Source organism: Haliotis asinina, chromosome 12 (genome assembly GCF_037392515.1).
Source record: "Haliotis asinina isolate JCU_RB_2024 chromosome 12, JCU_Hal_asi_v2, whole genome shotgun sequence".
In the NCBI taxonomy this organism is placed as follows: domain Eukaryota; kingdom Metazoa; phylum Mollusca; class Gastropoda; order Lepetellida; family Haliotidae; genus Haliotis; species Haliotis asinina.
In genome coordinates this window covers 19,269,024-19,557,381 of record NC_090291.1, presented here as the reverse complement: position 1 = coordinate 19,557,381, position 288,358 = coordinate 19,269,024, and the positions used below count along the sequence as shown (strand labels likewise).

Below are 288,358 nucleotides of genomic sequence, written 5' to 3'. Positions count from 1 at the left end.
AAGAGAAAGATGTCACAAGCGACATTCACATACCTCTCACAATCAGAGGCATATCTGTAACGCCATTCACATTCCTCTCTCAATGAGAGATACGTCAACAACGCTATTTGCATACCTCTCACAATGAGAAACACGCCACTAACGACATTCAAACACCTCACAAAATGAGAGACAGGTCACAAATTACTTTCAATTACGTCTCACGGCAACATATATAACCACACGTCACTAACGGTATTCACCTACCCTACGCAATGAGAGGCAGTCACAATGTGACGTTTGTCAATGATGGAACCGGCACATAATCTTAAGGTAAGCTGTTCTTCCAAGTAAACTGTCCAGGGGAACTCTTTTTCTTCTGCATCAATGCCACCCACAATACGAGGCATAGCATAGCGAGACGCGCTCCCGGTCTTTGAACTTAGGCCACATGGTGGATCTTGTAAAGTAAATACGTTTTTGAGTGATCACAATTCATACAGAAATGTACAGAAATGTTCTTGTTTCAGTCGGTGTCTAAACAACAAAGTGTCTTAATAGTGTCTATACATTTAATAAAATATAGATATATCAGAGTAACCCTTTTCACAGCCGTCCACATGAAGATAGCATTTCTTTCTGGCTGTCAGTGTCTACCATGTTAATTTCTAACATTGTTAAAGTCCAGTTATGGATGGTGCCACTGAAGAGCACCATCGTAAAAGTAGGATGTTCAGCTGGTTCTATAAACTTAAGTGTGACTCCATTTCATGTTTCCAACTTCTTTCGACCATTACCCTATTACAAGCATTTACACCTGCTGAACAACGCATGAATGATTTATGTTTGGAAGCAACTGTCAGTATTCGATGCTTCTGTATGGTGCTCTCACAAAAGTGTTTCATGTACATGCCAAAGCATTTTGAATTTTTCAAATTGAACATGCAGATCAGTGTGATCGTTGTTATTGCACGACCGTAGGATCGTATAGCCTGGAATTATTGCTTTCAGCGTACTCAAAGGAAAACCCCGGGAGGTACATGGGCAACGATGATCGAAACATTACTTTATGCACTTGGATTCTGATGAGGATTAGTTAAGAGTAATCCTTTCACTTAAGAGTAATCCTTTCACTTAAAACTGAATTGGATTAAAATTCAGAAAATAGAAAAATCATTTAACTTATTTGAAAATATTTTATGGAAATGCTTCGCTATGTCGTAAAGGTAATCAGATGAAACGTTACCATTATTACGTTTGATGGGATCCTGAGTACACTGGTAATGGTAGAACAGATAGACACACACCGGGGACATGGTGAAGCAGCTCTGGAAATGGTTACACATGAGAGCCTGATACTGGGCAGCTGGAAGGAAGAATTATTTAGAAAATACATTGCAACATCAAATACAATATGAATGACGCTTCTGATTTCTGAACTGAACCATTAGAATCACGTTCAAACTAATTCAATGCAAAACACAAGCACATCAATGTTTTTCACATGTCGACGGCAAATGGGTTCCCAGAAAATATGAAAAAGGTGAAAACACGAGGAGCCTATTGGGCAGTCAAAACTACACGTGCAATCAGGGCATGTATTTGATACAGGCGGCATGTGAGACACTCGCGGTTAAATATATAACACAACTTAAATTCCTCTCGTCACACCCGAACCACGCCAACGGATCCTGGGTATGATACAGATATGAGCCACTGATGGCCATTGACAGAACGTTTGGCTGCTGTCGTGCTGCCGAAGCTAACCTATACAACGTTTCGGACAGATCAGGCCGAAATCAGCTGCAGAATGTCCAGGAGCAGACAAGCCCAGGGTAATTACGTCCAATGAAGTCCAGGGTATGGGTACTTTACGTCAGGAATCGATTCTTGGTAGTGAGGTCATCCACAAAGGATAATGGTACGTCGACATTTATCGGTTATTTCACTCAAGACTAGATATTAGAGCTAACAACCATTGAGAGGAGTCTTACTGACAGCGCAACAGAAATTGAAACTGGCCTCTACTGAATATACAATGTCATTTAGTAAGTGATCAAATGTAACATAAATTATATTTGAGATCACAGAAGTACAGATTCTAGTACTGTTGTTGGATTGAGTCCTGTCCGGGATTCGAACCCACACCTTCAGGTTCAGGCACCTTCTCGCCAGCACACAAAGTCAGACGCCTAACCCGTTCAGCCGGGCACTTCCGGGCACTGTTTGCTGTTGGCAAATACGTGACGGACAGAGGATCGTCTTTACCGACAAAAGACAGTTCAGTCAAACTGTCCGAACAAAAGACGGTATTTTATTATATTGATTTCCATGAAATTTTGATCCTTTCAATACATTTCATTCCCAGTATCTATCTTTTGTGGTTTTCTACAAAGATTAATACAACACCATGGTAATGTTTCTTTTGGTCGTCAGCATTTACGTACAATGGGTTTATCAACGAGGCCATTAACCTTTAGCAGCTAAGAGGTAACCTGATGTACAAACCAATTGTTTGTCTAGTCGTTTGTCAAGCTACACATCTCCACACGAATACATCTGGTGTGCTCATTTCTTGGGATGTTAGGCTGTCTAGACTCAGTATGGGAATTCATTTTGAGAATTTACATTTTATTCAAAACTCCTGCTTTATTATCACCGACCTTTTCAACTTTTTATTCACGTTACACCGCAAGTTCATTTTCAAAACGACATTTGAACACTAGGAGGGTTGTATTAGATACATGTATGACAGGTTCTTTGTCAACTTGAACTCATGCTATCCAGTTTGGAACATGGCAGAAATTTGCTGATTGTCACTGGCTTGAACATATCCTGAATGTCACGTTTTAACAGTGGAGGATGGAATACGTACCCTTGTCACCACTAGTTTTCAGTGATTAATGTGCTCATTTTTCATTTACTATTTTGTCTTTACTTTCGACAACTATTCAGGACATGATGGGGTTAACGTTTACTCAGTCTGGTACGAATCATTGCAATTATGTCATTAACATACCGCAGAACGTGTTCATTTCAGAATGCTATCGACCATTGTGTTATATAGGCACTATAATGGTACAGCAGTCACAATGTGTAAGGTTGGTTATATGGATTCAAGCGTCTCTTTCGGGTACAGGCACAGACTGAGGTTTTGAAAACTCATATCTTTTCGTCATATGATATTGTCCTCCTCAGTTACTGAAAAGGTCAGTACAAACAGAACAGTCAAATATCCCTCTACCCGTATCTAATAATCGGGATGTTTACTGATCTATAACGATCTATAATCTGAAACAGAGTATCAATTAATAAAGAAAACAACTGAACAAACGAAAATTGCAAAAACAAAAGTGACAAAATCCATACACAGCATCCAGAATGCTTTGGGCTACAAATCAACATTTACGTAGTATTAATATATGCATACACGAAACATCACCAATGACAAAATGTGCTGTGTTGTAATACTGTAAGTGTAAAATAATATAATTATAAAATAGATAAAAGTACATATATACTTGAAACTGTTTTAATGAACCTTACGGGGACCTTTTACGTCTACAGTCAAAGTTTTAAAAAAATGGACCGTACTCACCTGTTTGTGTAGAAAAACATAGCAATACCAACAATAGGAGCAGCACTCCTTGTCGTACGCCAGCTGCCATCTTGTGTTAGATTGACGAAAGATGTTTCACGATGTAAAAACACCTGTCCCTACGCCCGATGATGAGACACTCTTCACAACAAAATCTCTTTATGTGTTTAAGATCCCGGTATAAGATCTAATTATAGAGAACGTCAAAGGAATAGGGATTACAGGCTGGTGTGACGTCTTCTCTAGCGCGTTTAATACTGAGAATGCTTAGGAATAACCGATGGCGCATTTCTTTGATGTGTCAATACCAATCAGGATAAAAAAACCCACCTGATTGACAGATGTTGATTGTTATCTTATACAGAACTAGTGACAGGACTGAGTATCAATTATAACTGTGCTCAATATATAATGGTTTCTATAAAATACAGTGAAATTTAGGCATAGTAAGATGGCTCTTTTGTGAGTTTATACTTGCAGTAGTGAAGGATATGTACGGATCTCTATTCAAGTGTTGACAGAGAAGTCCAAAGCGGCACACCCCCTCACAATTAGACGGAGGTGCTCTAGTTGAGTGTTCTGTTTCAGTTTCAGTATTTGGACTGAGACCTTAAGTGATAAGTTTGATATTATATAATGGTTTTGAAAACATTTTCTTATCCCAGATATCAGATATACCCTCATACAGTATTTACACTGTCTGTTTTTTTACACAGATGGTGAAAGGAGCTAAGGAAAATTATTTTTTTTATTAATGAATCATTCAATCTTTATTTCGTACTGAAGAGGCCGGAGTCTTATAGCACATATGCATAATTATAATGGGGAACTACATAATAAATATATTTACATGTTGTGATAAAACTTTTGTTCTATACAACATTACATAGTGAAGCATACGGCGGTGTATTAGGGCCACGGTGAAAATCTTTTTTGGTGTCACTATCTCCTACGTAGGACTTACTATCTCCTACGTAGGACTTACTATCTCCAACGTAGGACTTAATATCTTCTACGTAGGACTTACTATCTCCAACGTAGGACTTACTATCTTCTAGGTAGGACTTAATATCTCCAACGTAGGACTTAATATCTCCAACGTAGGACTTACTATCTTCTAGGTAGGACTTAATATCTCCAACGTAGGACTTAATATCTCCAACGTAGGACTTAATATCTCCAACGTAGGACTTACTATCTTCTACGTAGGACTTACTATCTTCTACGTAGGACTTAATATCTCCAACGTAGGACTTAGTATCTCCTACGTCGGACTTACTATATGTACTAGGTAGATACTAACTCCTAAGTACGTCCTACGTAGGTGATAAAAAGTCCTACGTAGGAGATACTAAGTCCTACGTAGGAGATAGTAAGTCCTACGTAGGAGATGTTAAGTACTAAGTCCTACGTAGCAGATACTATGTAGCAAGTCCTACGCAGGAGATAGTAACTCCTACGTTGGAGATAGTAAGTCCTACGTAGGAGATAATGACACCAAAAAATTGTCTCACCGTGGCCCTAATACTCTTCCGTATAAATGAACATGACAAGATTTTGTAATATATTTTGATTGTTACTGCCTATAAGAGTAGTGATGCTTAGGTGGAAGTAAGTCCTACGTAGGAGATAGTAAGTCCTACGTAAGTGATAAAAAGTTCTACGTAGGTAATAATAAGTCCTACGTAGGTAATAATAAGTCCTACGTAGGAGATAGTAAGTCCTACGTAGGAGATAGTAAGTCCTACGTAGGAGATAGTAAGTCCTACGTAGGAGATAATGACACCAAAAAATGTTTTCACCGTGGCCCTAATACTCTTCCGTATGAATGAACATGACAAGATTTTGCAATACATTTTGATTGTTACTGTTTATAAGAGTAGTGATGCGTAGGTGGAAATAGGAATATTTTTGCATGTATTTATAAATAAATAATGGACAGATGAGGAGAAAATGATGTTCATCTTCAATTTCCTTTAAATTACAAAGTGTAATCTACATAATCTTTCTTCTTTCCTAACATTTTTATACCTGCGACTTTCAACTAACAAATCGTGGGATCAACATCGGAATCTTGATAGTGATCGCCTAAATTTCTTTATATTAACACACGATCAGTATACTTCACTGAATAGATCTTTTTTAAAATTTTGAATGATAAAAATATTTACTTGACAAATATATTTTCGCACACTATTTGAAGATATATGTCTTTAAGTCTTATGCTTAACGACTGAACGAATGACGTATGTGATTCTACATATTGTGCATTCCAAGCATTTCCGATGCCAATGGAGAATAAGAAGTTCTTAACCTATGATGTCCAATTTCTTTGTCCATTTTCATCATACAATAACATCATATTATAACATATTTTCGGTAACCGATATGGCGGCATATTTAACAGTTTTGACCAATATTTGACAACCCTATGCTTGTAAACAAATGCATTGGATATTTGCCACATTCACCGTAAACCACTGTATTAACTGTATTTAATTTGACACCAAGATATTTCTTGCAAGCGTACAAGTGTACTCTTTCTATTTGACGAAAGTCTGCTGATCCCCAGATTTCTGCTTCATGCGTCAAAACTGGGTTCATTTTTGCATCATAAAAGGTTTTGTAACTAATATCTCCGACTGTACTTAATGTCTTTATCATACTGGTAAGTGCCTTTTGCGTTTGGAGCGAAGTATATTTGACATGCATGGAAGGAGGGTCTGAAAGAAACAAATCAGGGTGGCAGGGATACATCCAATAAATTATAGCTTGACATACACACTGCGTTACCGTGAAGTCCTTCAGTGCGTTACTTTCGGAAACAATAGGAACATACAGTAAACGAGCTGACTCATATAACGAACTGTTTTGGAGTCCGGACACTTGTTTATATAGGTCGTAATATGTTTTATGAAGAGCAATTTCTCAACCCTGTAATTCAATTTTTGAAGACATTATGAGCCATTTTAAACAGATAAGCACATGAATGTCCGTTTATGTCGTCTCTATATTGTCAGCCCCAAGAATATCAACCCTTCAACAAACATTTCCAACTGATATTGCTAACAACGCATACAATGAAAAAAAATACATTTTGTTTTCAATTGCTTTTTTATCTTTTTACTATTTTCCCTTTTCGTGTTTTGGCCGATACTTTGGGAAACTATCGTATTTATAAATCGCTTTCAGTAAATATTTGAAAGATATTTTTTGTTGGTGAAACGGGTTTTTAATTCGGTTGTAATGAACATGTATACACAGCCGTCTTCGGGCCCCAGTAGGATTGAAAACTTCACCTCAAATACATAATTTCAAACCACTGTAACAGTACATGTCTACCTTGCCCAAATGTTTAAACTAGGTTGGACAAGATTGACAAGATTATTGCTACATATGAGAAGCAAAACATTTTCTCAGACGCGGTGTTGACAGACTCCTTTTTCAAAATCAGTCGGTAAAGTTAAAACTAGAGATGTTGGCATGAAGCCCGACTTCAATCTTTAATGAGATCAAGGATTGCATATCGTTCATTAATAGTAACGTTGACCACTCTGTTCCACTGAGAAGTGGAGCCGGTGGAGTAGCCTATGCTTTAAAGCGTTCGTCCGTCAACCCGAAGGCCCGGGTTCGATTCCACACATAGGTATAATGTGTGAAGCCAGTTTCTGGTGTTTCTGATATGGACTATTGCTAAACTCTTCGTTCTCTATTGCTAAAGAGAAAACCAACTCACTCACTCATCCACTGATTTACCACATGAAGTAGAAATATGAGAGACCGTTAAACCGCTCAGAGTGTTTATTATTTAGAGAGATACATAACGAGACAAATGGCAGGAACCACAAGCCTGAATTACAAGAAGAAGGAATGCAAGTTCTCCACTTGATCAGGTACAAATTGCCAGACTTTTTCTACGAGGGTTCAGAGGAGCGTTGTAGGATCCCTACTCCGAATGTGTTTTATTACAACATTCAAACATTCGGGTTGGGGAGCTTAACGGTTAAAAGGCGGCAGCTCATCACACTGAAGCCCCGGGTTCTATTCCCCGCATGGGTTCACTGTGTGAAGCCCATTCCCGGTGTTACCTGCCCTGATATTTTGCAGGAATATTGCTAAAAAAGGACGTTAAGACATATTCACCGACTCTCAGCTTTCAAAGAGTTCCATGAGGCTATTGTTTGTTAAACACTCGGTGTATTAGTTACAGACATGATGTCAAGTGCTTGTTAGACAAATTAGTCTTGGTGAACAACGTATTTGCCTTTGCGTGTACATGTGATATGTGCTACTGGTAGGATACACTCATCTTTTCGGGAACACTTGATGTCGTCACCGTTTGATAGTGATTCATCTAGTGATAGTGACCTCTAAGTCACTCTATTAGTGAACAGCTAAACCTCCAATATGCCACCAACTCAACCACCCACTCAACTACTCACTCAACCACACACCCACTCATCCCTCAGTTACCTCAATCAACTACTCAATCAACTACCGAACCATTCAACTGCCCCTCAAACTATGTAATTGTATTTCAGGTTGTGTCATTGTCTTGTTCCAGTAAGTGGTCCCTCGCTACAGAAAATAGGGACAGGTCCAGTGCACAACAAAACGACCCATGCAAAACAACAACCCCAAAGCGTAAGAAAGGTGATATCATATTTATTAACCATAAGAAGTGACCATGGTATTATTCTATAAAACTGTATGTGAGTTGATCCACTCTATATGTTTGGGGACGTATGCGTAGATGCCTGGGTACAGGGCTTGGGCACACCCCTTGCCGGCCGACACAATCCCATACTGCACCCACCTATTTCCCTCAGCACAGAACAGGGGTCCACCAGAGTCTCCCTGCATAACACAAAGCGTTACAATAAACGCCAGAAAATAACCAGTCTCATATATACACACAAGAACGTGTCCCAAGATTGACATATCTCGCGACTGAATGAACCTCGATTTTAACCTTTGTGGGATTTCTGACCCATGGTTGGTTGTCATGTGCAACAAGGGGATCCGCTTGTACAGAAACTCACCCATTTAGAAGCTTTACACGAGGGAAGGTGTAGACTACCCCTTCAGAAGATCAGGGAGCTGTGACGAGGTCTGATGAAAATCAGTGTTTTTTATATGAACAATTAACTATCATAACATCAACATGGGTGAGTCAGAAAAAGTATGTTTTCCCATCATGGTGACGATGTATTAAGTACGCGTTGAAAACCACCATTGCAAACATACGTAGGGTTCTTAGTTTAGTTTCCTTGGTGTATATACCGAAGCAATTTTATTTAGGATCGAATGCAAATGATGATACACAATTCGTGTTACTTGCGGAGATGTCATATTGAGGGTTTCCCTATGCCACACACATGCTCACTAACAAAGCAAAATTGCTGATATATTTACCTCACACGCATCTTTCCCTCCGACGGTATAGTATCCAGCACATATCTGCCTCTCTGATAGAAGTATGGGTTCGTCTGAAAAGGCTTCTTGGCAAATACTTAGTGGTAAGAGTGGGACGGATGCCTTCTGAAGAACATCAGGAAATGGTGATCCTTGTTCTGTAAATATAACAGACATTAAATATGGTATGAAAACATGACATGGTTTCAACAAAGTCCTGACCATGGTCAAACGCTTCCTGAGAAACTTCGATGGGCAACTTGATACTGCTGCAATTCAAATTCACAGCTTTATTCAAGTAACACATATTTAAACACATATAACACATATTTAAATTTTGATTAAGACTGGTATCACATGATCATTGTAATCGCTTCAGTTGAAAATTTAGTTGATATTTAACTTGATTTGAGTTCTATTTCAGGCTCAGTATATCTGTAGGCCAATAAAACAGAAAGAAATGCAAAACTAACTTATGAAATCTTCTTTCTAAAACACATGGGCTTAAAGCATATGTCTTGAAACCTCCGTGAAAGAATTAATAAGCAGTTTTGGTCATTTCTCACAAAAGTTTGCTATTAATAAGTAGGCACGTCTTGTGTTAATGACAACGAAATGACACCGATTTGAGAAGCTTGTGTACCTGTAATGCTGCCCCATCCTGTGACTATACATTGTCTCCCAGATGTATATATAGTAGCTGCACCAGGGAGACATATACTTCTGAGGTTGGTGTTGATGCTTAGTGGGAGAGGTTCTCTGAGAGTCACAACAGCAACATCGTTGTCATCTACAATGATCAACGACTGCATTGACATCCATTGTTTAGCGTTCTTTGGCCAACGCAAACCCATATGAAATAACTCAAACAAAGTAGGGGGTATTCCATTTTGCAAGCATAACACTAACCAATGCCAATGCAAACGAGAAAAAATAACACATATCCAGACAGATGAAACATTTCCAAAGTAATGCGATAAATTGTCACATTTTCCTTCAAGTACTCTTCGTTAACTGTGTGATCTCGTCACAGTATGGCGGGATTAATGCCGACGTGACGTAAAACCTAACTCAAGTCAACTGTTTCCTCCTTGGCCTCATCGTCTGTATGTTGTTAATCTTGTAAATCAGATTTCCCCTTCTTTTTTAAATGGTATACGCCACACACGCCTATCACAATATTGTATATACGTGTGTATGTTAATACGTGGCAAGTATAGCATTGTGCACACACGTTAAACGGTTTTGAATCACAACTCGCATCTCTAAACGAAACGTTAGTAACCCAAATAGAAGGAATTATATCATTATTAGTGAAGAAATATCTACTTAAAACCTGTTGGTTTTTACTTGTGTAAGTACTTTAATTATTTGTGATAAATATTACTAATGGATTGTGAAAGAAATAAAACAGAAATACTGTAATTTCTGCTTTCTCTGATTCTGTTGTCATGTATGTAGTGCCAGTTATTATTGATTCTTGTAGACGTTTCTGTTCAAGCTCATTTGTACACATTTAGGTTTATGTACACTTTGGACCAAGCAAACATATAAAAGTAACAATGAAATGGTTCTCTTAAGAAACATTTGTTCGATCTTCAGCTGTATGTGCACCAAATGGTTGGGACATGGTAATATGTGCCAATCTATTGCACCTACGAAACACACTCACAGTTGGAGCTGTTATAAGATGGGTGTACTGCAATGTCTCTGGCTTTCACATATGTGAGAGATGACTTGTTGGCGGAACCGTATCCTACACTTAAATCCTTTGGACGTCTCATCAAATCACTGTGAAAGTAGAAGATATCATGACTGACACACATTGGTTCAGGAATTGAGATATATATTCTTAATTTATATACACATTTTAACAGAGCATCATGTTAGCACGTGGCTTTTAATTCATATCCGTCATATGGGGAATACGGGACACCTTAACCACGATGCTACCCAGTATATTCTTAAAGTATATATAGATATTTTAACAGAGCATCATGTTTACTTAATGCCTTTCATGTGGGGAATCGAAAAAGGAGGGGAAAGGTGGTGGAAGAAAGGGGGGGAGGGGTGGGGGAGGGACACATTAACCAGGATGCTGCTCAGTATTCTACTCCCCCTTATTTTGATTTTGAAATATCACCCATGTCACATCTTAGGTCTCTATCACATGAAGTCGCATTAATACTGTCCGAAAGTTAGATTAAAGTAGACAATATACAATAAAAGCTTCAGTGGACGAAGTCGAAGAGAGACCTTCACATGAGGTTAAACTTTCACAATCAGATTCACTGTGGGTAAATATTTCAATATCACAGTAATTAGCCAACCCTATGCTAAAACATATTTGTATCTCGAGGTGATGACATTAATCAAAAGCATTGTGATACATATATGCATGTTCATAACGACATACACATTAAGATCTGGGTTAGAATTGATCTTCAGTAACCCATGTTTGTCGTAAAAACAGCTAACGGGATCGGGTTCTGAGGCTGGCTGACTTGGTTGACAAACGTCATCCCAAAAGGGTAGCTAGATTCTCATGATGTTGATCACTGGATTGTCTGGTCCCGCCGCAATGTAGGTGTAATATTGCTGAATGCGACGTTAAACAACCAACTACATGTAGTACTTTTTTTAGTTGAGTCCCATCCGGGATTCGAACCTCCACCCTCAAAGTCAGTCGTCTAACCCGCTCAGCCACCTCGACTTCCACAACCAGTATCGTACCTGACACAGTGCGCAGCTGTAAGTACAGAGTTCTTGCTGATAATCGACCCTCCGCACAGATATTTACTACGTCCTTCTTTCAAAAGACGTACAGTCCAGGGGAATTCCCCTTCTAAAGCGTCTGTACCACCGACTATCTTGACCGTGGGGTATCGAGATGCATTGCCTGTGACAGAACTGAATCCACACGAAGGTGTCGAATCTGTAAATAGGAAAATACATATGTGAAGATAGAGTCTGTACATTAAAGCGCCTTCCGCTTAGACGTTTGTGCAATGCTATGCTCTAAATGAAGCAAGATTTTCTCAGATTCTAAATCTCTCCTCACACTATTACTTCTTTTCAATTTAAAAGAGTTATTTTTTTCTGTGAAAATAATAGATTTTCAGAGACAAAGCTCTGGGGTTAGTGCAAATTAGGTGAATACATTGTTATTTTAGAATTCAAGAAATAAATGAATGAGCTGGTTTTAATGTCACTTTCAATTTGTCAAGTTCTATCACTGCGCTGGCACTGGCATGATAGTATCGTAGAAGTACCTGACAGAACCGTAGGCTACCTAATGTGGCAATTTATCATACACGTATAAGACAAATATGACATATGTTGCACGTACAAGGTTGTTTACATTTCAATAAAACCTGTGAACATCCTGGTTAAAACTGGTCCTCAGGAATCCATGCTTCTCCTAAGAGGCGACTAACGGTAGAGGGTGGTCAGACTTTGTTGATACATGTCCTGGAATCCCAATTACATAGACTGATGTTTATCTGGATTGTCTGGATCAGACTCGATTGTTTACAGATTGCCGCCATTTTGCTGTAATACTGCTGAGTGCGGCGAAAAACAACAAACCAACATTTCACTACACACTGATCAAGACTTACCTGTGCATCGGTAGTAGAACAACAGATAAAAGCAGAGAGGCGAAATGTTGGAACATTTCTTGAAGTGAAGACACAAACTGGCCCTTACGTCTTCAGTGGCTATTAATAAAATATATAAACATATTTCATCAATCAAATAAAAAAGCATGGACTCACGCGAATATGATTGAACGGGCTTTTTATAGTCACCTTATCTTTTTCTTGAAAGCACACGTTTCGTGTAATTGCCAACCCTAAATTGAAACATTATTTAAACAGCTATTAGTGAGAGTACAGCTGCAGCAATATCCAGAAAGCAAGCGTCGTCGTCGTCATGTCGAGACTCGGTATGTTACAGATCCGTTTGAAAGTTGTGTAACTGCCACAGAGGACAACATTTAGGCATTCTAATTCTGTGTTAATTAAGGTAAATGATGTACACTGTGTAGATGAGTCACTCACCTGTAAATGTGGAAACACACACAAGCGCCACGACCCACCCTGTTATGTGATATATGCCGAATGTCATCATGAACGTGGTAGAAATGAAAAAGATGAATTCTCTCGTCTTTCAAAAACCAAATCTGTGGTACTTTTCTCTCGCCGTTTCTGTAAATCCTTGTTTCTTCAAAATATCTGCATTGCCGATAACACCCCCGATGATGGCTAGGCCTAGAAGCACCTAATTGCTCACACCTGTGACCTATCAACACACGTTGTACCAACTGAGATACGTCATCGTTGTTCATCCAACACTTAAGTAATAAGAAGCTAGTTTTGGCCAATGTGTCATGGGGGCAATGTCCTGGTGCCAATTCAGTACGTGTTGACCTGTGCATCGTTAAGATGGCAACACCAGACGGTTAGATGTACTTCCTTGTACCACAAAGACATTTTGAACTTGACTCGTTCTATTAAAAATGAGGGATGTGGACGAGGAAGAGGTGTCGCTGGCGCATTGTCCAACCCAGTCTTGTAAATATGTTTTTTGTCAAAATCGTGTGTACACATGACCCCTAGGCCGACACTGCTTGTATGTATGATTAAATATACTATTTGTGTAAAAGGACTCGGGTGTGTGTAAGAAATCTATGTAAAGAATGACTGAAGATCCTTGTATTTGAAACCTCAACAGAAGAAATATCCCATATGATTGAACAAATCCTTTCATTACATTTTCTAGTCAAAGATACTTCTTCACTTATGTAATGCTCACGTATCTTTGCAAACGGATCACAGTGAAAAACTGTGGGAAAGTAAACAGCTTCCTATTTAAATCATGACAAAGAACTAGTGTGATCATCATTCCAAATATGAGTCATAATCAGTGAGCACTAGGGGTCTTAATTTGGAGCCGCCTTGAACAACATTTCATAGTTTAAAGGAACATGTGAAATATCAGTTCAAACCCGGCCTTCCATCATGACGAATGAACAAGGCTGTGCCATTATGCCATCACTCTTATCATAAGAGAAATCAGGGAGGTCATCAAAGTGTCGTGTGACCTAGTAGGGTTTTTCATTGTATAACAATACTACAGGTGTAAAGACTGTACAGACTGTATGTGTGCGCGTGCGCGTGCGCGCGTGTGTATATATTGAGAGTTAGGCATATAAAGGGAGCTCACTCTTGTCTTTCATCTGAAATTGCATTCAGTTTGAAGAAGACCAGTAATTGCATGGACATCACTCTTGTCCTAAATACTCGGTCAATGCTAATTTTGGAAACTTAACGGTTGTTGTGGAGAGGTGAAGACTTCACACATGAAGTCTCTATCTTAATCAGGACGAAACTGTCACTGAAAACCACTATTCACAAATCCTGATGCAAGTAAGGGAGGCAACTGTTTTGGGATAGATTACTTGGATCGCCATTCCCCAACTTGTATCTACATTCTACAGACAATGTAACATTCAAGTCTTTTTAATCCAACATATTCCATCTTAAATAATACATAACCATTTAGCTATGCAAACAAACCATGAGGATACAAAAGGTTTCAAAATGCGTTAATGAGTAATTTTGATGCACATGATTCAGATGTGTTCAGTGTACATTTACAGCTTACAGTAACACACCGGGAGTTCCAGTAGTTAAGGTATTTGTGACAATATCGAGCCAACATATTGTGGGACGTAGGTATACACTCCTGACTGAGCTCGGTCTCCTCTGGATACCACACCGTATAAAACCCATTTGTCCCCCTCAGGACAAATCAGTTGACCGCCACAATCACCCTGGAACAATCTTTGAATGTGTCAGAAACAGTTCAGTCGACATCAGTACTCAGTTTCTATTGACAGTCTCTTTAGTTCAGATGAAAGTCATTCTTATGTTAACTTAAACGCCAATAATGTTTTTTTTTGCATGATTGTGTGTGCTATCGTTGTGCAAAGACATTACTTCATATTTGAGACCTTTTAAATTTTAAACGAATAACCAAACGGTTACCCTTGAATCTAGTCAAGAAATTCCGCTCGGACAATATTCCAAATCCCAGATGATGGGTATCAAATGTGAGTATTTAAAATATGCTGTCCAAGACATGTCCACGCACCGTACAGGCATCAAAGTATCCAGTGACAAAATACCCGGCACATAGGATCTTCGACAGGTGTTCAGGGGTACCAAGGGCACATGTAGATTTTGAAGATTATCAGGAAAACTATTACCGTTTTCTGAAAAGAGCAAGCAAGAATTGACTCACTGGGCGACCCCTGAGTCGCCATGCGAATCGTATTGGATATCACCCATTTTTATTAGCTGCTAATAGAAAAGAACACATTTCCATGAAAGTTATTCTTAGTTTTAGTCGGGAATATAAATTAAATTTCATTTCCTTAAATTTCAGAAGTGGAGTGGTATTTACTGCGATATGAGTCTATAGTTATGTTTTGTTTATTTCGAAAGAATGTCCATCACTGACCACAAAGCAAGACTGTGATACAGCAAACAGTTCTTGAAAACGTGAGAGATCGTTTCAGCTGAAACATAATCACTGAAATTAAAAAGAAAGATACAGATAAAACATATCTCCTTGACATATTTATGCCTTGGAACTGGTCATGCCATGATTCCTGCAATGTGGCCTTGTAACTGTGGATACGACTCTCAATCGATTGAGCCTTCACTATGTATTGAAATACTTACCTTTCTGAATTCCCCATCCGACGGTGATGCATCCACGGTTACTGTCATAAGAGGTGCTAGCTTCGGGTAGACATATACTTCTTAAACCGGTCTTCACACCCAGAGGCAGGGCTTCATTTAGAATCACAACAGCGATGTCATTGTCCCTTGGCGAATGGAAGCAATAGTAACGACTTGAATGAATGCTGATTTACATTATCATCAATATTCCAGATCTCTTATTAAAACTAATGTTTTGTGTAGGATTATGCTGATGCATTGGATACAAAGCACTCGTCCAACAAAGTCACTAAGTCTGACCACCCGATCCAGTTCTACTGAAGTGTGGGGTACGTGGTTTTAACCAGACTAGATAAGGCTGTATAAAAAAGATAATGTTTCTTGGGCACATTTTTGTCAAAAGTGACGAGGGCGATAGAAATGTTTAGAAAAGATTTGAATGAAAAAAGGTGACACGGAAGGAACATATATTTATTTCCCCCCCCCCCTCCCCCATTTCTCTCAGAAATACAGCTTGGGAAGTGTAGCACATGTTTATGAATTGTAGATTCAGTCACACTCATTCTCATAATGGACAAATAGATGATTGTTTTTTAAATGGCAATAAAAAATGTCATGGGCACAAATAAAAGTGAGGCGCCGATGCCCAAGAAAAATTTCACTGTTTTCATTTAGCCTAAACCACAAAACGCTGCCTTATCACTAAGCAACCAGTAGGCACACGTTCTCAGCTTCCTGGCTAGAATGCAACCCATTGGGGTGCTAAAGGTCAACAGTCACATTTTCATCTCATCCTATTCTTCTCACTGAGTGAACAAAGTTTCTTGAATTAACTCACACTGCATGTGTTGAACAAGTTTCAGTGTTGACAGAAGCCCTACCTTTCAGGGTGCAGGTTGTTGTAATGGTTACCCATCCAACTTAAGTCTGCGATCACTGTTGGTTAACTTCAGCCGATTTATGACCTGTGTCCATTGTCATGACGCTGTTCCATATTTGGCGACTGGTCCAGACCATGTGTTGAAATTGCAAGTGCTTGTTTTTTTACGCCTCTCTCAGCAATATTCCAGCTATATGGAGCCAGTACGTAATTAATCGAGTCTGGTTCAGATGATCTAGTAATCAGCAGCATGAGCATCGATCACCCAATAACGCTAATCGCCTCTTACGAAATGTACTTGCAAAATAGCCTACTTTGTTTCTGGATCGTCTAATAACGGTTCTTATGTAATCGTAGCCATACGCTATAGCTCGCTGGCCATATTGTCCACCAAATGTCTTACCAAGAGATGAATTGCCCTCCCGATTTGTTCCTGATATACTCAGCGGTATGTTGTTAGTATGGTACTTTTCAGAAGGTATACACCTTTATGAAGGTGCGATTGGCATGCTATCATTAGGAGGGTTGGCCGAAAAGTTCTCAGCCTGAGTGGTTTTTCCCCGCCAGGTAGAGACAGGTGTTTGCCACCAATGAGGACAATCATTTAGTGAATCATAGACACAAGAACTACAAACGTACTAATAGTTTTATCTCAACTACAGCTCTTTTGGTAAACCTACCCTCTGAAATCATCAGAAATGGACAAAACTGAATACAGGGCAGTCATCAAGTACTTGCAAAAGAAAGGGATGTCCCCAACACAGATACATGCTGACATGGTCTCCACTCTAGGGGATGATGCTCCTTCATTTTCCACAGTAAAGAAGTGGGCTGCAGAATTAAAGCGTGGCAGACAAAGCCTTGCTGATGACCCACGCTCAGGAAGGCCTTCAACAGCAACCACTCCAGAAAACATCACGCGAGTGCTCGATATGTTGATGGATGATCGACGATTGACTACTCGACATATTGCTAGTGTAGTGGGCATCTCTCATGAGAGGGTTGAGCATATTATCACCAACGAATTAGGAATGACTAAAGTTTCTGCAAGATGGGTGCCAAAGCTCTTGATAGCAGAACAGAAACGTGTCAGGTTCCAGACGTCCCTTGACAATTTGCGTCGTTTTGAAGCAGATCCCAATGATTTTGTGGCACGATTTGTAACCATGGATGAGACCTGGATACATCACTTTCAACCAGAAACAAAACTACAGTCAAAACAGTGGAAGCATCCTGATTCACCAGCTCCGAAGAAAGCCAAGTCTGTTCCTTCAGCTGGAAAGTTGATGGCATCAGTCTTTTGGGATTCCAGGGGTATTCTGCTCATTGATTATCTTGAAAAAGGTCAAACTATCAACGGCAGATACTATGCTGATCTACTGAACCAGTTGCGAGAAGCAATCAAAGCCAAACGACGAGGGATGATCGCTAAAGGTGTCCTCTTCCACCAAGACAATGCACCTGTTCACAAATCGGTGGTGGCCATGTCAACAATCCGCGATTGTGGCTTTGAACTCATTGACCATCCTCCTTACTCACCTGATTTGGCTCCTTCTGACTTCCACCTGTTCCCCAAAATGAAAAAGGAACTCGCCGGTCGCCATTTTGCAAGTAATGATGACGTCATTTCCGCTGTGACTGATTTTTTTAGGGTAGCTGAAGAAGATTTCTTCCTGACCGGGATTCGGGCCTCGCAGCATCGCTGGCAAAAGTGTGTGAACTTGGAAGGGGACTACGTAGAAAAATAAATTACAAACGTGGACTTTGTAACTTTTTTTCACTGTGAGGCTTAGAACCTTTCAGCCAACCCTCGTACCGTACCATTATTACTGTTATAATCCGGATGGATGATGATCCGCCTGGCCCGGACGTAGACGAGGTTGGATATTTTTGTTGATCCGTATCCAACTCCCAAGGAGTTTGGACTTTTGACAACAGATCTGTGGCATCAAACATTCTATTTACAGTGAATATGGTTACAGTTGTATAAGTTATACCTATGTAAAACAGTATTCAGATGTACGTTCACAGCCATATTCCATGGTCCCTAGTGTGGTGATCTACCTTCTGTTCTTGGCGATCTATAGTCTGTTTTTAAATTGTATCGTCTAAATAGTGATATTAGTTTTAACTTTCCACACTAGTTTTAATCCCATTTGTGATATTCTAGTTGTTTTACTGTCCCTCGTTGACAGGTTTTAATAACATCCATATATTTCATTTCAGTATTAAATGTTCTCGTCACGATATGGCTGAGATATTGCCGATGTGACGTTAAATATTAACTCACTCACTCACAGCCATATTAATACATCCATATACTTACACTGACAAATGAATAATGCCTAACAGTGTCTATAATCATAATCAAACATCTCTGCTAAAACAGATTCCCAATCTATCCATATCATTAACATGCATTTAAGTAAGTTTATAAGTATTAAAAGATGATAATGGCAAGTGATTGCAAATCGTGATGAAATTCTGCCCACCAGTGATACCAAAAACCTAAAACTTATATAGCTGCACCGCAGGCAGACATATATGGTACAGACATCGATTATCGTGTCTTCGGTATCATTCTAAGAGGAGGGAAGCTGGAAGAAGAACGCCGTATGACTGACACATGTACATGTTATATGTTCCTTACATACCCTAACCCTACGCTTCAATTTTAGCACTGAATCGCCGGTGTACATACTTTAATGGACAGATTCATGAAAGTTCATGGGTGACGTCATCAGTCTGTTTACTGCTCGTATAGGGTGACCTTCCACAAAACAAGTTAGTTCTCTTGAATTTGATAGGGGAGATAACTATTATGTAACTAGATAAGAAAGAACATTTCTTGAACATTCTAAAAGCGAGGAATATCGACACAAACGTTCATGAATTTGACAAAAACAAATCACTGAACGCAAAGGAAGTTCATGAAATTCTGACCATAAGTCATCAACATGGCGTAGTCAGTCAGGGAGAAAATCCAGACAAACATGGTTGTGAGCAGTGATCAAACATATATAATATCTTAAGATTTAGAACTGTTAAAACTGGACATACCAAGCAAGCCCTCTCGTTTAGAAGTCCATGGACTACTAATCGGATTTTTTTTCCGAATAGAATCCTGCATATTATTTAATTCCATGTTGAGTCAAATGTGTCCAGCTTTCTGGTATTGCTTTGAATGGACAAAAGTGGGCTGTAACGGATATGAACAGTCGACTACAAGGAAGCCTCGGATTCAATGCAGGTTTGGAGGATTGTGACATGGATGTAGACGATGCTGCTGCAAGTGACGTTGATAACGAAGATCCTTACAGTTAAACTGAGCCGTTTGATTGACTTGTTATAAACCCCATAGATGGTGGCGCAAGCGATGTTGACCGTGAAGATCCTTTGTGTGAGGGATTGGTTGGTTTCAACCCCATTTCAAAGTTTACTAGAGTTATATTAGAGTTTGTATGCCTTTCGTTTGTATTGCTTTCAGTGCATAGCCATTGTATAGTCATTGCAATATTTGAGAAAGTAAGATTGTAAATATTTTCTTTTTAACTTATTGCCTAATGATTTTTTATTCAAGCCAGGAGTAGTACCAGTAATGGTGGCACAAGACCAGTTCAAAGAAATAAATATTTAATATCAATAACATAGATCTAGACCCCCTTTCAAAGACACCGAAACCAAAATGACACAACCCGTCTCCCTTCACACAAGCCCACTGCTGACTGCTGATGATATAATCATTTAGGTAGCCTGATATATGTAATCAGCAATGAATTCAGTCAGAAAATACTGTTTGAAGACATCTTCATTAATAACAATAGTCAGTTGATAAATGCCATACTCTAATTCATTGAGTTTGTTAACAATCAGAGGCTCAACATCAGTAAATGATATATTTTCAACACACCACAAATCCATTATTATACATAGGTGTGAATAAATCTCTAATAGTATGAACTGCTCTCTATAAGATGGTGGTGGTGCACAGGCTTGCAGTTGGCTGTCCACTGGGGTGTGGTGACTTGCAGTCAGCTGTCCACAGGACTATATTGATTTCACATCAGTTTAAAGTGTATCTTCTATCATGCCATTGGTTTTCATAATAAACGCCTGTTGGGCTTGTTGTATCCCTTGTTTTATGCACTTTTTTCTCATCCTCGCTTATAGAATATGTTTTATGAACATTTGATTGAATTTCCTCCTTCATTTGGTTCTTCTCTAGTTCACCTAGAATCAAGCAAAATTCATCTTCTGAGATTTTGTTATCATTGAGTGCAGTGGAAACATGATCTTCTATTGTGTTTAATTTTGATACAGCATGTATTCTAATTTCATTGTGTTTCTTTGCTTTATAATTCAATTTGTGGGATACAAATCTAAACACCGTCCTAACTGTTCCCATCGCTACAGCCGCTAATTCAAGTCCTAACACCACCGGCGCTGCTATGACTGTTGTCAACAAACCAACTCCTACCACTCCTAATCCCATGGCCCCGTGAAGGTCCCGGGGTAGAATAGGCCTTCAGCAACCCATGCTTGCCATAAAAGGTGACTATGCTTGTCGTAAGAGGCGACTAACGGGATCGGGTGGTCAGGCTCGCTGACTTGGTTGGCACATGTCATCGGTTCCCAATTGCGCAGATCGATGCTCATGTTGCTGATCACTGGATTGTCTGGTCCAGACTCGATTATTTACAGACCGCCGCCATATAGCTGTAATATTGCTGAGTGCGGCGTAAAACTAAACTCACTCACTCACTCACCCTAATCCCATGCTAGCTGCCATTAGGTTGGTATCAGCGAAATCTATGTAGTTTAAAGCTCTGTATATTCCAAGTATCGCACTCTTTTTCCAGCTGACATTTTATTTTGCTTATTTCAGCCAAAATCCGTCTGCACTTCCTTTAATATTTCCTTCATATTTCCAGATACAGCCCCATTCTGTTTGTCTAGAACATAACATTTTTGACTAAATGACATTTTTTATGCTTACCTGGTAGAAAGCCAACATTGCCCACTTGAGTGGTGCTTAATCAATTTCTCTCACAAAGTAGAGACTCGAGGTCAACATATGGGCAGTAGGTCACCCAGGTCACGAGATGACCTGTACCCATCATTCCCTTACCCAGCGAGGCAGTTAATAAAACCCTCAGGAGGGGAGGCTGGGCGGGAACTTCCAATTGTTGGCTTTCTACCAGGTAAGTATAAAAAATGATATTTAATCAAAAATGTTATATTTCTCATATACTTATCAGGAAAGAAAGCCAACACTGCTGAGAATGGCACAGAGGTGAAGGGCTGAGAGTGTGGACGCTAGACCTCGCCTGTGCATCTCTACTTCAAGAAGGACCAAGAAACCCTGAGGGGAGCGACCTTACGGAAGCATCCGTCCCCGCACTAGAGTGCGGGTAGGACATGAACCGTTGCCCAGACCCCTTCGCTAGGGGAGCGGATGGGGAGCGGATGGCAACCCCAGAATGGAAACCCAACACAATAAAAGACAGCACAAAACCGAAGGAGTAGCGATAAACAACAGAAGTGTTTATTAGCACAAACAAAGGCTTGAGACCTATCGAGAAGTGGAGGAATGTGGGCCTCCTAAGGAGGAGGAACACTGCGCCGACTCAAAGGGTGAGGAGCCCTCATTCTTTGCTGAGCAAAGACCTCAAAATGCCCGCCAGATCCTCTTTGGAGAGACCTCTTAAATAGTGGTTGGTGAACAACAAGCCAGACTTCCAGAAGCAGCCCACCATGAAGTCCACCACCGCAATGTCGTGTGGGTTAGTTCGAGGCAGAACTGGCCTGTCCTGACTCTTGTAGGCCTCCATAATGGTGGACCGAAGGTAGACTCCAAGCGCTCTCCTGTCGATCTCCCGTTTGCTCCTCTGGGAGTGAGGGAGGAAGAGCCTCCACTGCCCCTGTCTGAGGGAGCGGGTGTGGTAGGTATATACTCGTAGGGCCCTCGTGGTGCAAAGAGAGAGAGTGCTCCCTCCTCTGCAGGGTCTACCAATGGCCCTCGGGAAGGGATATGGAAGGTTCGTCCAGAGGCTCATGAAAAATCTGACTTGAGGTGGTCAAGGATCACCGCCAAATCCCACTGCTTGTCGGAAAGACTTGATTAGTTCCCTCAGCACCAAAATGTCCAGTCCCAACGACCTCTTCCTTACAACGGACATGATTGCCGCCAGATTGGTGTTAATGGATGAGGCCTTGAGCCCCTTGACATTGCGCATTTGAACCAGATAGTCAGGTATCTGGGGCATAGTTGCAGAATCCGCCTCCACGCTGTGGTCCTCACAGGAGGTTGAAAAGGAGCCCCACTGGAAGTCGTAGAGCTTCTGAGTGGTTTTCCTCTGTGAGGAAGCCAGGGCGGAGGTTACTCGCTTGGAGTATCTGCTCTTCCTGAGCCCCCTTTGAGTACAAGCCAAACGTGCAGATCGAATACCTGAGGGTTTTCATGAACGTGGCCACTTGGCTTGCTTAGGAGTAGATCCCTCCGGAGAGGGATCCAAATAAGTCTGCTAAGGGGAATGAACCAGGGTCGAGCGTGTCACATGGGAGCCACCAGAAGCAGTCTGATGGATTTCGTGGTCTGAAGCTTAGCTACTACCTGTGCTAGAATCACTGGTGGAGGGAAGGCATAAGCGTCCATCCCTTCCCAAGATAGTGCGTCGAGGGCACAGGGCACTGGGTCCGGCACTGGGGATGCGTAAATCGGGAGCTGGCAGTTCAGCCTGGTGGTGAACAGATCCAGCATGGGCCTGCTGAACTGGAGACAGAGGGACTGAAACGTCCATGGGTCTGCCAGGGTGTTCTTGGCTCCTGGGATGTGAACTGCGTGGATGCTCAGGTGGAGCCTGTCTACCAGTTCGAACAGATGGAGTGTCAGGTCTAGGAGAGGAGTGGCTCTGGTCGAGCCTTGTTGGTTGATCGTCCAGGCTGCGACTGAGATGTCCGTGTGGACCAGTAAGGTCTGGTGCCTGGGGGGAACGGACCTGTGGACCAGCGTCCAACTCCAACACATTGATGTGTCGGTCCTTCTGGTCTGCCGATTAGGTACCTGCCATCTGGTCCAACCCCAAGTGAGCACCCCATCATTGGGTGGAGGCGTCCTCGAAAAGGTGACTGGTTGGGGGAGGTATCCTTAGGCTAACTCCTCTGAGGTCGTTCTTGTTCTGAGGTTGATCTCGTTGGAGTACGATATGGTGACTAGTCCGGATCTTGCCAGGCAGATTCGAAAGCAGTACTCTGGGAAAATGACCTTCCTGTACGATAGGATACTGGAACAATGAAAGGTATATTGATCTTACCAGCTGGGGCATATGATCCATGCAAAAGAGACAATTTCCAAACCAGAAATCACCAAAGTAGAAGTAACCATAGAGGGAGTGCCTAATCAGTTATTTGGCCATGGAATGAAAGCATACCAACAGTGGCATGAAATAAAGAAACTGCCGGCGATCAGATGAAAGCCAATAGTCCAAAACATGACCAGTGATCTTGATAGTGGGCGACACAACAAAAATGGAAGCAAGGTGATAACCATTCAAATAATGAAGAAGGCTCATTGAAATGAATTGAAAGGGAATTGAAATTGTATTTATATGTAATTATCGATGCGCAACTTAATATAGACAATGGGAGATTCATGTAAGCTATCTATTTGTGGGGTGGTCCCCCCACACCCACGATAACCAGAAGGGAGGTCTGTGGTCGGCCAGGTCTACTGGGAGACACCACCAAAATGAGTCTACTTGGGGGTATGGGGCTCTCCCCCACTTACCCCACGATCCACACTGCTCTATTACATGCGGGCAGACGGGTTGTGGTTAGACTGTTTTCGTACTGGATTTGTTGGAGGGCTATTATAAGGAAGTATTTGATGAAATCGTTATATTGTGCCCTGCTATAACCATGACTAAAACGTACAAGGAAAGAACTTGGGTGATGACTGACCCGGATGTACACAGAGTCGACCTGGGTACACGTCTACAAGAGTATTTAACCTTGTTTCACAACCGATTTAAAGGGAAATCGACGTAGTTCATCCTTGATGAGTCCAGCGTTAACAGAGAGATGATGAAAAAGAGAGATATAACATCGTATTTAGCCTTCTCTGGCTGGCGCGAATCATAGCATATGGGTGCTGACACATAAATTCAACTAAGTGTTGAAAGATTTGAGAGAGCAGACGCGTTGGGTGGAGTGTTTGAGAGAGAACGATGTGATGAGTAAATCAGAACAGGAACGGGCTAAAAAAGAGCTAGCTGAAACCTAGCATGCCAAGCTTGTGTTGAAAACCGATCAGCCAGTGGATTACGACGTGGTGGGGTGATTCCCACACCCTCAATGACCTAGCGGTCGGCATAGTACATGTTTGTAATGATCTAGTAAATGTTAGTAATGTTTTAGTGATGACCTGAGGTCGGCTTTTTATTTCTAATAAAATTTAGTAAATGTTAGTAAAATGCTTGTTTTGGAATTTCTAGACGTGTGTAATCTAACCTTTATCTCTGTGTGTTTAGTGTACGTAGGGTATTATTTTTTAAAAATAAAAACTAGAGTGCTATATTATAAAATGGAGTGCGATGAATTACTAGAGCATTTGTTGGTTCCAGAGGAGCAAAAGGACAACAAACAGCGTGACATACTGATAACGCTAGTCGTGGGTGGTAAGGGAAAGCAATGTTTAGGTGACAACATCACTGCTGATAAGATTCAGAAAATGTCGGACGAGGAAATCAATAAATTATATGCTAGATGCGAGGCACAACTCGGGGCGGAGATGACAAAAGTCATATGTTCTACTATTACCCAGATTTACACTGGCATAGCACCTTTTACCCATCTCACCGAATGTCGTCTCTATTTGTGGGAGGACTTGTTTATCGATAATGCCTTGAGTTATATCAGTTGTACTTTGTACCACAAATATGGTATGTATCTAGCACCAATGACGGCAGTGATCATCAATGCAAAGTATTGTAAATTTAATAAAAAAAATAATAACAATAATATTATAAAAGATGGCAGACAGCTCAGTGGTGGGGACACCCCACACCTCAGCAGACAGCAAAGTGGAGATGGGGAGTCCTGTGGACAGCAAACAGGAGAGTGATGCAAGTTACCAAGAAGAAGAACCCAAAAAGAGTTGAGGCTGGTAGAAAAAATGCCTTGCTAAGACATAATAAACATAATAATTACATGTGGATAGCTGCAGGTGGTGCAGTAGCGTCTGCTGCTGTTTCATTGTATGTCCTGCGGACAGCTGACAGCAAGTCAACCAGAGCTGCAAGTCAACACAACCAGCAGGACAGACGACTGTAAGTCAAACGTGGCTGAGATAGAGGCGGAACGTAAATGACACAATATAGCCACAGAGAAACTACAAGCCGCACAGGCTGAATACGCTAAGAGACATTTGAAGAGACCAGATTTTATCAATAATCAACTCTAGCTCGAAAATCATGCTGTTAGAACTTCCACAGACTTCGATGAAGCTGTGAATGAATACTAATGTTAACAGGTAACCAACTGGAACCATTAAATGAACCAACGGTGACACAGTATTACACCAATTCAGAGGGTCACAAAGATCGCGAATTGGTCTTCGTCATACTTGGTTTAGTGGTGACAGTGTTAATTGTTAAACAATTAGACTAATTTCATAAATTAATATATCACAAAATGAGACACCTTTGCAACTGGGTACTTATGGGGAAAACGAACATTTGTAGTAAAATGAGCCACAGTAAGGGTTATTGTTCTTATCACCGTAAAGATAGTATCAAGTACACATGTTCGGTGTGTGGTACAGGGGTTACAGGTCATTATTGTTTATGCAAAGTGTATGGCATGGATAGAAAGCAAAGAAGAAAAAGGACTACATCAAAGAAGTTAAACGCCTGTTTAAGATCAAGCTATGATTTCCTACTGTACAGGGGAAATACAGGTTAGGATCCCCGGCTCTTATATCCACTCGATCGATATTATACGTTTTCAAAGGCCAGATAGGATCGTATTCACCTGGTTTATATAAATATCTAACAATCTCACTATCTCACTATCTGGACTTTTTTCTTGCGACTGGGCGCTTCATACAGAGATACAACAGATTTCATATGGATTGCATCAACTGATTTCTTATTGAGTAGCTTAGTGACTTCACATTCATAAAATCAACCACACGAGGAAATGCTACCCATTTTCTGTTTGATGTGGGTGTGGGGACTTGCGGTTGGCTGTCAATAGGGGTATGGGGTGTCCCCATCTCCACTAAGTCACGTGAATATTGGTGTGAAAACAAACGTTCGGTTAAGGAGCGATTAAATTGCTCGACAACGGCTTGGCTTCGATGTTTACCAGCCACACCCCTCCTTATCTCTACATTGTGTTTGGCTACCAGTTGAGATGTGGCACCCATAAATTCTCTAACGGGGTCGACTTGCAACTCGGAAGACCACGTCAGTGGACTGCATTTGTATATGCGCTCGAAACCACGTGCTACTTGTGTTGCATCCTTCGCTGTCTCCCTATTCTGTCGGGGAACACCCACAGTGGTCATAAGCATAGGTATTGACACCATCTGGGGCCATCCAGCGTTTTGTATCTAGCGGTGATAGAGATGTCTTTTTTAATGTCAATCCAAATATCTTATGCATGTCACTACGAAGTATGTTCATCTGGTGTTTGAATGTTTTCTTCTCGAATAGAGCATGTTTGTATACGGTATGCTTAATATGTCTTTTCACCACATTCTTTTGCACCCCTTAGCCTTTCTTTTTTCAGCGTCGTCTGCCTTTTTTTATAGAATACATCTTACTCGTAGGTCTCAACCCGACCTATTCAGCAATTGGTGTGCCAGAACATTAATCTTTCATCTTACCAAGAGATTTCTTATTGGCTTGATTGTGCATGGGGTGATCTCTCAGGTAATCGCTTGTATCATACATGTGTATATTGTTTTTCATATCCTCATACATGTCCTCAGTTTGAATTTCCATCAGTAGTGAATCAGTATCCGTGTACAACACACCACCTGTTACCATACTGTTTTTTTTATGGTGCCATGGGTAACTGTTATGAGACTGATGTAATTGTACCGGGTACTCTAAGTCAACTTCGAGTATATAACCCTTATCAGAATCAGGTGCAATACTCATAACATCCACATGGGGACTTGCAGTCGGCTGTCTGCATGACTCCCATGCGAATCCACCTGTTGGTAGATATTGACTCATAGCCCAGCCATACAGGTTGTTAGCATCGAGGTAGAGTAGATGACTCGAAGGTTTATTAAGGTTGTATCCTTCCACATACTTGTTGTTAGCTTTAGCGTAGCGTTCAGATACCATGGAAATACCCCCTCGTAACCCTTTCTCAACAAACAGGTGCATATAATAATCGGTGAATAATTCTAACTCCACACCTGTTTTCTTCAGTAAGGCATCCCACGACAGCCCAGGACTTGAATAATACCATGCTGGGTCCAACCCATATTGCTTCAAACACGTTTTTCTGAATATCTCAAACACTTCAGCCAACAGCAACACATCTGTTTTCAAATATAAATCATGGTAGTCACCTAGATTCTTACAGTCTAATTGTTCCGATACATTTTTAGCGTGTTTGTAATCGTCTTGTGAGACAGATGCGCCTGACAGCTTGCTATAGAAGCGGTCAATGGGAGGTAACTCTGTCTCATTAAACCTAGACAAGTAATCCATTTATTCATACTGGTAAATACCCTTACATAGCAGCAAGGCTCTAGTTTTCTCTTCTGTGTATCGATTAGTTATAGCCAAGTCATCTGGGTTATTAGCCTTTACCAAGCTGTCCAGAGACGACAACAGAAACTGAACACTATCTATGAATCTCAACCCATTTAGCGTAAAGGACATATATCTCTCCATATTGTTTGAGATACAGGAAATGTTGCCTTTTACCTTTAATCAAGTGTGAATCATACCCTCGTAATTGTGAAATACCACTGGGATATGAATAAGATTTAGGTTAATCCGTAGCTTCAAGTTACACTCATTGTGAGCCTCACCTCTGTATTTCCCTGTCATGTGACAGTTGTCTCTCACTGAATCATCAGTCAGAGGTTTACAGCATACATGACAATGCGTGCTTTTATTGTGGGCTACCCTGTCTGCTTGGATCATACGCATTGGTGATATGTTATGCAAGTTTTTCCTGATCTCTCCTTCCTCATGTTGTAAACACTTTAGAAATTTCTCAGCCGTGTCTGGGCCTCTATAAATGACTGGATGGTTAGTTTGGCCATCACACCGAACAACCACATTTCCAAACCCACACGCCTCGTGTTCTTGATTTTCTGAGTGTAACTTTGATTAGGGGATTGAGCCACTGTATCGACTGGTTTAATAATAGCGTCAAAGTCTGCGTAGATAATGTATGGTACTGACATCTGATTTTTGTGGTTGATAAATTTCAATATATTGTTGTTTTTTGGTTGGCATATCTACTCATATGGCTGTTTCCCCTACACCTCTACAATCATCCCTTTGTGAATTGAGCAGATCGGCCCTAGAAAACCCAGGAAGGCACCTTCACAGAAGTGTTTCTTTCCCCAATGTTTCGACTGATGGTACAACAGTCAGCTGAAATACTTAATCCACGTGTAGTGATATTTTTCACCTGGTTGTATCATAAATATATTGATTGTTTTATGACCATCCTCATACAATAAAGGACTTATCCTGTGCACTATTACATTTTTACCTTCGTGTCCGAATATGCTTATGGCTAAGTCTGGATTCTGTTTTTCTATTCTATTGATCTGAGAGATAGGTGTTGGTTCATCTATACCTTCCCAATTGATCCCATCATCTTCTGGATAACTGGAAAGTTTATCAGAATGTGTTTGAGATGGAAATTTAGCAGATCTTATTGCTATCCTCATACAATCATCACCACGATTTTTAACGTGTTAACCATAACTTGTTTGTTCTTGAAATGCTGAGGCAAGGGTAAGTACGATCCACCTCTGAATGGTTTATAGTTTGCAATATCCAGGTCGATCATATTAATCATATCAACAACCCAACCAGACCCCATATTAGTGTAACATTCTAGTGTTTCTTGAATTTTCTTGAATGATCTGTCAATAGAAGAGTTGATAGTATCTGGTTGTGTTGTAACTTCCTGATTACTTCTGAAGTAAACAAAAGTCTGGTCAATTATTTCATTTCCCTGTTGTTTCTCTAGTGTCATATTTAATGTGAGTTGAAATTTAATACCTTTTAAATCATTCAGTTCTTCATTCACTTTATCAAATACCAATTGCCTTATACCTTCAACGTCTATGTTTCTTTGAACTTCCATCTTCCACCCTCTATAATATTTTCTATAGCACACTCAGTAGGTGTGAATTATAATTCTATAGGGACTTGTTCATTGAGTAATGCAATGAGCTTAGACTTCCTCATATGTGAATAATCTCACAATCCCCGGTCGTGCACTTGTACTTTTAAATCTTTCTCAGTAGGAGGTTTTTGATATTTTATCCCTAATAAAGTTAGTAATTCCAACTTCCTCACACGAGAGTACCCCGCATAGCAAGCTCCCTCGTCCTCATTCTTAATTCGCATATCATAGGCATATTGCAGGGTTCATACGTTATGTAAATCATTTCTCTAATTTTCACCAGCTCTCAGCCGTTGTGACCGCCACTGTGTGACCCAGCCAGCCAGACAGTATTGATCAATTTCCATTTAGACATTTGTTTAGTCTAGTGAATAGACACGCCCACAGCCGACCTCTGTCTTCAGTGGGCTTGTGTGAAGGGAGACGGGCCGTGTCATTTTGGTTTTGGTGTCTTTGAAAGGAGGTCTAGATCTATGTTATTGATATTAAATACTTATCTGTTTGAAGTGGTCTCGTGCCACCATTACTGGTACTACTCCAGGGCTTCTGCCTGGTGTCAAATTTCACTTGTCAAAAACTCTATTTTCCGTTTAGAAGCCCTGGCCTTGCTTTCGGAAACCCCAGTAATTTGTTCAATAAGTGCAACGTGTATGTCTATATTTGTGATATCCGGTCAATGCCCTTATCGTATCTTATAGCCAAGGGTGTCAAGTTATATGTACCATTCACAAAATAGGGCATATTCCATTTTGTAAGCATACACTGCATATGAGAAAATGTCGTATATACATATTCATAGAGATGAAACATTTCGAAAGGAACAGAATAAAATTGTTACATTTTCCTTAATTTCTCTTCATCATCTGCTTCCCGTTTGGCTTCATCAATTGCAGGTTATCCTCCTTGTAAATCCAATATCTCCTACTTTTTAATGGTATATTTAAAACAGTAAGTTTTGTTTTTGCTATTTTGTCCTATCCTAAGTAGAGGCATCACCTGACACAATGGGCGGCCGTGAGGATTACATCTTTCCTTATAATGGATCCTCCACACATGCTGATAGCAGCATCTCCATCTACGACATTCACTGTCCATGGGAACTCTCTCTCCACCGCGTTTAAACAGCCGATAATGGCAGGCATGATGTATTGAGACGAACTCTCCCCGCATGCCGGTTCTAAATAAAACAAGAAAATGACCTTAAATAATTTCAACATCTAATAGCTAAGTACTCTTTTGATGTCTATGTGTTGTTGGTGGGCAATGATTTAATGGTAACGGTTTCCGTTTTCCGTATATGTAATACTCATTACTTTTAAATTTAATTTAGTGCATGGAACGTTTTACCTTTGATACAATAATCTTGAACTTAGTTATATATCACTTATTAATAATCATACATCTTGGCTTTTCCAGAAGGTTGAACTTAATTACGTTGATTTACATTATCTACACACATCAAATTGAGTGCACAAAGTTTGAAACAACATAGTAGTGATATTCTGTGTACAAAATCAATAATTAACGAATTCTGTGTACAAGACAGTACTTCCTAGTGGTTCAGTATGGTTTTCCATCGCCTTTAGCAATATTCCAGCAATATCATCGGGCACCAGAAATAAGCTTCCTATTATACCCATGTGTGGAACTGAACAGGTTTTTGGCATGTCGAGTGAGTGAGTTTGGTTTTAAGCGGCTTTTAGGAATATTTCAGAAATATCAGAAGTGGGACACTTGAAACTGGCTTCACACATTGTAACCATGTGGGGAAATGAACCCGTGTCCTTGGCATGACGACCAAACTCTTTAACCACTAGGCTAGGCTACCCCACCGCCCGGCAATATAATATTAATAGCCGCGAACATTTTAGTGGCATCAAATGTTACCTGTTGTGTCTGTAACTATTGAAATCGATCCAAGAACTCTCCCCCCTGCTCCACCACCCAAAGAAAAAACAAAACAAAAACACATAAACACATGTGGGTGTAAATCATGACGTAAAAGGGTCTCTAAAAATTATATGATGCTGACCCATAGTCTAAAATAAGCCATGAAAATAAGAGGTACTGCCGTTGAAAATTATACATATTTTCGTATTCGTCTAACACCTCACACTAACGACAACTGGTGCAACTCCAGTAGTTGAGACGCATGAATACATTACCAGCGGTTCTCTGAATGTTGAAATCGGAGCAGTTGTAGTATCCAAACAACACAGGGCAGATTGGAGAGGAGCCGATACAGTTAAGTAAAGAATTGCAGAAAGTTGCTCTGTCTTGGGCAGCTGAAATATGAGATACTTGATAAAAATAAATGAAACACCATTGAAACACTTTTCACAATGTCATTTCTTGAATCAAATGTGCCTCATACAATGACCACGGAAATAGCACAATGCCATTTTGGCTCTTTTAAATCAGCAAACAAAAACATTCCATTGTTGCAAGGGCAAATGACAACCATTGTAAACACGCAAAAGCTCATACACGAACACTCAAACGCACACACAGGCCTTACAAACAGGCATACAAACACACAGGCATACAAGCACACACACCCCACACACGCACACATTGGGCTTACCTCCAAACCAGCATAAGACGCTCACGATAGTAACACGCAGAACCACGCCTCTTCCTATGCTCGAAGTCATTACCATCTTGCTCCCGTAATTCACAATATCAGATCATATTTATCCCATCTGCTGTGGATATGTCCTGTGCCAGAACAGAGACCCGTTTCTGCTTAAATTTCAGCTCAGTATACCAAGCCTTAAAATCGTATGTTTACAATCGTATATTTACCAACTCATTGATACCCACTCAAATCCGGGTTCTTATCAAAAACAATTAACGGCAGAGCGCCAGCAGAGGTCTGCCAAGCTGCGCGCTTTGAAGTATGTACCCAGGCATTCTCTTCCCACAGTGGTTACTTGTCACATCTTCCTACGTAACCTCTGTACTAATACGACCCTTTCGTGGTGCGAGTATTCAAGACTCTTGATTGGAGGCAATCAGATTTAGTAGTGCAATCAGCGACCTTGTTTCAAAAGTGATCATTCGCAAGATCTCGGTAATTTCCGGATGCATCGTGAAAATTTGAACCTCTTCCCGAGCGCGATACTCAAATGTTTCTTCTAGACAGAACTCAGTCATGTCATTTTCGTTTCTCCACTTTGCTTGCATTTGTCAAGCTGAATCTAATATAAGTCGACGTAACACGTGCTCTGATTGGACAGAAAAAGGGAGCTAAATCTGCTACCATTTTTTGCCGCTAGTGGATTTTATGAGAACCGCGAAATATGGTTGTATTAGAACAGAGGTTCGTAGGAAGATATGACAAGTAACCTCTGTGGGAAGAGAATGGTATCCAGGTAACAAACGGACAATTAAACCTTCAAACTAATGATTGTTTGAAACAAACTACAAAGAATAATGCTAAGGCAGCTTATTATTATCGTTATTAAAGGCCATTCTAAACAAATAAGCACAAGAATGTCCGTTCATGTCGTCTCTATATTGTCAGCCCCATGAATATCAAAACTTTAACAAACATTTCCAACTGATATTGCTAACAACGCATACAATGAAAAAAAGCCACATTTTGTTGTTAATGGTCTCTTTTTCTATTTACTATATTCCCTTTTCGTGTTTTGGCCGATACTTTGGGAAACTGTCGTATTTATGAATCGCTGTCAGTAAATATTTGAAAATTATTTTTTGTTGGTGAAACGGGTTTTTAATTCGGTTGTAATGAACATGTATAAACAGCTGTCTTCGGGCCCCAGTAGGATTGAAAACTTCACCTCAGATGCATAATTGCAAACCACTGTAACAGTACATATCTACCTTGCCCAAATGTTTAAACTAGGTTGGAAAAAGCAGAAGTTTACGGGAAGCACCCAGACTTTATGAGCAGTTCAGATTAGGACGAATGTAAGCCCATCCAATACAACCAGGGGTGAAGCAGGTGCAGTGATACTATACACATATTGCAGCAGGTCGGAGGGAATGTCCTACAATAGACAATAGGCCTTATGTTTGTAGTTGTTGCTCTGGGTGTGTGTATGTGTGTGAGTGTTCACATGTGTGTGCTTTTCATGTCTGTGCATGTGTGCTCATGTGTATGTATATGTATATGTGTGTGGCATTAGTGAGATTGGGTGTATGTGTGTTCATGTGTGTGTTTATGTATTTGTGTGCGGCTTTAGTGAGATTGGGTGTTTGTGTGTTCATGTGTGTGTATATGTATTTGTGTGTGGCATTAGTGAGATTGGGTGTATGTGTGTTCATGTGTGTGTATATGTATTTGTGTGTGGCTTTAGTGAGATTGGGTGTTTGTGTGTTCATGTGTGTGTATATGTATTTGTGTGTGGCTTTAGTGAGATTGGGTGTATGTGTGTTCATGTGTGTGTGTGTATGTATTTGTGTGTGGCTTTAGTGAGATTGGGTGTATGTGTGTTCATGTGTGTGTGTGTGTATGTATTTGTGTGTGGCTTTAGTGAGATTGGGTGTATGTGTGTTCATGTGTGTGCATATGTATTTGTGTGTGGCTTTAGTGAGATTGGGTGTATGTGTGTTCATGTGTGTGTATATGTATTTGTGTGTGGTGTTAGTAAGGGTATGTGGGAGTACGTGTGTTCATGTGTGTGTCTGTATTGTTGGTGACAGTAAGTGTATGAGTGTGTGTATTTGTGTGTGTGTGTGTGTGTGTGTGTGTTTGAATGTGTATATGTTTGCGTGTTAGGCGGTAGAGAGAGTGAGTGTCTGTGTGAGTGCACGTGTGTACATGTGTGTGTGTGCGTGTAGTGAGAGTGTGAGTGCGTGCGCATGAGTGCCTGCGCGTATGTGTTAGCCCATGTGTGTTACGCCTGTATGGTGCTAGGAGTGTGCGTGTGTATGTATGTGTACAAGTGTATATGTGTGGTGTTAATGAACATGTGTGGCTGTATGTGTGTGCACGAGTGTATATGTATGTGCGGTCATAGTGAGAGCATGCGTGTGTGAGTGCGCGTCTGTATGAGTGTGTGTACTCGGTGCTATGCAGATGCACGGTTTGTGTTCAAGTGTATATTGTGGTGTTAGTAATAGTGTGTACGTGTACGTGTACGTGTGTGTGTGTGTGACCTTAAGGCAACGTGTTTGTCATGCGTTTATATGTATGTAAGGGCGCATGTTGTGTACATGAACACGTATACCTACGTGGTATTTTAATGACAGGATGGGTGTGTACGATCGACAGATTACACGAAGTAAAATGAATTCAGTGTAATCAGGTTGAAATTGGTCACTGCAAAGGACATAGGGTGGAACTGTGTAAAGAAAATAAATCTATAATGCTGCACATGTATTGGCAGGCATATACAACAGACCCAATTTAACTGTACCCGTAAACTCGTACATCACATATGCGGATCCTAGGATTGCCACCGATGCTTGGTTCATTAATGACTATGTTATTGATTCACAACTTGTGTTGTTTGGTCTTTCGATCAAGCTAGACCGTGGGATTGAAGAAATGAACTTTTGTTTAATACCTTCACCGTTTACGTAAGGGAAACCAACACAACATCAAGACTGATTTATATAGAACACTGTCTTCATTTATCTGGATTAATACGAAAGACACTCACTGAAATCCATTGGTCCAGAAATGCTCCGTACTATGGCACGTTTCTGACAAAGGATTTGACAAAATCAATATGCGGTTATCATAATTATGTATTACGGTCAAGAGGTTAAACAATGAAAAAAGTGAAAAATACATGCTATATCATGGTTTGGAAGTAGATGAAATGAAAATATTTTCAAACGTATCCTGACTCAAACTAGTAATCATTTTGACTTAATTTGACTTTTTAAAAGCTTTATTAAAAATGCTCGCCCATGGTCGAGAATGTAATTATATTTTTGCTTAAATACATTTTTATTTAGTGTTTGTTTTATCTCAATCAACACAGCCATACGATGTGAATTTGTGAGTCAATTTTTGTTATTGCTGATAGTTTTGAGTTCTTCTTATGATGACTGAGGAGATTTCCCGAGATTGACAAGATTATTGCTACATATAAAAGCACATCAAAACATTTTCTTCAGACTCGATGTTGACAGACTGCTAGAGATGTTGCATGAAGCCCGACTTCTATCTTCAACGAGATCAATGATTGCATATCGTTCATTAATAGTAACGTTGCCCACTCTGTTCCACTGATGTGTGGGGGCGGCGGAGTAGCCTAGTCTTTAAAGCGTTCATCCGTCAAGCTGAAGGCCCGGGTTCGATTCCACACATAATATGTGAAGCCAATTTCTGGTGTTTCTGATATTTCTGGACTATTACTAAAGAAAAAACCCAACTCACTCACCCATCCATTGATTTACCACATGAAGTAGAAATACGAGAGACCATTCAACCGCTCAGATTGTTTATTATTTAGAGATATACATAACGAGACAAATGACAGGAACCACAAGCCTGAATGACAAGAAGAAGGAGTGCAACGTTTCCACTTGATCGGGTACAAATTGCCAGACTTTTTCTATGAGGGTTCAGAGGAGCGTTGTAGGATCCCTACTCCGAATGTGTTTTGTTACAGCATGCTTAAAAGACGGCAACTCATCACGCTGAAAACCCAGGTTCTATTCCCCTCATGGATTCACTGTGTGAAGGCCATTCCCGGTGGTACCTTCCCTGATATTGCAGGAATAAGGGACGTAAAGACATATTCACCCACTCTCAACTTTTAAAACTTTCCATGACATGATGTCAAGACAGACGTGATGTCAAGACAGACGTGATGTCAAGACAGACGTGATGTCAAGACAGACATGATGTCATGACAGACGTGATGTCATGTGCAGTTCCCGATTTAGGCTTGTTAGACAGATCAGTCTTGGTGAACAACGTATTTGCCTGTGCGTGTGTATATGATATGTACCACTGGTAGGATGCACTCATTTTTTCGAACACTTGATGTCGTCACCGTTTGATAGTGATTCATGACATCTAACTCGCTCTATCAGTCAACAACTAAACCTCCAATATACCAATAACTCAACCACACACTCACTCATCCACTCAACCCCTCAGTTACCTCAATCAACTACTCAATCAACTACTGAACCATTCAACAGCTCCTCCAACTATTTAATTGTATTTCTGGTTGTGTCATTGTCTGGTTCCAGTTGTAAGTGGTCCCTCGCTACAGAAGAAAGAGACAGGTTCAGTGCAAAACAAAATGACCCATACAAAACAACAACTCCAAAGTTTAAGAAAGGTGATAACATATTTATTAACCATAAGAAGTGGTCATGGTATTATTCTATAAAACTATATATGAGTTGATCCACTCTATATGTTTGGGGACGTATGCGTAGATACCTGGGTACAGGGCTTGGGCACACCCCTTGCCGGCCGACACTATCCCGTACTGCACCCACCTATTTCCCTCAGCACAGAACAGGGGTCCACCAGAGTCTCCCTGCATAAAACAAAGCGTTAAAATAAACGCCAGAAAATAACCAGTCACATATATACACAAAAGAACGTGTCTCAAGATTGACATATCTAACGATTGAGAGAGCCTCGATTTTAACCTTTGTGGGATTTCTGGGACATGATTGGTTGCCATGTGCAACAAGGGGATCCGCCTGTACAGAACCTGGCCCAACTGGAAGCTTTACACGAGGGAAGGTGTAGACTGCCCCGTCAGAAGATCAGGGAGCTGTCACGAGGTCTGATGAAATGAGTGTTCTTTTTTAAAAAATGAACGATTAACTATCATAAAATCAACATGGATGAGTGAGAAAAAAATATTGTTTTCCATCGTGGTGACGATATTTTAAGTGCACGTTGGAAATGGTTAGTTTAGTGCCTAGAAACAATTCTTTTTGGGATCGAATGCAAATGATGATACACAATTCGCGTTACTTGCGGAGATGTCATATTGAGGGTTTCCCTACACCACAGCATGCTCATTAACAAAGCAAAATTGCTGATATGTTTACCTCACACGCATCTTTCCCTCCGACGCTATAGTATCCAGCACATATCTGCCTCTCTGATACGTTTGAAAAGGCTTCTTGGTAAATATTTAGAGGTAATAGAGGGACAGATACCTTCTGGAGAACATCAGGAAAATGCGATCCTTGTTCTGTGAATATAATAGACATTAAATATGATATGAAAACCTGACATGGTTTCAACAAAGTCTTGACGAAGGTCAAACTACTGAGAAACTACGAAGGCCAGCTTGATACTGCTGAAATTCATGTTCATAGTTTTATTCAAGTTGTATAACACACATTTTAATCTTGACCTAAATTGGTATCACATTATTCCATCACTGGAACCCTGTCACAGTCCACAATACTGATGATGTTATAGAACATCCGATGTTTATTCGCCATTTCTAACGGTCACTGTAATATTCAGAACTTCAATTCTGGTTGATTTTAACTTGATTTGAGTTTTACATTTATTTAGGTTCAGTATATCTGTAGGCCGATAACACAAACAATGCAGACTAAATTATGAAATCTTCTTTTTGAAACACACAGACTTCAAGCATTTGTCTTGAAGTCTTTGTGAAAGAATTAATAAGCAGCTTTGTTGTTACTAAGTAGGCACGTCTTGTGTTAATGACATCGAAATGACACCGATTTGAGAAGCGTGAGTACCTGTAATGCTGCCCCATCCTGTGACTATACATTGTCTCCCAGATGTATATACAGTAGCTGCACCAGGGAGACCTATACTTCTGAGGTTGGTTTTGATGCTTAGTGGGAGAGGTTCTCTGAGGGTCACAACAGCAACATCGTTGTCATCTACAAACGTCAACGACTACATTGACATCCATTGTTTAGCGTTCTTTGGTCAACGCAAACTCGTATGAAATATATAACTAGCCAATGCCAATGCATATGAGAATAGATAAAACATATCCAGACATTTGTAAGTACTTTAAATATTTGTAATAAATATTACAAATGGAATGTGAAAGAAATAGAATCCTGTTATTTATGCTTTCTCTGATTCTGTTGTCATATATGTAGTGCCAATTATTATTTCTTCTGGTAGACGTTTCTGTTCCAGCTCCCTTGTACACATTTAGGTTGATGTACACTTTTGGACCAAGCAAACATATAAAAGGAACAATGAAATGGTTCTCTTATGAAGCATGTGTTCGATATTCAGTTGTATATGCACCAAATGGTTGGGACATATTTTGGTAATATGTGCCAATCTATTGCACCTACGAAGCACACTCACAGTTGGAGCTGTTATAAGATGGGTGTACTGCAATGTCTCTGGCTTTTACATGTGTGAGAGATGACTTGTTGGCGGAACCGTACCCTACACTTAAATCCTTTGGAGGTCTCATCAAATCACTGTGAAAGTAGAAGATGTAATGACTGACACACATTGGTTCAGGAATTGAGATATATATTCTTAATTTATATACACATTTTAACAGAGCATCATGTTAGCATGTGGCTTTTACTTCATATCCGTCATATGGGGAATCGAAAAAGGCGGGGGAAGGGCGTGGGGGTGGGGGTGGAGAGGGGTGGGAGAAGGAAGGCGGGACACCTTAACCACGATGCTACCAAGTATTCTACGCCCCCTTCATATCTTATCTCTCTCTCTATTACTTGATGTCGCATTTCGCATTAATACTGTCCAAAAGTTAGGTTAAAGTAGAGAACATGCAATAAAAAACTGCAGTGACCTAAGTTAAAGAGAGAAATTCACATGAGGTTAAATTTTCACAATCAGATTCACTGTGGGTAAATATTTCACGTCAATGCACCAATACTTAGCCAACCCTATGCTAAAACATATATGTATCTCTAGGTTACGACAATAATCATATTATGCATTATGATATAGGAATCTTCATAACGACATACACTGGTCTTCAGTAACCCATGTTTGTCGTAAAAACAACTAACGGGATCGGGTTCTTAGGCTGGCTGACTTGGTTGACAAACGCCATCCCAAAAGGGTAGCTAGGTTCTCATGATGTTGATCACTGGATTGTCTGGTCCCGCCGCAATGTAGCTGTAATATTGCTGAATGTGACGTTAAACAACCAACTACATGTAGTACTTTTTTTAGTTGAGTCCCATCCGGGATTCCAGCCTACACGCTCAGAGTCAGTCGTCTAACCCGCTCAGCCCTCTCGACTTCCACAACCAGTATCGTACCTGACGCAGTGTGCAGCTGTAAGTACAGAGTTCTTGCTGATAATCGACCCTCCGCACAGATATTTACTACGTCCATCTTTCAAAAGAAGTACAGTCCAGGGAAACTCTCTCTAAAGCGTCTGTACCACCGACTATCTTGACCGTGGGGTATCGAGATGCATTGCCTGTGACAGAACTGAATCCACACGAAGGTGTCGAATCTGTAAATAGGAAAATACATATGTGAAGATAGAGTTTGTACATTAAAGCGCCTTCCGCTTAGACGTTTGTGCAATGCTATGCTCTAAATGAAGCCAGATTTTCTCAGATTCTAAATTTCTCCTCACACTATTATTTCTTTTCAATTTAAAAGAGTTATTTTTTCTGTAAATAGGAAGATACACATGTGAAGGTAGAGTCTGTCTGAACCACATTGTTCCCCTTCCGCCCGGAATTTTGTGCGATGCTAAAGGTCTAAGAGAAACAAGTCTGGATTTCCTCAGAATACGAATCTCTCATCATACTAGTACTTCTTTACAATTTAAAAGAGTTATTTGTTTCTATCAAAATAATATATTTTCAGAGACAAAGGTCTGGAGTTAATGTAAATTAGGTGAATATATTGTTATTTTGGAATTCAAGAAATAAATGAAAGAGCTGGTTTTAATGTCAAGGTCAAAATTAAGTTCTATCACTGCATTTGCACTGACAAGATCGTATCGTAGAAGTACCTGACAGACCCGTAGGCTACTTAATGTGGCAATTTATCATACACGTATGAGGATGTACATTTCAATAAAACCCGTGAACATCCATTTTAGAATTGGTCCTCGGCAATTCATGCTTGTCGTAAAAGGCGACGAACGGGATCGTGTGGTCAGACTCGTTGACACATGGTACCATGGTATCCCTGTTGCATAGATTGATGTTTATTTTGAATATCTGAACTAGACTCGAATATTTACAGATTGCCGCCATTTTGCTGTGATACTGCTGAGTGCGGCGTAAATCAGCAAACCATCAATGCAACACACACTGATCAAGTCCTACCTGTGCATCGGTAGTAGAACAACAGGAGAAAGCAGAGAGGTGAAATGTTGGAACATTTCCGGAAGTGAAGACACAAGCTGGCCCTTACGTCTTCAGTGGCTAGTAATATATAAATATATTTCATCAGTTAAATAAAAACTCACGCACTCACGGGAATATAATTAAACGGGCCTCACATAAGCACCTTATCTTTTTCTTACAAACACGCCTTTCATGTACTTGCCAACAATAAAATAAAACATTATTTAAAAAGCTGTTAGTGAGAGTACAGCTGCAGCAATATCTTGCTTTGGACACAAACAATTAGCTTCACACAAATGACCCATGTGAGGTATTCGTTATAATGTTGTTCACGCTATCAACCATTGGTTTATCACACAGTTTAAGCATAACCCTTGTGGTTCCATACATCATCATTCTTATCAACATCACCATCATCATCGTCGTCATCGTCGTCATCATGACGTAGAGACTCGGTTGTTTACATATCCGTTTCTAAAGCTGTATCATTGCCACAGAAGACAATATTCACACATTTTAATACCGTGTCAATTAACGTAAAATAATTTACACAGTGTAGACCAGTCACTTACCTGTAAATGTGGAAACACACACAAGCGTCACGACCCACCCTATTATGTGATATATACCGAATGTCATCTTGAACGTGGTAGAAATGAAAAAGATAACTTCTCTCGTCTGTCAAAAACCAAATCTGTGTCTATGGTCTTTTCTCTCGCCTTTTCTGTAAATCCTTGTTTCTTCAAAATATCTGCAGTGCCGATAACTCCCCCGATGATGGCTAGGCCTAGAAGCATCTAATTGCTCACACCTATGACCTAGCCACACACGTTGTACCAACTGAGATACGTCATCGTTGTTCATCCAACACTTAAGTAACAATAAGCAAGTTTGGGCCAATGTGTCATTTGGGCAATGTCCTGGTGCCAATTCAGTACGTGTTGACATGTGCATCATTAAGATGGCAACACCAGACGGTTAGATGTACTTCCTTGTACCACAAAGACGTTTTGAATTTGACTCGTTCTATGAAAAATGAGGGATGTGGACGAGGAAGAGGTGTCGCTGGCGCATTGTCCAACCCAGTCTTGTAAATATGTTTTTTTGTCAAAATCGTGTGTACACATGACCCCTAGGCCGACACTGCTTGTATGTATGATTAAATATACTATTTGTGTAAAAGGACTCGGGTGTGTGTAAGAAATCTATGTAAAGAATGACTGAAGATCTATGATGTGTTTGCAACCTCAACAGAAGATATATCCCACATGATTGAACAAACCCTTTCATTACATTTTCTAGTCAAAGATACTTCTTCACTTATGTAATGCTCACGTATCTTTGCAAACGCATCACAGTGAAAAACTGTGGGAAAGAAAACGACTTCCTTTTTAAACCATGACAGAGAACCAGTGTGATCATTCCAAATATGAGTCATAATCAGTGAGCACTAGGGGTCTTAATTTGGAGCCGCCTTGAACAACATTTGATGGGTTAAAGGAACATGTGAAACATCAGTTCAAACCCGGCCTTCCGTCATGACAAATGAACAAGGCTGTGCCATTATGCCATCACTCTTATCATAAGAGAAATCAGGGAGGTCATCAAAGTGTCGTGTGACCTAATAGCTTTTTAATTGTTACACAATACTACAGGTGTATAGACTGTTCAGAGTGTATGTGTGTGCGCGTGCGCGTGCGCGTATGAATGTGTATGTGCATGTGTGCGCGTGTGCGTTTGTATATATTGAGAGTTAGGCATATAAAGGGAGCTCACTCTTGTCTTTCATCGGACGTTGCATTCAGTTTGAAGAAGACCAGTAATTGCATGGAAATCACTCTCATCCTAAATACTCGGCCAATGCTAATTTTGGAACTTAACGGTTGTTGTGGAGAGGTGAAGACTTCACACATGAAGTCTCTATCTTAATCAGGACGAAACTGTCACTGAAAATCACTATTCACAAATCCTGATGCAAGTAAGGGAGGCAACTGTTTTGGGATAGATTACTTGTATCTACAATCTACAGACAATGTAACATTCAAGTCTTTTTAATCCAACATATTCCATCTTAAATAATGCATAACCATTTGCTTATGCAGAGAAACCACGAGGATACAAAAGCATTCTAAATGCGTTAGCGTTACATCAGTAATTTTGATGTACATGATTCAGAAGTGTTCAGTGTACAGCTTACAGTAACACACCGGGACGGTCGAGCTGGTATTCCTTCCAGTAGTTAAGGTATTTGTGACAATATCCAGCCAACATATTGTGGGACGTAGGTATACACTCCTGGAGACTGAGCTCGGCCACAACCATTTCCTCTGGATACCACACCGTATAAAACCCATTTGTCCCCCTCAGGACACATCAGTGGACCTCCAGAATCACCCTGGAACAATCATTGAATGTGTCAGAAACAGTTCAGTCGACACCACTAATTAGTTTCTATTCCGCCATATGTCTGGAAAATTGCCGAGTGCGGCGTAAAACTAGTTTCTGTTGACACTCTCTTTAGTTCACATACAAGTCATTCTTATGTTAACTTAACAATAACCAATCATATATCATTGCATGACTGCGTGTGTGCTGTCATTGTGCAAAGACCCGTGAAAAAGGCAATAGGACAAAAACATTACTTCATATTTGAGACCTTTTAAATTATAAAAAAAAATAGCCAAACGGTTGACCTTCGACAAAGTCCGAAGATCTAGTGAGGAATTCCGCTCGGACAATATTTTTATTCACAGATGATGGGTATCAAATGTGACTGCTTAAAACATGCTGTCCAAGATATGTCCACGCACCGTACAATCATCAATTCCTCCAGTGCCTAAATACCCGGCACACAGGTGTCTCTCCGAGACAAGAATGTAAGGATTGGTTGCATAGGATCTTTGACAAGTGTTCAGGGGGACCAAGGGCACAGCTGCTTTTTGAAGAACATCAGGAAAACTGTTATCGGTTTCTGAAAAGAGCAAGTGAGAACTGAGTCACTTGGCGACACCCTGTGGCATCTCTTTGTCATGCATGTCAGCATTTCATAGAAAGATTCTGGCGGAGACGTTCATTTGGTGAAGTCGTCATGCGAATCGTATTGGAGATCGCCCAATTTTATTAGCTGTTAATAAAAGAACACATTTCCATGAAAGTTATTCTTAGTTTTAGTCGGGAATATACCGGCTTAAATTTCAGAAGTGGAGTGGTATATGAGTCTATAGTTAAGTTTTGTTTATTTCGAAAGAATGTCCGTCACTGACCACAAAGCAAGACTGCGATACAGCAAACAGTTCGTGAAAATGTGAGAGACTGTTTCAGCTGAAATATAATCACTGAAAGATACAGATTAATAATATCGTCAAGACCTATTTATGCCTTGGAACTGGTCATGACATAATTCTTGCAAAGTGATCTCAATCGATTGAGCCTTGACTATTTAAAGAAATACTTACCTTTCTGAATTCCCCATCCGACGATGATACATCTACGGTTACTGTCATAAGAGGTGCCAGCTTTGGGTAGACATATACTTCTTAGATTGGTCTTCGCACTCAGAGGCAGGGCTTCATTTAGAATCACAACAGCGATGTCATTGTCCCCTGGCGAATGGAAGCAATAGTAACGACTTGAATGAATGTTGATTTACCTTATCAGCCATATTCTAGATCTCTAAATAAAACTAGGTGTTTTTTGTGTAGGATTTTGCTGGTGCATTGGGTACAGATGCATATCACTCGTCCAACAAAGTCACTAAATCTGACGAGATAAGGCTGTATAAAAAAATGTTTCTCGGGCAAATTTTTGTCAAAGGTGACGAGGGCGGTAGGATTTTGTAAAGAATTTTTGAGTGAAAAAAAGTGACGCGGGAGGAACATACTTTTTCCCGTTTCCCTCAGAAATACAGCTTGGGAAGTTTAGCACATGTTGATGAGTTGTAGATTCAGTCACACTCATTCTTATAGTGGACAAATGGATGATCGGGTGGCTGCCAAGTCAAAATTATCTTTTAAAATGGCAATGAAAAATGTCACGCACACATAAAAGGGACGCGCCGATGCCCGAGAGACATGTCACTGTTTTTATTTAGCCTAAACGACAACACTAAACAACCAGTATGCACACCTTCTCAGCTTCCTGACTAGAATGCAATCTATTTGGGGTGCTAAAAGGTCAACAGTCTCATTTTCATCTCATTCTATTCTTCTCACTGAGTGAACAAAGTTTCTTGTATTAACTCACACTGCATGTGTTGAACACGGTTCAGTGTTGACAGAAGCCCTACCTTTCAGGCGCCAGGTTATTGTGATGGTTACCCATCCAAGTTAAGTCTGCGATCACAGTTGTTCAACCGCAGCCGTTTTATGACCTATCTGATGCTGTTCCCTCTTTAGCGACTGTCTAGACCATGTGTTGAAATTGCAATTATTTGTTTTCTAACGCCGCTCTCAGCAATATTCCAACTATATGGAGCCAATATGTAATTAATCGAGTCTGGTCCAGATGATCTAGTGATCAACAGCATGATGTGCTTGCAAAATAGCCTAATATCTCTATAGATCGTTGAATAACGGTTGTTAAGTAATTGTAGCCACACGATTTAGCTCGCTGGCCATATAGTCAACCAGTTGTCTGACCTAGAGATGAATTGCTAGCCCGATTTGTTCTGGATATACTCAGCGGTGTGTTGTTAGTATTGTACTTTCGAGAAGGTATACACCATTATGAAGGTGCGAGTGGCATGCCATCATTAGGAATTACCGTACCATTCCTACTGTTATAAGCCGGATGGATGATGATCCGCCTGGCCCGGACGTAGACGAGGTTAGATCTTTTTGTTGATCCATATCCAACTGTCAAGGAGCTTGGGCTTCTGACAACAGAACTGTAGCAACAAGCGTTCTATTTACCGTGAAAATGGTTACAGCTGTATAGGTTATAGCTATGTAAAACAGTATTCACATTTACATTCACAGTTCTATTAATAAATCCATATACTCATACTGACAAATGAACAATACCTATCAGTGCCTTTAATCATAATAAGACATCGTGGCTAAAACAGATTCCCAATCTATCCATATCATAAACACGCATTAAATTAAATTTATAAACATTAAAAGGTGATAAACGATTTGAAATAGTCATGAAATTCTGCCCACGAGTGATGCCAAAAACCTAAAACTTATATACATGTAGCTGTACCATGGCAGACATATATAGTACAGACATCGAATATCGTGACCTTCGGTATAGTTCTAAGAGGAGGAAAGTTGACTCGCCCGTGTACATACTTTATTGGGCAGATTCATGAAAGTTCATGGGTGACGCCATCAGTCTGTTTACTGCTCGTATGGGGTGACCTTCCTCTAAACAAGTTAGTTCTCTTGAATTGGATAGGCGAAATAATTCATATGTAAATAGATAAGAAAGAACATTTCTTGAACATTCTAAAAGCGTGAAATATCGACACAAGGGAGCCTTGGAATCAATGTAGGTTTGGAACGTTTCATTTGCAGTTTATGCTCCTTGTAAATCCAATATCTCCTACTTTTTAATGGTATATTTAAATCAGTAAGTTTTGTTTGCTATTTTGCCCTATCCTAAGTAGAGGCATCACCTGACACAATGGGCGGCCGTGAGGATTACATCTTTCCTTATAATGGAGGCTCCACACATGCTGATAGCAGCATCATCATCGACGATGTTCACTGTCCATGGGAACTCTCTCTCCTCCGCGTCTACACCGTTCAAAACGCGAGGCATGACGTATCGTGACGCATTACCCGTTACGCTGCTCGCCCCGCATGCCGGTTCTAAATAAAACCAGACAAATGATCTAAAACAATTTTAACATATTGTAACTGACTACTCTTTTAAAGTTTATGTGTTGTTGATGGGCAATGCTTTTATGGTAAAGGTTTTTGTCTTTTTGTATATGTAATGTTCATTTTTTTAAAATTTAGTGCATGGAACGTTGTACCTTTGATACAATAATCATGAACTTAACTTTTTATGACGTATTAATAATCATATATCTTGGCTGTTCCAGAAGAATGAATTTGATTACGGTGATTTACGTTGTCTACACACATCAAATTGAGTACACAAACTTTGAATCAACATATTAATGGCATTTATACGAATTCTGTGTACGTCCTAGTGGTTTGAGTATGGTTTTCCATCGCCTTTAGCAATATTCCAGCAATATCACCGGGCATGTTGGCATGTCGAGTGTATGAGTTTGGTTTTAAGCGGCTTTTAGGAATATTTCAGAAATATCACGGCGTGGGACACTTGAAATGGGCTTCACATATTGTAACCATGTGGGGAAATGAACCCGTGTCTTTGGCATGACGACCAAACTCTTTAACCACTAGGCTACCTCATTCCCCGGCAATACAATATTAATAGCCGCGAACATTTGATTAGTGGCATTAAATGTTACCCATTGTGTCTTCTGTAACTATTGAAATAGATCCAAGAATCTCCCCACCCGAAAAAAAGATTAAAAAAAAAAAAAAAAAAAAAAAATAACAACCCCCCAAAAAAACAAACAAACAAAAATAAAGAAGACTCAATAAATTATATGATGCTGACCCATAGTCTAAAATAAACCATGAAACTAAGAGGCACTGCTGTTGAAAATATACATATCTTTGTATTCGCCTAACACCTCCAGTAGTTGAAATGCACGAATACATTACCAGCGGTTCTCTGAATGTTGAAATCGGAGCAGTTGTAGTATCCAAACAACACAGGGCAGAGCAGCGAGGAGCCGATACATTTAAGAAAAGAATTGCAGAAAGATGCTCTGTCTTGGGCAGCTGAAATATGAGATACTTGATAAAATTAAATGAAACATCATTAAAACACTTTTCACAATGTCATTTCTTGAATCAAATGTGCTTCACACAAAGGATGTGTTTACATGACCACGGGAATAGCACATTGTCATTTTGGCTCTTTGAAATTAGAGAAAAATAAAATTCCATTGTTGCAAGGGCAAATGACATGCATTGTAAACACTCAAGGCTTATTCACGAACAGTCAAATGCACACACAGGGCTAGGCATACAAACACACACACACACACACACACACACACACACACACACACACACACACACACACACACACACACATTTGGCTTACCTCCAAACCAGCATAAGACGCTCACAATAGTAACACGCAAAACCACGCCTCTTCCTATGCTCGAAGTCATTACCATCTTGCTCCCGTAATTCACAATATCAGATCATATTCATCCCATCTGCTGTGGATATGACCGGTGCCACAGAACAAAGACCCGTTTCTGCTTAAATTTCAGCTCAGTATACCAAGCCTTAACACAATCGTATGTTTACCAACTCATTGATACCCACTCAAATCCGGGTTCTTATCAAAAGCAATTAACGGGAGAGCGTCAGCCGAGATCTGTCTAGCTGCACGCTTTGAAGTATGTACCCAGGTAACAAACGAGCAATTGAACCTTCAAACTAATGATTGTTTGAAACAAACTACAAAGATTTATGCTAAGGCAGTGGTTTGCGCATAGCTTATTTGTAGTTCATAACAGTATTCGGTTGTTAGGTAACCAGGGCAAATCCCACGGAAATAACCTATGCATGACATATGTAGGTTTGCCTACGTCATGTTTAGTGAGGATTAGCGTGAATATAACATGAGGAGCCTTCCGAATACCTACCACGGGTCTAAATCCAGCGACACTGATTATCCACAGTTATAAAACATGTTCGTACTTTCCCGGAGTCGTGTCTGTTCCAGAGTCGAGTGTTTACAAACCAGATCGCACAGCTTAACACTATTGAAACACATACGTGCTCATTATATAGTCAAAATAGTACAATAGACTCAGACAAAATTTCCAGTGGGCACGTGTTTCCTTTCCAGGGATCATGTTTGCATTTGTCAGTAGGCATTCTAATTTGCATACATTTAATTTAAAAAGAGTTTGTCATTTCGATTTCCTTATATACCGTCAAATGTTGAATGCTTCACTGGGGATCTTCAAATATTCTTTACAATGTGGTTTAATGTCCAAATGCTCTGCAAAGGAATTCTTCGAATTAAATTTTATAAAGGATGGGTAGGAGAATGATGACAATTTTATGGATATATCTTTTTTATTATGTGAAAGGCAAATCAGTTGCTTCACTCTAATTATGATCATTCGTCATCACCTCAAAATCTAAAATGCCCATCAAAAAAGACAAAGGATGGGCAGACCAGAGTATCCTGGCCACAGGTGTCTGAGCTCATGGTCATGGGGCAGTTAGTCAGACTAGTGGACATACAGTTAAACCTCACTCACAGGTTAAATATATACATTTCACAACCTGTTTTAAACAGATATAAACTACTAAAACCAGTATTATACTGTGAAAAAGATAAATGCATTGTTTCAAAAAGCTTGTTTTGGAATATTTACAGGTCTGTCAATATTTACATCCGTAAAGCAATAATTTAAAAAGCAATCATGTCTTGTTATTATTTTTTTTTTAAAAAATGAGACGTGCGTAAGCCGTAATTGCTGTTGAGGGTAGACACTTCCATTAAAACTTTAAACTGCTCAATTTTGACTGACTGCGGAAACCGTCCCAATAGATATCTGTGTGTTCACTTGCTTCCTTTGATCTTAATTGTATTTTGATTAAAAACACCACCGATTAGCTTTTAAGTCCTACCCTGTGGATGTTGACCCAGGTACAACATACAAAAGCCATGGAGTGAGAATCAGACAGGATCATCTCGTGAACATGTTGAGTGGCCAACTATCTTCAATAATGCGATTCCTTCTTGTCATCGGTCTATTGTGCTGCTCATGCAATTGTCATCCTGCACAAAGAATTGAAGGTTGGTGAATGTAATAATGTATTAATTACCTTTCAGTATGTGACTGCATGTCATAGAGATACAACATGTACTATTTATACATTTTTCAACATAAACTGCCTTTTGTTGCTGCTTCAAAACAATAATTACATTAAAAGATAATCTTCTCTGTTTTCGTGCAATATGAATTTAGTATTGTGACCAATGAACAGTGCATACATTCAACTGGCTTGGTAGCAATGTGTTTGATTATTTACATGAAATGTTTTTGCAGGAATATATAATGATTAAACTATTTCTATGTTGAAGGAATCTTGTTTGCGTCAGCAGATCTAATTTATTTGTTATTTTATGAAGAATTGTGCAGAATCCTGACCAATATCATTCATGATTCACATTCCCGACAACTGTATGACATTCTCGACTGTGATAAAATATGTAAGTACATTCACACCATCCTAACAGTACTTTTATCCAAACTGGATAGGGCTTTCGTAAAGTCAATATTCTAAAAGTGACAGTGTTTTCTTAAAGGAAATATTAAGAAGAATTTATATCAATTCAGTCACATATACCTTTGCATTAGTTTTAATTAATATATGTGTTTTTGTGATGTCTTTGTGCGAACATAAGTGTTTACAAGTCAGATATAACAGTATTTTTGCATCTTAGTACCATTTCTTCGTCCAAATATACCATCAATAGATCAGAAGAATCCTTCTCTGTTTCATTTCTAGCATGCATTAAAACAAATTGAATTTAATCATATATATATATATATATATATATATATATATATATATATATATATATATATATATATATATATATATATATATATATATATATATATATATATATATATATATATATATATATATATATATATATATATATATATATATATTCCAGTATCGCCATGTGGTAGAGTGCAGAGCACAAAATGTCCTCAGCCCTGGATAGTTCGAGTTCGAGATAAGAAAAGGAATGCCGATATGTGTGTTGGAACGTTGATAGACGAAAGGCATGTCATTACTGCTGCCCATTGCTTCAATCAGAGGTACCGATCTTACACAACATTTGAACTGATAAGTTTGTTGGTGGTGTAATTCCATAAATATTCATCTTAACTTACAACCCATCAAATGACAGCTCATGGTTAGAGGAGGGTCACCTAATACTATACTGTATACTATTGAATTAGTTGCTCCGTTTTTGCACACACGTGCAGTCTACAAGCATATTTCGATCTGTACGATAAGATAAAGGTCATCAGTTGTACTTTTAGTCTTCGGGATTATGTAAAAACGTGGCGAATTCACCTTCATTTCATGTTCCATATACGTTGCAGGGGTATTTGATATTCAGACGGAAAATCTAAAGTTAACAAATTTCCATGCATTTAACAGGCCTCCCAAATTCACAACTCCTTTATGAAGTACTTTTGAAAGTAAAATTAAACTGCATACACATAATATTAAATAATAATATATTATTTCCTTCAAATCTGATTGGGAAAATACCGCAGCGTTACTGAGGAATTCATGATATCATTTGCGTGACGTTTCACTTTTCACTCTTCACTGTAAAGAAAAGACGGTTTGAATGTTACTTGGAAAATGTTTGTACAAGATGCAGTTAGTATGCATCGCATTCCTTGTTGTCGTTGTAAGGTACTTCGACCCTGAGGATGTCCATGTCGGAATGGGTTCACAAGAGAATGGACAGCTTACCTACATAGACCTGAAGTCCTTCACGCGTCACCCAAAGTACAAAAGCACTGGACTGCCAAGTACGTTTCAAGTTTTCAGGAAACTTTCGTTGTAAATTGTCGATAATCATACGTAATCTCCCGGTTTTCACAATTCCTTTATCTGATGGGCATACGTTCATGAATCATTATCAAATAGCGTAAATACCGGGTGTTACTCAACGCAAACCTGCTAAATGTTTTATCCTTTTTCAATTTTTTTCCATCCTTAGCACATATACATAACAGCTGCATGTTTCTATTGGCCAAATCCCTTGTCAGAGAGTGGCCACAGTGCGGAGAGTTTCCGGACTTTTGTGACTTTTTTCAACGGTAACCTGCTAACTATTTTAATCCCTTCAAAACGCCTTCAGGATATTTTGAAGATGACTATTGTGGACGGACGACATTTCATAGAATGAAATATTTATACAGTGAAGTAACAGCACTAAAGGTACCTAACCGCCAATAGTAATAAATAGTGAATACTGGTTCCGAAAATGAATCGTTAATACCTACAAATATACAAATATAGAGCGCCAACATTTTACAGTACTGTGGTCAAAATCTGAACATATCCTAAGACTATTTTCCATGCACAGTTCCATCTGACAAAGGCTTAATTTTTTTTTTTTGCTTTACACAATGATTCCATGTGTTTTGTTTAAATCAAGTATGAAAGTCCAGTCTCATTCATATCCTACATTCTTAAATACATATGAGTGAAAACATCAGTTGCCATAAGAATTTTAGGGGAAGTGGAACATTGAAATTGTGTTAAAATGCTCCTGCCTTTAGTACAACACATTATCCTATGATCATAAATGATCTATATCTATAAATGAGTTGTACTGAGCACAATAGAGAGACAAAACAATACCAGGTGTTCGCAAGTGTCATACACTTTAAAGACAACTGCACAGATCATGTGATTCTGTTAAAACAAGTAGACGTTCCTAACAAGGATGATATATGAAAACATGCCAGTGATATCATTAGAGGCGGTAATGTTGTGCCCGTACTGTACTTTCAGAAGACGACATTGCAGTTCTCACCTTGCAGCGGAAGATTCGGCTTAAGCCATGTGTTCAACCAATATGTATACCTGGGATATCAACCTATCCAGAAAAGGGAGAACTAGTAACAGTCGTAGGATTTGGACGTAAGAAAGTTGCATTGTACCTTATATCATTGCCAGCATGAAAACGTTTGTACAGTTCATCTCCATTATTTTCCTTTCCTGAAATGTAAAAACAATTAAAGAAGGTACATGTATATTCTCTAATCATGGCTAAGAAAGAAACAAGCAAAACATTTTTTTCTGTTCCTGTTTATGGGATACATCTATACTACTTGTGCATTCAGCCTGTGTACACCATTTTGATCGCATACTTAAATGATGTTTTAATATAATATGACTTTTATGTTATTCTGTAAGGGTTTTGGAACAAAAGAAGAGCAAGACTGCAATCAGCTGTGGTGCCAGTGATTAGTCATGAGAATTGTGAGTTTATCTACCCGGAGATGATGTCATTGCAGCATTCGATCTGTGCAGGGTTGAGGTCCAACGCCTTTTCATCAGTCTGTCAGGTAAGTAATACTATTGTACCAGTGTGCCAAGTAAGTAATGCTATTGTACCAGTCTGTCAGGTAAGTAATACTATTGTACCAGTCTGCCATGTAAGTAATTCTATTGTACCAGTCTATCAGGTAAGTAATACTATTGTACCAGTCTGTCAGGTAAGTAATTCTATTGTACCAGTCTATCATGTAAGTAATACTATTGTACCAGTCTATCATGTAAGTAATGCTATTGTACCAGTCTGTCAGGTAAGTAATACTATTGTACCAGTCTGTCAGGCAAGTAATACCATTGTACCAGTCTGTCAGGTAAGTAATACTAATGTACCAGTCTGTCAGGTAAGTAATACTATTGTACCAGTCTGTCAGGTACGTAATACTATTGCACCAGTCTGTCAGGTAAGTAATACTTTAGTCTCAGTTTGGTATGTTAGCAATATTTGCTCCGACCACGGTTCATGGTTTGTTAGCAGTATGTCTATGCTCGCGGGTTCCTCAAAGTGGATAAAACAATAGGACCCGCATGGTTTCATGAGTTCCTCCCACATTCGCAGTCTGATACTGCAGGATTAGGTCCTGTTCAACGCAGATCATACTTTAATGGGGCGGTGGGGTGACCTAGTGTTGAAATGGTTCGCTCGACACGTCGAAGGCTCATTCGTTAATCATTCGATTCATTCGTTAATATCATATGCACATAGATATTCAGTCATTAGATAAATTGTCAGATTAATTTTAAATTATAGCGTACCATTAAACACCATTTTACCATTGCAGGACAACTCAGGAGTCCCGATGATCATTCAGCGAGAAAATAAGTGGTTTCTGTACGCGATCAGCATATCACCCAGAGGCTGTATAGACACTAAGTCTGTATACACTGAAGTTGCACATTATGCATCCTGGATCAACAGTGTCAAATAATATGATCACCTGTCTGAAAAATGTATCACCAATCAATCTTGAAACAGATGCATGATCAGACTGACACAGTTGCCAGGTGGGAAGATTGACTGGGGTACATCTGTCAAAAGGTAACGCAGGTGTCCTAAGGCGAGCTCAGCGAGGACGGAAACCTCTCGTAGAGCATAAGGGCAAAAAGCTCGCTTGATTTTGATTTTCAGTACGATTACAGAGAAAGCGTGGCCCCTTACATTCCATGATGTTTTAGTTTCTAGTTATTTAATGTACTAACTCGAGGGTAAAACTCGGACCTATGAAATGAAAATACGTTTCAGTCATGTCAACTTGTGTTTTATATATTTTGATGTTTTATAGGTCGTTGCCCTTTAAGATCATGAGAAAAGTCATTTATTCATATGAAACATTAACAGGCATATTTACAGTCAAAGAGCATGTCTAATATTGCGGCATTAGATTATCGAAAAAACCCCAAACAAAACAATGTTATTTCAACTTTGTTCCTTGTAACAGTTTTGATTTTGTAATACAGTGGTGTTTATAGTGATATTGTGGAAATTAAATTTGAATTTGATGTTGTTTACTGACAGCTGTTCTGATAAAACTTACTAGACCTATACAACATTTGGGGACAACTCTTGTCCCCATCAGAAAATAATCTCAATATTGATTAACAAAGCATTTTCAATCCTCCCTTCTTAAGTGTTTTATCCCTGCAATTTATTCCATACCAACACACCTAACACTTTGATATTTACTGTCATCCTTTAGTCTGGTTTTAATTGAAAACGTATTTACAGATACACCTTCCAACTTAGACCAGGCATTATGGCCGATATTGTAATAAACCCTTGAGTAGGCAAGGTACTCAGTATTCTTGACCAGTAGGATGTAGGTTTACCAGATAACACTTGTATGCAGCTCATTCCTAGGTTCCAGCGGTTACAAGGGTCTTATGTAAAAGCTTTTAAGTAATGATGAACCCATTGCACTGAAAAGTTCAAGTGTCCTCGTTTCAAGGTTGCTTTCCATGTTAATTTGAAAATAGGAGCTTCATCATTTTTAACTTGACAAAGATATATTGGCAAAGATGTATTGGCAAAGATGTATTGGCAAAGATGTATTGGCAAAGATGTATTGGCAAAGATATATTGACAAAGATGTATTGGCAAAGATATATTGGCAAAGATATATTGACAAAGATGTATATGTATCCTCATGCACTGTTATAACTAGCTTCACTTGAAAGGACATATGCATGAAAAAACTGATTATCAATAAAAACGATTCAAAATGTATGTCTTTTGGTGCAAAAATAAAACGTGTATTTAATTGTCTTCGCTTTCTTTGTTCTCTCTAATAGATCATTCAAACCAACTTTATGGATTGAACATGCAGAGTTACTTTAATTCAGAGGACTTATCAAGAGTACATGCTCATGATCATCACAGTTCACGCAGAACTGTTTTACGTATTCTACAAGCACCCCTTGAAGGGATGAACAGTACCTATAATAAACCCTTTTGAAATACCAGAACATCAGCTGTATAGCGCCCTCATATACCTTGGACACTCACTTATTTGTGCTCCAAACAGCTGATTAGGGTAATCAAGATGACAGGAAAGAGGTAACAAGTAATATGTGATCTATAATATACACGTTGATATTACAATTAAATGACATGCCTTCTCAAACTATATTCTATTATAAAGATTCTCCTGGAGGATACATTTTTGAAAACCCAAACCAGATAAAGGATATGATTTCAAGTTAGGTTTGTCTGTCTGGATGGAACAGTCAGTTTTACGCTGTATATCCTCCAAAGATGATCCATCTCGGCAATTTGAATAAAATGCCTCAGACTGGCAAGTTGGCTAAATCTAGAAAGACCTTTAAGCGCTTAAAAGCATCCCATTAACCAAATAAGCTTGGATCTGTCCTTTTTCCTCCTAAAATACAAATATAATAACATCATGATAAGAAACATGAACATAGATAAAAATGGTAACACATCAGCGCTTGGTACCTTAAGGTCACTAAGTGATAAAAACATTGATGAACAATGGATTCGTTGGTTCTAGATTATAATAAGAGCTGTCCTTGATAGCTGTGATTGAACAAGAAATGACAAGCTTATTATTCAGACAACTCAGACTCCACAAACACGATAACAGTGTAAGCTTACACCTTTTGTTGCCATAACCATTTCCTGTGCGTAGAAGGATGAATAGAAGAGGTAAGGTGCCTTGTGTGAAAAGGGATTATTATGAATAAACACTTCCTGGGTTAAATACTCTCTTTTGAACCTAGTGCGATTGCGACGCAGATTTGATGTTGACCAAAAAGTCGTGCCAACCACGCATTGGTGTACCTAACCTGCATATTCACTTGTTCGGGGTTGACATCAGTGCAGGAGCAATCTATTATTTCATTCTGTAAAGAAGAGATAACCCACTTGTCTCGCGAACACAGACCTAAGTACATCTCAAACACCATTCAAAGAATGGGAATTTACACCGGTGCCCACTTTGCTTGTAACCTAAGCCCACGAGTAGCCTTTTATTTGCATCCGGTAATGGGGAAAGTAAAATAAATAATCCTTATCAAAAGATGGTGCAGGTAGGTTTTCAGAGGATAGTTATAAGGAGGAGTCGCTGTGTTGTCTTGTATCATCCCAATGACTGTCAATATAGGACATAGTTGTAATTCTTGTACTCGTATTTAAGTAATGCTATGGAGGAACACCAGCCTTTGATGGGCCATTCTTGTCTCGTACACTATTACAGAAGATAAGAAGAGGAATCTACATAGCTCGTAAAATGTGGACGAAATCTGTACTTTTACTTCTAATAGTATGTGCTGCATTCCCGAAAACCGACTGTGCAAGTAAGTAATCGACCATTTGTAAATGATGTAAATGCCATATGTTGTTGGTTATCATCTACTGACATACTACAGCTCCTTCTTTAAGAAAGCTTCATGCCATATTTTTTTTCATCGTCATATTGCGTCATCATCTCAAGTTCAAGTGCAAAAAATGTCATGTACTCTTTACTTCTTACTATAACACAACATAATAATTATTATCATTATGTCATGAAAATACAGTTTGAAAGAAAAGCAATACATGCACACAAGAACAGTGTTTGTGTTCAAAATAATACGTACAGCCATTCTTACACACTCAAAAAGAAAACCAGCAAAAAACAACCAAAAAACCCCAACAAGCACAGACACAAACAAACAAAACAAATCAAACCCCAAACGACAAACAATATTCCATTTGGTGTGTATCTATAATCCGTTTTATAGTATTGTAGTCATCGTGCACGTCAAAAGATTTCGGTTGTTCTAAATGTTTCAGGGTTTTAATAAAAAACAGAAATATATATTCAGTTGTGTCAAATAACACATTGCTTTGTTTTTCATATAGGTCTGCTTTTTCAGTTTTGGATATTCTCACAAGCAGAGTGAAAACTCCAAACAATCTGCTTTGTCAGCTAACATAACCTATTTCGAAACAAGACAGAAACTATCACCTTAACTCAAAGCATTGCATACCAGAGTCATGTAGCTGTCGTTTTCATGTGCATGATGCATGTGGGTGTAAACCATATCATGATATCCTGTTCAGTTCATTAAGTATCGTCATTGCAAATGCATGACTTGTAAACAACATTTGGAATTCTGTAGGATATTAGAAATTAGAAAAGCTTTCATGAGTAAAGATTGCTTTTGTCAGACACTTATGCACAGTGAATGGGCGCTGATATAGATATGAAGGGTTTTGTCACACCAATGTGCACCATTCCAGCACTTTATGGTTTTATTCCATGATATTACAGACCTATGTGACTTCTGTGATGTTTTTAAGCAGTGCGTACGCTTCCCTGCCTGCAAATACTACTGGGACATATGCAAATGTGAAGGTATTTGAAGCTTTAAATGCTCATATTACGCAACACGACGCAGTTTCATAGCGCATGTAATGTTCATCATTAAAGCTGCTTTAAATTCAAAGCCTATGTTCGCATGATTCATTCCAAGCCTCATAATTTATTTGTTTCATGCAATTTGGAGCACTAAAAGTCTTTGTTCAGTGGTACTTAGTAACAATAAATAACTAAATGAAATGGTTTATTCATGTTGTTTTTAATGTAAAAAGAATAATTATATAAAGTTACTTTTTGAACATTCCAAGCTATCCAATGTGGCGTTGCTGAACCTCCCCCCATACCTAGGATATCCACCTACATCGTTGGTGGAGTGGACGTTGGCGATTGTGAGTTGCCATGGACCGTTGCACTGTTCATAAAGGGTTCCCTGCTTTGTGGCGGCGCCATCCTCGACGACAGGCACATCATCACTGCAGCTCATTGCCTCTTGTTAGTGTACCTACCGTAGCTCCTGTGAAAGGGTGAATGAGAGGATATGTGTGGCTTCAGGACACAAGAATCATATCGGAATCAAAACTGTGCTAGCATGGATAATCAAAACAGTGAGCCAGCGCTTAAGTCTCTAAGCTAGTTCGCTGCCACGCGTATTCTTGAAATATGATGTAACAAATTATGACATTGTACTGTTTCAATGAAGAGAGAACATCCATGTTGACACCATTCTTGAAATAACCGTTACGGAATTATGATATACGTATGACATATCACCTGTAATCACGAAGCTACCCCGATGATACAGATGCAGTGGATTCTTGAATCATGTTGCGACACATCTTCCATATATTCTTGAAAACAAAACTGTAACGCATGAAGCACGAATTGTTTGAATCACTAAGTTATCTCGATGGTACAAACACTTTTGTATGCTGAAATATTATGATATAACTTTTCCTCTGTGAAGTTCATTTTCCATCAAAACTGGCAGAAACATTTCACTGGACGTTTAAACATTTCTATCGCTTCCTGTGCAATGAACTCAACGTTTACAAATATGTTAGCAATGTAGCATCCAGCCAAGAATGTAGCAATAGTTTAGCTACAAGTGATACTTATTGTTAATGATGAATGTATATAAAAAGAGGGAGATCCTATTTTTTCCCACACTATACACTAGTCATAAATTACACAAATATGTACTTGGTTCATGTTCATATAGGGGGTCATCTAAAGCTAAAGCTAAAGCTAAAGATGTGATTGTGGGGCTGGGATCCTCAGACAGGCGTCATACACAAAACGCTACAGTGTCAGCCGTCAGTGTGCATCCGGATTATCATTCGGGTAAGAAATATTCTTCAATGTGTATTCAGCGATATATACTAAACAAAAATAAAAATAAATTTACACTCGTTTCAAAGTTAATAATTTGAACATTTTGGAAAATGGGTTTGAGATAACGATTGTCGCATACAGAACATGTTTGTCATGTCATGTTTGTTATGCCAATACCGGGTGTGTCCTCCATGGGCGTTCACAACTGCGATACAACGTCACCTCATGGATTGGATGATGCGTCTGAACACAGCTTGGGGAATGCGCCGCCTTATTTGAACCAACATGGCACCAAGGTCCTGCAAGTTCCGTGGAGGGTTCCTTACTTGGAGGAGCCGCTTGCCTAACATATCCCACACATGCTCTATGGGGTTGAGGTCGGGAGATCTTGAGGGTCACTTCATGATATTTATACCAGCGTTCCTGTGGAAATTCGTTGTTTTATTGGCCGTACGAGGTCTGGCGTTATCCTGCTGGAAAGTCAGACCTGGGCCATGAGCTGTCATGAATGGCAAAAGCTCTGGAACGAGCACCTGATCCATGTATGCTGCCGCATTAAGGTTTCCCTGGATGACAATGAGTCGGGATCGAGCATGACCGTTGATAGCACCTCAAACCATAACGCTACCGCCCCCAAATCGATCCACTTCCTGTACGATAAACCGGGCATTGTGTTCTCCTCGTCACAACCAAACTCTAACCCTTCCATCAGCAAAGGTTAATGTGAACCTTGATTCATCGCAAAACACAACCCTATTCCAATCTCGCTGCGTGTGACGTCACACGTGGTCGACCAGGACGGGGGCGGTCAGCTGTGGTGCCAGTTTGATGGACACGTGTCTGGAGATTATGGATGGTCTGTCGACTGCATCCCATAACCCTCGCAACATCCCGTATTCAGCATGCCAATGGCAAGTTAACGCTGAATGTTTGACAGTCGTGGCATTGCAAATTAACGAATAATTAACCATAGAATCATGTTTCTTTCTGAAATGACAATCTACTCTGCTACCTTGAGATCTATTTGCACGTGTATCAATGGGTCACGTGACTTGTGGCACGTGGAAACGTGATTTTGGCGTACAGTGCTCTCGCCTGTGCTACGTAGGCCCAACCAGTAGAATGAATTTATGGCCTAATGCCCTTGACACTGCATTTAACCATAATCACAACAAGAACTCTTTCAACAAAAGTTTCAAAATACTATCTGAAACGAGTGTCAGGTTTTTATTTTTGTCTAGTTTAGGTGTGGGGGTAGCCTGGGATGTGGGTGTGTGTTCATCGATATTTTACTGACTTGACGTACAGGCTTATATGTATGTCATCACATGAAGGGAAGTTGCAGAATCTCGAAATTGAAAGTATCAATGCTTGATTATTTGTTATAAACTTGGGTGTCACAGTTCATCCCTCTTGAGTGGCCGCTCTGCAAGTATTTCCTCTGCTGGTTTATGGTTGTGAATATTCCCCTTTCCAAGTTAGCTTCACTTGGTACATGCTCACAGTTATGCCTTCAGGGAAAAAAATAGTAATCACAAACAGTTGTCTTTGTATTGGAGCTCTAAATGTATCCGATGAGTTGTCTAACTTATAAGCAATGCTACACCAGGAATTAGAATGCATGTGTAATTTTATGTCTGAACAAGAAGTTGATACTTTGAACTTTCCGAAAAATATCAAAATCTGGAATGTCGAAGTAGGTTTTGTGTTTTTATTCAGCTTAAAAGTTATTTCTAAATTACACATGAACAATAACTGTGATCTTTTGCAGATATTAATGATATTGCTATTCTGAGACTAGAAGAACCGATCAAGTTTGATAAATGTATACGGCCTATTTGCCTTCCCCCACAAGACCACCAGTACAAAGTGAATCAGACGTGCATCGTCGCTGGATGGGGACTTACATCAGGTACGTGTCTTTTTGACATCTGGGTAAAATGTTGGTCATTAGCAACACATAGTAGTCTTAATAGCCTAGTGGTCAGACTCGTTGACCTCACATGTCATCGAAATCCCTACTGCGTAGATCGATGCCCATGATGTTGATCACTGGATTGCCTGAACCAGACTTGACCGCAGCCAAGTAGCTGGAAAAGGGCTGCCTGCGGCGTTCAGCAAAAACCAAAACACAACACTCAAGCTCGTAATAGGGTCTACATCTGAGGAAGTTTGTACTTCAATCTCAGACTATGGCTGTGTGAAAATGGACATATTCTAGTGTCATATAAAGTATCATTTATGCAATATATACACTACAGACAACGAATATATTGTCGTCACCAAGTGTAAACTATCAGGAATTACAACGGAGTCTGTGCGGTGTTACCTTGGTGACGCATCAGTGAGTGCGCAAATTAAGCCTTGAGCATGTCACCGTGTGTCAGCTTGACAGGGAAAACCGATAGAAGTCTGAGTTTATGAACGTCCCAGTGTGGGTGTCCATTGATTTCTGTTGCCATGGGTACAGCCGGGTGTTTTCTTCGTGACTTCTGATACGTGCCACATGTTGTTTCAGAGGCAAGGCTGTTCCAGCCGTTCAAGCTGCAGAAGGTTAAAGTACCATTGGTGGGTCGGGCGACTTGCCAGACATCTTACAACGTGTTGGACACACAACTCTGCGCAGGATACTTTGACAAAGGAGGAAAAGATTCCTGTAGTGTAAGTTGTTTGGGGTTTAAGGTCTAGAAATGTATGAGGGAGGTTTTATGTCAGAAAAAAGGTCCAGAGCAGACGTTAGGGTCGTTCTGGTGCTTTCATTAATGTAAGGAATGTGGAGTGGCCTAGTGGTTAAAGCGTTTGCTCCTTACACCGAAGATCCAGGTTCGATCCCCACATTTCGTTTTGTTGTGACGCTGAAGCAATGTAACAATTCTGAAAAGCAAAAGAAACGCAAGTTACATGAAATCTCTTTAGAATAAGCTGTCATGTATATTCAAAAACTTCACAAAAAAGAGAGTTGCGTTTCTTGAGATGTTCAGTATATATACGGTACAAATGTATACCAACAGAAGAAATAAACCTTTTCTGTGACGTTTGATGACGTCATTATGGCGTCGCACTAAACGGATGGCAGGATACAAGTACGGAATGCATGGTATATACAGTTTGTTTTGTCCTATATTCGTCTTTAGCTGAGTATGGTAGTGGTTAAATCCACGTCATGCCCAAGGGCTGGGTTCGATTCCCCACAAGGGTACAATGTGTAAAGCCCAATTGCTGGAATATTGCCAAACGCGGCTTAAAAGAGTATTCACTCATTTCGCGATAGCCAGTGTTTCCAACCAATCCACAGATAATGCTTCTTCTTCAGACTGATTCTGGAGGTCCTTTGATTTGCGACTACAATAATCGATGGACTCTGATTGGAGTTGTGTCAAGTGGTTTTGGATGTGCTAGACCCATGTTTCCTGGAAAATATACAAGAGTTTCAAAATATATCTCTTGGATTGACGATGTAACTTCAATGATGAAACCATATCACTACTAAAGAAACGGACAGTGGATGAATAATATAATAAACACAAGCTATACTCTTGTTATGAAGAGTTAAACTCTTGTTTAAAGTGTGTTTTTTTCTCATTACATGCTAGAAGCCATACCCATGGGGTAAAGGGTGTAGGTGTGGATGAAGCCTGGGATGTGGGTGTGGGTGTGGGTGTGGGCGCGGGTGCGGGTGCGGGTGCGGGTGCGGGTGCGGGTGCGGGTGCGGGTGCGGGTGCGGGTGCGGGTGCGGGTGCGGGTGCGGGTGCGGGTGCGGGTGCGGGTGCGGGTGCGGGTGTGGGTGTAGCCTTGGATGTGAGGGTGGGTGTAGCCTGGGATGTTGTTGTAACCTGTGCTGTGGGTGTGAGATAGCCTGGGATGTCGGTGTGGGTGGAGCCTGGGATATTTAACATTTCCTCTTCAACCATACCTCATTCCAGCAAACAGTAAACTGTCGCACGGCATAGATTTTTGTGTTGAATAGAATTAGTCGACATTTAATCCTCTACATGTGTACATTTGTGAAAAACATATTTTCTAGATTTCCACACATCTGACTGATCAAATAAAAAGAATACACAAAAGCAAATTGATATACACGTCAGTCACATGAATCTCACAAAAATGAACAGTCACACTCACCTCGCCTAGAGACACACAGGCGCATACACACTTAAAGAGCATGAATACTAACACACACATACACATGCCCGCGTACATACACGCGCACAAAATACATACATACATACATACACACACACATACACACATACACACATACACACATACACACAAGACTGGCTCAGGTCCGAATCGTCCAATGGAGATTCTCAAGAATACTATACTGATCTGTTTTGATAGTTAAAACTTCCGCTTTGTAGGAAAACTGTGCACCTAAATAAAAGCTATAACAAAATGTGTTAAACATGTTGATGTTTGTTTTGTGATATGGCCACAAATATAAAATAACGGAGTTGATTGATCAGGGTTACATGCACCCAATGCGTCAATAAAACATTCAGCGTGTTTTATGACAGACTTGTGGAGAAAATTTCGAAATTAGACACGTCAATGACAAAAATAATGTCAGATGCAAGTGCTTATCTTTACTTTCATCTTGACTTGACGTTCACGAAATATCTCAGGGGAACAGTTGACTAGGCATTGCATGTGTTTATGACACAGATGGGGCAGGATACGAACACTATGGTATCATCCTTTTTTCATAGCTTTTCATACACATATATCGTGTGGTGACGATTATTGGATTGTCTGGTTCAGATTCGAATTGTTTACAAATATCAGCGTACAGCTGTAATACTGCTGAGCCGAATAATTCGAACCCTGTTTATGCGGACGTTTGGGCGTCACTCGAATATCGTCCGGATAGAGAGACGTCCGGTTAATTGGATCATACAAGCAAAACGTGAAAATCAAATGAAAGCAAAAAGCGAAAAACATTTCATGTACGTATATCAATAAATCAACGGTCAATATTAATAACAGTGAATCATCATAACATATAAGTGTACTGATAATACACGGAGAGTGGAACGCAGGTTACAATTTGTTAGGTTGTCTCGGACATAATCATGTAGCGTGTGAATATTCTCATAATACAGTTGTGCCATCGACTGTGCTTTAGCCGCAGATTTCTTCTTGATGTGGGAACGGTTTTGTCGCTTGTATTCACCGTACGTCAATTAATATACTGAACTACAAAAGAAACGTAAGTTTCGAAAAAATGAAATCTCATGTTTGTGTCTTCTATTTAAAAACTTGACAAAAACAGACTTGCGTTTCTTTTGCTGTTTGGTATACTATCGTCCAGTCATTGTGACAGACATCCTTTTCGTTTGAAGTAGTTTCAGCAATGAAATATTTCGATAGTGACTTCATCCATTGATGACATCAAAACAGACAAACATCCTGTTGTTTATCGAGCGCACACCTGTTTGACCTTCATGTGCCTTCCCTATTGTCGTAATACATTCATCCTGGCCCATCTTCACGTCCTTGATTACAAACTGTTGTCACACAAAGCATCGAGCAATCGTTGTTCAATGGTAGATATAATCATCGTTATTTTCAACAAGTACCTGCTTTATATATTTTTGAATAAAGCCGTGTGATAAGTTAGATGTCTTCATTTGAACACTAGTCATGAGTAGGTGTGAAGGGAACAGCGCCTGGAGTCTCTGGTGGCGAATTTGTGTGTTTGCTCTGTGGTTTCTGACACTGGTGATATGCAGTTACGGTCAAAAAAGTAAGTGTGTGAAAGATCTTGTCAAATGTTTTTCAGACATGTTTGACAGGGTTTCTTATTTTGTTTTTAAATAAGCGTGTCAGATAAATATAAACCACGGTTAACCTTTGAATAATATCACTTTCTTTCCGACATTCATGTTACTAATGTTTCAAATAACACCAGGCTAGTCGGCTGCAAACTACTCTAAAGAAGTTAAGAATCATCTGACTCGTTCAAATTACTGTGGAACGCAAGAGATTAATCACAGTGGTATCAACGAATTATATCCTATATTTTTTTGAATAGTTATTAATATTCTAGATTGTGTGTTTAAGCTCTGAAAAACACATTAAAACAGAAAATATACTTCGACTGATTGTTATTTAAAGCCAAGCTTGACAATGTCCCCGCTAAATGGAGGCGGTAATTAAATAATCGACTCCAGACAATCCAGTGATCACTTTCACAATCATTGATTTATGCAGTTGGGGTATGATGAAAAGAGCGATCTCATGACCTCATGATCCCGTTAGTCGCCTTTTATCACAGGCACTGGTTGCTGAAGATAAAGTCTCTCCCGGATCTTCACGGGTCGAAAATATATCAATTGATTTAGTGGGTAATAGCCTAAGGGTAAATAGTGAATCTCAGTGAAAAAAGATCTCAAGAATAGTACTCCACATACGGAAGATATGGGGCCGTTTTGGTGTCTTTAAAGACAAAAATGTACATGTATTTCATATGATTTGCCATAAGGAATGGTGTTGGGCCTGGTGAAGTTAATCCGTTTCATTCAGAGGAATTTACTTAATACGACACATGACTTCATTTAACTTGGCTTGTGGCTTTACACAATCTGACAAGAGCTTTTTTGTAGATTCCAGTGATCACTTCCTCATCTCGACCCGTCAAGGTCTCGGGGTAGAATGGGCCTTCAGCAACCAATGCTTGCCATAAAAGGCGACTATGCTTGTAAGAGGCGACTAACGGGCTCGCTGACTTGGTTGAAACATCTCATCGGTTCCCAATTGCGCAGATCGATGCTCGTGTTGTTGATCACTGGATTGTCTGATCCAGACTCGATTATTTACAGACCGCCGCCATATGGCTGGAATATTGCTGAGTGCGGTGTAAAACTCACTCACCTTCTCATCTCGCATCTAAAGCTTAAATAGCGTTAGTTTAAAGGGCATTTAAGGCTCAATTGGTAACGTCATCAAATCAGCCTCAAACAACGTTTAGTTGGTTTGCCAGCTCAAATCTCACAGTGATATCTCGGAATGTATTAAACAGTTCAACGCTGATTAGACAATGCCATTTAGAAAGTGGTCAAATATAACACATATTATATTTCGGATTCCACTTTCTTAGTAAAGCACAAATTCTAGCATTTTTTTTTAGTTGAGTCACATCCGGGATTCGAACCCACACTCTCATCTAGGTGCCTGACTCTGAGACTGTTTATTCGAATCCCAGATGGGACTTAACTAAAAAACAGTATTAGAATTTGTACTTCGCTGAGAAAGTGTGACCCCAAATATAACGAAAGTTCAGCGCTGTTCATAAATCTGTACCAGATCCCCTGCGATTAATATATTAGATTTATTTACAAAAGAACAAAGACGTCTCAGATTTGTTCTCTGGGGAAGTTACATCTCTTATTTGTACCTTTTCGTGACACAGACAGATGTGGAGAAAACTGTCCGTACTTCCGCCAATGTTTCCCCACGTCACAGGTGTGCCAGCTACTCTACAGATACTGTCAATGTGGACCCCTACCTGCCGGTAAAAAAATGAAACACTAAGTATACATGTATCTGTTCATACAGTCACTATGTACACCTCATCTGTGTTGATGCAAGGTGATTGATGAATCGGAATATACCAGTTCAGCATTATTTTTGGTGCCAGTTCATAAATGATGAAATTATATGATTTATTTAAAATGAAAGACAAGAGTTTTACTTTACTTTCTAATTACAGCCGTAATTATTTTCACGTACAGGCAAAAAATCAAATTAATAAAAAAAAGAAGAAAATAACCAAAAAGATAAGACGTGAAATAGATCTGAAAAAGACGACGTGACGTAATGCAGAAGTTTCGGTCTCCCCTTAGATTAATGAGACGAATATCTATATTTTATTGGTGGTTTGACACCTCGGTTATATGCATTTTTCAGAGAGTACAGAATAGTTAAACACTTACTTCATGTAAGTTTGCATATAAATCATGAAAGTATTTATAATTGTATGCAAAGTGGGCTCCAAATTAGGAATTATTGATAATTCTTTACGGGCTACGTCATGTGCAACATAATCTCTCAATCCAGACTGTCGTCTTCCCAGTGACATGGTCTGTATTAAAAATGTTCGTCTCAGAGGGATGACTTTTGCATTTATATTGTTGTTACAAACAGTAACCTACAAAGCTAATGATCCCAGAATAACGGGCATACAATTTGAATGAAAATACAATTAATATTTTGTGTCAAGGTTTATATTTGTACGTGCACTGAATAACAAGAAATTTAATGTGATCTTGCTTGTTTTCTACGTGAGCGCAGTTGGGCTACGGTGTAAACAATGGTCTCGCTATCTCCTAAGTGAACTTAATATCAAGGACATAGGACATACTATCTCCTACGTAGTGAGTATTTGATCCTACGTAGGAACACTTAAGTAAGAGATGGCATGACCTACGTAGGAACATTACTGGAGTGAGACCAGTTTTTTAACCACTGTGACCCTGCTACGCTTCCTTAGTTTTACATCAATCCTAAAACAGTCAGTGTGGTCCGTAGGTATTTGTTCATCTTTTATCCTATGCGGTATACCTCAGGTGGTTGTGTAATTAATTGTTCATTATATCGGACTTTTTCACAGACTGTGGTGTAAGCCAAGTAACCGGCCCTGCCCAGATTTACGTGGCATCCAACCGTATTGTGGGAGGGGAGGCGTCCACCGATTGTCAGTTCCCTTGGATGGCTGTAGTGCAAACTCGAAGCAGCATCTGCGGTGGCAGCATCATCGACGAAACACACGTCCTCACTGCTGCGCACTGTGTCGTGTAGGTGGTGTGTATTGTGAGTGAGTGAGTGCGAGAAGTTTTACGTCAATTTACAAGTGTTATAGCAATACAACAGCGGGAGACACAAGCGCCAGAGTTCCCGAACTTACCAATTTTTTGACAGTTTTTCGTCAGTTTACATGTGCTATAGCAATACAACGGCGCTGGACACAAGCGACAGAATTCCCGAACATTTCAATGTTTCTAGCAAACGTTTTGACGTAATGTCACCAGAGACGTGCAAAATACATTAAAACGTCGTTGGGAACAGCCCAAACGTATGAATGCCATTTTGTGTGTTTCGCTGGTACTGGTAAGGCTCCAGGACGCCTGACCTACCTCTTGTTCGAGGACAATGCCGCATCTCGGCCTCATCTCGGTTAAATGTAATAGTTATGTGCATCGATGTTTCAGAAGACGTAATGTTGTGGTCAATCCAAGACTGTTGAGGATAGGAGTCGGATCTACTCGTCGGAACAGAGCTACGATGCTCAGAGTGTCTCAAGTCGCTGTTCATCCTCGGTATAGAAGCAACCGTTTTTGTAAGTAATGATTGAGGGAGTGAGTTTAGTTTTACGCCGCACTCAGCAGTATTCCAGCTATATGGCGGCGGTCTGTAAATAATCGACAATCCAGTGATCAACAACATGGGCATCGATCTGCGCAATTGGGAACCGATGACATGTTTCAACCAAGTCAGCGAGCCTGACCACCCAATCCCGCTAGTCGCCTCTTACGACAAGCATAGTCGCCTTTTATGGCAAGCATTGGTTGCTGAAGGCCTATTCTACCCAGGGACCTTCACGGGTTGTAAGTAATGAGATTAAATAATAAGCAGTTAAGAAAATAAGACAATGGTGCCAATGAATATACAAAGAACTTAGTTAAGCACCCACTGACAAAACTCAATATTGAATGAGCCGCGATCATAACCCTTTGGAACATATGTCCGACTTGACTGATCGTTGTGTGCAACAAAGGGACCCACCTGTACCCTAACACTGACTCAGCTGGAAGCTACATTGCACGAGGAATGACGGAGACTACCACTTTAGAGGATCAGGAAGCTGACAGAGGTATGGGGATGAGAGTCACATGGAGGTTACACTCGGAACTGATCTTGAATCGTGTCACACTCAAAATGACATTTCAAATATCTGAATGTCTCCATTTTGGGCAACACGAGGAGTTGTAAGTACATGTTGAAAACCTACTGCAAACATACATGGTGTGTTTAATTAAGTTCTTAGTGTATACACATTCCTATCTGTTTCAGCTAACGACGTTGCAGTCATCACACTGAGCAGAAGGTTGAGATGGTCGCAGTGTGTTCGCCCTATCTGCCTCCCCAGTGAAGCTGACACTGCCATGGTTGGAGAAATATGTGTAGCCGCAGGTTGGGGACTTACAAATGGTGAATATGATATCATGCATAAATATTTGTAAACTTCTTACGATCTAACAACCACTGAACACATTACAAACTTTACCCAAACAAGAACCATTCGCAATCACGCGGTTAGTCGCACCCGTCCAATCGCAACAACAAACATCTAATAATCCCAGGGAAAGTCAGATGTTGAGTTTAATGTCGTACGTTAGAAGAATCATTTAGGATTTGAAAATTCTAACAAAATGTGATTAATAACTTTCATTATTTTCAGAGCAAAATTTACGGGCAGAGAATGTTCTCCGGAGCGTCAAAGTGCCGATAGTGAGCAGTGCTACATGCAGAAGGATATATGGATCTCGAAGCTTTGACACAAACAACATCTGTGCGGGCGACGTTAGATATGGAGGGAGAGACTCTTGTCGGGTACAAACTATTTAGTTATGAATATGAAACCTTGTGTTATTTTTTGTAATAGTGAATATGAAATTTTGTACTAATATGTTTTAGTACGCAATATTGAAATAGAAACCTTGTACAGAAATAACTTCAATATTTGATCATGAACATGAAATATTGTATTATTTGTGTTTACTTTGTAATAATGAATGTGAAATTTTGTACTAAAATATGTTTTAATATGCAATAATGGGTAAGAAAACTTGCAATAAGGTAGCTTCAATATTTGATCATGAACATGAAATTTTGTATTATTTGTGTTTAATTTGTAATAATGAATATGGAATTTTGTACTAAAATATGTTTTGATATGCTGTAATGAGTAGGAAACCTGACACTAAAATAGCTTCAATATTTGATTATGAATATGAAAACGTGTATTAATTTTTTTCAATATGTAATAAAGAATATGACATTTTGTACTAAAATATGTTTTAATATCTATTAATGAATAAGAAACCCTGTACTAACGTAGCTTCAATATTTGATCATGAATATAAAATCTTGTATTAAAATCGGGTTCAATATCTAAACATGAATATGAAACCATGATATATGTATCCAAAAAAACGGCTTTGAGTGAGCATGAATATGTGAGTGATTTGAAGAGAATATGATTAAATCATGGCTCTATATACCACATTGTGCATAAGACAACCGTGGAATCACTACATTATAACAAACGAGGGTATGAAGACGGCTCACAATAATTTTTTTCATCGATACTGAAGTAAAATATCATTCTCCATCTGGAAGATATGAAGATACTGAGGCGAGTGTAAGAAAACATGAAACTAATTAAGATACATTACATATATTTTGTTTTTGATGTATTTTCAAGGGGGACTCTGGAGGCCCTTTGATGTGTAGTTCCGGCACCAACTGGAAAGTCATGGGTATCGTTTCTTTCGGAAGAGGATGTGGACGGCGAAGGGCACCGGGTGTCTACGCCTTTGTGCCTGGCTATGTCTCATGGATAAATAGTGCGAGGTCCTGATGGGCAGGAATGACATTAATCACCGCGAACGTTATGATCAGATCACTTTCAACTTGAAGAAGCTTTTTAGATGCCTGAAGAGGTATATGTGAAACGATTATTATCTACATGTTAACGACGTCCTTATTTTAAAATAAAATGCCGTTGTATAGTAGTGTGTATGTAAGGTAGTGTGTAATAGCACTGATTCACTGAGTAGGTAAAGATCGTGGAATGACATTGGTTTCTGTTCATTAAGCAGAACTGTGTAGTGTTACTGTTTCATGGTTCAGTGGGCACAGAATCGAACATGGAATGAGATTGCTTCACTGGTCAAAAACAGAGTAAATGCAGTGTCATTGGTTTATAGTTTAGTAGGCACAGAACATTGAATGACATTAGTTCACTTGTCATTAAGCAGAGCAAATGTCGTGACATTGGTGCAAACGTTAGTTGTCCCAGGAAATATAACGACAATATAGTTCATTTGTCATGAAATGTAATGTCTCTCTTTCACAATTCTCCTCTAACCAATCTAAATGTAGTACAGATGGTTCATAGCAAATCAAGAGTTATCACATTGGCTCTTAATTCATTATGAACTGCAAATGTGATGATACTAGCTCATGTGTTACAACTCGTAACCAATCTTCATTAGACAAAGAAAATTCACTGGCACAGACAATGCAATGGTGTTCATAAGGTCATTAGGTGTAGAAAGTTGAATGTCCACAGGGAGGTGACTTTTTAAGAATGATTAAAATTTTGTATGCGTTCATACTATGAACGATGTAACCTTACATATTATTTTCGAATAAAAGCACTGAAAAACAGTTTGTTTACTATTGTTTTACACTATACCGCAGCTGTGAGGTGAGGAATGGGTTGCAAGTCGTCTAAGGCGAAAGAAGGTGATTGCAGAGGTGTTGCCCTTTCCGGGGCGGTTGGGGTAGCTAATAGTTAAACTGCTGAAGACCACGCTTCGATGTCCCAGCATGGGGACAGTGTGTCAGCCTCTTTCTGGAGTCTGGAGTCGCTGGAATATGGCTAAATCGGCGTAATACTATAGTACTCACTCGCTCACTGTTTCCCTCAAGTGTAGGCATGCCGAAAACTAACGAGCAATAGTTCGAGTTTCCATAATTTTATTCCGACATTTGACAGCATCATACGTGTGCTCGTTGGTTTCGCCCCACGGTGATTGCCCACATCTTGCTTTCCACCCACGTTTTGATATGCTAATAAATAATGCAATTTAAATAGAACCAAACTCTATGCCGCACTACCGTTCGTCAATCGCATATACCATTGTCGACCTTATTACTCTGTGTAACCCAAACTGCATCTCTGGGACGCTTACGGTTAATGACTTATCCAAACAGGTACCCAGTTTCTGCTGAGTGAACTAAGGCAGTTTTGAGCGTGTGTCTTCTTGTCGCACAGGACGGAAATCCGAGAGACTCAAGGATCAGTTGTTTAAACGGGTGCTGACAAATACACCGAATTCCTACATTAAATGTTTATCATTCAGTTTCCGATAACACGAAGTGGTAGACATAAGTTAAGGTGTGAAAGGGGGGAAACAGAACTTAGAGCAACTGTGATCAGAATAGCGTAAGTAAGTTAGAGTCTATCAGTCTTTTGGGACTGCAAACATTTCTTTCGTCATCCGTTTCATAGTAAAAGTGCATACATGTAACCTCATGTTTCTCAGTGGCTTACAAGGAACATGACCGGAATGACTTAATAAAAAAAATGACGAAAATATAATGACAGTCATTTGGACACCTTTTAATAGGCGATCACCGTGACATTAAAAGTAGGCTACTGTCAAGTCACGGAGAAACACTTTTAGATTGAAAGGAACAACAAAAACGTCATTTGCAAAAAATGCAGTGCCAAAAGTGGAAAGAGTTGAAAGACTGTATATATACCCATTTCCCTCTTGTTCAATGGCAATTAATTGACTTCAATTCCTGAAAAAATAGCACAAGGCCCTGAGAACCGTTCAGATGCTACATGCACGTACGAAAGATGAAAGATAGATACAGATTGCAACGTTTGAGGGTTGAACAGAGCATTTTTTACTTTGGAGTGAATTTGGAAAATGCACATGCACACCTTTGCAGGTTCACATTCACAAAGCGTGGGATGCACGTCACACTCTGCACACCTCACAAGAGATTTGTAATTTTGCACCTCCACAGTTTGAAACAATGTTTTCACCAACATGTTTGTATTTGAAATCTGGTTTAATCTCGGTCTTCTTTGCGTATCCCACCTAATCATAGCGCTTGTATGGGTTTGTAATTCACAACGATGTGTAAATAAGAATGTGCTAAAAGACAAAAAGGGTGTTGTTAATCCAGTACGTTAATTGGTGTGCCAAGGAAACATTCATGAAATAAAGCTAAATATCGTTAACAGTTCCTCCCCAACAATACGGTTCTTTGGGACGCCTTTAGTTCAAATATTTGAATAGAAAAGCCATTAGTTAAAGGTTCCATATAAAAGAGCTTAGTTATGCAATTATCCTTTGAGTAAGACCATCATGGTGGCACTTAGGCTGTTGACGTTAGGACTAGTTCTTATTTCTCAGGCGGTTGCCCAATTTTTCATTCCGACTTTCGGTAGGTTTGAAATTAATTTGCTTATTTTCTTTAAATAACGTGATATTCATAACAATTGTTCCAGCTGCAATGAAGACGCTGTTTTTTTAGTTCAACGTGTTCATGCTATTGTCTGTTTCTTGTTTAACGCATGCACCAATATTCCAGGTAGATTTAACATCATTTGATAGACGAGTTATTGGTTACGGTATGACCATCGATCTATGCAACTGCGAAACGATGACATATGTGAACCAAGCCTGACCACTCGATGTTGTTTATCGCCTCATAAGACAAGCAAAGATTGCCGGAGATCAATCCTAACCCTGATCTTCACTGGTGATATGGCTATAGATGAGTAGTGAATAACTGTCCAAGAGAGTTTGAATGATTCGGAATGACATGCAATTGATCCAACCGTCCACTGTACATGAAAAGGTGAGAATTTCTGGAATGTATAGCTTGATTTCTAAAGTATTTTATGTTGTGGACAGCATTGACCTTGCTCCGTGTGTGTTCGACGCAGATGTTATCATCAACGTATTGAATCTGTAACGATGGATGCGACGTCTCGGTGTAGATGGTAACACCGTTACAAAGCAAGTGGCAGTGTTTTATATGTTTCATATGGTAATAAAGGCGTTATCTGTCCTCTCAAAGAAGTGTTAACTTTTACAGGCGCTGTCACCTGCGGTTGGAAACATGGCGGACAATGCAAGCGATTCTGTGACAGCAGAGAATACATCCTAGGCCGAGAACCATGTAACGGTTCTGGTACCTGCTGTGCGAGTAGTCTACGTAAGATCTTGCCCATGTTCAGTGATGGTTTAATAGTCTTTCCACTCATCACATTTCGTGATGAGAACATAACATTTTCTGATTAGATTAGAAATTGATCTGAGATGATAAGAGAGGACCGATATAATGGTAAGACTCGTGTTATTGTGTGTCTCTTATAAGGCCAAATGACTTTTCTATGTTACTATTTGATTTGTTACTATGTAAATCTGTTTACCTCTGCATTTTATTACCTACAGTAAACATTCTTGACCTAGGTACAAACAAAAACTGCCAAAGGACGCCAGATAGGTAGTTACCTTCACTGATCAGATTCCGAACGAGCTTATTATTAAACAGACCCTGCTTTCACTAGAACTGCATGCATAGTGAGTAGATACAGCTATTCGTCGTTTTTACAGTATTAAAACGTCAAGGGTAATATCAGAAATTAGCTTCTCATACCGAAACGAATCTTTACCTGTCAACTACTTTTTGGTATGCCAAAATTATATTCTGATGTTTCAATAACATTGGGAATTAGTAAGAACAAGAAGTAAATTTACTGAAGGACTTACTGACGGACTGCTAAGATGTGTCTACTTGTAGCCTGTTCATCTTTTGGTGGGGTGTGCCGCTTCAACGGGTGTTTCAGCAGCTCTGAGGTGCATCTTCAGTTCAACGTTCGATGTCAGTTCGGGGGGAGGTGTTGTGTGCGACGGTGGAAAAGGCCACCAACGAAGACAACTACTACCACAACTACTACGACTCCCGCCCCACCTGGTATATTGTCAGTTACTAATAATCCATTACTAATCATCAGCCAATAAGACATAAACAATGTTAGAACATTTACACTGCAACGTGGAGATCGGTATAAACAAAGAAATTATGTGTCATTATCAAATAACCTTATCCTTTTCACCAGCCGAATATCGATCCGTACTTCAAAGGACTGTTTCTTCTTTAACGTTGAATCCAGCCATATGACGGTGGTCTGCATGTAATCTAGTCTGGACCAGACAATCCAATGAACATCGTTCTACACAATGTTAAAGCGATGACATGTGTTATGACATGTCTGTTAGTTGCCTCTTACGACAAGACCAATTCTAACTCGGATTTTTCACGGCTTCATAGAAAGATCAATGCAAACGACATTTCTTACAGTCATGAGTTCTCATGATCAACATGAATTTGTTTTTGAAACTGAAGCAATACCCGTGTCTTTGTTTTACTAAATTTTTCGTTTGCACGATATCATGTCTAAATGACGTGACGTCATAAATTTTTGAACGCTGAAACAAGGATACAGCACGTTGTTTTATTCTAAAAGAGTTTAGTTTAAAATCTTAACCACTGACATGCTAACAGCTGTGATTAGATGTTTCTAAACTCGTGTGGGGCGGTGGGGTAGTCCAGTGGGTAAGGTGTTCGTTTGTCCCGCCATAGGCCCGGGTTCGATACCTAACATAGGTACAATGTGTGAAGCCCATTACTAGTGTGATATTGCTGGAATAATGAAGCGGCGTAGAACCCAACCCACTCACCCACTTTAATTTGTGTCTTAATTGTTTCCAACAGAGAGTACGTTTAATTTCTTTACACGTCTTTTTTGTTATGATTCACGGACGGAAAATGTCTTTTGCAGCGTGTTCCTCACGACCCAGATTTAATCCTGTAACTGGACGTATTTTGGGAGGTATGTCCGTGAGCTCATCGTGCCAGTGGCCCTGGATGGTGTCCATCATGCTTGGAACAACCTCCAACATTGGACCTCATGTCTGTGCCGGAGTGCTCGTTACCCCTAACAAGGTCCTCACCACATCCAGCTGTGTCCTAGGGTAAGCTGTTCATCAATGTACGGCGACTTTAGTATTTTCTAATGAAACGGATAGTAAAACATACATAGGTGCAGCTTTTCGGAATGAACACATAAAGACCAGATAAATGTCAATAAATCACGAAGCATACTGTATTCTGTGATAGAACGTAAAACCAAATGATTTATGATCAATAATTTTTTTCCATCAGAGAACGTAATCAAAGTGTATGAAAATATTGCCTTACACTGGCTCCGAAACATCACATCTAAAACGAAACAAATACATACCTTCAACTGTAATAATGTCTCTAGATTTGCGAAAATGATAATAATATATGTAAAATAGAGGATCAGACTGAAGCGTTTGTATTTTACTCGACGTTTGTAATTGTAGGAGTGAAAACGATTTTTATTTCTTTGGGATAATAATGCTCACAACTGGCTATCTCCGAGAAAGACTACATAAGCTGTTATAACGATAATCCTAGCTCTGCGATCAGTTGAAATGAGCTTCTTTATCCAAAGGGTCTAGTGTTTTAACGTATCGTGTCCTTGATCTATACTGGGACCTAGTTCTAAAATTATGAGCCATAATACATAATGGAAGGTGCATTGTCACTATTCTTTGACTATATTTTCATAATGTAATATATATAAAGATTGTGTCACCAAGGCGTCTATTTAAATTGCTGTGAGACCTGTGAATTAGAATTTTTCAGTAATCCTGGCTTGTCGTGAGAGGCGACTAGGACCGTTGACACATTTCATGGTATCCCAACTGCGTAGATCGATGCTCATGATGCTGATCACTGGATTGTCTGGTCCAGATAGGATTATCTACACGTTACCGCCATATAAAGAAATGTAGCTAAAACATGGCGTAAAACTATACTCACTATATGTATGTATATATCAGAACCGCGTTTTTGCTCTGGGTAGTATAAAAAGTTTTGTAAATCTCCTGATGCAACTTCTGGAAGAAATGAAAAAAGTCTCCATTCATCCGTAATTCCAATATCGAGGAAGATGTCTCCTTCTCTACCAGTCGCCAGGTGATTGTGACTGTTGGTGAAAACAACATCGACTTCTCTTTGGAAAATGGAGAGCAAACTGTAGCTGTTACGGGTATATCAACCCCAAATCCAAACGCAGCCGACCAAGGACAACCATTAAGGGGTAGGTACTCCTATACCCGATGTCAACATGTCTATTGTTTGATCACTTGACAGTGTACTAGTACTGTTGGAATGAGAACCACTCGATTTGGCTAAAAATTGGTTCCAAGTGACCCCGACAGATCGAATGAACAGTCAACAGGTTGACTTAATTGATTGCATACCAAAATAGCAACTACTAGATTGTCACTTACAGAGAGCTGTGCAAAAACTCAAATACTAAAGAACCCGTGAAGATCTGTGTTAGAATTGATCTTCATGAACCCAAACTTGTCGTAAGAGGCGGCTTAATGGGATTGGGTGGTCGAGCTCGCTGACCTGGTTGACACATGTCATCGCATCCCAGTTTTACTTATACAGATCGATGCTCATGCTGTTAATCACTGGATTGTCTTTCCAGACTCAATCATTAACAGGCCAACATATAGCTGCAATATTCTGGAACACCAGTCAACCAGTTACTGACTGCTGTACGTATTGACAGTGCAAAGGTATATTATATTAACGACTGTCTTGAAAGCTCCGTGCTGATGTGATGACAGTAAAATTGTATTTAAATGAGAGTATCATAACGTTTAAGCATTCATAACATATATGAAACCACATTTCGTTTCCGTAAGCTGAGCATATCTTATCAATAAACTTATACAACAATTCACAGCTGACGACATCGCGATTCTGACACTGGAATCTGCCATTCCGTCTGATGGATCTTCATGTGCGCAACCTGTGTGCCTCCCTCGGAGAGGGGAGACCGTCGACTCGAACAACAGATGTTACATAGCGGGCTGGGGGCCAAACACACGTGAGTACATCACTAGATGATGATCTGTATGATTAGAGACAGGAGAATAGGGAAATATAATATGCGAGATTAAATGCACCCTACAATATTAATGTGTTAACGTGAGACAGACATCATTGTTACACATATCGTTGTGAATGTTATAAGACTTCATCGTTGACGTTATACAGACGGGGTGGTGGGGTAGCCTCGCGGTTAAAGCGTTCGCTAGTCACGCCGTAGGCCCGGGTTCGGTTTCACACATGGGTGCGATGTGTGACGCCCAGTTATGGAGTCCCTCGCCGTTATATTTCTGGAATTTTGCTAAAAGCGGCTTTAAAACCACACTCCCTCGTCACTCGTTATACAGACATCATGGCCTAACGTTGACATCTTTAACGACTGACTCACGCCAATGTTTTCCAGGCGGGGACGGTCGCCTACACGAGGCTCAAGTGAAGATTATGCAAAATAACGATTGTGCATTCGTTACTGGTCGAGGAAACAAACTGCCATCGGACAAAATTTGTTCTTATCCTCTCCTAGATCGAACCAACGCTTGTCAGGTAAACACAGACATTTCATCGTCTTAACCTGAATAGTCTATAATCTTTACATACAATAAAATGCAGGGCGTACAAACACATATGGATAATTATTATTGTTCATAACACCTTTCACGACAACTAACTTAGTACTGTTTCAATCGACATTCACTGTTTGTTAATACGTCATATACACTGAGGAAAGTGGTTGGACATTATGAATAATTTGAGGAACTTAATTTGTAGTGAGGACTCAACACACCATTTCAGTTAAACACCACCTAAAATATTCACGATCCCTAACGTTTTTGGGAGGCATGTATGTTAAAAAATTACACCGAAATGTTTACATCGTCCCACTTCGATGCATCTTGCAGGGCATCACCAGTCCCTGTGAAACTGTCTGGATATACTAATGACCACACTAACAAATCATAAACACAATAACTTCATTGTGGTTATTAACAGATGTTTCCCATAGTAATTGTGAAGAAGTTGAGGTGTTCATACCCACGGGAGTTCGGATTTAACGGGATTTCATTGTACACAATGCAATTGATTTGTTCAAGGTGCACCACATTTCCCAGTTCAGTAAATATCATTAAACATCGACACAAAATAGGCGTGGTTTCTCTGTTGTATAAAATATGTATAAGATAGTGAATACGATTTTACCCATTTTCAGAGAGACAAGGGTGGGATGCTGGTATGTGAAGATGGTACAGGAACATGGAGTCTGTCCGGCCTCATCAGTGACAGCAACTGCAATCTAAACATCCCTGTGGTCTACACGCAGGTCAGCAAACACCTCGACTGGATCACGTCACACCTCTGAACACACCATTGCTAACCGAGAGGCACAGAACTGAGAACTGGGTGCGACGGTCAAAACGCAATACAGTTATGCTTGCCTTTATATACTATTTACTTGTGAATCTTGCAGTGTATAGTTTAGACACAGAACTGGGTAGGAGATAATTCAAGCACCAACTGGCATCGGTATCTTGAAAGGAGGACCAAAGTCTAGCCATCGAGTAAACCGTACTTACCATGCATTGTAAAAGTGTCGATAGTGATTCAACAGTTACCTTGTATAGAGTAATATGTCGAGTAAAAGGGATATCCCATATGCCTTTTATACTCTATACTGAGTGTTATGTGTGTTTTGAATAGGCTTGCACCGTGTGCGATGTCCGTGTAATGGACAAGAGTTAAATAAGATGGGTTTTTTTGGGGATAGCCATGAGCTGAATGAGATGTTTACGGAATGGGTATTTTTCTGAGATGTCCTCGGAATGGACACGGTCTGAATGATATGTCCATGGAATGGACATACGCAATGTGTGTGTGTGCGTGTGTGTGTGAGAGAGAGAGAATGAGAGAGAGAGGGAGAGAGAATGAGAGAGAGAGAGGAGAGAGAATGAGAGAGGGGGAGAGAGAGGGAGAGAGAGAGAGTTACAGAGAGAGTGAGAGCGAGAGAGAAATGACAGAGAGGGAGAGAAAGAATGTTTTTGGAATGGACATGCACTGAGTGAGATGTTCTTTGAATGGATATGGTCTGTGTGAGATGTCCGTGGAAGAGACATGGTCTGAGTGAGATGACCATGGAATAGACATTATCTGCGTGAGATATCCTTGGAATGGACATATGCAGAGAGAAACTTTCCTGTAATGGACATGCCATGAGTTGGACATGCCATACGTCACCGTTCAGAAACTTTATACTGAAAATAACGGTAAACTGAAACAAACTTACCAACCATGTATCTTTAAATTGCCGATAACGCTTCAACGGGAACCTTCAATACTCGTATTTCGAGCAATATGTCGAGTATAAAGGATTTATGATATGCCTTTTATATTCTGTACTGGTCGAGAATACTCTATTGGATAATTATTTTGAAACCTGTACGTATGAATGACAAGTACAACTGATGGAAAGCAGTTTTCTGCATTATTGGTATTACTAGTTACTATATGTTGGGCGGTGGGGTAGTCTAGTGGTTAAAGCGTCCACAAGTCACGTCGAATTATCCGGGTTCGATTTCCCACACGGACACAATACGTGAAGCCCATTTCTGGTGTATCCAACCGTGATATTGCTGTGTTGTTGCTAACAGTGACGTAAGACTAACCTCACGCATTCGCTACTGTATTCTGCAGCAACGTTTTTCTTGTATATTAGGTATATACCATACACGTGTTCCATAACGACAGACACATAAAAACACTTATACACCCGTCATATTACCACGACAATCGTAACATGCTGATAGTTACATATTTCACCCTGCAAATGCGCGGTTCTGATATTTACACAAATATAGTGAGTGAGTGTAATTTTCAATTCAATTCAGCGAGCCTGTCCACCCTTTAGTCGCGTCCTAAGACCACCATGCTCTACTGACTACCAATTCCAACCCGAATCATCAGGGTTAACAACAATGTATCTGGAAGATGGGGACTATATACCTTGGAGATTTTAAGTCTGCATTTTATGTGTAACCAATGCATTGATCAGCTCCAAGAAATCAGTCTGGGACATGCAGCATGGCACTATGACAACAGATTTGGACAGGGTATACAGAAGTAACTTTGGCTTACAGCTGAATTTCGTACCAAGTCTTCACTATCAAAGATCAGAAACCTTATCGCATTTAGATGAACCCTCTGTCAACATATTCAATGTTTTCCTCTACTATGATGAAAACAACCAGCAACCATTTCAATGACATACAAGTGTCTCAACGGAATGGCCTCTGACTAGCTTGCAGAACTACCGCCGCTATATCAGCCCTCTCAGAGATCACCAAATGTTAGTGACAGTGCCATGCATGAAGACCAACTTTGGCAAAAGTCGTTAGCTTTCAGCTTACAGCAACGAAGTGTAATGCACAGCCGATTGAACGCAAAACCAGCGTGTCACGTCTTTGAAGACTGCCCTCAAACCACCATCTTTTCAAAATGTCAAACGCACAATGCAATAACTTGTGAACGATGCGCTATGTAAATGCACTTATTATTATTGATAGCGGATGGTGAGAATACAACATACATATTCAGAATTATTCGGAGATTGAAACTCACGATCATGGATTTCTAGCAAGCCTCTACACTACATAGATTATCCACACATTTGCTTATCTTGTGACGAAACAGCCAATGTCTCCATAACCACAATCACTATAGCAATGTACTTGCTTGCTGGATGACTTGCAGTTTGTTCTGTGTTAATGACCATCAGCCCATGCACTGGACAAATACCAAGCGTATTTAAGTGGACAGTGGTTCAGCTTTTGACATTTCCACACTTTTGAAACTACTTTTATCCTTCTTATCTTCTCTTAACGCTTAACACTCACAAAGGTCAACCTAACGCCTTTTTTCAGAACCCAGGTCTTCATACGTACAAAGAAAATTGGTGATAATCCGCGTTACGTAGCGTTATTTCCCTTGAGGGAGAAAACAAGTAACAGATTGAACCAATCATAATCGTCCAGTCACATAATGATACCTTAAATGCGCTGAAGACAATTCTTGATTTTTAAACCTCCACATCACCTACACGACAGATAATGTTCAAGATGCCTTTTCTACTCTGCAAACAAAGGAGTCATTAGTTTCAGCAATATAGAGTTTTCTACTCTGAAAGTGACAAGGATCCGTGGCCGTCATGCATGTTTTAGCTCTTCTGATCTTAGGAGTCACCGTCATTCTTCCGAACGTAGAGACTCAATATTTGTCTCGCTTCGGTGAGTAATATGGTCTGATTTTTCAGTCAGTCGTTTTTTAATTGTGTTAAAGTCGGGTCGCAAACTTTATTTCATAATTGAATTTTTCACTTGCCATTGTAAAATGCACACATGCAAACATGATTTTTCATGTTTTAAACAAAAATATTATTGTTTTCCTTACTTTCTCGAGGCATAACTTAAAATTATAAATTTGTATGGCATTTCATTTACCATTTCATAGTATTTCACAAACTCTCATTTAAAAAAAAAATAAAAATTTAATCTTAAGAATATAGAACTTTTTTTGTTCATATTTTGAAAATGATAAATTTTCACAGCAGATAGAAGTAGCAGCTGTATATGGTAATTGAAAGGGTAGTAAGGATGATCAACTTCCAGTAAATATGAGACGTTTTTAAATGTACAAAACGACTGCGTGTCAATTAAAAACAAACTCCGACTAAAACCACAAGAACACTTGTGTCAACCTTTGATGTGAAATCTTAATAAAGATGGCTTTTGAAACAACGTTTTAATGGAGATCGGCATAATCAGACGGCCTTTTTCACAGCCCGAAACCAATGCTGGCGGTTCTGCGGTCAATGCAAGTCTTCCTGCCATCCAGGGGAGTTCATTCTTGGGCCGGTACCGTGTGGGTATGGAGCTCTGGGAACATGCTGCGCTGCCGAACTACGTATGTACAGTCATGAGATCACGGAATAAGTCATCAATACTAAGTCTATTGTTATAGATGTTCAAAACTTGTCTACACTAACATTATTTTGACTTTGTAGTGGGGTAGGGACGTGCAGACCTTTGGTTTCAGGCACAATAAGTAATATTTAGTTCACTTTCAATTTTAGCTTGTTCAGCTTATGGCGGAGTGTGTCGCCAAGGTGGATGTGAGAGTTTGACAGAGAGGGCGTACACGTATAAAGTACGATGTTTCAACCCACAACAGACATGTTGCCTCAGAAAGCCTAGGCCAGTTGGGCAATTCACAGTGCAACCTGTCGCCACCACTTTCACACCAAATATAATCTCAAGTAAGTGATGCTATTTTTAATACGCAAGAACTACATATTTCAAAGACGCTTCAGTACTTGTTCTTGTCTCAAAGGGACGAGTTTAAGGTTGCATCTGTTCAGTCGTATTTGTTAATGAGTGGGATAATTTGTCAGTGGAGGTGCAAATTCCCCCCAAATAACCCCAAACGATATACGAAATTACATTGCTTCACGAGGGTAAATTGTAGTTTAATGGTTTGTCCCCATCAGTCATTGGTTTGTTAAGAACTGAAATGCTCTTAAACATGGTTTATTCCATTTGTAATATGAGCTTCCATGCTGGATATCAAAATGAAATTCGCACCATTATCGGTTCGGCCACTGGATCAGTATATTCCAGTTTCATTCTCAACTCCACGGGAGAGAATCAGAGCTACCCAAGAGGGTAGGTTAACAGTCACTTGCATGACCATCTAATGCTACAGGTATCCACTCTTTGCTTGGTGATATTATGAACCTGTCTAAAGAGATACCACAGTCATAAAGCATTTGCTTTGGTGTGGTATAGACGGGAAACGTCCGAATCGATTGTTACACTTGAACAACGCCGTCTCTTATGTAACTACACACCACGACAAACGAATTTTACCTTCTCCTGAGTTATAACCAGTGTGCAGTACATATTACCAAAAGTGCCAGATGCAACCCCGTAGCATAGTAACAATAATTTCGGGAAGCCCATTACATACTGTCATATGTATGTTTTACATTAATTGTGAAATACAAGACGGTTGTGGGACCATTTAAGTTTTTAATATCTGTTGCTTACCGTACGAAAACTCAGCTATTAATGCATTTGGCGTCATCCCAACTATACCAGACTGTGGAGGAAGACGAACCTTGAGGTCACGGATACTCGGAGGGAACCCTGTGAATTCTCCAACTCAATGGCCGTGGATGGTATCCATCAAAATAGGTCCCCCGCCCAGTGGCTTTCACATCTGTGCTGGCGTCCTCATCAGCAACAGCAAAGTTCTCACCACGGCCAGCTGTGTCGAAAGGTAATGCAAAATGGCAGATATACAGGGCTGTTACGGTGGTATGACATGGAATTTTCTTGTGTTCCAGAGGAATCTAAAATCAAAAGGTTGTAACGTCATAATCGTATGAAACAGGTAGTGCTCTTACTATCAAAAGGGGCTGTATCAAATGCCAGCAGACGAGCGGATCACAGTTTGAGTCAGTGAGGGCAGGAAGATGTGTTTTAAGTCGATTTTAGCTATATTCCAGCAATACCATGGCGGAGCATATCAGAATTGGGCTTTACACCTTGTACCCATGTGTGGAATCGAGAGAGAATTGTTTTAGAATAGGATAGCTTGATTCTTAAGCTCAAGCTAAAAACAATAATGTTGGTTCTATTGCTTCTGTTTAGGGGTAGATTGAGTGTCTAATTCTGATCAAGAGAAAACTACACGCACACATTTTATCTCACAACTGTATACTCCTCAGTGCCTCCAGCGTTTATGTGACCATCGCAGAAAACAGCATAGACAGTCCAGGAGAAATTGGAGAGACAGACATACGTGTTCGTGACACTGTGATCCATCGCGATTTCAATCCAACTCAACCTGGTGATACATTGCAAGGTATTATACTTTAAACAGTGTAAGATATACAGTCTAAGATTGGACAAAGCGATACATAACTGTTCATGGTACATTGTAAACCAAAAGTCACTGTGTTCTGTGATCTGATTGGTTGAAAAACATGGTCAAATGGTATTAGATTCCCGGAAACTGCAAGACTATTCACTGCGTATTGACTTCGCAAACAATTGTTTTATTGAGTCATCAACAGTGCCGACGTCATTCAAATCATATTGTGACGAATGACGTCACAAATGAGCAACTCCAGACGCTACCATGGGAACCAGCTGAAACGGCCTGCCGATGACACTTCACTGTTGTACCCGTACTCGATGTAAACGAGTGCAGACAGTAAAACCCTTTGGTTTACTTTTGTGTTTACAATGTCGATAAACAACATGTGTTGGCCAATTTCCGGATGTTATTGAGTATTTAAAGCACGGGAATGTTTCATTTGAAACACATGATGTTTATCTCCTGATTCATAATATTCATCTCGTTCTTCATTCCACTGAATCTGACTATTCTGCATTCCAATTAATCGGACTGTTCTTCTCTCAACTGCATCTGTCCGTTCTTCATTCAATTGCATATGGATATTCTATATTCAAATTCATCTGGCTGTTCTTCATTGAAGTGCATCGATCTGTTTTTCATTCTGCTGCGTCGGTCTGTATTCATATTCATCTCACAGTCCTTTAAATGCATCTATCTGTTCTTCCTTCGGCTGCATGTGCTTATTCTACATTCAAATGCATCTGTCTGTTCTTCCTTCAGATTCACCTGGCTATTCTTCATTCAAATGCATCTGTCTGTTCTTCCTTCAGATGCACCTGGCTATTCTTCATTCAAATGCATCTGTCTGTTCTTCCTTCAGATGCACCTGGCTATTCTTCATTCAAATGCATCTGTCTGTTCTTCCTTCAGATTCACCTGGCTATTCTTCATTCAAATGCATCTGTCTGTTCTTCCTTCAGGTGCATCTGCTTGTTCTTCATTCAAATGGATTTGCCTGTTCTAATATACATGCATAAGGATGTGCGCTCCATATTAAAAACTAACGAACTGACAGACAAGACTAGTGTTATACATGGCCTAGGGTCGGCTAGTCCTATGTTTAATGTCTGGTATCTAACAATATAAAGTGAACATTCGCAACAAATCTCACTCTGAAATATTTATGGATGTCACAAACGTTGATATATCATTCTTCAGTTTTGTGAAACAATCCGCTATCCTCCACAGGCAACGATATCGCAATCCTTACATTAGACTCAGTTGCTCCTGCCCCTGCCCAGCCAGCCTGTCTACCTCGAGCAGATGACGACATCCTCGCAACCACAAGATGCTTCATTGCTGGATGGGGGTTTAATGGAGGTATGTGCGTCAACCATGGATATCAATATAATTAATTCATTTTTTTTTTATAAAAGGTCAATGATTGAGGAAAAGTACCTCTTCCAACCATCACAGATTCCATTAGACAGTGAGTGGTAGGTGAGGGTTTACGGTAAATCAGTTAAAGACTTGCAGTGTAGAGTGTCCCAGTCAAGTTTGTGGGTGACTTTAGTTTTATGCCGCACCCAGCAATATTCATGTATAAGTTGCATAACATATTTCTACATCACCTTTCTGTGAGGTCGTTGTTTATCTATTTCAAGACAGGTATGATCTGTTTCAGGTTCCGATGGCTTGCTTCATGAGTCCAATGTAAACGTGGTCAACAACGCAGTGTGCTCAATCGTGTTAGCTCTAGGAGTGAACTCCCAACTTCCACCGGATAAGCTATGTTCCTCTTCTTTCATAGACCGCACAGATACATGCCCGGTAAAAATATATTGTGTGTCCGTGTATGTGCGTTTGTACTTGGACTTCGTTGTTTCAAAGTTCACTTGGGTTGCAGTTTGGTTGGTCATCTGCCTGTCTGTCTGTCTGTCTGTCTGTCTGTCTGTGTATGCTGGTGGATGTGTAAGTGCGGGTGCGAAGTTCCTTGCGCATGGCGGTTTTGTATAGAATTGCTATTGTCGGTGCTGTGGAGTCGAACTCGCTGACCACCCCCTCCCTCACCCCCTTTTCCAAGACTGCGGTCCAGCTGTTTGTGAACCACTCGTACATTAATTTCAAATCCATAACAAAAGAATGGTTGTATATTTTCTTACTTGCACTCCGTACAACTGGCGCCTGTTCATAGATATCCAGGGCTAGAAACTTCGTCATATCCACCTTCATCTATCCTTCTACGTCATATCCGCCCTTTTCATATCCTATTTCATTATATCCGCCCATGACATATCCTTCTTCGTCATATCTGACCTAGGTATATCTTTCTTCGTCATATCCATCCTTGATCTATCCTTCATCATGATATCTGCCTTGATATATCCTTCTTTGTCATATCCAACCTTGATATATCCTTCTTCTTCATGTCTGCCCTTGATGTATTCAGATTCGTCATACCCGCCCTTGATATATCCTGATTCGTTATATCCGACTTCTATATATCCTTTGGCACCATATCAGAATTCGATTAAACTTTACTCTGTATGTGCGACAGTTGATTGTACTCTGACATTGCAGGGAGACAACGGTGGAATGTTGGTATGTGAACAAGACCCTAATGTCTGGACGCTCATTGGAGTCATCAGTGACAACGCATGTTCACAAACTCTTCCTGTGGTTTATACGGATGTCAGAGCACATATTCCATGGATTCTTCAAAACTTGTAGAAACATGTGGGCCTTTCGAAGACATAAAAATATAGCTAAATTATTAGCGCCCACCTTCGCCTGTATTTGGAATCAGTGAAAAATCAACATACCAGCAAACATGCATTCTATAGATATATATGTACTCGTTGGTCTGCGAAACTGGGAAGTCCTAGAAATATCTTGTGTTTTCAATAATTTCGTGCAATCCCTAAAATATTAACAATATGCTAAGAAGTGAATTAATTTGCAGGTAAATTACTGTCATAGGGATCAGCCTGTATATCGGTACTGTCTATATGTCGCACACTTCAAACGTTTTAACCGAGGTAATAATATGTTGACACTTACTCAAGAGGACGCTCCATACCCAGACAATAACCAGGCCACGTCATCAACAAAACGTAGTCGACATGACGGAGAGCACTCAAGAAAGCAGTTTGACCTATGCTCAAAATGTCTGTAAGGAAGTATAAGACTTGTGTGGTTTCGTGAAGGCGTGAAACATGTCTGCATCTGATGTTCTCAAGGCTTCATCAAATGTAACTGGAGATGTGAGACAACCCGCTGCGCTGCTTCAAGTCGAAATCAAATTTACTCTAGATGCTACCACAGCATCTGCTGTCACAAGAAATGTACATAATGTGTTATTTGTCTTTACATGTGTGGGGGGCATATTGACAAAAGCTAACGTTGAATCTGCTGCAGTACATAATAATTGATTTTGTGTATCGGACGAGGAGGTGATTCAGGTGGAATAAAGAATGCGATTTATTTCCATTATTGATCAAAGTTTAGTTTAATTAATTTTAATTGATTTATTATTTAAGCATCAACTGCGGGCGATGTCATGAAAGGTGTGGTTGTGGTATTCACAGATCTAACGAAATTACCTGAATATTGCCTCTGCCTTTGCACGTGTCATGGGGGGTATCTAAGAAGAAACATAATTATATATATATATATTTGTATATTTTATGGCTGTATAATTATAATTATACAGTTTTATTCCTGTGTTGCTGTTGTCAGAAACGTTGCAATACTGCTTCCAATGTGTCGAAAACCCGGAATGTGTCGAACGTTTTCTTAGCCCTCACAAAGATGCATTTTCCATATTATCTTTCACATTTTAAGCGTAATAAGCACACATTTCTTAAAGTCTAGTCATTCGTGTAACTTAGACTCATTCGGTATCTGTCACTATAAATTTACACATACACTCAAATATATACCCTCCTGTTCTTCAAGATATGGAAGATTGTTAATTATGTATACCATGTACAAACCTTGCCAGATACACAGACATTGTAGGATAACAGACTGTGTCTCATGGTGACACATTTCGTAGTTATTAAAGAATTTGTGTTTAGTAAGACATAAACCATCTTCACGAGTACGATATTAGAAAGAATATTTACAGTTGGAATTGCGACATATTTCCCCAACAATGCTGTACAAGGATGACGGGCCTTTTGCGTTTATAGAGAAACACCACGTTTGTACAGAAACACACGAGTGGTCATTAAGTCGCAGTTTTCTGCAGTTGTGTTTACATAAGAAGGGAACATTTTGCTATGTATCCGAGAAGGTTTCGTGAACAAACAGCCATAATATGTATCTGCGTAGGGCTGGGGCAAGAGTTCAAAGCCGTGGAGAGTGTGATCTTATTAGTTGAGGTCTGAGAGCACAAGGCTGTACATAACTTGCATATATGCAGACAAGGTGTCATTGTAGTTTGACAAGCTAAATGACTGACCGATTCGGGCGTGATTTTCACACCGATAGAAGAAATAGTTGACAAAGCCTGATGAAACGCTAAAAGATGAAAGTTGGTGGAGGTTGATGAGCGTGGCACGGGATGGGGAGTTTCTTGTACAGGTGCCACTCCATCAGCATCTTGATCGGTATCTGGGATGTTACTCTGGATACTGTGTGCTTTTTGGATTCTCCATCTGCATGCTGTTTGCGGACAATATTTCTTTTGGTCACGTACGTACTGTTTTCAAATTGTGTATTGGAAGTGATACGGTTGATATTCTGGCATGACAGTCTGTCAGTACAGTATGACTTCAAATCGCGTAAAAATGTAGCGTTTTATTAACTGTGAATATATTTTATACGTTAACGTAGTATATATTACTGATAATGCACAATTAATATAATATTTAGATTAGGCATATATACCTGTGCCAGAATTCAGCATTGTCTGTTTAGACTGATGTGTCTAGGTAAGTGAGTGAGAGACTTGAGTTTTACGCCGCACTCAGCAATATTCCAGCTATATGGCGGCGGTCTCTAAATAATCGAGTCTGGACCAGACAATCCAGTGATCAACAACATGATCATCGATCTGCGCAATTGGGAACCGATGACATGTGTCAACCAAGTCAGCGAGCCTGACCACCCGATCCCGTTAGTCGCCTCTTACGACAAGCATAGTAACTTTTTATGGCAAGCACGGGTTGCTGAAGTCCTATTCTACCCTAGGACATCTGTCTAGGTAAGCAGAACGTCAGTAAATTTTGTTGCATAAGCAATACCAAGAAGTCATTATCTTGCTGTGACGTCGTATAACGAATACCTTCATATGTCCATGGTGCGGTGGTGAGGTAGCCTAGAGGTTGAAGCGTTCGTTCGTCACGCCGAAGACCTGGGTTCGATTCCCCACATGGGTGGAATGTATGAAACCCATTTCTTGTGTTCCCTGCCATGATATTGTGGGAATATTTCTAAAAGCGGCGAAAAATGCATTCACTCACTACATGTTAGGGGGTGTCTTACAAGTAAAGTCTGACCTGTAAATGTACAGTTCTATGTATTTAGCGTGCCACCTCAGCTATGGAGGGGAATGTCGGGGGTTGTGTAACCGCGGTGAGGTCAACCTCGGCATACACTACTGCAACATCGACATCGGCTACCATGGCACCTGCTGCGTGGCGCTACGTGAGTAACATAATGCATAATTAATGCGTAGTATGATGTCAGGCGTATATCTAAATGGTTAGATTCTAATAAACATTTAATAAATGATATGAATTATTCGAATTCATTAATAACTTCCAAATTTTATTCAAGGAACTGATTCTTTGTCCGTCTTCTGTAGTATGTATTTTCATTTGCCGTTTTTTTGCCATTTTATGTAATGACCGTAAATCAGATATATTATGGAGACAATACCAAAAATGGTATTTTATGAGAAATGCTTCATAAAAGAGACAATGGCATCAGTGCAAAAAGAGGATTGTTTGAGAAATGCTTGATACTGATGAAATCTTAAAGGATCAAACACTGTACTTTGTGTTAATGTGTGTGTATGTGCACTCGTATATTTGTTTCTGGCAATGTTCCTTGAGACAGAAAAATATAAATACAAACCTTCAAAATATTTCTTAATTTCTCTCTCACATACATTTTGATTTACTGAGCGCAAAGTCTGCAGCAGACCCTCGATAGCGCTGGTCTCCCTTCTAGATGCATAATTATGACCAATGTCGCGCTAAAATGTCGTCCTGTGCATTTAAAATGAAAATAATAATGAGTTTGTAACACTTCTGAACCACTATTAGTTGTCTGTATTGGCGAAAGGATTCTTATTGAATGGACAGGTAAATCAGGAGTCAGATAACCTGTAACGATACCTTAAAGGAAAAGTATGTCATAAAGGTTTTGTTTTCAAGGTAAAACTCCGTAGTAGCTCTTACAATAGCTATGATTGATCTAAAGCACGAACATGCGCTCAAATGTCACCACAGTTTGTGAATAACAACGGAAACATCTTTTTCTATCAGTTTCTTGCCGTTTGATATTGACAGATGACTTTTGGGTTACAATTGACCACGAGCCATACGTTTCAACTTCAGAGCAAACAGATATACGCTTTAGTATTTAAAACCGCATGTTAACAGTCTCACTTTTCTGGCAAGGCTTATTCTGTCACTCACTGAATAAAGAATAATACAAAACATGCACACTAAACACTGCAAAATGGTTTAAATGTCAGTACATATCATAGAACATGTTAGGCCCCATTTGCTATGTATTTTGACACCAAGAAAACTAGATCTCCTTGAACTAACCCAAATATGTGCCAGAACCAAATATCATGAAAACTGCAATCAGTAATGGATACTAATCCGCTCGAATATTCAACTCAAACATATGAACCACTACAGAAATCTTGTCTGCTCACACGTCATCGGCAATAGTGCTAAAGGCCACTCGAACAAATCAGAAAGTGCTGAAACAGCATAAATGCGATGTTCCAGCGAAGCAAATATTATCATAGTAATACGCCCCCTGTCTGTATTCTAAATGTTCAAAGCACATAACATTTTCAGAACAATTGACATAATATAATGTGATAATATTCAGTGTTTGTCCATTCAGCATGCTGGTACATTGGCGGTATTTGTCGGAAGTTGTGTATGCCTGGCTACGAAGCAAAGTATTCCTTGCCCACAACATGCCCGCACTTCAGGTCAACATGCTGCATGCCTGCTCCAAAGACGCTGTCCAATCACACAACTACCACAGCGATATTTCAAAGCGAGCACCCACAGTCGACATCCTCGCCAACACCAACGACGACCCCAAGAGTCGAGACATATGCTACAACATCTTCAGTCGTTGAAACAACATTACAACAGTCCACAGGTGAGAAACGGTCATGTTTCCACCATGATAGCACTAAAAGGACAAAAACAATGTCAAAACAAAGAAAAGATATTCAGAAAGGGGATTTCCAATGGTAAATCATAAACAAACCAAAAATAATGATATTGGACGATTGAATCGTCTTCTCCCGATTCCGTTCACAGATTTTGCACCATGAATGCATAAATATCTTGAATGTTGTATTTTCACGACAGGAACTTGTGGCAGACGGAGATATGTAGGTTCTTATCCTCTCAACAGCACACGAGGGGCATGTGTGTTTCCCTGGGTGGTATCAATAAGGACCACATACAGCCAACACTACTGTTCCGGTGTACTTGTGTCTGACCACGCCGTGTTAACGGTCGTCGGATGTGTGGATGGGTAAATATGAATTGCAGTGTCCTTTTTTAAAAGTGGCCATGATATAATATTTCTTCGATTATATTAGGCGCTCAGAGGTGATTCCTAAGTCATATATGAACTATTTGAAGGGCTATATAGAAGTTATAAGTAATAGGAATGACAAGTCTTTATGGACGATCAGCTTCTTTGTTGTACAGTAGCGACGTTTCGGCGATGCTCTGTTAATATGGATTAACCTTTGCACGGGAACAATACTGATATGTAAATAACCGAATGCTAGTTTCATTTGTCTGTCAAGGTGTATTCTTTAAGGGTTTCAACGTCTCATCTAGTCCTAACATTGGGAGAATATGATGCATCTCAAGCAGAATCCACAGAGGTACAGGTTGAGGTTTCATCCGTCATTAGGCACCCTCATCACACATCCTTTACTAGAGGTAAGTCAGCTTGGGGCGGAAGCTCATCACACATCCTTTACTAGAGGTAAGTCAGCTTGGGACACAAGCTCATCACACATCCTTTACTAGAGGTAAGTCAGCTTGGGGCGGAAGCTCATCACACATCCTTATGCTTTACTAGAGGTAAGTCAGCTTGGGACACAAGCTCATCACACATCCTTTACTAGAGGTAAGTCAGCTTGGGACACAAGCTCATCACACATCCTTTACTAGAGGTAAGTCAGCTTGGGGCGGAAGCTCAGCACACATCCTTTACTAGAGGTAAGTCAGCTTGGGGCGGAAGCTCATCACACATCCTTTACTAGAGGTAAGTCAGCTTGGGGCACAAGCTCATCACACATCCTTTACTAGAGGTAAGTCAGCTTGGGGCACAAGCTCATCACACATCCTTTACTACAGGTAAGTCAGTTTGGGGAGCAAGTGAAGGTCATCAGAAACTGTAATGAGGCAATGATGCAGGACGTGATGAATGCAAATATGAATAATTATTGTAAAAGTTTCTGTTAAAACGTACAAATGCATTTAAAAATAAATACTCAAGGGCATGCCCTCATGGATCGAAATCTTTCTTGGCGTATTACTGACATGTTATTGGAAAGGTTCTGTTACGAATCAACAATTGTATTTGAAAATAAGTACACAAGGGCAAATCCTCATGAATGGAAATCCGTCTTGTCGTACGGTCTCATCCGTGAGGAATTCGGGTTAGAAATGGTCCCCATATGCTTACTTGCATCGAAACTGATCGGTGGTCAGTCTTGATGAATTGGTCAGCAGCGTGTAATAATACCCGAAGACTTGCATCGTCTTTTGAAATTCATAATATCCACCACGGGTTTGTCCAAGGAATATTGCTTTGGAAATTTCAAGCTACTTACAGCTGACAAAAACAAACAAAACCACCCACTCACACTGAAATACTTCAATGGCATTTTCACGTTTACTATTCTTTTTTCCTTTCAGGCAACGACCTTGTGTTGGTGGAGTTTGCTGAGGCCGTGGACCATCCATGTATTTCCCCAGTGTGTCTACCTAAAGTCAATACATCTCCCATCAGTCTCGGATTCGGACGCTGTCTGTTGGCCGGGTGGGGCGATATCACGGGTGTGTTTTTGAGGCTGTTTGAGGGGTATTCTAGAAGCTGTGCGCAACAGGAATGACATGTCTTAATGGATGATCAACTTCTTTATCGTACAATAGTCACGTGTCAGAATAGATAATTATACCTTTTTTCAAGCATGAAGTATTGAATGGGCACAACATGATATATTTATACATGTAGGGTACATGAGGGCAAATTATGAAAATGCATTATAAAGCAAGATGGTTAACAATGACTGTTCTAAGGGGTCAGTGACGCATACCTTCCTTGACGTCACATTTACTGATTTCCACTGGCTACACTGCTTATTGAAGCTTCTTTCTTGTTGAAAGAGAGTGTGTGATTCGTTTTGGCTTATTGAATTATGAATACATTGCGGTGGTTTCCATCCGCTCGAAACAGTTTTTTTTTTAAAACAAAGATCTGATAGTACGATTTGCTCTGGAAACATGACGCATGTTACATATTCGGGTCTGTATTCGATCTTAATGTTGGTATTGCTACACAACACATGTTAACTTATGTCTAGATATGCTAATACTAGAATTTTTTTCTCGTGATATAATTTTAAATGTCATACTATATTTTATTGTTTGTTATAGTCAATCATTATGCACTCTCAATTCAGTCGACTTGTAAGAAACGCCTTCTGTGTAAATGGGCATGTGGATTATAGGAACACTGCATTTCATACTGATTCGTTTCTAAATTAGATCCGAATGTGTCGAGCGTTCTCGAAGTTCGACAAGTAAGAGTATACGAATCCTCCACGTGCTCTCAACTGCTGACAGCCATGAATGCCAACGGCACAGTGCCTGAAGACGTCATCTGCTCTCTTCAAGACGACGAGGAGGATACTCATTGCAAAGTAAGCTTCAACGGGAACGGAGGAACGTTTATGATAAACGCGGTACTACTTATTACAGCTAACGAGAAACTCCATTGTATTAACTTGCAATCAGTCCTGCGAGGAATATTAATATCAACCCAAATTTACCTGGTTCTCTGTCTCGGTCACTGGCCACTGACAGCTGTACAATGCAACGGGAAGGCAATTGTTCACTTGGGTCTTAGTGCTGAAGTCATCGGGAACTGCCTACGACAGAAGTTTTGTCTGCATCTTTTGGTCCCAAGTTTGCAACTTTGACAAACGATAACAATAACTTTTCAAGATCCCCTATTGTAGAAAGCATCTGCTTTGGGTTGATATAAATGTTTGTCAATAATTTTGAATAAATTACCTATTATTAAGACTGACAATGCCAAAATTACGTGCATAATCCTTTGTTTCAGACTGACGGAGGAAGTATGTTGATGTGTCCGGATGTAAACACCCAGTATTTCCTCTTTGGGATTGTTACAGAGTACACATGTACTGATCATGCGATAACTCTTTATACCGATATAAGTAGACATGTGGAATGGATCGAGAGGAATTTGTGATGACGATATTCACTTGTGAATTATCAACAGTGAATTGGGCACATTACATAGTGTAGTTAACCCTTTATTTTGAGGTAACCATACATTAGAGAGGGATTATGTTGCAATTTAAAGAGTGAAATTACACGATAAAAATCACGGGCACAGTAGACCTGCTGTGAATAGAAAATCACTATTGGTTCGTTTATAAATTGGAAAGATGGATTCTGTAGTAATTTTTAAAAAAAGTGTGATTAAACCATAACAATCAGTGGCACCGTAAACCTGTTGTAAATGGTAATCAAATTTCGTCTGTGTATATTTTTAGATGTATTGTCTTGAATTCCAAAGGGTGATTAAACCGTCGAATGCTACACTCAGACAAAATATATACTGACCTTGAACCAAGTAGCAAGTGTCTACTAATTAATGCAGAGGGTCATATCCATGGAAACAACAAGTATCCATACATATGTACCCAGGCCACATATCGGCTGAAGTTAAGAATGTGTGCGTGAGTTGGGTTATTCGCAACTTTTAGGGTGCGTTCTCACGGTGCGACTTGTAGTAACAACTTGTAGCATACGACTTGTAATAAAAACAAAGATCTTAACGACTTGGATTGGAAGGAAGAAACATGATGTCATCATAAACAGAGGGGACGTCCCTCTGAGGAGAACACAGCTCTCTGCGATTTGATTGGTCGAGAGCTTGCGACTTGTGGTAGGAATTAGGACAAGGCCTATGTCTTACAACTCGGTTGCAAGTAGTATGTGATTTTCAGCCGCTACGATTTCGGTGTTCTCACTTTGCATCCGTGTTTCATGCTACAACATTCACGTACTATCACGGCGGGGGATAGGCATCACAATTTAGTGTATCGTTCTTGGTTGCAGTTTCGAAACAGTGCAAGTGAAAATTCGTCTCATTCGAGAAAATGATATTACGATATAGACACTTTGACAAATGTGCACCACGTTGTAGAAGGCACCATTGAAATGTGTATGTTATGCTGAGGGCCACGTTAAACAAGAACCAAACTCACAACCACAGTAACATTAAATGTGGCTTTCATCTTGTTTAAGGGGCAACTGGGTGGTTAAATTGTTCGCACGTTACGCTGAAAACCAGGGTCCCAGTCCTCACATAGGTACTATGTGTGAAACCCACTCCTGGCGTCCGCCGTGATATTGCTGGAACATTTCTAAAAGGGGTGTGAAACTAAGTTCACTCACTCACTCAACTTGTTTTATGCTTGGAATCATACTCGCAAATTTGGAAATGCGTTCACTGTTAATATATTTTGCTCTAAATGTAGTATATTTCGAATGTAAAAGGTTAAAGTGAACAAGATATTCTGCGGTGTCAAGGATCGAGAGGACCTGGTGATCCCCTTGCAACTGACCTTTCCTGCCTCATTGGGTCTTTTAAGTCAAGCGCAAATATTGCCGTAGCAAGTGTCACCGCAATGTAAATGTCTCGAGGCGAGAGACAAATTAACAAACTCTTAACGTTGGTAAATAGTCACGAGTAGTTGACTTCTATAAATAAAGACATTTCTTAATATTCTGAGTGAAAATGGGTCTACCGATTAATTACACATAAGATCACTACAATTGTTCCACGTGCGGAATATTGATAAAAACGGCTTAATACTAAACTCATTCACTCGCCTCTTGTCTACATGCGTGCGTCATATACACACCAATTCACTGTATATTGTATGTATTAATGTGCAGCATTCGCTTACCGTGTCAATCGAACATTCTTTATTCACTCTCAATCCACTTAACATATATATTAAACATGACATATGCGCATTGAAAACTACTCCTTAACAGGATTAGTAAAATATTTATGAATTTTGGGAGGCATGTCAAACACCAATAAGGCATATTATTGCATGTTCACTCCCTTACAAGCCAAAATATATAATGACGGGAGGTCCATTACGTGTCGCAACTATTTTGAAGTTACGCCCCTTAGGCGTGATAGGATCGTGTTTGAGTCCCAAGTTCGTCCAGTTTATGCCTCCAGGTTCGTCAGCATCATATCTGTGTTCACGGCTTTCACAAGTAAGAACAGTACAGTGTGTCCTCAACGATCAACTAGACACGCTACAGTATGATGTTTGTTTTACTGTTTGTGGGAAGCAGATCACTGATATAGCATGTGTTGAGGCATCTCTATGTGTAAAATACTGAAGAAAATTAGTTTTGAAATGCAAAAGGACATACTATTCTCATAACGCGTGACCTACTCTGCCAAACATGTGGCACAAGTGAATGACCAATTCAGAGAGCCAACTGAAGTGTTTTTGCTTGAAAAAAACATACAGCACGCGTCAAAATTGGGAACTGTACCGGACGTAATTATCAGATTCCTGACTGATGTGGTCAGTTTGGGAATGTAATTTTCATATATGTTATATTACTAAAACAGTGTGAAAGATTTACTTCTTCAGTAATTGTAACCCGGACAATACTCCTAGTTTGATTAACAGGTGTATGAGGGTCTTTGAAATAGTCCTAGTTTGATTAACAGGTGTATGAGGGTCTTTGAAATAGTCCTAGTTTGATTAACAGGTGTATGAGGGTCTTTGAAATAGTCCTAGTTTGATTAACAGGTGTATGAGGGTCTCTGAAATAGTCCTAGTTTGATTAACAGGTGTATGAGGGTCTTTGAAATAGTCCTAGTTTGATTAACAGGTGCATGAGGGTCTTTGAAATAGTCCTAGTTTGCCCGACTGTACCTAAAATGGTGAACTTGATTGGAGGTTTAAAAATTTTACTCAATACAGACAGAGAGTTCATGTTTGGAAATTGTATGCAATCCCTCTTATCATACAACTGTACAGAGAGTTTTACAGAATCTTTAAACACAAATCCAAATATGACATCAATTTAAGATACCAAATAATTATGCAAATCTTCTCTTCGTGAGTGCGAGAATTAAGTTGAAAATGACAGTTAAGTAAAACAAAAAAGACGAATATATTCAACGAAGCCTATCCAAATAATTTAGAAGTGGGAATTTTACATACGTTAATGACACTTATACACCAGAAATGACGATCCATGTATATCACATAGCTCCCACTGTAACATTTCTGCACGTAGAGAAACTTACAGCTTGACGTCAGTGTGGGTTGAAATGCTTAAAGTAAATCCTTGCATAAAAGCACATTGTTAACAGGCTCTTTCCCCAACGTAAACAGAATGCATTCATCGCAGCACGAAACCAGAGAATGTCGAATAAACAACCAACACCATGACGTCACGTGACGCCTGTCAGTCATTTCCGTGCTGCCCAATAGGATGAAATGCCAAACAAACGGGTTACCTGTGCTTTCATGAAACGCGTTACAATGACTTATAATGACGTCAGTGAAGAAACAGGATTGCCATATATGGTTCTGAACTTAAGTCATTTCAGAAACGCGTATCGTCCCTTCAATTTTCACTTGACCAATCAAAGGAAAACAAATACCACACGTGATGTGGGCGGAGTCAAATTCGGGAATGATTGTTTGTTGAAAAGACAAACCTTTGTGTGCGTTTACGGAAAAATACACCTGTGAAGTGTTTACTTAACCTGTATTTGTTAAGTGTGTTGTCATGTACATGGTAAACCAACATTTGTTCAGATGAGCTGATACACAGCTTTGATGTTCAAGACATGCGTAATTTAACTGCAACTAGTACTTATTCACTGAAAGGGGTAAGATGGTAAAATGTAATTTACGAGAGTTTCGCGATTTCTGTTGCGGTAAAGTTGGATAAAGACAATATTTTCTTAAAACACAGAGGAGCGTTATATTATCCAGTGAAACAAACATTGTCGGGGACAGTCCAAAATAACAACTCTACAGAAGTCACACAAACAGATTTCATAAGGTGAAAAATAGTGTGGGGGTCTACGTGAATGCAAATGCTTACTGACAAACTGATATTATACACTTCCAGACGTAAATGAACATCGTTTACTGGTCAACGGGTATACTGCTGTTTCATAAATCTTTGAATTCCTCAAACTCCTTTTCTGTGCGATGGGGAAGCCTTCTGGTTAAAACGCTCGCTTGTCACGCCGAAGACCTGGGTTCGATTCCCCACCTGGTTACAGTGTGTAAAGTCCATTTCTAGTGTCCCTCGTCGTGTCATAGTTGGAATATTTCTAAAAGCGGCATAAAACTAAACTCATTCACTCACTGTCTCCTTTTCAACGCAAGTGATTTATTATCATTATTCATGTGTACAAGCCGAGTGACTCCATGAACAATGGTTTCGTGTAGTTTAATAGGTAACACGTTGATTTAAAATGTAAAATGACAATCTATATTTGTCACTGAGTTAGTGAGTTGGTTATTACATGGACATGGACAATATTTTAGTTACATATATAGGACAAAATAAGTTAGGTAAATTGGTATTTGTATGGCTGATATTTTATCAGTGTGACAGTAAATAAATACATCATTATCAATAATTATAAAATTTATAAATATCGCTAACTATTGACAGTCTACTATAGACGGAGAAGCCGGACTTGCTCTGTCATGGTATCTCATGATGTCGGCCACTAGATTATTTAAAGACAGTCGTCAGTTGTAATATTGCTGAGTGCAAAACAAACAAGCAAACATTCAAACAAACCAAACCCCCCCCCCCCCTCGAGCCCCAAAAAAAACCCACAAAAAAACCCAACACAAAACCAAAACAAAACAAAATCAAAAACAAAACAAAACAAAACAAAACAAAACAAAACAAAACAAAACAAAACAACAAAAACCAAAAAACTAAACAAACCATAATATACATATATACTGAATTTGGAATTGTAAAATCGACTCTAGATTTAGCACAGATTTCTTGTGGGTTTGAAAAGGGTTTTGTCGCGTTTATGTGAAGATAACCGGTTCGCAGAAACATGCAAGCAAGAACACGATGCTTACAATCACCGGAACAAAACCAGGTCGAATCCCATTTGATTAAAAAATGCCACGTTCTGGCAAGACACGTGACGCAACTCTACATCGATGACTGGAGTACATGTGCCCCCAGAACGATGAAGGGGCAGCGGTGACCAATTAGTGTCAAGGTGCGAGTGACCGGTAGGTCCAGGTTAAGCAAATACTACTGCACCGAGGTCCATTGAGGTCATCTTTCACGATCACGCTGACCAGTACAACTAACGTCCTTGTTTCTGACACGAGCTTACTGAACTGAGTTGCGAGCGTTGACATCACAAGAAAGGAGAGTGTACATGCAAACGCACACACACACGCAATGGTTTTGCATACAATTATACCGATGATAATCAGACACACACATTTACGGACATACTCAGTTATGACCGTTTCCTGTCTGGGGTAAAGGCAAAACATACATTTTGCGTCACACATTTATCTTCGTCTCATTTTCAGAACAGTTGAACACAATCTTAATTATATGGTTATATGCCTTGCTGTTATCATTTTGAAGGTTCAGTGCCAATCCCTGACTTAACCACTGAAATCAGCCATTTCGAGTCAAACAAGGTCCGAACGGGTAGCCTCGTGTTTATAGCGTCCGCACGACAAGGTCCGGGTTCGATTCCTCACATGAGTAAAATGTGTGAAGATCAGCAAGGGGCGATGGGATAGCCTCATGTTTAAAGCGTCCACACGTCACACTGAAGATCCGGGTTCGATTAATCACATTGGTAAAATTGTGAAGATCATTTCTTCTTTCTTTGACCGTTATTACTTGAATAATTTCTAAATGAGGTGTAAAACTATACTCACTCTCATTGTCACGTCGAACCTTCTTTGTCGTTGTTTAGTTTTATGTTAATGGTGTTAATTTTGTCAGCAACGGTAATGAATATTGTTTCTAGACTGTAAGTACATGTGTACATGCTCACTATATAACGACGCCCAGCTAATATCTGGCCAGTTTTGTTTTGATGTGACTCATAAAAAACTAATTATACAGTTTGATTCGTGCCAAGGTCTCTGTTTAATGATAGGATTTTCATTTTAACATAGAACGTTTGTTTTGGATTATGGAGAATGCTTCCTCTGAATTATGCCTTTAAGCATAATGATTTTATTGACGTTTTTATGATATTCATTTTCTTAATTTCAGCGTTTGACTAAATTAAATAAGTTACGTCCCTTGAATGGTGATCAGTCTTCTGTCGTTTGTCATCAACAGCTCGTTTTTAGATCATTATATTTTCTAAAGTAGTCATAGAATTAAAGTAGTCATAGCATAGTTAAATGCTGGTTTTCATATAGCGAATTGTGATATTCTAGTTGTTTTACTATCCTTTGTCGACAGACCTTTATACAAATTTTATCGATTGTTAAGATACTATGTGTTTAGTCACGATGTGACTAGAATATTGCCTATGTGACTACAAATTGTAAGCCACTCGCGCACTGAAATATCACAGTTGGTATTGTGTGTACGTCCTTAACATCTGAATACACATCTGAAAACAGAGAATGTACAGCATATATACCTGCTGATGGGCGATAACACGTTACTATGGCCTTTGCCAAATGGCCTTTACGTCAAATGTCAATACTTGCATATACGCAACGTAACGATATTCAGGGACGTTGAACACATTAACAAATGTCCGTATAAGCGGTACATATAAATGATCAACTGTATGTTCATATTTGTAACAACTCACGAGGTGTGTCGGGGAAACAGGTTTTAGGGACTGACGAGCTTGAGGTCCGGAAAAACTTTTCATTTTAATTCGAGGAAAGTGGCAATGTAAACATGTTTCGACATATTCCCTAACGATACGCGTACACAATGCAGACACCACTGATAGTAAACTACTTCCTTCTAGCTTGAAATATTTACCCACAGCTGCGAAAAAACGGTTACACAAACATCACACACGACATTTACATCTTGGGATGGGCATCCTAAAGAAATCCTGTAACAAAAGTGATTAAAGATTGTACTCATACAGAGGGTGGAAAATTATCTAATGTGTCTTGTTAATACATATTGTGAAAAGATTATAAGCAACTGTCCACACATACGTGTGTAGAGTGTATGCACCTGTCAAACACACGACTTGAAACCTAACAGAAAGACAAATACATATACGTGACTCTAACGTACCCAACGCCTAGGTCTGTCCCACGTACACGTCGTGCCAGAATGGTGTCGTGTGTTGTCGACTCGTTGCTTGTGACACCTTCAGAAGCACCTTATAATCATCTGGATTGTCCACGAAGTTCGCTCATGTTCTTTGGAAGGCTATTTGAGATGAAGGAAATGTTTGAAGTTTGAAACGTCTGAAAATGAGATTTACCAATCACTTAGTTAATGCAGACCACGTTATGCTCGAAGTTCAGAAGTTCAGTTGTTCAGTTGTTCAGTTGCTTTAAAATGACGCAGTAATACGTATGTCAACAAAATACTTTGTCAGATCATGTAGAATAAGTGCAAAAAGAACACTGTCCGTTTTATAATATATCACTTTCAATTAAATATATGCAAGTATCACAATTCTTTGCTATCAATTTACACGCATACCTTAGGTCCACAACTCTCATTTGAACTGGATTCTACAACTTGATCAAACTGACTAATGCTTTGTGAAGCAAATGTACCTGGAACCCCTGTCTGAACGATGAACCATAATCAGCCATATATTGAAAGATGGTATTTCTTTGAATTCATTGAATTATTGGAGTGTGTATTCATGTCACGTGTTATTTGAAAAACTGAAAAGATTTGCAATTTTACAATATCATTAAGTATAATTATGTCTTAAAATGTGAGTTTTCAACTTCTACTTTCACTGGGAGCGCGCCAGCAGAGTCATGTTTTCTTTGGTCTACGGGACATTTATCACTCGCATTAGCCTAAGACACAGTCACATCTTCAAAGGTTAAGAACAATGTGGCCAAAATGAAAGCAAATGTCATCAGAAGTTTGCTGAGAAAACAATATGCGGTATGACTATAAAGGACATGTTGGGCAAACATAAGAAAACACAACAACGCCCCGCTGTGCTGTGAAAAGACCTCAAACGTTGATCTTTACAAGCAAGAAGAATGATTGCACCTGTACGCAGTGGTAATTAAAAATTTATGCGTGGTTCTGTTTCTTTCAGTTTAAGAACAAACAGAGCATACCCTGTCGGGTCACTGGACAGTCTGGTTCACCAACGCTTTTGCGATGACGGCGATAATGCCAGTAATTAATGCTGATTTGAAGATTATAACGCGCGCTTTCCAACATAATGTTTATTTTTCTGATAAAACCATTGAAATTTGTCTTCAGCAACCCAAACCTGGACCTTGTGGTCAGATCTGCAGACTAGCTAGGTAGACACATGACAGCGCATCATGTTTGTATAGTTTGATGGTCATGGTTTTAGTAACTGGATTGTCTTGTGCAGTCTCGATTAACTGGAGACAGCAGACATATAGCTACTGAGAGAGGCGTTAAACAACAAGCAAATAAAAACATTTCTGGTCTAGACTGGATTGTTTGCACACCGACATCATAGGACAGGCATACTGTTATACACTAAACATAACGTTTTCATTCATATTGGTGGGTGTTATAAGTAGTGCAGGGTGTGGGTGTGGGTGTGGGTGTGGGTGTGGGTGTGGGTGTGGGTGTGGGTGTGGGTGTGGGTGTGGGTGTGGGTGTGGGTGTGGGTGTGGGTGTGTGGGGGTGTGGGTGTGTGGGTGTGTGGGGGTGTGGGTGTGTGGGTGTGTGGGTGTGTGTGTGGGTGGGTGTGGGTGTGGGTGTGGGTGTGGGTGTGGGTGTGGGTGTGGGTGTGTGGGTGTGGGTGTGGGTGTGGGTGTGGGTGTGGGTGTGTGAGTGTGTGTGTGTGGGTGTGTGTGTGTGTGTGTGTGTGGGTGGGTGTGGGTGTGTGGGTGTGGGTGTGGGTGTGGGTGTGGGTGTGGGTGTGGGTGAGTGTGTGGGTGTGGGTGTGTGGGTGTGGGTGTGTGGGTGTGTGAGTGTGTGGGTGTGGGTGTGGGTGTGGGTGTGGGTGTGGGTGTGGGTGTGGGTGTGGGTGTGTGGGTGTGTGGGTGTGTGGGTGTGGGTGTGGGTGTGGGTGTGGGTGTGGGTGTGGGTGTGGGTGTGTGGGTGTGGGTGTGGGTGTGGGTGTGGGTGTGGGTGTGGGTGTGACGAAACAGAATAACGTTTCATAAAGACACTTTGTAATAGTATTGATTAAATGGCCAAATAGCATAGTTATAGATATGGTGTGAATGTATTGTCTTTATACTATATATCGGTTTGCAGGAACAAATATAGAGCTACTGTCAGTAGATAAAAAGATACAACTGTTTGCTTTCAAAACAAAAGACAGATTTTCTTCGTATTTCCCCCTTCGATGATATGAAAAAACCTATGAAAGTATACTTGGCAAATAAGGAAAGTGTGCATACAAAAATTTGAAATCTAAATTTATCAAGCCTCTGTAGACACATAAGGATTTAAACTTTAGAGGTTAGTGAAATGTATCCAACATGTATGTACGTGCCACGTTCCGTGACGTAAGTGGTTTTGTCCTTGAGACGTGCAATACTTTGATGCTCGTGTATTCCGGGAAAGAGAAACAGAGCAAATGAATGCCACACGATACTGTCACTTTTGAAAGCTCAGCCATGCCCTTGCGATCGTTAAAAAAATTGAATGGCTATGAAACGCATAGCATGTCAAGGCTGACGTCTGCACACAGTCATGAGGCCGTGGGCTACTGTGTTAAAGACAAGTGGCTGCACATTTCTACACTGGTGAGACGCTACCAGAACACAAATGACGTCATCGATCGGCCACGTTCTGGACGTTCACGTGTAACAACGCCAAGGCAGGACAGATGGATAAGGGTGATCCATCTTCGCCACAGGTTTCTGACTGCAGTGGTGACTGCCCGGACCATCCCACGACTTCGCCGTATTCACCCCAAAACAGTTCGACAACTTTTACGTCATTACTGGACCAGGCAATGACGTCCCGTCATACGACTCATCCTGACACAATGCCATCGACAAGCTCGTCGAACGTGGTGCCGAAATCATGTTCACAGACCTCTTTTATTTGTTGGAGAAATGCTGTTTTTAACAGATGAGTCTAGGTTTAACATGTCCCACAATGATGGACGCCAACGTGCCTGTAGACGCGTGGGAGAACGTTATGCACAGGCTTGTGTCTTGGATAGGAATCGTCTTGGATAGTGGTTCCGTGATGATTTGGGGTGGAATAGCAGCACGACAGAGAACTCCTTTGTTGATTGTTCAAGGCATCTTAACAGGTGTGGGCAACGGGGATCAGATACTTCGACTTGTGGCAAATCCTTTCCTGCAACGTCATGGTTTAACATTCCAACAGAGCAATGCCCGCCCTCATATGGCAAGGGTTGCTATGGATTTCTTGCAACACCACGACGTTGGCTTGTTGCCTTGGCCTGCAAATTCACCGGATCTCTCTAACCCGACAGAGCATGTTTGGGACGAGATGGATCGACGTCTACGCCGTCTTCCTCATCCACCAGATAACGTGCTTGACCTTTACTTGAGAGAATCAGACATGACATCCCACAATCCTTCCTTGCATAGGCTGTATGCGTCGTCGATGCAATACTGCTTTCAATGGTGGACATACGCGTTACTGAGCTTATGACATGGTCGTTTGACCACTGTCCCGCTTGTGGACACGTGACGTCATTGTGACTGACGACTTGTTACGGTCTCATGATCCCTCCATTAAAGTTCATATGTACCTTTGGCATTGTTTTCGTACTTAACAGCTGAGATAATATTTTGTCAATGTTTCTTTATGTGGGTAGTATATAATTGCACAGACAATATTTCAAATGATGATCACTTTCCATTCTGAATGATTTACTGTTTTTGATTTCGGACAGATTTAACTGATCTTATAAGCCACAATCTGGCTTGTGCTATAGATAAGAGAATAGTCACCAGCAGTGTAACCTGTAATTCGACAATAGAATAGTCACCTGCAGTGAAAAGCTGTAATACAGATAATGGAATAGTCACCTGCAATGTAGCCAGTAATACAGACATTGGAGCAATCACCTGCAGTGTAGCCTGTAACCCAGATAATAGAATAATCACTAGCAATATGTAACCTGTAATACACACATAATGCAATAGTCACCTGCAATGTAACAAGGTAATACACATAATGGAATAGCCACTTGCAGTGTAAGCTGTAATACAGATAATGGAATAGTCACCCGAAGTATCGTTTGGAACTATGGATCATGGAATAATCACTTAAAACATCGTGTGCAATATTGATCATACAATAGCTACACACTGTGTCGACAATACGAATCATGGAACAGTCACCTGTAGTGTCATTTACCACATGGATGATGGCATTGTCAACAGTCTTTGCCACACTCTTCCATGCACACCGGAAGCATTCCGCAATATAATCTGGTAAACCTGAGCAGAATATGCAGGATATATTATGATACACTCCAGACAACTGGAATGAAATTCAACATGATAACACCTAATACAGAAATAGATGGGATTAAGAAATAAACGAATGTACATATTCGTATGTTTGTTTGGACAAACGGAGTGCTTGAGGGACAGAATGCGCGTCCACATACAGCAGATTACGGACCCCCCAAACCAGGTGCATTCCCTTAAGCGCTCACATCGACAAATGCGCAGCGTTAAAGGAAATAAAATTTAAAATATTCCCTTTGTACAAGATGAATACTGCTAATGCCATGCTGCGTAAAGCTAAAGAAAACTTTTTCATTAAAGAATTGTGTCATTGTTAAATCAGTAACGCAATATATTACGCTATTATATTTTAAACTAAAGAACATTTTTCATTAAAGAATTGTGTCCATCGTTAAATCAGTGTATTGGAATTATACCTGTTTTACGCTCCGACTGTATTACTGTCAATGTTAAAGCCGCCAATGTGACGTCACGGCAACGCCACGCCACAACATTTGCATACAGTTGTATTGTGACGTCAAGACACACGTGACGTCATAACAATCTGTAATCACTTCTCCCTGAAGATGTAGAAACATATAGAAGATCAGTGTCGTGTTATTATTTCGGAAACCACTTGTTACATATCCATAACTGTACGCTCGGTATTTCTCATCACTTTCTTTATATATATAACACCTTGAAATGCTGTCAAGAATGAAAGTGATTGAAACCAAACTCTGCTTGTACTTTCTGTAAAATAAGTGTTGAAACCACCTATTCTATTAATGTGAGATCTGTAACAATGTTATTGTGTAAATTCAACGTAAATTCACTTTGATAAGAAAAATCTATTATTTGGATATTCTGTGAAGAGAAATGGTATGCTCTGTAGCATCATAATTATCACAAAATACAATATTTTCAAATTATGATTAACAAATAAACATCCTACCATTTCACAAAGTAAAGCGATGTTTGATATCATTTACATAATTACAACTCGAGAATATATTGAAGTTTCAAAATTCAAGGACATGTCTGATGTAGTGAACTAATCACTGTAAGTTGACTTCGTAAGAAAAAAATAAAACAATAAATAATTACGCAATACAATATCACAAGCAACGGATTAATTTTAAACTTTGAATTGTAGGATCAGTACCAGAAAGCATAGGATAAGACGTGTAAAAGCCAGTGTAATGTTTTGGAGGCCAAGTCTAAATCTCTGTCATCTAAACTAATACAATTAGCACCGTAAATTAACAATGTATTAGGGATGTTTTCAGGTGATAGTTATGCAATTCTTTAACGACGCTGCTTGGTTTTTGTGCAGTCAGTTGTTTGAGGTCAGTTGTTATTGAAACAGACCGAATAATGCTGAATCCTTGACTAAACAATACATTCATTTGTCTGCTAGGAGTAAATACTTACTTTAGTATATATTAGTGAAACATCCCTAACATACCGGTACAAATTAATTACATTAATTTTTTAAAACAAAGTCCACATTATCAGAATAGGACAATGAAAAGTTGACTAAAGTGGATATTAACATTCCTTTTCAGTTTTATTTGAGATATCCCTAAAATACAAAATGTGTGTGTAACCTTGAGAATCAAAAAGTTCAACTGCATCATGAACCTACACCCACTGACGTGATGATCACTGAAGAAGACAAAGAACGCTACATTGACACAGTTTTATTCTTTATGTACTATGACATTAGTCACGGAAATTGTTGATGTATAGATTTCCGTGTGAGAGCCAACGGATTATTGATCATATTTTCAACTCTTCTGTTATAAAAAAATGCTTGAATAAGAGACAATTCTCACAGACACAGAAGGCATTTTCATTTTTATGCACAACAATGTAGTTTTTATGTCACTGTTTCGGGAAAATTAAGTTTTTTTTTACTTTTTCTAAGAAGAAAATGTCTACAGCTCGCTCTAGAGACTATCCGATAACAACTAACTTCATACAAGTGATGGAATCTACGGACAAAGATGCATCATAAACTTGGACTCAGTCTATCTAAACTATTCACCAAATATTCACCCTTTAAACATAATGCATGCGGAATGATATATTGGTACTGCGATGTGTGTTATGAGCCTGTGACTTTTTTACTGAATCAATTTGTCTGTCTCTCTGTCCGTTTAAGCTGTTTTCCTAGTAACTTACCAAATTTTCTTGAGACCATGCATTGTTTCGTCTATTCTTTGGATAACACAATACGCATTCATGTTACCAGGACGGAAATTAGTGAATCACCTTTAGTGCCGCTTCATTGTTAACAACATGGGTGTGGAACAGCCTGTAAATAACAAGACACATTGGTCGTAAGACGTCATGGCTTTCACTACACAGGAAAACATCTCAGCCAATCAACGGGGCACAATTGCTAAGTGATCTTTACTCATCACAAGCGGGGATCTTTCCACACAAACACACCACAATAGATCAGATCCGCAAGATGTGTCGTGATTTCATGAACGAGGAATGCCTTTGTTCGAGATAGAAAAAAAACGGTACTGGTCGCCAAAGTGCGAATTTACCAGCCTTGGGTTCATTAAACGTGTCAAAATCAAAGCGTTCTTTCTCTATCCGTAACTGCCACCGCAAACGTAGGCAGCGGAATTAAAGCAAAGGAAAGTTAGATAGTCATTGGAAAAGAACATCCCTTTATACTGGGTGAAAGGGTACTTTGTTTGACGTTCTCATTGAGCTCGTGGTTTGCACACTGACGAGGTGCCTTGAGCCTATAACACCATGGACAAACATGGTTAGGTCGTCCACAAACTCCTTTCTTAACTCAACACCATCACATACCCTGTTTGTCTTCTCATGATTACAAACTGGCCCTTTGGTCCGTAGAACTACCTCAACCCACGACGGTCAAGCTACAGAAAGATGCATTAGCTCACACATTAGAGGATACTAATTCCTAAAAGACCCGAAGAGAAACCTACGCTTGTCAACAGTGCTATATGACTGAGCGTATGATTGTTACGTTATCTGCCGGTTCGTCAGTCTGTCTTTCTGCTACTGCATCCCTGTGCTGTATCAAGTGTGCATCCCAGTAGCAATCGGTAATCTCCTGATCCGCGTCATGCCGAAGGTCCTGGACGCAGTGTTGCCCAGGACTGTATACCTGATTATACTACTGGCTCATTTAGCCTCTATTACCAATGGACAATTTAACTGTAAGTATTGTTTTATCTTATTCATAAGACATATACATACATAATCGTCAACGGAGTTAAAGTCAAAGGTATCAATATCCGGTTTAAATTTTATGCTTTCACTGCAGTGCGTTTGCACTACCTGTTATAAATGCACGCAGGTGTTAAATTGGGTTTGAATTCATTATTCCAGTTCAACATGAAGCCACCTAGCCAGTATTTACGTACAATCATGAAGTAGGGCAATGGAAGTACACAAGTCATTAGCAGCTTGGCCCTATTACCATAATTCATTCAGAGCTGACTGTTGGCGTGACATTTACTCTCTCGGTGAAGCAGACGCTCAGCTGTATTTCACCGCAAACCTGTGAAACAAACGTATTTGCACAGGGATTAAGTCATTTACACACATAAAGATAGCCTTTACAGAAGTATGTAAATCATTATTTATAGATAGTAAATAAAATTCACTTTCCACAAGGAACTCGTTGAAATGGATTTAGATGCCTGATGAATGATGATGTTTGCATCATCAAGTGGACACTGTCCTTTTCCTTGTGACGTTCCTCTGCAGGACACGGTCCAGCTTTTGAGACGAATATGTTTTACGACTGAACATATATAGCCATATCAGTTACAATAACACCACCACAAAATGTCCATTTAAAACCTCAAAACCTTTACTGCATCTCAAACAATGCGATGGTTTCTGTTTTGCATGCGTACTGTTTTGACAGTTAACATGCTCACACGAACGTACTTGTATTTCTAGGTGTGTGATGTTGACTTATTTAGCTGGTTTGAATAAAACTGAGGCCGAAAAGTTTAATTGTGATAAGGAAAAACGTACAACGCCTCTTTGAGATTGTGGGATTTTAGTGAAAAATCCATATGACGTACATACAATCCGCCATGCTGTTCATTATTCCCTATTCAAATTTGAATTGGCAAGTAAGGCTTAATGATCTGACTGATCGGGTTTGATAAAAAAAATATGTGTCCTTGCTCATGTTTTCAGTCACATATTTGCATCACTCTAAATCGATATTTGCATCCCGCTGAGATGAAAATGAAATATTTCTTCGGTGTTCAAAAACATGTATAATTTCAAATGCTTCGAACACCTTAGGACCCTATCAAACAGGATACCAGAATCACGTGCTTGCTGCACCATCACTTATGATGACTGTGAGGAATGATTGTGTGATATCGTTACAACGGTGTGGAAGGTTGTTCCTGGTGTTTACGACATTGTTACAACCAGATAAAATGACACTGACGTTATTCTTTGCTATTTGAATTTCTTGATCTGTATCATTGGCATGCAGAAATTTAAAAGAAACTTGTAAAATCCACTTTTATCTGTACTGTAGATATTGCCATGAACAACGCTTTTCATTACCCTTTATGTTCTGTTGTGTTACAAATTTGATAATATGACAAGTAACCACGGATAACAGTCACAGAGCTATTATTAATCGTGTATACGGTTTACAAGGGAATACATTTCCAGTGCACTAAAGAAATGAATGACAGAATAGTGGAACATATGACACACAAACACACACAGGGTATAACAAACACAAATACATGAATAACAGAACAGTTTACGCAGAACATATTACGCACAAGGACAGACACAATAAGACAGACACATGAATGACAGGATAATATGATATATTACACAGAAAGAGACACACAATAAGACAGACACAAATACATTAATGACATAATAGTAGAACATATTAAACACAAAGACACACACAATAAAACAGAACCAAATACATGATTGATAGAATAGTATAACACAATTCACACAGATGCACACACAATAAGACTGACACAAATAAATGAATGGCAGTATAGTAGAATATATTGCACACGGAGAGAAAGAGAGACACACACTTATATATTCCAGCAGGGTATCTTTGCAACAGCAAATGAATATTTTCTATTGTTTCAGTTTGTCGCTTACTCAAAGGTCAGTGTTACCGCACATGTCCAGCTGGTCAAACAACTTTGTTCCAAGCCCCTATATTGTGTCCGTCATACAACTACTGCTGTTTACCAGATCGATCAGGAAGAAAAACGACAACGACAACGACGACAACGACAACGACAACGACACCATCCACCCGAAATCCACATCCAGCATTCCCAGGTACATGGCTATGGTCCCTTTAGACCATAAGTATGACCAATACATGCTCTGTTTGGTTTTTGGATTATGATGCATACGTTATTGGAGGCAAACGGTCCCTGCAATAATGTAGATATGATCAAATACATCCTTTGTTATTAAAGTATGTTTTATATGTTATCAGAGATATAGGATCCCTGCAGACTATAGATATGACTAAATACATAGTTCCTTTTGTTATTAGATTACGTTTTATGTATTGTCGGGGACATACTGTCCCATTTGACAATGAATCAGCGAACACATGCTTAAATGACCAGATGATAAAATTATTAGACACAGGCCCTGTATTTTGCAACCGCCGAGTTACAGAACTAAACCGGTATTTGTTTACCCACCGTTATTACCGTTTAACACGGTAATCAGTTTAACACACTGACTATGTGACATATTTCCTGACGGCAATACAGCGTCACAATTAATGGATGCCAAGATATAACTACTGAATGTATGGTATATGGTTTGTTTGGTCCTGATTCCTCTTTAGCAGAGCATTATCGTGGTTAAAAGGTTTTCTCGTCACGCCCCAGGCCTGGGTTCGATAACCATAGAGGTACAATGTGTGTAACCACAGAGGTACAATGTGTGTAACCATAGAGGAACAATGTGTGTAACCATAGAGGTACAATGTGTAAAGCCCATTTCTGGTGTCCCGCGCCATGACATTACTTGAATATTGCCAAAAGCGGCTTAAAACGCAACTCACTCACTATTTCAACAGAATGCGGGGTTGGACAACAGGTATTAACAGGAGTGTCGTCTCGTGTTATCGGCGGTACCAATGCACTCCGCTGTGAATTCCCATGGATGGTGTACATATACAGAGAAAATAGTCCCTGTGGTGGCAGCCTCATCGACGACAGACATATAGTGACAGCTGGCCACTGTCTGAGGTAAGAAGATGCTTGCACTCATAGGGATATTAAGGGGACACGTATCTCCTTGCCATGGGGCCCGGTGGGGTAGCCCAGTGGTTAAAGCGTCCGGTCGCTCATCACGCCGAAAACCGAGTTTGATTATCCATATGAGGACACTATGTGAAATCCATTTCTGGACATTATGCTGTGACAGGCATTAGATCAACAGAACAAAACAGAATAGAACAGAAAAGTATTCTCGCAAATCATACAGAATGATGTAAAGAGAATATACAATGGTTTGAAATACAATAACACACACGTAAACGTATTGATTTAGAAATCACTCAGGACAAAGTTTCAACAGGAGTGGTTTGATCTGTTTTCATAAGTGAGATAAATTTGTGAAAGTCAAGTCTTTTCACTCTCTATAGGCCACAAGCCCGTATAATACATATTTACAAGTGAAGTGAGTGAGTGAGTGAGTTTGGTTTTACGCCATACTCAGCAATATTCCAGCTATATGGCTGCAGTCTGTAAATAATAGAGTCTGAACCAGACAATCCAGTGATCAACAACATGATCATCGATCCGCGCAATTGGGAACCGATGACAAGTGTCAAGCAATTTGAAGTTAACCACCCGATCCCGTTAGTAGCCTCTTACGACAAGCGTAGTCGACTTTCATGGCAGGCATGGGTTGATGAAGACTTATTCTACCCCGAGATCACGGGCCACATATATACAAATTTTACATATATTTACACATATATACAATAACAACGTTTGAGTTTACAACACACAGCTATAATGATGTAGTACATGGATAATCATATGAAAATTTGCATTTTAATAAATGGGCAAGTATTTTAATTCTCCTAGTTGATATGCATGGTATAAATACGTACATGCTTTTCTTTAGAATTGTTTTGTCATTAGTAGGGACTTAAATTCATTATATTTTTTTTGACAATATACAGATGGTAGATATTTTGCTCTAAGAGCATTATAAGAATTACAAACAAATAACAGGTGATACTAATCTGTTACTCCTAGTGCATAATGGACAGTTACGTTCTGTTACATATATATATTTTCTATCTACCTTCATTATACTTTCATCTTAGCAAATCCATATCTAAATTTATCTTAAGAATGAAGATTTTTATGGATATCAACTTCTTTATGAGAGAACACAACGTTTCGGAGTTAATGCTTACTCCTTCATCTGATGAAGGAGTAAGCATTAACTCCGAAACGTTGTGTTCTCTCATAAAGAAGTTGATATCCATAAAAATCTTCATTCTTATGTATTTTCACTTCTAGATGACATTCAAAGACTTAAATTTATCTTAAATTCAATATCAAGTTATCTGTCGACAATATTTTGCGGGAGTTAAAAGACTTGAATTCTCTATATATACAAGCATGAAAAAGAAAAGAAAAGAAAAGTATGATACTATATGTTCGTAAAACATTTTTTTTTCTGTTTGTGAAACATCTTTGAATGCTCCTATATAAAATTATAAATGTGATAAGTAACATTTACATATGCAGTTTGCAATGATATGAATTTATCTTTTATCTTTTCAGTAACGTCGCAAAGTCACAGCTGACTATAACAGTTGGTGAATACAACACAAATGAGGACAGACCACGAGCGGAGTTTGTCGTACGCAATTACAGAATATTCATTCCGTCGACATACCAATCACAGTTCTACAGTAAGGATCATACATGGTTACGTCAATGTTCTCTCACATGGATAATGGCAATGTTTCAACTGTATTACAGTGACATGTAAATAACAGAACCTAGCAAACCGTGACTGTAACGATTCAACGACTGCACGACGAAACTGAAAGCAGCGAGGCGGATCACTGACCATTTTACGGCCTTATTCATGTCATACATATTTTTCTAGCAAACACATTGCACATTCATGTACACCAAATAGAAGCTCAAAACTTTCCTCCTTTGTAAAATATTCCGCACATGTTTCTGTCGTTAAATATGTTACTACGTTTTGTTTTAAGATTAAACATAGAAGGTAAATTAATGACTGAAATAATATAAAGGATATTATACTACTCATGGTTTGAAAGAATCGTCTGTTTAAAAGGTAATTCTCCAAACTGTAACTGCTGGGATAGTACTGCATGAAGACAGATTTGATTAACCGAATAATTCCACGAACAACGGGAGACCGAAAATCAGTCTGTGTACCTATCAGACGGAGAGTATCAACCGAAACGTCGTAACATCCATAAAAGAACTGATTTTCCGAAAACAAAACTCCAGGAAACGTATATATGATCCTCGTGATGCGACCATTAATTGGTCTGGAGCTGCCAATAAGTGCTGTTCCACTCTTCAGTAAGAGCATTGAGGAGTTCCTGTAGAAACAGCTGTATGCCAAACAACTTAAGATACATGTACGTTATACGAGTTACAAACGAACCTCAAGCCATATTCAACTCTTAGGCTTCTATATATGTATGAGTGGAAATTTTTCGGTTTTCTTCCAATGCATACTAGCAATTGATGCAATAGCAAACACAGTCAATTGTAATGATAATGTTTATATTTTTCTTAGAGAATGATATTGCCATCATTAAACTGGATGACCCGATCGACTTTTCACGCTACGAGTGTCTTAGACCAGTCTGTATTCCCGAGTTTGGGCAAAGATTTTCCAGAGTGTCTTGCACAGTGACAGGATGGGGCGTGACACGGACAAACTATACATGTGAGTGTAATATTTGCAGGTGATATATTTTCAGAACGGAAATTAAGGTATTCCTGTCAATATAGTTTGCGTAGGCTATCACACAGTCCCACATTATATTGTCAACCATAATATTTTCCCCACAGTCTGGCATGCTATAGCCCTAAATGAAGTCTAGATTTCCCCTGGTTCTGAATTTTCGGTTTCTTTAGACCCTCTTTTCTGTTTAAATGGGTTGATTTGTTGCAATCTGTATAAACTAACGAGCAAAAATACCGATGTTATGTTTGTTAAAACGACAAACCAACATTATGAAAACTTCAGTTTAATGATGCCTTTTACGCCTGTTATTTAAATTCACTTTCCATTTCACAATGGTGCTTTGTCGTTTTGTAATATCAGTCATTTCGACTTGGTATCGCTTCTCTGTCTGAGCGTTTGTGTATAGTTTGTGTAAAGTTTTCATATTTCGGATGGGACATTTATCAAGCAAGCTATGCAGAGAACAGACAGAGATTTCCTTAAAAAATGCAACACATGCTTCATTCGTATTGAAATATGCTCTTGCTTTGAATTGTTTGACCTGAAACAACAGGAGTTTTCCAAGTATATAATTTCAACTTTTTGCTCAAGTCAGTCGCACATGCTTTTTACAAGGAGCTCCACAGAACTCAGGGTTACAATGTTCAGTCTTACAAAATATTTTAAAGAATATGTGCGCAGGCTATTTTAAAAATGCCTTGGCTGGGTATGCGTTTTTTAAGAGTGCAACAGTCGGGCAGAATATGTTCAAATTTCCGCAAACACTTGACATCATCACTAAAAGATTATGAGTTATTAACACGTGCTTATGGAGTGGTCGAAATCGTATTATCGACTCTTATTATGTCAAGCAGAGACTTTTTTTAATGATAAGTGGAAGGGAGTTTGTAGTTAAATGAATTCAGTGAACGTTTACCAAATTTACACGTGCCTCGATTAGTTTCAAGTAAATATAGATGTTAATCTATTCCCAAACAAGGCGGCTTTTAATATTTATTAAAGTAGCCGTTGAGATTACATCATATGTATAGAAAACGATTCCTTGAAACATTAAAAAGACAAAAAAAACAAAAAGTGCAAAGGAATATGAGTGTCATTGCCAAAATTATGTATTTACGTTTGTAAAAATAGTACTAAAAATAGTACACCATTTGCATTTCAATTAAAAAAAGAAAGTTGCAACTGAAAACATGGTGAATGTCAAGAACTGGGAAATCTTTGAATGACATTTGAAAGTGGATTGCATATGAAAGGCAAGATTTATGGATGTCAAGTTCTTTATTATGAATAACACAACGTTTCGGAGTGTATGTTTCTCTCTCATCAGATAATGGAAAGTTTCTTCATTTTTTTATGTCCCTAACAAGGTATACCACAAACCTGAAGAGTTGAGTGAATATTGTTTTCCTGCACAACACGTTTTGATACAGTACACTATTATTATACATTATATTATGATATAACCTTCATAATCGTTGACATTAATATATATGATCTGGATTAATATATGGAAGAAAGGTCCGAATACAACAGGTAAAAGAATCCTCGTATATCCTTCAAATTGTCAATAGGCCATTCTTGGATTTTACTGTCAAAGCTTGGAGTTGTTGACTTACCCGACGTTGTTTCTTCCCTGTGTCTGACTCATCTTAATGTCACGTTCGTGTTTGATTTGACTGATCCAAGAGACACATGCAACATAATCAAGCAGACTCACACTGTCACGAAATATGGGACTTTGACATTTACTGATGTTAAGTCCATTGAATTGGTACACGTTGGGTTAAAGGCTGTTATGTGTTTATACCCTTGGTTGTACAGGTGCAGTCTTCTGTCTTGCAGGTGTGGACAGATGCAAAGCATAATGGCATCTTGAAACGAATAGATGGTTTCAAATTCCTGAGCCCATTTTATTGTGACTCATTTAGTGCACATACTGATATATCAATTATTTGCTGTTGACAACCGTTAGACATAGTGGAGACTTTGAGTTCAACCGCAGCCTTATGACAAACGAATTACATACATGTACGTGCACTGCTCATTACAGACAAGAGAGAGTAATAATACTCAGTGACCGAAAATACTGTTTGAAAAAGATTAACCATCGTTCTTAAACACTATCTTAAAACCATCGTTCTTAAACACTATCTTAAAACCATCGTTCTTAAACCATTCTTAAACACTATCTTGCCTGCCATGGCACTCAAGAGGTTCAATTAAGCTTAGAAACCTAGAAAAAAATTGTGCTTTTGTTATGTTGATACGGATGACAAACACCATTGTTGAATATGTGTTCGGTTATGTTATTTGTCACGAGCCAAGGAGAACTCGATAGGTTTTAAAGTCCCGAAGTTTTAATGAAAGGTATTTTACTGAAAGTGTTAATTATATCGAAATAACTTTGAAGTAATTGTGAATACTGAATACAAATGCAAGACACTGAATATAATACTTATTATTATGCTTACCATTACAGATCTAGATCCTCCCTTGTCAGCAATACTACAGAAGGTGAACGTGGACATCGTGGACGACACCATCTGTGTAAGGAAGTTTGGGTCGAGCTACTTCAGATCGACTAACTACTGTGCCGGTGCCCTCGAGGGAGGACGAGACTCTTGTGGGGTGCGGTAACCTGACATCAATAATACATGATATCCACCGACAAATACATAAACATGTTATAAACTAACACATTCTATTGACATGGATGCCGAAGCACGTGTTATACAGAGTTGCGTATCTTATTTACCATGATCCCCCTGGCCCGAAACTAACCTGCTGGACAAAAATAGTTAGGAATATCTGTACATTTATGAATAATGATCTATCTACTCATTGACAAACTGATAAAATATCAATCATGAAAAAGACAATATCCTTAACTTGTTTTGTTCAGTATACTAACCAATGATCTTAGAAAGGGTTACGTGTCTACGACATCATGGCATAGCCTCATGAAATGATAACAGAAATATGCACAATTTTAGCTGCATCACATCCCATTCACTCATATATCTATCAGCAATGTGTCACCTATATTATTTGTTTCAGGGCGATTCGGGAGGGCCCCTTATGTGCTCAACATGGGACAGACTCGGCAGACAGAAGTTGACTCTAGTAGGTCTTGTTTCAACGGGATCCAACTGTGCTCAGATAGATACTCCGGCTATATACACTGATGTAGCTAAGTACCGCCGCTGGATCGATTCTATTATTGCCACCCCATAGAGTATTACTTCGACGGAGAGACACGCTCAGCCAACGAGCATTTGGTGGGGACATTACTCTGTGTTCATTTCGTGAAATTAGTAACGAGACATATCTTGGCAATGAGAAAGATAGATACTGACAAGTGATTTGTTTTCAGATATATGTGATAGACACATTATTATTCTAACTGCTGAAACTCTAGTCATTTATCGCACCTCGGCAAAGTAAAGTTGTTAAGTATTGGCGTTCATTATTAAAATACCCTCGGAATATCTGATCCTGGCTTCCAGACCACAATTTGTGCCATTTAGATCTGAATATAACATTTGGTAAAAATGAGGGCGAATAGCGAAAATGTTATATGTGGTGGGATGTGCTGCTCCGGCAGATCGATGTATGACTTGCAACACGACACAAACAAAACTGCATATTTTAAATGGAAGGTTGTGACTCAGTTCTCAAGAAAGCGTGATAACAATGAAAACAGCGTCTCTTCAACAGTCTCTATGACTATGTTATGACGTAATTTTCTACAATAACAGTTCCTGTAGATATATTAGGGCATGTTTCGCAACGCAAGCAGTTTCTGAAAAAGACTATATTAGGGCGTGGTTCTCAAGCGCTAGTCTCTGACGATACCTTTTGCAGCCGAAGTAATCATTCTGACAGATGAATAGATTAGGGAGAGGTTCTCAATCAACATTTTCTGACAATAACTCTCCAAGGATGTGATCCTTCACTACAACGATCTGACAATGACTAAAGCAGGACGAGGTTCTCCATGGGAACATTTTCTGACAATGACATAGGTAGAGGAAATGTTTCTCAGTTACAGAGGTTTTGACAATTACTAAACTAGAACGAGGTTTTTAGTGAAAACATTTTCTGACAACGACTCTCCAATGATTGGCTTCACCGCTACAACAGACTCTGACAATGACTTAATTGGAAGGTGGTTGTCCACAACACTCTGACAGTGAACTGTCACCGCTTCCGCCAGGTATTACCTCACACCAGCTGCCTCAGTTCAACATGGTCTTTTTTGCAGTCACCAGTAATGAAGTCATCAGTAATTGGACACTTCTCAATTTTTTGACTGTAACTGTTGGTTCGTCAAAGAAGTATGTGCGATATGTGTAATGCATGTGTATGTTATTATACATTTTTATATGTACGGGAATACCACGAATACAGACACGCGTAAGATAATGGAAAAGGACATTACTGCATGTATGGACGCCTGGATGTTTAAGGTCTAATATTTAATTGTCTATTTTCAAGCAGGAAGAACACACCAGAAAGTCACCGCATTTACGTGGAACGTGTCTTGAAAGATGCATTACTGTATTTAAAATATTTTTCTGTGCACATATATTAATACAGAACTTCATATAAAGTTACTTGTTTCGTTTGTATACATCAATACACCGTTATTTTACACCGTTTGTATTGTTTAAAGCTAACATTTACTGACTGTGAAGTGACACATTTACATAATACATTTGTTATCAAATAGGTCCACGTGTGTTCTTTGAGAAGAGTTTGGTCTGATAACATTGCATCGATATAAAATGAAAGAATACAGAGGTCCAGAAACTTTACATTTTTTACATAATCAAAAATATCAACAGAACACAGATTTGCATCATCAAGCTGTGTACAAGTATGTATGTTTCCTGAACATAAACTTCTAAATAAAAGGTCACTTCAAAATGTCTATTACGTTATTATTAATTCCTTGAAAAGCTACATATTGTAGTTCAGCGAACATATACAAGTTCAAGGTTATTGTAACTATAGTCTCTTTGTGTGTACCTTTTCGATGATGCATATACTTCTAAAAAAAGAAACGCAAAGCTGAAAATTGGTATCAGTTTATACAAAAGGAAACGCATGAATTTCTTCCCGTTCACGATTTATTGCATTTATTGAGGAAAACAGATTTTGGTGAGTTTTGGCGAGTTGTCCTGAATGACAATGGATTCAAACTCGGAAATGTTTGCAGATAGCGTTCACCATAGATATTCTGATTACATAGACACCAATGATTCAAATTCGAAAAGTTACATGGAAAAATACTACCTATGCGTTTCTTTTTTGAGTAGTTTATTATAATACATTTGTAAGTTCTCTTATTGGCATTCTAGAAGGTGGGAAGATGAAGAACGAGGACTATTTTTAAATTTTGTTTTAGTATGTTTCGACATAGATTGTAAAGTCGTCATGTAAATGAACATTTGCTTGACACTTTCTTGGCAACGACATCAGAGTCTATGTCGAAACGTCACCTATACAGAAACAAAGAAGCTGTATATCCGTACAAGTAGTCCTCGTTCTTCACGTAACAATAACCAGAAACACGATACACGTGTCACGCCGATTCATACATTTTTTTTGATACATTTATAGTGATGTCGTTAGCTGTCAGAGAGATGTAGCAGGATAGACGGACATGATGTAAACCTAGGATCACTCCAGTGTCTTTCTCGCTTTATGTTATCGTGTCCAACATATTGCATATCTTTTTATTTGACTGCACGTAATAACAATATTTATAGCTGAACGGACAAAAGGGTCACCGCTTATGGTTTCTGACGTCGCACTCAGCGATATTCCAGTTACATGGCGGTCAGTAAACAAATCTAGTCTGGACCAGACAATCCAATGAATCAACGGAATCAACTAGCCTGGTTTGCTGGAGACCATTCTAACACAGATATTCAAGGGTGTCTACGGGTGTACTTGAAGCACCCTACGCACTACTCAAAATTAAGAAAAGGAACCTTATTGCTGGCTTCAAAATTGGATAAGACCCGGAGACTATATCTGATCCATGTCACCAGTTACATGCCCAATTACCTGGACTAGTTCCAGAACCAAACGCATTACTGGCATTTTATGCCTCCGTTCATTTATGATCAGTTAAAACATTTTTTGTGAAGGTCAATAGAATTTCTGTTTAAAGATTATAATTTAGAACAAATGCTCATCTTTTCCTCATGTACTATTTACCGTATACACGTTACACCCCATTTTTGTACAATACCGACGATGCATTTCCCCCGACCAGCTGGCAAAATGACTTTTGTCTGATAACCGCATGCAGCCTCTATAAAAACATTAACATGTGAGACTCACTGAAACACCTTTAAATCATGGCCTCAAAAACGCCCATCTTGACATGAACAGTAACTCTTGGAAAGCTATTGTGTTATTCCCAATTCTGTCATTCACAGACAGACAGACAGACGGGAGATTGTATTGTATGAATGGCCAGGAGTCAAACAGTACATCGACATTTATAACAGAGGCCGGACATTGATTTACATAGGAACTGTATGTGATGGCATTACTTTTGTACAATCCACAGCTGAACGAACCATTATATTAGCTGATTTTGAGTCAAAAAGTATGAGGATTAGGTTTGGGGTAATAATAAGAATATAGATATTTTACCGTACACCATCATACAATGGGCATTCTAGTAATGCATTACATTAATTTTCTAGCTTATTGAGACTATGTGGACACATGGCAATTGCGCTGTAAGCACGTTTCGAGCTTAATATTTGTATGTTAAAACCAGCAATTTCGTCAGTGCTTTGTAACGCGAAGGAAGAGAAGTTAACGCTCGTAGGTACGATTTCCTTCATTATGAAAGTTTATAGGTTGAAGAAGTTGTGCAAGTAATTGTAAACAGTCACGGAAGTGACAATGTTTGATGGTATTATATATTTACATCCTTGTTGGAAGATGCACACGAACAATTTTCATTACCTAAGGATTGGTTAAATAAAGCATAAGCGGTAATAACTCTTGCACTGCGGGGGTCCAGTAAATTTCTCTGGAATCATTTAGACATTTTAACATAAGATAGGATCTTTTCGAATTACGAGAAGCAGGCTGACTGAGCCATTGATGTTCTATGTAAAAATCAATATATGGAAGTACTGATTAATAGATACAGGTATATTCCTTGTTTGGATACAGAGCATTTCTTATAAACAATGGGGTTTCATTTGCCAAATTTTTAATAACACGGTGTGTTGTTCTTTAAATCTTCACCCAGCAAGATTCCTTCGGCATGATCTCAGTTATGTGTATATTGTTCAGTTGTTGTTTGACCCGCCACTCAGCAATATGCCAACACAACCGGTAAACCCAGTGATTCTACCCCAAGATAGTATCTCGTAATAACATTAGATCCCTCATTTAGTGCTGTTCTTGGTGAGATTGAATATATGCTCATACTAATCACTACCTTATCAAGTATTGAGAACATTTTAAATATTCCACCAAGGTGTAGCACGACTAATGCTTGGTGCGGCATAAACAACTTCCCTTATTTATGCTACCTTGGAACCACTTACCCGTCTTTGCCAACACCTGGTGTCATAAGTGACATCGACCGCATCCATATACTTTTCATTACTGTCATTAATAAAACCTGTTTTAGTCAAATAAAATAAGCTTATTGTTCACTGACGCTGGCGGTTTTCTTAACGATCTCTCTTGGACGGATTTAAAATGTATTGATTACTTTTTTCCCATTTTCAACATACATTATGTATTATTGGCCTTTGTATTTAATCTTTGAATTCACGTATCATTCGTGAACAGTGATTACACCTGGGGCTTATTAGAAGTGACACTATGCTGTCACATTTGTTTTTCAAAACAAAGAGCAAGGGTTTTTTAATCCAGACTGAAATAAACGTTTAATCTCTTCGCAGGAAGATATAAAGAATCTATCCTGATAAAAACAGTCTAACGCACGTGAAAATACATTGCATTTGACGTGATGCTTACAATTACAAGCATTCGCTCGTAACGCCGAAGACCCGGGTTCGATTCCCAATATGGGTACTATGTGTGAAGCGGATTTCTGTTGTCCTCTGCCGTGATGTTGCTGGAATATTGCTAAAAGCGGAGTAAAACTGAAGTCACTCACGCACAGAGTGAAGTCAGTGACCTTAATTAACCTTCTTTCAGGACTGATAACCTTTGTGTGTACACAGTCCTTTTAACGAAGTTTAATCAGTAAGAAACATATTAGTTTTCTAGGATAATTTCTTTTCACAAACGGACATCCTTGATACTGAAATCAAACATCTTGTGTCACTTTTGTAGCAGTAGGTCTAATTGGAGTTAAGAGTAAAGCTTCACCAAACAGTCGGTCAACGTTTGTTTATACGCTTCTGTGGGACGTGCGGTTAACAAGACGGCCCCAATCGTGCCTATCTGTCGCAGTTTACCAAAGGCCTGGGTGACACAAATTGGGGCATTCAGGCCCAAGGGCGTGACTCTGAGATTTACCGGGTGCCGGGACACACACACACTCCACGTTGCTTGCTTGCTGTGACCTGACGAAATGCTCATAGATTTTAGGGTGTCTGCAAAATGTCACATGCTTTGGGTATGTGATCTCTCACCTTTTTATTGCACAAGACGAAAGCTCACTAATTAGTCTGCAAATACTTGTTGAATCCGGGGAAACCCCACTTTCAGGACCACCGTTGATTGGTCGACTTGAAAATACACTTTTTTTCAACTCTACAAATAGGCGTTTATAACATGTCGGACATAACAGATTATTGACTAATTTCTTTAAAGATGAATTGTTTATAGTTTGTAAGAATATCGTTATTTATTATATGCTTAAGTGTGAAAGATTTCTGGATTGTTAGAGAGCTGATATTTTCACTGCTGTGTCTAACATTTCACTGCAGTGAAAATATCACTTTGCACCTGACTACTGAAGCACATTTACGTACATGTCACTGCTTCATGGCACAACAAAGTCCAGTATCTTGTCACACAGCAAAACAAATAGTAATGTAAACGTGCATTTGGGAATCTGATGACCTATCTCCATCGACGAAAAAAACGCATTGATCAGTTGAAATTTTATGTACCAGCAACTTCATTTACTCGACTGGTCACGGTCATTAACCGTATATATGCTTACTGAAAATGTAAATAGAATAAAACTATTTACAATGTCAGAAACCAGAAATACAATAAGGCGAGTATATGGATGACAACTTCTCTTTATTGTCTAACACGATGTTTCTGGGCTACGTTTCAGGAGAAGAAGGGGCAAGAAGTAGCCAAGAAACGTGTAAAAGTGAAAAAGAAGTTGTCATCCATATACGCGTCATATTTTCACCATCTTCTAAATGCCTCTCAAGAATCTAACCATAAATGCAGTTTATGGTTTATACAACGCACATACACACAGGCAATGACAGTTTCCATTCGAGTAAATCAATCACTTTCTACACTTTCCCTCTCCGTGCCAGGTCAGTTTGTGTTTTTTGTGGGTTATGCACCTATGCCTGATTTTGACATTTAAAGATCTTTGGATGAATATTACTTAATGCTGATCCTATGCATTCACTGACAAGAATGCCATCAATTGATACACAAGTCTCGATACTTAATTAATTTCGAATATCCTGCTATGTCTTATCGGAGATGAGAGTGTTAGATTACAGAGAACTGATATCTCGCTAATTGAGTTTTCTAGGATTAATATTTTGTATTAAATGCGTTTAGTGAATATTCTTACATTATGATACGAAATAATAAATAGTAAATACATTCTAATAAAAAATATAAATTATAAAAATTTAATACATTATATGAAACGCCAAAGCAGGTAATAGATATGCAAATTATTATAACATTATGCATTGTCTGATTTTGCTGCAAAGACCCTTTGATGGATACACTGAGCATTATCGATTCTTTGCTTCGCCCAATTGACTATGAGGTCAATTAACAAGAGATGTTGAGTTATTCAATGTCTCTGTATAAGTGGACACAAACATTTTCATCTTCCAACATCATCGACACCCTTCGTCCGCATCAGAGTAAACATTCTACATTTGTTCATTATGTCAAGTAACTTTGTTCAACGTCGACTTATCTTCTTGTCCATGCCTACAGTAGTAGCCCCGTGACCCAGCGCCTCTCGTTCTTCACCGTACCTGTTGTGTTTCAATACAGGTCGTAGACTGTTTCACTTTCTCAAGACGGACCGCCCCAAATATAAACCTTAGTTAATTTCCACCTACAGGTGAATTAAAAGCCCACCGAATCTAGACGAGGGTAAGCAGGAGTGTCTCTGCCTCTGTTTAATCTAGGATGGTTTAGCTTACTTGAGATATTTTACAAAAAAAGAAGGAAGTGGCCAGATGACCTGGCAATAAGGTTATGATTTAAAACACATGGCGTTCTTTTCAGATCTTCATTAGTGGTTGACAGACGACGAAATGCTGGCTCTTTTGGCAATTGTTGGGTGCTTTCTGATCACATCCGCACAGGTACAAGGTAAGCTTCTTAAAACATTGTTTCTTTAGCCATTGCAGAATGATAAAACATAAAAACATAAACTGATTTCGATCGAAGGTACTTGATTCATTGAATCTGATGTTTCCTGAATGCATCGCTCATATAGGGCTGTTCCAGCTTGTAGTCAATGTTTCAAATCGAGTTTTATGGTGCTTCGAGTTCAAGACGGTATTACAAAACTCAAGAGTGTCTACAAGATTAACTGAATGTTACACAGGCAACAACGACTATGTATGAGAAAAGACGTACATTCAATGTAATGATATATCAGTATAGTAGTGTTTATCTTTCGATTAGATCCGAATTTGACATTGCCATCTGTTTTCAACGTGTGATCCTATGAACACATAGGAGTTATCAATGTGTGTCAAATCATGTTTTATGGTGTTTCGTGTTGAAGATGGCCTTGTAAAAGACAACCGTATATGCACGTTCACCTTTATGTCACAAAGGTCTCAATGGCGATGCGTGAGCCTCAGTAAAAGTGCTTTTACCCAGGAATGTTAGAGTGTAGAGTTCATCGTTGGAGATACGCAAGATGTCATAGAACAAAACGTTCCAGCCAGCGTGAAGTCATACTAATGAATGTTTAATCTGTTACAAGAACAGGTATTAGGAAGAAAATTGTACATCAATTATACTTTTGTCATGGGGATACTGAATCATCTGATGTTTTGATGGAGGACAATTGTCAGGAAGGATGTAGTAATGTTTTATGGCATTCTCGGTACAAGTAAATAAACTCTTAACATTCAGCAAGTGAAACATTGCGACATTACACGATGGCACACCAGCATGAATTCTTGCACGAAAACCATTCTGACATGAATGTATAAGACTGTATCAGTAATTCGTGTTGCTCTAAAGTAAAAGTCGCCAAACAGTTGTAAGCGAGTTTTAATACGTTTTAAGGCAAAATAGAATGAAAAGCATACAAATGGATTACTGAAGTGAGTGAGTTTACTTTTCCACCGCAATCAGCAATATTCAAGCAAAATGGTGACGGCCTGTTATCATGAAAGGTATAGTGTTGTCGGTACATGAATTGGAGCACTAATACATAAATGTCCCACGTACGCATATTGCAATTGCGCTCTACTGTTGATGATGACCTAATGACAACCTTAAACTTCTGTTTAGCATATCGGGAATCAACAGTTTAACGTATTGCCAAAATCAATTTCGAGAGCCAGAAAGAAAGATTATGCTGTCATTAAGACGCGCCCTTGTTCCAGAGCCATGTGGCTACGATGCCCTGCCACGCCCCTCCTACCTTCAAGGGCGTATTCTGAACGCCCCCATTGCCGGGGTCTGCGACTGGCCGTGGATCGTGGCTGTGCGGGAAAACGCCTTCCCAAATCTTCGCCTGTGTTCGGGGGTTCTCATTGGGAGGGATAAGGTCATTACGACAGCGTCCTGCATTACGAGGTAATGAAGTAGTCTGGGGTGAGTGAATTTAATTTTACGTAGCTTGTAGCATTATTCAAAACATATTACGGCAGGGGAAACCAAATATACTTCACACATTGTACCTGCATGGAGAATCCAGGGGCGGATCCAGGGATTTTGAAAGGGGAGGGGGGTTTCCGGGGATTCGAACCTTCGGAAACCCTGTTGGCCCCGTCTACGCGGAAAAAACATCTTCAGTGTGGTCATAAGTCGTGTGTAAGTCATGTTCAAAGGAACCCCCTGACCCCCCACCAGGATGCGCCCATGGAATCGAACCCGGATCATCAGCGTGACGAGCGAACGCTTTAACCACTCGGCTACCCGGTACGTAGAATGGTTGAACACATTGTTTGTTTATGTTATGTGTAATGCAATATTCCATCTATATGGCGGAGGTGTGTAACAAAATCCGAGCATATGATCTACTAAGAGCCATTATGAGCATCTGTGGACGCAATCGGTTTATGCATGGATAAACCAAAATCAACCACCCGGTCACTTCGGCAAGCAAAGGTTTCTGAAGATCAATTCTAACCCTGATCTTCTTGAGCCGATAGTGTGTTGACGCGATATATGTATCTATAATGAAGAAAATCTCAATAATAGGTAATACACAGCTATTATTTCAATACTGAAATAATAATAATAACCCTTTCCTTTCATCAACAATACTACCACTCCTCTTTCAACAATACTACCGCTACTCTATCAACAATACTACCCGTGCTCTATCAACAATACTATCCCTGTTCTATCAACAATACTACCACTCCTCTTTCAACAATACTACCGCTACTCTATCAACAATACTACCCGTGCTCTATCAACAATACTACCCCTGTTCTATCAACAATACTACCACTCCTCTTTCAACAATACTACCGCTACTCTATCAACAATACTACCACTCCTCTAGTCTGTCGTACAGACCCTGAAGTATATATATCCAAGAAAGCCTACGCAAGTCTAGAAAATGTGGCAAGTCTGGATTTCCTTAGCTTCAGTGGCGTGTCAGTAATGGGTGATAAAAATCTTAGCATGTTTTGAGAAATTCCAAGAAATTATTGCTCTGCAGTTCGTTTAGTCTCTGAAAATGAAGAAAGTCTCAGGGCTCCTTTTCATTATATTATTTTTTTCACTATGAATGTTTTTTGTCACTAAAATATGTTCATTTCAGAGACTAGCAGTCTATCAACAGTACTACCACTCCTCTTTCAACAATACTAGCACTACTCTATCAACAATGCTATCACTATTCGATCAAAAATACTACCCCTGTACCAATAATACTACCAAATGAATGCTCTACAAACACTACTAATTAAGCTCTCATAAACAAACCTACCGAACTTCAAATATTTTTTTGAAAGCAACTTGCCACTGGCCGAGTGGTTAAGCCACGGGTTCCGTTTCACACATAGGTAAAATGTGTAAAGCTTATTTCTGGTGTCCCCCGCCGTGGTATTGCTGGAATACTCCTACCCCTAAAGGCGGCGTAAAACCTAATTCACTCACTCACAATGCCCAAAGCTACCAGTACTCATGTCAATTCTACCGTCAGTATCATGCCTGCATACGGATAGCCGATAATGACTCAGGCTTTCACAGTGTGAACATCCCTTGGCTGCCATGATCTTATGATCGCCGGTTCGAGTCCAATCTTTGTCATTAATATGAGGGTCGTTCTCACCAGAGGTAGTAAAGCAATTAGACTTGTATCACTAGACCGAAATCCAACACCTCACTCATTCACTAACTTACTTTTTCAGACTGAACAACTCGCCGGCGTCACCTCTACAGGTGATTGCAGGTGAACATGACATCACAGCGGACTACGAGAACCTCTACGGCCGCAACAACGACACCATCGTCCTGGTCAGAAGCGTCGTAACACACCCACAGTTCGTAGGAAAAGGTTACACGTTACACGTATTTACTGTAATGGCAGATACTTTGCGTTTGGTGTGCATTTGAAAGTTTTCGGGACGGTGGGGTAGCTAAATGTTTACAGCATTTGCTCGTCACGCCGATGGCCAGGGTTCGATTCTTCACGTGGGTACAATGAGCGAGATCCATATCTGGTGTTCCCTGCAGTGATATTGCTGGAATATTGCTAGAGACGCAGTAAAGCCTAAGTTACTCACTCACTTGAAAGTTTTCCTACTGGGATGTATGGTGTGTATCTATTCGTTTAGGAAACGCATGGTATACATGGAAAATATTCTAATTTAAAAACTTTCATACTGCCATTTAGTGATCTTCACATTCATCAGTTCAGGTAAATGAGAATGCTCACTTTTCTCAATACAACAACTTACATTTAGCAACAACTTACAGTTATCAATATCAAAATTCGCGCTGGCAATGTGTGTGCTATTTTCACGAGTAGTCATAGGTTATATTACCTATTAGAATTCGAAAGCGAATGACAATTTAATATGGAATATTTATTTGTTTTACAATCATGCTTGTCGCTTGATATTCCCACAGGTTTAATATATTGTAGTGAACATGATTGCATTTTTTTCTAATGGAATTGATGCAATGTGTTCCACAAAGCAGATGCTAACTGTTTAACGTTAACGTCTGTCACGGTTCTACATGCACATACGGTTTCTGCAGACAACGACATCGCGGTAGTGCGGTTACAGGAACCAGTCACTTACGGGGATTGCGTGCTGCCCGCCTGTCTCCCCACATCTCGTGCCCCAGGGGACTGTGGTGACCAGCTGGTGGAGAAGTGCGCATACGCCGGCTGGGGGCTATATACTGGTGAGTGCGTGAGTTTAGTTTTACACCACAGTCAGCAATATTCTTGATATGTGGCGGTGGTGTGCATTTAAGATCGAGTCTGGTCTAGAACATTCACTGACCAACAGCATAAGTGTTGATCTACGCAACTGGGATACGATGACATGTGTTAACCAAGTCAGCCTGACCACCTGATCCCGTTAGTCGCCGCTTACGACAAGCTTGGGCCGCTGAAGATCAATTCTATTCCGGATTTTCACAGGTTGTGAGATTTAGAACTGGTTATATGTTGTTTGACGCCGCCTTATATTACAGCTCCGTCACAATGAACCATACAATCCAATGACTGATATTATGATAACTCTCGACGCCGTGTCCGTCTTCTAAGCTCATTAACTGACCTCTTATAAGAACATTAGGCTGCCAGCAAGCAAGTATAACCCGGAATCATGATCACTAGGCGGTTTGAGATTCAGGTGAGATTTGAATGTTGGAAACGGCATCTTGTGTACGCGTATGTAACTCTTTAAATAAGTTCACAGTGCCATCGTTTACAATGGAAGCTGTCAAACCCGGCATCAGTCCAATCCGGCAAGTTGTGCATAAAATCTCACTCCCGCCCGTTGTCAGTCCCAGTGAATGCAGGTTTAGACAGCTTCCACTCTAATTACACAACAGCCGGAGTCCGACATTCTTGATATCCAAGAAATTCTCTTCCCTTTGACAGTCTTTCAGTACCGATGTATAGGTTGTCAGAATTTTGGTTCCGCAAGCAGTCATACAAGATGCAAATATTTGGGATTACACTTCACAATAGATATAAACATGAGCATTAATTAGGCACCAGCCATTTCCATGCTATGAGATTGTTTTTGACACAACACACTATTCATTCATGATATGGAAACCAAGCACATGATTATAATTTCGTTAACTGAACCACCTAACGCGTCAATCCATCAACTACCAACACTGCTGCTACTTTCGGCTGCAATTTATTGACGATCATATGGGGGCATATAAACGTTATCAATAATCATGTCGAAAACTATAATCCCACAGATAATGTCTGTGGTCCAACGTACACAAAGTTCCCATAAAACGTTCACTGTTCAATCCTAAGCCAACAGTAATGGTGACATAACTATTTGGTGTATCCTCCCCTAGCATAGACAACTGCTGCAACCCTCCTCCTCATGCTGGAAATCAAACGCCAAATGCATCCAGAATCCTCTGCCATTTGTCATGAAGAGCCTGGGCTAATTCCTGAACAGGTGGACCCCTTACTTGAACTGACGCCCCATGTGGTCCCATAAATGCTCAGTTGGGTTGAGATCAGGACTTCTCTCAGGCCAAGGTAATCTGTCAACTGCGTTGTTCTGCAAATATGCGATAACAGCTCTGTAACGATGGGGCCTAGCATTATCGTCCATATACACTGGCCGACTGGCGAGGGGGTGGTTATCAAAATGAGGGACAACAGCAGCTTCCAGTACTTCCTGTTGGTATCTCTGACCATTCACAGTCCATTGAATGGTGATAGGATTCAGCTTATAGTCATAGGAGATACACCCCAACACCATTAGAGAGCTATCGCCAAATGGTTCAGCTGCATGGATCGTCCACTGTTGTTAAGCCTCATTACCCCTTCTCCAAACTCGCCAACGGCCACCAGTAACACGAAGAAGAAAACGGCTTTCATCGGACCAATGGATCCTGCGCCATGTCATCAGATTGCGGTTTTGCCGTTGATTACACCACGCCAAACGTTTAGCCTTGTGTCGAGCAAGGGACGTCTGATTGGACGACGTGCACCAGCGGACCTGAGCCTCCTGCGGATGGCGCTGGTTGAGAGACGAACACCCACTCTCCGTTGTTCTCTGAGGCCTTTGGCATTGGTCATGGGCCTGCGTCTCACTAGACGAACTAGGGCACGGTCATCACGGGGAGTGGTCTTTCTCGGCCTTCCTGATCGTGGACGATCCTTGACGGAACCAGTGGCCGCATGTTTCCTTAAAAGGCGACTAATGACAGTGTGACTGATATTCAATCTGGACCCAGTGCTGCGACAGGACAAACCAGCTCCATGCATATCAATAACCTGATATCTGATATTTTGCAGAAAACCTACGTCTCTTCATGTCAAAAAATTTCAAATTCAGCACTGTCCACTTATTGATGCGTCGATAAGAAAGCAATGAGAATACTTCATTTCACCTTTTTATACCCCTCAGTCGCTTGTACCATGACCTAACGTAGCAGGAAAAGCATGCATTTGAGTCAGCACGTGAATTTCATGAAGTAGATGTGTACTTAGATATAGCTGGTTGACTTCTCTGTTTTGATCCCTTTTTGTTACAATCGACAATTGTTTTTGGTGGTGCTTAATTAATGCGTATGTGTATATATGAGTAGTCATTGATTTGGTACAATATTTTGAAAAGATCGACATATTAACAGCATTGTAAATGTTACAGTTCATAGTTTTTGATAAATACTTGAATCCTTCATAATTTATTTAGAGCGCTTTTGTCTTCATGAACCGACATGATTTGTATCGAAACTGGATATTTTCCAGCAACATCAATATTAAACCAATATCTGTCTTAAAGAGTTAAAAAAAACATTTTAAAGACATTTCGTTAGAGAATATATCTCTCCAGTGAAATCACATGTTTCCACTGGAATATCGAATGGTTATGTTCTAATATTGATGCAAGTTTGTTATAGAAACGTGAGATGCTAGAAATGTTTAATTGTAACGTGTATACATCCAAGTACCGTAATATGGAGAAATATTTCACTAAATATTCCTATCATTGACGCATTAGCGACTTTGTCATCAACGAACATTTAAACTACGATGAAGCAGAAGATAGCAGATAACAATTATATTTATTATGTCAAATTTGTTTTTGTTGAGATTTTTGTTGTTTTTGTTGAGAGATGGCGAAATGTGTTTTCCAGTAGATTCTGGAAAATGTTAGATATTGTCATGAAGTCGATGCAGAAAACAAAATGTTTGTGTCATGACCAAATCTTGTACATGAATACCAAATTCAAAATAATCAATCGAGGATCTTGAACATCTTCTACGATGAACTGAATTGTGGGATTTACTTTTCAGACCGTAGCTTCTTGCGTTCAGCTAAGCTACGAGCAGCGTGGGGAAAGTACTACAATCAGGCACTGTGTTCTACCATCTTCCGACTGGGTCGCAACAACCTTAATCCTGCCAACACAGCCTGTGTAGATCCCACAAACAAGGACCAGAGGCCATGTCAGGTAGAACCATTAGTCAATTAACGGTCGATGGTTGGGAGGTTGTTAAAGCAATTTGAAACCTCTGATTAAGAACTGATTTAGACTTCACAAACGAGAACCAGAGACCATGTCAGAGAGAACAGTTAGTCAATTAACATTCTGTAGTACGGAGGTTGTCAATGTGATTTGAAACCTCTGCTTTACAACTTAAACCCTGCCAACACAGTCTGTGTTAACCCCATAAACAAGAACCAGAGACCATGTCAGAGAGAACAGTTAGTCAATTAACATTCTGTAGTACGGAGGTTGTCAATGTGATTTGAAACCTCTGCTTTACAACTTAAACCCTGCCAACACAGTCTGTGTTAACCCCATAAACAAGGATCAGAGGCCGTGTCAGGTAGAATCGTTCGTCACGTAACATGGTAGAGAGGTTGTTAATGTGATTTGAAACCTCTGCTTTACAACTTAAACCCTGCCAACACAGTCTGTGTTAACCCCATAAACAAGGATCAGAGGCCATGTCAGGTAGAATCGTTCGTCACGTGACATGGTAGAGAGGTTGTTAATGCGATTTGAACAAGTGTTTTAAAGTTCAGTGGTAGAATATGATGTAACGAGAGAGTCAGTAATATAAAAGGTCGGAACCAGTCACTGAAACTATGAGCATTGCTACACATAATCGGGGCATGATGTTATGATCGAAGGGACCGGAAATATTCAGGATATCTATATAGACCGAACCTAATTCATTTTAAACCCCCCATTCCTATCGCAGCAGGGTCACATAACAGGTTTTAGGAAGTGACCAAACTGTCAATCAATGCAGCCTATGATTGAAAAATATAATGGCTAGTTTAATTTCATTATAGACTCATGTTACCAACATCAATCCCATGTTTCACGCACCATTCCTATGATGAACACATGTATGAAGATGCTCTTCATGAGGATTATATCTGATTCCTTTGTAGGGTGACGAAGGTGGAATGGTGGCTTGTGCAGAAAGAGGAAGGTGGATTCTGGAGTCCCTCATCAACGTGCCCAGCTGTAAAGACACGTATCCCACTTTAGGAGTCGACCTGCGGGCCTCCACCATCATCAACTTCATCAATTCCAACTGAAACATCGAACCTTGCAAGAGGAGCCATCTGCTAATCAGAGCCGAAGCTGCACCTTTGATATGTATATACTTAGTCGTGTAATAAATGTGTCGATTGAAAGAATGTGTTCGAGTTGTAAGGACGTTCTCACTTACACAATAAACCATATACTTTAAAATGAGCCGGAGTTCCTTTCACGAAGCAACCTTCATAAAGGTTAACCTTAACTGCCATTCTTTAACACTGCACTAAGGTCACCTTTGTGACTTATGATCACCTTAGTGCTTTGTGAATGGAGGCCCAGGACAATATGGACAATACCACACCGTATGCTGTGTGTATGTATGTATACATACATACATACATACATACATACATACATACATACATACATACATACATACATACATACATACATACATACATACATACATACATACATACATGCGTTTCAACCAAAATATTCACCAAGTGGAAATATAGAATCCTCAGTTCGTTAAATCGGTCTGTCCATTACAAACGCATCCGTGGTACTCGTAGTTGACCATATATCATGAAACGGAAGAAGTATAGCACGGAATTTTAACATGCTACCCCATGCAATTCCTAAAGATGTGTATGTCTCTGCGGACATAATATGACCAAGAATCCCCTGGGTATGCTATTAAGGGCCGACACAGACCGCCTACAGTACGGTACAGAACATTGTCCTTGCTTTCGAATCGCATGCGTATAACTATGTAAAGGACTATTATACTCCAAGCTGTGGTAAACATTGCTTCTTCGTGAAGTTCAGGGTTGGAATTGCTCTACTCGAACCCATGCATGTTTTAACATATTGCGGCGCAAAACGACACTCACTCACTCAAAGCCGGGACTACTGGTTGTGCCGTGATAAAAGTCCGGCAATATGCGCCGTGGGATTACACAAAATCCTATTAGCTCAAACCAGTATCATTTAAATGAAAACTTTGAGCGAGGTAAGTTAATCTCTTTTGTAATTGTTTACCTCCCAACGTGTAAATTTTGTAGAATCGAAAGTAAACATTGAAGGAGGGGTGCACTGATTGAAAAGACGATGGATCCACAAAAAATCGCTCTTTTGATCTGAGTGAAGTGAGGGACGATCTGAAACACCGATTATGGACTTGAAACAAACCTTAGTTCTGTAATGATGATGGTGATGATGATGATGTCGACGAGGATGACGGAATACTGTACATCACTACACATTAATCATGCACTGAAAATGTGCACCTGGAAGCTGCTAAGACAGTCCTGATGTCATCTCAGTTCACATAATCTACACCTGCCGATGAAGACAAGCAGCCAAGTCAAGAGCTTGAACAGGCTTACATGCATGTCTTTCACAAACCGACACCATTTAGATGCATCCCATAGTGTCTTGTTTGCCAAACCAATGCGCGTAATTAAATGAAACTTTACACAGCAGTGGTTGAGATATGATGAATAAAGAAGATTAAAAACATACATTCACTTTTCACAAGAATTTGTTACTGATAAATGGAGAGGTTGTTTTATTAACAACACTCCAACACTGTTTACAAAGGCTCTGTACATAGGCGTACATAGTTGACTTAAAGGGTGGGAATAGTGTTTACAATTCAAAGTCGTAAACAAGATATCATGTGTGGTTTGAATACTTAAATGTAATGTTCTGGTATACAACGAAACCCCATTACAAAACCACCTTTTACTGTAGTACAATATCCCCCTTGCGTAAATATCTAAAAACAAAAACTAAAACACTAAACAGACGATAAAAAAATATTCCAAAAGAGACCGCTTCTGATCCAGCTCTAAGGAACTTTGACCAATCAAATTGGGGGATGCTGGCCAATTAGCAATTCACTTTTCAACAAGGACCCGCCATATTTTCTTTATCATGTCGTCTCCAACTGCAAAAAAATTCCACGAAACCCATTAGCTCTACACGTTGTAGGAAACATCCACAGTGGGTGCTTCACTTCCTCGTCCAAGTAATTTAAAGCTTTATAAACGGCTCTCCTTGGGCGAACATTAGTCAGATCTTCAGGTATCGTTCGTCCGTTGATGATCAGATTGCAGCGTAATTTCATGAGTAGAATAACTTCTCGGTGCAGAATGTTAGGTGCATTTTTCATCCTGCTGCTCATGTCCGTGTCTGCACTCGGAGATGTTACAAACGGTAAGTTCTGCTTCAAGACAATGACGTTTTAGAATAGCTTGAAAACTAAACTACGGAACAGTCAACATCGAAACGCATTTTTGGCAACTTTGGCCAGTGGCATTGTGCTGCTCAAAGTGCATGTGAGACATTGTCTATAGAAATGGTAACAAATATTCAAATAATTGAAAAATCAGAACCTGCTGTTCAAATGGTTTATTTGTGCAGGATCCAACACACGAAATATAATTGCTCCACGTAAACATTTGTGTAACGACACTACGAAATGTAATTGCTCCACGTAAATATTTGTGTAACGACACTACGACATGTAATTGCTCCACGTGAATATTTGTGTAACGACACTACGAAATGTAATTAAGATGTCTATCTCCCATATGCCTATGCACTGATTACTACGTCTTACCTTCAACATGCGGTACTGTCTTGACCTGACAGACAGAAACTGTGTTTTATATTGTAAACAGCAATGCTTTGGCTCTTTTTAATAGCATGTTGGCAACTGCAGTATGATTTACTGATATGCTTGATATTGTAGCATGCAGTACGTGGCTTTGAGTATATGCATAATTGTTTTTCCTTTTTTGTACATATCCTTTCATTTTATTATTTCAAAATATGTTAATGCATATATTAGAGTGTTGATGTGCATAAAACGTAAAATTGTCAGTTAGATAATATTTATACAGGATCACTAAAAGGATATAGAGAGAAGATGAGGAGGCTTCAAAGGCTTAAAAGCTTGAAAGCTTGCATCTTTACAGCTTGAGAAGTAAATTTTGTTGCTTGATAGTATCAATATATTTCTTGTGAAGGTTAAATTTTAGTTTGACTTTTCTGAATGTTATATCTGTGAAGCATATATTTTGCTACAAGGATACTGGCATTCAAAGGGCTATTACTTACACTGAATTCATAGTTCTCTTTCAGTGTATTTTGACAGCGATTTTGAGAGTTGTCTTCATTTGAATTTTGCATACTTAGAGACATATAAAACATCTGCAATGAGTGGATGCATCATGGTTGACTCTGCAGAATGTAGAATAATCATTACCCAGTCAACGATGTTGTAGACCACGGTATTTTTGTTGAGGATAGTAATGCGTTTGATATTTGTAAAATATAACATATTGGAATATGTTCGGTCACAATTCCCCGTCGACTACTGTTTGATACTTTAGAATGGCGTTCTTTGACTCATGTTGCTATCATGTTTGACACTGTAGAATGTTGTGCCTCGGCTCATGTTGATATCATTGTTGACATTTTAGAATGCAGTACCTCAGCTCATGTTGACATCATGCTTGACATTGTAGAAGGGAGTACATCGGCTCATGTTGATTTCATTGTTCACATTATAGAATGCAGTACCTCAGCTCATGTTGACATCATGCTTGACATTGTATACAGAAGGGAGTACATCGACTCATGATGATTTCATTGTTTACATTATAGAATGCAGTACCTGAGTTCATGTTGACATCATGCTTGACATTGTATACAGAAGGGAGTACATCGGCTCATGATGATTTCATTGTTCACATTATAGAATGCAGTACCTGAGTTCATGTTGACATCATGCTTGACATTGTATACAGAAGGGAGTACATCGGCTCATGATGATTTCATTGTTTACATTATAGAATGCAGTACCTGAGTTCATGTTGACATCATGCTTGACATTGTATACAGAAGGGAGTACATCGGCTCATGTTGATTTCATTGTTCACATTATAGAATGCAGTACCTCAGCTCATGTTGACATCATGCTTGACATTGTATACAGAAGGGAGTACATCGGCTCATGATGATTTCATTGTTTACATTATAGAATGCAGTACCTGAGTTCATGTTGACATCATGCTTGACATTGTATACAGAAGGGAGTACATCGGCTCATGTTGATTTCATTGTTTACATTATAGAATGCAGTACCTCAGCTCATGTTGACATCATGCTTGACATTGTATACAGAAGGGAGTACATCGGCTCATGATGATTTCATTGTTTACATTATAGAATGCAGTACCTGAGTTCATGTTGACATCATGCTTGACATTGTATACAGAAGGGAGTACATCGGCTCATGTTGATTTCATTGTTCACATTATAGAATGCAGTACCTCAGCTCAAGCGGATATCGTGTTCCTTCTGGACACGTCTGGGAGCGTGGGACCGACGAATTTCGCCGAGGAAGTGTCCTTTGTGTCTGACTTCGTCCAAGGTTTTTCTGTGGGTCCCTCCGCTATGCAGTTTAGTGTGGTCCTCTTCTCCACAAATGTCGCAAATCAATTCAACCTTAATCGATACAACAACCGCGCTGATCTTGTGAAGGTATAGTTGTACTCATTTTAATATGCATAATTCATGTTGGTGCGTTTGACTCGCATGTACTCAGTGATCTTTCTTTCTTATTATTACACAAGGTGGAGTCATGCTAGATGGATCTCCTGCACTGCAATGCTTGTCAAAGGAGTCAAAAAAATATGATTGGGTCGTTAGACAATGTTGGTTCTTTGCACATCTTTGAACCATGCTGATGTAGTTTCTATGAACATTGATTCCTGTGATCCAGAGCCAGATGTTAACTCACTGACAAGTGAGCTGATTACAAGATTGGTTAAACAGATTTATTAAAGGATCCAAGGCAACGATAGGACAAAATGACACAGACATCACCTGAACATTAACGATACTGCAGCGCTAAATTCTGACGTGATAGTTTATATCTGATACCGTTAGTAACCGGGTTCGAATTGGTCTTCAACAACCCATGTTCATCGTAAGAGGCGACTACTGAGATCGGGTGGTCGAGCAGATGTACGATGCTCATGGTGTCGTTCGTATGGTCTGTCATGCTGGGGTGGGGCCAAACAATAAATGACTGTTACAAACAGATGAACAACTTGACGGTCATTTGTTGACGAGCCAAACTGCAAGACCTCGTATATGCCTAGTCACTCAAGGCTATCAGTATTTTACTGCTATCAAAAAGGAAATATTTTCGTGTGAGATCGTAACGATTTTTGGTGCGAGTTCCTCTCGCTTAGTTCCTTGCAAAATGACCATAATCAGTTTATCTGTTGCTTTGAAGGCAATTCAGTCTGTGAGATACCTCGACGGTGCAACGAACACAGCAAGTGCGCTCACCTTCGTTAGAGAAAACAGCTTTCTGGCAAGTAATGGAGGTCGTTCCGGAGCCACACAAATTCTCATTGTCATCACAGACGGTCGGTCAGCGAACATGAATAGCACAGCTTCTGAAGCAAGTCTGTTGCACCAAGATGGCGTCAAGGTCATTTCTGTTGGCGTAGGAAGTGGAATTAGCATGGAGGAACTCCGAGCAATAGCATCAGACAACAGCTTGGTGTTTACAGCTGCCAACTTCAGTGCTTTGGGAATTGTCAAAAATGAAATCCAGAACAAAACTTGTAAGTTAAAAAAAACACCCTATCCTCATACAGATATTGTTCTGGACATCTGATATTACCGATGTGACGTCAATTATTAACTCGCTCATTCTGGACATCTGACAGGTAGGATGAGAGCAGGGGTGTGTGAACCGTGCTTGGTGTTCGTTCCAACTCTTAGTGTCAGTGCCTTTGAATATAGTCTCTGGATGCATATCTACTCAATTATCACTGGTTTCGCATATTGGTATTTTCCCAGAAAACAAGAATTCGTCTTCAGTGACCCATGTTTGTCGTAACAGGCAACAGGGAGGATCGGGTGGTCAGACTCGGTGACTGGGTTGACACATGTCATCGTATCCGAACTGGGTAGATAGAATGATTCTCATGATGTGATCACTAGATTGTCTGGTCCAGATTCGATCATTTACTCGCCGCTGCCATATAGCGTGAATATTGCTGAGTGGGGCTTTTAACGACAACTAATGGTTTTAACCTCGTGTTGAACCCCACAGAAAGTCCTTCGAGATTGTTATGTCTACATAGCCAAAGATGAAATATTGTAATATGAAAAGAGATTGTCCAACAACTCTAGATACACCATTGAGCCTATTTGGTCATTTATGCCTTCATATTTTGAATCCATGGGAGCTATTATTGATTGGAACATTACCGGTACATCTTTTCTTTTCAGGTACGGAAATCCGAGTAGATGGTAAGCCATTTTTTTATTTTGTTTAGTGTAAGTTTATATTCATCAATTCACATTGAGTGACGGAGTAAATTTAGTTTTACGCCGAACTCAACAATATATGGAGGCGATCTGTAAATAATCGGGTCTTGACCAGACAATCCAATGATCCAACGATCCATCCTTACGAAGTACCCATTCGCAAATACGTAGACTGGCACACATAGTCACAGTACTTCGTCCAAGTTTACTACAGGTTGCTGTACCTGCAACCAGGTGTTTGCACGTATTTACGTGACGGCCATCTGGTCATTTAACAACGGATTCGTTGGATCAGAGCAGACTGTGTTTTCGACGCTACCTATTGTGTTTTCTTCCACCAGAGCCATGTGGTGAAGCTGCACTGCCAATAGTAACTGCACGGATGCTGAATGCTCCCATTGCTGGACTGTGTGAGTGGCCATGGATGGTGTCTGTGCGGCTAGGGCCAGGGAACATACCTGCTCACAGGTGTACAGGGGTTCTGATCGGCAAGAGGAAGGTCATCACAACCGCTTCTTGTGCATCAAGGTAAAGGCACACAAGAAACCAAACACAAGATATAGTATGTGAGTTTAGTTTTAAACCGTTTTTAGCAATGTTACAGCAATATCACAGGCGGGGGATACCTGAAATGGGCTTCACACTTTGTACTCATATGGGGCTTCGGGGCTTCGGCGTCATCAACCACTAGGCTATGTCGCTGTCCCTCCAAACAACAATGTGAAATCCCATTTCTGGTGTCCCCTGTCGTGATATTGCTGGAATATTGCTAAAAGCGGCGTCAAAACAACAATAAGCGTAATTACCAAATACCAAACAAACACACAATTCAGTGTTTAATCACATCTTAATTCTTGAATTGAGTAAAATCAGAGCCTTCACGAGGTACTGAATTTTCATTTTTTCGATTGTTGTCAGTTACAATGTAGGCTGCTGTTACTTGACATGAGATGTTATTTGACGGGAAACAAGAGCTTGTTTATCACAGTATCTATTTTTATGACCGGTTTCTTTCATCCACAGTTATCACTGATGATAAAGTATATATAATATCATTCCATAAAATTGATCTTGTATAAAATTATGAAAACTCATGTGTCTATTATTGATTATTTTCATTGATGCCACGTTGTTTTAAACAGAAATTTTAGTAGTGAGTCACATTGAATACGATAATTAGTATGAGGCACATGACAGTGTTGGGATATTTATCTTTTTCCCAGGTACACCCCACACAGTGTTATTGCTGGTGAGAACAATCTGCTGTTGGACAACGAAGCCTTGAATGCAGACAACTTTGAAGTTGTTGTTAAGATCAACAAAACTGTCATTCATCCACAACATGCTGGGAATGGTAATATATGTGCAGTAACCCGTCTTCGTTAAATTGTAGCTCGATACGTTATGAGTATCGATGTCCCCTGTGTTTATAGCTCATTAATTTATGAGTATCGATGTTCCCCTTATTTACAGCTAATTTATTTATGCGTATCAAAGTTTCTTGTGATTATAGCTCATTATCTTATGGGTATCAATGTTCCTTGTGACTATAACTCATTATCTTATGAATATCGACGTCCCTTGTGTTTATAGCATATTATCTTATGAATATCGACGTCCCTTGTGTTTATAGCTCATTATCTTATGAATATCGACATCCCTTGTGTTTATAGCTTATTATCTTATGAATATCGACGCCCCTTGTGTTTATAGCTCATTATCTTATGAATATCGACATCCCTTGTGTTTATAGCTTATTATCTTATGAATAACGACGTCCCTTGTGTTTATAGCTCATTATCTTATGGGCATGAACTTTCATTGTGTTAACATTACGTTATCTTGCAAGTATCGAGACCCCTGTTTCTGTATCTCAGTATCATATGGATATGGAGGTCCATGTATATTTCAGAAATCTGTATGGGTATTTTGGCGTTCGTATAGAAGATGTCTGATTATGATCTTACCTGTGATCAGTGACTCTGGCTTAGAAGTCCTGAACTTGAATGTAGCCCCCGAAACACCTCATCCTACATCACCCTTCTTCATCCTGATATCGACCCGTGAAGGTCCAGAGTAGAACAGGACTTCAGCAATCCACGCCTGCCATAAGAGGCGACTCTGTCGTTAGAGGCGATCGGATCGGTTTAGTTGACACATGTCATGGGTTCCTAATTGCGCAGATCGATGATCATGTTGTTGATCACTGGATTGTCTGGTCCATACTCGATTATTTACAGAACGCCGCCATATAGCTGGAATATTGCTGAGCGTAAAACTAAACTCACTCATCCTGATATGAACATGTCAGCCACGAAATACTGTTCAAAGAGCAGTTCGATATACCGCAGTCACTTAAAAACCTGTCCATTGTTATAGAATACGACATTGCTGTTCTTCATCTTGATGAAGACGTTGCCTTCAATAGATGTGTCCTCCCCGCCTGCCTTCCTGGACCACGTGACAGTTCATGTGAAGACTCCACCTTGGAGACGTGTGCCTTTGCTGGTTGGGGATTCTACAGTGGTACGTCAACATTTTTCACGAATAAGATATGTTGTGTCTTCTTTTATGATACGGCGTAAAGTATTCCACTAAAAATTTAAGTTAGTCTCTCTCTGCCAGACCAAACAGTCCTTGACCTTGGGGTACTATGACGCGCCATCAACCTACCCAAAGTCTGAACACTGGTTCAGCTCCTCTTCCAAGCATGGAATTTGGGACTAGATCTAGCTGCTTGATTGGTGCGTGGCTATTAAACACTCAAATGTCATACCACGCTCTAGTCAAGTTACACAGGCGCAGAGTTTTTTCGTTTAAATGACATTCACTTCTGAAAATTCGACCTGTGAAAATTTCGTCTGTAACTGCAACCCATTGCTTGTCGGGTGATTAGACTTGGTTGAAGCATGTAATTGCACCATGCAGGCGCTGATCGATGATCATGAATCACTGAATTGCCTGGTCCAGGTTCGATTATTTACTCACCGACGCCATTTAGCTGGAATATTTCTAGTTCATGTCTATTGAAGCACCTTAGACAACTCTCGGGGTAGCTCATTATCAGATCTGGACTGGTGTGTTGATTTCAGATGTGACGGTGTCTCTGTCCCGCCGATTGCGAGAGACAAGGGGAAGGTATCTAAATCCTACGGTTTGTGACGCCGTCTACAAACAGGCAAGAGGGCAAAGCCCGCCTAACAACACTGTCTGTCTTGTGCCACATGACCCTTCACAGGCGCCGTGTCAGGTAAGTCAAAGCAAGCGTAATGGTTGTACACATCCATCCGCTAACCGTGCGTACATGCTGGACAATCACATTCCTTCACGGCACTGAATAACATTCCATTTACCTAAAACCAGGAAGTACTTTAGCAATATGTCTTGGCGGTTTTTTCTTGCTGTTTAATGCCTCACTCAGCAATGCCACAGCTATATCATGATGATCTGGACATAATAGAAGTTGGACCAGACAATCCAGTGAATTTCAACATGACCATCGATTGGGATAGGATGACATGCTTCAGCGAATATATCCACTGAAGACCAATGATAACCCGAATCTTCACAGGTTTGACCAAACATTGTGCTATGAGGCTACCAAATCCGGGTGCATAGATTGATGCTCAAATTGTCACTTGATTGTCTGATCCTGTTGATATGTGGGTGTCATTTCGCTCGATTATTGTTGAATGCATCTTTAACGAACACACAAAAAATAACAGGGTTTCATGGTTTAATTCTTCATGATGAATTGAAACTACCATTCCGACAAAGACTGAAATAAACAGTACTTCCATGTTGCAGACTTTTCTAACAGAGGGTGTATTGTAATTTGAAATTTGAAATTTGAGGTGATCAGTTATAATCATGTAAATTGAAATGCACGTTGTAATGATCATTGAATGTTCGGGGACTACATGAAGGCTATTTCGCACTTACATTACAGGGTGACGAGGGAGGCATGGTCAGATGTTTGGTACAAGACAAATGGATTTTTCAGTCCGTCATCAACTATCCCAGCTGCACCGACAGTTTCCCCTCCCTCGGTGTCGACCTGAGACACCCAGACATCCTCAGTTTCATCAAAAGTAACTAAAAACGCCAACTATATTCTTCTCGTTGTTTGACCAAATAAACAGATTCGCTACTTAATTCCACCTTGTCCATTGCTTTCATCGAGATGTGTGTCAATTTTTACATGTTTAACATGCACTCAGCATTATTCTGGACATCTGGCAGTGGTCTTTCGAAATATCGAAATATCGCGAGTCGATCAGATAACCAGGTGATTCATTAGTATATCTACTAAGATGAGAAACCTAATACGAAAGGGTCGACACTGATTTTCTCATCCCGTCTTGCAACAAACAGGATTTGCTGAAGGTTTATTGCTACACCGAATCCAGTACATTATATTTATGGTAGCCACGTTCCAAAAACTAAACATGCACGTAGGAAGGCACATTTGCAACGGCGCATGGAACTTAAACAGGCGGGCCAGGTACCTGAAACTAAACTATGTAGAAGCCAATTCTGTAATTCTGATGCCGTACATGAAGCAATGTCAATCTCAATTTCAATCTGTCATCTCAGTACGGAGTCTTTTCAATTTAAGTGGAATTATCTATTTCAATAAAAATTATATGTGTTAGGGGATCAAGTGTGAATCAGGAACAGGAATTGTATTTCTACTTTGTCAGGTGTCAAATTAGATCATCAGTGTGTGGAGTGACTCCATGACTTCTTCTCGGGATTGGAACATCAGCTCCGAAAAGAATCCAAAAGAATCACCGACTGACTGAACTTATTTCCAATTAATGCGTACAATGATATTTATTACAATATCATGCATTATATATTATATATACAGAACGTTTAGGAAGTGCTACTGAGCTGAACGAAATCGCCACAACAATCTAAACATAAGGTCCAAAACATAACGATACTTGTTCAAGATTCATCACCATCAAATAGTATTTTCACACGTGTTTCACATTGGTTCAATATGTGACGTCCATTTCAGGTGTCCCCGCGTGATATTGTTGGAATGTTGATAAAAACGGCATAAAACTAAACTCGCCCACTTACTCAAACACTTAGAGTTTGCAGAATGATTTTAGATGATACAGAGAATCTCCACTCATTTACCCTTGTCTCATCACGTTTATTTTTCGGTTTTTGTTTCCAGTTCAAGACGTCTTTGTTGTATTTTTATTTCAAGTGATTTTAATTCCCTGCATCGCTGTAAACGTGTAAAACTGACAATCATCGAAACTTGTTTTCAGTTACAGTCACATATAAAATGATGTGTGTCTATAAATATGAAGTTTAAGCGTACTGTCAGCGCATCGGTGAAAGGGAGACAACTTGACAATATGAAGCTGACTGTTTATATAAATTACACATAAAATGATTTTTTGCTTCAACATCGCCGGTCATTGCTAAGAATCGGTCTTTGTGACTATGTAAACTCCACAAGTTGAATTGCCTCCACATTGGCAAGATGTTAAACACACAACAGTATCCTCCCATGAGATCAAAACTCCCCATTGCGTACCCACATCATCGTGTCCATTCCCTCTGTGTGACATGCAACCCTCTGATGATACCTCCCCGCCCTGCCGTCACACTACACGTACATACAGCCACGGTGTCACGAACGTACATTCAGTCTTGTGAGGAGGGCGTCTTGCAAACATGACGCTAGTATTGTAGAACACTCCCTTCAGTCAACAGCTGTTCTGCCTGATCTGCGAACAATTGTAAAGTTTCCGCTAAAGCTGGCAACCACCAGAATACCTCTTCATTTGTTTCAGTTAAAACCATTAGAACAGGTCATCAATTGTTTCCATGACAATCAGAACACGTCATCAGTTGTTTCAGTGACAAAAAGTCAGAACACGTCATCAGTTGTTTCAGTGTCAACCGTCAGTTAACACCTCATCAGTTGTTTCAGTGACAACCATCAGTATAACACGTCATCAGTTGTTTCAGTGACAACCATCAGTATAACACGTCATCAGTTGTTTCAGTGACAACCATCAGTTAACACCTTATCAGTTGTTTCAGTGACAACCATCAGTATAACACATCATCAGTTGTTTCAGTGACAACCATCAGTATAACACGTCATCAGTTGTTTCAGTGACAACCATCAGTTAACACGTCTTCAGTTGTTTCAGTGACAACCATCAGTTAACACGTCATCAGTTGTTTCAGTGACAACCATCAGTATAACACATCATCAGTTGTTTCAGTGACAACCATCAGTTAACACGTCTTCAGTTGTTTCAGTGACAACCATCAGTTAACACGTCATCAGTTGTTTCAGTGTCAACCATCAGTTAACACGTCTTCAGTTGTTTCAGTGACAACCATCAGTTAACACGTCTTCAGTTGTTTCAGGGACGCACATGAGTGGAATAATGCATGCTCAACAATGTAAGGTTTTACTGTCACATACTGATGGGAGGGACAACGTGACAGTATGACGCCTATGTATATAAATTACACATAAAAGGACTTTGCTTCTAACACACTTTAACGATCATTACTGAGAATCAGACTTTTTGACAGTTTAAACAAAGTGCTTCACACGTTGAATAGCTTCCACGCTGGTAAGTCTATCTTCCCATGGGGTCAGATCTTACTACTGCGAACCTACACAGTGGTGTCCATTCCCTCTGTGTGACATACAACCTCCTAACGATACCTCCCCGCCCTGCCGTCACACTACACGTACATACCGTTAGAATGTCACAGACGTACAATCAGTCTTGTGTGGAGGACGTCTTAGAAACATGACGCTAATATTGTAGAACACTTCCTTCAGTCAACAGCCTTTGTGACTGACCCGTGAGCAATGTAAATATACCTATACACATGTACATTAGGTTCTTGCTACATGAATGTAACTCCGCCATCTTTCATCCTATTTTCTGTGCCAGAGGCTGCGATGATTGTGTACTCTGTTTGACATCAGATTAAGATGTTTCATACTAAACAGTTGCGGTCATATAGCCAGTTTACTATCATCGTCCTTACCATCCCACATTGGAATAAACCTGCGAAACTGCTTCGTCACTGTCATATTCATGTCTAAATATAAATGTGTATCGTGACAATCACAAGAGGGGTGACTTTGACCTATAATTATTATTTCGACACCTGTTCCAACGTTTACAATCGTTTAAGGTTTACGTCATAATGCTAGGGCTCAAACATTATTGCACCTATGTCACAACGTTAACGCTGCAGACTTCGTGAAAGATCTCAAAACTTTTGATTATTTTTGTTTCGTTGTTGCTCACCGTCGCACTATGAGTATGCGTATGAGAGACATGTGGACAAACGTACAAATTTAATACATCAGTGACGAATATTAAGTCGTATGCAATGTTCTGGTTTGCTGTTGATCACATTTCATCTTATGTTCTCCCAGATGAACAGGTGACTCACCTACTTGTGTGCTTGTAATACGTGGTGTCAGTTTTTCAAACACACGATGCATGCAATTTATTGTGATTCACAAACGCATGCCAGTAACATAGTAGAAATATTATTGTACAATGGACCTGGTGTGTTGAGATTTTTTGTGTTGCAGTGGATGAATAGATGACTTGTCTACTCATTTACTTGTAATAGGTGGTATCAATTTTGTAAACACGGGATGCATATATTTCATTCTGATTCACAAACGCATGCCAATAACATAGTAGAAATATTATTGTACAGTGGAGTGGAGGTGGTGTGTTGAGATTTTTGTGTGACAATGGATAAACTTCCAAATCTTACCATTATATGAAGGAGGACATGAAAGTAATTGTGGTGTAACAACTACAGTAACTTTGTATGTTATTAACACTTCCCGTGCTCTGATGGAGAGAATACATGTAGAGGTAATAACACACTTAATAATGGACAGAATATTATTGACATCCATGTTAAAATTCTACCGAAGTGACTGGGCGTAAGTAACTACAGCTGTCTTGTTCAACGATTGTCACTGAACCGTCTGACAAGGATTGGAACAATGATGAATAGCATGTATACTCATGACCACATAATGTTTACATTATAAAACATATCAAACAACATGAGTATATCGGTATGTCCTCAAACAAAAATGTCTGTCATGAAAATGGTCACATCAACGAGACGCAAATTACGTTTGACAGTTCAAATAACAGTGAAAGGGAGGTAACCCATGTATAACATTCTGCCCGACCAGACAAACATAGAGTGTTCATTGCATGTTGAATTTGGGTATATCACAAAGGTTCGTGACCTTTTTGTTGAAAGTCTTATAACCTGAGTTCTGTCGTTCTCACAATTCGCTTCTTCTTCCATCATTAGGAGAGGTGGGGTAGCGTGATGATTAAAGCGTCTGTCCAGGTTCGAGTCCCCACGAGATGTTGCTGGAACATTGCCAAAAGAGGAACAAATCGATACTCACTCACTCCTCCACATTACTTACGCCTTCACGCTTCACGTGGAACCCAAAACAAAACATAATTCTACGAACAAAATTTTGTTTCCAGAAAGAAACCATATCAAGTCTTTTACATGAACGCCTTCTGATATAAAACAGCCGACTGTAATGTAATGTACAGTTTTCAAACATTTTCCACATTTTTGTACCTTTTTTACATTTTTTCACATCCCAAGAGAATGTCATATAATAGATCCAAATGAACATGTAAGTATGCATTATCATATTTTTCTTTTAGTTATTGACGTAGTTTCTTGGAGCAGATATGTTGTTAGTTGTTAGTTAGTTAGTTAGTTAGTTAGTTAGTTAGTTAGTTAGTTAGTTAGTTAGTTAGTTAGTTAGTTAGTTAGTTGTTAAATGAACCGTACTCCTTGTGTAATATTGAGAGGTTAGATTGTCATACCTAGGTATGTTACCCAACATTTTTTCAGGAACTTTATCATGGTACTTGCTCTGAAATGTGCGCATAGTTCATCGTGTCCACATTATGCTGTACTTACAGCTGTCTTCTATATATTGGTATCGGGTAGGATGTAACGTATTCATATTTCCAATCAAGTTTTTGTTTGTTGTATAAGTAGTCTAAATAAAAACAATTTTTGATAATAAAAAGAAAGCTTCCCTAAAATGAGATCCCGTTTTTCAATGTCACTTGTGTCAGTTGTACTATTAGATGCTGTTGTTAGTGTTGTTTAATGTCATTGCTGTGTTTCTATAAGAGGCGTCTTTAACTATCACTTTGAGGACATTAAGGATAGATGTCTCAGTATTAGTTCATATATTTCTAATATTCAGTCACACTTTCCCTGTAACATGTTTCACATTCCTCTGGAACACGATACATGGTTTTGAGTATGCTTGCGCAATTTGTCAGTTTGTGAGACATACATTTTTCTTTTCTATTTGAGACAAAGAGACATTCCATGGCCATCAGTTGCGCACTTCGTCCTGCTTATCTGTTTCTTTGGGCATATGAATAGAAATGTCAGCTCAGATGGACAAATCAAGACGTTTAATTGTATCTCTTTATCTACAAATACTCTTATCTGTTTCATACCGTTACTGATGAATAAAGACCTACAGTGACAAACGATTCGTACCCGCTCGCTCGTGCGTTTCTGTGGGCATACGAACAGAAATGCTCTCATTTATACCAGCACCGGTTTATCATTATTTGATACCTGTAATTCATAAATACATGTTTGTGACATAGTCAGAATCTTACAACTGAATGTCTTCAGTAGATATTTCTTATGGTTATAGAAATGTATTAATTTTCATCCCTTCTATATTTGGTGTTTCATCGAGATTGTCATGATTGGATGTCTTGTCAACACATTTGTAAGAGTACACTCCTTATTTTATTGTTCGCAACCCCTGAAAGGGTTAATTCTTTAAATTATCTATGACATTATCATGTTAAATTCCATGTGTATATATGCCACACGCGAATATCTTTACAGTATACAAGGAAGTCTTACCAGGAACAAGAAGTCCTTGAAATTAATTGAAATCTATCCACGTACCCTCAAGAAAATAGTTTATTTGCGAACCGTTGTTCCGAAGTATTCACCACCCTGTTTGCTGAAACTAGATGCGCTAGCTAAAGTGGAATGGATGACAGCTCTTAAAATAAAAGCATTGCTCTCAATCTAGGATTTCATCATATATGTTTTCTTTTAAGGTGTATAAGAGGTTGGAGAACTAAGTAATGTCAGCACGAATACATTTAGAGGCTATTTAAATAGGCTCTAGCCATTCATATACACATGGAAGTCTGAAACTAAACACTCCATGGCTTAGATAGACCAGCTTTGAATTCTAAAATATTATGTTTTTTTCGTACTGACGCTTCTTCTGATGTTTCCATCACAACGACTCCTTTGTATGATTATTCTAGTTATTTTAGTGTGATTTATTTTCATTTTCATATTATTCGTCTGTATATGCAATGACAAAGCGTACACTTTTTAATAACAATAACTATTGTGCATTATACCATTGAACGAGTAGGGGATATATCATTTAGCGAGCATACCACTAGCCAATGAGAATGCATATGAGAAAAAGTAATATATATCTACACAGATGAAACATTTCTAAGGGAATGGAATAAATTTTCCCTTAATTTCTCTTCATTACCTCCATAGCTTCATCAATTGCATTTTATCAGTCATGTAAATCCAAAATCCCCTACTTTTATTGAATGGTATGTGCATATTGTACATGCAAAATAAATTCAAATGTATGTAAAGTAAGTTATGAATCATCTTTTAAAAACAGTGTTCCTTCCAAAAGTTTAGATTTTCATGGGACTTTGCAGACGTAAAAATATTAATACCACACGTAGTGTTATTAATAAATTCAAATTGCTTTCTACAAAACATCTTATTCCTTCAACAGGAGTGTCCGTTAGTAAACCATAATATATTAGTTACGCAAGTGATGAGACTACAACTGCATCGCTTCAAAGGTCGAATGTTTACTCGCTGGGGTGCATTTGTATTCTGTGTTTACAGTTCACCGATAGTTTCACCTGAAGGCAGACCCATTCGCCATTGGGAGACATGTAAATATTGTCTATTATACCCCATTAAATATTGACACAAGTGTCATAACTGGTGCTATTGCCTTCTTATTGCTTCATTTACTTGTGATAAAGATGTGTTTGGGTGCTTTGATCAAGACGGTTGGTTATAATTGTGTAGGAGAAGAACATTGGTGCGAGTTAGATGGGTTAAGTAAGTGAGTGAGCTTAATTTTATGCCGCAATGTTCCAGCAATATGGGCTTCATACAATTTGCCCACGTTGGGAATCAAACCCGAGCCTTCGGCGTGAAGAGCGAGTGAGCGAGTGAGTGAGCGCTCTAACTACTGGGCTACGCCGCCGCCCCGTTAGGTAGGTTAATATCTTCCTGTGTGAAGTTTACGCAGTGTTTAGGAACATTCTCGGGTGACATCATTATTGCGCTTTACTCATTTTGTTCAGACCCGCAAAGGTCCGGGGTAGAATAGGCCTTCAGCAACCCATGCTTGTCATTAAAGGCGACTATGCTTGTTGTAAGAGGCGACTAACGGGATCGGGTGGTCAGGCTCGCTGAGTCTGTTGACACAAGTCATCGGTTCCCCATTGCGAATATCGATGCTCATGTTGTTGATCATTGGATTGTCTGGTCCAGACTCCATTTTTTACAGACCGCAACCATATATAGCTGGTAAATTTCTAAGGGCGCCGTAAAACTATACTCACTCACATTTTGTTCTTGTGGGCAATCGAATGCTAACCTTAGACATGACGTGGGTTTTCCCACCAACCCGTCGTTGACTGGACAGTATTCCATCATCATCATCATCAGATTCAGTTTGATGTGGGATGAAAGCTTCCAATGATGTGCGTCTTAGACATTTAAGCCTTGGTGAAATATACGAGGCAAAGTATGGAGCCAACAAACCTAGATAACGGAAACTCTAGAACATAAGTTTCTGGGGCAGGCAAGGGAGGGAACTTTGCATAGCGATTTGGAGGTCTTAGAGGACCGGAGTAGAGCCGTAGTCTTGTAGAGTCAAAAAAACTCTCAGTACTTACAGATCACAACCGCTATCTCGATTATTCCTGAACTGAGCTGTGCAGTGATTTATGCATTCTTGTTTTTGGTGTTTAACGCCGCACGCAATATTTAACAGTCTGTAAATATTCGAGTCTGGGCCAGACATTCAAGTGATCAATATCATGAGCATCGATTTACGTAACTGGAATAATATGCCATGTGTCAACCACATCGGCAAAACTCATCATCCGATCCGGTTATTCGCCTGTTACTAAAAACATGTTCCTGTTGATGTGTAACTATGACTTACATGCTTGTTATCGTACGTGTCAATGTTAGCTGTTACAATCATACAATTTTCACAGATACTGTATACTTTTACATCACAACTTCCTTGACCTGCATAACTACAGCTTTAAAGTTTTTGGACGTTTTCGCGGTTTCATAGGGATTCAGTACATCAATATATGCAAATTATGTTTATGCAAAGCATCTAGATGTTTTGATTAAAATCAGGCTTTGTTAAAAAGTTTCTAAAGATACACCTTACACCTGGTTAATTCACTCATTATCGGCGGAATCAAAGTCAAACAACAATTAGCGGTCCATCCTTCATCATTGCGAAGTCTGTTCACACCTTGATGAGGTTACGGTATCACACGAACGTAGCCAGGTGAATGTGTGTGAACAGCCTACAGACGAGAAGATTGGGCCATCACAGAGGAATGAAGTGTCACCGCGAACACGGGTTGTCTCCTGTTCAAACAAATGAACTAGGTTTGTTTAATTGTAAGGTGGGGTAGTGTGTACATCTTCTAGTGATCTTCACATTGAGTATTGGCCATCCTTCTCTGGTCTCACTCAGAGGCTGCACGACAGATCAACGTGGGATACGGAGAGGATCTACGTCATGCACAGCCTCGTCTGCTTTGTCGCCGTCTGCATCGGCATTGCAACTGCTCAGTTACCAGGTTTGGGGTTCAATATTTGATATTTTCTCTCTTGAAAATACATTTCGCAGGTTGTTTTGCAATATGAAAATAATATACTCTGAGTGGTCATGAATATGTAGCTCTATATCCTTGTAAGAACATTTTGTTTTGTTGATTGATGAAAACAATAATTACAATAATTTTGGTTTTCATTTGTGACTATCTCACACTTCAAACTAATTGAATGACATTTTAGAATATTCATTTTACATGTTTTGTAGAGATGTTAAACAGTTCCGAAAGAAAAACAGACGGATAACAATAAGTAAGAAGACACTAATTCTTTAAGCATTTGATCAGTTGGTCATCACAATGAACAACATATAAATGTTTTGTTGTGAAAGATAACCTTAATGCACTCTATAACGTTGTGTTAATGAAGACAGTTGACAATTCAGAATATTCAGGTGATGTCAGAGCTCCTGGCAACTGATGTCACAAACCATGGTTGTTTAATATCAAATGGATGTAAGGTACTCTGGCTTTTCATGTCCAATTGATGTAAGAAACCACGGATTTTATTGCTAGTATTTAGTTGATATCAGAAAGGAAGACTTTTAAAATCAAATTGATGCCAGACACACTGGTTTTAAATCTAATTACACATTTGTCTTCTATGTATGATTTACGAGGGGATATGAAAAATTCTAACTATCGCCATGAATGTATTGATAAATTATGTTGAAAATTATAAGATAACATCAGTGATCCTTATCTAGTTAATGGACCGGAAACTGCTCTTTTCACTTTATTCAATCTTCTGGTTGACCCTAAACAGGAATAACCCTATGCTTGCAAAATATTGAGTCATGCAGTGTTATCAAGTTTTTGCAATTGAAGGGTTGTACTGCCCGACAGAATCAAGAGAAGATGAAATCTGTTTATGGTGAAGACTGCCCATCCTATGATACTGTTGTGAGATGGAAAGGGAATTTTCAAACCTAACGCATGTCCCTGACAGAGGAGCCAATATATGGACGATACCAGTGAAGTCATTGAAGTGGCGAAGTGTTGGTTTTCCATGAAATTAGGTGTTCTATTTAAGCGGTCTACACAAGGTCAAGAAATGTTTGGAGAAATTTGTCACTCTGGATGATGACAATGTAAGAAAGTCCTGATGAAAAGAAATCAAAATAAAGTTTCTACCCTGAAAACGTCTTGGTAATATCTTGTCGATACCCCCTCGATTAATCTTCAGGCATTGCTATAAGCTAAATACACCACATATACTGACAGATTTGTACAAGTATTTTACATGAGAATATGTACATGTATTTGTGTCCATGTCCACAGACCGTTGTGGTGAGGAGGCCGTGACTGGAAGGATTTTGGGTGGTCAAAACGTAAACAGGTGCACATGGCCCTTTACTGCTCTAGTCAGCATCAGGATCTACTACAACTCCAACTTTGGCAATGACTTCAACTTCGGCAACCTCACAATCTGTGGTGGAGCAATCATCAGTGATCAGTACATTCTTACCTCCGCTGTGTGTGCGGCTCCGTAAGTAGAACATTTTCACAAATCCATTTGTAGAACCAACCCCGGACCCTAGACATAACGAACAAATACTTTAACCACTAGGCTACCCAACGGCACCAGTCTTGTAATAATTACGTGTTCTGTGTGTATAGAAGTGAGGACAGACTATTTTGATGTCTCATGCTCATAAAATCACAGGAGGTGCACATTTGTGAGACTTCGACGTGTCTTTTTCTTGTAAAAGAACACAGTTTCCATTGTTCAAGACGAATCGGGATTCGAACTCACATTCATAGAGAGCTGCATACGAATACACCGTCTTGTGTTCGTGTAGTACAGTCCGGAGTAGAATCCGAATTAACCTTAATTTTTATGGTATTTCTCAAGAAGGTAGGGGAAGTATTTAAAGAGTAATGGAAAAACCGTGCTGCAAATAGCTGCCGTCGTTTTGTGATTTGTTATTGATGATATACAGCTAAAAGGGTACATTGTTCCAAAATCAAGTAAGCGGTTAGTGAAACTAGAAAATTCAATTTAAAGATATATTTATGCTTATAAATGTGACGAAAAACAACGTTAATGAGAAGGCTGTGCCACTGTGTACATGTATATGGAGGAACTAGGAGTATATCCTGACAGCATTGTAAACTCTCCATGCGTCAGATGCTTTCATAACTCAGATCTATACAAAGATCCGTTATATAGTTATATTTGCAAAGGGTGGTTGTTGGTTGTACGTTATGATTCGTGTACTTTGAGCGAAGTTCAAGGAGTTTACTCATAGTCAGGTTCACATCAACCATAGTCGTAATGTTGACATGAAGGTTCATGTAAGTAGCTACATTTAATGTTATTTAGGATCTTGAAATGTATATGAAGGTCATCAAAATTTATCGGTTTGACATATATTCTACACCTCCCCCACCCCTTATCTCCCGGTCCTGCACCCGACCCGACCATTACCCCCCCCCCCTCTCACACCCATACACACCTCACGCATACACACATACACACAACACTGTAAACGACGATAGTAGGAAAGATAAAATAGGGGAGCTGTTATCCTAAAAGTAGCATATTCTTTATCATTTCGCCTCCAACATGCCAATCAAACAGATCACTACGTATATTATATGGGTAAAGCCAGAGGTCTTTTATTAACTGCAAGTTATATATTGATCATAACAATGGTGAAATGTATTTCATAGATTGTACGGGCCAAGTGCAGCAGTTGTACGTCAGTCGACACGAGTTGTCGTTGGAGACTTTGATGCCAGAATAACAGACTTTGGTAATGACGGCCGCCCCGAAGATGTCATAGAACTGGAAGATGTGAGGATTCACAAAGACTATGACAACATCACAACAAGTAAGAACACAGGCGTCAAGCAATTTAGTGGCTCTTTCACTGTAATAGATATTGGGGGATTACTTTGTCTACATTCCACAACGCTTCGAGGTTCAACATTCAGCAACCTCTTTCTACCAGAAGAAACTTACAATATTTGGTTGACCAGGAATACAGTAGTCAAGGCCTTTGAACATTGTACAGCTCTATCAGAGACATGTGGTATTTTAGAGTTTGTCGGAATGATGCCTGATACAGATGTTGGTATGGACATAGGTTGTTTTTTACCTTTTTGTTTGTCTTGTGGTTTTTGTTTTTGGTTTTTTTGTGTTTTTTTTAAATTGGTTAAGGTAAATATTCTATTTTGTCTCTGTGTCCGTTTGTGACAAGTTTCATAACATTTTCGAAAACACACATCGTCAGTGTTTGACATATTTAATTCATACATATATACTAATGATTTTGTTGGATTCATACAAAGCATTTCATAATTATTATTTCAGATAGAGCAGGTTTTGTCGCTTTTTGTATTGCCACTGGAATAAAATTAAACTCTCTCACTCACTCACTCACTCACTGGGTGTCAGCTAGATGTTGGAATGCTGTGAAAACAAAATTCTTCTCGAAGATTAGTGTCAAGGTCTCTGTTTGTATTTTGTTTCAGGCAACAACATTGCTATCTTCAAGCTGAGATCCCGCATCCAGTACAACAACTGTAAACACCCGGCCTGTCTGGAACCTCAGCGTACTGCAGCTACAAGCACATGTGACGTACCGGAAGTAGATGACACGTGCATCATGGCCTCAGTTGGACTTAAGAGTCGTAAGGATTTGTTTGCAATTACAGCTAAGCAATTTGATGCTCGTTTGTAGAAACAGTTGACAGTTTGTAGAAACCTTTGAAGATCCGGGTTATACTTGGTTTCATCATCCCATGCTAGTCGGAAGAAGCTACGAATGAGATCGGGGAGTCAGGCGAGCTGATTTGGTTGAGACTCGTCGCCATATCTCCATTGCCAAGACCGATACTCATGATGTTGATCACTGGGTTATCTGATCCAGATTGAAGTATTTACAGACCGCAGAAGTGAGAAACAAAATCATTTTGCAGAATATTTGATCAATTCCACACCCCCTAAAACCGGGGAATAATCGAAAATATAAATTGATCACAGAAATACAAAGAGCTATTGAGTTATGGTAATGGTTCCTAAGAAAGAGACACACACAGGAACTTGTTGACGGAGTATTGCAAAGGCACTGACAACGAAGAACCCAGGGAGTATAGACCAAGAATAAACGTTTGTGATTACTTGGTCAATAAATGGTCATGCCCTCACGATTAGTGTAATGTTCAATATTGCACGTGACAAGTTCAGGGACTTAGTCAACTCCCCCTATTGGACAGCTGACCTACCGTAGCTAGTGGCCTTTAACACAGATTCTCACGTCTTCCGATCATGTTCCAAGTGCCTTCCATGTGCTTAGGCGTCATGGCTTGACATCGTATGCATGTGATATACGTGGCCATATGATTATCTATAATCGGTAAAAACGCACCTCACTGGCTGGAATACTGTTTTTTGGGTTTCGATACGCCGCTATTATGAATATGCAGTAAACGTTAGAATTTACTGTTAAAAACCAGCATCGCTTGAGTTGCAAATTCCTGTTACAGCGAACGATGCAGAAGCATCAAATATCCCCCAACAAGCTCCCATCAAGCTCCTCAGCAGACAGGTGACCGAAGCCATTGCAAGACAAGCACCTAACAACCCTCTCCCAGCTGGCACCCTCATTGGCAGAACCGAGAGCCCGTCTGTTCAAGCCTGTCTGGTACGTTGGATTGACGTATTAATGAAATGAGGGAAAACATGTATGATTTTCCGCCACTTTTAGCGATATTCTAGCAATTTAACAGCGGAGGACACCGGCTTCACACATTGTACCTATGTATGGAATCGAACCCGCGTCTTCGGCGTGACGAGCGAACGCTTTCACCTCAAAGCATACGAATATATGGATATGATGAACACTTTTCAAAACGAACCTGCAGGGTATGCACTAAAGAAATGGTTTAAAGAAACACATCACAATATAAGGGGCGGTGGGGTAGCCAAGTGGTTAAATCGCTCACATGTCACGCTGAAGACCCGAGTTTGATTCCTTACATGGATACAATGTGTGAAGCCTATTTCTGGTGTCCCCTGCCGTGATATAGCTGGGATATGGCTAAACACAATATTAAAACCAAACTCACATTACAACATAAGGCAATCACATCGATGTAGGGATCAATATATTGTGTGACATAATACCCAACTCAGCTCAACTCATCTTAACTCAATGTATGTACAGTTGATGTACCTTCAGACTATAAGCTAGGAACACATCTCATTACAAAGGAATTACTTTTCTGGTAGGTTCATTCTTAAATGAAATGTATGTTCGCGTTAGCATAAAAGTGAAAAAGACATATGTTGATAACTTGGAATGATCATCTAGGTATGAATGATACCATTTGGTTCCATTTGGTATCAATCATACCTAGACTTTACTTCCATACTTTTGACATACAACGAAAGACATTTGCAACAATTCGGGTAACGTTCCAGTAATTCTGCGTTGAACTTATTATCTTTTTATCTATAGTATAACTGTAAAGTTTAAAAACGCAGTTTACGTGTTAAGTGTTTTTCATACTAATGAGGAAGGGGAGAAGAATTTTTATGATTTTATATATTTTTTGTTATAAGATTATGCTCTGTGTGACAGCGCATATACACACACTGACCCCAGCTACTTAACAATAAATCCATACCTAGGGATGTGAGTAAAATATATTTTTGGGGAACAATAACATGTGTTGTAATGTTTATTTGTTAAGAAAAGGTAATGGTTTTCCTATGAACAGGCAAGATGTATCCCTTCAAGGTGTTGCAGAATTTCTTAATGCAAAGACATCTTTTCTAGAATGTATAAAACACCCTAGCTATCATTTGGAAAGTGATCATCAGTTTCACTATCCATATTCTAATATAAAATGATATAAAATCGGTTTCAGTTTGACTGGGGCGGTATTGTGGTATGCCAGAAGTCCAACAGGTGGTGGCTTAGAGGCATCATCAGCACCAACAACTGCCTCGTCAGCAACGGAGGAGTGACGACACCCGAGCCACCCATCTTCATCACCGAGGTAGCAAACTACAAGGACTGGATAAACCGCTGTGTGGAGAACATTTCCTTTTGCGATACCCTATAAATGTTGAAAGACTGCCGGGGCTCCATCACAGAAAGCATGTGATTATGATCGTACCAGAAATACCACTCCCATAAGAATATATTTTCTTATCTAAATGCATCTGCGTTTGCCGTTTATGCTGTACATACAACAATTGCTATTACGTGTCTTGTGCTGGGTGTTCATGTTGAGAAATAAATTTGTAAGGAACATCAACTTTACTTGAGTGTCCAAAGGTTTATGTACTAACAACCTTAAGTATCACTACATCAATATTCTGAAGAAAATCCGAGATGTGCGTATGTTGTTTAAGTGTGGACCCTTGAACCGAGTGTGGACCAGTGGTTGAAATGGGCTTTCAGGAACCCATGTCCGTCGTATGAGGCGACTAACGGCATAGGGTGGTCAGGCTTGGTTGACATATGTCATCGTATCCCAGTTGCGTAGATCGATGCTCATGATGTTGATCACTGAACAGTCTGGTTCAGACTCGTTTATTCACAGACCTTCGTTATACATGGAATATGCTAAGTGAGGCGTTAAACCACAAACAAACACACAAACAAACCGTCAGAACGGGTTAATATTCTTTACGAACTCCTGGATTGTATGATTTGAACTTGGCGACTGATCGGCGCATTGTCACTAAGACTATATGTACAAATCATTATCTCTTAACGAATCAATCGCGGAAACAGTCAGTTGTTCATAATAAATCGAAGTTATGCTTTTAGCTCTCATCTGACGAGTGTAGATTGTTACACGTTTACAAAGGTCATACCTACTTTGTGGGTTGATAATCCTTGGTGGTGAAAACCTCTTTTGATCATTTGGATTCGAACCTACGACCAGAAAGAAAACATGTCAGGTGACAGGGATTCGCCTTTTGGTCAACATGTGGTTTTCCCATCAGTGATGTTGATGTTCAATGTGAAGCTGAAAACAAAAATGTCCAGCATAAAACATATATAGATGAGTGCTCTGTGGTTCAGATGATGAAGATCATGCTGTGTTGTTTAAAACGTCACTCTGCAATATTCCGGTAGCATTAAACACTCCCGTGAGGACCCGTGAAGGTCCCAGGGTAGAACAGGCCTTCAGCAACCCATGCTTGCCATAAAAGGCGACCATGCTTGTCGTAAGAGGCGACTGACGGGATCGGGTGGCCAGGCTCGCTGATTTGGTTGACACATGTCATCGGTTCTCAGTTGCACAGATCGATGCTCATGTTGTAGATCTGTGGATTGTCTGGTCCAGGGTCGATTATTTACAGACCGTCGCCATATAGCTGGAATATTGCTAAGTGCGGCGTGAAACTAAACTCACTCACTCACTCCCGTGATTGACATGTTAAACATCGAAACATCGAATGATGACATTTGACCACCCGATCCCGTTAATCGCCTCTTACAACATGCATGGATTGCTGAAGATTTCTAATCCGTATCCTAGTCTAATCACGGGAGGTGAGATTTAGAACTGGGTGAATGTACTCTAACGCCGCATAATATTCCAGCTCCTCTACAACCTGTAAATATTCGCCCATGAACTAGACGATCCACTGACTGATAGTATGATCGACGACCCAAGCCGTGTCTGTTTACACAGGTCACTAAGCGACCTCTCACGAGAACGTTAGGACGCTGGGAACGTACTGTCCATCACCCAGCATCGAGCTAACATTTGGGATACAACGCCGTTTGTCAGTCACATGAGCAAGCCTGACCACGCGATCCCATAAGTCGGGTTCAAGCCATCTTTCTATCTGTCGAGCGGCGTTGACTGATGCTGCCGGTCACCCGCAGTTTGGACCTGTTATAAGCGTTCAATATACATAACAACGTGTTTATACTGGCGATATCGGTTAAGTGAGACAAAGCTATGACGAAATTGTATGTCTGTTGGTCATTGTGACGTCAAGGGTTACCATGCCACTATGTTGTTTAACGCGACATATGAAAGAAATATTCCAGGGATATAACCACAATATCAAATGGTTAATAGCATGAGCATCGATATGCGGACTTGGATACATTGACGTGCATCACCCAAGCTACTTAGCCTGTTCGATCCTGTTAGTCACCTGAGATTCGTCTTTAACTCTCACCACCACGAGTTCGGTTACCATGGCGTCCTAATCAAATGCAGTCAGACATATCTCTGCAACTGAATTTGGTTACCTTTACATTTTACGCTCCAGGCACTCGCTATATTCTGTCTACATCCTCAAGCACGTTACCCCACATGGGTACAATGTGTGAAGCCCATTTCTGGTGTCCCTCGCCGTAATATTGCAGGAATATTGCTAAAAACGGCGTAAAACCCAACTCTATCAGTCAGTCAAACACACAGAATTTGCAGAATGATATCAGATGATAAAAAGAATCTCCCATTGTGTTATTTGATATTAAATTGTACTAACACTCGTCGATTAAAGTGTAAAATTCACAGGCGAGTTCTGGACTTTGAAAATGTATTTGTACTTGAATTGATCTATGTCATCACAAAAGACACCCAGGGAGATTTTCTTTATAAAATGTAGAGTAAAGGTTCTAAAACATAACATTGCACAGTAGGCGATTTTACGTTCTTGAATAAAGAACGTTGTTTAAATAGCCTACATTGTAACCATGACTACCAGTATAAGGCAAAGTCATGACATTTATAACTAACATCTATGTGTTATAGTGACTCACTTCATAAGACCATAGTGTAAGTGAGTTTAGCGTTTAGCAATATTCCAGCAAGGGGGACACCAAAAACGATACCCATGTTGGGAATCGAACTTGGGTATTCGTAGTGACCAGTGCACGCTTTAACCTCCAGTTTACCCCACCGATCCAAGGGCACAGGCAAAGGCACAACCGGCAGCGTCAAAACACGTCCATTTGTTTACTGTGCTAGATTAAACTCCTAACTTCTAACTCTAAACTCTGATCTTCAGACCGTGTTTATGGGTGCAAAATAGCCGTGCGCACTATGCACTGGGTTTGTCGCCAAAAATCTTAAAACAACCAACGACTGTCATAGAAACTCAGCATCATTTGCAGACTACAAAAGAACTAACACCTAAGCGTATAATTCCTCTTGGAATGCCTTCAGAACCGTCTTTCCTAAAGAGTATGGTGTAATTACCTGGTATTGGGCGTTAAACGGTTCTGTGTGCAAGGAGTGTAATGTTTCACATAGTTTCCAGGGCTATATAATGAAGCATGGGTGTCCAGGAACATTTGAAAATGACAGTTTTCAGCGTGACGATTGTGCTGCTTTTAGCAGCGCAGCTGGCATCCTTGGGAGCTCAGTATATCCGCCATACCCGTAAGTTGTTCTTACTTAGTATTCATACTGTAAAATACTACTACTATGAACAACAAAAGAAACAAAACGAAATCTCATAAAAGTAAGGGTTCATGTTATGTCTTCTATTTAAAAACTTGAAAAAATCAGTTGCTTTTCTTTTGCGGTGCAGTATATTAAGAATAATGATAAATGCATTTATAATACTTATAAACTCCATTCACTTGGTGACTGCTCATAGTGCTAATAATCAAGACACTGCACAAAGTCACATGGCTTATCCCACCGGGTACCCATTCTCTGCTGTTTGAACGGAGGCAATTTTGTACAAACTCACATACCTAAGGTGAGACCACGTGTATCACATAAACGCTTCCTTGTGCGACTGAAGTCTCAGGAGTCAACCTATCTATCTATCTATCTATCTATCTATCTATCTATCTATCTATCTATCTATCTATCTATCTATCTATCTATCTATCTATCTTGCAAAAACAAGTAAAACCACAATCAATTAAAGATGCATCTTTTTCCGATAACGACATCAGGTATAGTTTCCATGCCTTAGGCTGAACAAAATATTTCTTGTGATAATAATGTTTCGATAATGCGCGTGATGGATTTAAACTTTTCAGTGTGTGCCCAGTTATACCGGGGAAGCTGTCGGCCAGCATGCTATACCCAGGAGACACAACAAACAAACACATATGACAGACTGTGTTTTGTCGGTGTGTGCTGTCGTCAAGGTGGAGGTATGTGCTGGTACGAGGGGATATCAAAAAGGAGTGAGCCTCACCAGGACAATGAGTATAAATGCAGCTGTTTTTGTGTTCTGTTTTTCTATATATTATCTGTGAACCTCAAGCAAATTGGTTGGCTACGTTCTAGCCTCAAGATCCCCGTTTTGTTTAACCTTTTTTATCTTGGCACCCCGCAAAATGCAAAATCTGCAATAAATGCATTACAGACATCAGGAATCAAAATAGGAATGAAACATTTTGTGTGCTTTAGATTGTTATAGGTCCGCTAGAATCAAACTCACCTACTTTCAGATGACTTTCATAAGGACATAACCGACTCTAATGTGTTCACTATTCATACATGATCCAAAGGTCAAGGGTTCAGTCGAAATACTGAAGTCACACAAGTGCCAGCTCCCAATCTAGAGTAAACAGTACCAGCTTATATATAGGGGTTGTTATCTAAGGACACACCCATTTTGATCTTTCAAAAACATTGTGTTCAGATATACACACCCATTTTGATCTTTCAAAAACATTGTGTTCAGATATATAAAATGGGTGTGTGATATATATTTCCGAACACAATGTTTTTGAAAGATCAAAATGGGTGTGTACTTAGAAAACAGCCCCTGTATAAATCTATGTGAAACAATCTAAATCTTTGGCTGTTGATTATGACGGATCATTCTGAACATATCTTACATGATATTATCTCAGGACATACCATCATTCAGGAGGTACCAAAAATGACATACAATTATATTACATTACAAATATACTCACATTACAAACGCAGGCTTTTTTTATCCAACTAGAAAACAAACTCGGGCCTAAATGGATATTGTTTTTTGGCATATAGTGAAGCCTGATGGTGTTATCAATAATTTTGCTACGTTTTGGAAAGCCCGAGCAAAACACATCAACAGAAGGAATCACCAAAACTCACCATACCAATGAACATCTGGGGATTACAAACATGTAAATTCTATAAGAACACTTATAGATAGATTTCAAATTTAAATTTAACATAGAAGTCCAGTATTCACCTGGAGTCGACATGTAGTCGATTGAGTTTCTGTGCCGTGATACAAAAGCATCACTATTCCAAACTGTGTGGCTGGTGTGAGTTAAACATTACTGATGACACAAGGCTTGTGTGCGCAGAAGATGGTGCCTGGTCAGTGTGGTCCAAGTGGAGCACGTGCTCTGTCACGTGTGGACAAGGGGTACGGAGGAGATCTCACACGTGCGTCACGGGATACTGTTCAGGGCCATATTTCCAAACACAACCATGCATAGAAAACCAGTGTTCCTCAGGTAAGATTAATCCCTCTCATGGTACAGTCTTACTGGCAAACAAGGATAAGTTGAACACCAACCTGACAAATGACCCGTTTTAGCATGTATGAGTACCACTCACTGGACCTAGTCATTGTGAGCGAAGGGGCCCCAGGTTGTCTGTAATCAAGTGTAGTGTACTGCCGACTTGCTGCACCGACCACATGACAGTTATGTGCATGGTGTGTGCAGCGAAATCAATTTCAATTTCATCGTCATGCGCTGCACGTGCACTAGCCTATGCCCGCTCTACCTTTCACAACCAAATGGGTTTGCTCATTGCCGGGCACGTAGCTCTCGAAAACGCGTTCTCTGTGCCGGTCCAGCTTATCCTTGTTTGCCAGTAGTAAGCGTTGTCCCAGCGTGTTTCCCAGAGTTACGTCAAACACAACTCAATCACAACAGATATTAGACAATGAACGCGACCGTTGACTATTTCAAGAAATGTACTCTGCATTGCCTAAAATGGAAATAAAACTGTTCTTTTTTTAAATGTTTATTCATACACATATTTCATGCCTTCCTCTGGACAATATTTACAAACACAATGATGTGTACAAGCACGCTGTTGTAACATTGACCCATCTTTATGACACTCTGTAAAGCAGATATGAAGATATGACACTATCGGATATCATCAGTGCTCCACAAAATCAATGATGTCACTACGGATGTTTAATGAAAATAATCATATATGCATAACTTCCCAGACATAATAATATCTGTCTTATGGCTTGTGTTGCATACGTTGGGGGCTATCGTTGACCATGTCATCTAGTTTGCAGTATGCTTTACAGGACCCAAGGGACCCGTGAAGTTCTGGGTCACAGAATTGACCTTCGGTTACTTGTCGACTAAGCAGATCGGGTGGTCAAATGAGACGCACAGACCCACTCGCACGCGCACGCCCACACTCATACACTGCATTTGCAATATAATTAGTGTTTCGTTCCGCTCAAGCAGATTTGAATGTTGGTATCAGTATTGTACATGTTTTTAGTAATAAATCATGCCCACAGATCGATGCGGTGAAGAATTAGTACATTCAAGAATTTTGGGAGGTCAAAACATTTTGAAGTGCACGTGGCCTTACACCCCTCTCGTCAGCATCAAGGTCTACTACAACTCCAACTTGAGCAACAGCTTCAACTTCGGCAACCTGACAGTGTGTGGTGGAGCAATCATCAGTGACCAATATATTCTTACTTCCGCCATGTGTGCTGCTCCGTAAGTATTACCTCCTTTGAAACAAAAAACTATTTTGGGCACAGATGGCACAGTAGACTAAGTCAGTGTCAGAGACAGGCTCTGACAATCCGGTCCCGATAGTAGCCTCTTCAGAAAGGCATGGGTTGCTGAAGACCAGTTCTAACCTTGATCTTCCATTGTGAATAAATCCAAATAAAACATTAGAAAAAAAAGTACCAATTTCATTTCAGTAAAATATTCCATCTGTCAATTAAGTGGGGAGACTTTTTTGCGGACATGTGCCATCAACATAATAACAGCACTGTGTACGTCACCCGATTTTCCCATATTCTGCTTGATGAAATTGCCAAATGTCTGCTTCACTGACATGTGACAAGGAAGCAGTTTCTCAAACAGGATTTCTCTCGGACTTCTACGAGTCAGTGCACCAGTTGACAACATTGTTTCATTGTCACTAAATGGTGTTGAACCGGATGACCTTTACACATGGAGGGAGGGGGGAGCAGGAAGGATGTTTACACTGTAGTCAGCGATATTTACTAGCGTCCACGTGGCTTCACGCCCAAGTAATATTATGTCAATTCCTGTTTCTGAAACAATTAATTGTAGTAAGAAAATGACACGGCTACTCCAGCACAGTGAGGAAAAGCCGAGTCTGAGTCTTGAACAGATGTTCAAGTGCTGTCATCCTTTGTTAACCCATACAAAGCATTAAAATTACATACAATCACAGTTTGGGTCATGAAGGGGTTTGCCTCAATATTAGAAATGTAGAGGTCATTATTGTAACAAAAATTGTTTCCCAGACTATACGGACCAAACGCTGCAGCTGCACGACAGGCAACGAGAGTTATACTTGGAAATTATGACAGCAGAACAGTTGACTATAGCAGCGACGGTCTTCCTGAAGATTCCTTTGAAGTGGAGGAAATAAAGATCCACGAAGACTACAACAATATCACAACAAGTTAGTATAGCTTGTATGTGCATGTACGGAGAGACAGATATATGCATATTGCATAGGGTGATCACTTGTACAAACGGTTACGTATTAACTGTGGTGGAGTTATCTAGAATTACGACATGGTATAATCTAAAGGCATTTTAACTTGTCCAAGAAGCGTGTTGAGGCAAATGAATTACAGGACATGTGGAATATATAACAGTCATGCGGTGTGGTCAGGTATTCTAAGTAAAACAGAAGTGGAAAATTTTTTGGAATGTTCTGGTTAGAAATGATTTTGATCAGCCTATCCTTGTCATAAGTCACGACTAACGGGATCGGCTGGTCAGGCTCGTGACTTGGTTCGCGCATCCGAATGTACAGACCGTTAAGAATGTCAGTTTCTGAATTGTCTGGATCTGACTCAGTTGGATTATTGCTGAGTATGACGTTAAACAAGAAACATATTTCAAGACGTACATCATCGTTTTGATTCATGTTTTCCTCCAAGGCAACAACATCGCTATCTTCAAGCTGAGATCCCGCATCCAGTACAACAACTGCAAACACCCGGCCTGTCTGGAACCCAAACGCAGCAGGGCTACAAGCACCCATGACGTACCGGAAGTGGATGACACGTGCATCATGGCTTCTGTTGGTGATACGAGTAGTAAGGGTTGTGTTTGTGTTAATGCTAAACTCCCAGAAAGGTCGACCCGTAAAACGTCATGACTGCTTGACAAATTGATATTCATTGCCTCCGGCATGGTTTGAAGGTATGTGTATGTTACATGCCCTCTATGAAAACTACCTATTGCATGCAAGGTGCAAGTAATTATCTGTTCGGTGCATTCAGTGGACGATATTTATGATGAGAAAATAATTCTTCAAATATTTTACAATATCTGTAACGAGCTTCCTCAATCAGTGTAGTCTACTCTGTTAAGGAATCAAAGAATCTTAATTTCACCTCGACTACATTCTTTCACAAGACCAAACGGCTTTGGAGTAGCCGAGTGGGTAAAGTGGTTGCTCGTCTCGCCGTAGACCTGGGTTCCATTCCCACATAGGTACAATGTGTAAAACACATTTCTGATGTCCCTCGTCCTGATACAGCTAGAATATCGCTAAGAGCGGCGTAGTACAATATGCAATCATCCATTCAACGTAACTGTATTGCAACTGAAACATTCTCATCGGAAGCCATGATTGTAACAGATAAAAACTCTGGGCCGCCCAACATCCCACAACAGGCTCACATCAAGATGTACAGCAGGCAACTCACTGAAGCTATTATGCAGTATGTATATCCCCAGACGTTTTTGCCAGATGGTGTCGTCATAGGCAGACCCGACAACCCGTCTGTTCAAACATGTCTGGTACGTCAAACATATAGATACATTCTCACGTTGTCCTTTACATATCTTTTCAAAGCGATGGTTCAATATCAGCTTGCAGGACAAAACGTGGGTTATATCATCGCATCCCAAGCCTGAGAGCAGTGCCCTGATTGTCCTATTTTTTCACCATGTATTTTGAATGTTGTGTGTTATTACTAATATTATTAAGAATTACATAAATATCATGATTCATACGGGAATAGCGCTTACTAAACAATTACGTATAATTGTCTAATTATGTTATGATTGAAAAGTTCCATCTTTGCCGTTAGATTTTGCAAAGATGCAATATTCTGTTTTTATCCTCATTCTGCCACACACGTCATCGCACGATATGTGTAATAATAATTCAGAGAAAACTGAACCACTATTTAAAAGAATTTAGTTTATACACATATTGTCTCTGAAATTGAATTTAAAATATACTAGGGAATTTCTTTCCATATTGTGACGCTCATGACCACAAGTGACTATTTCAGTCGGACTGGGGCGGTATTGTGGTGTGCCACAGGGCCAACAAGTGGTGGCTTAGAGGCATCATCAGTACCAACAACTGCCTCGTCAGCAGCGGCGGAGTGACGACACCCGAGCTACCCATCTTCATCACCGAGGTAGCGAACTACATACAGTGGATCGAGAACTGTGTGAACAACATTAACAGTTGTCCTACTCTACGCGTTTAGACTGATTTCCTGGAGATCTTAGTCTTCAAACCATGCATGTTCGTTACAATTTCATTGAACGAATTGGTTACGAATACACAATATGATCACGTTTGTTTGTATATATAACCACTACTGCATAATGAATTTAGTGTGAATAATAATGAAATATGGAATGACAATGCATTTTATACGTATATTATTATCCGTTCCTCATTTAGTGGGGATCACATCATGATGACCAATGTAATACAAAGGAATTCTGTTTTCTGGATCCCTGAACTACATTTGGTCCTCTGTGCAGGCTTCTTGATTTAGTGCGTCTTTGCATTTTTTAGGGTGAGAGAGTTTAGTTTTACGCCGCTATTAGCCATATTCCAGCAATATCACGACCAGGGATGCCAGAAATGGGCTTTACATATTGCACTACTGTAGAGAAACGAACCGGATCTTCGGCGGGACGAGCGAACGCTTTAGCCGCAAGGCTACCCCACCGCCCAATCTTGTACAGGAGTTGTGTCAGTGACAGTCAGTGTGTTGGGGCAATTTAAATGCATCTGATGAAAACTGTTGTCATTACCAATATGAGTTTTGGCCTGAATTCTTCAAACTTTAGACTCCTTGAAATCTACCGAAGACATTGTCCATACACCAGTGAATGCCTGCAAGTGTGAGTGAGATGGGTTTAGCTTTTGGCAACATTCCAGCAATGTCACGGCTCGGAACATCAGAAATTGGCTTAACAGATTGTAGCCATGTGGGGAATCGAACTCGGGTCTTCGGCGTGACGAGCGAACGCTTTAACCACTCGGCTACCCCATCGCAGCAAATGTCTATGGAACGTTGATACTACTTAAAAGCCCACACTTAGGATTACTGAACCATTGTCTTCTCATTGGAAAGGAACAACAGCAGATATGTTAATTACATCACCCCCTTGTTGAACCTTAACAAGACATCATATACATTCGTACACAGTGCAAATGCACACTGGTGTAACTTTACATTTACACCTGGTCATGGTGTAATCTTCTCCTTGTGTACGTATACCTGCATACATTATGTCCTATGAGTATACGCACCTATGTATTCAGGTGCATTTCAGTTTGGTATTAAAATCGGGGAAAATACTGTTTGCTGTGAGGGAGTGTGAAGTGAGCTCTATGCCATACTCAGCAACATTCCGTCTAGACGATGGAGGCCTGTTAATAATCTTGTCTGGACCAGGAAATTCAGTCATCAACATCACGGGGTTCGATCTACACAATTGGAATACGATGAACTGTGTCAGCCGAGCCACCTCTTACGACGTTGTTTTGTAATAATCATACACTTGGTGCGTCTTATTTGGTACAATGGTACAGCTTAACGATAACATTACGGTATGTCAGCTGAATATGGGTCGCGACGTATAGTTATTTTCTGAACCCTATCATATCGAAGTACCAGTGGTCAATGTTTGGGCGAAAGATAAGTTCGAGGATTCCAGAAAAGACCGAGGGGAGCAATACCGTACAGAACGTTGCGACAGGACGTCTGAAATGTTCAATCGGTAGGCCACGACAATGTAACAAAATACTATTCCAAAGTGAATAGTGTTAACAAGAAGGGGACATTCTACACAGTTACTAGAAACAGTCGATTACATTGTACGTTAGGCCTTGTAGCCATGCCAACACATATTTTCAGAATAGTCTTTGAATATATAATAATAACACTTATATTAAAACTAACAATTCCTTTTAAACTGAAAAGGAGCTCCGTTAAGGTGGGAGATTCGGAAAAAAGAAATCTATCCTTGCTTCATTTACTGCTTTCGCTGTGAAGAAAGTGCTGATAAATAAAAGTGCAAATAATTAGAACCAATCACACGCATCTTTCACAACGCCACAACGTTAACATGTACAGTCAGGCCTCGTTAGTCCGGACCCCGACAATCCGATTCCCGCGATATCCGAACAGTAGCTAGCTGTAACCAATCTTGTTTCCTATGTAAACTCATTACCTGTTGATTCAATAATCCGGTGCTTCTTCGTTAAAGGTCACATGCAACCAAAAAATCAAACATAATTAAAACACATTTATCACTTATTCATGACATATAATATACATTGCTGCTCTTAAAAAAACAAATAAACACAATTATAACCGTACAATCGCGATTCAAAAGTGCAGTATTTTGTACTTGGGCTTACTTCCCCCGAAACGAAGCCCTCGGGAGACCGAACCCGGTCATAGCGGGTGGATATGCTCTCAAGTGTAACGACGGCTTCCGATTGGCTGTTTCATTTGCTGATGTGCTGAGGGTTCATTGTGTGTACAGAAAGATTATCTGTTTGATGGGCATTTTAGAAGTATAGCCAGTCACAAGAAAGTAAGAATCTTTGTGGATAACAACTTCTTTTTGTGTACTTGATGCGTCGTTTCAGTATGGATTCATATACTGTTGTCAAACAAAATCATATACACGAAAAGAAGTCGTTATCCATGAAGAATGTATATAGAGATGTTGGGTTTAGAAAATACATGTTCTCTGAATTTGCGCTCGATCCAATAAAAATGTCAGTAGAGATGGTAAACTACTGGGTGGCTGGAATCTCGTCCAAGTACAAAGCAGGACTTGAAACTGACAAGAGTTTGCACAAGTTTCCGTCAGATCCAGTCATCCGAAAAAAAATGGATGCAGTTTGTTTGCAACCCACAGACATAAAAACATGTTATGTGTATCACACGTGCCTAATTACATGATGTGGCAGACACGGGACTTGGTTGCACGTGTCATGAATCAACTTATTTTCTTTATGTCGTATAGCCTGATAGGTGTTAAGTTCAATTTGCACGTGGTCAATGATTGAAGCTGTGTATTGCATGTTGTCTTTAGCAGACAGGCAGACAGACATATAGGTGTGAATAAACCAGACACTGAGCTTTCTCTGTGACAGAGACTGCTTACCACAATCAACAAGTTGTTTTACGTAACGAGTAGATTATTTACTTGTTTGTGTACACAACCAAGATTAGACTACTGCTCACGACCTCAGACGCTGGGCATGCATACTGTTTCAAGCTCCGCGAACCTAGTCACTGCGCATGCGTTATGGGCGCAGCGCAGCACAGCTGTTGAAACCAGTTTTCCCCCCAGCGCTGGGGGGAATTTAGAGAAACGTTTGAACTCCGATTTCGCGGGCTTTTTTTTCATCGCGTTTTTTTCAACTTTATAGGTTGAATTGGCATTTTTTATGATTTGTTCCGGTAAGTGCACACCGAAAGGTACCAGAATCTGCAAAGTTGTGTTTTACGTTGCATGTGACCTTTAATCATCGGTACGTTAATCAGCGATAACAGATTAGCTAATTACACATAGTTTTGCTTCATTAATCCGGCGGTACCTAAAAAAGGTTCGGATAATGCCCTCACACCATGAGCCCCATTCAGTGGTAATTGTTATCTAAGAATCTAATCTAGGAATTACGCATCGTTCACCGTAAATATACTGAATTTACGTGTAAATCTTTGAGACCAATCCCTTGGAACATTGTTCTGTTTAGTGGAACTAAACACCTATGGTAATAACAATATGAGGAATGCCTGAAACAATCGTCTCTTGTAACGAGCGCTGTGTTGCGAATTGTATTACTCTACTATTTCCGCGTTCTGTCTCCAGTTGTGACGGCATAAAAGAGAGGTTCGTCAACAATTACTATACTCTCGACAATGACATCAGTAACTTTAACGGTGTTGTTGGTTGTTATGCAGCTGAGCAGCTTAAGTGCCCAGTATATTCGACACACGTGTAAGTACTTTTGCTCTAATAACGGTAGAAATATGTTTGTGTTCGTCACCTGTAAGCTGCCAGTGGAAGTCTCTTTGGTGTTGGTTTATTTGTCTGATTTATTTTGTCGCTTGGCTCTCAACAATTTCCTGACACTTGAATACGATATGATATGTTTACTTGAAGAAACGTACAGCGAGTTACAGGACTTTGAAAATAAATTTCTTTTCGCAACGTTAAATCTTACCTGTTGATGATATTGTTTCAAGGCAATAACTGGACATGTGTTAATGTTTACAGCTATTTCTTCATGCGGGTAGAATGCTTATGTAGTATATATATTTCTTTGTTCGTAAGATCATATCTTAAAATGTGATGAATATTTTATTTTTAATCATTCTAAATATAATCAGAAATTTCAACTAAAAATTTTATGATAAAAGTTTTTCATACTCACGGTGTATACTTAACGTGATCCCACATGCTTGTTATGACCGAATCATCGTAAAATGTTTAAACTCCTACACAAAAGAAATTTGCACCTACAAAAATAGTATTATATTGCAGCCAAAGTTAAAGCAAAGAAATATTATGAGCAAACATCATATCGCGAAATACACGTCAACTCGGACAATATCGATTATGAAAACTAACCAGATTTCATTATTTGGACATTGACGATCGATCGAGCTGAAGTCTCATTGTAGTGTATATAATATCAACAAAGGTGTTCTACATAACGAGAGAGAGCCATTAGTAGACGAGAACCACATCTCTTACTTTCATTAATCCGGCGGTACCTAAAAAAGTTTCGGATAATGCCCTCACACCATGAGCCCCATTCAGTGGTAATTGTTATCTAAGAATCTAATCTAGGAATTACGCATCGTTCACCGTAAATATACTGAATTTACGTGTAAATCTTTGAGACCAATCCCTTGGAACATTGTTCTGTTTAGTGGAACTAAACACCTATGGTAATAACAATATGAGGAATGCCTGAAACAATCGTCTCTTGTAACGAGCGCTGTGTTGCGAATTGTATTACTCTACTATTTCCGCGTTCTGTCTCCAGTTGTGACGGCATAAAAGAGAGGTTCGTCAACAATTACTATACTCTCGACAATGACATCAGTAACTTTAACGGTGTTGTTGGTTGTTATGCAGCTGAGCAGCTTAAGTGCCCAGTATATTCGACACACGTGTAAGTACTTTTGCTCTAATAACGGTAGAAATATGTTTGTGTTCGTCACCTGTAAGCTGCCAGTGGAAGTCTCTTTGGTGTTGGTTTATTTGTCTGATTTATTTTGTCGCTTGGCTCTCAACAATTTCCTGACACTTGAATACGATATGATATGTTTACTTGAAGAAACGTACAGCGAGTTACAGGACTTTGAAAATAAATTTCTTTTCGCAACGTTAAATCTTACCTGTTGATGTTATTGTTTCAAGGCAATAACTGGACATGTGTTAATGTTTACTGCTATTTCTTCATGCGGGTAGAATGCTTATGTAGTATATATATTTCTTTGTTCGTAAGATCATATCTTAAAATGTGATGAATATTTTATTTTTAATCATTCTAAATATAATCAGAAATTTCAACTAAAAATTTTATGATAAAAGTTTTTCATACTCACGGTGTATACTTAACGTGATCCCACATGCTTGTTATGACCGAATCATCGTAAAATGTTTAAACTCCTACACAAAAGAAATTTGCACCTACAAAAATAGTATTATATTGCAGCCAAAGTTAAAGCAAAGAAATATTATGAGCAAACATCATATCGCGAAATACACGTCAACTCGGACAATATCGATTATGAAAACTAACCAGATTTCATTATTTGGACATTGACGATCGATCGAGCTGAAGTCTCATTGTAGTGTATATAATATCAACAAAGGTGTTCTACATAACGAGAGAGAGCCATTAGTAGACGAGAACCACATCTCTTACTTTCATTAATCCGGCGGTACCTAAAAAAGTTTCGGATAATGCCCTCACACCATGAGCCCCATTCAGTGGTAATTGTTATCTAAGAATCTAATCTAGGAATTACGCATCGTTCACCGTAAATATACTGAATTTACGTGTAAATCTTTGAGACCAATCCCTTGGAACATTGTTCTGTTTAGTGGAACTAAACACCTATGGTAATAACAATATGAGGAATGCCTGAAACAATCGTCTCTTGTAACGAGCGCTGTGTTGCGAATTGTATTACTCTACTATTTCCGCGTTCTGTCTCCAGTTGTGACGGCATAAAAGAGAGGTTCGTCAACAATTACTATACTCTCGACAATGACATCAGTAACTTTAACGGTGTTGTTGGTTGTTATGCAGCTGAGCAGCTTAAGTGCCCAGTATATTCGACACACGTGTAAGTACTTTTGCTCTAATAACGGTAGAAATATGTTTGTGTTCGTCACCTGTAAGCTGCCAGTGGAAGTCTCTTTGGTGTTGGTTTATTTGTCTGATTTATTTTGTCGCTTGGCTCTCAACAATTTCCTGACACTTGAATACGATATGATATGTTTACTTGAAGAAACGTACAGCGAGTTACAGGACTTTGAAAATAAATTTCTTTTCGCAACGTTAAATCTTACCTGTTGATGTTATTGTTTCAAGGCAATAACTGGACATGTGTTAATGTTTACAGCTATTTCTTCATGCGGGTAGAATGCTTATGTAGTATATATATTTCTTTGTTCGTAAGATCATATCTTAAAATGTGATGAATATTTTTAAATTATTTTTAATCATTCTAAATATAATCAGAAATTTCAACTAAAAATTTTATGATAAAAGTTTTTCATACTCACGGTGTATACTTAACGTGATCCCACATGCTTGTTATGACCGAATCATCGTAAAATGTTTAAACTCCTACACAAAAGAAATTTGCACCTACAAAAATAGTATTATATTGCAGCCAAAGTTAAAGCAAAGAAATATTATGAGCAAACATCATATCGCGAAATACACGTCAACTCGGACAATATCGATTATGAAAACTAACCAGATTTCATTATTTGGACATTGACGATCGATCGAGCTGAAGTCTCATTGTAGTGTATATAATATCAACAAAGGTGTTCTACATAACGAGAGAGAGCCATTAGTAGACGAGAACCACATCTCTTACTTTCTGTAGGGAACAGTGCCTACGGATTTTTCCTATGGGCACATTCAGTAATCGACACCTTTTGGGCCATAACTGCACGACGTTGTCAACGTCGTGACTATGCTCAAGTTTGTTTTCGTGGTGCGAAAGAGAGAGAGGGAGAGGGATTAAGAGAATGTGAAAGAGAGTGAGGGTGAGAGACCGAGAGTAAGTGATCAAGAGAATGTGAGCAAATGAGAGAGAGACAGAGAGAGAGAGAGAGAGAGAAGAGAGGGAGAGAGAGAGAGAAAGATTAAGAGAGTGTGAGAGATTGGTGAGGGTGATTATGAGGGAGTCAAGGACAATGTGAGTGAATGAGAATGAGGGTAAGAGAGTAAGAATGAGATGGAGATTAAGAACGTGTGTGTGTGTTTGAGAGAGGAAAGGAACAGTAGCAGTGAACATCATGTCTGTGGATCACTGAAATTCAGTGTTGACAAAATCTGTTCGGAAATGTGGTAAGCATGTACAACACTCGGTGCAATGTTTCAGTGTGTGCCCAACTGTACGGGGGAAAATGTCGAACTGAATGTGGTTCCCCAGGATCAGAACAGTCCATTGTCAGCCTCTGTACTGTTGGAGTGTGTTGTCTACAAGGTGAGTTCATCCTCATGCTCGTATGCAACCTTTCACTGAAATGAATATTGGAGTGAGCGAGTTTAGTTTTACGCCGCACTCAGCAATATTCCAGCTATATGGCGGCTTTCTGTAAATAATCCAGTCTGGAGCAGACAATCCAGTGATCGACAACATGTGCATCGATCTGCGCAATTGGGAACCGATGACATGTGTCAACCAAGTCAGCGAACCAGACCACCCGATCCCTTTAGTCGCCTCTTAGGACAAGCATTGTCGCCTTTTACGGCAGGCATGGATTGCTGAAGACCTTTTCTATCCCGGGACCTTTACGGATCAATGAATAATGGAAATCCGATTGTAAGGGGTTCTAGATAAAGAAACGTGTTTATAGCGAAACGTAACGTAACACACTATGGCGTGGTGATTTGTTGAAGTTTTGTTGATGGAAACAGAATACCAAAATATATTTCGGTCACTGGAGTAATAAGCAAACAGTAATTTCGGAGGAGAACGAGAGTCTAATAAATATATTATTTTAATCAATACAACGATAATTCCAGAAACCTTTTGTTTTATGAAGCCTTGTCAATGGTAAAGCTTTCAAACAGAATCCAGCATGCTTTATAAATAGATCTATGACTCGTTCAAAATATTAAATGTCTGAAGCATTTGTTTTGTCTGCAGTTACCCCGGAATGGGAGTCATGGGCTGGGTGGGGAGCCTGTTCTGTGAGCTGTGGGTCAGGACAGAGATTCAGATATCGTACTTGCCCTGGTAACAGATGTGTCGGACCCAGATTTGAGACACAGGTCTGCTCCAACGACTGCAACACAACACCAGCAGCAACTACAAATACAGCAACATCTTCAATATCTACCACAACAACAGCTACCACTACAACTACAACTGTGACTACAGCAACAACAGCAAGTACAACAGAAACGCCAATAACTTCAGCTATAGCAACAGATACATCAATTGCAGCTACAAGAACAGCAGCAACCACAGCGCCGTCCACAGGTGCCCTTCAGTATATTGATAGGTGACATCAAAGAACTCTGGAAATTGCATTGCAGAGCAGGTGGTTGCTACAGCAATGCTACTAAGGGAGTAGTATGGAATATGTTAGGGTAAATTTCAGTTACGATTAATGTAAGACTTCCTGATACATGTATCTCAGCCACGGCAAGAGGTAAGATATATCTAAGACAAATTATTAGTAGTTATCAAGCTATGATTAAAAGCTATTAAAGTTTTACCTATTTTCATGACCTTAGTTAAACTGATCACACAGAGAAGACTGATACATGTATTGTATAACCTATAGTCTATTAATACTCATCCGTTGAACATATCACTGTTTAATAAATCGCGTAATAATATCTGTGTATGAACATTGCGTGCTGCCATTGGTCACATGACCAATATAAAAGTAATATGCTGTGTGAAGTTATTTGGTCCCTTTTTCGTATCGTCTTGTATACTTATAAAAATCAAATTAAATAGCCTAATGTTGACAATCATAATCATATTCATACGCATGACCCCAGTTATGACAATGTAATGAACTCGTTTTGTGGGCTCATTTCAGAGATATTACTTTGCTAATGTTGAGTGAGCAATAAGTAAAACAATAAACGATGTCCCGTGCAATACCATTTTTATGAAACTCTTGAATTATATTGGTATATAACTCGCTTTTGCTCGTTAGAGACCCGTGAAGATCCGAAAAAGAATAGACCTTCAGCAAGTCCATGCGAACCACAAAGGGCGACTATGCTTGTCGTAAGAGGCACCTAACATGATCGGGCGGTCAGGCTCGCTGACTTGGTTGACACATGTCATCGGTTCCCAATTGCGCAGATCGATGCCTATACTGTTGATCACTGGATTGTCTGGTGTAGGCTCGATCATTTACAGAAAGCCGCCATATAGCTGGAATATTGCTGAGTACGGCGTAAAACTAGATTCATTCACTCACTTTGGTATTACTGTCTGTATTACGTGCAACAAAGAACACAACTTACATAAATAACACAACTGGCTAAGAAGTAAGGTAATAAAGCCAATGCGTTGACGACAGGAAAGACGTGAACGCCTCTGCACTAAAAACAGAAGGTTGTTTATACATTCCATCGGGCTGCTTCACAAGCGCCTTCGCGAATTAAAGAAGTCGTTAAGTTTACCTATAAACATCCATAACGATGATCGAGTCAGAACATTATGACACGGACTGACTTTTGTCACTGATAATGTAAACAGATGAAATATTTATGCCTAACACTACCAGCAACCGTGAATATATGGCTGCAATCTGTTCATGGTACTGCATGTAAAACAGAAACATTTTGAACGTTTCCCTTTATATATCATTCGTCACCGGATTTAACTATCACACAGATGCGATTTGAAACACTCAGTACGGACAGTGACATGTGCTCTTTCCGTTAGTTTACTCAACCTCCCAAAGGTTGCTGATGTAAATGCTTACGTCAACACAAAGAATAATATAGATACTCACATGGGCCTTCTGACCCACCACCACTCATTGTTATCCCGTTTACAATTTCTCTTTAAAAGTCTGCATGTTGTACAGAATGAAACATGAATGGGCGTTTGAAAGAAGACAAATCCCGATTACATCACAACACAAGGAAACCCTCTACAGTTTATGTCATGCAAGTTCGTGTCACATAACTCGAGGTACGAATACCAAAGGCATTGTCTCCCAACAACTCCTTCAGATTCTTCAAGCTATGGGTGTCTCCATGTTACGAAGACTACAATGTCGTAAAGGCATTGTGCTTTACACCTTTATAATGAGACAGCATTTGTTACATCCACAGAGGTGTTGATTTTGTTGAAAATGTTCGTGAGGCGAGTTTTCATGGTATTCTCGTTAACCTATCTATGTGTGTGCCAAGTTCGTCCCCAGTTCGTACAAAACTCATGTAAGTATCAAACATTTTTTTATCAAATACTTATGCTGTTTTGTTTTCTTTCAGATTGTTGCGTTTAATATATGTTGTAATAGTCTGGCAAAGTTGACTTGACACTGAATACGTAACTACCAGCAACCCTTGCTTGTCGTAAGACGCGACTGAATGAGTGTCTCACGGACATGGTAGACACATGTCATCGTACCCCAACTGATCTATTCTCATCATGACAGTCACTGAATTGTCTGGTCGATTACTTACAGACCGCTGCCATAAAGCTGTAATATTGATGAGTGTGGCGTCAAACAACACATAAAAAACAGAATGCACCATTGTGAGTCAGTGAGTTTAGATTTAGAATCACATCGCCAATATTTCAGTCGCAATTATTCGCCGTGACTAAAAAGTGCAACATAGTGCGTTCGAGGTTTATATTCCTCGTGATATATCCAGTTTTTTCCTGGTTAAATTCAACAACGTCGTGAACGTCCAAGACCTGCATCAGTTGTGGATTTCTTGTCACGTAAAGATGAGTATAATCAAAGCGGCGCAAACCACACCCACTAACCTACACAAAATGCACAATCGTCATACATTTATTCCATTGCTTTTATTTATGTAATGCTCAAACCGTGAACCAATTCTGGAAGAAGTAGTCACATATTGGCCTTGACACACTGAAAACCAGGGTTCGAATCCGCACATGGGTACAATGTGTGACGCCAGTGATATTGTTGATGTATGGTTATAGACGGCGTGAAACGAAACTCACTGTACTCGCTGATAAGGATGGCGTTCACGGACCGCGGTGAAATAAATAACTGAAATGACCCTGTGGCTGCCTACTCAAGTCCATGGTAAATTATTGGCAGGAAATTGAAGCTGGTTTCATTTTGTTGCAGTATGTAGACAACTGTATCGAGGAACATGCCGGACGATATGTCTTGGCTCTGAAAGACATTTTCCTGTGCCCGACTCAGTCCTGTTCTGTCGTGGAGGGTCTTGTTGTAAATCTGGTAAGATTGTGCATAGCTAGCAGACACAACTGTAATAAAAGGTCCAGAGAAAAGATACAGACGGAATGTATTTATGTTATTAAACGCATAGAGTTCCGTCTTAATGAATTTCTTTTTTAGAAAAATCTCTTTTTTTATTCTTTCAAATATTCGGAGGAAACATAATCAAAACATAATTCGTTTACATGAAAATATGCCACGTACTCATGGAATACTAGTCATTTGAATAATATAACTCGGTCCTATTAATATTGGTGCCTTTTTATGTAAGTGTTAACTATTATTTTCCACCACATTCCTGCAACCCATGTTTGTCGTAAGATGCGTCTAACGGGAGCGGGTTATCAGAGTCGCTGACGTGGCTGACACTTGTCTTGTATCCCAAAGCGTGGATTGATGCTCATGTTGTTGACAACTGGTTTCTTGCTTGTTTGGTTCAGACATGATTATATACACCGCAATATAACTATGTGCTGTGTAAAATAACAAACAGGCAAGCCAGAACCCCTAGAACACAGTTATGTATACTACTAGATATTTGTATAGCGCCGATATCCAGTTAGCCAGTTCGACTGCTCAAGGGCGCTTTGTTCTACTCTCGATCATTGGATGTCCATCACAACGGCACATAGTATTTTCAATCTCAACCCCCTGGGGATCATACAATTCCACATTCCTAATTGATGTGTGAAACAGGAATAACGTATATGTTTGTAACAGATACGTCTGGTGGAATATGGGCGGCATGGACGGCGTGGAGTACCTGCGCAGCCTCCTGCGGTGATGGAGTAAGGACAAGGTCAAGGACATGTCAGTTTGGGCAGTGCCTCGGAGAAAGCACGCAGACTGGACTATGTCGCAGGCCAGGGTGCCTTTTGCGTAAGATACTTTTTTCTTAAACGTTGCTGTCCTTCCTGATGAAAGATTAACCATATTCTCTGGAACGCCTATTGCAGAAGTTGATGACCATAAATATAGGTTTCCCGCCTATGTGTATCAACAAATGCCACTAAATGACGTCATGTCATTTTTTAGGACATTTTGAATTATTTTACAGTTTTATAAAAATTGTGTAAACATATTGGTCAAAATCTGACCATAGTAGCATATCGAAAATAAAGAGTTATTGTTGCAGCGATACTGATGTCAACGATACACTACAAAAAGGCACAATGAAGTATATTCCCATATTTGATGGTGATTTGACATGAAGCACATGAAAGGGTATTGCATGATAGGTGTAGTGTTGATGTATTTGTGACATAAAGTTTGCGCCCATATCCAAGCTAGCAACATTTTTATAACGTTTGTTATTTCTTTGTCAATCCATTGTGTAAACGAATGACTATTCACAGACTCACGGTATGCTTATTTTGGTCTTTGCTTTAGTACCGCCTACGTCAAGTACGATACCAACATCGACTACAGCAACACCTACGACAACGCCACCTTCATCTGCTACTTCAACAAATGCGGGATCTGTAACAACACCGGCTACCTTACCAACAGCACCTGTGACATCGCCGACGAGTCCAGATACTTCACAAAGCTCGGTAACATCGACATCTCCACCCACTCCGTCAAACACAGCACTGCCAACTATTCCGACTACCTTATCAGCACCTTCACCAACGCCACCTTCAACTGCTACTTCAACAAATGCGGGATCTGTAACAACACCGACTACCTTACCAACAGCACCTGTGACATCGCCGACGAGTCCAGATACTTCAGAAACTACGGTACCATCGACATCTCCAACCACTCCACCTACCTCTCCAACAACAACAACAACAACAACAACTGTTCCAGTAGCGAGGAGACGTATGTTGCTCAGAATACATTAGTTCAATAAAATATTCTTTTCTACAATTCATGGCGTTGATCTGCATTTATACACCTATTTTGAGTTCAAATCCATTTTAACTCTACTTGCATCAGTCTAAAGGGACTTTAGTGACCACCGATAGGAATATTACCTGAAATTATAGCTAAAATGGAGAGAATTATCATTAAAACGACCGCACGTTATCAGAAATGAGCGGTCCACTGTAACTTGATAATGCCCTCAAAATGTTAAACGACGGGCCATTATCAAGCCCCTTGTTAGGTGACGTCATAAGTAGCTCAGCTGTTGAAGTTCATCACCTACGGCTCGTTTGAACTTGGGTCCATTATTTACCAAGTATCTGGCTCACATTCGTCACATGTGCCTGTGCCATTATGCACTTCCCTCCCTGTGCCAACCATAACAATAGTACCATAAATGACAACATACAGCAACGAAAATATCGACTTGAAGTCTAACGTTGTTGATCACTGAAAACAATGGTGGCTGGTAGTATGAGCAAAGGTCAAGGTCGAATGTCGTCACTCTCAATAGTGACGTCGTCTGTGTTGTTCTATGACGTGTCTATATTTGTAAAATGTGTGTCAGTGACCTCCGTCGTTTTGTTGTTGGCAGTAAATGCTTCTAAACCGATGCCGCTATTTCTATTCTTATTTTATTAAAAATTATATTCATTTTAGCTATAATAACGGTAACGCTATTTTTCAGGGCATTATCATTTGCATAATGAAAGACCTCGGGCTTCTGCAAATGATAATGCCCTGAAAAATACCGTTACCCTTATACTAGTAGTCACCTTCACGTGACTATCGCGTAAGAAAGCCGGGCCAGCGGGAGTCATTTGTTGTCAAACCAACGTGTATGCTATACCTAATAATCTTTCTGCATAGATATACTGACTTTCGTTTCCAGTGGGCCTTGTGGTTAAACTGTGAACACCATGTCTTCACTCTCTTCACGAATTACCATCACGAAATTGGAACTCTATGAGGTTAGATATGTCTTCACACTGTCCACGGTGAATTCATGCAGTATCACTTTTCCACGAGAGTGTTCCACAATGTTATTGTATCTCATACATCTGCTAGTGTTAGAGATAATTTTGAAACCGCCATGTATCACTTTCGGACTTCTGAAAACAGATTTATTGTTTCCAGTGCGTCTTTACATGGCTTAGTTCTTACTAGTCGTAGTCATAGCTAAAAAAAATTAACCGTCTCAAATCCTGAATAAATCTAATAATTTGAGAGTCACTTCAGCATGCTTTCACGAGCTGGACATTTTGACATGACTTTGCGCGCTTTTGCAACCGGTCGGGCCGTATGCGTATACTTCTAAAACATGGTATACCAGTTGATGGTGACTCATTTAGACCTGTTTGCGCTGAAGTCGGGCTCATGTAATGGAAACAGCTTTTAACAGTTGGTTAGGGACATGACATTGTTTTCGTAGTTTATACTGAATAGTCGCCTGTCCGTCCGAATAAACGTTACGATTATTTCATAATAAGAGGTGACGCGTTTGAAGACGTTTTCGTGTTCAACTATTACAGTTTGGTGATTCAGGGACAAACAGAATGAAAGATGACGATTAATACGTGGCTTGCATTAATACATGACTTCGTCTTTATCATCATGACCAGTCAGCGTCAAATGACCACAGCCACCTGGTGATATCACTGTTGTTTCACGTGCAATCTGCTTCCTAGTTTTCCATTTACCTAATGGGGGATTTAGAATATACTCCGAAATGTGGAGTGTTTCTCGAAATAAAGAAGTTGACATCCATAGTGTCTCGTCCCCATTTATATCGCTTCTAAATGTCGTTCAAAGATGTCATGAAACCAGAACGAGTAGACTTGCATTTTGTCATGTTTAACTTTACTTTTATCAGATTCAAAGGGTTCTTCATTAAACCAGAATCAGTCGTCTAACCAAGGCAACAGTTTTCGAAACCACCGGTCTGGACTGAGAAATCTAGCAGTTTTGATTGGATGATTTTGCGGTAAAATTATAAATCTATCCAGTGGCTAAAGCTGTGGTCCAATATTATGTGTCGGTCGTAAACATGATGACTAATGCTTAATATGGCAACAGACATGCGCAAGCGGATTGGCATTTGGTTCATTAAATGTTGGTCTGAAATATGATGACTTCAACGTAATGTGGCAAGCAGATGGGCAATTGGTGAGGAAGTGGACATGAGGGGCCAGTTTCTTGTATTAGGATGGGATCGTTTTAAAATCGTCAATTTATTGCTGCTTTTAGGCCAGGTCATGCCCACAAGAACTGCAGCTATATGGGTTTTTTTTACATTTAAAACATTACTGTTGAAGAATTATGATAATTGCATGGATATACAACTCCTTTATTCTGTGATAGGCAACGTCTCGAGAAAAGTTCTTGTCTAACAGAATCTATGTCGAAACATCACCTTTCACAAGAAAAAGAAGCTGTATATTCATCATTATCCTTAATTACTGTTCAGGTCTAAAAGACAACATTTGGCTTTGTGTAACGCGTATCATTGTTTCAATTATAATCTGTAGGTTGTGGGTCGGTAAACGATCCAGGTTCTGTGCCCGGGGCAGATTGTTTTGGAAGCTCGTGGAGTGTCAGCCTTGAAATCGTTAACGTAGATGGGGATGTTTCGACCACGTTACCCGTATGTTCGGGTGTCTTGCTGTCCATGACGGAGATCCTTGCAACAGCAGAATGTGCCGAGGGGTAAGGAAAATTTTACCCTTTGTTCATTGTGTTGTCGTGTGTACTATTAACAAATGATGCATTCCAACGTCAGATAAATGACGGTAACGTCTAAATAATGGAGTCTGGACCATATAGTCCAGGTATTCATATTGTGAGCATTGATCCACTGGGTTACGATGGCACAGAATCGACACATTCCATTGGATTGTCTCTTAGGATACACATGCCTTATTAAGGACTTGAACAAATCAATATACGTACCATAGCCGACTGGAGCGAGGGTCTGGTTGGAGCAAGTATTTTAAATACGTAGTCATGACTGATTTTGTTTCATATTTTACCTGTACCGGTATCGCTTATCGTACTGTTGCTCATAGGTTTGAATTCTAATCGGGTTAACATCTGTTACGTTTGGAATTACACTTTCTCAATAAAATCCTGATTCTAGTATTTTGCAAGGCTGAATACCATCTGGGATACTCATAGGCAGGTAGCTAACTGCCAGTACGCATGTCAACGCATCTTCTACAAGTTTCTGGAAGAATAACCGTCTGATTTTGTTTGTGCATAAGTGACAGAACGAAAATGGGGGTGTCCTTAAACACAGTCACTCTCTGAATCAAGCAATCCAAATCTTTGGTTGTTGAGTATGATTGGAATTCATCAAATACCATTCTGAACATGTTTTATATGATATCATTTGAGGACATACCATTAGTGACGAGGTACCAAGTGACACTTCGTTTTCATTTTCTGCAATTATTTTACAAATATTGTACCCCAATTTGTTATGATGACTGATATCTCGTGACCCACATTGCTGACATAAGTGAAACTTTGGATCTGACTTTGATAATGATCCCTTCAGAATAAAATGGAAACTTTACAAAGATTTGGCATAGAGAATATCGTTAGGCTCACTACTTTTGAAAGCCTCTCGCAGCTTGAAAGTTGTGGGATGCGGCGTAAAACTTAACTCACTCATTCTCTCAAGGGTTAGTCTTACCATGATAAATTTCCCTATTTTGTTTTATCCATGAATGTTCCCATTGAAGCAGTTGCGACGGAGCCATTTTTGACACTGGGACTGTAAACGTTGCACAAAACTTGATAATATTCAATATATGGCGTTAAATGTTCTACCTGTATTTTCCTTTCCCAGAATAGCGCCATAATAACTCTATGTACAATTTATTCGGGACCTTTACACTAAAACCCTCTCTTCTGTACAAAGTAAACATGCATCTTGTGTCCACCTGTTTTATGGTGACTTACAATTTCATTATTTGGTTCAACAACACCAGATTGAAGAGGACACTGGACGTGCCAAGACTGCAGTCGCTTGCTGTCGCCGGCAGCGTGACATGTGGGACACAGACCAGGACCATTACCAACGTGACACTGTTCGATAAGACTGCGGATTTATCAGGTATCATGGTTAGACATGAAGTAGTACTGTCTTTATCCTTGGCCACAAAACAGTGAGATAGTTGACAATGTTATTGACGCCAGTTAATGTCAGTTAATTTATGTGGGTGAAAAACGCGAAAGTGGTACAAGTAGCTGAAGCTTAATATTTTGGTTAACCTCACAGGGGAGGGTTTTAATGTCGACAGACCATAAATAATAAACAGGAATATCTTGTATTCGAACGTAAAACCCACAATAATAAGAAGCGATGGGGTTATTTCCCTTATTTCTTTGCCTCGGACATTTGGTCTTTCCCATGACCGCCTTCGCATGAGCCTAATGACATTTAATGTACAGGTAACGGTTTGACAGGCTATTTGCAGATGAAAATGTTGAACCATTGGACAGCCTAGTTACTAGAGCCCTCACTCAGTGGACAAACACCCTTATACTATTCCGAATATTCTTTAAATCTAATAATCATTTTGAGTTTCCATAACCGATTCCAATTTTTCATTATGTCTTCGATTCGAAAATTCGTAGTGTTTCCGCGTTCCGACGTCTAGATTTAAATGGTCAGTGAGTATTGTATATTGATTAAATTATCTGGCCACGTGTGAGTCTCATTTGGGACAACCGCGTACCTTGATAATTGAAAAGCTCTTTAGAACAATTCCTTGTACGGCAAAACACAGACACCTCATAGTATTGCCATTTTTCACGTACCACTTACATCCAGTATTTTTAACGTGACATACCGTGTCCTTAATGCCATGATGCCACGAATCTTCCTGATTTCAGATATGAAAGGGGATCTCGCTATCTTGAGCCTCGTTGACGGTTTCAAATCCGATGATTGCGCCTCTTCGGCCTGTCTCCCGAACACCAACGACGTCTTCAACAGAGGGGACAGATGCCGCTTGACAGGCTGGGGAAAAGGTAGTATGAAGTTCTGTATGTAGAGATGGTGCTGGTGGTGTTAGTTCATGTCTTTGAAGCATCCATTTTCAGTGTTTGAGGGCAAATCATGTTACCATTATGATAGCAGCATTGTTCCTGGCACCATTTATCCTACATTTTGACCAAAGACTTCTTCTAGTGTCTCCATTCGTTTTGTTGTCGACCTTTGATCCATGTGTATCAGAGAGAGCGTGACAATCTTTTACCTTTCTTAAACCATTGTTGATGCATTATCTATTAACTTTTCATAATGACTTATAGATGGCATTTTAGAAAATGTCATGTAGGGTAGCCTAATGGTTAAAGTGTCCGCACAACACACTGAAGAATCGGTTTCGATTTCCACATGTGTACATGTGTGAGACAATTTCTGGTGTCGTGATATTGTTGGAATATTGCTAAAAGCGGCGTAAAACCATAATCACTCACAATAGTTTTACTTGTTTAAAAGGTGCATTCAGAAAGGTCAGAATATCAACGTGGCAGCATTGGAAGGTTCCAATCTGGATAATTAAATAAACAAATTCAAGCATGAAGAATTTGTGTCTAATAATAATCTGTTGCTTTGAATTTTTTTTATAGTTTTTGTCAGTATTGAAATATCAGTTGAGTTTATGTCCATTCACAAGCAGCCATGCAATGCATCGTTATGTCAATGTAAATTTATCCTCTGGTCACACTGGTGGCATCTGTGTTCTAGTGTAATGCTATTCGTTTCTATTCCCCCTAACGTTACAGAGGCTCCATCAGCCATTTCTGTTTCTCAACAACAAACATCTGTGACATTCCTACCATTCCAAGCATGTCAAACCATCTACGACAGCCTGGATCCCAGCAGGACCATTTACAACGACTCTGTCTGTACGGACTCAGAGAATGACAACTTTGCTCCTTGTCAGGTAAGTCTGGATAGACACTGGTACTCCAAGGTGTATATTGTCCATACGGGGTACCTTGCAAACAACCAATCGCTTACAAGCGATGTACCGCGATTCGCGTAACAATTGGGTCCTTTCCGCCACTTGCAATTGCGTCAGTGAGTGAGTAAGGCCGTTTCGTTCTCAAACTAAAATGGCTGCTTAGGGAAATTTGAATTCGACGGTTGAATAAAAATTGTGTGACTGGTAAAGTGACAAAGACTGCTTACATACCAGCATCTCAGTTTATTCCACAGGATCAATGTTGTCATCAACGATCGTAAATATTCACTCGTCATCGAGACTTTTATAATACGTTCTTTATTAGGGCCAGGCGAGAAAACGCTAATCGCTCCGCCATTTTTGGAACAGTGACAAACGCCCATATTTCTCATTGTTGCATAAATTTACATCACATCGTTTCCTCGATTATGATGTTATTTCCAACTTTACAAAAACAACATTTTACTCGTTGTTTAGAGCATTTTGTCGAATTGTGGGTTTCTATAACCAGCGAAGAAATAATAGGAATTTCTAAAAAGTTGTGGAAATAACGAAACAAAATTCAAACGCTGTGAAAATTAAAAAAAGTAATTGAAATAACAAGAATGTAAGGTTGCATGATATATGTAAGTAACCATAGTGACACCATTAACCTTTCGTACTTCATAATTATGTTGATGACTTTTAGTCACTTATTCTTCATTAAGTGTGTACGCAAGTATTACTGCTTATATCATTTTAAGAAACGCAAAGAAAGCTACCCACCAACTTATGATATAACATGGAATAAGCCTTTATCGTATAGTTTGATCTTTCATCCTTGCACGAACAATATAATCATAATTAAATAAGGCGAGGCATAACTGAACTGCACAGTTTCCTTGTTTTAGGATGCCAATGGTTGGATGTTGGTATGCGACAACAGTGACGGCAGTGCGACGTTGGTGGGTCTTGCGACTCCTGATTCTGATTGTGTCACCACTCGCCCTAGTGTATACCAGGGGGTCCAAATGCATTTGGACTGGATAGAGACCCGTATTCAAGGCCTATAAAGACAACACTAACGGCCAGGAACGTATTTCTTCATGTTCTTAAAACAAATAGTACTGCTGTCGAATGACATACAACATTATTCATTTACTGTGCTCTGGTGTCACAATGCAATGACGTCACATCCTATGCTTCTTTGACGTTTTCATTTATTTTTCTAAATTTTTATTCTATTATCTATATTTATTATTTTGCTTTACTCTACGGCTACAGACATAATATCTTCCTTTTCACTACCTACTATAGTATTTGAGTAAAGGGGAAACAGTCATGAGGCATTTCACCTTTCGAATTAAAGTGTTTCCTTCGCGTTTGTTCTAATAACTGCTAAATCCAGTTCCAGGATTTTCTATATTAGCCAAAGGTTCTATTCTTAAGCACTTATTTGGCGTTACTTAAACCACCATGCATATGCACAACCTGCTTTTGTCGGCGTAGTTTCCAGTGTTATTCTCTTTAAATTCGATTTGACGCCAATTTTCTTACTATGGAAACAATCGTACACTATTCTTGGATACACCAGCCTGCTCAATGGGAATGAATTTACCTGACCGTTTACATTCCAGTTTGTAACAACTAAGGTGAGACCTTCCTTTGACGATGTACTATTTCAAATGTCTTGACAGGTTTTGTGGACAATTACGATACTTGTCAGCGTTGTTTCCGTCGTGTGATTAGGTTTTTTTTCAGCTTTCAATATTTTAATCTCCAGTCCGTAATATTTCATGTATCTAAGGTCATACACATGTGCCCAGATTGGTTTGTACAGTCCAGATTGTCTGGTCCAGACTGGATTATTTACAGACCGTCGCTATATAGCTGGAATATTGCTGAGGGCGGCGTAAAACTAAACTCACTCACTCACTGTACAGTCCATGTATATCTAAATTAAAACTGTTTGTTTGCTGTGTTAACATTTATATAACTAAAAAATAATAAATCAACTGACATCTTCGCTCCTGTTTTACCTCGACCAATGATGTGTAATGCGACACTATATATTATATAGAGGGAAAGAAGGAATTCGGCGTGACGAGTGAAGGTTTGAACCAGGCGACAACTCGTTGATTTAGAGAGAGAACTCAGCGGTGTTTCCATCAATCCAACCCGTGTATGGCCGGGTTAGAATTGATGTTTAGACAGCCATGGTTGTCGTAAGTGGCGATAAACGGGGTGGGGTGGTCAGTCTCGCTGACTTGGTTGGCACAATTTACTGTATCGATAGATAATCTTGTGGCATTGATCTTATTCATACTCGATATAAGTGGAACATTGATGAGTGGGGTGGTGAACAGCGAACTAACAAATAAACAATATCCATTAGTGGACGATGAGGATTGTGTTGATGATCATCATCATGATATTACTAATATACTCCAAGTTATTATCCATATACCGAAATAATTGAAATCAGTGAAGAAAGTGAAGAATGCAGAGGAATTCTCTTTGGTAGACTGTAGTGAGACATCTCCTTTGGTAAACTGTTGAAAGCTTTCTTTGTCAGCTGGAAGTGGAAATGATGTTGTCTTGGAGATGACAAGATGCTATCTTTGGTATACATGGAATGAATTACATATTGGTCTATATGATAAATCAAATACACCACATGCTTGAATAAAACACGATGAAGAGTGTCAGAGTTTACTTAAATCTTAAAAGCAATAACAACGTAAATGAGTAGGGAAACAAAAAATAACTGTTTTGTTTGGCAGCCACAGCCTTTTGGTTGCACCAGAACATAATGTAGACACACACCATTTAGTAGAGCAAACGTTTTTCTGTACAAAAACATTTGTTAAGATGCTATCTTAAAATTGTAAGCCGACACGAATGTCACGTTCCTACGAGGTTGTACGTGACTCGTGTTAGCCGCTGGTAGGCTTGGTGCAGTGTGACATCCAGGCGAAGATGCAGCCACCACACTTCACAGCTTCGGGAAACAAGGGAGTCTTGATTATGTCGCCACACATGTTCACTGAAACAAAAGAGACACAAACGGCGCTTGTACGTGGTATACAGTGATTGTCCGACGTGTGAGTGCTGAACTGGGTAAAAGACGAATCTGATTATAAGAGTGTTTAAGCTACACCAAGGCATGCTGCTGTGGGGGGGATGTCTCACATGATGCAATCTAGACGACTGCCCTTCCGGGTCAATATCCACGGAGCCTGTCGTGTTGAAGGGACGCAATTCTACATTCTATAGAACCCATTAAGCCGGAGAACCCACAGATCATTTATCATGCAACGAGTAGTGTTCTGGGCAGGATAAAGCCAACGGATATTTTTGGTATCCATAGGGCCATATACGGATATCGATGCAAATGTGAGAGGTCACATGCAAACATTTAGGGACTACTTTCACAGTGTAAACAAACATGGCGTCAGGCCTATCTATCAGCTAGGCAACTCTCACTCCTTATGTATATACTTGGGTATTTGTTTGAGGATTAGTTATCAGCTGACTAGCACAGATCTTCTTGGATATACGAGTTGATCAGAGGCATGTAAGCCTGTGTGAGTGAAGTTATACGCTGCTTTTAACAATATTGCAGCAAATATCAATATGGGGACATAGGACATGGACTTCACACATTGTACCCATGTGGGGAATCGAACTCCGGTCTTCGGCGTGAAGAGTGAAACGTTTAACCACAGCACTACCTCACCGCACTTAAGTGAAGAGTGCAGGCATGAGCATGAATGTATGATACAAAGCTGCACCACTTCGTTCAGGAATGACGAAGACAGCAATAGTTGCAAACAGTACATATTCATAGAGTTCACAAAACAAGACAACACAACATAACACATTTTGTAAATGGATGGACAGATAGTCTCACTCAAATATTATGACACATCATTCACATGTGACTGCTTACGAATAGACAAACATACAGATCTGGGTGGACCCACACACACGAAAACAGAAAAGAAATGGAGCATACGTTCTTACCGTACGTGGTACAAAACTGTTCCTTAGCAGCACCGCTGTGATTATTGGCTGCAGAGCCAAACGCTTCTTCACAGTCCTTGGTACCCATGAAACCATTCCTATGTATCTTGAAATGCCGACGTCCATCAGTAGTTTGCAGCTCGATGATGCAGACCAACACAATGACAATGATGGCGACTGGACGAAACATGGTTGCAGAAGAAATACACCGAGAGAAGTCGATAATGTGCGTAAGAGAATGTCTTATATTTATACGAATAGCTTACGGGGAACGCCTTACACATAGGGATTAAGGACCATCAGGGGTCTTTGTCGGTGTGCATCACTGCAACATTCACTCAGCGTGATTGCAGCGATCAGTTAATGCAGCAACATCTTCCTGGTCCATCCTTTAGTTTGGGAAGCGCATCTTTAGGCAAATGATGATGCATCATTGTTAAACAACAACTATCATAAACTATGGGAGAGTAAAACCACGAAGAGATTTGATACAATATATTGCCATTATGTGAAACTTATATCAATAAATATATCAATTAGTTATTTTATATTAGTTCAATCAATTGAACCGTGCATGCATGCAGTGTAAACACGGAAATGGCTTTGAAATTAAATGATCTGCAGTCTGCATGACGCTTGATTAGGCAGAACATGGTATGTGTCCTTGTCATAGATTCACACTGTTATAGTATATGTAAATATATGCTACTCAGAAGAAGGTAAGAATTATTTGGCCCATACACCTGTCATTAAAATTCACTTTCCTTTTTCACAATAGTGGTAAGTCATTTTCTAATATCAGTGATTTCGACATGCTATTGTTTCTCTTGCCGTTAGTTTACTTAATGTATGTGGCTAGAGGACATTGTAACACATTGTAATGGTTAGTTTGCATTGGTTGAATCGTATATTGTTTTTGTTCTCTGTGGCCACGCGTAAATATTGTGATCGTCATCTCATACAGGAAACAGTGCGATGATCAAGTAAACATTTCATATATACGAATTGTTCTGATTTGTACATGTGTTAATGACCTGAGAAAGTACAGGTGCAGCGAATTTTAGCCTGTGAGTAAAATATTTTCTAACTAATATTTCAAAAACTTACGATAGCGGTCCCACTAATTGCCCTTGTTGTATTTGTTGAATTTGTTGTATTGCTGGTGTTACGTTACATTGTAACTCACTCACTCACTTACGTTTGTTGCTGTGTCAGCACAATACCAATAATGGGGAGTTTTAAAGATTGAGAATGACAATTTGTCCAGGTATTCGTGGCGGAGTTTCACTGAGGTGGTAAACGTATATACATTACCCTTTCCGAATTTCAACTATCAAACTTGTATTACTGAAATATTGTTCAGGGGTTTGTACAAAGCCTCTACAAAGGTTAACCTTAACTCCCATTCTCTAACATTGCTCTAGGGTTTCCCTTCTGACTTACGATCACCTCAGTGCTTTCTGAAAGGTGGCCCTGAACATGTCCATTAAGCATTATAAAGGAAGAATAAATCGTCAGCACTAGCATATTTAACCATAAAAAACATGGATATTATTTCGTAAGAAAACGAAAAAGGGTGTGACAAATGGAAGGTGTCAGTCAGTAATTAGTGTGTGTAACCTCCATTAGCTGTGATACGAGACTCTCATCGAAGGAGATTTAGGAATTCCGTTCCTCGCTGACAAGTCGATGATGATTTTCCTATTCTCGATCATCGTCTGAAGTGTCTGTAGTTCAGTATGAAGACACCATCCCATGCCAGGGTTGCACAACAATGTCATTGCCTCTGATTGAACTGGGAATGATGTTGTCCTGCTGGTATTGACGTTCAGTCTGGAAGAGATGTCTGGCGTGATAACGAAGGTCATCGCCCCTTTACATGACAGCAGTCAGTGGATTTCATGGTCTTGTGAAGATACATCCGGCCCGAGTTTAAGTTCATCTTCAGCAACCATGCATGTCGAAAGGGGCGACTGGCATCGTGTGATCGGGCTGGCTGATCTTGTTGACACGTCATTGCATCCCGATTGCGTAGATCAGTGCTCATGGTGTTGATCACTGGATTGTCTGACTTAATTTTTCACAGGCCGAAGCTGAATATCTGGAATATTGCGGAGTGTGGCATCAAAAACAAACAAAAACGCAAAAAATAACACCACGACCCTTCCACCTCCCTACTGGTTTACATGTAAGGATGCACCAGTTGACGTAACGCCCATGATGTCATTTCCGTGCTCGATAATGATGATGATGATGATGATGATGATGATGATGATGATGATGATGATGATGATGATGATGGCTGTATGTGGCCATCGGCTTGTAGCAGTTTGAGCCTGGATTTTCTCAAGTCTGTCCACACTTTGCTCTTGTGCGAACCCTGGCGTAACCTGATGCATTTACGTAGGCTCCTTCAAGAAAGGGTGGCCAACTTCAATGCAAGGGTATTCAAGCTCAACACAAAAGACTTGCCTTCAAATATACTTCATGAATGGAAGCTGATCATGACATGGCATATATTATTTAAGTAAGACGCTATTTCTCGCTCATGTAACGGCTTACGTTTACTTGTATTTCATTTTATGGACAAATGATATGACGACAATGTCCTGTGACATATACGGGTACATGATCTTCGTGAGAAAAACTCTACCAGCTCTTAGAGCATTTCTAAAGCGTTTCACGACTGTCAATATTTTCACCATCTGGAAGGACACAGATAAATACTCTTTAATTGTATTTTATTGACACTTCGTCGTTGAATCAAGTTCCCAGTAGGAAATAGCGGAGGTTTTTAGAGATCGTGTATCGTGACACGTGTAATGCACATATATATTCGTTATAAGCTTTAAGACTGACCCGTGAAGACAAGAACTTTAAGCCATTTGAGGAACTATATACAAGCATCACATACATATCGTAGAGCCCTTGAGGTCGCGTTATGCATTATAAACCTTGTATGCAGTTATTATTGATCCAGCAAACACGAACGAGTATAAACATATGATCATGTTGTAAGTGGATCTACATGTGAGAGCTGCGCTGGCTTGTCTGAACAGCATATAAGTTGGTTGGATGGCTGGTTGTTTCGCGATGCTTTAGTTCAGCTATGTGACAAATGTCTGCGAATAGTTGAATTGGGACCAGACAATCTAGTAATCGACATCATGACGATCGATCTACACAGCTGGGATACGAAGATATGTGTTAATCATGTCAGCAAGACTAACCACCTGATCCCGTTAGTCGCCTATTACGACAAGCATGGGTTGCCGAAGAAGACCAATTCTCAAGTGGATCTTCATTGGTTACATAATAAATAATAGTGATAGAGACACATGCATGCATGGTTACATAATAAATAATAGTGATAGAGACACATGCATGCATGCATGCATGGTTACATAATAAATAATAGTGATAGAGACACATGCATGCATGGTTACATAATAAATAAGTCATAGAGATACATACATACATACTTACATACATACACACACACACACATACATACATACACACACACATACATACATACATACATACGCACACACACATACATACATACATACATACATACATACACACACACACATACATACATACATACATACATGCATACATACATACATACATACATACATACATACATACATACATACATACATACATACATACATACATACATACATACATACATACATGCATGTGTGTGTGTGTTTGTGTGTGTGTTTGTGTGTGTGCGTACATGTATGTCTCTCAGGGTCATACAATACATTTAGGCACTTATTGCCTCCTAGGACTCCTCGCAAAGTTTCCATTTTGTTTCTATTCTTCTATATTACGTCCCAACTTAACTTGGTGGTACCACGAGACTTGGGGTGTTGCTCATGACATTAACCAGTATTTATTATGGTTGAAACTTGTATGTTCACAAGCTGCGATAATGTAGCTTGAACACTGTATACATAGCAAGGCATGGTAAATTTCGATTGAAATATGAATCTTCAACAAAGTTATCCTGTAAAGGACATGCAAGTATATATATGTAATAAAGCATGATACTAGCAGTTCAAATTATGTTTCGATGCTTCCTTCTAATTTTTAGCGGTGCGTATCTTTTGCTGAAAAACACAGCCTGATGACCGCCTGCATGTGTGTGTGCATGTCTTACATGTGACGCCATGTCAATCAAACGCCAGCAGAGACCACCTGTCGTGGTATCTTTTCATGGCTGCTGTGGACTCAGTGGGGTTCATTTAACGAAACTGAGTATATTGTCAAGTACAATAATTCCGACATTATACATTTTATTGCTCCGTGTGAACCCGCAAAGGATAGCATGCCATACTTTATGGGTGTGTATATTTTTTTGCTGGACGTGCCACAAATCATTCCTTTACATTCACTAGTGAGTGGCTATTAATGATGTGACCAAGAATTTTAGCGATGTGTCAGCACTATTACGACACGGACAACATAAAATGTACTTATACTGGTACATGAACTAATGTTTGTCCGTGAGCTAGAGTAAGTGAGTAAGTGGGTACATGTTACTTTAAGCCGCACCAGCATTGTTGCAGCTATTCGAGGGGCTGCTACCAAGTGAACAGCTACAAGCATAGCACCACCAAGTCATTATCTTTTTGCTGTTTTACGCCGCAGTTTCACAGGTTATAAATGGTCGAGAGTGGCGTATATATACTTGCGGTTGATATTGTGAATGGTGTATGAAGATACGCAATCAACCTTAAATCTTACCCAGTTTCCATTTCCGTTTAGTTGAGCTTAACGATAAGCCCAAATTGCACGAATTCTTACACGAAATCCAAGACTGAATAATAAAAAGTTGTTTTTCTGTACTTTCAATAATTTTATTGATCATTCATTTCAGCATTTGGTTTGAAATCGGAGTTGAAAGTTTCATTAACTCATCAATATTGAGGTAAAAATATAAAGATTAGTGAAATTATTTGTCGTTCTCGTGGTCCATAGAGGATGCAATGTTCTTCAGGATTAGCTTGTGATCTGACTCAGCCTCTTTCAGCATCTGGCTTGTAATCGGTCTTCGAGGTTTCATTAAGTCATCATTGTTCGGGTAAAATATAAAGCTTTGTAAAATTCTTTGTCGATTTCGTGGTCCAGGGACGATGCAGCGTTATTCGGGAGTGGCTTGTTATCTGACTCAACCTCTGCCTGCTGGCTGACCGCACTGAGTCATCCAGGTGAAGATGCAGCCCCCGCAGGTCACAGCCTGGGGGAACTGGGGGTTGCGGATGATGTCCCCACACTGGTCAACTGTGGATGAAAGATTAACTTGAGTGATCATCATACAAAATAGGTCCCATAATGGGCCCAATCCTCGATCATCAAGGTAATATATTTTTCCTTTCTGTTTGATTATGTACCCTGGGTCCTGGTAATGTATAGGGAAATGTCCGAGTAAATCTCCATTCCTTAAACTATTATTACCGAGGTCCCGGAGGGTACGAGGCACATTATTTTTAAGGATCGGAAAGTTACCAGGATTTACTTAAACTACATTTAAAGCATTGGGAATATTTCTGTTATCAAAAGTGAATGGAAAAATGGCCAAATGGCAAAATGAAGTCTTCAATTTGAAACTGGTACACATCGCTTCATTCCTGAACAGTACTGGAACGAGCAGGCAATGGAATGACGTCACAAATTAATTCAATATAGCTTCATGATATGTATGGCCCGGCTCGACATAAACGTCACGTCAAATAACTACCATGAGTTGAACAAAATCAGTCAAAGTTCAAAATCCATTCTTGGTATGACCAGCCATGATTATTGGATGCGGCGTAAATTAATACTCATTTATGAGACAGAGGCTGACTGTGAGTAAAGCTTTATGCCGCTTTTAGCAATATTGCAGCATAAACACGACAGAGGACACCTAAATTGGCTTCACACATTGAACACGTGTTGGGGAATTGAACCCGCGTGTTCGCCGTGACGAGTGAACGCTTTAACCACTAAGCTACCCAACCGCTCCCTGGAGGCGTACGCTGTTACTAAACACGTAAAGTAAAGAATATTTGACAGTACACAACGTGATGGGATGTTTCCTATATAAGGGATCGTGACATGATTCAGTGAAAACAGACACCTTAAATACAGGGCTATTTTAACAAGACGTTGGCATGGGCAATCCGGAACATGGCGGATATATATAACGGAGGTTCAAATAAAGAATTCCGTACTTTGAAACTGTTTTCAGCTTTATGTAAATGATACAATGTACAAGAAATCATCAGAATGGCTTTAGTATTCGATTCCTACCGTAAGAAGAGCAAAACTGGTTTTTGGTAGCGTTGAAAGACTGTTGACAATCATCCGAGCCGGCGAATCCAGTTCGTAGATTTCTAAGTGGTCTTGGTCGTCGGCCTTGGCTGGCACAGAGGGCAATGCAGACCAGTAGGAGCACACACACAAACAGATGACGTGCCATTGTATAGTGTTTGCTTTTTAACGCTGAGAAAAGATGTTAATGACAACTGCTAGTCAGATCGTCATTATATACATCGTATCTGAGGCGGAAATGTATGTTCAAACTGTCTGTGAAGATCACATCACACACTTCCTGCTGTTTGACCAGACTCTGTAAAGTGAGCAAGGCGTTCCGGACATCACGATCCAAACAGTGGCCATGGTCGCTATATCATTGACGGAGTGCATGTTTCTGTCATGGTAGTTGTCAGTTAGGGACATTTTATCATTGCACTTCAAAGTCTGTGTCAAAAGTTACTCATCAGATCGCTCTCAAACGACTGAACATTTTTAATGGTGAATGAAAAACTAGACACTTCAGCATAAGTTGTGCAAAAGGAAGAATGTCAATTTGACATTAAATTTTTACTTCCCCATTTTTATCGTAGGGAATTTGAAGGCTTTGATATTTGAAGATGAAACAAAGGCAAAGACATGAAACGTTGATGAAGAACAAATTATTGGTTTTCCTTTCCATAACTGGATATTGGGTACGCTCGGACGTGAGCTCCGACGTAGAATATATATATATGTATATTTGTTTGAATCGTCATTTTGTTTTAATTTTCATTTAAATCATATCATAGACATGTTTTCTTACGAAACATATCTGTGAAGCATAGTATTGTTAAGTAATAAGAATAAAGACAGCATGTGACACAGCAGAGGTACGACTTCGTGGTACGAAGACAAAGAGTGAGAATACGATGGAGAATATTACATGGAGTCCTGAAAATTTTCAAATATCAGAAAGCTGTTGGGTATTAGTAAACGATAAACATGTGTACTATTTATATTTATGTGGCAAATTTGTACAATGATAAAATTTGCATTTCATCAGTCCGTTTCTGACTCAAAAGGAATGTTAGCCGCTTTAAGCAATATTCCATCAACATTACAGCGAGAGGCACTTGAATTGGGCTTGCCACATTGTACCCATGTCAGGAATCCAACCAGGGTCTTAGGCGTGACGAGCGAACGCTTTACCCTCTAGGCTACCCCACTAGTCCCTCATAAACAGAGACAAGTATCAACATATTATATATTCATTGTTACGTTAAAGTGTTCTGACCCGTTCAACTGCTTCTATTTTCACACATTAACTAAAATAAATACGTTGTGTTTATTTATTTCAGAAACTTCAGGTGTACCCATGTTTTCAATATTGGTCAATATAGGAGTGTTGTTTAGCTCTTTCCCAAAAGTGGGTATACATGATAAGATACACATGTTTACAAAAGGTGGGATTAATGCACAAAGAAAACATTGTGGAACAATATCTTTGCAAAAGCTTGTGTGGGCTTATCTTCGCTCTGCCTACCGCACCTGTAAGAGTTTGCAACAATCGCAATACTTTGAATGTGACCACGTTAAGTTAAATTTGTGGGCAATACAGATTGTCGATAGTTTGCCTGCCCTGTCCGGTTCCTAGCGTCTTAAATAGAATTTACAACAGGGCGCAGATTATTCTCTACCAACAACTAAAGTCTGTTTTGATGAGGTTGATCTGAATTACGGCCGACAGGTTATTAATGCTAACTTCCAAAAAAACCGGAAATGATATCAATGAAGCTTGTAGCTGTCATGCAGCTCAAAAGCAAGGGCGCAAGGGGGATCGAACTCCCTGCCTCCTCCACCTGCTTTCAGTTGTATCTGAGCGACCAGTAACATATATTTGTTTCAAAAGGCAAAGCAGTTTAAACAAAACTACTGTATGTATGATCTTCCGTAACACTCACCCTACGGATGTTATATAACAGTATTGAAAAGTGGCTTATCCTATATATACATAATTTCCACACCGGTGTCATTTGATGTAGCTCAGATTTCTTGTTTGATTTATATTGCTGTGTCTGTGTGTGAAATGAGTCACATGTGCACCGCTGGTTTTATGCACTATTGCACATTGCAAGTGTATGTCGAGACTGCACATATGGGGTCGTTAAAAGTGCATTTCGGTGCAGTAGTGGGCATACGTACTCGAAAACAACATCAAGTGCTTTTGTAAGTGCGGGGGTGCAGTCAAATGGAAACTAGGTCTCGGCTTAAGTTACAAGATTGTATCAAATAACTGAAATGAGTTTGAAATGTATAAAGTTGAGCTTTGGGTGCAGGGAAGACGTGCGTGCGTGACTGCCTGCCTGCCTGTCTGCCTGCGTGCCTGCGTGCCTGCCTGCGTGTGTAGCTGCTCACCAGGGTTAGACCACCCACGTTTCCCGTGGTGAAATTATGGAATAAATGAAATGCGTGGGACAGCTTGTCGTCATCGAAGAGCGTATGTTTAGGCAACCAATGCATCTGCAATCAGAGCATTCTACGTTTCACGACCCGTGAAGGACCCGGGGTAGAATAGGCCTTCAGCAACCCATGCTTACCATAAAAGGTGACTATGCTTGTCGTAAGAGGCGACTAACGGGATCGGGTGGTCAGACTAGCTGACTTGGTTGACACATGTCATCGGTTCCAATTGCGCAGATCGATGCTCATGTTGTTGATCACTGGATTGTCTGGTCCAGACTTTATTTACAGACCGTCGCCATATAGCTGAGTGCGACGTAAAACTAAACTCACTCACTCAATCTACGTTTCACAGGGTTTGCAACACTTCAAACGTTTTTTTTGCGCGCTGGTATTATTTCATAGCTTCTTTTGGTTTTCGATTTGCCTCTTAATTGTAAAGGTGTGCTTTATATTTTTCTTACAAAATGTCATCCGTGAAGGTCCGGGTTAGAATATTGGTCTTCAATAACCCACGCCTGTCGTAAAATGGGACTAACGGGATTGGGCGGTCAGGCTCGCTGACCTGGTTGAGACTTCATCGGTTCCCAATTGGGTAGACCGATGCTCATGCAGTTGATCACTGGACTGTCTGGTCCAGACCCGAATATTTACTTATTTCGCGGCGTAAAACTAAACTCACTCACTCACACTTTTACAAAATATCAGTGTTCCTTTGCAAGATGACCACATACAATCATTTCCTTTTTCTCATTATCCGAACCTAAAATTTGGACTGACCCTACTGTTTTATTGCATTGGTAAATTCTCGAGCATAAAGCCGAGAGACATCCGAAATCCGTCTCAACTTCCGGCATTCCAAGATTTCGACTAACATTGTATAAAAAATCAGAAAAAAATATGAATAAATGTAAGTAACATCCCAACTAGTTACCCATTCTTTACAGAACAGTGAGAAACAAGATATTTATTTTATGTGGCTAAATGTTGCTATTTCAGTAACCTCTGGAAAGGTACGAGGACGTCGTGGAACCAGGACAAACAGTGAGATTACGATCAAATACATAAAGGTTGCCGAATACCTGTTTTACCCGGGGCGAGGGTGTGAGTTAGCAATATTCCGGCGGGGGACGTCAGAAATGGGCTTCACATATTGTACCCATGTGGAATGGAACCCGGGTCTTCAGATGGGCGAGCGAACGCTTTAACCACTAAGCTACCCCCACCGCCCTTGTTTTAACCGGAATCCAGTCTATGAATGACTCTAAAATAAACATATGAAAAGGACTGATATAAAATGAAAATGACGACGCTCCGTTGCAGTGAGTGATCTATTGCATAAGTGAGTTTTTTCAGCATTTCAGATTTTATTGTGGTACACGTGTAGAGGCGCAGGTTGTAGATAGCTACCTCAATGTGAAGTGTTCTGACAAGGCATACATCATACTTAGATTAAACTGGAACTCCCAAAAATCAGCAAATCCTTGCACGGTAAGATAAGAAACTTTTAACAGCGATAAGGTCGCTCTACACGGTACAATTACTACTTATTAATAATTAATTAATTCAGGTCAGTAGTCTTGAACGTTAAGTCAATGGTATCTTGCTTCTGCATTATGAAGGTAGCACGGATGTTAATGCGTACGCTCGTCACGCCGAAGACCCGGGTTCGATTCCCCACGTATGTAATGAGACCATTTGTGGTGTTCATGTCGTGATCTTACTGACACGTGACTAAAATCGGAATAAAACCATAATCACTCAAACACGAAATAATGAAACAGTTGAAGGCGGCACATGTGTTTATTTATATAACAGAATGCGTCGAATTACGCCTTGTCATGCTGTAACGGGCATAAAGTGAATATATGTATATGAAAGTGAGTACGTGTGCATGAAGGAAATAACAACATTATCACTGCTTTGCCCTTCAGACTTACATATGGCGTAATGACATAACAGTTGGTTGATCGGTCTATGTACTCGGGGCTAACAGGCAATCGATTATGGAGTGCTACTGAGCTGGGCAAGAAGCGAAGACGAACTGAAGACGTTTATGGGGTTGAGCATCTTGAGTCATCCTCATCCGGACTGGTTGCAGAGGGCCATCCAGGAAAATATACACCCACCACAGGTGACGGCCTCGGGGAACTGAGGGGTCCGGATGATGTCGCCGCAATCGTTAACTGTGCAAAAGAAAACATCCAGGAGTGAATGAGTAAGTGAGTGAGTTTAGTTTTACGCCACACTCAGCAATATTCCAGCCATATGGCACCGGTCTGTAAATAATAGAGACTGGACCAGACAATCCAGTGATCGACAACATGAGCATCTATCTGAGCAATTGGGAACCCATGACATGTGTCAACCATGTCAGCGAGTCAAGCATAATCGCCTCTTACAGCAAGCATGGGTTGCTGAAGGCCTATTCTACCCTGGGACCTATACAAAATATCCAGGTACTATTCTACACAACTATGTGTATTCGTACAGACATCAGTCATGTTTCACATGTTACAGAAATACTCCACGTATGCCATACATACGTTTTAGTTGAGTTTGTAAAATATGATATATATTTTACCTGTTGTTGAGGTTCATATTTAAAAATACAATTGACAAATATATAAGAAGCTCGTGTATTTTTGTACATCCAGTCAACTACCAAATGTAATTGATAAAAATATTTTAGTTTGTACCTTTTTGCGTAGATTGATGTTCATGATATTGATCACTGGGTTTTTGATTGTTTTGTTCAGACATTTCCAGACATAAAACTGGAATATTGCTGAGTGCTCACATTAATATTTTGCATAATTAATAAATATACGAATGCATGTATGTATAATAAATTGGTAACAATACAAAAGAACCAAAATGAAATAAAGATCACCAAATAAAACATTTGTGTTACTGTTACGTACCATATGAAGCACAGAACCCATCGTGGGAGGTGGCATTGAACACTTGGTGACAGTCTGAAGAGGCAATCAAGCCTGATCTGATTATTCTGAACCTCCTCGGTCTCCGGCCTTGGCCAGCACAGAGGGCGACACAAACCAGAATAATCACACATGCTCGCACTGTTGAAGACATACTGTTGAGGACAGTATCGACACGTGGTATGGTCAGGTATATATACAGATGTCCAGACGGAAATGGGAGGAGTAAAACTTATCTTTCTGTTCTGGCACAATGCTACCAAGTTCACAGCGGTGGTTGATGAAGATGTTTGTGAACAGCATCCCTAGTTTGCCTTCAGCAATACAAGTTGGACGGAAGGTGATGAAAGATGAAAGGTTTACCATGGTCTTTCTGGTGCTTGAGCCCTCTATGTTGTACGCAGTGGTAGTTGATGACGATGAAAGTAGTTGTAGGAGGGGCAACATCCCCACCAAGGTCTCTGGGACATGTGTAGATATGGGCGGAAGGAAATGGGAGATGAAAGCTTTGCCATGGTCGCCCCGTTGTATGATATGGGTAGGCTCATTGTGGAAGTTCCGTCTCTGCGGGTGGCCACATTACCCACCTACAATGTTCTACAGGTCGACGATGATGACGTCTCGGAGTATGACGTGTTGATAAAAGGATGCTCTCCATGGTGTCGAGAACGCTGTAGTGCAGTAAGAGATCAACCACACCCACGTCAACCAAAGTATTTGCTTGCATAAACCCTTTCTCACTTCAGAAAATAATAAGTAGTTTGAAAGTTTCTTACCTTTTTTATTGATTTTCTTTGCAGAACAATCATTGTTCCCTTTGTCCGCAGTGCCACGTGACATGGCTGCTCTGATATGTACCTATTTTGACGCACATTTCCCGTGTAAATATTAGTCAACCAGCAACCAGCAACCAGCAACAATTAGCCCACTGTCATATGTAGCTACGGTTAACAGAGCATTTATTCTTGAGGTGTACATGTTATCAGTTACTTCAAGGGAAGGGGTGAGTATTGCTGCATTCATTATGCAATTGCAATATTATGCCGCCAACACGAAATATTTTCACAGAAAGTCACAGTTTCACCCTTCAGGCTGCATTTTGCATCCTCAGCTCTGACTTTCCTGGAATATTGCTGTCAATCACGATCGAGTCTGTCGTGTATAGTATCATATAAACGGTATGTGCGATAAAACAATTCCATTAGACATGCAGCTGCAAAATATATTTGAAATTCGATTTAGACTCTTGGTGTTTCATTACTAGGTAACACATCTGTTTTTACTTCAGGGTAACACACATGTATATTCCTCTGGGTAACACATCCGTTGTTTCTGCTGGGTAACACACAATTTATTTCTCATATGGGTAACACACCTGTACATTCGTATTGGTAACACATCTGATGTTTCTTCGAATAGATGTAAAAGTGATGACTTTCATATTGAACTGCCAAGATGAGGTTCTAAGTGTCTGATGATGTGGCTAAAAAGTGTATTTTTCCAATTACCGTTTGGAATTTGGGTTTCGGTGAAGCAATGAATTGTGGAGAAGTAACTGCTCTATATTGTGGATATAGAATCTACAGCAACCTTTCCAACTGCAAGTTTCTGACTGAATACAAAGGTCATGTTTCTTACTAACTCTACCAAAGTGATGCCGTCTTGTGTCATTGTTTCATTGGTCTCTCTTCCTATCTAGTTCCTGTCGATAAATCAGCGCACAAGAAGTTTGATCCGTTTTTGTATTCATTACGAAAGTAGAGACCATAACGGTTCTGACTGGAATCCTTGTCCTGTCTCTAAATTCCGCATGCATGCAATTCATGAAGAATCTGTACTTTTATATACACGGCATGAAGTAAACCGTGAAGACGTGGGCTTTGCAAAATACTTCGTTCTGAATATGTTTATAGATGATATGTTTCAGTCAAATATAACTGAAATGCGTCATATTCGTTGATGACACATGAAATTAGGTCAGTGTATAATAATGAGAATGCAAATGAAGCATGATAACTAAATGATTATTACTGGTTTTTCGTCGTTTTCCCTTCGAATGAATATAAACAATAAAACGACGTTTTCATATTTATAGCGTAAATGGATCCCTTTCATCGTATTCTAGGGCCACATATTAAAGTGAGTGAGTGAGTTTAGTTATATGCCGCATTTAGCAATATTCTAGCAATATCACGGCAGTGGACACCGAAAATGGGCTTCACGCGTTGTAATGTGTGGAATCGACTCCGAGTGTTCGGCGTGAGGAGCGAACGCTTAAACCATTAGGCTACTCCGCCTCGCTGCCATGTATGAAAAGTATCGGGTAAGTTCAGTCTACCCTCGATATATGTGTGTGATTGTGCACGTAGTAACTGTAATAGTGGTACTGTTTTCTTTTTTGTCACCATAACAAATATAAATGATGAGTTAATACAATGAGATAAACATAAATAGTTGTAAAAATATGATTTATTTCATTTGTTCATTACTAATTACATCTCATTTTACGTTTAACTTCTTACGTTTTGATACGATTTGACAATTGTGTATTTCTTACAGATGTGTGTTAATGACAGATGGTTGATCAGTATTAAATTAATCATTTAAAGATGTTGGATGAGATGTGAGGATGATCAGCTGCTTCGGCATTGTGTCATCCAGGCAAAGATGCAGCTGCCGCAGCTGAGAGCCTGGGGGAACTGGGGGTTCCTGATGATGTCACCACACTGGCCCACTGCAAGAGAAAAACACATTTAAGGCAAGTGATGAGGGGCATGTGAATATCATGTAATATCACTCACTTGTAAATTTTCATGATCAGTCCTTCAATTGTAAATATTGCATGGGAATTCCATCTGATTGTGTATTTCCTAAACAGTCCTATCGGTGGATATATATCATGAATATTCCTGCCAGTGTGCAGATTCTTATTAACCTGCTGTTTGAGCGTTCGATTAACAATCTTTCCTGAAAGTGCACTCATTCACGAACATTCTCGTGTTTATGCTAGAAATGTTTATAGTAATATATCGAGAGTTTAGTCTGTTAGGCTAGTAACATGTTGAGCATGACCGGGTTGTTGTTTCTCATTAAATGAAGAAATCATCTTTGTTTCACGCCTTGTAGACCCCATTCTTCCTATATACTGACTTTGACCAGAAAGGCAAGGCGTGAGCGGTAAAAGTTTTTTATGGAACTTATCTTATCAAGACTCAAGGAGCATTGCTTCAAACAGATCAGCATGGTTCGCTGCTCATAACATCAGTCACTAGATTTCATGGTGCAGAATGGATTAATGAGGTCGATGTTATATAGGTAGACTTTTACTTGTGGTGTTAAAACAACTAAATATATTCGAATTAACCTACCGTAAGCTGTACAAAACTGTTCGGTGGACGAAGAACTGAACGACTGTGTGCATTGCTGGTAACTAGCAAACCCGCTCCGAATTCTTCTTGGTCTGGTAAACTGACAAGCGCACAATCCGAGACACAGAGCCAGGACCATGTACTTTAAGGTAGATCGGAACATCCTTGTAGATCAGTCTGTGAGACGAGTATGCTGTTCATTAAAAACTGTCACTTATATATACTCTCTCCTGATTAACGGAAATGTTTCTTTCTGTTATCATTTCCCTTCACGGCATGTTGTCAGTGAACGCACAGTGTGTTGCCGTGGTCAAGCGTTGTGTTTTCGACAGAAACATCAAACAGGGACTTCAAACATGTACGTGGTATTAAGCTGGAAGACTTAAGGTGGACCTAGAAAGATCAATACTGTGTCAACCGGTCTGCACTGTGGGTGAAAGATAGTCATTTAGTCCACCTTCATGTATTTATTTTCAAATACCCTGTAATATACATATTATATATCTATCTACCTTTTCCCTGCTCCGCTTGAGAAGAGCGCTGACAATCCGTGTGATATTTGGATATGCCGTTCTCGTCTTTGTGTGGTAAGTAACTTAAAGGTAATGTTTTTAATCTCTGTTGTTTGATATAGAGACCAATTGTAATGTCCAAATTTGGTTTTCAGCAGCTTCGAATCCATATGAGCAGCTATCCGGAAAGATTCTGAGCAGTACGTAAATGTAACGTATGGAGGCCTTAGACATTGCACTATTAGAATCCAAACATGTAGCATTGCTACCATTTATTACCAGGAAATCAATGATCGTTATATCGATGTAAAACACCGAAAAAGTGAATGAGCGATATGGTACGCAGTGGAAACTAAACTACATAAATTTTGACTTATCTTTCCAGCAACTAAACGTGAAATCCCCAGCTGAATGTGTAACGAGAAATGTACAACATACCTGTAAACAATGAAGTTTAAGCTTAGCCCGAAAAAAATGACCTAGCAAGTGTTAATTTTCTCATCTATGCCTGTCTCTATGTCTTTTTTATCTATATTATTCTAGCTAGTTCAAAATATGTCACTTTGAGAGAGCTTACTATCAATATCCTGTCACTAGCACCTAAAATGGTACGTCTAACCCTTGATAGTTACACGCAGTCGAACGTCGCACAGAATTGCGTGCAGCATGAGCAGTATTTCATCTATACGGTAAGGACCAGACAATCCAATGATTAATAGCACGAGCAACTGGTATACGATGCATTGTGTCAACCAAGCTAGCGAGCCTGACAACACGAACTTGTCAGTCGCTTCGAACGACAAACATGGGTTATTGAAGACCAACTCTAACCCTGACCCTCACAGGCCACCGAATTTGAATGTAAATGCTGTACACACTTGCGAAAATAACCAACCCAACCCCTGCTCTTGTAGTTTCAAACCCGGATATGTGTTATTATATGCAGTATAAATGTAGATGCTAGTTAAAACTATTTCTGTTTAAAGTTCATGTGATATCGCTGGTTGAAATCTTTATACCATTAACACTGGTTCATTCTATTTAACACATAACAAACAAACACACAAACACACACACACACAAACACACACACACACACACATAATAATGATGTAAACGTTGCTTACTATAAAGAAAACCTGTTTTGTCATGCCATGTCAGATTAAGTAACATTACAGTCAGCTCTCGTTTATCCGACACTTGTGCGTTCAAAGAAATATGTCGGATTAAGGAGAGTGTCGGCTTAATGCATTTGTGAGATAATATCAATGTTTACTAAAGGTCATGATCGCCATTCTGTTGCCTGCATATCAAAACACTACATCTCGTTATCATCATCGTATGTAACAACTGCTTCTACACTAGCATGTGGCCATCTGGTGAAGAACAATTTATAATTTTAAAAAGTATTTGATGTTTTTTTGTTGTTCAGTTTTTTTCGGAGGCCTTCAGCTGTTTAGTTTTCAAAGTGTCAAGGAAGTCGAGGTCACTAACATCAATCATATATCTACGTGGTGTGTGAGAAATATCTGCAATGTGTTCAAAGACGTTTTGACCTCAGTAATTATATCAAAGAATCTCTATTTCTTCTTAGTCAGTATAAACTGGATTGCAAAACAACCAACATCATGTGTCTGTCAATGTAGTATTTATTTCCAAGTTTCTCTGAAACTGAACATACAGATTTGACAAAGCAATGTCGGATCTCAGATCCACGAAGGATCAAATGCGACGGCATAAGAAAGAGTTGGGGCGCTTTTAGTGGTTTCATTGCAGTTGGCTCTGCTCAACACTCCTTGGAGGTACCATCGGTTGTTGCTGTCCGGACACATTATGGGACTTCCCAAATCATCCTGAAATATCAAGTGAGTAACAAAGGAATAAGTGTTCCTATCATAATATGAAATAACACGTGAAGTGTATTCATAATTAATAATATAAATGGTATGGTTAAACGCCGGTTTGAAACATTTAAGTTGTATCAAGACATGTTAGTTTCATGGGATGACAACCAAAGATAGAACGAGTCGTGGAACTCATGATAAACGTCTGCTGTTACGGCCAAGGGCCACAACTCCACTGAGAGACTTGTACCGTAAGGTAAGTGGTGCTCAACAGAAAAATGTCTACACCAGACATTATTTTTCAACGAAACATATTTGCGTTAATATAAACATTAGTGAACCCTATATGAATGTACTCTCCAGAGTATCACACAGGAGGAACATATCTACTAAAAATCATCACTTGAAACAACAGACAAATTCTATGAATCGAAATGTTCATATGACGTAAATACCTCTGTAGTGCTGCGACCTGCATCCATGTCCAAGCAGAGAAGATTCTCTGTAAACGGTACGCTAGACACTCTGGAGATGGCACTGCATGATGTTTGGTCCAGAATGGTTACATTCTGCTCTAGCGGCACAGCGGCAAAGGCAAGATCCCCATTCCCACTATCTGAAAATGCAGTAAGATTATCATATATAACGCTCATTTTTTTTCTATACTAGTGTGCGACATAACAGACCACATGTATAACTGACGCACAATCAACTCCGAAAGCCCCAATTCTTTTGAAAATGTGTCCTTCCGAGAGTGGGTGATTTTGGTTTATCCCGCTTGTGGAAATATTACAGGAAAATCGCAGCGGGGAACAACTGAAATGGACTTCACACAATGTGCCCATGTGGGGAATCGAACCTCGGTCTTCGGCGTGACGAGCAACGCTTTAACCACGGGGCCACAACCCCTGTGACCCTCTGAGACGTCGACTGTAACTAATGCTATTGGCCCGTTACGTCAATCATTGAATTGATATGGTGGGCCACAGTATATCTAAATAGTTTCTCTGTTCCTGGTCACTATAGCTTAAAGTATGTTCATGATGTCATTAATACTTGCAATACCGGATTCTGTTCGAATACACATGTAGTAACCTTCAGAAAATGACAGCACAAGAATAAACCGTATTTCAATAGCTTCACAACCCAGTGAAGGATATTTTTTGTTATAAGGATCTCTGCTGTCCTTGACCGATGGCACACAACCATCCATGTCATCGAGACTGATTGCTCGATTATCCTTGATTGCACGTGACCTTTAACGTCGAATACAATTGGTGTTGTGAACGCCGTTTTAGCATTACCTGTGCCATACTACAACGGTGGACCACAACAATCTTTTGGATCTTTTGGATACGAGACATTGTACTAGTTGTACCCAAAACTGGGACATGGTGAACGAACGCTCTAAGTACATTCCCCATACCTTACGTAAGTGAAACATGAATAACTGATGACCACACGTTATATTAGGGACTACACTTTCTCCGTTAAGTGCAGGTTCTAGTACTTTCGTTGGGTTGAGTCCTACCAGGTAATCGAAGTATGAGAATCTTTACTGAGGAAGTGTAATCCTACATATAGCATGCGTTATGTCTGATGACTTCCTACAATTGCGTTCTTATTCGTAATAACCACAGTAAATCAATTAAGAAGAAAACAAAATCAATCTCTATGTTTTGTTTTATGTCACTTATGTATTCCTATGACAATGAACATTTTCCCCCGCTTACTTTGTGGATATATAACTTTACTCTGAATGTTACTTCTCAGTTTTACCTACGTGAGACACATTTGTTTGAAGAAGGAAACATATATTGGAGAAGAGAAATAATGTTCCATGGCATTACCTCTGCGTCCCCAGCCGACCATTTTGCAGGCACCCATGTTCAGATCAGTTGTAGTATTGGATGTGCACACTGGCCGTGCACACATTGACACGTTTACTTCGTTGGTTAGTTTCAGAATCGTTAGACCAACTTGTTCTAGACCTGCAACAGAAATGTTCCATATATATTTACATAAGTGAGGCATCACTTATATGTGATCCATGAAGATCTGGTTAATTATGAAAAGAGCAACAATATCTTTTTGTCAGGTTTGTCATCATATCCCAAATGCGTACATCGATGGTCATGACAGAGAGTGTGTATTGTCTGATTTTCCATTATTTACATATCATCGCATGTCAGTTTGAATACCGGCGAATACGGATTTATTTATTTATTTATTTATTTATTTATTTATTTATTTATTTATTTATTTATTTATTTATTTATTTATTTATTTATTTATTTATTTATTTATTTATTTATTTATTTATTTATTATGGGTCGAACCTATTCCTGTAAAGAATGATTTAAGTATTACTTCGTTAGCTTGATTTCGATTGAAAAATACGTTGAAAACAGGAAAAAGTAATAGTCATAATGCAGTTAAACTAAAAGCTCCTACCAATATGATCTGAGCTGAGGAGATCTATTTCCATTTTCTCCTCTTCATCATCATCCATGTTTATGAGGTAGTCTCCAAAGTCAGCTTCCAGGGCTCCACCTCTGAAGAAATGTATTGAGGACAGGATTATATACATGATATAGTGAGTAGGGTGTGATTGGTGTGATGCAGGGAGGGGTTGTGCGAGTTCGGGTTGAGGGGGATTCGTGTGTGTGTGTGTGTGTGTGTGTGTGTGTGTATGCATGCGTGTGTGTGTGTATGCGTGTGTGTGTGTGCGCACCCTGTCTATGTCATGTTGCCATTTTCGCTTCAGAGCGAGTGAATGAGTGACTTTAGTTTTACGCCTAACTTAGCAATATTCCAACTATATGGCTGCCGTCTGTGAACATTCGAGTCTGGACCAGACAATCCAGTGATCAACAGCAGGAGCATCGATCTGTGCAATTGGGAATCGATGACATGTGTCAACCAAGTCAGCAAGCCTGACCACCGGATCCCGATAGTCGCCTCTCACGACAAACACGATCGCCTTTTATGGCAGGTTGCTGGAGACGTGTTCTACCCCGGACCTTCACGCGTCTTTTCGCTTCCGAACATTGTATCGTTTCAGTCTACAACGGACGACACATTGGCATCAATAGATCGAAAGGATCGAATTTTACCTATTGGGCTGTATTCTTACAGTCGTTACACCTTATGAGTTTATAATCATATCATGTAATAATGATGACTATATTTTAATATAAATATCAGTGAAAAAAGTTACTTACGGGATATCTTTGTAGATATCGAACAGTCCTTTGTTGACCACGAGATGTTCTCTGGAAACCAAAACACCGTTCATGGCATGGAAGCTGGTAAACGGAGGTGAACTGAACCTCACAGACACAAGCCAGGGCCAGGAGCATCGAGTTGTGCCACTACCTCCGATTGATCGTCTTGATCTTCCAGGTGCCAGCCCACAGGCTTCAGCATCTTGAGATCACAACATGGAAGATAGGTGTGATATAGGGGATATTTACTTCATATTACAACAAACATATTTATCTCATCACATCAACTGGATATATTTTCACCTGCAATACAGTCAGGAATGGGGATGTAAACAAGATTCCCGGCCATCACATGAGTTTGGCTAAAAAACAAAGAGTAAAATGTCTCTCGGGTCACTTTTTTGAGCGCTTAACAATTTTTACTGCCCTTTGAAAGAAATAATTTTGACTTGGCTGTGTCCCGATCATCCACTTGTCTACTCTAGGAATGAGTGTCTGTAAGAACGAGTGTGACTGATTCATTAAGTCATTAAGATTTACTAAACTCCCTAAGCTGTATTTATGAGATAAAAAACATAAAAATGTGTTCCCCCTCCTAACTTATTTTTCTATCAAAAATGAAAAAGAAAGTCCTACCGCCATCGTCACTTCTGAAACAAATGTGCCCCAGAAACATATAATTATTTTGGCGTAGCCTTTCTGGAGTCATCTCTAAGGCACTTGTTGTAAGAGTGAGTGAGTGAGTTTAGTTTTGCGCCACTTTTCGCAATATTCCAGCGAGGTGGTCGTCAGAAATGGGCTTCACGCATTATACCCATATGGGGAATGGTACTCGGGTCTTCGGCATAAAGCGAACGTTTTAACCACTCGACTATCCCGTCGCCACTCAAACAAACTACCTCACATAGAAACAGTGCGTGAGGCTTATGCGTTGTGTGTATATGATATTGCCCTAATACCGTTCAAGGTAACTCGTTAAATCCAACTACCGACCGCTACATATTCAGGGTAAATAGAACCAGAGTGTTACCTTCACCAGAAGTAGTTTGGTCACTGGGGTCGACACCTGGCTGTTCAGAAGGAACTCCACAACAGGTCAATCCTTCCTCACAGAAAGGTATTGCGGGTGATTCCTGCACATGTGGCGTAGATCCAGGCGGGCAGGAGGAGAGGCATTGCGAATCCGCGTGGAAGACCCGACACCAGTCTGAAAGTCACAGAACCTCATTTAATGAATATTCATGTACATGAACAACGTGAAGACTGAAGGGTCACCCATCTGTTCAGAGGAAATATTTTGTCTATTGCTATGTGTACAATGATATTGACACATAGACGGCAATGACTGAAAACAACTGGATTTACCGAACATCATCAAAACGCAACAAACCTTAGTTCCAAAATACATCAAAGACATCCGATTTGATTGCATGTGATTCGCAATCGAATAACAGGTTCTTGTGATACACGACAGGTTAGCTAAAAGATTCCATGGCCAATATCGACCTTCTCATGGCGGTTTGGGAAATAATCTAATATTGTATTTTAACACACGTACAATTACAGGACCGAGAATGCAACGGAAAAGCGACGTCGGCGGAAACATTTCCTCTTTCAGTGTCAAGAAGTTTTGGTACATTCTATTGGTAAAATAACATGTTCATTTATATTGCGCTAAACTCCATTCACGAGGTGAATGCTCATAGTTCTAATGGCCAATGAAAGGCATATTATTACCGCGGATAACAAAGCTGCCTGTTAGGCGCTATGAGGTTATAGTCACATGACTTATCCCACCGGGTACCCATTTTCTGCTGGGTGAACAGGAGCAATTTTGAACAAACTCACTTGCCTAAGGTGAGAATACATGTGTCATATGTGCTTCAATGTGGGGCAGGACTGAAGTCCTAGAAACTCCCAGGAGCTGCCGTTGACCCATCCGAGCACTGCCCTCAGCCATAGTTTCGTTTATGTGCAGTTTAACGCCTCACCCAGTAACATTCCAGCTACATAATGGAGGTTTGTAAATAACAGAGTCAGGATCAGACAATCTAGTGAGTGACATAATGAGCACCGATCTACACAACTGGGATATGATGTGTGTCAACCAGCCTCATCACGCCTGACCACTCGGTCCATGTAGTTAGTTGCTACAAGCATGGATAATTGGAGACCAGTGCTAATCTTCACGTATAAATCCTGACTTAATTCGATTTATTATAAAAAATGTTTCCGTCCGATCCTGTTGAAGCTCATCCCGACCGTATAAGCACACAGGTATCAACATTCATCTGAGCTACTCAATCCGGAGGTTGTTGAACTATTCACATTGACAAATAAATAACCGTAAGCCTCAGGTTAAACTGCACCTAAAATAATTGGGGAAAACTTAGCAATTTAAATGATTGCACATAACGATCTCACTAACCGGATCTAACCGATCTAAGACTAGAACCATTTTCATTCTGGGCTGTCAAATTATACTTACTGAACGCAGCACTTGCAGCAGACACCAAACCAACTAACAACACCAGGTTGCGTAGAGTCATCTTCGCCGGTTTGGGCTGAAAGAAAGTTACATCTTCTTATATAACGCTGCCGACACGTAAATTCATTTGAAACATTTTCAAAGGACAGTTTTACTTATGAAAGACACGGAAAGGTTGGCATCAGCTACAGCTGCACACAAAGGCTGGATTTAGACTATCTCAGAAACAGACTCTGATGAAGCAACAATCTGCTGTACCACCCATCATCCTTTTGTTTCTCCCAGTGGAAGAGGCTTTCACAACCTGGTGCAGAAAAAAAATTTGACATGCGTCCATGAATATCACTATAAGCGTAGACTAACAAGTATTGTCACCTTTTGATTCTGCCACAGATGAGTCAATTTTGACAAGGTATATATTTGGAAGGTGAAACTGTCAAACGTATATTGTTGGAGCTTGCTGCCAAGGTGAAAATGCATCTGCTACGAGTGATAGTGTCTGTGTGCATCCTCTACAGGGGAGTTGGAGCCGCAGGTGAGTGAACTTTGAACTTTGGCCTATGATCCTTGTCCCATGTCCTCTAGAAGTGCTAGAAACCAATATTCGCGAGGTTAATTTGATTCCCTGATGATCCAATTTCTGTTGATCTCTGAGCATATGTATCCGACGTTGTGCTACTTCGTTAAGGAATGCCAGAAACCTATCTTCGTTGTTTGATTCCTAGTTTCACTTGATTCTGTTTCTGTTTGTGTATCATTGCTCCAATGGCAACATTCCGCCTGTAAACCTGGAGTCTGGATATGACTATCCCGTAACTGATGAACATCGATCAGTGCAACTGGGATATGATGACATCTGACATATGACAATTTCCCTAATTGCTAGTGCTATCATTGTACATTGTCTTTTCTTTTGTAGAGATTTGCACCGCCCTCTACCCAAATTCTACCTGCCAGGCACAATGTCCAGAACCGTCTATAGTAGAGGCTCAAGGGGCGCCATACTGCTACTCTGGGATGTTCTGTTGTGAGACAGTAACAACGCCAACACCTCAAGCAACAGCGACAACTCCACCGGTAACAACATCAACTCCACCATCAAGAGGTGACTGCCTTCAGTGTTGTTCTGCACATATGAATTTGCTATTACAGTCGAACCTCAATGTCTCCAACCCGGTTGAGACGAATTTCTGTTATGTCAAACTTATCGATCGGTCCCTCCCGAGTTCCTTACATACTTCCCATGAAAGTTTAGACTTACTAGTATAAAAATAACCACTTACTGTTTTAATATAAAATTTGCATTTTTAAAAAAAATTAATAGATTTATTGCAAAAACAAATTCGTAACGTTGAAAAGATTATTGTCAGGGTTCAAGAAATAATAAAACTCAATGGAAATTGGCAAATTATTAGCATAAAGTATTCCAGGACCCAGCTATTCGCATGCATGACATTTGCACATTCCTTTCCGCACGTTGATGCATGATCATCTGTGTAAGGTATGCAATTCCTATTCAGTAATTTAGCACTTCGGATATTGTATATAGACATACTAGTTCAAGTAACCGTATATTCTCTGCCGGACAAAAGAACATTAACGATCCGTGTTTGACGGCGACTAAAATGGAGCACAAAACCGTTGCTGATGCATTTGTAACGTTTCGAACCGTTTTTGCTCTGGAATTTTCACGTGGAAACAATTCTACCTACCTACCAACCTACCCGTCAATTAACACTAATGTTTCATATTTTGTAATGCCGGTAAATAAAATTTTCTTGCTATTGTTTGTCTGCAGTTTGTGGATTCGATGCGTTACCTGTGACTCCCAGGATCATGAGTTCCAATCCTTTCAATCTAAATGATTTCTCGTGTGCATGGCCTTGGATGGTCCACGTACTCTATGACCTTCAAGACGGTCAGGGCCTTCAGTCCTTGTGCAGTGGTGTCCTCGTTTCCAAACAGAAGTTCATCACATTAAAATCTTTCGTGGAGCCATTGTAAGTATTGAAGGTAATATTGACGAAAAGAGTGATTCACTTTCATTTCCCATTTCCCATTGTGTACCATCCTGCTGCATAAACAAAGATCATTTTGTGCTACATGTCCAGGGTCATATCGTTGTAGAATGCGGGAGTGTTTCGTTTGTACAAACCAGTGTAATGTCATTTTTTTAACATTTACCATGTAGGATAAGTTTCGTTATTAGGTCTAAACGTCTTTCATTTCAAGGTTTACCTATTAATGTCGTATAGCAAAGACGCAGAACGAGACAGTCAAACATATTCGAAACTGGCCAGCAGTCGGTTTGGAGCAATGCTATGTTGTAGGATTATATACAGATGAACAATCAATGTCATTACGATACCGAATACTTGACAAACACACACAAAAAGGGTGTGAAACATTTAAACATACCTGGAACCTTCATTGTTGAGGGATGTTCACAATATTCCAGCAGTATCGAGACATGGGGACATCACAAATGACCTTCACAAGTTGTACCAATGTGAGGAACCCACAGGGGGTCTTCAGCAGGGTCCCCATCGCCCCCAGAGGTTGTAAATCGTCAAAAGCGAGTTGATACCGATGAAGGCAACACGTAACCTTGTAGAATGTGGCTACCACGCATTTGTCAAACACCAAACAGTGCAATATTGGTTAGCTGGCACCTATACAAAGCAATATAGCACGTCCACACAATACCATGACTCTTTGCTCACAGAGCTGGCCAAGACTATCAACTCTATGCTGCTGTCGGAATTTGCAACATCACAGGCCTTGAGTCAGAAGAAGTATTCCCCCCAGGGACATTGAAAAGGGTGTCCTCAGATATCAGCTCTTTCGACGCTGGTAAGTGATAAACCATTGATTGCTTAAAACCAAGTCTATTAGTTCAGTGACTAAGCATCATGTAGCAATGTCTGCTATTTACACCTCTTGTACAATATCGGAGTTGAACCATCTGTAAATCCGATCCAGCAATATCCAAGAATAAATATTCAATTTCCATTGACAATAATGTCTGTCCAGGTATTATATGAAGCTTTTACATGTCATTTATCAACGTCATTAGGTCAATCATCAATCGAAACTGCAATCTACTTATTACCGATATGAATTCTGGCGTGAATATGTCTTTGAATGACCGTTCCATCTTCATCTTCGACAATAACGGAAATGCTTCCTCCGGAAGTCAGTTTTACCAGTCTGGTTTTACAGAGTGGGATCGACTCTAAATATAAATGTCTCTGGAGATGAGGAGGAGGAGGAGGCATAGGAGGAAGATGTTATTTGCTGTTATGATATGTCCAATTGATGTTCAGGGAGCCTGGATCTTGCCGTGGCTACACTTGAAGAAGAGGTCGGAGACTACAGTATCAACGTGCTTCCTGCTTGTCTGCCAGATGAAAGAACAGTGATCAATGGGAACCAGTGTTTCATGGCTGGATCTGCAAATGGTATTTGCCTCTGAGCTCTGTGTGTGCTGACTATCAAACAGAACTATTTTGAGATCAGTTTTATATATCTCATTATTCAAACCCTCGCGATTTGAAGTATGCATTCCTTCTTTGTTTGTTCGCGTCTGCACATGTTACGATGTGTGAAGCCGGACTCAATCAATTTGGGCAGTTGCTCTCAGGGTTTCACTTTAGATAAGATATACTGATTGTTTTCCGAAAGTGAATACATAAATACATGCATGCATCCATCCACGCATCCATCCATCCATCTATCCATCCATCCATGCATGTACGCACGCACGCACGCACACACACATACATACATACATACATAAGTACATTTATGAAAGGCTTTTAATCAGTGCAATTGCTCTGATATCTGAGTCCACTTTATCGATGTGCAGAGGTGAATAGGTGCGTCTTGACACCACTTTTGAACTCTACTTTTAAATTCTATTTCGGAACGAAGGCTGGATGGTAAATTGTTCCAGAGGATGGGTTCTGCTCTAAAGAAAGATCTGTCACCATATGACTTAGTTCTGGTTTGTGGTATTTCTCTTGAGCCGAGTGATCTAGTGACATGTGGGTGATATGGTGTCAGGAGATCTGAGAGGTATTTTGACGCTAGACCGTTTAGGCACTTGTAAACAAGGAGCAGGAATTCGTAGTCGACCCTGAAGCGAATTGGAAGCCAGTTGAGAGTTTGGAGGGCAGGAGGGAGGTGATTAGTCCTGTTGATTTGACAATTCAATCGTGATTCTGAATTTTGTGTCATCTGTAACCTGTAGAGGACTTGTTTTGCCACACCATACAGCAAACAGTTACAATAGTCCAAGCGGGATGTCACAGTATAGTTTTACGCCGCACTCAAGAATATTCCAGCTTATGGCTTTTTGTTCGAGACATATAATGTTATTCAATGTTTTGGTATTGTCCAGAAGTTTTGGGACCAAAAACCTTAAATCAGGAAGATGTTCAAATATTGATGGAATGCGTCGGAAAGTGACATCAAACTAAACCTTCTCTACCATTAACCTCCGCCAAAGGACACTAACATGAACTGTTTCCATGATTTGGAAGTTCGTTACTTACACTGGATAATGGATAATATCACGCTTTATGTCTTTTCCCAGGTGAGATCGGTGCGGGGCGCGTAACAGTGATGGATCCCACAGTTTGTGCAGCGTTCAACAACATCCTCCTTAACAATTCGGAGCAGCCTCCAGGCACCTTCTGTACCAACGTGTATTCTGATAATGTCGACGCATGTGACGTAAGGAGCTGATAATCCAGTTTTAGAAAAGAATGCAAAGAAACAAATACACTTCGGTCAATTTTAGATTGTAGGGTCAGAATTGTTTTGTTTTAAATCCTCAGGTTTTTTTAATTGAAAAGCGTGTAATGGATAACAGGCATGTAGTTACAGGTTATTTTTTCTCTTGTGGTAAGTCAAAAACCTCCTTTTCGTTCACTCGTGATAATTAATCGACGGTGGAATTAGGAGTTAAACCTGCCTTTCGACATTAGAGGTACATGCAGTATAACGAAATTATTATAGCTCTAAACTGAATTAAAAACCGAATGAATTACAGGCCATTGCAGTCTATTTTGACATAATGTAGACATATGTATACATTAACACCCATTTCTGTGATTTCCGCAAGTAATGACACGAACCCATCATCGCTGAATCCATTTTTATGGACATATGTGTAATTTACGACAGCAAAGTCGCCCTAATCTATCGATATATCGGTAGTTTGTTTGGTGTCCGCCATGTTGGTGGGCATACGGAAATATTGCAAAATTACGCACGGAAAATCATAGACCTGCAAGGTGATTATCTACTTCTGAACGACTTTAATTAGTCAGTTACTATCCATAATTTACTGAAGTCGTGGTAGAATTAGGAGATAAACATCATGTGTTGGCCAATTTCCGGGTGTTATTGAGTATTTGAAGGACGGGAATGCATCAAATGAAATATTCTCGTGCTTCAAATACTCAACAACACCCGGAAACTGGCCAACACATGATGTTTATCGACATTGTAAACAAAAAAGTACACCAAAGGGATTTTACTGTCTGCACTCGTTTACATCGAGTAGGGGTACAGCAGTGAAGTGTCATCAGCTGGCCGTTTCAGCTGGTTCCCATGGTAGCATCTGGAGGTGCTCATTTGTGACGTCATTCTAACTTTACGTCACATGATCATGTTTTTCAACCAATCAGATTACAGAACACAGTGACTTTTGGTTTACAATGTTCATTGATTATTGCTATCATTACGGCTGTTGCAGGGGGATGAAGGGGGTATGGTCATGTGTCAGGATGAGGAGAACCGCTGGGTCCTGAAGGGGATCATACAGGAGGGTACATGCCTCGGAGCCAGGCCTGGCGCCAATGTCATCGTTGATATTGGAAAAATCGGCAGCGACCTGATCAGCAACGTATTTGCAACACCCTAGTAACATCTGCAAGTCCCCAGCACACATATGGATATGCTCAACTCGACTTTGTATTACCGTTTTGTTAAATGTTTTGCTGAAACTTTACCTGTGAATCAAATCTAATATTTGATCAATTGTCATAAATAAAGCTTTGGCTTGGAATACACGTTATGGGGTGTTTGTATTTCTGTTCATTGAAATGGATTATTTGGCAAGTGGGCTGAGGTAGCTGTATGTGTCTTTGTGATTTATTTATGCTTTACGGACTGGTCATGAAAACGGTGGTTGCATGATTCTTAAATGATTTGAACCAATGATTTGTTTTGGTTCAACTTGGGAGTGATGTTATCGTTAGAGAACGAAGCTGAGTGTATTGAATCGATCATAAACGAATATGGTTAAATGAGCGCTTAGTTAAAGGGAAGCGTATCTCTGAACCAGTGGCTAAATCGAAATCTGCAGGTACAGTCTATCTCGACACGAGTACACTCTATTCAGACAATATCGACACACAAGTACACCTTGCTACTCTATCTTGGTTTGCACCCTACATAGTAGACACTGCACCATACACTGTTTCAGTCTATTTCCTGTTGTTGGCGCCTCTTCAGTCTGCGCAATATACACTGTTTCAGTCTATTTCCTGTTGTTGGCGCCTCTTCAGTCTGCGCAATATACACTGTTTCAGTCTATTTCCTGTTGTTGGCGCCTCTTCAGTCTGCGCAATATACACTGTTTCAGTCTATTTCCTGTTGTTGGCGCCTCTTCAGTCTGCGCAATATACACTGTTTCAGTCTATTTCCTGTTGTTGGCGCCTCTTCAGTCTGCGCAATATACACTGTTTCAGTCTATTTCCTGTTGTTGGCGCCTCTTCAGTCTGCGCAATATACACTGTTTCAGTCTATTTCCTGTTGTTGGCGCTTCTTCAGTCTGCGCAATATACACTGTTTCAGTCTATTTCCTGTTGTTGACGCTTCTTCAGCCTGTTTGTATCCGCAAGTACGCACTGCCGAATCCCATTCTCTGTCTGTGTAAATACGGTTGTCTGTCATATCCCTCTCTGCTTCTGCCAGACAGTATATATTGATCATGAGAAGCTAATTGATACTCTGAAGCCAGTGATTGGGATTGACTGAGTAGCCCTACAATGGCTTTCAACATTGCTGAAAGCGACATAAAACTGAACTCACTAACTCACTCCAGACTGTAAAGTGACTTCCTGTACAAGCACGAGTTTAGTTCAAGCCTTTGGTATAGACTGGAATATTGCTGAGTGCGGCGTAAAACTAAACTCACTCACTCACTCCCTTTGCTACCATTTATCTGACCTATAATAAATTATCGAACTCACACCAATATGTAACCCATCCTGAGTCCTTCGAGATACAGACCAGCATCTCTTCCATATTCCAAAACAAACCTGAAATGATTTGTTAATAATAACGCTGCAGATCTATGGAACAAACTCGTTTTTCAAGTCTCATCGGTCAAACCTGATGTCTTCTGCCTAAAATCTACTGCCTTCTGTGTTGTGTCCCACTGACAGAGTTCATATTGCAGCATATTTATTGCGCTCTGAGCCTCCACATTTTGTTTGGAACTGGCGCCATAGAAATGGACTCATTAAAGTTATAAACAGGCACATATTAGGTTATGTCTGGTCGAGAAACGGACATTTACAAAGGTTTTACTATGAACTGGTGCTGATCTCTACTCTCCTGGTCATCGAGTGTGCGAGGGTGTAAATGGAATGTGGCGTGATATGAATGGATCTATGAATGGAGTTTTACCTCTAACGTTCCCTTGAAATTAAAATGGCAGTCATAAAAAGGGTGATTTCGAAAACATCCACATACTATTTTGGCTAATTCGATCTTTACACCGTATAATAACAAGGAGGCCCAACTAGACATATAGAAAGACGTTTTTAACAGAAAAAACGGCTAATACCGCTATGAATATACAGATAATAGTACACATACATGTATATGCTACATTTCGATCCCCAGTTAAATCCTAAAATCATTTCATGATACTTTCTGATTAACCCAAGAAAAAATATTTGATTTTGGAATCAATACTTTGGAATTATGTTCAAGGGGGCCCTTTGATTGGAAACTTTCCGCAAGGTGTGACCGTTCTCTGTCACACACACAAATGGAATTGAAGACAGTTGACTCACATTCACTTATAAACGTCAAAGCTTTAATACACAAATGTGCAGAAAAAGAATTTCAGTCTGCTTTGAAAGGAATGGTACATTCTGGCTGCATCGGATTAGGTCATGGCCCATCCTAATAGTTCAGTTATCTCGAGTGTGTTTTAAGCTTCTGAAACGGTTGCCCAATGCATAAGAAACAGATCAAATTAAATAAACGAATTTATCCGTAAAGGTTCAGTGTTGAAACATCGTTCGTCGTTGATTACAATGACAATCCGTCCTCAATTCCGCTGAAAGACTTTGAAGATGCTGGAGGTGAAGGATGTCCTCCGGGTGTTTACTGGGCTGCGGTGCATGTGTCCCAAACCCAGTTTATAACTTTAGGAACATCCGATACGAGAATGGTGCTGCTCTCACACGGGATACGAGTGGTCATCAAACCTTGCAGGGTGGTTCTGTAATTGTTTGTGGGGTCATCACAGGCAAATGGTCCCCCGTAGTCACCCTGGAACAGGAGAATATAGGTGTCGGTCATAAATGTGTTTGTTTTTACGATGCATTTAGCAATATTCACGGCGGGGGACACCAAATATTGGCTTCACACATTGTACCCAAATGGGGAATCAAACCTGGCTCTTCAGCGTGAAAAGCGGACGCTTTAACCTTACTCTACCCCATCGCCTCTATGAGGAGGGAATAGATTTCGCCCCTTTTGTGCAAAATATGCGTTACGTTAAAGGGCATTAAATACGTTTGGGGGAATTATAAAATACCTCGAGAAAGAGACACGTCAGTAGTAAAGATGACGACTAACTGACTTTGGTAATGAATCTTTCTTACCACACAAGAGTAGGTCGTAGCTATATTTTGGGCACACTTGGTGTTGCTTGGGAATGATGCGTTGGATGCTGTGGTGTAGTAGACAATAGCTTCACATGCAGCTTTGCTGAACGAGTTTAGGTAAGCGACTTGAAGAAGGTCCTTCAGTCCTGACATTAGACAAATGAACAAAATATGTAATTTGTGTAGATTTTGAAAGTGTGTTGCGATTATGTTTGACAGATAAAAAGTAGTAAGCAAAAGTGAGGGTTTGGGTGATCCTTCTCCTTGGAAACGCTGTCCAGCCGGACCCACCAAGAACATTCCGAAAAATATGAAGACTTCCATGACTGCAGCCTTATGCATTACCAAGAGTGTCAGAAGGGCTGTGCTCCCGGTAAAAATCTGCGCCAAGAGATCAGGAGGTACCAAACAAAGGGCACCGAGAACAATGGTGAGCCTGACGACAGTGTACTAGGAATGCAAAGCGTGACATTTGGTTATTAGTATTGTTGTTGTTATTGCTATTGTTGTTTGGCATTGTGACTCACTTTCATCTTCCGTTATTCCCCATCCGGTAACTCTGCAGGATTCACTCTGGGTGCACACATCTGAACTCGGCAGACATATTGGCCTCACCCAATCATTGTACGTAACGGAATCAGTTAACTCGATCATACAGAAGGAGTTTGCTGCAAGTACAACAACAGCGGAAGTAGTACAAATAGAATTACTATAAACAGTACAAATAAGTCTTAGTAAATATCGATCTATAACCCGCGTTTTATATGTATCGTCCTCTACTATTAAACTGTTTTAGAATTAATTACTGGTTTTAAAAATCTATCTGTAATAATCTAGTTGTTTTAGTGTCCTTCGTTGACATTTTTACGATTCACTATTATGTATAATATTTATGGTTCTCGGCACGATATGGCTGAGATATTGCCGATGTGACGTTAAATATTAACTCACTCACTCATAGTAAATATAGATACACAGTGAACATAGAACAATAGCTTAAACATAACATTACTGTAAACCATACATATAACTAAAGTGTAAATACAGATAAATAGTGCAAATAGAACGTTACAAAAACAGAACTAATAATTCATTAGAGAACACAGATAAATAGTGCAAATAGAACGTTACAAAAACAGAACTAATAATTCATTAGAGAACACAGATAAATAGTGCAAATAGAACGTTACAAAAACAGAACTAATAATTCATTAGAGAACACAGATAAATAGTGCAAATAGAACGTTACAAAAACAGAACTAATAATTCATTAGAGAACACAGATAAATAGTGCAAATAGAACGTTACAAAAACAGAACTAATAATTCATTAGAGAACACAGATAAATAGTGCAAATAGAACGTTACAAAAACAGAACTAATAATTCATTAGAGAACACAGATAAATAGTGCAAATAGAACGTTACAAAAACAGAACTAATAATTCATTAGAGAACACAGATAAATAGTGCAAATAGAACGTTACAAAAACAGAACTAATAATTCATTAGAGAACACAGATAAATAGTGCAAATAGAACATTACAAATAAGGTCAAAATACTAGTAGAAGAAACAGTAAAAATAGATGAATATGACGACGAGATACGAATTGTACAGATAGAATATCAGTACAAATGTGACCAATAAGAAACCATGTCGTCAAAAACCAAATGAGTCATGAGTTAGTCGAGGACATTGATAGTTAACTTTACTCTTTTCACGGAAGTACAAGACCAACACGTCTTTGTGAATTAATTTCCGAAAACAAAAGAGGTCAGTAAAATTGTACACCATTTTACCCTCTTTCGAAATCAAAACAACACGATTCTTGAAAAAATCAATTCCGTATCACGATGAATATAAACTACAAATATCTCCCAATATGACCCCACTAAGCGATATTTCTAAATGTTAATACGTTTAAAGAACATTTGCAGCAGAAGCACCTTGAAAGGAGTCCTGGTTGTTCGTGTTGCTGTAGTCAATCAAAAGGTCTCCAAATGTTGACGTTACGTTGTATTTGTAGGCAGGATGAAAATACACGTTCTTCACTTGACGGACCTGTTCCTGCTGAACGCCATTGTAAATCTCGGGAGAAGAAATGTTGTATTCACCCAAAACAACAACCATTCTATCTTGATATGTTTCGTCGACATCACGTCTTCCTACACTGGAAACAGAGGTAGATTTACACCTGAACAGGTTGGATATTTATAAAGACGCCTATTGAACACTTTGGTACAATTATTATGGTTTCTTCCTCTCTGTATTTATTAATATTGAGAGAGTGAATTGGAACATGTTGAATTGGACATGACTTTGCCATCAATAACACAGGGATCAACTGATGTGTTTTTACCTCTGTTTCGTATGTTACATCAGCTGGATTCTATTTCGGCAGATAATCGAGAAGTTCTCGCTAAGCACAGTAGTTAAATCTTTAGCAACTCCAAATACACAGATATTACAAAGATGCACTTCTGGATGTTTCGCACGGGTCTTGCAAATATGCTTGTTAAACACCGCACTCAGAAATATTCCATATGAAAAAGATGAAGTCTGGGCCAGACAATCCAGCTATCATCAGCATCTTCATCGATCTATTGAACTGGGAAACGAAAGCATGTGTCAGTCATGTCAGCGAGTGTGACCAACCAGTCCCGTTACTCTTCCGACAAGCATGGGCCTCTGAAGACCAATTTTAATCTGAATCTTTACGAGTTCTCCACTTTGTAACACATGTGTTTCTACGACAGTGTATGCATACCTCATAAGTGCTGCACAGTCCGTGAGAACCCAATTCTTTTGAAATAGAACTCCGCCAGCGCCATGAAGTGAGTTACCCAGAGTTTTGGGGAGATTGGGTCCTCTCATGCGTCGAAGTGATGCCTGCCAGGGAGCTTGCTTTGGTTGGTTGTCTCTAGAAAAAGCTAATCGAGCAGTAGGTCCCCATACACCACAGTTGTCCTCGTTTGCACAACTAGCCAGCGCTATAAAGAAAGTAAGTATATTTCAGCAATTTCGCGTCGGGGGACAAACTTGAAATGGGTTTCATACATAGCAATCATGTGCAAATCGAACCCGGATCTCCGGCGTGGCGTTAACCAACGGCACGCCTATTTGTTTCTAGAGGTGCAGTATAATTACCCGCCACATGTATCTTCGATATGTAAGTGGTGCTATTCTCTGACGTAACTTATTACCCAGTGTCCCTGTCATGCTAATGTCATGTTGGTTGTACCCATATTACACTACATGACTACCTAAATGTTATGTAGCCTGAATGTTCGTTTTCATTCTGGGTGTGTTACGAACTACTTTTCATGTCTTGAATGCATTCTATTTGAATAAGTATACACTGCCATTATGAAACAGAAATATATTAGGCCAGTATGGTGACAGTATCCATGTACATCCATACTCTCGCATAACGGTAATTGCAGTTGTGTAGCCTCCTCTCTGAAATGAATATTGCTTGTCTGAATATGGTATTATATGGTGTTGTTACTGTTACAAGTCTCATGTACATCCATATCTCACACGAAAATGTATCTGCCTCACTGAAATGAATAAAATATAAAACAAAAAACAAAAAAACAAAACAAAAAAACCCACAAAAAAACAAAACAAAACAAAAACAAACAAACCAAAAAAACCTACAGGTCCATCGTGAAGCTCTTTCGCAATAATCTATAATAAATGGTTTTTGCTACTACAGCAGAATACTTTTATAACGAACACGGATATAACGAAACGAAGGGATATAGCGAACTGTTTTTAAAGTCCCGAATAAACCACTATATGTTATCATATAATGTTTGTAATGTATGTAAATGCGTAAGAACAATGAAGAATGTGAGAAATAGACTTAGAAAAAGCTATTGTTGTTATTGAAACTGACTTCGCGTATACATATTTGCCGATTGTGAATCATCCTATAGCCCGTGAAGATAATGCCATTATAGAATAAGACACCTATCACTACAAGTCACGGTCTTGTTCATGCAATGCCTGTATTTCTTCAATATCACTCTCAAAATATAGTAACTTTTGGGATAGGATCTAAGCGCAACAGAGCAAACATGTCGCGTAACGAATTGACCCGACTGAATGGGTATGTAGTTCGGTTGATATCTTACGTGTATCTGCATAGTGAGTGAGTGAGTTGAGTTTTACGCCAAACTCAGCAATATTCCAGTTATATGGCGGCGGTCTGTAAATAATCGAGTCTGGACCAGACAATCCAGTGATCAACAACATGAGTATCGATCTGCGCAGTTGGGAACCGATGATATGTGTCAACCAAGTCAGCGAACCTGACCACCCGATCCCGTTAGTCGCCTCTTACGACAAGCACAGTCGCCTTTTATGGCAAGCATCTACCCCGGACCTTCACAGGTCATATCTTCAGATAAGTTAGGTATATAAAATGAATCACAATTCTGATTCTGTTCATGTACTTAAAGGGCTTATGCACATTGTTTTTTGCAGAGTTACGGGTGTTTTTGTTTAACGCACTACTGAGCAATATTCCAGCTATGTGACTGCGATGTGTAAATAATGGAGTCTGAATCAGACAATCCAGTGATCAACAGCATGAGCATCCACCTGGAAAATTGGGAACAGATGACATGTGTCAATCCTGTCAGCGAGCCTGACCAACCAATCATCGTTACTCCTCGAATAAGCATGGATCGCTGAACATCAGTTCGAACCCGGATATTCTGGTCTTGCAGGTTACGAAGAGGGGTGACGCATGCTCAGTGTTATCTCACAAGCATCGTATTTTTAACAACACGGTAACTGTCGGTGATGACAGTTCACCAAAGTCCATTACTCACGTGTTCCAGTACAACATGCAAAGCCGGTCCTGCAAGCTACGAAGCTGAAAAACGTATCAGCCTGCCTGACAGTTCCCCTGGGACAGCCTCCTTCGTAACAAACGCCATCACGATAGAGAACCGTACACACTGAAATATTGATGACACAGCAAATAAATCAATCCCGATATCCATGTGACTATAACCTTCCAGCTCCAAACAGGCAGCCCGGATTGTCAGAGGTAATAGCAATACACAAACTGTGTGGGCGCTTCGAGCAGCGCATCATGCTTTGGGAAATTCTCGTGACAAGGGGACTACTATTATTAAGAGATTCTTACCATGATTAATATCATATGTTACAGGTGATATATCTGATTATCTTATGATACAAATTGGGGAATTACTTTCTATAGTGACATTTAGTGAGGTCTTGGTGTAGATCCTAATATTATAGACACGAAATGATGATTATTGTTACAATCATCTATAATTAATATAAATAATAACAGGTGATAAAGGTGTGTGTGTGGGGGGGGGGGGGGGGGGGGGGATAGTCAGGGTTACAGGTTGGTGACCAATGGGAAAAGGGAGAAGGGCGTCGGGACCCAGCTATAAGCGGTAGCAAAGCCTAAAGTCGGGAGCCTAGTGCGCTCCCACTCTTGGTGTTTGTCAGATGGAATCGTCTGAGAAATTATCTTAAAAAGCACCAGCATTTGGATTACGACCGGAGCTTTGTGGCTGAAGTCTTACTGGGTGACCATAGTTTGGGCTGACCAGCAACACAGTCTTAATAAACCTATTGAACGAAGATCATCGCCCTGTGGCTGCTGGAGGAACTACGGTAAAGTTCCAATGACCCCCTGGTACTGACATTGTACCTCTCTCTTATCGCCAGGACCGAAGTACGGGGGCATACCGTAGTTCTGGTAAAGTATTCTTGAATCCAGTCTTTAAACCAAACTCAACTGACCGACTCACTGACCCAAACAGTGAGTGTTTTGATTGCCAGGGTGGATAAAACATCACATTATTTGAATGCTGTGCACACAGTAACCCAGGTCATAGAATCCCGGTGGAGGCACCGACAATTTGTGACGTGGGTCTCATCCTGTGTTGTGTTCCTGGACAAGGAACTTGGTCCACGTTGCAATCAACCCTCCCAACTGTTTAAAATGGGTACCCGAGAGGCGGATGTACGGACCTATACGTTCTCGCTTAGCGCTTAGCAAGGACAATGCCGTCGGGGTAATAATGTAACACCTGAGAGCAGATCGCGTTGGATTAAAAGAAATGGCACAAAAATTTACATTACTATTATCACAGCCCCTTTTACAATAATACGTCACATACAAATGTTCTTGATATAGCCCAGAAAACAAAAATATTAAACCACACCACCATTTCACATGACCATTCAACGAAAGTAGATAACCAAGACACGTTTTCCGTTTATTTAGGACTTCAAAAGAAATTCTGTCCATTGCATGTGAAGAGCTGGTGAAAGACTTTAAACATTTCTCTAAGACTCATTTGCTCATAAACCATGGTATATTGTAGCATTTGTGCCGTAAATATATCGAGGCAAGGACATCATGTTTATATTCCGTTTCCCATTTTCAGACCGACCTATAAATTTTATTGCCGACCCCCCAAAGAAATTTTTGTGTTTTCATTGATGAGTACGATAAACACTTCTAAAATGATGTCGTAATAGCTAAAATCTTCCATCTGAATGTATCTTGACAGAAGAACCTTGCCATTGCCGTCAAAATATTTTCATGACTACGTTTTTGTAGAACGACGTTCGTCTAAATCTACATTTGCCTGCATATACGTCGATCATGTCCACATAGCGAGGTGCTTTCTTAAGCGTCATGTTGTCATTCACAGCACTGTGTGCTTACTAGGTGGGTCTGACTCACAAATATCACGTTTTAACTTAAAAGCCTGTTGCTAACTGAAGCGAGAAGCTTCATACACTTGCTCAATACAAGAGGAGGGATGGGGTGACATTGTCTGGTGCGTTGTCCATCATGCTTTTCAAAACACTAACAAAGAGTTGTTTACATAGCATCTTCCTTGTTTCGTTTTTATGAAAAAGTAAGTCAGGGCATCGTCATGCTTCCATTACTTCATAAATACTTACTCAGAATCACGTTTTTAATAAAAAATCAACTTGATAACTGTACCAGAATGCGTATATTTTCAAGTCAATACAGCTCCTTGTTCTGCAAGGGCAACTTTCCAAACGTGATGCGTAATGTGCAAATTCAGTGAGTCAAGTCAAGGACCAAGTTGATGACGGTGGAGGGTATCGGACGTGGTATTGGGAAAGGTTTGCGTGTGACACCTCTCAGACATGTTTGACGATCGTATAACGCATTGCATACGTTCCAAACTGAACATATGATGGATTTGAGCATACAGACAAAGTAAGATAACAGATGTATTTCGGAGTGACAATGGTTTTACGCCGCTATCATCAATATTCCTTCAGAAATGGGCTTCACATGTTGTATCCATGAGGGGAATCGAACCAGGATCTTCGGCGAGACGAGTGAACGCTGTAAACACTAGACTACCCAACCGCCCCTGTGTTTCGGATATATGGGAAGGGTCATCATTGTGTAACCACATTTTACATCGGAAAAATATATTTTTGCAGTGGAGCATTTCATGATTTGGGAACGTTTTGGTAAACAAATAAGATACTTATTTATCCCTACTACGACACTCTCAAAAAATATCTAAAAGATAACATTGTCAAACCGAGTTAAATACACCCAAGATATATATTTGAAGTAATTTCCTTGTTCAGTACAAAGGTTGTCATTATGTTATCTGTTACACACTATCCCTAACCTAATTAACAACGTAATTGGACATTATAACAGTCTAACTGGACAAACACTTTTTGTTATCCAATATGTCCGTTACAATGTATAGAGAGCGTGTCATTAGTCAAGGTTGTTGTTTTTTTAAAATACCGAAAGAGACGAGAACTTAATCCTAAGCAAACTGTTTTTAACCAACTGTTTTCAGCTTGTCAACTATTAACACTAGGATATTCATAAATATTAAAACATAAATATTTAAAGAATGATACGATATTCCGTAATGGTTTCTCGAACAGTTTGGACGGCGAATCACCACCTTCCATACTCACATAGAATCTTACAGTCCGGAAAAACATTATCAACAGCAGAAAAGAATCGCGTTGTGATTTAAATATATTTTCCGCATATATTAAAATTGAAAATTGTTCCAATCTCACCTGTAAAATCGGACCTTACGGCTTGTACGGCCAAGGCAAGTGTTAGCAGTTTGATAGCCGCCATCTTCTTTCTCGCTTACCAGGGCGGAATATCTGTCAAAATACGGTATATATCTGCACTATTCATTTCGTGGAGTTGGTAAACATTTGAGAATACTATGAATGCAGGGTAGCCATTACTTTAGGTTGTCACACCCAAGTCAAACAACCCCACAAAAGCCTATGATGGGTAGGAGGCGATACATTGGTCGAACGGCTGGCAAGGGCGACTGAAAAGGCCGACCACTAGTAATAACCGTTGTTGACTCAACATAGGCCTTACCGGCTCATAAGATGGTGTTGACGAGTGAATATGCTAATGTAATGCTTGTGGACTCGATGACGTTCCGCGTTATCTCGTTACGCCTTTGCAATACAAAAAAATATATTCCTGGCAACTGTTCAGAGTCAAACCTTTTTCAAAAAAGGACTAACAATTTTTTGTTTTTCATTCTGAATACCGAGTATAGTATCAATAAATTCTAATAGCATGCAAGCTTTATTTACTATAATTTCGTTAACCTCGTTGAATTGTCGTTTAAAAATGCCAGTGTAACGATAAATATAATTATCCATGATGACAAGAGTTCAATTACATTGCTTTGAATTCGTAACCTGTGTAAACAAAATATATTGCATATAAACTGATTCTACATATGATTTTTGTTTGTTTAGCAATTTATAACAAAACTGGATCAGTTATTGCTCCATAGTGTTTATTGATCAAGTTGCTTCTCTGATTGGCGGCAGGGTGTCCAGGTGATTAAGGGGTTCACACCAAAGTCCGGGGTTCTATTCCCCACACGGGTACTATGTGTAAAGTCCTTTTCCGCAGTGATATTGATTGAATATTGCTAAAAGTGGCATAAATTGAACTTACTCACTTCCACATATCAGTACAGTCGATAATCGTTACACAGAGAGTTCACTGGTAAATATTGATAACGTTCACTTCTACCTCAAGTCAGGGAATCGACTCTCCCAACGCTAACTCGAGAGGGCTTATCACAATGGTCCTATATCATAAATGACATCACTACCACAACTTATTGCAACAGGGGGTGACCTAACAGGGCTTTTCCAATTATAATTACACACGTATATGTAACCTCTCAAGTTACAAGATTGTGTTTGCTTGTACTAGTCTTCCTTGTTTGGGTGTCGTCGCTTGTACCCGAGTACCCGTCTTACGTAGCCTTACCCCCAAGATGGGTCTAGTAGATGTATATTTGCCCTACTATTGTGAGAGATGGCAGAGAGAGGAGGTTCATACAACCTCCCTTCCGCAAATAATGTGTATCATGGTTTCTTTGAAACATTCAGAGCGGCACCCGGGAAAGGGAAACTGGGCGGGGATTAAAATAGGCTGGGATTAAACTAGGCGGGGATTATGCGTGATTCCGACAACAATGTTACTTCGTCTATTGCTTTCATAGAAAATAGTTCGGTGTGTTTTGTTGCATGAATGTTCATATCTGAAATAGAGCGGGATGAGTGAGTGAAGTTTGTTCAGCCGTGACGAATATTGTTTCAGTTATATACAGTTCAGGGCTCACATGCACAAAGCAATCTTAGCGCTACGACCATCTTAAGCCTCTGTTAAAGTTACAATTACTGTAGCGCTACGATCGCTTTGCAAGTCCACTTCGCTACAACCGTAGTTCGTTATAACTATACACACTAAAATAAGCAGTGACGGGACAAAACTAACAGATCTATATATCTGTCAGTTTGTCATAAACATAGTTGACTGTACAAGTCTGGGTCCTTATAGCTTTGAGACGTATCATTCATGCAGAGCAAATTGCGGCATTATGTAATATTGCTGTTCCTAATCGCAGAAGCAACTATTATTAGAAATGGATGAATATCAGAATGGGCTCATGTAAGGCACACTCTAACCACTGGGTTAAACGTTATCGCACATGAATGAAAATGAACATATGAAACCATTGCATGCTCATTTTATAATTGATTTAAACATAATATATTTCCATTGAAAGATACCGAATTACTAAATAAGCATAGGCTTATATGAATACCGCTCGGGGATACAACAGAATAGTTAACATGTCATAATGAATGTACAATGTGAATGATACGTAAATGTTACAAAATCGGAAAATAACGCCAGTCATTGCTAAACAGTGTATCATATAAACAAATTATTTTGGATGAAATGTGGCTCGTATATTTATACACAAGTGGACTGACATTAAAAGTTCTTTGTGTACTAACAACGAACGGTTTTGGTTTTCAGACAAAACACATCGCAGGTGAAACTCTTTAGTATGTATTGTATTGTGAAAGCTTTAGTATGATTGGTAAAAGCTAGGTGTGTACATATAGGTGTATGTGTGTGTATAAGGGTTTTTATATATGTATAGACACACACACACACATACACACACATATACACACATACGTATATACATACGCGTATATGACATACATACATACATACATACATACATACATACATACATACATACATACATACATACATACATACATACATACATACACACCTAGCGTTGACGTTAATTCATCCCATTTGTGTCAAAACATTGCACACCCATGCTATAAGTCTTAGATGCATTCATCAATATACATCTTCACAGTAAAGTGATAAACTGTACCTTCTGTGTGTGTATTAGCCTATTATGTCAAGCACATGTACGTGGTTGTAACGTACGTGTCCAACTAATACGTCTTCGATTTCTGTAAATATTTACTTGTTTATAAATTACTTATCCTGAAAACAAATACATTGTTTTGATGCTTGTGTTTGTAATATGCGGCACGGTCTGGCATTGTCGGGTTTTACGTTTCACACGTAACGTTGTGCGCTACAAATACTTTATCTGTACACTTTTGAATAAATGTACCTGTGAGCTATGACATTTGTTTCAAAAGCGCTGAGCGTGTCCTGGTTGTAGTCCTGACCAAGACAATGGCCACAGGCATAACAACATGCTGTCTTACTCTGGATAGAGTGTTCGCAGAATTGCGATGGCGGAAACATTAACTAAACTCAACGAATTCGCAGACAAAGAACCTTTGTGCGTTTTGTTCAAAATGTATTTGAAGAAAAAGAGATCTGATATAAAATGGTGGAAACTGACAAACCATTATGTAACCACGTAGACTGGTAAAACCTAGGTGTATATAAGAAGCTGACCGCGACTCAACGACATTCCAACGGATGCTGACATCACGTGCATCACTCTAATATTGGGTAAGTTATCTGGCTGACAGTTTGTGAACTTTTAGAAGAGTCTTCTTTCAGGTGTTGTTGTGATGGGGTAGCCTAATGAATCTCATCACGCCGCAAAACCGGGTTCGATTCCCCAGATTGCTACAATGCGTTAAGCACGTTTCTTTGTCCTCCACTGTGATATTGCTCAAATATTGCAAAAAAAACCCCGGCGTAACACCGCATTCACTCACTTAACGTACACATGTCCTTACTCTTGTCGTTGTGGTGAAGATTTTATTTGGGATCATTCTCCCGGTAAACATTCTCACAAAGATAAAAATAATCCAGTGTGGACCAGACAATCCAGTGATCAAAATCATAAAAAGCACAATATATTTGTTATGCAAATAAACTGATTGTGTCATGGATGTAACAAATCTGAAACATACCATAACATTTGATAACATGATATCCATGTGTCTCACAGATTACCTGAGTTATCCTTGGTAATAATGAACTGTCTAGACTATGGGCATGCTGTGGGCGTATTGAGTGCAAAAGAAATGGCCTACTTGTTGTGATTACTTACATGGACATGTGATACTGAAACATTGTCATTGTGTTCTCAGCAAAATGAAGTACCTGCTTTTACTGGCCATGTTAGTGTACGTGGTGGGGGCGAAGTCCAGAGACAGAAGCCTAAGCTTCAAACAGCGGACATATTTGATGGCTCTTGATGAACGGAAACTGACCAGAGACCTCCGCTCGTGCTGGCTGGACAACAGCGGCAAATGCTGTTCCAACAACATCGCCGGTTGTCGTTACTACAAGAGATACCACAGGAAATACACGCCCAAGAACAAGATCAGGTCAAAGAAGACACGTGAGTATAGAGCAATATGAAAGCGTGAGAGAATGAGTCTAGTTTTGTGCCGCACTCGGCAATGTTTCAGCTATATGGCGGCGGTCTGTAAACCATCAAGTCTGAACCACATAATCCAGTGATCAACTGCATGAGCATGAATCTACGCAACTGGGAAACGATGACATGTTTCAACCAAGTCAGCGAGCCTGGCCACCTGATCCGATTAGTCGTCTCTTACGACGAGCACGGGTTGCTGAAGATCAATTCCAACCCGGATTATTGTCATTTCTGGTCTGACATCTGATATAATAAATGTTTCAAAATTTGATGCATCAGAGAAAAATATATGCCGTATGCAGTTTCCTTTTCGGATCGAATCAAATGTTGCCGAACCTTTTCAAGTGATCATTTTACTCGCCTTTGATTATGTGTATGATGCGTGCCACCGGCAGAGAAGCATACGCTCACATTCGGTATCTTCATTACTGAAGGTGATAACCTCGGAAAGAAAGAGATATAGATAGATTTGAGGAGAAATTTATGAACAAGATGTACTTTTTTCTGAAGCTTGGTGGTGCTGTGTTTAACATTTACCATGCAATTTTGTTTCAGGAAATAATATATTCTTTTTCAACATGATGCCTTATTATCCTGGCAATTACTGGTACCAGTCTTGCAACGTACAGTGTCTCTGTACCTCTTACCACGCATCGTGTTCACAAGTAACGGCTGCTCCTAAAACTACAACCACTACGACTACCACCACTACGACAACTACTACCACTACAACCACAACTACAACCACAACTACAACCCCGACCACAACTACAACTACAACGTCGACGACTACCACTACAACTACAACAACGGCTGCAACTACGACGACTGCAACGACAACAACTGCAACTACCACGACTGCGACCACGACGTCTGCGACAACCACAACTGCCACTACAACGACTGCCACTACTACAAGTGCTACAACAACAAGTGCTACAACTACAACTGCAACGACAACAACGGCTTCAACACCAACGACACCCACCACTCCGACGACACCAACAACAGCCTCAACACCAACGACACCCACCACACCAACAACACCGACGACAGCTGTAACAGGAGTGAGATCAAGCTGTAAGTACAATATATACCAATATAGTGCCTACAGTCAAAACATTAAGTCAAACGAAAGTACTGAGCACGTCATGCGCACATATAAGTAATATTTCTCATTTGATCAATCTAATCTGTGACAACCCTTCAGCAATACTTTGTTTGAATCACTAGTGATCCAGATGCTGATGTACAAAGTAAGCTCCCTTGGCTGTGTCGGGATCTGCTTACAGCATTATAACACTCACTGGGACGAGTGATGAGGTTGGGTTGTATGTGGGGGACACCAGCAATCTGTTTCACACAAAGGTGACCATACGGAGAATCAAACCCGGACCTTCGGCGTGACGAGCGAGGACATCTACTGTACCAACCGGAAGCTTTGGGTTGTAGGCCGCGTTGAGATAGTCTTGTGGCCAAAGCGTTCTCTCGACAAACTGAACGCCTGGGTTCGATTCCACGCATGAGTACAATGTGTGAGGCCTATTTCTGGTGCCCTCAGCCGTGATATTTCTGGAATATTGCTCAAAACTAAACTCACTCACCAAATCAGAATTTTTAGAACATGTTTGTACTTCTGCATTGTTTATTGTTCTTCATTCTATAGTCTGTCGAGGTACATCAACCCAGTCGAATATTGCGAGGATCCTGAACGGTCGACCTGTCACTAACTGCACGGAGTATCCTGGTGTTGTCACTCTGGTAAACGCGAAAGGCGCCACGATGTGTACTGGTATCGTGACGTCAAGTAACACAGTTTCTATTCCCAACAACTGTGCGTCGAATCTTATACAACCGTAAGTCAGCAATACGACATCCTGTCTCAAACCGGTAGTCCTGTATGAGCTGTTTGTTGTTTTACGCCGCACGCAGAATATGTCAACTATGTGGCGGTTGTCTGTAAACAGTCGAATCTAGACCAAACCGTTGGAATACGAACTTGTTTATATATACGATCCTGTTAGTCCCCTCTTACGACAGGCATGGATTAATTCAATTCTAACCAGGATCTTCACGACTCGTATCGGGCACTGGGGTAGCCGAAAGGATAATCCGTCGGCTCGTGACCTGAAGAATCTGGTTCAATCCCCCACATAATGTGGCATAATGTGCTATAATGTATAATAATGGTATAATGTGTGAAACCCATTTCTGGTTTTCCCCGCCGTGACATTGCTAGAATATTGCTAAAAGCGACGTAAAACTAACTTCACTCATCATGCCCGTATCACAACTCGGAACAACTCAACATCTTTTGATGTCAGATTTCCACAGACCAACTTCTTCACAGCAACATGAACAAAACACTTGTCAAGGACAGACAAACTTTTTCAATATGGTCATAGCGAAATGGAAAGAACAATTAATGAAAATTTGATGCTTAAATTCAGTACATAATATTAATATCTGTAGGAAGTATGATTACACGATGCCATTTTAGAAAGTGGTCAAATGCAACATATGCCATATTTGGGATTTCACTTTCTTAGCAAAGTACAAATTCTAGTACTTTTTGGGTTGAGTCCTATCCGGAATTCGAACCCGCACCCTCAGAGTCAGGCACCTAATCGCCAGAGCACAAAGCCAGCCACCGTTATTGAGTAATTTGCACGTGACTCTCGTCACCCTGCGCCGATTCCAATCGCATGTGCTTGATATCCGTAGGTCTTCCAACAAAGTTGCCCCATCTTCACAGATCCAGCCAAGCACCGTTGTATCGACCTGCGATGTGTCGAACATACGGTACTCTCGAAGTCCTTCATGTATTAATAGTATGTTTATACCACTCATACATATCGGCTGTGTCGAATTTCTGATAACTCGAAGCATATATATAGGAAGGTCGACACAATGGTGTTTTACTGTACATTGTACTGTCTTCGTTTCAGACTAACCTTGACAGATCCATCAACTGGGCGTCCACTAGAGACATTATCGCTATCGCGTAAGTTAACTTTCTTATACCTAAGATTTGACTTGTCATCATTTGCGGCAGGTATACTCGGAATCGAATAACAGTTTCTGCAGAAACTAATAAGTGTAACTGATTAGTACGGATTAGTTGGTCCTTTCGAATATATTAGAAAGGCTGGCAAATCCAAAATGACTGGACAAGAACATATTGTCTCCGCTTAATACCTGCATCTTATCATCGTTCTTGGCGCTGTTTGGTTCATATCTACTATTTTGTAGTATTCTTAAATACGAATAACAAGTGTTTTTCTTGGACTAATTGTCAGTCTAAAGTTTCCACACTCGTTACTTTTTAACCTTCCTTAAAGATCTGGGTTAGAATTGATTTTCAGCAACAATTAAAAGGCGCCTGACGAGATCGGGTGGTCTGGCTCGCTGACACATACCATCTTATCCCAGTTGCGTAGATCGATTGCTCGTCACGTCGATCACGGGATTGTCTGGTCAAGACTCGACTACTTATACAGCACCACCATATAGCTGTAATACGGATGCGTACGGCTTATACGATGAATGAACAAACAAACAAACAAACAAATGGTATTCAACCCCGAATTAAGGATGTCACAGCACAAACAACGTTCGTTTTCCGGAACAAAATCGAAGTTCGTTGAAAGGCCAGTAATTTCTCTTCAATTATTGGGGCATTATATATATTTTATTCTTTTTTTCATTTCAGGATTACAGATTGACAGTATTCGTCCTGGGGGGCCTTACGAACTTACCTTAAGGTACCCACTGTCTGCCGATACGTGTCCTGGAATAGCATGCATCTACGATAGCAGAATGTTGAACGAAATAGACCTACGCAGTTGTGTCGCTGTCGCCGGTGGTTACACCACTAATAGTGGTACGTTGCATCTTTCAAAACATAGAGTGAGTGAGTAAATTGTGTTCTACGACGCGTTAACGGTATTTGAATTATACCACGTTCACGTTCGGGAAGAACACGGATAGGTTCGGGAAATCGTTACTGTGATAATACCCTTTAGGTAATATTTGGTCGTAGCTATGCTTACAGTCGACAAAACCCAGTCTTCAGTAACCCATGCTTGTTGTAAGAGGCAGCAAATGGAATCAGGGGGTCAGACTCGCTGACTTTGTTGACACATACCATCTCATCCAATTTGCTTAGATCGATGTTCATGATGTTGATCACTGCATTATCTGGTCCAGACTCAGATTGTTAGCTGGAATATTTCCCAATCTGGCGTTAAACACCAAACAAACACAGTCGTGGAATTATACCGAAACCATCGCATCCTTCCATGACTAGGCGACGCAATTTTGCAGAGGTGTCAACCATTGCTTGTCGAACATTCGGATTGATATCTGTGTCTCTATATTTCTAAGAACATCTAACGCAAGTCGTCGCCATGCACCTGGAATATTACTGAGCGGGGCGTAAAACTAAACTCGCTCACCCTAAATTAAGTGAGTTAGTTCAAAATTGCCTTTGTTCACAAAGTCGAAAAATGAGTACCCGGTCGGATAGGTCATATGATTAATAATCTTCTTGCTCCTCACAAGCAGCTTCTGTTGTCCGTGGTAATAATAATCAGATTGTTTTGGGTGCTTCGAGCATGCATTATGCGTGGAGTAATGTGCATGATAAACGGACTGTTAGCATTACTGAAAGGAGCGTGTAAGACTTGTAAATACAGTCAGTTTGTGTTTTTGAACGTTTTCAGGCAAGAGGTCATCTTCCCTCACCTTCATGAACGTGCCCAATCTGCAACCAACCGAAGACTGCTATGGATTCCTCATGTCGTCCAACCAATCCGTTCTCTTCAGCCCCGACGTCTTGTACAACTGTTTCTTTGCCCGTGGTTCATCTACCTGCTCAGTAAGTATTGAAGAACCCTTCTAATGCCATTCACAATGCCATTTGGAAAAATCATCATGTGCTATATTTGGGATTACACTTTCCTAGTAAAGTTTAAACTCTAATACTTCCTTTGTTGGGTTGAATCCCATCCGAGATTTGCACTGTCAACTTCAACCGCGGTAAATGAACGGGTCAGGCGGCTGTCTTTGTGTGCTGGCGATCAGATGCCTGACTCTGAGGGTGTCGGTTCGGATCCCTGATGGGACTCAGCCCAACAAATGTAATAGAATATGTAATCCCACATATTAACCACAGATCAACCGAAGTTTATCACCTGATGCTGTGGCTCATAAAGATGACACCAATACATATATGATAGAAATATTGTTTATCATACACAATTCGGTATTAACAGAGCATGAAACAGTATCACCCACGGCCATTCGATAGTAATCTGGTCAACATATAATGTTATCCAGTCACAGATCATTTCAAGCCACATAATGGAACTGTCCAAGCCTGTCGTCTGTGACGACCCCTTGAACCGAAACATGACAAAGCACATTGATGACGTTAGTCGCCGGATGACGTCAGCAGGAATTCTGTGCCACAGATCCAAGAGAACGTGTTCGAGTTGCTGTCGATTTGCTGGTGGGGGTGCCGTTGTCTCAGAAGTCTGTCAAGTTGATCCCAGAGATGCTCTATCGGACTGATATCTGGATATCGTTCTGGCCAGGGCAATACGTTGGCGCTCACGTTGTTGAGGTGTATGCGTACGTGCATCGTCCTCTTACAAGATCAAACCCCTTTGCTGTTGACGTACAAATGTTAACACAGCTGGTCTCGTCTCTGTACCTTTGAGCAGTCAGATTTCCATAAAGGATGACAAGTCGTGTTCTCTGCTGGCTACAAATCCCACCCCATACCACGACACCGTCTTCACCAAAATGATGCCTCGTTTGGACACAGTTTGGCGCCAGTCGTTCATCCCTACCTCTGTAAGCACAAAGTCGCCCATCATTTCTGAACATGATGAGTCGACTCTCGTTGGTAAACAGAGCTCTCTCCCAGTCACGTCAATGCCACCGACGTACAGTTCGAGTCCACTGTAACCTGCGTTGACAGTGTCGGACGGTTCGATGCCTCTCCACGAAAGGGACGGTGAGCTCTGATGCAGCCACACGGAATCGTCGTAGTACGGTTTGTCTGCTGACGAGGTGTCCCAAGGCCGTCGCCGCGGTCGACGTCGCCGTCACGAATCTGTTTAACAGGTATAGTGTGGCGGTGTCAGCTGTCGTGGTAACCCTTGGTCAACCCGTTCTTGACTGCAATTGAAGCTCTTGCTATCTAACGTTATGAGGCCCCTATTTCTGGCTCTGTCAAGTTCGGCTTTTGAAAGTCTCGGATTTCTGTGATATTCTTTTCGATACTGCATGGCCGCACTGTTCCATAACTGTATCCATGAAACAGTTGTGCACCGGTATTTTCAGTAACCTCCATTTTTGTTGTTTTGGGAATTTCTCATGCCAGCACGAAATTCGCTTAATCACGAACTTCTGCCTTGCTACTCGGCCACTGAAAGTATTTGGGCGAATGTTTTCTCAAACCATTTCACCTTATGGCAGTATCAAGATGACGTTCTCTTGAGACGCAGATGAAGACATAGTCGGTCTCACAGTCCCTGAACCTAACTGTCCTTGGAATGCCAAGGCCCCGAATGAAGCAAGTCTAGAATTTGTTGTCTCCCTGGAGCTCCATGTATGTGTGTGTGCGTGTGTGTGTGCGTGTGTGTGTGCGTGTGTGTGTGCGTGTGTGTGTGTGTGTGTGTGTGTGTGTGTGTGTGTGTGTGTGTGTGTGTGTGTGTGTGTGTGTGTGTGTGTGTGTGTGTGTGTGTGTGTGTGTGTGTGTGTGTGTGTGTACATGTTTTACACGCTCCACATAATTTTTCAACATGCAGTTTATGTTAATATGATTACATTTGTTGCCAGGGTGACAATGGCGGAGGTGTGATGTGCCCACTGTCGTATACAAGAGAGATGGTGGTGATTGGTCAAGTGGAAAACATTCCATGTGAGAGCTTCGGCGTTATTGGCGCCTACGTCATGGGCGATCCGGATGATGGTCTCCGCATTCTGAGGACGAGAAGAAAGGATATAGTTCTTGGTTAACTGATGATAATGATAACGATCGAAGTTTAATAGTCACGTGATTTATCCCACAGGGTACCCATTTTTGTATAACTCTATCCGGTCCGTGCCGGGATCTGCACGGGTTGAATATTAATCTGGGTTTAACGTGTTATGAACCAATTTTAGCAGGTTTCATTATTCCGAGTTTGTTAAATATTCTATTGTAACATGTTGCAACTAATTAGTGTTGTTTTTGTTATGGATGTTTATAACGTGTAAATATACTGAGAGAAACAAATAAAGGATCGCAGGAAATCCAAGCGTTCCTTCAATATTTTGTAGTTTTCATCACAAGGTGGAAACTGGAAAATATTAAAGGAACGCTTGAATTTTCCTGTGATCCTTTATTTTTCTCTCCCAATACGTGCATATCTGTTAATCAATAAAATTATACGATCGAATACGCAGTTTGTGTCATTATTAGTGCTTGAAGCGGTATTCATTGGACAGCGAGTGAGTGAATATGGTTTTACGCCTGTTTTAGCCATGTTCCAGCAATATCACGCCGGGGAAACCACAAATACGCTTCACACATTGTGACCATGAGGGTAATCGAACCCTCGGCGTGACCAGCGAACGATTTAACCACTAGGCTACCGCTTAGATATGTATGTATGTAGGTAGGTAGGTAAGGTTTAATAGCGACAATGGGCCTTAAAAGCATATATGAAATTATAGGTACTGTGTTCATTTAAAATATGATTTTGGTTTTGTTAAGCAATTTCTTTCAGAACCTCGCGAGGTGTTTTCATGAGGTGGACATTCAATGAGGACTGTGTAAGTTACAGCATACACATATAAGAGAGAGGTCTTTATCTAAAATGCTTCTATATGCCATCTGTCATCAATGTTCTGGCCTGAAGAGACTTAAAACACCTTCATGTCTATGACAAAGCCGACGAATTTTAAAATGTTTGTTTACTACTGGACAAGAAGAGTAGATGCGTCTACCAGTAGTTTCATTGCCAAGATGCATTTATGGGAGATGAAATGACAAACAAGTAATCTCTTAATAATAGATTCAATATTTGGACGCTGAGTGTTGTAAGCCATCTCAGCAACGTCTTCGTTTTCAGGTAAACCAACATGTGCTTGAATCTGTACAATACCACAGCTGATGTACATGGAGTTTAACACAGTAACCAAGTACAAGATCTCATTTGGTATGTCACTGCGTGAACCTTGTACACCTGCCGGATTGTATAGCTGACAACGAATCAGTAAAAATATTGATTCGTGTTCATTATCTTGTGTCCATTTCAAAACTTGGTGCTTAGTTGTCAGTTCTGGGATCATTTGAAGCATCTGTGTAAATATGAGAAAATACTTTGTATAGTGTAAATGAAATCTTATACAGGACTTTTGATAACACTTGGTGACACTTGTTTGTTTATATGCTCCGATAAATCCTGTGAAATAGAACGTTGTGTTGAAGTCCACGGAAGGCTCCGAGCATTCCATCTGCAAGGCAGAAACTGGAGTAGTAGGAAAGGCACCAGTGCATATCCGAAGAGCTTTGGCTTGTACACTCTCAAGTTTAGCCAAATGACATTTTGGAGCATTCATGAAAAGTTGACAGTCATATTCTAATCTAGACGAATTAGTGCTTTGTACAAAAGAAGCAAAGACGATTTATCAGCACCCCCCACTTTGTGGCAGACATGCTATTCTGTAAATTGGGAGCTTTAGTACAATTTGATGAAGGGTGGTTGATGTGAATGGACGAAGTGAGTCTGTTATCAAAGTAAATTGAATGGTATTGACCAATAATAAACTTACAAATAATCAAAAGCATGTAAACGTGAAACTCTCGTGCAAAGTGCGCTGCATTGATGGAGCAAAACGTCATTAAGGGTCAGTTTTGGACAGAGAAGCAGTGTTCAGTAATGCGTATGAGCACATATGCAATTTTCTGCACGTCTTTACATTGATACACCTTTAAAGATTCTGTTGTGGAATAATCTGTCATTCTCTCTGTAAAGTCTGCTCAAGATCATCAGAGTCTTGGGAATAAACATTGAGACCGTGAACACGACTTCAAGTAATATCCAAAGCATGTTCTGTGTGATAAAGACCATGCAGGCTACTCTATATGTGTGACGCTGTTGATCTAAACAACATCATTAACGACTCTTCTCGGGTATTATCACCCATTGAGGGGCATCCATTTATCATCCATAAAATGAAGTTAGTACTCGTTTGTTGTGCCAGAGGAATGATTCCAGGTAAGTTACACCGATCAGGGAGCACGTGTGAAGAGCGGAGAATATGTTGGTTGTGTTCGGGTGATGTTGTCAATGTTATCAGATAAATAAATTTGACAGTGTCTAAAGATTAAGTATTCTTTGAATATTTACCTTTCAGTTACATGTTGGCAAAACAGCTATCGCGATTAAAATAATATAAAAGTTATTACACTGAAATTAATTGTTGTTTATTTTTGTGTGAGGTGTATACATACACACACACTTACATGCATACACTGAGTGCAGTCGAAACAATCGTTACTGGCGTTCAAACTAAACACAAACCCTGCCTTAAGCACTCTATGTATGTGACAAAAGTCATAATACCATCAGTAAGCTGTGTCATAATGTTTCCGAAAGGACACTCGGGATACGATCACCTTTTCACTGACATCGAGCGAGCTTCTTGCACTATTCTCACATGCATTTTTATATGATATCATTTGGACTCTTATTCTCGAAACGTTCGTAGCCCTTTGAATTCTTAACTTTGATCGTAGCCAATGTGTTGAGAATGGGCTTAAGAAGTTCCTAAGGCTACGAATGTTTCGAGAATAGCCTGATTCGTCTGACCGGTTACTAGAGTAAGCGTGTGTGTGTGTCTCTGTGTGTGTGTGTGTGTGCATGCGTGCGTGCGTGCGCGCGCGCGAGAGAGTGTGTGTCTGTGTGTGTTTGAGAGAGAGAGACAGACAGAGAGAGAGAGAGAGAGAGAGAGATCCTGCTGTTATGCATCACTCCGTTCGTTGTGGTGAAAGGGGAGTAACTCTCCATCTTCCTCCATCTTGCTCGAATTTTTATCACCTGCAATGTCTGCTCAGCTGGTACATCTGCGTTGTTTATGTCTTCAGTAAGAGTTACCTGTGACTTGATTAGTTAATCTGGAGATTTGTTAATGCGGTCGGCCTCAGTATGAATGCAAACTGTGGTATGACGGCATCTCTGGTAATCCCTTGTCTTCAATTCAACATCAAACATGTCAAACAGTGTCTGATAATATGATATATTACATTCAGTAAACTAGTATATAGTCTGGTTCATAATTATTGAGAATTTTTCTTCTTACTTTGAGCTATCTTAACACCTCAACTGATTCACTGATACTTAAAACTAAGTAATGGTATAAGGGAGGTAACTCATCTTGGCCTACTGAGTATAGTACAATTAGAGTTACCTCCCCTGAATTTGTAGCAGACGTCATTTTCCTCAGCACTGTCAACAATGTCTGCTGAAGATAAAAGAAGGTTGATTTTTGAGTTGTGTAATCAAGGAATTGATGATGTAAATACATTGGCAGAGAGAACAGGAACTCCTCTTTCTACTGTATATAGGATTAGGAAGAATTTTAAAGAGGGAAAGGATTTTGGGCACCAGAAAGGAGCAGGGAGACCCAGAAAATTGGACTTCTCAGATCGCGTCCGGCTGGGAATTTTAGCGTCTAAAAAGCAAAGGGCAAGCATCTCCAACATCAGGTATGAATTGATAGAAAGGGGATCAACAGTTGTATCAAAATCCACAGTTAGAAGAAATTGATTGATCTTGGATGGGAGAAAAAGACTGGAATTCCTTCTCCTCTCATGAAACAAGAACATAAAGACAGGCGTGTTGAGTGGTGTTTGGCACATGAAAACTTTGACTGGGAAAATGTGATTTTTACTGATGAAAGCTCAATATGGGTATATCCCAATAATGTGAAAATATGGACAAAGTCTGCGTAAGCACCGTTGTATCGACGACCTAAATACAGCCCAAAGTTTCATGTATGGGGAGGGTTATCCTTATTAGGAACGACCCCGCTGTGTGTGTTTGAGGGAAATCTGACAAGTCAACGCTACACTAATATATTAGATAATTTTCTCCTACCAAGTGCACATGTGTTTTATGGAAATGACTGGATTTTGCAGCAAGATAATGATCCTAAACACACCGCAAAACATGCCAAGCAGTGGTTTCAGGAGAAAAATGTGACTGCATTACCATTTCCTGCATCTAGTCCTGACTTAAATCCCATTGAGAACATTTGGGGGATGATGAAGGAATGTGTGAATCAAAAGGGGTTGACAAAAATTGAAGACATGAAGAGAGAAGTGGTCCGATACTGGGACAGCATAACTCACGAGACACTAACCTCTCTGATAGGAAGTATGCCTACCCGTCTTAGACTGTGCCGTGAAGCTCAAGGAGACTTGATAAAATATTAAATTGTTACCTACACAACATGAAATGGTCAGTTCACTTTCACAATACATTCAATTTTATCTGATTTGTTCTCGTTTAATAATATGAAATGCTTTAGCTATTCCCAATAATTTTGAACCATACTGTATATCTGGACTATATGCTTCCTTTACAGATAAAAGCAAAAAAGTATCACCTTGCTCTAACTATATTTTAATGAAATAATCACATTAATATTTTGTCAACAACGTATTCAATCGTCCCAACATCCTAGAACGAGATCATGTCGTTCAGCCACAGGTGACAATTTTACGACAAAAAAAACTTTCTATTTTTTTAAGAGTCCACTGTGCTATTTTGCCTTTGTGCGTGTGAATTTAGTTTTTTAATCAGCTATCAAATAATGACACCAGGTGTTTACTAAACATATGCGTGCCCTGTGCCACAGGTGCACAAGCAAATCATTTCACGTCACGCCAGTTTTCAGGACTGAATCAATTACACCACTGGATTATAAACACCACTGGAGTGTAGAGTGTGTAACTGGCTAGCTATTCTCGAAACGTTCGTATCGCTATGAACTTCTCAAGCCCATTCTTAACACATGGGCTACGATCAAAGTTAAGAATTCAAACAGCTTTCGAGAATAAGGGCCCTGGTGATAATTGTTTTACGTCATAGTCATGCCGTTACCTAAAAAGGTCGCGCTAAAAAAAATCAGTGGCATAAAGGACGAGTATCTATCGACTAGATACAGTCAGCAACATGCATCAAACTGCCCACATATGTCCTCGATACCTGACAACCCAGTATCATATGTCAGTAGTCAGTAACCCTAGACTCACCCCTAGTCATAGCTTGCAGGATTCAAATTTCACCATTTTTCAGAAAGGCAGTCAAATAAGATTTTAGCCATGAGCGAAAGACATTCTGGGCTGAACAAAAGAGATGGCGCGAGAGATGGCATGTTGTCCAAATGAACGGAAGGCAGTAAATGAGTCATGGGTATTTTTCTTAATACAATCATGATGTGAGTACTTCATGATGTGAGTACTTCATGATGTGAGTACTTCATGATGTGAGTACTTCATGATGTGAGTACTTCATGATGTGAGAACTTCATGATGTGAGTACTTCATGATGTGAGTACTTCATGATGTGAGTACTTCATGATGTGAGTACTTCATGATGTGAGTACTTCCTCGTGGGAGGCTACAGCACGTTCAGGTTCCTAAACTAATTTCTATTAAAGCAGAAGTCTCAAAGTTTTCAGGGCGCAGGATTTTTATGTTTGCAGTATAATAGCACTCGTCAGTTTCAATGCCTGTCACTTTTTGTTCAACATACAAAGAACTTGTCTCACGATTTTTTCTGGCATCCACAGACAGTATTGCATACTTATATATGCATGATACGCATTTTGACATGTACTGCTAAAATGGTACGGGCCTCGTATAATACTTTCAAACTAAATTAGTCATCAAGTCTTGACTATCGTAATATTGAAAATTCGGGAGGCCCTGATCTTGTCTTGTCAACACAGTTTCTGTCTGTATTTTATGGCGCTTCGTTGAACGTGGCCAACTTGTGGGAGGAACTTGTCGACACAATAGAGTAGTGTTGTGCCCAAATATAGCCGTAATTAGCTGAGCAGAGTTGCCACCCTTAGTCTTATAGGATCCTGTAACCGTGTGTTCAAATGTCTTGGATCTCCTGTGTCGTTCTTGTGGGATTCGCCAAGCGGTGCACATGTGACTTTAACCTTCCATCATTAAGTTGTTCATGGAACCCTGTAACTCATTTGCTAACTCTATGAGACGTAACTTCATGAAATAGGAGCAAACAGGCTTAATGTTCCATCTTCCATCCCTCGACCTGTATAATAAGCTCAGCGAACTTTATCGAATCGAAATCGAACTTTCGATTAACAACCGAGCATGGTTTTATTTTGTTTTAGATAATATTCAGCTTCACACTTTGTGAGGAACAGAAATCCACTCTTCGGCGTGACATCACGCTTTAACGAGCGATCGCTGTAAGTGAAAGCTAACCTTCAGTGTGGTGAACAAAACTGCCTGCACAATACATGTGGATAGGAACTGTGACTTACTCGGCTGTCGCGAGCCGCTGTGGCTTTCTCACTTGGGCGGTCGCAACGACTCATGGACAGGGGAATCTGTCGGAATAATTTTGCTGGAAGTTTTAGCCATTGAAGAAGGAATGCTCGTCTTCTGTCCACACACACACAGACACACACACAGACACACACACAGACACACACACACACACACCATGGTATTAAGACGTGACGCAGTGACTTGACCTTGAAACTCCTTCAAACGAATGTCATTTTCTGAAAGTAATCTTGACTTTTATTGTCAGACAGCGAATGCGCTTTGCTGCACAACTGCAGCTTAAGGGTGATTTCTATTGCGATGTGGCGATGTTTTTCTAATCCTTGTAAGAAATCTCATCAAAATCAACATTTTCAAGTAAAACTGTTTTTTGAACTTGTGCAATCATGTTATCAATACTTTTGTTACATATTTTTGAACACAGTAGATAATTAATGGATTCTTAAAAATATAAATCGCCTATGCGTTTCTTTTCTGAAATAGTATACCTATTTATTTATTTATTTATTTATTTATTTATTTATTTATTTATTTATTTATTTAGTGTGAATATACAAATCACATGCTCAAAAGCGCTTTGTTTTCCCCTCGTACATTGGATGTCAATCTCAACTCCCTGGGAATCATACAACTCTTGCAGCAACTAGGCACGTCAAGATAATGTGGCTTTCCCATCCTTACGAGCTAGCTATTGACAGGGGTGGTGGGGACTGGGACATATAGTCACAGCACTTTGTCCAAGTTTACTGCACATTGCTGAACTCGCAACTAGGTGTATTCATGGGGCCACCATGTGGCCATATACCAACGTATTCGTGTTTTTTTGTGTGTTGTGTACTGCACACTAGAGTTTGCGACAACACTGCAAGAGTCTGCACACAAAGCTGACTCCAAAGGTTTTACACCCGGTCATAGGTTGTCTCGATCACATCACCTCAAGCTCGCTGGATCACTAGCCTGGAGCCGTAGCCAGCTCGCACACCGTGCCCCCGAAAGTTGCATGGTTGATAGTCGGTTCGTCTACTGTCGCTCTGGTGTTCCCAGTTCACCCTAGATGTGTCCGATCGGGTTCAAGTCTGGAGAACAGAAAGGGCTGTCCATGACACCGATGGTTTAATGGACACCGTTAGACGCCAGTACTGCTATACTACCTTCATGGAATATTTCTGAGTGCTTCGTTACAAAAGTAGACAAGCAAACACAAACAAACACTAGGGCCAATAAAGGAAACTTGGAACAGATATATAGGTAGATTGAGATACGAACCTGCATCTGGTTCCTCTGCATCTTGCTTAGTCTGACATGTTTGTGAACCCATAGAATACATTGAGCCCTCTGAATTTGTTTCAGGTTTGTCCTGTGGATGACCATCTAGCTCGAGCAGCTACGACGTGCTGACGCTCTACTTGACTTTACTGTCAGCTAGTAGAGTCTGCAGTCAGAAGTCTGCTGTATGACTCAGGTTACGTCACCTGCTAGTGACATGATCCCGGTTACATTTGATCTACAGTAACCCCTGCTTGTAGAAAGAGGCGACTAACGGGATTGGGTGGTCATACGCGCTATCTTGGTTGACTCGTGTCTTCTTATCCAAATTGCATAGACCGATGATTATGCTGTTGATCAGCAATTGTCAAGTCCAGACTATTTCCAGACCGCTGTCACATAGCTAGAATATTGCTGTGTGGGGTGAACAACTCTTCTTGTGACACACTTCTTTCACACTTCCAAATGTTCGTTTTCTGTCTCAGAAAAATTGTATATTTCTACAGAAATAAAGAAATATAATTTATATTAATAAAAATAAATTATGTATGTAGACTAAGGATCACGTGAATCACCGCATGCGAGTGTTGTGTTACATGCTTTTATCACACTTTATAACCAACTGTTTCATGTCGGTCGCAAAGGTCATGTTCAAACAGCCGAGTGTGCAATACACAATAAAAAACTAAAACGAATTACCGACAATTATTAGCAATAATGTGGGCATCAGAGTGTTTTTTTTTAATTTGTTTAGTCTATATCCTGCGTGTTTCTGTGACTTCCTTCATAGACATGTGGTCTCACCTTAGGCTAGAGAGTTTCTTCAAAATTGCTTCTGATCACCCAGCAGGAAATGGGTACCAGGTGGGACAAGTCATGTAACCACGAACCCTCCAGCGTCTAACAGGTAGCTTGTTAACCAGGGTAATAATCAGATTGTTTCTGCGCTTCGGGCATGCTTTGGGCATGGAGTGACGCGGAAGATACATGATTATTATTATCATTGTTTTTAAATATACACTTACCAGGAGGAGACTTACAAAGAAGCTTGAACCCGAACCAACACTAACGTATTTTCCCACAGTGATATTTCACCAGGATGACTGCTTGACGAACGAAACGATCTTACACGTACGCTGAAACCAACCACACAACGAAAGGCAACTAAATTACCGATTTCAACAACGAAAATATAACGCTGTATAACTATCTCATTCATCCAGCTCCCGAGAGGTTAAAGGAACTGTTGCTCTGCTTCTGTTATCATGTTGAGAAGAGTATAATAGGAGACTCCCTCATTCACAGGTATGGGACTGCAGTCGACAAGGTTCTCACTTGTACGTGAGGTACCTGTAGCTATCCTTTTGAACAAAAAATGTTTAAGGACATACAGCCGGAGGAGGCTCTTGTTTCAGATATCATCTGACGTAACGAACAGATTTACATACGCTACAAGTCTGCCACAACTGTGCTGTCTTCGCATTTTTGCAATGCAACATCGGATAGGCGTGTCGAAAACATTTGTGGTCTCTAATATACTGGTGCCTCTGTAAGTAAAATCAATTTGAAATCAGTGGACAAAAGAATTAGGAACCATCGGTATGTGACTTTTGTTACCAAACAAAGAACTGCTACTTGGTTGTTGTGGTTTTAACGAATGTTTAGTCATAAAGACATGTTTGCATCGCGGCAGTAACAATCGAAACTTTCATTTGCACCTAGACTATTTCCTATATTATGGACAGTGGGGTATCCAAGTGGTTAAAGCGTTCTCTCGTGCGTACGGAGGTAAAATAGGAAAACACACTTCACGTCAGTCTCAACTTTCTTACCCTTCAACATGTACTGAGGTAAAATAGGAAAACACACTTCACCTCAGTCTCACCTTTCTTACCTCTCAATACGTACGGAGGTAAAATAGGAAAACACACTTAACCTCAGTCTCACCTTTCTTACCAGAATCAGAACCTCAATACGTGCTGAGGTAAAATAGGAAAACACACGTCACCTCAGTCTCACCTTTTTTACCCTTCAACATGTACTGAGGTAAAATAGGAAAACACAGTTGACTTCAGTCTCACCTTTCTTACCCTTCAGCTTGTACTGGGGTGAAGTAGGAAAACACACTTCACCTCAGTCTCACCTTTCTTAACCTTCAATACGTGCTGAGGTAAAATGGAAGAAAAATATACCATCGATTTCAGTCTTACCTTCCTTACCTTTCAAACAACTGTACACCCCTGGTAAAATATATATCACATGTACCTTTGTCAGTTAACTTAACAAAACAAAACTTAATCAAACCAAAGCGAGTTTTCGTTAGTCTTTGTAATGGGGAAAATGAAACAGTTCAAAGGGTGACAAAGACTTTGCTTGACAACGGTGCAATAACCTACATGTATGCCGAAACGTCGTATCATGATATAATAAGGCAATGTAGAGGGAGTGTTTCATGTACTATGTATTAGCAAACATTATCAATTTTTCAGAATCAGATATTATCGGTTTCAACATTCCTAACAAAGGTTTTTTGAATTACACGTTAATATATGTATGTGCATTTATATTTCCACGTGGCTATACAATGTAAAAAATACAACTGTACTATAGATCACATGGCCTGAATTATTAAATATACTTCTGTGGGTTGCTGTGAGAATCTACAGCGACATTTTGCATCACAATTCAATAATTTTATTAGCCATAAAATATCGTTCGTTTCTTATTAATAATAATATGAATATTTTCTATATTTTAGTGAAATTTATAGACTGGTTATGTGCCACTCGTGATAATCCGGGTTCGAGTTGATCTTCAGCAACCCATGCTTGTAGTAAGATACGGGATCAGATGGTTGAAAGTGAAATGTGAAAATATTGCAAGTGTTGACGACAGAATCCACAGCTGCCGAAAAATATGTCTGAAAAGACATTGGGTGACTACGTCATAATGTCATAATGCCATGACATCATGGACATAAATGTTTTACTCGTTAGTATTTCTAAACTGTATTCATCTCCGGTACCATATTCCTGTGTCGCCAGATGTAAACTGGTATGAGAAGAGACACGCCAACGCTTGGGTCAACACGAGGTACATTCAGACGTCACGTTAGTACATTCAGACGTCACGTTAGTACATTGTGTTTAGATCATCACTGAGACAAAGCCTGGCGCCGTGGCCCCTTGTACAGCCATGTCCTTCAATGCTCACTGGACAGTTTCACTTATGTAAAGCGGAATGTTACGTCCCAGGTGTAACCTACCTTTCATACAATATCATATAGAAGGTCAACACGTCTATTTTGTCGTCTTTCAGAGAAGACGTTTTGTCTTATCTGAGTACGACCATGCCCCACTGACACCGTCTGGCCCGAGAAGGTTGGCAAAAGGTTTTGGTTCTTTATATCTATTGAATAATAGCTTGATAGATAATAGAACTATACTGAATTCCAGAGTGACGTCAGAGTTTACGCCAAGCAACTTCTACCACGTGATGTAGTTTCGTTCTTTTCTTACATTCACTGTGTATAAAAGGGTTGGAGATTTGGTGGAGGGCCATCGTTCAGCGACGAGTGTTTAGTCTTGACATTCTGCTAAGCTTCTGGTAAGTAAACTGTTTCGTCTCTCGATACTTGGTGCCTGTATCCAACTTTTATAACTGAAATGACGCTCTGTAATTAAGAAGTACATGTTCATGCATAGGTTATTTAACAGTATATCTTTCATTGAAATGCTCTTATGTATGAAGTGAATGAGGCACAGGGTGAATATTGGCTTACTCTGCTTTACCTGTGAAGATCCTGGACTCTAGATCCGAGTCGGAACTGGTCTTCAGAAACCCATGCTTGTCATGAGATGCGACTCAAGGGGTCGGGTGGTCAGGTTCTCTCACTTCACTGACCCTGACAAGGTTGACACTTGTATCCAAATTGTATATATCGATGCTCATAGTGTCAGTCACAGGATGGTCTGGTCTTTTGTTAGCTGGGGTAAACAAAAAGCATACTGTGAATTTAGTGTATTACATATATCGTTTTGCTGCATATAATATTTATACTACAGTGATAAAATGTATAATATGTGGATTATTTCGTCTTTATATATCGCTCGTTGACACCCATAGAAGTGCTTCCAGTCACTCTGTCTCAGCTCGTTATGTATTTAGAACAACTTGGTTCCATCAATGCATCTGACGTGGAAATATCATCATCATCATCATCATCATCATCATCATTATCATCATCATTATCATCATCTCCGTCGTCGTCGTCGTCATCATCATCATCATCATCATCATCATTATCATCACCATCATCGTCGCCTTTGAATTTACACTTACATTTACACAATGCATTAGGTGCATCTTCGAGTCGCCGTTTTCGAGTCAACATACAGAGAAAATGATGAAGCTGCTTTTGCTAGTGGCGGCGTTTGCGGCCGTTTGCTACGCGGCCGACAATAATTCATTCTACAAGAGACAAGCGTTCCTGAGAGCCATTGACGTGAGAAAACGCACAAGAGACATCAGATCGTGTTGGGTGGACACAAGCGGACAGTGTTGCGCTAACGACATCTCTGACTGTCGCTACTACAAGAGATACACGAGAAGAACCAGTGAGTATAAATCTTTATAGAAACATCGACAGTCCTCCACTGATAAACGTTAGTTTGTAATGGACTTGTGTCCTTTCTATTTGGAAATGATAGCACAATGTGTCCTTTCTGTTTGGAAATGATAGCACAAAAAGAGCATTTGTAGAGAAAATCGTCAAACAGTACCCATTAAAGAAGTTATGTATTTTAACATATAATACCAACACATATCTCCTGTATAGTAAATGTGACGAAAGCTTCGAGCTCTCTCTAATGTACAAACTGCGATCTCTGAATGATTCCCAATCGCAGTATTCAGAGTACATCCACCTTTCTTCTCAGCGCTTTTTTCAGTTCTTCTCAGGGTCTTTCAGTCAGTTATGTAAAGATACAGTGCCATTGGCTTGTTTTCATGACGGAAGAGGGCAGGGGGGTTAGGTTTGAAGAAGGTTTTTTGCCGCGCCTAAACCCCGATATGCGTAAAAATCTTGATATGAGTAAAATGTTTTAACCGGGCTAGATTGAGGTGACGAGCGGGCTCGGGTAGTCAGACTCGCTGATTTGACTGACACATGTCATGGTATCCCAGTTACGCAGATCGATGCTCATGCTGTTGATCACTGGATTGTTTGGTCCAGACTTGATTATTTACACACCGTCGCCATATAGGTGGAATATTGCTGAGTATTTGCAATCGATTTCTCGTGATATTTTTAGAATAGCGTAACACACTATTCGCTAACAAAAACAATATTTGTTTATTGATAATATTCTTCAGGAAACAACTACTTCTACTTCAACATGATGCCGTACTATCCTGGCAACTTCTGGTACAATTCCTGCCACATCCAGTGTGTCTGTTCATCCTACCAGTCCTCTTGTGCAAATGCACCAGCAACTGCAGCAGCAACAACAGCAAAACCAGCAACAACCACAACTACCACTACGACAACGACCACAACCACCACCACTACCACTACAACAACTACTACTACTACAACTCCTACAACGACAACAGCTACCACGACTGCCACAACCACAACTGCCACAACCACAACTGCCACAACCACAACTGCGACCACCACGACTGCAACGACCACAACTGCTACTACTACAGTGACTACAACTACAACCACCACGCCGACAACTACGGTTGTAACACGATGTAAGTGCAACAAATGGGTTTGCCTTATCAACGTTCCAAAAACGTGGTTAATTATCCTTTGTGGAAACCTCTGTCGGGGGTCCACTTGCTAGTAGAACAGTCAGGTGTGTGACTTACACGCTTGCTGATTACTTGGCTGTCCTAAGTTGCGCCCTCGTAAGAAACAGCGCAAAGTGACAACAAAATAAAAATCGTTTGTTAAGCAACTTTTTTGCGGGGGGACCAAGAATATGATACACATCATCACAGTTGGTCATGAGACTGTGCAAAGTAGTTTTTGTTGCAATTATTAAGTTTCGTGCCAGTGAGCAGTTCATCGGTCTAAAATGAAATTAAACTGACTGTATCAATATCGAATTTAAATAGACATTATCTTGATCGTTACCGTAAAACCCAACATCACAGGTGCATGCGCCTTGATATCCAGAGAATCATTACCAGTAGCAAGATTACTCCAAAATTACGATTTAGTAGTTTATGAACGGTATCATAATAACAATAATAATATTACCCCTCGCAATGTTCGCTAAACCGACGCCTCGATAAACCGATGTTCGCCTAACAGCGAGTGACAAAAAGTTGTCTTTCATAGATGACCCCTTTTGTGCATGTTTCTGATACTGCAGGAACATTACTTAGAGCGGCGTCACACAATAAACAAAATTTATAGTCATAGAAAACTGTCGTTTTGCATTTTGGTTTAAAAAGTAGCATGTTATAGTAGCTTACGTTTATAATGTCTATTCTAGTCTGCCCAGCGACCGCAACCACCCAGTCTACCGTAACGAGGATTCTCGGCGGCACCACTGTGACCGACTGCACCACCTACCCCGGAGTGGTCAGGATCGTCGACCCCACATCCGGAAACACTCTCTGCACTGGTGTCGTCACTTCAACAACGACTGTCTCCGTACCCAACAACTGCGCTCAGCTCATGAGCACTGCGTATGTATACACAACGATTCTAATTCAGATTCGGATGACGTGTACAGATGACATCATTTGTGACGTCATGACGTAATATATTTTGTGTGCAAAATGAACTTCTGCGAATATCATCCTCGATGACGCAATGATTAATGTTCTTTTATATCTGTATTAATGTTGATTTTAGGCTTGAATTACAAGACCCAACAACTGGCACTACCATTGAAACTCTCCCTGTTATTGACAGTAAGTAAATATTAGTTATTTTAAAATGCAAATCTTTATTGACATTAGAAACAAAGAATTCACGCCACAAAGACACAAAGACGCCGAATCATGTGTTGGGTATAGATAATTTTTATATGAGAATACTGGGCTGTCGGTTAGCCTGTTGGTTAAAGCGTTTGCTCATCAGGCAGGAGACTCAGGTTCGATTCAAAACACTAGCACAGTGTGTGAAGCCCATTTGTGGTGTCTTAGACTGATAATGGGAATAGTGATAGAAACCATACTCACTCACTCACTCACTCACTCACTCCTTTGTTGTGTATTTTTTCTAGCCTCCACCATCGCTGTAGGAGGTTCCTACACAATCACCCTGACTACAGCCATCAGTCCCACGAGTTGCCCTGGCGTTGCATGCATCTATGACGCTGCCATGGTTGACAACATTGACCTCACCAGCTGCGTCGTTGTTGGTGCTGGACATGACGATCTTCAAGGTATATCATACTTATCAAATAAAGGATAAAACGATCATGGCGAAACTGTTAATCAAATTCTTATGGCTGTTAGTGAGATTTGTTTCTACCTTACACACCCCTCCCCAACAATGAACTGTTTTCAGGTTTGAGGGGCAGTGAGGTGTCTTAGCCGTGAAAACGTGTGTTTGTTTCCTATATGGGCACCGTGTGTTAAAACGGTGTCCTGTGTCCCCTGTGGTGATATCATGGGAATATTGAAAAACTAAACTCGCTCACTCAGAATTTTAGAACGCACATTGGTATTTGACGCCGGGAAACTTCATTAGGCGCTACATATTTCAAATGTTCAGATGTCCCCAAAGACTTCACTGATACGTTTTCATTGAAAAGGTTGAAATATGTTGATTAAAAAAAGTGCTCATTCACTTAATAGTCATCACGGTTCCAGTTCTGGAGGCCAGTAGGGTAGCCAAATAGTTAAGCGTTTGCTGGGTACTCCAAAGACCCAGGTTCGATTCCCCAAATGGGTAAAATGTGCGAGGCCCCTTTCTGGCCAGTTTCCATGATATTTCGGAAATAATGCTGAAAACGGCATAACATTATAGTCACTAAATCACTCTTAGTTTTCATGACTGCAGCATGTGCTCATATACTAAATTTACGTTACACACTGTTTTTTCTTTCAGGGACAAACGCAGCAACATTATCCTTTTACAACGCTGGAACCCTCCAGCCCACTGCCGACTGTCCCAATCTGCTGCAGGCGTCTGCTCAAGCCGCGCTTTTTAGCACCACTCTCACCTATAACTGCTTCTACAATGCTGGCTCTTCTACCTGTGGCGTAAGTATCGACCACATGAGGCGCAACTTTCCATTGCTAGGCCGTTAGGGTCGTCCGTCGCGCCGAAGACCCGGTTTCGAATCCCCACATGGGTACGATGTGTGAATCCCATTTCTCGATTCCCTCCGTGAAATTGCTGGAATGTTGCTACAAGCGGTGTAAAACTAAACTCACTCACTCTGTCGATTTGGTGAGTCAACCGCCTTTTTAAAGTCACATCACGAAAACCCAGTGATTTAAAGCATGTGTGGACGCTTTGTGGTAAACATTTAGAGGACATTTCTTTATTGAAAATGTGAGTGACAATTTGGCCCTTCAATCCCCATGAATTCACATGTGTTTGTAGATGAAAGATTGACCTGCCTTTGCGTGTGTTTGTAACGAGTGACACCGGTGTTACCGGGACAGGTTATCTTTTCACGTAAACGTAGTATTTTCCCTATTTGATAGTGGTAACGAATAGGTAGCTCAATGGTTAAAACGTCGCGCTGGAGACCTGGGTTCGAATCCACACGTGGGTTTTGTTGTGTGAAGCACATATCTGGTGACCCCCACCGTGATATTGCTGTAAACTTAGTCTTGTTACACTCCTCTACACACCCTAGTGGGAGCTCGCGTCAGGCTACCTTTGAGACTGACCAATCAGAACACAGCTTACCAGTCAAGAAAGTGGACATTCTTCGCACATAACGTTTAACCTTTTAACTCGAAAGGTTTTGTGCCCGAACGATTCCAAATGCTATTTTCCGTATGATCGCTTTCGGGTGATGCACATACAGCACGCTACAACACTGTCAACAGAAGTAAACAGTCGCTGGAAACTGCCGTTGTGGTTTGTATTCAATGACAGTGGCACTGAGCAATAGCTGTGGTCTGACTGGTTAAATCCGTTCGGCCATCTTGCGTTTGATTGGAGGGGAAGTGGTCACGCAAAGGTTACCTGACGTCACTTCCTATTAGGGTTTGTAGGCTCAGCGTAGGAGTGTAGAGAATATTACCGAGACTAAGTGTATTTGGACTGCTGAAATATTGCTAAAAGTGACGTATATCTCGTCTCTTGCTATTCGACAGAGATTCATAAACACATGTTAACGGTATTATTTTAATGTCATAATTATTATTATACTACATAATTATTTTGATTTTTTTACATTTTATGTAATATAATATTTCATATTTTATATCCACACACGAACGCGCGCATGCATTTATTACTATCCTAGACATTTATATAACGCCGATATCCAGTTCAACTGCTCAAGAGCGCTTTGTTTTTTTTTCACCTGTCGTTGGATGTCCATCACAACGGCGCATCGTATTTTCAATCTCAACATCCTGGCGGCCATACAACTCTTGCAGCCACTAGGCGCACCGAGTTCATGTGACTGTCTTGTTCTTATGAGGTACCCATTCACAGCTGGGTGGACTGGGACACATAGTCACAGTACTTTGTCCATGTTTACTGAACGCTCCTGTACCTGCAACTAGGTGTTTGCACCTGTGTGGCCACCATCTGGTCATATACCAACGGATTCGTGGGTTCTTTTAAGTGCACACGCTTGTGTACTGTACACACACTAACACACACACACACACATACACACACACACACACACACACACACACAAAAAAAAAACAAAAAAAACAAAAAAAAACACACACACACAAACACACACACACACACACACACACACACACATTGCAGTGGTTGTCCTCGCTTTTATTTACTGACCTTAAGAAAATGTATTATTTCAGGGTGATGCTGGAGCCCCCGTGATGTGTCCACTTACCACAGGAGAAACTGTCGTCATCGGACAGGCTGAGAACATGCCCTGTGACGGCACAGACATCGTCGGCTTCTACAACTTGGAAGCCTCTGCGGTTAGAATCGGCCGAATAGAGAAAGGGTCTATACTTTTGGGGTACCAGCCGCTCAGGAGATTTAACAAAAATAAGATTGTCCTCGGTACCGGCGGCAAAAAATCGAAACGAGTTATTCTCGGCAAGCCCAAGATTACTCTTGGTTAGATGGGTTTATACGTGAAACGGATTTCACGTGTGTTTACATGAAAGGAATTCTACTTCACGAGTGTTTACATGAAAGGGATTTTCTATTATTGGTTATTACATGACATATCCCATGTACATTTTATACACATGCATGCGTGTTTCGATATCATTTGGTTTAAAAGGGAGTTCTATGTCTATTCTCCATCCCTGCACATATATTGTTGATTATATTATAGTATATTCTGTTTGTCTGATTGTTATTGCAATTGAAAAATGTATATTTTTAATAAAGAATACAATGCGTGTTTATGTCTTGTTTTAGTTTTATGAATTTATGCCTGTTTACAAGTGAGTGAGTGAGTGAATGAGTTTAGGTTTACTCCGCACTCATCAATATTCCAGCTATATGGCGGGCTTCTGTAAATAATCGAATCTCGACCAGACCATCCAACGACAGACAGCACGAACATCTTTCTGCGCAATTGGAATACAATGACATGTGTCAACCAAGTCAGCGAGTCTGACCACCCGATCCCGTTCGTCGCCTCTTGCGACAATCGTCGGTTACTGGAAGACTAATTCTGATCTTGACGGGTAGTGAATATTGCTAAAAGCGTTGTAAAACCCAAACTCACCACCTACTGCCAACCCTGTCATGAGTTCAACGTTAGACAATGACTTTGAGAAATAAATAGAAATGAACTTTGCACACCGCGTGTCAAAACCAATTAGTGAACTCTTACTACAAGCATGAGTCATTGAAAACCAGTCCTTGATCGTGCAGGTGAATGTCTCCTTTCGTGAAGTAACCTTTGAGGATAGCTTAAACTTCCATTCTTTAACGCTCCACAAGTTACCTTAGTGAGTGACGGTCGAGTTAGCGCTTTGTGAAATGGGGTAATACACTCTTAAAAAAAAAAAGAAACGCAAAACCCCAAATATCAATGAATATTTGGTTTATTCAAGGACATGTAGATCAGCGGAAAACAAAGATACATGAATGAAATTTTGTGGAGAAATGCATTGCTATCTTGTCCATATTTCATGAGAATAATAGTCATCACAGTCATTACTGTTGTCCACCTGGTGGTGTTGAAGTCAGCACCTCGTATGACCACCTCCAGCTGCTACCACTGCCAGACACCTCCTGCGGACAGATCGAATCAATCATTGGGTGTTTTCCATGGCAGCACCGTGTTACACCATCTCACTCGTCGACGTCGATGTAATCGTGTCAAGGAGGTGCAACTTTTGGAAGTTTGACTACTTCTCGGAAACGGTTCCTGATTGTCTAATCGGACATTCTTCGGGCTCCAAACTGTTCTTGTGCTGTGTCCCGGGCGGTACGATGGCGGTCACGTATGTGGGTCACCCGGAGGTACCGATCTTGGGCAGGTGTGGTGACTCTAGGTCTTCCTGATCGTGGACGGTCATTTGTCGAATTCGTTTGACGAAATCGATCCCACAAACGAGGTATTGTGCTTGGATGAACGTTGAAGATTCTTGCCACCTCATTCTTTGATTCGTCAGCTTGCAATCGTCCAATTGTCTGATTTCGATCGACAAAGCTGAGACGTCCCATTTTCGTGTACAGTACTTGCAACGATCGTGGATGAAATTGTGAGATTCAATTGGGTCTTTTATTGTCACATGCTGTACTCATGCTTTGCACGTGAGAAACAATCACTGCATGCCATCCTCTCATATAATGACAATCCTGATTGATAAAACCGTTCAAAATCATTTTCGGTTGCGTTTGTTCAAGCGTGATCTTCTAAAACATTGCAGAAACCCTAAAAACCCTAAAAATGTGTTTGAGTTTACATATGTGTACAAAATTGTAAGTATCATTTTTTAATTTCATTTTGCGTTTCTTTTTTTTTCCTTTTTTTATTTGAAGAGTGTATGTGGTAATCCACTTTACCGAGACAGACGTTAGCTGTGTTGGCTGAAAAGGTGTTAACCAAGATTTTATCTTCAAATTGTTTTGTATGTCACATATTACCTCCTCAAACATCGTTTACCATCACTGTTTGGTGTCAATTCTTGCGCGAGTCTAAATCAATAATACTATTATCATACACTCAGCAAAGCTGTTAGCTGAAGAATCGTATGATAGCGGAAAAGATTTTATGGCACGCTGATGTGTCATTTACATCAGCTGATACACTGCAAAATGAAAAGCTTTCAAAGAGTCATAAAGAAAATTATGACAAAACAGATTATTTGAGCCTTCTTTTCAATATTCCAACAGATCCAGCCGCTGGTATTTCATTTCACAACCTTTCAGGTACAATTGAGCATACTCATTTTACCATACCATTCTCCTTCAGAAGCTGCTCTGTCAAGGTTACAACAGTCAATGTCTCTGTCATGGTTACAACAGTCAATGCCTCTGTCATGGTTACAACAGTCAATGCCTCTGTCATGGTTACAACAGTCAATGCCTCCGTCATGGTTACAACAGTCAATGCCTCTGTCAAGGTTACAACAGTCAATGTCTCTGTCAAGTCTTTTGGTGGACATGCGGAGGACATTTCAAATTTGATGACTCAGTGAGTAAAAAATGAGGTCCGGTGTAGCTTCCTCTTTTGACTTATGCCATGCGTTCCCGAATTATTTCTGGGGAACAAATAATGCAACCGGTGGGGCACGATACTCTCTATCACTATCATCACTATTTCATACTGATTCATGAACACATGCTCTCTCTTCCAATCACTGGATTGTCTCGTCCAGACTTGATTGTATACAATCAACATCGTACAGCTGTAATACCGACAGACTAAGATAAATATTTGTTGTTATTGTGACACCAGATGTTGTCTTCAACCAGTTCCCATGTCGGAACTGGCTTTCTGTGTCAGTGAAAATAAGCCTTTATACATTAAGAGCTCAACAGTGTGACCGTCAGTTCTTCCGTCATGGGCACGCTATTTTGCAACGCCGTGGGAACATACATTTCTCTGTTTTGTTTTCACACTTTGTTGTCGTAATTTGTGATCCCAAATCTCATTTTCAAACCTTTTGGTGCATTGAGTTGTGAATGAAGAGTGCACAATACTCCGATGAAGTGTTGAGCATACATGCCATGTGCTCCTTTCACGAAGCAACCCTTATTAAGGTTAACATTAACTCCCATTCTTTAACATTGCACTAAGGCTACCTTAAGCATGGTAACATTTATTATTTTTGCTCCATTTAATTGTACTTACAGTTGTGATGTGAAACTCGTTAATCATAATTAATATGATTACATTTCGCTATATGTTCTGAATGTTGGAATTTCTACCGCCTATTACAATATAAAGGAACTTAGTTGAAGCATTCTATGATCAAGCATGTTCTGAGGTATCAAGATTTTAATTCATTTTTGGGAATGTCTACAAGTCCCTTCAAACCACACATGACAAAACTACTTATTCTTTCGGTAATATACGATGAACATGGTGTCACTTCATATGAAATAAACGCCCAAAGTAGAAACTGAAAAACGCTAATTCGACCATAGCAAGTATCTTCTTCTTTTCTTTATTGTACAAGTCCTGCATTCTTTTGTGTAATATATATATCTTTTGATCCCATGGTCTTCACAAAAGGCACATACATATGCATTATTATGAATATGAATCAGATGGATTATATTACTGTTTAGAATATTACTTATGTACATTTATCTGCAACACAGATGAATACAGATCAAGCAATTATTACCCTCAGATAATCAGATAAATGAGAGGGCCTATCTATCTATCTATCTATCTATCTATCTATCTATCTATCTATCTATCTATCTATCTATCTATCTATCTATATGATACGAAGAGCTTGGGTTTTCCTCATGACGATCGTGTGCTTTAAACAGTTCTGTATTCCTAGACCTTTGTTTTCGCATAAGCATAAACCTTGAACTTCATGTGATTAATAATCCGGTTAAATCTGCTGCTTTTATACAATTTAAGGTACATTCGGACAATGTATTTACCTCTTAAATGCTAAACGAACTGGTCTTGACTGTGTAATGCCGACCTCGGAATTTTCAAAAATGAAAACACTGTTCCCCGTTCCGACTGGTTTTATACTTTATTCACTACACAACACATGGCTCACACAGGTAAATGAACACGTGGCGACTTCCTTAAGAAAACAATGTCCCAGCAGCTGACTGAGACAAACACTCAAAGTAAATACGACCTTAGGGAGTGACTTTATTGTGACGTAGGTGCTGGACCAACACACCTGCTGCATCCCATCCTAGGGATGACCGTTTATTTGTAACTGTGTGGGTAAAACGCAGTTTCTTGATGTTGACTTGATGTTTTCGTAACAAAACAACATGTCAGTGTAAATGCATTATAGCAGCATTCACCAGAGAAGACCAGAATGTGACATATTTATACAATGGTCAAGTCCAGGTAGAATATGCTGGAAAATCTTTTAGCATCGGTATATCTAAATAAATACATTCTTCAAATATTTTGTTTTTGTATGTGGCAGAAGTACGGGTTAAACATGAAGAATATTACTGTTTATCATCGATATATAAACAATAGATATAAAATTAGACATATTTTAAAACTATTTTGATTTGTTCGACGTAAATACATTGATGTGGAATACTCTTCACACATGTTGAAATTCGTCTTAAACAGCAGGTTACAGAAACACAATGTTTACATTATCTTTCCACTTCGGGGATGTTGTGCCAGCGATCAGTTTCAATAGGTTATTTTGTCGATTATAAGTTCTTAGTTAAGGAAAGGTCGTGTGTTTGCATTAATCAAAAACCAAACTTCCAAAAGATCATTTTCTTTAAATGTTCACAATATGTTCCTTTTGAACACTATTCGATTTAACTGTACCAGGTGCGTAAATATAATGTCTTTAATTATTTGCCCAACCTTTGAAATTAACTATGGCACGGGGGTATTGAACGGCTAATAAAGAAGTTAATCCATAAATATTTCATAACTTAGAAGAAATGGAAATATAATCGAATTTAATGACAGCCTTATGCCATAGGCTAGCTGATCAGCTTTATTCAATTATGTTTTCATTATATACAGACATATAAATTTTACTTTTAATCAATATTATGTCCACTCTGAATGTACCTTTGAAACCGTTATATCGAGAACCGTTGTTTCATTGATTTCTCCTTACCCTATTGCTGATACAGTGAATACTGTAACGCATGGAGTAGCGGTGCTGTTGATCGTGACACATAGACGTGATAATACATACAGATACTTAAACATACTTCAACACAGATAAATACAGATATGACTCATATACTTAAACACAGATAAATACAGATATGACTCATATACTTAAACACAGATAAAGACAGATATATCTCGCATACTTAAACACAGATAAATACAGATATGACTCATATACTTAAACAGAGATAAAGACAGATACATCTCGTATATATAAACACAGATAAATACAGATATGACTCATATACTTAAACACAGATAAATACAGATATATCTCGTATACTTAAACACAGATAAATACAGATATGACTCATATACTTAAACACAGATAAATACAGATATATCTCGTATATTTAAACACAGATAAATACAGATATGACTCATATACTTAAACACAGATAAATACAGATATGACTCATATACTTAAACACAGATAAATACAGATATTTCTCGTATACTTACACACAGATAGTGAGTGAGTGAGTGAATTAAGTTTTACGCCGCTTTTAGCAATATTCCAGCAATATCACGGCGGGGGACACCAGAAAATGGGCTTCACACATTGCACCCATGTGGGGAATCGAACCCGGGTCTTCGGCGTGACGAGCGAACGCCTTAACCACTACGCTACCCCACCGCCATGTACACACAGATAAATACAGATATGACTCATATACTTAAACACAGATAAATACAGAAATATCTCGTATACCTCCACACAGATAAATACGGACATAACTCGGATACTTAAACACAGATAAATACAGATATATCTCATATATTTCAACAGAGGGGATGCAGACACAACTCGCATAGTTTAAAACAGACAAATATAACTCGGATATTTCAACACAAATAAATACAGATATAACTGCTACACAGAAAAATACAGTTATAACTCGTATACTTCAACACAGATAAATACAGATATGACTCGTATAATTCAACGACTAAAGTCGTATAGTTTAACACAAACGAATACAGATAAACTCGAATACGTCAACACAGATAGATACAGAAATATGCTTCAACACAGACAGATAGAGAAATAACTCGCATGCTTGAACACAGCTAGATACAGAAATAACTCGTATGCTTGAACATAGATAAATACAGAAATATCTCGTATACCTCCACACAGATAAACACAGAAATAACTCGTGTGCTTGAGCACAGATAGATACAGAAATAACTCGTATGCTTAAACACAGATAGATAGAGAAATAACTCGTATACCTGAGCACAGATAGATACAGAAATAACTCGTATGCTTGAACACAGATAGATACAGAAATAACTCGTATGCTTGAACACAGATAGACACAGAAATAACTCGTATGCTTAAACACAGATAAATACAGAAATAACTCGTGTGCTTAAACACAGATAGATACAGAAATAACTCGTATGCTTAAACACAGATAGATACAGAAATAACTCGTGTGCTTGAACACAGATAGATACAGAAATAACTCGTATGCTTAAACACAGATAGATACAGAAATAACTCGTATGGCTGAGCACAGATAGATGCAGAAATAACTCGTGTGCTTAAACACAGATAAATACAGAAATAACTCGTATGCTTGAACACAGATAGATACAGAAATAACTCGTATGCTTAAACACAGATAGATACAGAAATAACTCGTATGCTTAAACACAGATAGATACAGAAATAACTCGTATGCTTAAACACAGATAAATACAGAAATAACTCGTGTGCTTAAACACAGATAAATACAGAAATAACTCGTATGCTTAAACACAGATAAATACAGAAATCACTCGTGTGCTTAAACACAGATAGATACAGAAATAACTCGTATGCTTGAACACAGATAGATACAGAAATAACTCGTATGCTTAAACACAGATAGATACAGAAATAACTCGTATGCTTAAACACAGATAGATACAGAAATAACTCGTATGCTTGAACACAGATAGATACAGAAATAACTCGTATGCTTAAACACAGATAGATACAGAAATAACTCGTATGCTTAAACACAGATACATACAGAAATAACTCGTATGCTTAAACACAGATAGATACAGAAATAACTCGTGTGCTTAAACACAGATAGATACAGAAATAACTCGTATGCTTGAACACAGATAGATACAGAAATAACTCGTGTGCTTGAACACAGATAGATAGAGAAATAACTCTTTTGCCTGAGCACAGATAGATGCAGAAATAGCTCGTGTGCTTGAACACAGATAGATACAGAAATAAGTCGTATGCTTGAACACAGATAGATACAGAAATAACTCGTGTGCTTAAACACAGATAGATACAGAAATAACTCGTATGCTTAAACACAGATAGATACAGAAATAACTCGTATGCTTAAACACAGATAGATACAGAAATAACTCGTGTGCTTGAACACAGATAGATACAGAAATAACTTGTATGCTTAAACACAGATAGATACAGAAATAACTCGTATGCTTTAACACAGATAGATACAGAAGTAACTCGCATGCTTAAACACAGATAAATACAGAAATAACTCGTGTGCTTAAACACAGATAAATACAGAAATAACTCGTATGCTTAAACACAGATAAATACAGAAATAACTCGTGTGCTTAAACACAGATAGATACAGAAAGAACTCGTATGCTTAAACACAGATAGATACAGAAATAACTCGTATGCTTGAACACAGATAGATACAGAAATAACTCGTATGCTTAAACACAGATAGATAGAGAAATTACTCGTATGCCTGAGCACAGATAGATGCAGAAATAACTCGTGTGCTTGAACACAGATAGATACAGAAATAAGTCGTATGCTTAAACACAGATAGATACAGAAATAACTCTTGTGCTTAAACACAGATAGATACAGAAATAACTCGTATGCTTAAACACAGATAGATACAGAAATAACTCGTATGCTTAAACACAGATAGATACAGAAATAACTCGTATGCTTAAACACAGATAGATACAGAAATAACTCGTATGCTTAAACACAGATAGATACAGAAATAACTCGTATGCTTAAACACAGATAAATACATAAATAACTCGTGTGCTTGAACACAGATAGATACAGAAATAACTCGTATGCTTAAACACAGATAAATACAGAAATAACTCGTGTGCTTAAACACAGATAGATACAGAAATAACTCGTATGCTTAAACACAGATTGATACAGGTATGAATCATATACTTCAACACAGAAAAGCACAGATATGACTCAAAGATAAATTAGTTCAGATAAAGCTACGCCAAATACTCGGGTTCGATTCCTATATGGGTAAACATGCGCATTTTTTTGTACAAAGTGAAACACTTTGACAGCCATGGAAGTACTAGTAGTGTGTTTAATACAGTTTTACGCCGCTCTCAGGCATATCACGGGAGGAAACACCAGAAACTGGCTTCAAAACAGTACGCACGTGGGGGAATCGAACCAGGTTCTTTGGCGTAACGAGAGGACCACTAGGCTACCCACCACCCCTTACGTCTAACCCGAGTGAGTGAGTGAGCATGGTTCTGCGCCACTTTTAGCAATATTCCAGCAATATCACGGCATGGGACACCAGCAAAAAAGGGCTTCACACATTGTGACCATGTGGGGAATCACACCCGGGTCTACGGCGTGACGAGCGGACCACTAGGTCGTGAAGATCCACCCTGGAACTGATCTTCATTATGCCATGCTTGCCGTAAAATGCGATTGAAAGAGATCGGGTAGTCAGGCTTACATGCCTTAGCTTCGCAGTATCGTGGATCGATGATACCAATCACTGGACTGTCCGGTCCCGGTTTTGTAATACTGCAAACTAACAACGATGCAACCATGCAAACACGAAACCATGCAACCATGCAGTCATGCAACCATGCAGTCATGAACCCAAGGAACTAACAATGCAACCATGCAGTAACGCAGTCATGCAATCATGCAACTGTGCAACCATACAATCATACAATAATGCAACCATGGAACCATGTAACAATGCAACCATGCAACCATGCATTCATGCAACCATGCAATCACGCAACCATGCAACCATTCAACCATGGAGTCATGCAATCACGCAACCATGCAACCATGCAGCCATTCAACCATGCATTCATGTAACCATGCATTCATGCAACCATACAACCATGCAACCATGCAATCATACAATCGTGCAACCATGCAATCATACAACCATGCAACCATGTAACCATTCAACCATGGAACCATGCAACCATGCAATCATGCAACCATGAATATGCTCGTAACCATAATTTTGTGCTGACCTAGACCGACAACACTTATGTTGGGACAGGGAGAACCCGACAGACATTAATACACGTTCTTAGACAGAACAGATAATTTACTCAAGATATAAGTGATTTAGACAATTATGGAACATGTTCAAGAATGTCCTCAAAACAAAGGAGCAACGATGTTCCATTGCTCATGAACACGTATCGGCAAGGACCCACCTTTCGGAATGAATGTCTAAACAGTGTCATGTGGGTAGTGCACTTCACAGGCAGTATGTAGGCAGCGAGTGGTTTACTTCATGTGACTTCATACAAGTAAAGTATTCATTGAGTGGTTTGCTTCATGTGACTTCATACAAGTAAAGTATTCATTGAGTGGTTTACTTCATGTGACTTCATACACGTAAAGTATTCATTGAGTGGTTTACTTCATGTGACTTCATACAAGTAAAGTATTCACTGAGTGGTTTACTTCATGTGACTTCATACAAGTAAAGTATTCATTGTATTTCTCCATGATACCGACGATGATAAGCGTCCGTCAACAGAAAGACTCACTGGAGATTTTAGTCAAGCCATCACTGACGGAGGCTGACTTCAAACAGCAAGGCCATGACCAAATTTGCGTGACTTCTGACTTTACAACTTGGCAACTAACTGTTCTTTATCTGGCTCACCTTTTAATCACAGTACTTCCAGCGCTAGATTCGTCATTGCCGGTGTCTGAGTATCATACGTCCTCACTTCAAGTCTGGTTGTAAAGTGGCGGCGGGGTAGCCTAGTGGTTGATGCGTTCGCTCGTCACACCGCAGAACCCTGTTCGATTCCCAACATGGGTACAATGTTTGATGCCCATTAATGGTGTCCCTGCCGCAATATTGCTGGAATATCGCTAAAAGTGGCGTAAAACCCAACTCACTCACTCACTCACTCATGAAAATCAGCGTTATTTTCAGTGGTCTCAACTGAACCTGTAAACTATTTTGCGTCTATTTTGATCAAACGAGAAGCTGGATTTACACCACTATTGGCATGGTTCACTCACATTGTGCCTACAGGACATTTTCCTACAGTCTTGTAAGGGCAAACATGGTGTACAACTCTACGCTGATACTTTGGAAATGGTAATGTTTCTGTTTGAAGAAGATGTCATCCTCGTGTATCCGAAAGCGTGGTTGATTTTCAGAACAGTTGAACTGACATGAACGAAAGGAAATGAGATTTCAGTCTTGATCAGTCAAATATTGACGTACATAGAATATCGAAGGGGTGGACGACTTGCTAACCTGAACACCGTAGTTGCTGTTGTCAGTATAAGCAGCCTGAGTGAGTGAGTGGGTGAGTGAGTGAGTGAGGGAGTGAGTGAGTTGGTTTTATGCAGCTCTTACCAATATTACGGCAATATCACGGCGGGTGCACTAGACATGGGCTCCACTTAATGTACCCATGTGAGGAATCGACGAGCGAACGCTTTAACCATTGGGCTACCCCACCGTCCCGCCAATAGTTCACTAACATTGCCCCTACGTGACGTTCTGCCTACAGTCCTGTACACTTATAAGCATTCATAATTTCAATACATGATGCAGTCCCGTGAAGGTCCCGGGGTAGAACAGGCCTTCAGCAACCCATAAAAGGTGACTATTCTTGTCGTAAGAGGCGAATAACGGGATCGGGTGGTCAGGCTCGCTGACTTGGTTGACACATGTCATTGGTTCCCAATTGCCTAGATCGATGCTCATGTTGTGTTGGTCACTGGATTGCCTGGTCCAGACTCGCTTATTTACAGACCGCGGCCATATAGCTGGAATATTGCTGAGTCCGTCGTAAAACTAAACTCGCTCGCTCACTCACTCAGGGTGCAGTCTGAATGTCTTTCTTGCAATAACTTAACTGGATCACACAATGTACACATACGGATGATGAATTTCAGTTATCAAGATTGAAATCTCATTTCCCTTCGTTCATCTCGATTTAATTTTTCTCAAAACCAATCACAGTTTCCGATACAGTACGAAGATCACATCGTCTTCAACAGTAACATTAAAAGTTCCAAAATATTAGGCTAGAGTTGTACACCATGTTTGCCCTTATTTCAGTTTCTAATTCACTGATAAAGAAGGAAAATAGAATAGGACATAACTATCCGCCTTGTTTAACACCTAATGAATCATCATAATTGCCACTGAATTCTCCATTATTACGGACATAAGCCTTCGCGCTCACATGTAAACTTTCACATATATAAACAACATAATAATTTCCGTCGATATGGGGAGTCAATAAAAACCATAAATAATTCATGTTTCTTATGACATATTTCTGAAAAAAAAACACACACAGAATATGAAAACATGGTCAGTAGTAGAATTGTCTTCTCTGAAGAAAGATTCGGTTTCGGGAATTGTATCTCTTATACTTAGGAAAGAGGTGTGTTTTCTATTTGACTTCATCATTCTTGTATAATGTTGCTGGACCCGTCACACGTATTTGGTGTAGTGTAAAAAGAAACCGCGAAGAAGAGTTCCTGTTAACTCAATCCTAGGATCATTGTGAGAGGCGCATTCGAAGTCTGCATGGTTATTGGTGCCAAGATGTCCAAGTTTAAAGGAAGTATCTTCCCGGTAAGTGAAGAAAATTGTGTATGTGTCTACTGTTCCGTTTGAAGTAAAGACGTACACACTGGGTAGTATGTGTCCTTGATCTTCTGCATGAATCGAATATAGCTGGTTGTAGTCCTGCTTCTCTGTTTTCTTAGTTGACAGACTCATTATAAAACTGTTGCTCAAAGGCTAGAAGTTAACACGGCTTCGGGTAAACAGACACTGTTTACAAACCTGACCCTACTTTCACAAAACACTAAGGTGATCGTAAGTAACTAAGATAACTGCATGTACTGTGTAACGTTAAAGAATGGGAGTTAGGGTTAACCTTAGTAAAGGTTCCGGACTGGGCGGACACCATTCTAATTAGCCCCGGCATTGTTCGAACATGAATCAATACTTGGAGGAGTTCTACAATCTCAGGTACCACATCTTTTGTACCGATACCTTTATTAGAGTGACTAATATTGGTCTATTTCATGGTACGTACTACTGGACAGCTATTTCAACATCTAAAACAAACACTATTGTTTGAACCACTGGTCAAACAAGAAAAAATCTCATGGCCCCTCCCCCATGGAAGCGCAGATAGGTATAAATACCCCTACCTCCCTCACTGAAATACAGTTCACTGACAGCTCCATGCACAGCAGAATGAATTCCCTTCCTGTGCTAGTCATCCTGTCACTGGCAGTGTTGGTGTGTTCTGAAACACTGTCGCCAGCGTATAAGGAAAAATATTTTAAAGCTGCTTTGGAAGCCGAGACAGAGGCTCAGGCTCTGCGACATTACAGGCCTCGCTACAACTACGTTGACTACTCTGGCGACTGTTGCCGTTACGGCAACGTCAACTGTGGATGGGCTCGTTATTGTAAGTATCCAGTAACAATGTTACGTAGACTATTCGAAAGTGATTTTGAACATTTTATTTAAAAAATATAACGATTATTGAAAGAGGCTATGAACATTTTATAAAAGAAAATGTAACGACTATTGCCAACCTGGTATCATGATTATGTGGTAAAGACGCAGTCATGAGAAGGACCCTGAAAAGTTTTCAAAAATTAATAACTCGTGAAGATTAGGGTTACAACAGATTTTCAGTAGCACATGCTTGTCGTAAGAGGCGACTAACGGAATCGGGACACATATGTTCGAATTCCAACTGCTTATCATGTCGATCAGTGGATTGTACGGTTCAGACCCCTCAAAAAACGGTTCAGAAAAAAGGTTAGTTTGTCGAGCTAAACCTGAAGCATCCTGAGAATAAAATACGACAGTGAAGTGCGGAAAACATAAGTGAAGTTCAACAGAAGTAGCAACGGCACATGAGGTAGACAAACATAGCCCTGGATGTTTAGATATATGTACCATAAAGGTCCTGAACTATAATAATTTAAGCAGAAGTTTGACGAAGAAATTTGATCGAGGACTGTAAACAAATTTTTTAAATATCGGGATTTAATCGCACTGATAAACATTCGTTTTTAATCATTAATCCAGTCGAATTCTTAGACGCATCAACACGCACGATTCCGACCAACCTATATCTGTCTAAAGTATGTCGTATGTTCTGATGATACAACCCATGTAGACACGGGTGAGAATCGATCTTCAGTAGCCCAAGCTTGTCGTAAGAGGCTACAAATGGGATCAGGTGGTCAGGCACGCCAGCTTGGTTGACACATGTCACCGCATTGCTGTTGTGTAGATCGATGTTGATCACTGGATTGTCTGGTCAAGACTCGATTTTGACAGACAGCCGACATATAGTTGGAATATTGCTGATTGCGGCGTAAAACAAAACTAACTCACTCACTTGTCTTGTTGCAGATTCTTCCTACTACTACGGTAGACAGTACAGAAGTAGAGGATGCTATTATTATAGGCCACAAAGTTGTGTAGTGTACTGCGGATGTGTAGGAGAACAACAGTGTTCAGCAACAACTACAACCACTACAACCACTACAACCACTACTACAACTACTCCTACAACTACAACTGAAGTCACCACTACAACAGCTCCTCTAACAACAACAACAACAACAACACGATGTGAGTTTTTATTGCGAAATATAAATTTCCTTGCACAATAACCGTGGGAATTCATCGGCAGAGTTGGTATGGATTAATGTTAATGCTTTCTGTCCACGTTTCGTATGTCCAGACCCATTTGTCCTTGACTATATATCTGGAATATTGCTGAGGTAGCTTAAATTTTGACCAAACTGAGGACCGAAGTCGGACGCTGTGAGATGTTGCTCATGCCATCGACCACTCGAATGTGAGTGACTGTAGATTTCAGAATTGGCTTCATCCACAGTACCCATATGGGGAATCGAACCCGAGTCTTTGACGTGACGACCGAACGCTTCAACCAGTAAGTTACCTCACCGCCCTGGTATGAATGAATATTTGCATGACCGATACAGATGGAATATTACTGCGTGAGACGTCAAGAGTAAACTAACTTATTTTAAAAGTGTACTATTTCAGTTTGTCCTGCTGAGGCGTCTACTGCACCAACTTCAACCACGAGGCTGCTGAACGGCATCACCATCTCCGGCTGCGGTGAGTTCCCAGGACTTGTCGCCATCCGAACTAATGGAATAACTGTTTGCACTGGAGTCATCACAAGCAGCACGACCCTGTCGATACCCAGCAACTGTGCTCCTCTCGTAAACAACACAGAGTAAGTTATAAACATGATGAATGTCATATACTGTAACATATAAACACTGGTATTGGTACTACGATTGTCATAGCTGGTACCAGCATGTCCATTGGTACAAACGTTCTGGCTTTTGAAGGTTGTAGTCTAAACACTAAACTTCGATCAAATCATTCATATAAACAAGAATTATTCATCTCTCCTTCCGATCTTTTAGAATGCAAAGTGGACTTGTCAATATTGACATCCTGGGCGAATTCGCCTTTAACTGTATCGTATAATAAAACAATGGTAACTTCATAAATAATGACGAGTCGGGGGACCGTAACAAATTTACATCCCATAATTGTTCATTACAAGTGACAATCAAACAATATCTTCGTTCCCCATTAAACGGAGCCATAGCGAAAAGATCCTCTCAAGCACTTCGCTTTCGCCCCAAACGAAAGGAGCTCACACAGAAATATATGTTCTTATGTTTGCAGAGTTGTAAACACAAAATCATTTAATTTACTAGTAGTACAGCATATATCACTGAAGTTGCGAATGTCTCCGGCACAGACTTTCAAACCCGAGGCCAGGGGGCATGCTCGTGAAGGAGCTTTCTAGTTGGTCAGGGTGGATTTCCAAAATGGGTTCAACGATATATGCGAATTTTAAGCTATGTTCAAGATATGGTTTTCTTTGTTCTTAGTATTGTGGCTCAGGATGGAACCGTCATCGCATCAGGAGTCACAGGTAAGTGACGACTCACTTGTGAATAAACGATGTTCATTTTAAACTTGATGTGTTCGTTTCTTGTTGAAAGCCGCTCTCAGCAATATTCCCGCTCTATAGCGGCGGAGAGTTAGTAATCGAGTTAACCCAGTGATCAACATCACGAGCACACAGTTGGGATATGATGACATGTGTGAACCAAGTCAGCGAGTCTGAGCACCCGATCTTGTTAGTCGCCTCAAGTGCGACAACCATGTGAAGACCCGTTCTCACCCAGTCTTCACGGGTCTGACTGAAGCGACGGAATGAGGTAAAGGGGAATATACAGCGAAAGGATCCACTTTACTAAGGACAGGAGTGCTTTATGTAGACGACGAGAATTTGCTAACCCATACTTCATCAACGCACTGCACTGAATTGATGGATTAAAAAGATTAAAAAGTAACATTGCATAGTAGACATTCGCGGGAGGAAATTATGTACATTGTTCTGGCTGTAACTTATTAGAAATGTTTTCAAGATCTGTTAAGGGTTTAAAGAAAAGCTTGGTTAACAGGTAGCATAAATCAATACAACTATCCCTTCTCTTTGGCACTTTCAGCAACACCCGGGAGTTTTGGTGGTCCTGTAGAAGTGACCTTACCAACAGCTGTAGCCTCTGATAGCTGCCCCGGCATTGCCTGTGTCTACTCAAGCACCATGGCAAACGACATCCTCCTTGATACCTGCAAGATTGCTGCCGCTGGATATGCCGACAATGCTGGTAAGTTGCTATCATAGATGTTTAGAACATGCCCAGGGATGAATGCGTGCGTCAAAGCTTGGCGTCTCAGATGCTAGAGACGATTTCGATATTTGGGGCGAGGAAAATGGTTTGATATCGTGTTCGTGGTCACATGCATGCACATGTGCATGATGCTGTTTGTGCGTGTCTGAAGTTATGTAATGCTAATCTACTGAGATATGATTTCGCAGGTGAAAAGAGGGAGAATGAGTTTTACACATATTGCACTCATTCATTTTGTTCACATCATATTTAAATACTTCAAATCATGGCTTCAAAGAGTTCCCACTTAAAATAGAACCATGAACTCTTTGTTGACCCAAAAGACATACTTCCAAAAGTCAGGTGAACTAGGTGCTTTATTATTTTTAGCTGAGTGTCTTCAGAGGTCCAGATAAACCTTTTGATCATTTTTAAACACTTCAGAAAGAAAGGTTGTTTATTGAAAACTCTGAGTTCTCGAACATCCGACAATCCTAGCCGTCGTAGAAAATTATATGAAGACCCTTTATGTGTCTGTATTTCAGGAACTACAACTCCAAACTTTGAGTACCTGGACATCCCCTCTCTCCAGCCAACTGACACCTGCCAGGCACTTCTTCAGAGCACCAACACGGCTGCTCTCTTTGATTTCACGAACACTGCCCTCACCTATAACTGCTTCTTCAGTCCTGGCGGTTCCACATGCGCTGTATGTACAGTATGGTTCAAAATTATTGAGAATAGCTAAATCATTTCATATTATTAAACGAGAACAAATCAGATAAAATTGAATGTATTGTGAAAGTGAACTGACCTTTTCATGTTGTGTAGGTAACAATTTAATATTTTATCAAGTCTCCCTGAGCTTCATGGCACAGTCTAAGACGGGTAGGCATACTTCCTATCAGAGAGGTTAGCGTCTCGTGAGTTATGCTGTCCCAGTATCGGACCACTTCTCTCTTCATGTCTTCAATTTTTGTCAACCCCTTTTGATTCACACATTCCTTCATCATCCCCCAAATGTTCTCAATGGGATTTAAGTCAGGACTATATGCAGGAAATGGTAATGCAGTCACATCTTTCTCCTGAAACCACTGCTTGGCATGTTTTGCGGTGTGTTTAGGATCATTATCTTGCTGCAAAATCCAGTCATTTCCATAAAACACATGTGCACTTGGAAGGAGAAAATTATCTAATATGTTAGTGTAGCGTTGACTTGTCAGATTTCCCTCAAACACACACAGCGGGGTCGTTCCTAATAAGGATAACCCTCCCCATACATGAAACTTTGGGCTGTATTTAGGTCGTCGATACAACGGTGCTGACGCAGACTTTGTCCATATTTTCACATTATTGGGATATACCCATATTGAGCTTTCATCAGTAAAAATCACATTTTCCCAGTCAAAGTTTTCATGTGCCAAACACCACTCAACACGCCTGTCTTTATGTTCTTGTTTCATGAGAGGAGAAGGAATTCCAGTCTTTTTCTCCCATCCAAGATCAATCAAATTTCTTCTAACTGTAGATTTTGATACAACTGTTGATCCCCTTTCTATCATTTCATACCTGATGTTGGAGATGCTTGCCCTTTGCTTTTTAGACGCTAAAATTCCCAGCCGGACGCGATCTGAGAAGTCCAATTTTCTGGGTCTCCCTGCTCCTTTCTGGTGCCCCAATTCCTTGATTACACAACTCAAAAATCAACCTTCAGCAGACATTGTTGACAGTGCTGAGGAAAATGACGTCTGCTACAAATTCAGGGGAGGTAACTCTAATTGTACTATACCCAGTAGGCCAAGATGAGTTACCTCCCTTATACCATTACTTAGTTTTAAGTATCAGTGAATCAGTTGAGGTGTTAGGATAGCTCAAAGTAAGAAGAAAAATTCTCAATAATTATGAACCAGACTATATATCACTTCCGTCACATTCACGGCTGAGAAGTTAGCAGCCTGGTTCCCTGGGTCTGTTGCGGCTGCGCTACGCTCCGCAACAGACCCAAGGAACCAGGATGAGAAAATAGTATTAGGTTCATAGTGAATCCCCTTGTGAAGTTATCATCTTCGACCCCTAATACTGAAGTTTGATCATAGCCGTTGGGGTCATTATATACTCTTTAAAAAGGCTGAGGATCTTCATTTTTAATTCAAAATTGAAAGAATTAGGAGATATATCGGAGTCGATCGATATTGATATGATGATAATGAATGTTTTGAGAGTGCAAACCCTTGCACTTCCTTATGACCATAGCTATTTGTGCAGTAATTGCTCCTGAAAGATGATTGGTGCATGACGTGAAATTTGCAGGTGTACGAATTTCACATTGCTACAAAAGGCGACTATGCTAGATGGGACGAACGGGATCGGGTGGTTAGACTCGCTGACTTGGTTGGCACTTGTCATCGGTCCCCCGCAGATCGGTGCTCATACTTTCGATAACTGGATTGTCTAATCCAAACTCGATTATTTACAGACTGCCGCCATACAGCTGGAATATTGCTGAGTGCGGCGTTAAGCTAACTCACTCTCCAAAATTTTCAAACAAAAATACCCGTCTTGAAACAGTTGTGTGACGCAAGATGACTGTCAAAATTAATGGTCTACTTATGGTGCTGGAAAACCGTCCAAAATAATGAATGACACTCCATGCGCGTGTATGGAGCTACTGCGCTGTGCATGGGCATTCCATGTATTGTGTTTAGGGGCGGTCATAAAGAGGAATGTTGATGCTTTCATATGATATCCGTCTTTGGAGATTTTGCTAACGCTTACGCTTGCTATTGAAAGTGAAAGTTCAGGTTCCCCACGAAGTATATGTTTATGTCTGTCTGATGTATGATGTATTAGAATGTGTCTACCCTTTTAACTCTCCTCATCAATGGCGGCGATCACATGACACGGCGAACCTTCATGAACAATGGACAAAAACCTGTTCTGGTGTCCCTTGCCGAAAAATATGATCGAATAGTTCTTTTGGCGATACCAGATGCTGCACAGGTGGACATCCCCGGCGGGAAACAGTGAATGTGTTAAAGTTGGCTCTGTTAATGCAATGAATGTTAAGGTTTGAGTGCCAGGAGTTGAACTTGAAGCTTTCATCACGATCCATAACTAACCCTTTCTGTGCTTCTAGGGGGATTTTGGCGGACCAGTGCAGTGTGACTTGACTTCCGGAGAACAGGTGGTGATTGGTCAGGTAGAGAATGGCGACTGTACGGCTAACTCTGCTGTCGGCTTCTACAACCTTGAGACTGCGAGTGTCCGTGTGCTTGCCACAAGCAAGGCCAAAATCACACTTGGATGAAAATACAGTTTGAAAAAGTGGTCTCATGTCCATGACGAATAAACATATGAACATTTAAAGCATCGTTTCGTATTTAAACCGTAGCAGGTATACAACCAATTCTAATGTTTCCGTATCTTGACGGGGTTTGATAGAATTGGAACCTGTATATCCATATGTGTGTTGTTTTTGTCTTGTGTGTGCTGTTTTTGGTGCGTGTGCGCGTGTGCGTGTCTATGTGTATGCGTGTGTGCGTTGTGTTTCACTAATGATATCGACTGTTACAGCAGCTGTGAGAATGATTCATTATTCCAGTATTCATCTAGCAAAACCTGTGGTCATGTTTCCAAAATAATCCTAGGCTTAGTATCCGATGTAAGAACAACCCTCACATATTCGATCGTGCATATAGATGACAGTGGCATGCGCCTGTCTGCTGTCATAGTCTGAAAACTTTCTGTGTAGGAGTGAAGTATCCAAAGATTGTAGATTACATTTGATCCTAAGTAGCATCCACGCAACTGTTTACATTATATCGTAATACATTAACGAAAACTAATATTTAATAAAAGAAAATGCTGTGATCTTCAGCCTAACATTTACAGAAACAATCTAGCACCGCATTTGTTAACTATACATTGCAGTGTTATATAACAGTATATGAAATATAATACACAACAGGATGCTTGGCTTGTAACTCTCCAATTCAAGAGTGATCTCGAATAGATCAGGGATGTCCAATTAAACTTGAGCGTAATATATTCTAACATGTCTGGCTGGTAAATACGGTACAAACCGGGGATGGTACTGGTGTTCACCAACTCATGCTGCCATAAATGGCAATCTATGGGATTCATGAGCAACATGTCATCGCGAATAGGCGAAGCTAATATGCATAATCTATTGTAATTAATGCCTGGTTGGTAAATGGCCTGAAAATCAGAGATAATATTAGTCATCTGTAAAACATGCGTCCCAAAATGTCTATCTGTGGGATCGGGTGGTCTGGCCCGCTGACATTGTCGAAGATTGATTGATGCACTTGTCAGTCTAACTTATATTACATTTTCCACAAAGCTGGAAAACTGTAAAACAACAAACAACACGCAATGTTAGTAGATGTTATTAGATGTAGTAGATGATAGTTTTGTCAAACTGTGCAGGCTGATCTTCTGTGACCCACGTTACATAAAAACGTCTGTGCTCTGTTATCTGTAACTGGCAACTATACTGAGTCAAAAAAGAAACTTCGCATTCTTTCAGCAGGGCACTATAAAAGAACAAGAGATGGTACGATGGTTAAATTGTTATTATTTCATTGCTTAGATCTGTGTGATGAACTCGATACACCGACAGTGCCACAATCGGTTCCATTAGTCTACACCGCCGTTCTAAAACATGGGTATACAGAATGTCAAGTCACAACGTTTTTCCTAGATTCGGAAGATAGGGATCCTATTTCGGATACTTACATGGATGTGTCATCAGAGAAAACGTATTCATTATTTTTAAAAATTACATTTTGTGAAGTTTCTTTTTGACTCAGTGTACATAAATTGACAGCAATTAAAAACGCAATTGGTATAATAATAATTGTACCGAAACCCCATTAAAGCACAAGGAATTGTGAAACTGAATCACGTTGAGAAAATGCCACGCTTGACACAAGGCGAAAAGAATCAAGTTTCTTCAGATGAGATGATTGTCATGCACTGTAATGTGCATCTATCCACAAAGTTTTCGGGACCACCGGAAGTGATGCATTTGTCCGAGACCTGGTGTAGCACCTTTTTGACGACAGCTCGACAGGACCGCAATATCCGAATCTCACACTTGCTAAATCGGCTGATACTGCAAAGAGGACATTTGGGACAAGGTACCATCATGTTCGGTGCCCAAACGGTGCGAAGATGCCTTAACACAGGTTTAACGTAACGTTTGCAGATGGACGTCAACGGAGTTATCGACGTCGAGAAGAAAGACTTGCTCGAAACTGTAGTTTTGAACATGGTCGGTTTGGGGTGGTGCCATGACCAAAGACAAGTGCTGAACTGCCACAGGCTCTTCAACATCACTGGCACACCATTCCACAGCTGTTTCTGAGAAATCTGTATCTTCCAATACCTTGCAGTGTACGGTGGGCACATACGATAGTGACTGCAAGTGACCCCTCCTTTGTTTGATGTCGTTGTTGCGTCACTGACGTTGTTGTCCACAGATGTTTATTTAAAACATATCTGCCACTTACATCTATATATCTTGACATTTGTGTTAGTAATGAAAGTATGAATGTCAAACTGCGTTTATAATGGTTTTCAGTATATGATGTGAGCGGAATTGAGTGAAATCTAGCAACTATTTATAGTATAACTGGAATTCTTTTATCTGATTTGAAATGTCACTAAATTTCAGATATTGGACTCACAGGAATTGATCCACATAAGCTGGACATCTACCGCATATTTTTAATGAACAACAAACAAATATTTTCTCTTGAAATGGAAAAGGTATTAACTTGTATGCTGCACTCAGCAATATTCTGGTTATATGGCGGAGGTCTGTAAATAATACGTTTTATTCGCTTTCGGTCACTTCGCATAACCTCCGGAGAGGGTAATTTACTATAAGAAACAAAATAAGCATTAGAATAACTACCACTAAATGGTAAAAAATATGGATTTTTGAAACAAAAGGAAGGGCCTAGGCTCAAAACCGCTTAACCATTAACTAGAGAAAAATAGTTTTTTTATTTTTTTGAAAGTTTTTATTTATTTTATTTTATTTATTTATTATTTTTAAGGGTTCCTTTACAAATACTTTAAGTATTTTAAATATCTTAATAGTGGGTGGTGTATGAGTGTTTGTCAACCGTGTTAAACGTTTGCTCATGAAACGAAAAGATGTCTGCCTGACACAACGATGACCATATATCCCGTGGTATTACATAAATCATGTACAACACGATGTACCAGTTAGTGAAAAACTATTACAAAAGCCGTTGATACAAACCACATCACCAATTTACATCTCAGATAATCAAGTTACCTTGAACACTCCTTAAAACTGCTGGACTTCCTTTACTCGGAATATTTTGTTACTGTTAAGTATTGCTTGGAACATCATTGTCCCCAAGCATGGTACAGTGGAAGCTGTGAAAATTCTGTTCAATTCGGCAAGTTGTCAACATCGGCATAAATCGCAGTCCCGTCCGTATTTTTCTTATATACATGTACATCAGTAGCTCTACAATCCGGCACGTTGTCTAAACCTGATTGTTTCTTCAGTCCCAAAGAATGCCTGTTTAGACAGCTTCCACTGTACTCAAAATTATTTCAGATATACAGACTGTGAGATGGAGGGCATCTCTGTATCCCCAATGAACAGCTCTTTGAGTTCATGATCACCATACCTTCGGACTAAGCTACCTGATAGCTTAAGTTATATCTTGTTCAGATATTACTAAACTAGTGGGCAAAAGAATGCATATGTGATCACCCTTCTTGATAATCGATAAAATTATAGCAAAACATACAATGTTTTTTACATTTAATGAAGCCAGCTATTGGACAATGCACCAACAGTGTCGAGGAGACACTCATCACAGATGACGAGATAGTGCCATGTAATGGACAGAGGGGTAGGAAGCACAGTTCACAGATACAAACAACATTGAATCATGGAATGTCTCTGTCATTTCAATTGTCGCATACACATCCCTAGTAACGAGTGTGACCACCTCTGTGTGTTCCATGCTGTTGCTGGCGAAGAAACGGAATAGCCACGGTTGAAGAATGTCATCTCTGTATCTCTGAGCGTTCAATCGTGTACGTTGATTCCAACAAATATTTCCCCACACCATCACATCGCCTTCTCTAAAAGGAAGCACTTCTTGGACGCAGTTCAGTGCTAGTCTTTCGTCCTTCCGACGGCATATTCGCACCCGGCTATCATTATGGGACATGGTGAATCGACTTTGTTTTGTGAAAACCACTGGCTACCAATTTCGTACCACCCAGAGATGTACAGTGCTTGCCCATTGTAACCTATGACGACGATGTTCTTAGGCCAATGCCATTCCACGCAGAGGACGTCGAGCTCTAATACCTGCTGCATGTAGACATCGTAGAACGGTACGTCGACCTATGACATGTCCTAGAGCCGTTGCGCAGATGGAGAGTACGCAGATGGTCTTCCTGTGGAGTTGTCACACGTGGTCTGCGTCATCGTGGTCTGCGTCATCGTGGCCTGCGTCATCGCGGTCTGCGTCATCGTGGCCTGCGACATCGTGGCCTGCGACATCGTGGCCAGTCTTGAGTGCAGCCAGTCTGCCTGTAACGCAGTGGTACCTCGAGGTCTGTCCGTACGCGGATGGGCACCTGCAAAGTTGCAACGAGCTGCAAGCCATGATGTCTTGTTCATACTAACATTCAGACGTCTGGCAACAGAAGAATGGTAATCTCCAGCGTACATTCTTTCAATGGCGATGATCCACGTCGCAGAGTCAAGACGTGACGTGATTTGACCTTGAAGCTCCTTCAAAACGAATGCCAATTTCCTGAAGAATTCTGGATTTTCATTGCCAGACAATGCATGCTCTTTGCTGCACAACTTCTAGTGGAAGTAGATGTCTGTTGCGTTTTGGCGATGCCTTATTAGTCCGTGTAAGAAGTCGAATCAAAATCATAATTTTCGGGTAAAATCGATTTTTGCCTGTGCAGTTGTGTAAAATCATGTTATCAAGGCTTGTGTCAAATATTTTGACGATGGCTTGAACATACTATGCAATGAATAGAGTTTTAAAAATACAAATCGCCTATGCGTTTCTTTTTGTGGTACTATATTTTCTGAAATGTTATTTCTTCAGTGAAAACACCCCTGTCACGTCCATCCTAGTCAGCTGGTTCAACATTGAAAACAAACGCTACAGTGTTTGAACGACTGTTTATGTGGATATAAGTCCCATGCAGTTTAATCCATAGCAACCCTACGCAGTATATATACACCCTCTCGCTGCTACTTGGACGACAACGCTTTCACAGCTCCACACATAGCAGAATGAACTTCCTCTCCATACTGGTCTGCCTGTCACTGGCAGTGTTGGTGAGTTCTGAACAGCTATCTTCGAAGTATAAGAAGAAGATTTTTGAAAAAGTATTAGAAGCTGAAGAACGTGCGGTGACGCAGCGACATTTCAGGCCCCAGTACGGTTACGTCGACTTTACCTCTGCCTGTTGCGTAACCGGTAGCTCCACCTGTGGCTGGACTCGGAGACGTAAGTATTCAGGACAAAATGCTTAATATCCTTCTGTCACGGGGAATGGTACTGACTGGTTTGGTTGTCATGCGACACTGCGGACCCCTGCACAATTTCATCGACTGTTGCTTTTACGGTAACGACAGTAACAAAACTGTCA

The 288,358-nt window shown here is 39.9% G+C and overlaps 21 protein-coding genes and 2 pseudogenes across 21 annotated transcripts in view; 16 read left to right on the top strand and 7 right to left on the bottom strand.

Moving 5' to 3' along the window:
* The window catches only part of LOC137257418 (trypsin-1-like), a 7,224-nt gene extending 3,577 nt beyond the window's left edge, over positions 1 to 3,647 (bottom strand). Inside the window, exons 1-3 of the mRNA XM_067794752.1 lie at positions 3,578 to 3,647; positions 1,226 to 1,345; positions 247 to 439 (exon numbers count right to left, since the gene is read on the bottom strand). Of these exons, the coding sequence (XP_067650853.1) occupies positions 247 to 439; positions 1,226 to 1,345; positions 3,578 to 3,647 (383 nt within the window). The remainder of the gene's footprint in view (positions 1 to 246; positions 440 to 1,225; positions 1,346 to 3,577) is intronic.
* Positions 3,648 to 8,275: 4,628 nt separating this feature from the next.
* On the bottom strand, positions 8,276 to 13,120 carry LOC137258983 (trypsin-1-like). Its single transcript, XM_067796685.1, has 7 exons — positions 13,054 to 13,120; positions 12,613 to 12,711; positions 11,726 to 11,927; positions 10,665 to 10,783; positions 9,636 to 9,782; positions 8,993 to 9,150; positions 8,276 to 8,434 (listed from the first exon to the last, which is right to left on the bottom strand). The coding sequence occupies exons 1-7, from the start codon at positions 13,118 to 13,120 to the stop codon at positions 8,276 to 8,278; spliced, it is 951 nt and encodes a 316-aa protein (XP_067652786.1).
* Positions 13,121 to 14,684: 1,564 nt separating this feature from the next.
* LOC137257417 (chymotrypsinogen A-like) lies at positions 14,685 to 32,676 on the bottom strand (annotated as a pseudogene).
* A 4,659-nt stretch (positions 32,677 to 37,335) lies between these two features.
* LOC137257692 (trypsin-1-like) lies at positions 37,336 to 41,911 on the bottom strand (annotated as a pseudogene).
* Positions 41,912 to 43,511: 1,600 nt separating this feature from the next.
* LOC137257416 (trypsin Blo t 3-like) lies at positions 43,512 to 48,503 on the bottom strand. The gene is made up of 7 exons (XM_067794750.1): positions 48,428 to 48,503; positions 47,980 to 48,099; positions 46,893 to 47,088; positions 46,039 to 46,157; positions 44,728 to 44,874; positions 44,083 to 44,243; positions 43,512 to 43,667 (listed from the first exon to the last, which is right to left on the bottom strand). The coding sequence occupies exons 1-7, from the start codon at positions 48,501 to 48,503 to the stop codon at positions 43,512 to 43,514; spliced, it is 975 nt and encodes a 324-aa protein (XP_067650851.1).
* Positions 48,504 to 50,079: 1,576 nt separating this feature from the next.
* Positions 50,080 to 54,383, top strand: LOC137257952 (trypsin-like). The gene is made up of 7 exons (XM_067795466.1): positions 50,080 to 50,149; positions 50,486 to 50,566; positions 51,041 to 51,188; positions 51,802 to 51,920; positions 52,912 to 53,040; positions 53,317 to 53,468; positions 54,237 to 54,383. Exons 1-7 carry the CDS (start codon positions 50,080 to 50,082, stop codon positions 54,381 to 54,383), a joined length of 846 nt encoding a protein of 281 aa, XP_067651567.1.
* Positions 54,384 to 55,994: 1,611 nt separating this feature from the next.
* Positions 55,995 to 71,250, top strand: LOC137257415 (transmembrane protease serine 9-like). Its single transcript, XM_067794749.1, has 12 exons — positions 55,995 to 56,008; positions 58,623 to 58,766; positions 59,494 to 59,615; positions 61,378 to 61,518; positions 62,125 to 62,267; positions 63,241 to 63,384; positions 67,021 to 67,122; positions 68,256 to 68,404; positions 68,819 to 68,946; positions 69,681 to 69,818; positions 70,069 to 70,220; positions 71,095 to 71,250. Exons 1-12 carry the CDS (start codon positions 55,995 to 55,997, stop codon positions 71,248 to 71,250), a joined length of 1,533 nt encoding a protein of 510 aa, XP_067650850.1.
* A 2,530-nt stretch (positions 71,251 to 73,780) lies between these two features.
* LOC137257636 (chymotrypsin-like elastase family member 2A) lies at positions 73,781 to 79,779 on the top strand. The gene is made up of 8 exons (XM_067794964.1): positions 73,781 to 73,859; positions 74,517 to 74,636; positions 75,225 to 75,398; positions 76,267 to 76,459; positions 77,486 to 77,616; positions 78,277 to 78,420; positions 78,826 to 78,965; positions 79,630 to 79,779. The coding sequence occupies exons 1-8, from the start codon at positions 73,781 to 73,783 to the stop codon at positions 79,777 to 79,779; spliced, it is 1,131 nt and encodes a 376-aa protein (XP_067651065.1).
* A 2,838-nt stretch (positions 79,780 to 82,617) lies between these two features.
* LOC137257677 (chymotrypsinogen A-like) lies at positions 82,618 to 88,061 on the top strand. Its single transcript, XM_067795039.1, has 8 exons — positions 82,618 to 82,696; positions 83,250 to 83,372; positions 83,542 to 83,724; positions 84,566 to 84,746; positions 85,198 to 85,334; positions 86,580 to 86,711; positions 87,016 to 87,161; positions 87,912 to 88,061. The coding sequence occupies exons 1-8, from the start codon at positions 82,618 to 82,620 to the stop codon at positions 88,059 to 88,061; spliced, it is 1,131 nt and encodes a 376-aa protein (XP_067651140.1).
* Positions 88,062 to 89,953: 1,892 nt separating this feature from the next.
* LOC137257896 (chymotrypsin-like protease CTRL-1) lies at positions 89,954 to 96,062 on the top strand. The gene is made up of 8 exons (XM_067795397.1): positions 89,954 to 90,029; positions 90,864 to 90,983; positions 92,427 to 92,693; positions 92,909 to 93,077; positions 93,372 to 93,496; positions 94,481 to 94,621; positions 95,333 to 95,487; positions 95,913 to 96,062. The coding sequence occupies exons 1-8, from the start codon at positions 89,954 to 89,956 to the stop codon at positions 96,060 to 96,062; spliced, it is 1,203 nt and encodes a 400-aa protein (XP_067651498.1).
* Positions 96,063 to 110,617: 14,555 nt separating this feature from the next.
* LOC137257414 (chymotrypsin B-like) lies at positions 110,618 to 119,751 on the top strand. Its single transcript, XM_067794748.1, has 7 exons — positions 110,618 to 110,711; positions 112,654 to 112,851; positions 113,612 to 113,783; positions 115,341 to 115,471; positions 116,344 to 116,496; positions 118,997 to 119,145; positions 119,575 to 119,751. The coding sequence occupies exons 1-7, from the start codon at positions 110,618 to 110,620 to the stop codon at positions 119,749 to 119,751; spliced, it is 1,074 nt and encodes a 357-aa protein (XP_067650849.1).
* Positions 119,752 to 127,010: 7,259 nt separating this feature from the next.
* LOC137258051 (prostasin-like) lies at positions 127,011 to 135,677 on the top strand. The gene is made up of 6 exons (XM_067795596.1): positions 127,011 to 127,068; positions 128,325 to 128,517; positions 130,308 to 130,453; positions 131,161 to 131,310; positions 134,417 to 134,574; positions 135,528 to 135,677. Exons 1-6 carry the CDS (start codon positions 127,011 to 127,013, stop codon positions 135,675 to 135,677), a joined length of 855 nt encoding a protein of 284 aa, XP_067651697.1.
* Positions 135,678 to 137,780: 2,103 nt separating this feature from the next.
* Positions 137,781 to 146,086, top strand: LOC137258599 (collagen alpha-1(XII) chain-like). Its single transcript, XM_067796305.1, has 9 exons — positions 137,781 to 137,844; positions 139,958 to 140,178; positions 140,939 to 141,275; positions 141,949 to 141,969; positions 142,329 to 142,515; positions 143,211 to 143,341; positions 144,367 to 144,513; positions 145,080 to 145,237; positions 145,937 to 146,086. The coding sequence occupies exons 1-9, from the start codon at positions 137,781 to 137,783 to the stop codon at positions 146,084 to 146,086; spliced, it is 1,416 nt and encodes a 471-aa protein (XP_067652406.1).
* Positions 146,087 to 154,939: 8,853 nt separating this feature from the next.
* Positions 154,940 to 161,111, top strand: LOC137258598 (chymotrypsin B-like). Its single transcript, XM_067796303.1, has 6 exons — positions 154,940 to 155,000; positions 156,315 to 156,522; positions 157,710 to 157,870; positions 158,514 to 158,672; positions 159,528 to 159,685; positions 160,914 to 161,111. The coding sequence occupies exons 1-6, from the start codon at positions 154,940 to 154,942 to the stop codon at positions 161,109 to 161,111; spliced, it is 945 nt and encodes a 314-aa protein (XP_067652404.1).
* A 5,186-nt stretch (positions 161,112 to 166,297) lies between these two features.
* Positions 166,298 to 170,703, top strand: LOC137257413 (chymotrypsin-like protease CTRL-1). The gene is made up of 6 exons (XM_067794747.1): positions 166,298 to 166,376; positions 167,488 to 167,695; positions 168,484 to 168,644; positions 169,132 to 169,290; positions 169,839 to 169,999; positions 170,500 to 170,703. Exons 1-6 carry the CDS (start codon positions 166,298 to 166,300, stop codon positions 170,701 to 170,703), a joined length of 972 nt encoding a protein of 323 aa, XP_067650848.1.
* A 7,385-nt stretch (positions 170,704 to 178,088) lies between these two features.
* LOC137257412 (serine protease Hayan-like) lies at positions 178,089 to 191,057 on the top strand. The gene is made up of 11 exons (XM_067794746.1): positions 178,089 to 178,221; positions 181,050 to 181,154; positions 182,045 to 182,158; positions 182,879 to 183,037; positions 183,548 to 183,595; positions 183,794 to 183,982; positions 186,556 to 186,733; positions 188,020 to 188,144; positions 188,927 to 189,069; positions 189,817 to 189,984; positions 190,896 to 191,057. The coding sequence occupies exons 1-11, from the start codon at positions 178,089 to 178,091 to the stop codon at positions 191,055 to 191,057; spliced, it is 1,524 nt and encodes a 507-aa protein (XP_067650847.1).
* Positions 191,058 to 211,217: 20,160 nt separating this feature from the next.
* On the bottom strand, positions 211,218 to 217,215 carry LOC137258759 (chymotrypsin-like elastase family member 2B). The gene is made up of 7 exons (XM_067796448.1): positions 217,146 to 217,215; positions 215,688 to 215,864; positions 214,655 to 214,859; positions 213,885 to 213,985; positions 213,281 to 213,421; positions 211,886 to 212,046; positions 211,218 to 211,439 (listed from the first exon to the last, which is right to left on the bottom strand). The coding sequence occupies exons 1-7, from the start codon at positions 217,204 to 217,206 to the stop codon at positions 211,293 to 211,295; spliced, it is 993 nt and encodes a 330-aa protein (XP_067652549.1). The 5' UTR covers positions 217,207 to 217,215; the 3' UTR covers positions 211,218 to 211,292.
* A 404-nt stretch (positions 217,216 to 217,619) lies between these two features.
* On the top strand, positions 217,620 to 223,077 carry LOC137257411 (chymotrypsin-like elastase family member 2A). The gene is made up of 7 exons (XM_067794745.1): positions 217,620 to 217,680; positions 218,065 to 218,250; positions 218,944 to 219,145; positions 219,871 to 220,002; positions 220,476 to 220,606; positions 221,743 to 221,882; positions 222,910 to 223,077. The coding sequence occupies exons 1-7, from the start codon at positions 217,620 to 217,622 to the stop codon at positions 223,075 to 223,077; spliced, it is 1,020 nt and encodes a 339-aa protein (XP_067650846.1).
* Positions 223,078 to 225,557: 2,480 nt separating this feature from the next.
* LOC137257410 (elastase-1-like) lies at positions 225,558 to 234,224 on the bottom strand. The gene is made up of 7 exons (XM_067794744.1): positions 234,161 to 234,224; positions 230,905 to 231,033; positions 228,831 to 229,053; positions 228,010 to 228,233; positions 226,591 to 226,731; positions 226,061 to 226,209; positions 225,558 to 225,725 (listed from the first exon to the last, which is right to left on the bottom strand). Exons 1-7 carry the CDS (start codon positions 234,222 to 234,224, stop codon positions 225,558 to 225,560), a joined length of 1,098 nt encoding a protein of 365 aa, XP_067650845.1.
* A 3,807-nt stretch (positions 234,225 to 238,031) lies between these two features.
* Positions 238,032 to 245,349, top strand: LOC137257409 (uncharacterized). Its single transcript, XM_067794742.1, has 5 exons — positions 238,032 to 238,281; positions 238,876 to 239,253; positions 239,996 to 240,154; positions 243,045 to 243,199; positions 245,170 to 245,349. Exons 1-5 carry the CDS (start codon positions 238,032 to 238,034, stop codon positions 245,347 to 245,349), a joined length of 1,122 nt encoding a protein of 373 aa, XP_067650843.1.
* Positions 245,350 to 257,594: 12,245 nt separating this feature from the next.
* On the top strand, positions 257,595 to 263,452 carry LOC137257941 (uncharacterized). The gene is made up of 7 exons (XM_067795452.1): positions 257,595 to 257,808; positions 258,566 to 258,952; positions 259,702 to 259,897; positions 260,067 to 260,125; positions 260,440 to 260,601; positions 261,270 to 261,424; positions 263,180 to 263,452. The coding sequence occupies exons 1-7, from the start codon at positions 257,595 to 257,597 to the stop codon at positions 263,450 to 263,452; spliced, it is 1,446 nt and encodes a 481-aa protein (XP_067651553.1).
* A 12,677-nt stretch (positions 263,453 to 276,129) lies between these two features.
* Positions 276,130 to 283,025, top strand: LOC137257363 (uncharacterized). The gene is made up of 7 exons (XM_067794690.1): positions 276,130 to 276,375; positions 277,338 to 277,559; positions 278,001 to 278,196; positions 278,870 to 278,913; positions 279,494 to 279,655; positions 280,204 to 280,367; positions 282,795 to 283,025. The coding sequence occupies exons 1-7, from the start codon at positions 276,147 to 276,149 to the stop codon at positions 282,963 to 282,965; spliced, it is 1,188 nt and encodes a 395-aa protein (XP_067650791.1). The 5' UTR covers positions 276,130 to 276,146; the 3' UTR covers positions 282,966 to 283,025.
* A 4,948-nt stretch (positions 283,026 to 287,973) lies between these two features.
* Positions 287,974 to 288,358, top strand: part of LOC137258817 (uncharacterized) — an 8,670-nt gene continuing 8,285 nt past the window's right edge. Inside the window, exon 1 of the mRNA XM_067796513.1 lies at positions 287,974 to 288,216. Within this exon, the coding sequence (XP_067652614.1) occupies positions 288,000 to 288,216 (217 nt within the window). The 5' untranslated portion in view covers positions 287,974 to 287,999. The remainder of the gene's footprint in view (positions 288,217 to 288,358) is intronic.

Excerpts from the sequence above, each read along its gene's own strand:
- LOC137258983 (XM_067796685.1), bottom strand. The coding sequence starts at position 13,120 with ATGACATTCGGCATATATCACATAACAGGGTGGGTCGTGGCGCTTGTG. Across the intron at positions 12,712-13,053 it reads GTGTGTTTCCACATTTACAG|CCACTGAAGACGTAAGGGCC; the intron begins GTGAGTGACTCA and ends TTTTATTAATAG. Across the intron at positions 8,435-8,992 it reads GAGGGAAAGATGCGTGTGAG|GGAGACTCTGGTGGACCCCT; the intron begins GTAAATATATCA and ends TGTGTTATGCAG.
- LOC137257416 (XM_067794750.1), bottom strand. The coding sequence starts at position 48,503 with ATGGTAATGACTTCGAGCATAGGAAGAGGCGTGGTTTTGCGTGTTACT. Across the intron at positions 48,100-48,427 it reads CGTCTTATGCTGGTTTGGAG|CTGCCCAAGACAGAGCATCT; the intron begins GTAAGCCAAATG and ends CTCATATTTCAG. Across the intron at positions 43,668-44,082 it reads GAGGAATTGATGATTGTACG|GGTGATTCTGGAGGTCCACT; the intron begins GTGCGTGGACAT and ends TGATTGTTCCAG.
- LOC137257952 (XM_067795466.1), top strand. The coding sequence starts at position 50,080 with ATGCGATTCCTTCTTGTCATCGGTCTATTGTGCTGCTCATGCAATTGT. Across the intron at positions 51,189-51,801 it reads GCCCATTGCTTCAATCAGAG|GTACTTCGACCCTGAGGATG; the intron begins GTACCGATCTTA and ends TGTCGTTGTAAG. Across the intron at positions 51,921-52,911 it reads CAAAAGCACTGGACTGCCAA|AAGACGACATTGCAGTTCTC; the intron begins GTACGTTTCAAG and ends CTGTACTTTCAG.
- LOC137257415 (XM_067794749.1), top strand. Across the intron at positions 68,947-69,680 it reads GTATAGAAGCAACCGTTTTT|CTAACGACGTTGCAGTCATC; the intron begins GTAAGTAATGAT and ends TATCTGTTTCAG. Across the intron at positions 69,819-70,068 it reads AGGTTGGGGACTTACAAATG|AGCAAAATTTACGGGCAGAG; the intron begins GTGAATATGATA and ends CATTATTTTCAG.
- LOC137257636 (XM_067794964.1), top strand. The coding sequence starts at position 73,781 with ATGGTGGCACTTAGGCTGTTGACGTTAGGACTAGTTCTTATTTCTCAG. Across the intron at positions 74,637-75,224 it reads CTGCTGTGCGAGTAGTCTAC|CCTGTTCATCTTTTGGTGGG; the intron begins GTAAGATCTTGC and ends GTCTACTTGTAG. Across the intron at positions 78,421-78,825 it reads GGGCTGGGGGCCAAACACAC|GCGGGGACGGTCGCCTACAC; the intron begins GTGAGTACATCA and ends AATGTTTTCCAG.
- LOC137257677 (XM_067795039.1), top strand. The coding sequence starts at position 82,618 with ATGCATGTTTTAGCTCTTCTGATCTTAGGAGTCACCGTCATTCTTCCG. Across the intron at positions 83,373-83,541 it reads ATGCTGCGCTGCCGAACTAC|CTTGTTCAGCTTATGGCGGA; the intron begins GTATGTACAGTC and ends TTTCAATTTTAG. Across the intron at positions 84,747-85,197 it reads ACGGCCAGCTGTGTCGAAAG|TGCCTCCAGCGTTTATGTGA; the intron begins GTAATGCAAAAT and ends TATACTCCTCAG.
- LOC137257896 (XM_067795397.1), top strand. The coding sequence starts at position 89,954 with ATGTTACTCTGGATACTGTGTGCTTTTTGGATTCTCCATCTGCATGCT. Across the intron at positions 90,030-90,863 it reads ACAATATTTCTTTTGGTCAC|CGTGCCACCTCAGCTATGGA; the intron begins GTACGTACTGTT and ends CTATGTATTTAG. Across the intron at positions 92,694-92,908 it reads AACATTACAACAGTCCACAG|GAACTTGTGGCAGACGGAGA; the intron begins GTGAGAAACGGT and ends TTTTCACGACAG.
- LOC137257414 (XM_067794748.1), top strand. The coding sequence starts at position 110,618 with ATGCCGAAGGTCCTGGACGCAGTGTTGCCCAGGACTGTATACCTGATT. Across the intron at positions 115,472-116,343 it reads ATACCAATCACAGTTCTACA|AGAATGATATTGCCATCATT; the intron begins GTAAGGATCATA and ends TATTTTTCTTAG. Across the intron at positions 119,146-119,574 it reads GAGGACGAGACTCTTGTGGG|GGCGATTCGGGAGGGCCCCT; the intron begins GTGCGGTAACCT and ends TATTTGTTTCAG.
- LOC137258051 (XM_067795596.1), top strand. The coding sequence starts at position 127,011 with ATGCTGGCTCTTTTGGCAATTGTTGGGTGCTTTCTGATCACATCCGCA. Across the intron at positions 130,454-131,160 it reads CCCACAGTTCGTAGGAAAAG|ACAACGACATCGCGGTAGTG; the intron begins GTTACACGTTAC and ends CGGTTTCTGCAG. Across the intron at positions 134,575-135,527 it reads AGGACCAGAGGCCATGTCAG|GGTGACGAAGGTGGAATGGT; the intron begins GTAGAACCATTA and ends ATTCCTTTGTAG.
- LOC137258599 (XM_067796305.1), top strand. The coding sequence starts at position 137,781 with ATGTTAGGTGCATTTTTCATCCTGCTGCTCATGTCCGTGTCTGCACTC. Across the intron at positions 143,342-144,366 it reads TCCACAACATGCTGGGAATG|AATACGACATTGCTGTTCTT; the intron begins GTAATATATGTG and ends CCATTGTTATAG. Across the intron at positions 144,514-145,079 it reads TGGTTGGGGATTCTACAGTG|ATGTGACGGTGTCTCTGTCC; the intron begins GTACGTCAACAT and ends TGTTGATTTCAG.
- LOC137258598 (XM_067796303.1), top strand. The coding sequence starts at position 154,940 with ATGCACAGCCTCGTCTGCTTTGTCGCCGTCTGCATCGGCATTGCAACT. Across the intron at positions 156,523-157,709 it reads TCCGCTGTGTGTGCGGCTCC|ATTGTACGGGCCAAGTGCAG; the intron begins GTAAGTAGAACA and ends TGTATTTCATAG. Across the intron at positions 159,686-160,913 it reads CGTCTGTTCAAGCCTGTCTG|TTTGACTGGGGCGGTATTGT; the intron begins GTACGTTGGATT and ends AATCGGTTTCAG.
- LOC137257413 (XM_067794747.1), top strand. The coding sequence starts at position 166,298 with ATGGTGCCTGGTCAGTGTGGTCCAAGTGGAGCACGTGCTCTGTCACGT. Across the intron at positions 167,696-168,483 it reads TCCGCCATGTGTGCTGCTCC|ACTATACGGACCAAACGCTG; the intron begins GTAAGTATTACC and ends ATTGTTTCCCAG. Across the intron at positions 169,291-169,838 it reads TTCTGTTGGTGATACGAGTA|ATAAAAACTCTGGGCCGCCC; the intron begins GTAAGGGTTGTG and ends TGATTGTAACAG.
- LOC137257412 (XM_067794746.1), top strand. The coding sequence starts at position 178,089 with ATGTACAACACTCGGTGCAATGTTTCAGTGTGTGCCCAACTGTACGGG. Across the intron at positions 183,038-183,547 it reads CAGGCCAGGGTGCCTTTTGC|TACCGCCTACGTCAAGTACG; the intron begins GTAAGATACTTT and ends TCTTTGCTTTAG. Across the intron at positions 183,596-183,793 it reads ATCGACTACAGCAACACCTA|CACCTTCAACTGCTACTTCA; the intron begins CGACAACGCCAC and ends CTTCACCAACGC.
- LOC137258759 (XM_067796448.1), bottom strand. The coding sequence starts at position 217,206 with ATGACTCTACGCAACCTGGTGTTGTTAGTTGGTTTGGTGTCTGCTGCA. Across the intron at positions 215,865-217,145 it reads TGCTGCAAGTGCTGCGTTCA|ACTGGTGTCGGGTCTTCCAC; the intron begins GTAAGTATAATT and ends TGTGACTTTCAG. Across the intron at positions 214,860-215,687 it reads CCAAACTACTTCTGGTGAAG|ATGCTGAAGCCTGTGGGCTG; the intron begins GTAACACTCTGG and ends TGTGATCTCAAG.
- LOC137257411 (XM_067794745.1), top strand. The coding sequence starts at position 217,620 with ATGCATCTGCTACGAGTGATAGTGTCTGTGTGCATCCTCTACAGGGGA. Across the intron at positions 219,146-219,870 it reads AAATCTTTCGTGGAGCCATT|AGCTGGCCAAGACTATCAAC; the intron begins GTAAGTATTGAA and ends CTTTGCTCACAG. Across the intron at positions 220,003-220,475 it reads AGCTCTTTCGACGCTGGTAA|CCTGGATCTTGCCGTGGCTA; the intron begins GTGATAAACCAT and ends ATGTTCAGGGAG.
- LOC137257410 (XM_067794744.1), bottom strand. The coding sequence starts at position 234,224 with ATGGCGGCTATCAAACTGCTAACACTTGCCTTGGCCGTACAAGCCGTA. Across the intron at positions 231,034-234,160 it reads CGTAAGGTCCGATTTTACAG|TGTGTACGGTTCTCTATCGT; the intron begins GTGAGATTGGAA and ends TCAATATTTCAG. Across the intron at positions 229,054-230,904 it reads TGCATGTTGTACTGGAACAC|CGCTGGCTAGTTGTGCAAAC; the intron begins GTGAGTAATGGA and ends CTTTCTTTATAG.
- LOC137257409 (XM_067794742.1), top strand. The coding sequence starts at position 238,032 with ATGAAGTACCTGCTTTTACTGGCCATGTTAGTGTACGTGGTGGGGGCG. Across the intron at positions 240,155-243,044 it reads AGTTTCTATTCCCAACAACT|GCAAGAGGTCATCTTCCCTC; the intron begins GTGCGTCGAATC and ends GAACGTTTTCAG. Across the intron at positions 243,200-245,169 it reads GTGGTTCATCTACCTGCTCA|GGTGACAATGGCGGAGGTGT; the intron begins GTAAGTATTGAA and ends ATTTGTTGCCAG.
- LOC137257941 (XM_067795452.1), top strand. The coding sequence starts at position 257,595 with ATGATGAAGCTGCTTTTGCTAGTGGCGGCGTTTGCGGCCGTTTGCTAC. Across the intron at positions 258,953-259,701 it reads AACTACGGTTGTAACACGAT|TCTGCCCAGCGACCGCAACC; the intron begins GTAAGTGCAACA and ends TGTCTATTCTAG. Across the intron at positions 259,898-260,066 it reads GCTCAGCTCATGAGCACTGC|GCTTGAATTACAAGACCCAA; the intron begins GTATGTATACAC and ends TGTTGATTTTAG.
- LOC137257363 (XM_067794690.1), top strand. The coding sequence starts at position 276,147 with ATGCACAGCAGAATGAATTCCCTTCCTGTGCTAGTCATCCTGTCACTG. Across the intron at positions 279,656-280,203 it reads TGGATATGCCGACAATGCTG|GAACTACAACTCCAAACTTT; the intron begins GTAAGTTGCTAT and ends TCTGTATTTCAG. Across the intron at positions 280,368-282,794 it reads CTGGCGGTTCCACATGCGCT|GGGGATTTTGGCGGACCAGT; the intron begins GTATGTACAGTA and ends CTGTGCTTCTAG.